Consider the following 288,358-nt stretch of genomic DNA (forward strand, 5'->3'; position numbering starts at 1 on the left):
CTGGCGGCGGCGGCGGCGGCGGCGAGAGACTCCACATCGTGGAGAACTGAGCCTCCCCGGGGTCCCAGAGCCCTCCCGGGTGCCAGGAGGGGGCCGTCTACTGCTCATGCGCGGGTGTGCGTGCAGCCGCCTAGGCTCCGGGAGCCGCCCAGGCAGAGCTCTCCTGCCTTTCCACCACCCGACCCCAGCTTGATCCCCCACCCCACTCCCCAACCCCGCGCTCGCGCGCACACACACGCACGCGCACCAACACACCCACACAACCACACACCCTCACACCCACACACACCACCCCCACCCCCGCCCCCGCCGCCACAGCCTTCTGCGCTGGGCTGCTGGCTGCAGACCTCCGTGCCGCGAAACACCGGGTCCGGGCAGCCTCCAGGCCTGCTCTCCCTCCCGCGGCTCGCCTCCTCTGTGCCTCCGCTCCACCGTCACTCGCCCACCCGTGCCCCTGCAGCCTCCCCGCTGTCACCATGGAACACCTGGCGGCTACCTGCACACCCCAGATCCCACACGCAGCGGGGATGCTGACCCTTCCAGGCGGGAGGGAAGGCAGGCAGAGATGGAAAGGGGAAAGCAAGACCTAGAGGGATGGACGGAGGAGGAGGGACGTTGGAAGGGAGGGAGGGAGGGACGGACGGACGGACGGAGAGAGGGAGGGAGAAAGGAACGGCTGGAAAGACGGAGCAACGGAAGGACAGAGTGGGGGCGGGAGGGAGCAAGGGAGAGAGGGACTCCAGCAGAGAGGAAAAGCCTTCTTCGGCCTCCAGGAGCAACAGGACCGGCCCTCCCCCACGCCCCCGCACGCCGGGAAAAAGGCCAGCCCCCAGAGCGGGCAGAGGGCTGGGCCCACAACCGCCGCTTCGGGCGGCGGGGCACTCACACCCCGAGGAACGGGCGATGTCTGCCAAGGCGAGAGTGACCCAGACTCGGGTGGCCGTCCGGTTTGCACCCTCATGGTTGACAGACCTGCGGTCCCCAGGCTGAGCCCTGCACTGCAGCGCGAGGCGGGCAGCCCCGTCCACACAGGGGTCACACTCAGGACGACTGAAGCGTGATTTCGGATTCCACGTTGCTCTGCCGTCTGCCAGGGGGCCGGGTTGCTCACGTCTCTCCGGCCCCCGAAAGCCTCAGCAGGTTGGCTGTTGGATTCCTGAACCCTGCGGGGACCCAGAGACTTCCAGGGAGGCGTGGAACGCCAGCACCGTGACCCCGCTCTCCTCGCCCGCTTCCAGAGCGGCCACAGTGGCGACTCCGCACATGTTGCAGGATGCAGGAATCCATCGTCAGGCCATGTCGCGGGGGATGCAGCTTTTCTCCGGGGTGTCGCTCTGCTCTTCTGCGCGGAAGTGAACGAGACCCACACGCCTGCGTGTGTCAGACCTTCACGGCAACGGCGACACCCACGGGCACGTCCTCCTTCACGGAGAGAGGACCCGGCAGTGTCAAGACTCTCATGTAGGTTCATTTCCACGCCCCACTCCGCACTTCCAGGCTGGCTTCTCCCTGCTGGAGACGCCTGCGGAGCCCCGAGAGCGGCTTCCAGGCCCCGCAGAATCGCTGGAGAGGCTCAGAGCGCCAGTCCCCGAAGCCGGCTCCCCGGCCCCCCCACCCCCCGCACCGTACCCCCTACCTCCCCACCCACTGCCCCCTTCCTGGGCTTCGCTGGCCCCACCCATAAAGAGGACACAGGTCCCTGGGCCCTGTGGTTTCCGGCTTCCTAGGGCGGGCTGACCCAGGGCTCCCCCCCACCCCCCGCACTCCAGAAGGGGTGGAGCCTGTGTGCCTTTATAAGGGCCGCTGGCCGTCTGGGCCGGCCTCCTGGCTGGACCTGCGCGCCGTGCACAGGCCGACTCAGGGCCACGGGAGCCCGCCGGCTTCTCTCTGCCCGTGTCTGTCCGCGAAATTCCGGCCAGGCCTCCCCGCGATGGCTCTCCCGACACCTGCCGACGGCGCCCTCCCGGCGGAAGCCCGAGGACGAGGACGGCGAAGGAGGCTCGTTTGGACCCCGAGCCAAAGGGAGGCCCTGCGAGCCTGCTTTGAGCGGAACCCGTACCCGGGCATCGCCACCAGGGAAGAGCTGGCCCGGGCCATCGGCATTCCGGAGCCAAGGGTCCAGATTTGGTTTCAGAACGAGAGATCGCGCCAGCTGAGGCAGCACCGGCGGGAATCTCGGCCCTGGCCGGGCAAGCGCGGCCCGCAAGAAGGCAGGCGAAAGCGGACCGCCGTCACCCGGTCCCAGACCGCCCTGCTCCTGCGAGCCTTCCAGCAGGATCGCTTTCCGGGCATCGCCACCCGGGAAGAACTGGCCAGAGAGACGGGCCTCCCGGAGTCCCGGATTCAGATTTGGTTTCAGAACCGGAGGGCCAGGCACCCAGGCCAGGGTGGCAGGGCACCGGCGCAGGCAGGCGGGCCGTGCAACGCGGCCCCCGGCGGGTGTCCCCCCGCTCCCTCGCCGGTCGCCTTCACCCACACCGGGGCGTGGGGAACGGGGCTTCCCGCACCCCACATGCCCTGCGCGCCGAGGACTCTCCCACAGGGGGCTTTCGTGAGCCAGGGAGCAGGGGCCTTCGCCCCTCTCCCGCCCAGCCAGGCTGCGCAGGCAGCAGGGTTCTCCCTTCCCCCGCCGGCAGGCGGGCATTGGGATTTTCCTTTCGCTGCCCTGGCTACCCCGGAAGGGGAGCTCTCCCACCCTCAGACTCCCCCGGGGTGGCTCCCGCGCCCCAGCCGGTGCCGGGGGGATCAGGACCCGCAGCACCACAGCCTGCCGGGCCCTTGCTCGGTGGGACAGCCTGGGCCCGCTCCAGCTGAGCCGCAGGGCCAGGGTGTGCCTGCGCCGCCCACGTCCCAGGGGAGTCCGTGGGGGACCTGGGGCCAGGGGCCCCAGGTCGCCAGGGCGGCGTGGGAGGCCCAAGTCGGGGCAGCTCCACCTCACGGGCCCGCGCCCCCAGAGGCCTCCGCGCCGCAGGAGCAGATGCAAGACATCCGGGCGTCCTCCCCGCCGCTCCGGGAGCCCGGGCGCTCGTCTGCACTCCCCTCCAGCCTGCTGGATGAGCTCCTGGAGACCCCGGAGTTTCTGCAGCAGGCGCGGTCTTTCCCAGAAAGCGAGGCCCCGACGGAGCTGCAGGACGTGGGAGAGCCCGCTTTGCTGGAACCGCTGCTCCTCAGCGAGGAGGAATACCGGGCTCTGCTGGAGGAGCTTTAGGACGCCGGGTGGGGACGGGATCGGGGGCGGGGCGGTGGCCTCCCTTTCGCGGAGAGCACCTGCCTCGGTGTGGAGAGGCCTGTTTTCCCTCCGGGCTGACCAGCCTGGCATTCCTGCCTTTCGGGTCTGGGCCTGGCGGCGGCGGCGGCGGCGGCGAGAGACTCCACATCGTGGAGAACTGAGCCTCCCCGGGGTCCCAGAGCCCTCCCGGGTGCCAGGAGGGGGCCGTCTACTGCTCATGCGCGGGTGTGCGTGCAGCCGCCTAGGCTCCGGGAGCCGCCCAGGCAGAGCTCTCCTGCCTTTCCAACACCCGACCCCAGCTTGATCCCCCACCCCACTCCCCAACCCCGCGCTCGCGCGCACACACACGCACGCGCACCAACACACCCACACAACCACACACCCTCACACCCACACACACCACCCCCACCCCCGCCCCCGCCGCCACAGCCTTCTGCGCTGGGCTGCTGGCTGCAGACCTCCGTGCCGCGAAACACCGGGTCCGGGCAGCCTCCAGGCCTGCTCTCCCTCCCGCGGCTCGCCTCCTCTGTGCCTCCGCTCCACCGTCACTCGCCCACCCGTGCCCCTGCAGCCTCCCCGCTGTCACCATGGAACACCTGGCGGCTACCTGCACACCCCAGATCCCACACGCAGCGGGGATGCTGACCCTTCCAGGCGGGAGGGAAGGCAGGCAGAGATGGAAAGGGGAAAGCAAGACCTAGAGGGATGGACGGAGGAGGAGGGACGTTGGAAGGGAGGGAGGGAGGGACGGACGGACGGACGGAGAGAGGGAGGGAGAAAGGAACGGCTGGAAAGACGGAGCAACGGAAGGACAGAGTGGGGGCGGGAGGGAGCAAGGGAGAGAGGGACTCCAGCAGAGAGGAAAAGCCTTCTTCGGCCTCCAGGAGCAACAGGACCGGCCCTCCCCCACGCCCCCGCACGCCGGGATAAAGGCCAGCCCCCAGCGCAGGCAGAGGGCTGGGCCCACAACCGCCGCGTCGGGCGGCGGGGCACTCACACCCCGAGGAACGGGCGATGTCTGCCAAGGCGAGAGTGACCCAGACTCGGGTGGCCGTCCGGTTTGCACCCTCATGCTTGACAGACCTGCGGTCCCCAGGCTGAGCCCTGCACTGCAGCGCGAGGCGGGCAGCCCCGTCCACACAGGGGCCACACTCAGGACGACTGAAGCGTGATTTCGGATTCCACGTTGCTCTGCCGTCTGCCAGGGGGCCGGGTTGCTCACGTCTCTCCGGCCCCCGAAAGCCTCACCAGGTTGGCTGTTGGATTCCTGAACCCTGCGGGGACCCAGAAACTTCCAGGGAGGCGTGGAACGCCAGCACCGTGACCCCGCTCTCCTCGCCGGCTTCCAGAGCGGCCACAGTGGCGACTCCGCACATGTTGCAGGATGCAGGAATCCATCGTCGGGCCATGTCGCCGGGGATGCAGCTTTTCTCCGGGGTGTCGCTCTGCTCTTCTGCGCGGAAGGGAACGAGACCCACACGCCTGCGTGTGTCAGACCTTCACGGCAACGGCGACACCCACGGGCACGTCCTCCTTCACGGAGAGAGGACCCGGCAGTGTCAAGACTCTCATGTAGGTTCATTTCCACGCCCCACTCCACACTTCCAGGCTGGCTTCTCCCTGCTGGAGACGCCTGCGGAGCCCCGAGAGCGGCTTCCAGGCCCCGCAGAATCGCTGGAGAGGCTCAGAGCGCCAGTCCCCGAAGCCGGCTCCCCGGCCCCCCCACCCCCCGCACCGTACCCCCTACCTCCCCACCCACTGCCCCCTTCCTGGGCTTCGCTGGCCCCACCCATAAAGAGGACACAGGTCCCTGGGCCCTGTGGTTTCCGGCTTCCTAGGGCGGGCTGACCCAGGGCTCCCCCCCACCCCCCGCACTCCAGAAGGGGTGGAGCCTGTGTGCCTTTAGAAGGGCCGCTGGCCGTCTGGGCCGGCCTCCTGGCTGGACCTGCGCGCCGTGCACAGGCCGACTCAGGGCCACGGGAGGGAGCCCGCCGGCTTCTCTCTGCCCGTGTCTGTCCGCGAAATTCCGGCCAGGCCTCCCCGCGATGGCTCTCCCGACACCTGCCGACGGCGCCCTCCCGGCGGAAGCCCGAGGACGAGGACGGCGAAGGAGGCTCGTTTGGACCCCGAGCCAAAGGGAGGCCCTGCGAGCCTGCTTTGAGCGGAACCCGTACCCGGGCATCGCCACCAGGGAAGAGCTGGCCCGGGCCATCGGCATTCCGGAGCCAAGGGTCCAGATTTGGTTTCAGAACGAGAGATCGCGCCAGCTGAGGCAGCACCGGCGGGAATCTCGGCCCTGGCCGGGCAAGCGCGGCCCGCAAGAAGGCAGGCGAAAGCGGACCGCCGTCACCCGGTCCCAGACCGCCCTGCTCCTGCGAGCCTTCCAGCAGGATCGCTTTCCGGGCATCGCCACCCGGGAAGAACTGGCCAGAGAGACGGGCCTCCCGGAGTCCCGGATTCAGATTTGGTTTCAGAACCGGAGGGCCAGGCACCCAGGCCAGGGTGGCAGGGCACCGGCGCACGCAGGCGGGCCGTGCAACGCGGCCCCCGGCGGGTGTCCCCCCGCTCCCTCGCCGGTCGCCTTCACCCACACCGGGCCGTGGGGAACGGGGCTTCCCGCACCCCACATGCCCTGCGCGCCGAGGACTCTCCCACAGGGGGCTTTCGTGAGCCAGGGAGAAGGGGCCGTCGCCCCTCTCCGGCCCAGCCAGGCTGCGCAGGCAGCAGGGTTCTCCCTTCCCCCGCTGGCAGGCGGGGATTGGGATTTTCCTTTCGCTGCCCTGGCTACCCCGGAAGGGGCGCTCTCCCACCCTCGGGCTCCCCCGGGGTGGCCCCCGCGCCCCAGCCAATGCCGGGGGGATCAGGACCCGCAGCACCACAGCCTGCCGGGCCCTTGCTCGGTGGGACAGCCTGGGCCCGCTCCAGCTGAGCCGCAGGGCCAGGCTGTGCCTGCGCCGCCCACGTCCCAGGGGAGTCCGTGGGGGGGCTGGGGCCAGGGGCCCCAGGTCGCCAGGGCGGCGTGGGAGGCCCAAGTCGGGGCAGCTCCACCTCAGGGGCCCGCGCCCCCGGAGGCCTCCGCGCCGCAGGAGCAGGTGCAAGACATCCGGGCGTCCTCCCCGCCGCTCCGGGAGCCCGGGCGCTCGTCTGCACTCCCCTCCAGCCTGCTGGATGAGCTCCTGGAGACCCCGGAGTTTCTGCAGCAGGCGCGGTCTTTCCTAGAAAGCGAGGCCCCGACGGAGCTGCAGGACGTGGGAGAGCCCGCTGTGCTGGAACCGCTGCTCCTCAGCGAGGAGGAATACCGGGCTCTGCTGGAGGAGCTTTAGGACGCCGGGTGGGGACGGGATCGGGGGCGGGGCGGTGGCCTCCCTTTCGCGGAGAGCACCTGCCTCGGTGTGGAGAGGCCTGTTTTCCCTCCGGGCTGACCAGCCTGGCATTCCTGCCTTTCGGGTCTGGGCCTGGCGGCGGCGGCGGCGGCGGCGAGAGACTCCACATCGTGGAGAACTGAGCCTCCCCGGGGTCCCAGAGCCCTCCCGGGTGCCAGGAGGGGGCCGTCTACTGCTCATGCGCGGGTGTGCGTGCAGCCGCCTAGGCTCCGGGAGCCGCCCAGGCAGAGCTCTCCTGCCTTTCCACCACCCGACCCCAGCTTGATCCCCCACCCCACTCCCCAACCCCGCGCTCGCGCGCACACACACGCACGCGCACCAACACACCCACACAACCACACACCCTCACACCCACACACACCACCCCCACCCCCGCCCCCGCCGCCACAGCCTTCTGCGCTGGGCTGCTGGCTGCAGACCTCCGTGCCGCGAAACACCGGGTCCGGGCAGCCTCCAGGCCTGCTCTCCCTCCCGCGGCTCGCCTCCTCTGTGCCTCCGCTCCACCGTCACTCGCCCACCCGTGCCCCTGCAGCCTCCCCGCTGTCACCATGGAACACCTGGCGGCTACCTGCACACCCCAGATCCCACACGCAGCGGGGATGCTGACCCTTCCAGGCGGGAGGGAAGGCAGGCAGAGATGGAAAGGGGAAAGCAAGACCTAGAGGGATGGACGGAGGAGGAGGGACGTTGGAAGGGAGGGAGGGAGGGACGGACGGACGGACGGAGAGAGGGAGGGAGAAAGGAACGGCTGGAAAGACGGAGCAACGGAAGGACAGAGTGGGGGCGGGAGGGAGCAAGGGAGAGAGGGACTCCAGCAGAGAGGAAAAGCCTTCTTCGGCCTCCAGGAGCAACAGGACCGGCCCTCCCCCACGCCCCCGCACGCCGGGAAAAAGGCCAGCCCCCAGCGCGGGCAGAGGGCTGGGCCCACAACCGCCGCGTCGGGCGGCGGGGCACTCACACCCCGAGGAACGGGCGATGTCTGCCAAGGCGAGAGTGACCCAGACTCGGGTGGCCGTCCGGTTTGCACCCTCATGGTTGACAGACCTGCGGTCCCCAGGCTGAGCCCTGCACTGCAGCGCGAGGCGGGCAGCCCCGTCCACACAGGGGCCACACTCAGGACGACTGAAGCGTGATTTCGGATTCCACGTTGCTCTGCCGTCTGCCAGGGGGCCGGGTTGCTCACGTCTCTCCGGCCCCCGAAAGCCTCAGCAGGTTGGCTGTTGGATTCCTGAACCCTGCGGGGACCCAGAAACTTCCAGGGAGGCGTGGAACGCCAGCACCGTGACCCCGCTCTCCTCGCCCGCTTCCAGAGCGGCCACAGTGGCGACTCCGCACATGTTGCAGGATGCAGGAATCCATCGTCAGGCCATGTCGCGGGGGATGCAGCTTTTCTCCGGGGTGTCGCTCTGCTCTTCTGCGCGGAAGTGAACGAGACCCACACGCCTGCGTGTGTCAGACCTTCACGGCAACGGCGACACCCACGGGCACGTCCTCCTTCACGGAGAGAGGACCCGGCAGTGTCAAGACTCTCATGTAGGTTCATTTCCACGCCCCACTCCGCACTTCCAGGCTGGCTTCTCCCTGCTGGAGACGCCTGCGGAGCCCCGAGAGCGGCTTCCAGGCCCCGCAGAATCGCTGGAGAGGCTCAGAGCGCCAGTCCCCGAAGCCGGCTCCCCGGCCCCCCCACCCCCCGCACCGTACCCCCTACCTCCCCACCCACTGCCCCCTTCCTGGGCTTCGCTGGCCCCACCCATAAAGAGGACACAGGTCCCTGGGCCCTGTGGTTTCCGGCTTCCTAGGGCGGGCTGACCCAGGGCTCCCCCCCACCCCCCGCACTCCAGAAGGGGTGGAGCCTGTGTGCCTTTAGAAGGGCCGCTGGCCGTCTGGGCCGGCCTCCTGGCTGGACCTGCGCGCCGTGCACAGGCCGACTCAGGGCCACGGGAGGGAGCCCGCCGGCTTCTCTCTGCCCGTGTCTGTCCGCGAAATTCCGGCCAGGCCTCCCCGCGATGGCTCTCCCGACACCTGCCGACGGCGCCCTCCCGGCGGAAGCCCGAGGACGAGGACGGCGAAGGAGGCTCGTTTGGACCCCGAGCCAAAGGGAGGCCCTGCGAGCCTGCTTTGAGCGGAACCCGTACCCGGGCATCGCCACCAGGGAAGAGCTGGCCCGGGCCATCGGCATTCCGGAGCCAAGGGTCCAGATTTGGTTTCAGAACGAGAGATCGCGCCAGCTGAGGCAGCACCGGCGGGAATCTCGGCCCTGGCCGGGCAAGCGCGGCCCGCAAGAAGGCAGGCGAAAGCGGACCGCCGTCACCCGGTCCCAGACCGCCCTGCTCCTGCGAGCCTTCCAGCAGGATCGCTTTCCGGGCATCGCCACCCGGGAAGAACTGGCCAGAGAGACGGGCCTCCCGGAGTCCCGGATTCAGATTTGGTTTCAGAACCGGAGGGCCAGGCACCCAGGCCAGGGTGGCAGGGCACCGGCGCAGGCAGGCGGGCCGTGCAACGCGGCCCCCGGCGGGTGTCCCCCCGCTCCCTCGCCGGTCGCCCTCACCCACACCGGGACGTGGGTAACGGGGCTTCCCGCACCCCACATGCCCTGCGCGACGAGGACTCTCCCACAGGGGGCTTTCGTGAGCCAGGGAGCAGGGGCCGTCGCCCCTCTCCGGCCCAGCCAGGCTGCGCAGGCAGCAGGGTTCTCCCTTCCCCCGCCGGTAGGCGGGGATTGGGATTTTCCTTTCGCTGCCCTGGCTACCCCGGAAGGGGCGCTCTCCCACCCTCGGGCTCCCCCGGGGTGGCCCCCGCGCCCCAGCCAATGCCGGGGGGATCAGGACCCGCAGCACCACAGCCTGCCGGGCCCTTGCTCGGTGGGACAGCCTGGGCCCGCTCCAGCTGAGCCGCAGGGCCAGGGTGTGCCTGCGCCGCCCACGTCCCAGGGGAGTCCGTGGGGGGGCTGGGGCCAGGGGCCCCAGGTCGCCAGGGGGGCGTGGGAGGCCCAAGTCGGGGCAGCTCCACCTCAGGGGCCCGCGCCCCCGGAGGCCTCCGCGCCGCAGGAGCAGGTGCAAGACATCCGGGCGTCCTCCCCGCCGCTCCGGGAGCCCGGGCGCTCGTCTGCACTCCCCTCCAGCCTGCTGGATGAGCTCCTGGAGACCCCGGAGTTTCTGCAGCAGGCGCGGTCTTTCCTAGAAAGCGAGGCCCCGACGGAGCTGCAGGACGTGGGAGAGCCCGCTGTGCTGGAACCGCTGCTCCTCAGCGAGGAGGAATACCGGGCTCTGCTGGAGGAGCTTTAGGACGCCGGGTGGGGACGGGATCGGGGGCGGGGCGGTGGCCTCCCTTTCGCGGAGAGCACCTGCCTCGGTGTGGAGAGGCCTGTTTTCCCTCCGGGCTGACCAGCCTGGCATTCCTGCCTTTCGGGTCTGGGCCTGGCGGCGGCGGCGGCGGCGGCGAGAGACTCCACATCGTGGAGAACTGAGCCTCCCCGGGGTCCCAGAGCCCTCCCGGGTGCCAGGAGGGGGCCGTCTACTGCTCATGCGCGGGTGTGCGTGCAGCCGCCTAGGCTCCGGGAGCCGCCCAGGCAGAGCTCTCCTGCCTTTCCAACACCCGACCCCAGCTTGATCCCCCGCCCCACTCCCCAACCCCGCGCTCGCGCGCACACACACGCACGCGCACCAACACACCCACACAACCACACACCCTCACACCCACACACACCACCCCCACCCCCGCCCCCGCCGCCACAGCCTTCTGCGCTGGGCTGCTGGCTGCAGACCTCCGTGCCGCGAAACACCGGGTCCGGGCAGCCTCCAGGCCTGCTCTCCCTCCCGCGGCTCGCCTCCTCTGTGCCTCCGCTCCACCGTCACTCGCCCACCCGTGCCCCTGCAGCCTCCCCGCTGTCACCATGGAACACCTGGCGGCTACCTGCACACCCCAGATCCCACACGCAGCGGGGATGCTGACCCTTCCAGGCGGGAGGGAAGGCAGGCAGAGATGGAAAGGGGAAAGCAAGACCTAGAGGGATGGACGGAGGAGGAGGGACGTTGGAAGGGAGGGAGGGAGGGACGGACGGACGGACGGAGAGAGGGAGGGAGAAAGGAACGGCTGGAAAGACGGAGCAACGGAAGGACAGAGTGGGGGCGGGAGGGAGCAAGGGAGAGAGGGACTCCAGCAGAGAGGAAAAGCCTTCTTCGGCCTCCAGGAGCAACAGGACCGGCCCTCCCCCACGCCCCCGCACGCCGGGAAAAAGGCCAGCCCCCAGCGCGGGCAGAGGGCTGGGCCCACAACCGCCGCGTCGGGCGGCGGGGCACTCACACCCCGAGGAACGGGCGATGTCTGCCAAGGCGAGAGTGACCCAGACTCGGGTGGCCGTCCGGTTTGCACCCTCATGCTTGACAGACCTGCGGTCCCCAGGCTGAGCCCTGCACTGCAGCGCGAGGCGGGCAGCCCCGTCCACACAGGGGCCACACTCAGGACGACTGAAGCGTGATTTCGGATTCCACGTTGCTCTGCCGTCTGCCAGGGGGCCGGGTTGCTCACGTCTCTCCGGCCCCCGAAAGCCTCAGCAGGTTGGCTGTTGGATTCCTGAACCCTGCGGGGACCCAGAAACTTCCAGGGAGGCGTGGAACGCCAGCACCGTGACCCCGCTCTCCTCGCCCGCTTCCAGAGCGGCCACAGTGGCGACTCCGCACATGTTGCAGGATGCAGGAATCCATCGTCAGGCCATGTCGCGGGGATGCAGCTTTTCTCCGGGGTGTCGCTCTGCTCTTCTGCGCGGAAGTGAACGAGACCCACACGCCTGCGTGTGTCAGACCTTCACGGCAACGGCGACACCCACGGGCACGTCCTCCTTCACGGAGAGAGGACCCGGCAGTGTCAAGACTCTCATGTAGGTTCATTTCCACGCCCCACTCCGCACTTCCAGGCTGGCTTCTCCCTGCTGGAGACGCCTGCGGAGCCCCGAGAGCGGCTTCCAGGCCCCGCAGAATCGCTGGAGAGGCTCAGAGCGCCAGTCCCCGAAGCCGGCTCCCCGGCCCCCCCACCCCCCGCACCGTACCCCCTACCTCCCCACCCACTGCCCCCTTCCTGGGCTTCGCTGGCCCCACCCATAAAGAGGACACAGGTCCCTGGGCCCTGTGGTTTCCGGCTTCCTAGGGCGGGCTGACCCAGGGCTCCCCCCCACCCCCCGCACTCCAGAAGGGGTGGAGCCTGTGTGCCTTTAGAAGGGCCGCTGGCCGTCTGGGCCGGCCTCCTGGCTGGACCTGCGCGCCGCCGTGCACAGGCCGACTCAGGGCCACGGGAGGGAGCCCGCCGGCTTCTCTCTGCCCGTGTCTGTCCGCGAAATTCCGGCCAGGCCTCCCCGCGATGGCTCTCCCGACACCTGCCCACGGCGCCCTCCCGGCGGAAGCCCGAGGACGAGGACGGCGAAGGAGGCTCGTTTGGACCCCGAGCCAAAGGGAGGCCCTGCGAGCCTGCTTTGAGCGGAACCCGTACCCGGGCATCGCCACCAGGGAAGAGCTGGCCCGGGCCATCGGCATTCCGGAGCCAAGGGTCCAGATTTGGTTTCAGAACGAGAGATCGCGCCAGCTGAGGCAGCACCGGCGGGAATCTCGGCCCTGGCCGGGCAAGCGCGGCCCGCAAGAAGGCAGGCGAAAGCGGACCGCCGTCACCCGGTCCCAGACCGCCCTGCTCCTGCGAGCCTTCCAGCAGGATCGCTTTCCGGGCATCGCCACCCGGGAAGAACTGGCCAGAGAGACGGGCCTCCCGGAGTCCCGGATTCAGATTTGGTTTCAGAACCGGAGGGCCAGGCACCCAGGCCAGGGTGGCAGGGCACCGGCGCAGGCAGGCGGGCCGTGCAACGCGGCCCCCGGCGGGTGTCCCCCCGCTCCCTCGCCGGTCGCCCTCACCCACACCGGGACGTGGGTAACGGGGCTTCCCGCACCCCACATGCCCTGCGCGACGAGGACTCTCCCACAGGGGGCTTTCGTGAGCCAGGGAGCAGGGGCCGTCGCCCCTCTCCGGCCCAGCCAGGCTGCGCAGGCAGCAGGGTTCTCCCTTCCCCCGCCGGTAGGCGGGGATTGGGATTTTCCTTTCGCTGCCCTGGCTACCCCGGAAGGGGCGCTCTCCCACCCTCAGACTCCCCCGGGGTGGCTCCCGCGCCCCAGCCAGTGCCGGGGGGATCAGGACCCGCAGCACCACAGCCTGCCGGGCCCTTGCTCGGTGGGACAGCCTGGGCCCGCTCCAGCTGAGCCGCAGGGCCAGGGTGTGCCTGCGCCGCCCACGTCCCAGGGGAGTCCGTGGGGGGCTGGGGCCAGGGGCCCCAGGTCGCCAGGGGGGCGTGGGAGGCCCAAGTCGGGGCAGCTCCACCTCAGGGGCCCGCGCCCCCGGAGGCCTCCGCGCCGCAGGAGCAGGTGCAAGACATCCGGGCGTCCTCCCCGCCGCTCCGGGAGCCCGGGCGCTCGTCTGCACTCCCCTCCAGCCTGCTGGATGAGCTCCTGGAGACCCCGGAGTTTCTGCAGCAGGCGCGGTCTTTCCTAGAAAGCGAGGCCCCGACGGAGCTGCAGGACGTGGGAGAGCCCGCTGTGCTGGAACCGCTGCTCCTCAGCGAGGAGGAATACCGGGCTCTGCTGGAGGAGCTTTAGGACGCCGGGTGGGGACGGGATCGGGGGCGGGGCGGTGGCCTCCCTTTCGCGGAGAGCACCTGCCTCGGTGTGGAGAGGCCTGTTTTCCCTCCGGGCTGACCAGCCTGGCATTCCTGCCTTTCGGGTCTGGGCCTGGCGGCGGCGGCGGCGGCGGCGGCGAGAGACTCCACATCGTGGAGAACTGAGCCTCCCCGGGGTCCCAGAGCCCTCCCGGGTGCCAGGAGGGGGCCGTCTACTGCTCATGCGCGGGTGTGCGTGCAGCCGCCTAGGCTCCGGGAGCCGCCCAGGCAGAGCTCTCCTGCGTTTCCACCACGCGACCCCAGCTTGATCCCCCACCCCACTCCCCAACCCCGCGCTCGCGCGCACACACACGCACGCGCACCAACACACCCACACAACCACACACCCTCACACCCACACACACCACCCCCACCCCCGCCCCCGCCGCCACAGCCTTCTGCGCTGGGCTGCTGGCTGCAGACCTCCGTGCCGCGAAACACCGGGTCCGGGCAGCCTCCAGGCCTGCTCTCCCTCCCGCGGCTCGCCTCCTCTGTGCCTCCGCTCCACCGTCACTCGCCCACCCGTGCCCCTGCAGCCTCCCCGCTGTCACCATGGAACACCTGGCGGCTACCTGCACACCCCAGATCCCACACGCAGCGGGGATGCTGACCCTTCCAGGCGGGAGGGAAGGCAGGCAGAGATGGAAAGGGGAAAGCAAGACCTAGAGGGATGGACGGAGGAGGAGGGACGTTGGAAGGGAGGGAGGGAGGGACGGACGGACGGACGGAGAGAGGGAGGGAGAAAGGAACGGCTGGAAAGACGGAGCAACGGAAGGACAGAGTGGGGGCGGGAGGGAGCAAGGGAGAGAGGGACTCCAGCAGAGAGGAAAAGCCTTCTTCGGCCTCCAGGAGCAACAGGACCGGCCCTCCCCCACGCCCCCGCACGCCGGGAAAAAGGCCAGCCCCCAGCGCGGGCAGAGGGCTGGGCCCACAACCGCCGCGTCGGGCGGCGGGGCACTCACACCCCGAGGAACGGGCGATGTCTGCCAAGGCGAGAGTGACCCAGACTCGGGTGGCCGTCCGGTTTGCACCCTCATGCTTGACAGACCTGCGGTCCCCAGGCTGAGCCCTGCACTGCAGCGCGAGGCGGGCAGCCCCGTCCACACAGGGGCCACACTCAGGACGACTGAAGCGTGATTTCGGATTCCACGTTGCTCTGCCGTCTGCCAGGGGGCCGGGTTGCTCACGTCTCTCCGGCCCCCGAAAGCCTCAGCAGGTTGGCTGTTGGATTCCTGAACCCTGCGGGGACCCAGAGACTTCCAGGGAGGCGTGGAACGCCAGCACCGTGACCCCGCTCTCCTCGCCCGCTTCCAGAGCGGCCACAGTGGCGACTCCGCACATGTTGCAGGATGCAGGAATCCATCGTCAGGCCATGTCGCGGGGGATGCAGCTTTTCTCCGGGGTGTCGCTCTGCTCTTCTGCGCGGAAGTGAACGAGACCCACACGCCTGCGTGTGTCAGACCTTCACGGCAACGGCGACACCCACGGGCACGTCCTCCTTCACGGAGAGAGGACCCGGCAGTGTCAAGACTCTCATGTAGGTTCATTTCCACGCCCCACTCCGCACTTCCAGGCTGGCTTCTCCCTGCTGGAGAGCCTGCGGAGCCCCGAGAGCGGCCAAGATGATGGGGCAGGTGGAGATGCAGGGAGGAGAATGTCCTCTGCACACAGCCCGAGTGAGGAGCTAATCACTCGGAGCCCGATGCGTGCACCTGGATCTTGGGTACAGAGCTTGGGCACTGGTACCCGTGGGGCCTGAGAGATGAAGAGCTCTGGCTACAGGGTGCGGAGTCTCTCTGTCGGGCTCCCATGTGTGCAAGCAGAGCAGGGCCTTTGTGATGGCAGCTCCTGAGCCTGATGGGAAGGCACAGAGCGCCCAGAGCTGCTCCGAGGCTGCAGGGAAGGCTGTCTGGAAGGGCAGCAGGACTCCACAGAGAAGTCCAGGAGGAGAAGGAGCTGGGCAACCAGGGGCTGGGCAACCAGGGGCTGGGTGCCAGTGCCGGCCAAGAGTGCCAGTGGGATGCCCCACCGAGGAGCCTCCAGGAGGGCAAGGGCAGGTTTATCCACCAGCTGCCAGCCCAGAGCAGGAGGCCATCATGGGATGGCACAGGCCAAGTCACAACATCCCCATCCCAGGGGGCCATGCCCTAAGCCTGTAAGTCTGAGCTCCAGCCCAGGAAAGAATAAAACAAAAGAAGGAATAAAGAGCCTCTGTAAGGTGGATTTTTTTTTTTAATAAAAAACTTCCTTACAGAAGTTAGGAAGGAAGGAGGTGTGGGTGAGAAAGAAAGGATCAGGTAGGAAAGGAGGATCTTCCACCTGGGGAGGGACTCAAGTCTCAATGATTCTCTGTGACTCCACAATTTTAACTACTGAAGTGAGATTTTGCTCAATTAAGTCACTGTAGGATTTTGTATTTCTTAGGAATGATCAGAAAGTGCGCTGAGTTCAGGCACATGGAGGAAAGTTTCCCTATAGGATGCATTTTAAAGGGACAATAAAGGTCTGAAGAGAAGTCTTTTGATTGCATGTCACCAAATTGATCGCTCAGTGTGCCAATCACATTAGACAGAGCCAGCGATGCACACACTGTCAAGAACCCAGAGACCAAAGCTTCAGGGCCAGAAACCCCCATGCAAGTGAGGTGACATCACCTACAACACGAGTGGCCGAAACAATCTTACAGCAATGGGATTTGGCAGCAGAAGGAGCAGGATTTCTACGCTTAATGTGTCTCTCACTTGTTTTAAAGTTAAAGGTGAGAGACATGAAATTAGGAATGAAAATTCTTTTTTTTTTTTTTTTTTTTTTTTTTTTTTTTGAGACGGAGTCTTGCTCTGTCACCCAGGCTGGAGTGCAGTGGCCGGATTTCAGCTCACTGCAAGCTCTGCCTCCTGGGTTTATGCCATTCTCCTGCCTCAGCCTCCTGAGTAGCTGGGACTACAGGCGCCTGCCACCTCGCCCGGCTAGTTTTTTGTAGTTTTTAGTAGAGACGGGTTTTCACCGTGTTAGCCAGGATGGTCTCGATCTCCTGACCTCGTGATCCGCCCGTCTCGGCCTCCCAAAATGCTGGGATTACAGGTTTGAGCCACCGCGCCCGGCCAGGAATGAAAATTCTGAAAGTCTGCACAATGTGTCAATCACAGAGAAGGGAGTGGCGATACTCCATGGAAGGCTGTTTTCCTAAGAGTGTAACAAGGTAACTAGATATTTTGTTTACTTAATGGTCTGTTAACAAGTTTATGTCTGGGGACTCATTAAGGATAATGAAAAAAGTTGTCTGCCTTTTGTTTAGGATCTATAAGAAATTGCATCCTTTAACCCTTTTCTGATGGATGGATTGTACAACAGGATCGATTTATGACAGCAGATTCTCTGTGTCTGACTCCCATGAATTTCCCGTTCCCCCAATGCCCACTCCCATCATTACACTGTCTGAACACGCCTTCACACCCCACAGCACAGCTTCTCATGAATCAGAAGGCATCTGTACCTCAGATTGGATTTCTTCAGAAATGGTCTTTGTGCATTTTTTGTCAAATGCCTTCTCTTGTTCTTTTCTATTTCTCTTTAATACCCTAGCCCTCAAATTTTTATCTGAACTGTTCAATTCACCTCTACAGTTAAAATGCTTAAACTTTTGCTCTCAATGAATACAAATATTAGGATAGATTTGGGCTCCATTTCATGTATATGCCCCATGACTTAAGAATGCAGCCACTGCCCTAATATCCAGAATCTACAAAGAACTCAAACTTACAAGAAAAAAAAAAAAAAACCATCAAAAAGTGGGCAAAGCATATGAACAGACACTTGTCAAAAGAAGACATTTATACAGCCAAGAGACACTTGAAAAAATGCTCATCATCACTCGCCATCAGAGAAACGCAAATCAAAACCACAATGAGATACTATTTCACACCAGTTAGAATGGCGATCATTAAAATGTCAGGATACAACAGGTGCTGGAGAGGATGTGGAGAAATAGGAACACTTTTACACTGTTGGTGGGACTGTAAACTAGTTCAACCATTGTGGAAAACAGTGTGGTGATTCCTCAAGGATCTGGAATTAGAAATAACATTTGACTCAATCATGCCATTACTGGGTATATACCCAAAGGATTATAAATCATGTTGCTATAGAGACACATGCACACGTATGTTTATTGTGGCACTATTCACAATAGCAAAAGCTCGGAACCCATCCAAATGTCCATCAATGACAGATTGGATTAAGAAAATGTGGCACATATACACCATGGAACACTACACAGCCATAAAAACAGATGAGTTCATGTCCTTTGTAGGGATGTGGATGAAGCTGGAAACCATCATTCTCAGCAAAGTATCTCAAGGACAAAAAACCAAACACCGCATGTTCTCACTCATAGGTGGGATCTGAACAATGAGATCACTTGGACACAGGAAGGGGAACATCACACACCAGGGCCTGTTGTGGAGTGGGGAAACAGGGGAGCGATAGCATTAGGAGATATATCTAATGTAAATGACGAGTTAATGGGTGCAGCACACCAACATGGCACATGTATACATGTGTAACAAACCTGCACATTGTGCATGTGCACCCTAGAACTTAAAGTATAATAATAATAAAAAAATTACTTAAAGGAATAAAAGTAACTATTTTGAAAATAATTAAAATCAAAAAAAAAAAAAAAAAAAAAGAATGGAGTCACTGCCCTTTCCCCCACCAATCTCACAGAGAGGGGCTTCTGTTTTCATTCCCACTTGGCAGTGATCCCCTGCCCATTTCAGACGGTTTGTATGAACTGGGGCAGAAGTTCTAGTTTAGACTATAGAGCTCAAATTAAGGTTCATCTCTTAGCTACCTATTTGTGAAACGTTTTAGGGTTGTAGTGTTGTAGCTGTGATATTTTACTGTTATATATGTAACTTTTTAAAGATTATACGCAGTACTTCCTTGATTAATTTTTAGAGGGTAAAGACTTCTTGAATTGTAACCAACTCAGAAATAGTCCAGGCATACAGAAGTATGCAAACACTATTTGTTGAAAAAAAGGAAAGAAAGCTAATTTCTCTGCAGTGAACATTAAATAATCTTTTGGCTGGATGATGACTCTCTTCTTTACAATCAAGAAAACAGAAGTGCAGTACAGGTGCATGGCTGAAGACTTTGTGTTCTCTCTCAAGAAATCCAATAGTAAACAAGGTGAGCTCTACTAAAGATTTTATTAGATTTTGGAAACTGAGCTTTCTCCTTGGTAACGTAAACTGGAATGCTCCTGTTTTCCTTGGAGAATTTAGGGAGATAGATTCCCATAGGCAGGGGCAGCAGGGCAGCCTGCTCTCACACACTTCCCTAAGGACTAGATGAAAATAAGTAGCGTTTGTAATATGACCAAGCCAATGAGAAACTCAGCCATGAGCCTCTTTCCTTTTTCTCAGTGCTCCTGACCCTTGGATTTCTATAAGTGTAAGTACTTATGTTGGAGTCTTGATACCCTAATGTAATGGGGATTACATTAAAAAAAATCATGGACAGCTGGAAAAGGAAAATCATGACCTACTGTGCTTCTATTCAGCCTGATGATAGGAGAAATGTTCACTTGCCTCTTTCACGGAAACCCAGATAATGTAAGAGGAACGATTTTGATGATGTGCAACTCCAAAACCACCACATAACACCTGCAGCTTGTGGAAATACTCCAGAACTTTAAGAAGACACAGTGAGGCGGTCAATCACCAGGTGCCATTGTTTCCTTAAATCTGCAAAACAGGAAGTACAGACAAGAGCGTACCTTTTTTAAACATTACATTTAAAGCATATCTTGTAACTTTCAGGTTGGAATGAGAGGCTGCAAAGTAATTATAGTGGATGAATTCTAAGAAAACCAAAATCTGAATAAGATGATATAAGAATCCCAAGTCATGATGACACATTATCATAAATTGAGACTTGGAGGGAACTGTGGCTTTTGTCTACCTTTTGATTAAATTAGTGTAAAGAAGGATTTTGACATTTCCTTTCCTTTCCTTTCCTTCCTTCCTTCCTTCCTTCCTTCCTTCCTTCCTTCCTTCCTTCCTTCCTTCCTTCCTCCTCTCTCTGTCTCTCTCCCTCCTTTCTTTCTCTGACAGAGTCTTGCACTGTAGCTCAGGCTGGAGTGCAGTGGCATGATCAACATTATTTACTTTTCTTTCTTCCCTTCTTTCTTCCTCCTTCCTTCTTCCCTTCCGTCTTCTTTCCTTCCTCCTGCCTTCCTTCTTTTCCCTTTCTGTTCCTCCCTCTCGCTCTCTCCCTCCCCCGTTTCCTTTCCCTTTTCCTTCCCTTTCCCCCTTTCCGTTCCTTCCTTCCTTCCTTCCTTCCTTCCTTCCTTCCTTTCCTTCCTCTTCCTTTCCTTCCTTCCTTTCCCTTCCTTCCCTTACCTTCGCTTCCTTTCCTTCCTTCATTTCCGTTCCTTCCGTCTTTCTTCTCTTTCTTTCTTCTTCTTCCCATCTCTCTCTCCTCCCCCTTTCCTTCCTTCCTTTCCTTCCTTTCCTTTCCTTCCTTCTTTCCTTTCTTTCCTTTCCTTCCTTTCCTTTCCTTTCTTCTTTCCTTCCTTTCTTCCTTCCTTCCTTCCTTCCTTCCTTCCTCCTCCTTCCTTCCTTCCTTCCTTCCTCATCCCTCCCTCCCTCCCTCCTTTCCTTCCTTTTTCTGACAGTCTTGCTCTGCAGCCCAGGCTGCAGTGCAGTGGCACAATCTCAGCTCACTGCAACCTCTGCCTTTTGGGTTCAAACGATTCTCCTTGAGTAGCTGGGACTACAGGCACAGACCACCATGCCCAGCTAATTTTTGTATTTTCGGTAGAGAAAAGGTCTCTTCATGTTGGCCAGGCTGGTCTTGAACTCTTGGCCTCAAATGATCCGCCAGCTTCAGCCTCCCAAGTGCTGGGAGTACAGGCGTGAGCCCCCATGCCCAGCCCCTTTGATGTGATTTACTCTTAAGTCCAAACTATAATTTCCTAATATTCTCGGAATATTAAATAATCTTAACTCCTTCTAAAGGATATCTTTCTTGCCACAACAGCACTTTTATAAGTGGCCTGTCTCCTTTGACAAAGCTTAACTGGTGAGTGGTAAAGCTCTCTGGTTTCCATGAAAAAGTGAACCGGTCAGAGCGCTGCACGGGCAGGAAGAGCTTGCTCCTGGTCAGAATCAGAAGTGAACTCTAAGCATCAGAGTGACTCAGCCTGTGCTTTTCTGAAACATGGTCAGATTCATTCAAATAATAATTTTTAATCAAATTACTTATTTTATTATTTCTACCTTATGCTAACACAGGAGTCATGCTTCTATCTAGAAGGACTGTGCTGGCTCACTTTATTGACTGAAAGTCACAACAGGACTGTTCTGTAATAACAGAACAAAAGCTTGTTTTTGTAAACAAAAGCTTGTTTGTAAACAAAAGCTCACAAGTCTATCTTGGCAGATTATAAGTCCTAAGTATCTCTTTAAGTAGCTTCTTTAACTGGCTTGGGTAGATGCAACAGTTACTGTACCTGGTTCTGAAAGCTAAGTAAGGTTCTAGTTATTGTGAAATATGCTTACAGTAGTTCTCCTTTATCCATGGCTATGATTTCCAAGATTTCAGTTACCTGCAGTCAACCACAGTCCAAAAATATTAAATGGAAAATTCCAGAAATGATTCAGAAGTCTTAAGTTACACACTGTTCTGAGTAGAAGGATGATATCTCATGCTGTCCCACTCTGTCCTTCCCCTTGGAATGTGAATCCCTTTGTCCAGCAGGGCCATGCTGTCTACACTCCCTGCCCAGTGGTCAGTCACTTAGTAGCTGTCTCAGTTGCAGTAGCTGTCTTAGTAGCTGTCTCACTGTGTTAGTAGCTGTCTCACTGCAGTATTGCAGTGCTGTGTTCAAGTCACTCTTATTTTACTTTCTAACGGCTCCAAGTGAAAGAGTAGTGATGCTGGCAATTTGAATATGCCAGAGAGAAGCCACAAAATGCTTCCTTTAAGTGAATGGTAACAATTCTCAATTTTATTAATAAGGAAAGAAAAAAATGCACACTGAGGTTGGTAAGCTTTAAGGTAAGAGCAACTGTTCTATCTGTGTAATTGTAAAGAAGGAAAAAGAAATTCACACATAGTGTACACAGGGTTCAGTGCTATCTGAGGTTTTAGCATCTACTGGGAGTCTTAGAACATGTCCCCCAAGGCTAAGGCAGGACTACTGTATTTAGAGAGTGACTCAGACGGTAGTCAATAAAAAGGTGTAGGTAATAAATGAGCATGATTTAGATGTATAGCTGCCATGTACATGAGGGACTGAGAGAAAAGGGGCTGTGCAATTTTGGGCAGGACCTATTAGTAAAGCTCAAAATCCATCTTGAAGTAGTGTAATAAAATCCTAGACTTAGGTACTTGGCCTCACAGATCTGGGGTCTCCCCTTCACACTGAGGAATTCACAATGCTCAGATATGGAGAGAACATTTCTGGTCCTCTCCTCTGTGTTCTGAGATGAGAGGGGAAAGAAGACCAAGTTTAAGGGGCACAAACCGTTGGAAGGAGTCTTCCTGCTACTTTTTTTATTTTCTAATTTTGTTCAGGACAGTTGACCAGCTAAGACAAGTGCAGCATCTTAAGGTCATAGCCCCAGAACCTCACCCCAGAGATGATGCTCTCTGGGTTGTCCCAGACTTCCTGGAAACAGCTACGTAGACTTTATATTCTCTGTCAGATAACAATTCCTGATCACTGAGGCTGCTCAATGCTCATCAGGCCCTGTTAAAACATTATTTCAAGTTTAGGAAGGGAAGTAGAAAGAGCCCAAAGAATAAAGAGTGAAACCCCTAAAACAGCAATATTGACAAAAACATCTCTGGGAGTTTGCTTGAAATGATAATTATCCAACTGATGACTTTCTCCTCCAGTGTCCATGTGCTGAGGCATCAAATCAGAGCTAGAAATACATTCTTAATTATCAGTTTTCTGGAAAAGAATGGTTTCTTGAGAATGCATTTATAAAGGTGATGTCTACAGCCTTTGGAGATTCTGCACAGCCAGGTTGTACCTGCATCTGGTAGAAACAGAGAGGCTCTGACTGAGCACATGGTCAACACCACGCCCCGCCAGTGTCTGGCCAGGAGTGCTACTTGGGGGTCAGTCACTGAGAACCAGCCATCTGGTCTTTTCTCAGTCAGAATTAAAAGGAAATTGGAGCAATTGGAACAGTAATATTAAAACTATAGCAACCAAACAAAAACCACTCCAATTTTTATGTCATGGACTGGGTCAAGTATGTATTCCTTTGGAGCAAGTCAACGTTTCCTTCACTCAGTCTGGCAGCCAGCATTCTCTGAGCAGCTGTTTACCTGATGTTTCTTCCTCCTCCTCTGACTCCTCGCTGTCTTTCCCAAGATCACCCTTTTGGGCTTTTTCAGAGTAGCCCTCGGGCTTCTCCTCCCCAGGCTCAGCCAACTTCCTCACCTCCGGCTTCTCCAGGTTGGCGGTCAGGTGCATCAGGGTGAGGTCAGGGAGGCTTCCTTCCGGGCGGGCCAGTCTGTTGGCAGAGAGCAGCTGAGTCAGAAGAGGCAAGGGTGTTGGGAGAGATTTGAGTGAGGGGCAAGTAAAAGGAGGATAAACACGAATGAAATCAGTGCATGTACAAAGACCTCACAAGGTGGGGTGTTAGCGTTTTGTCACTTTCTGGTTGGTTTGTTTGTTTTAAGTTCTTTCTAAAAACAAACTGTAAACTCGGTTAGGTTTTGTTAGCTTTTCTAATTCAGGTTCTAGTGATTAGTTGGTAATGAAAGCTATCCACACCTAAACTTGACATTTTTCCCGGAGGAGAAAATGGTCAGAGTTTAGGGTGTAGAAGCATGAAATGGCATCATGTAGAGCAAGCATTTCATGGCTTCACAGGGGGACTTACTCATTTTGGTGGATTGGTAATTTTTTCTTGATGCTGCTCAAAGTAATTGAAATAGAAAGGAAAAAAAGGAGATGAGAACAGAAGAATTATAAGGAATGTCAGAGATCACATATCATGCTACATATCATCCACTATTGCATTCCTGTATGCCTGTTGCAGTAACGCCCTAGTGCCAAATGCATTCCAGGGTGACATCAATAGCGTGCTTTGCTTTGAACCCTAGGCTTGGCAACTGATCCGAGAGTGGACAGGATTGCAGGTTTGTAAAGGAGAGAGCATACTGAGACCGCTGAGGCAATTATATCATGCTTTTTTAGTAACGCAACAAACCATCTTGCAAGAATCAAGTAATTTACATTTTTGTAAGTTTTTAAAAATTTCTTAAAGAACATGTGCTTTCAGTCAACCTTTGTGTAGACGAATCCCACTCTGGCAGCTAAGGCATATGCCATGGAAGCTAAATGTTTTCAGGAGTGACACGTCTGCATCATGTCCCCACGTGAGAGTTACTGATGCGAACTGTTGATTGGCAGCGTGGGAAGACCGTGTGAGATCCTGAACCAGAGAAAGAATGCAGGGAGAGAGAGCTTCCAGTGAGTGCACTCAGCAGCCGGGGACGCTACCGTTTATTTCATAGTGGACCATAACAAGTCCCTTCCTTCTCCTACATTTTTTAAGAGCATATCTTTTTATTCATACTCAAATTAATGTTTTAAAGAATTTGTGGGCAATAAAGTCTATATAAAGAAAAAGCCTAGTAGACATACTGATAGTCTTCTCTATTTATCACAGTTAATCCAGAAATTTTTAGCAGGGTTCTAACAAGATGGACAATAAATAATATTATTCTATCTGGATAATTGTAGGCTCTGAGTAAACTATTTAACTTTGTGAAAGTTAATTAATTTTCTACCAAATGAGGCTTGGTTAGATAAAATGCAGGTTTACTTTCAACTTATTGATTTGATATTTGTAAACATGCCTATCATTTTGGTTAATGGTTATAAGGAATCCACACTGTCCCTATGCTTATCCATTATCATTCAAACAATTCCCTTGCCCAGGATGTCCAGCAGGTAAATGACAGTATGCCAGAAACAGATTGTTCATTTAACGGAGACAGAGAATCTGAGGCGAGTTCTACATTGGTGGAAGGAGTTATGCTGACACACTACTTCCTTATTTTCCTAAGCTAGTCAATTCATCCTCTCGACTTTGGAGAAGTTAGCTACTCTTTTTTTTTTTTTTTTTTTTTTTTTTTTTTTTTGAGACGGAGTCTCGCTCTGTCACCCAGGCTGGAGTGCTGTGGCCGGATCTCAGCTCACTGCAAGCTCCGCCTCCCGGGTTCACGCCATTCTCCTGCCTCAGCCTCCCGAGTAACTGGGACTACAGGCGCCCGCCACCTCACCTGGCTAGTTTTTTGTATTTTTTAGTAGAGACAGGGTTTCACCGTGTTAGCCAGGATGGTCTCGATCTCCTGACCTCGTGATCCGCCTGTCCTCGGCCTCCCAAAGTGCTGGGATTACAGGCTTGAGCCACCGCGCCAGGCCAGCTACTCTTAAAATTGCAACCCATCTCTTCTACACCAGTGCCACACACCAAATCGCAGGGAACGTATTTGTTGTTCCTGCTTTGTCAGGACTCTCCATGTGAAATGTTACTAAATGTGGAAGTGATCGGCTGCTGCACAGTCATCAGTATGTATTTGTTCTCTTCAGGGATGCATTTTATAAATGAAAAGATACCTTTATTAAGACAAGGAATTTGGTGGTTTCAGTGTGGAGGTGTGACCACCTCAGAGTGAATCTTAAAGGTCTGCATTGACACTGCTGCAACCTCACATGACAAGAAAACTACTTTGTAATAATTACTGCTATTAACAGAGTGAAACTCAAAGAGGGGAGGCTGTTTCCGCAGCTGCTACTACAGCTACACAGCAGATGTCCTCAAGCAACAATGCCCCCAAACTGCCATGCCACAAGCAGGGCGCATTGAGGAGAGATTGTTCAAAGAAAAAATCAGAGGAAGACACTGGAGTAAGCCTTTTGGAAGTAGGTCCACAAGGCTGATTTCCAGAAACTTGTAATGGGACAAGATGCAGCTGGGGACAAATGAGAAGGGAATTCTGCATCTAACACAGGTCATTCCCTCTGACCTTAGAGGCACAAACCCCAGACCCTCTCTGGAGCAGTTTAACCTCATGAGCTTGTAATGGACGACAAAAAAAAAAAAAAAAAAAAAAAAAAGAAAAAAGAAAAAGAAATTACATATCAGGTGGTCATTTACTAGTCTAGGAGTTTATTAACTATCTTGAGAAATTTCAGAGAATTGTACCTTGTATTATAAAAAACTGTGTGCATAAAACAGATAAAAATATTTTAAATGCATGAATAAAGCGTACTGTTTCAAAAAGACACTTGTGTGAATCCTTTTACTTTTCTCTCTTTTTCTCATTTTTATCATAACATTGATTTTAGAGGACATAGAGAAGAATGTTAAAAGACTTGGGTTCAAGTCTTCACCAGAAAACTAACTAGCTAGGTGAGATGGCAAAGCTATGTAACCTATCCTTTTTTATGATTATTAATTTATTTATTTTTTATTATACTTTAAGTTCTTGGGTACATGTGCACAACGTGCAGGTTTGTTACATATGTATACATGTGCCATGTCGGTGTGCTGCACCCATTAATTCGTCATTTACATTAGGTATTTCTCCTAATGCTATCCCTCCCCCCTCCCCACACCCCATGACAGGACCCAGTGTGTGATGTTCCCCTTCCTGTGTCCAAGTGATCTCATTGTATGTAACCTATCTTTAAGTCTCAGTTAGCTGAAATAATAGTGCCTATTTATAGGAGGTTGTAAAAATTAAGGTGGTTTCCGTTAAGCATTTAACACAGTGGTTAATTACACAGGAAACATTTTAAAGTAAGGACCCATCTTCTAATGGTAGATTTTAATATATTACGGTTTGATAATCTGCATCATAAATTCATTCTAAAGAAAAAGCAGAATTAGAAACGTGCTTTTGTAAGAGCCTACACAATGATGGATGAGAGGGAAGGTATTAAACTTAGACTATAATTCTGTCATCGGCACCTTCTCTAACAGAACTCGGCTATTTTATAGAAGGCCATTCAGAAGATAATAAAAAGGGCAAACATTTCTTCGTGGGGAATCTGTTTCCCAGTGGTCTCAGGGTTCTGTTTACTGGGCTTTCTCTGTGTGATCTCAACTACTGCATCCCCTGCGGAGTGGGGTTCCGGCAGAGGTGATTCTGCACAAATGCAAGCTTCCGAGGCAGACCCAGCTGTGGTTGCTAGAAGCAACAGCTGTATGGACTCTCCGGGAAAGCCTGTGTATTTTAATTCAGCTTTTTTTCCCTTCCTAGCAAATAAAAAGAAAATGGATCTTGATTTTCCAAAAATAAAATTCAAAAACCCACTCTAGTAAAAATACTCCCGGAAACTTCAGGCTAAGGAACTTAAAAGACTTGTAATTCTTTACTGAACATCAGGTGCAAATTACCTAATGGTCATATGAAGGATTTTGACTCTGGGACTCCAAATAAAAAGTGTGATGATGAACAGGATTCTCGGAGAAGCCCCCTCCTCCGCTGCCTTCAGTCAGGCTGCTTTGATGTCTTTCTCCACAGGAAGTGCATCTCTTCTCGTGGGGTTTTCTTTAACATTACTGGTAACTGTGTCTCCTTGCCCTTATTCGGGCTCTGAGCTCTAACCTTCTCCCCGACCATTAAACAAAATGGCTCTCTCCTTTCATGTTCTAACAAAGCAGATGACAAGTGTCTGTTTGTGTCTTCACTCACTCTTTACACTTCCACAGCTTTGTGCAGCTCCCAAGCTGTGTGTTTCTCCATTTGTGACTGTCATTTTATTCTAAGTGTGGGTTCTGGGGACTTTCCCCTTGAAGACAGAATCCAGTCCTGCTCTACTCATCACCCTTACAAAATGCAGTACTGTGCTTGGGGTACACCATTATTCACTGAATGTTGGGTGAAGAAATTTTATGCACTGGAGTTACATCCTTATTTGAAACAGAAGAAACAAATTGCGTGCCAGGGACGCCCAAAGAGGGTTAATTCTGTACAAGGACCTGACTTTGAAAAGCTACATAGTAAACTACTTTCCATTAAAGAAAATGGAAATTCTAGCATTGTAAAATCTCCTTAGTCTCAGCATCATTTGTTTTTATGATTCTAATTTGGAATATGCGGTAATGTAAACTGCACTGACACTGTTAATCATTAGACTGTTAGCAGAAAGGTGACTTGCACCTGTGCAGTGTTTAATATAAATAACATTTAAAGTCAAATAATTTTACTGTTTAAGATATATTATTATCTAGAACTCAAAAGTACTTTTAGAAGATTGTATTCACATATAAGCATTTGATTTGTGAATTTAATATTACATCTTATTTTTTATTTATTTATTTTTCTTGAGACGAGTCTTGCTCTGTCACCCAGGCTAGATTGCTGCATTGGCATGATCTCGGCTCACTGCAGACTCCGCCTCCTGGGTTCAAGCAATTCTCCTGCCTCAGCCTCCCGAGTAGCTGGGATTACAGGTGCCCACCACCACACCCGGCTAATTTTTGTATTTTTTAGTAGAGACGGGGTTTCACCATCTTGGCCAGGCAGGTCTTGAACTCCTGACCTCATGATCCACCCGCCTCAGCCTCCCAAAGTGCTGGGATTACAGGCATGAGCCACCGTGTCTGGCCTGAATGTTACATCTTAATTATGTGTGTTGGTAAAATGTACACTGTTTACTAGGTCAGTTGCAACTTAACCACAATTATCCATATTTTAAAAATGTTATCAAAGTGACCTACTGTCCTCAACACACTACCTTACCTTACAACTTGTAAAGTCATGTCTAAATTTTAATCAACTCTTCAGTTGAATTGTAGGTGTGCTCCCTCTTTCAGCCCACAACTAACATTTATAAACATTTTATTCTCCTTATAAAACAGCATGGAACATAAAGAAAGAAATTACGCTAGAAAGCAAGCTTATATACTCCATTAAAGGGTTCACCCTGTCATTCTAATGGATCATCAGCCCTATTCAGCACTGCATACAGCATTTCAGAAGCACACGTTATCAAATGAGAGACAGGCTTGTTTCATAACATTTCCTTTCAGGCATAGCTCTGGCTACTCTTTTTTTTTTTTTTTCCGAGACAGAGTCTTGCTCTGTCGCCCAGGCTGGAGTGCAGTGGTGCCATCTCTGCTCACTGCAAGCTCCACCTCCCAGGTTCACGCCATTCTCCTGCCTCAGCCTCCTGAGTAGCTGGGACTACAGGTGCCCGCCACCACGCCTGGCTAATTGTTTGTATATTTAGTAGAGACGGGGTTTCACCGTGTTAGCCAGGATGGTCTCGATCTCCTGACCTTGTGATCTGCCCGCCTCGGCCTCCCAAAGTGCTGGGATTACAGGTGTGAGCCACCGCGCCTCACCTCTGGCTGCTCTTAACATGTTAATATTCACACAAAAATATGAGATTTCACTGGAAAGAAGGTAAAGATGGGATATTGCAAGTGTTTAGTCATTTGGGGCGACTTTGAACTTTGATACTTCTAAGAAGTCCTGAGAGAACTAGCCGGCCTTGTGGCTTGAGGTAAGGGGCATACGCTCCCATTCATGATATAAGTCTGGTCCTTTGGGATCAAAAGTCATACCAGTTGCTGCCAAGGGAGCCCATCAAACCAACTCTTGCCCTCTTATGGGTCTCAGCCTTCTCTTTACAAAGTTAAATGCTTCGTAAGAAACACAGAGAAAAAGAGAGTGAGGAGTTCCTTATGTTTGGAGGGATGGGATTTAGAGTATTGCTCGGGATTTCTAGCTAGAGTCTGTTTCTTACTTCTCTACCTATCAGTTGAAAAACCTGATGTTGATGTTTCTCTCTCAGGTTGTCAAAAATCAGCCCCCAAGAAACCTGACAGGCCTCGTTCATTCTTCCTCCCTCAGCAATCCACACAGTGACTCTGCTTTTCATACTTTGCTAGAAATTCTGCCTCTTAGGGTTTGTGATTTGGTTGTCTGCCTGAGGATTTTACCTATAAGAAAAGCGAATGGGGTAGAACACCAACAAATCTTTTGAAGAATTATTTTGTTAATTGGATTTATTGCAAGATATATTTCTCTAGATAATAAAGCTAGATATAAATTACGAGCCTTATTACTAATGGCATGCAGTTACAAGAGTGAATATTTTAATTCACCTACTTAGTAAAGTAATATAGTTTAATAAGTTAGTTCCCAAAGGATAACTCTGGAGGATAACCCATTGCACAACATTTATCCAAACTTGCTTTTTATTTTGCATGGAAATTATATGTTTTATCTCCCCAGCTAGGTGATATTCATTTTAAGGAAAGTCCATCTCTCAGTGCCATCCTGGTGCCTTTTGTGTTGTGCAAACATATGAAATCTGGTGATGTAAAATAACCCTCTTCAATAATATGTTGCTCTTTCAAGTAGAGATATATTTGAAGAAAGCGATGTTTTTAAAACCATGTATTGTGACTACTTTCATTTCATTTAGGAAATGTCTATCGAATATCACTTCACGGGTAAGGCACTGGGGTCGGTGACATGGGGACATCTTGGCGAATCACAGAGGGAGTCCGGATCTGAGGAGGTTATGCCCCTCCTCTAGCAAGGCAGATAAGACAAGCAGGCAGGAGATCAGACAGAGGACTGGAAGGCAAATGTCAGGACAGCATCAGTGATGGAGTGCTACGGGCGTTCAGAGGGAAGGTGGATTACTCCTAGCAGGAATGTTGGCATTTATGGGAGGGTTTGTGGAGGAGGTGGTTCTTGAGCTGAGCTCTCGATTATGTGTTCAAGAGGGAGAGGTGTTCTCAGGCAAGCCTCGCACTAATTCTACCAAAGAACAGAATGAATGGGACATAAGTTTGAACCAAGGTCAAAAGCTGAGCAGCAGCTGAAGACCCTCAACAGCCTCCACATCCACTTGGTGGCACCATTTGGTACAGACACCAAATGGTTTGGTTTGCAAAATACATCCATGAGCACACCTGAAGACCATTGTCCACTATCTGACAACAAGATTTTTCATGTATAAAGCAGTTAAGAGTTTAACACAGCAAGAAACAGCTTTGAACAAAAATAAGAGAGAAAACATTGAAGTACCCACCTATTTATTATTAGATATACGCGACCATTGACTTTGGCATGGCTACGAGGTGGCAGGCGGAAGCACAGGGATGCAACGAGGAGACAGGTTGGAGAGAGAGAGAGAGGAGACTGTTAGAGACGAACGAAGTGGACTCCCTTAAGCTTCCTAGCATTAGGTGTAGCCACCCTCACAGGCTTCATGCCTTGAAGAAGAGTCTAGACAGCAAGATTCAGTAGCAACATTAAATCAGACAATGTTCAGGAAAAATGCTAGAAGATAACAAGCCTCTCCCTTCTTCTCATCCCCCCCCATCTCACACACTTTATTACAAATTTGTAATGTTTAAATTTTTTAAGGTACTTTTTTTTTTTTTTTTTTTTTTTTTTTTTTTTTTTTTTTGCAGAATCTTGCTCTGTCACCCAGACTGGAGTGCAATGATGTATCTTAGCTCACGGCAGCCTCTGCCTCCTGGGTTCAAGTGAGTCTCCTGCCTCAGCCTCCCAAGTAGCTGGGATTGCAGATGCCATCATACCTGGCTAATTTTTGTATTTTTAGTAGAGATGGGGTTTTACCATCTCTTGGCCTAGTTGGTCTCAAACTCCTGACTGCAGGTGATCCACCTGCCTCGGCCTGCCAAATTGCTGGGATTACAGGCATGAGCCACAGTGCCTGGCCTCAAGGTACATTTTATGAAATAAAATATAATTAAGAAAATTAATTTTTGCTGCTACTGCAGAAGAAAAAAAGGATCCTATTCAGTGGTCACATTCAACATGCTGTTTTCTAAGGTTTTTCTAAAACTATAGTTAAAAAAAAGTCATTTCATTTTTCTATGCATAATAATACTTTCTAAAACAAACCATGCACAAATTAAAGAGACATAAAAGTAATGAATATGGCCAGGTGTGCTGGCTCACTCCTGTAATCCCAGCACTTTGGGAAGTTGAGGCGGGCAGATCATGAGGTAAGGAGTTTGAGACCAGCCTGGCCAATATGGTGAAACCCCCATCTCTACTAAAAATACAAAAATTAGCCAGTCGTGGTGGCGCATGCCTGTAGTCCCAGCTCCTCGGGAGCCTGAGGCAGAAGAATCGCTTGAACCTGGGAGGCAGAGGTTGCAGTGAGCGGAGATCATGCCACTGCACTCCAGCTTGGGCAACAGAGAGAGACTCCGTCTCAAATAAAAAAACAAAAGTAATGAATATTTAAATAGTCCTTTGTAAATTACTGCTAATTATATATTATATAATAAACATGTTATATGCTATAATTCTTATAATATTACGAATTTCTATCAATATATAGGTGAAATAATATTCCTGAGATTGCCTACTTAGAAATACTAATTTCTTCCTACATTATTATATTTTCATAAGGCTAACTTTGTAAATGCTGCAAGGCTAAACATAGTAAATTCTGCTTCACACACAAGTGACATGTGCCTGCATTGCATCTGCACAAGCACATGCACACCAAAGAGTGACGAAATAGGAAAAGAAGAGCTGCGTATTTCCAGAGACAACAGTGTGGAAATCAGCTTAATGAGCGAATTGGTTATTCCTCATCTGTGGGCCATTTCCTGTAAAGCATCCGTTTAGGACATGGGAGCAGAGAAAGCAAAGCTCGACAGTCAATCCCAACTCTCAAAATATTCCTTTTTCTTCATCATTTTGATTTTAATGTAGCCACTGTATTAGGACTCCCGGGACAAAAAATACTGTGAGGTGAAAATTATGAGTAAGGAAAATACATACTCCCATGAGAAAGAGTTGCTAAAAATATTATATACATATATTTAAACTTTGAACATTATACATTATATACATCAAAATTTGAACATTTTATATGTAATATAAATAATATATATTATATAACATATTATATAAATAATGTATTGAATATAACATATTATATAAATAACATATTATATAAATATATTATATAAATAATATAATATATAAATAATATAATATATAAATAATATAATGTAATATAATATATTATATAATAATATATGCTATATTGTTATATAATGTAATATAATATATAATATATGCTATATTGTTATATATAATATATAATATATATAATATAACAATATATTATATAAAATATAATTATATATAATATATTATATATATATATATAATATATTGTCATATAATATATATATATAAAATGTTCAAAGTTTAAACTTGAGGACTTCATATCAAACTGTTACATGAAATTCCAAAATACCAAATTCGAGTGAGTTCTTCAAATTTCCTAAGGTTCTAGAAAACTCTTCTTCATATAACTAAAAATGAAATCCTACGTGCTTAAAGTCTTCAGAGAACTGGCATTACACACTCTCCTCACCCCTTACATTTACTTGGAAAATTCACCATTGAGGGAGTGCTTAGGGCTAAGCCACAGCTGCAAGGAAGGCAAGTCAGGACTCATATCGCTACAGATAATTTAGATCTTTCTTCTCTGCCCCGGGGTGCAGGGAAAGGCTGTGAAGTGGCAGCTGAGGAAACACAGAACCTACATCCTGGCGTGTGCTGCAGTCCTTCCTCAGAACCTGCACAGGCTGAACACTACTATACGTGCTTAAAGGGAATTCTGTGGGACCTTAATTCAGTTTTCACATACGCTAGGTCCAAAACCTGGGAGTCTCTAGGCTGGTGAGCCTAACTGTCTTCTGCAAAACTGTGGTCCTGCATGTTTCTACTTTTCTGGATAAATGGTGAATTGTATCTCTGTTTGATTGCATGACAGAAGACTCAGAGACATCCACATTAAGAAAACTGGCAAGAAAAAGGCTCCTGCATGCTGGAGGCACTTTTAGTGAGAAAAATAAATGAATACGCAAGAGAAGAAATGACATTTGGAAGAAAAACATTTTTAAAAAGATTTCATTAGCAATGCTTAATAATTACAACTCCTTCACAAACATACAAATTGGCTCTGCTAACTAAAATCCTGTGTAATTATTGAATAAGGCCCTTGAAAAGAATGGTGAGAGCTTATAGTCAATTAAAACATGTTACATGGTCAGAATTAAATATCAAATACTAGTTTTATCCACACGGATCACAAGCAATGTCAAACTAATGACATAAAAAGATCCTTTTTCTGATTATTGACAATTCTCACTTTTATGTGCAGGCATTGTCTTTGTAAACTTTTAAACCTGGGGTGATTTTCCCCGCCATCAAGTTTGTCTATGAATGATATCTTTTTTGGGGGTCCCAAAACTTCTAATAACTACTTTATTTTTCCTAATGTTTGATCATCACTGAAGTAAGTAGGAGTACATATATGGAGAGGGTAAGCCACTGACCCCATCCATGCCCTCCTCCCTGCTGGGGCCTTGAGAGCAGAGAGGTTTTAGCAGAGCCTGATTTTTCATGATGGCTAGATACAAAACAAGTCATGACTGATTGATACCTCTTGGTTCCATGGGTTACGAGTCATCTGAAGTATCAGAATGATAGGTGAAACACAACACAATAAGGAAAGTGAATCTGCTGGTCATAAACAAGGATTATAAAATGTTTCTTGTCATTAAATAAATGTTTTGGGTCTATCCATAACTCTAGCTCCTACACAGTAAAACACTGGAAGTTTGGCATTTTATGAAATGCATATAATGAACTCTTACTTCATCTTCTATTGATATCTTCATGTTTTTCCCTTAAAGTCAAATAATTAAGGAGAATTTTCATCTGTGACCTCTGTGCTCCTCTCAATACAGCCCTTTGCTCCCTTAGCTGCCTAACAAGCATTTTTCCAATATCTGAATCATAGGCTAAACATGAGGCAGAGAGGAAGACCGTTGTCAGCATTCAGTAGAAGAATGCTTGCGATGTCTCCGTGATGGAACGCAGTGAAGGATTTGCGATAACCCATTGTGGTTTGAATAAACATGGGCAGGAAAAGTAATAGTCCATTTGTTATTCGCAAACAATTTATATTTATTGATCAGGAGAAAACAACAGTAAGCTGCTAAAAGAAGATACTGTCATCATGCTGTCTTCTTAAATATGATTGTAGTTACTAGTCAATTGCAGATTCTGTGCTTTTAGCCAAAGTTCTTTATTTCCAAAATGGAGGGAAAACTCTGCCCGTCATCTTTTGCTCTCACAAGACTTCCGTACTTGTGGTCAGCATAATGGAAAAATCCTCTGAATTAGCCAGATTCTGTAAATGTTCTAAAAACATATAACCAGCCTAGACACAAATACACTCTATCAACTCTAAAATATCAACTATAAAATATTTAAATCTCCACAGCTACTCTGAATATCTCACAAGACTATCAAGATCACTTTACATTAACCAGTCATGAGTCACTACCCATTGTTTCAGAATATGTCATAGACTCTTCCACATGTTTTCTTCTCAAGCTGATATTAATGGAAAATTCAAGGCTGAAACTCAAGATTACTGGCTTCCCGCAAGGTGGCCAGCCTGAGGTAGGGTTGAAGGCTGCCTTCCTGTTAACAACAGGTCTGCGTCTCTTTCAGTGGCTCACCTGTAGATGGTGTTGTCTTCTTTGCTGGGAATGGACTTGAGGTCTGTGAGTTCAAGGAACTGGTCATGGAAGTAGTGCAGGTGTAAAATGCACATCAGCAGAAAGGAGGTTGGGATGAATATGCGAGTGAATAGTTCAGCCACAGTAAACTGCTTTAAGCCGAGATCCTCAAGCCTGCAAAACAAAACAAAATAAAAAGCAGGAGCCTCTCTTAGACAATGAAGTCACAGACTCTTTGTGATAAACTACATCACAGTCTTACACTCCTGTCAGTTCTATTGTTTATTGCATCACTCTCTCTGATATGGTCCAATATGGCTTTCGTTTCCACCAAGCCAGCTAACCTCCTTTAACAATGGTCAGTAAAAACCTTGGCATTGCCAAATTCAAGGGCTACTTCTCTAGCTTTGTTTAATTAAACCTCCAGTCTTCCTTGAAGCAAGCGTGGTTTTGACGCCATCACACTCTCTTGGTTTCTTATTTCTCCACGATCTCCTCCTTTTCTATTGGACCTCTAGAGGCTGAAATAGCCCCAGGACTCGGTTTTGATCTCTCTTCCAGCTGTGCCTGCCTGCTAGGGAAATCCTCTTCTGTGGATTTATACATCATCCTTACACCGAGGACTGAAAGCGCATCTACAGTGCAGGCCCCTCCTGTAAGATTCCTGTGCCCAAATTGCTACTGGAAATCGGTTGTTTCACATTGATTTCATATTTAGTGTTTCCATAACAGTATTCTTGATTTTCCTATTTTTCTTAGCAAAGCTGTCCTCCACATCCCTCTCCCGACTCTAGTATCCCTGAAGCAATAAATGGTACAACTGTCTACCCTGTGCAAATTGAGCAGTCAGATGTCTCCTATGTTCTTTTCTTTCATATCTCATTCATCCACATTTCCTTCAGCCTCCTAAGCACCTCTTGCATGGCCCACTCCTGCTATCTGTCTCTGCCTCCACCGAGTCTAGGGGAAGCTGCCATCATTTCTCACAGGACCATCATTTCTCACATTTCTCACTGCTGCTGCCTACTCACTGGTCTCCTTGTTTCTCCTCCCACACATCACTTTTTCTCAGCTACTCAAGGGATCTATAAAGACTGGAAAATTCCATCAAGAATAGAATACAAATAATGCTACCTACAAGCCATGCACATCCCGACGGCCTGCCTGAATTCTCCCCACTCTTCGCTGTCCACTCACCCCCGGTCTTCAGTTCCTCTTATGTGCTATGCCAAACTCTGACTTGCCTCAGGACCTTCGCATGTGCTGTTCCCTCTGCCTGAAATGCCCTTCCACACCCCAGGCTCAAACTCACACACTTTTCCTAAGACAAGCTTCTTCTTATGCTTCAGTTGCAGTTTAAACCAGCTCCTCAGCGAAGCCCGTGCCAATCACTCATTTATAGTCCCCCTTACTCGCTGCCTCAGCCTGTTTGTTTCCTTCACGGACCTATCACAGAGTGTAACAGACGTATTTTACACTACATAGTTGTGTTGTTTGTCTTCTCCGCTAGCATATAAGATCTACAGGGCTTAGATTTTGCCCGTGTTGTTCCCTGTCATATTCCAGGCACAAAACAGTGTCAGCACATGGACAGCATTTAATAAACGCTTATTGTATAGACACTTCAGCTGTGTTGGTCTAGTTCCCTTCTAAGGGACAGGGACTTCTAAGGGACTTCCTTCTCAGCCACATCAATTCAGCTCAAAACCCAATGCTGGCTGGATTTCCAAACTAATTTCAGAAGTTTACAGAAGCAAGTTAGAGAAGAATAGAGCACTATTTACTACATGCATGGGAAAAACCCTCTCATTATCACAAGTCTGTTAGCACTTAGAGAAATTTATTTTTTTATGGCAGTAAATACTCCTTGGAATCTAAGCACCCAGCAACATACATGAGCAAAGGCTACTACTTTATAAGTGCATGAACTTACTTATGAACTGAAGAGCTGAGCTCCAATGTGGAGAGCAGAAAGCATGACTAAGTGCTAGGTGTGTTTCACATGAAACTAACATTAGAAAACGTCATTTCATTAAAATGGGGCTGAAAATTCATGGAGTGCCTACTATGTTCTAAGCTAAGGGCTAAGTAAAGGGAACACAAAGATCTCTAAGTTTTAATTTCTATTCTTGACGAACTTATAGACATCGATGACATAATGCTTTACTAAAATCTTCCTTAAGGATGTTTTTGAACAGTACGCATTCAAGTCTTCATCTTGTTCATCATTTTTCAACTCAAAATTACTTACTTTTCTTTTTTCAATCCAGTCATATTTTGCCACAGGCCTGGGAAGTTTTCAAACTGATATGTGTATATAAAGATAAGCACCAGCACAGTGTAAATAACCACTGACATCCAAAAATATTTTAGAATTTTCCTCCACCATTCATAGTGCACCTGAGAATCAGATAGTGGAAAAAAACAAACGAGAAAAAAAATCATTTTAGAAAAACTCACAAAAATATCTGGTTTATTCAAGTAAGACAAGTGATTACATTCACGAATGTCTGACAATAAAGTCTATTTCATTTCTGGTTTTTAATGTTCCATGCCTAACATAGTAGAGTGGCCCTGGGTTAGAACCCCAGTTCTATAAGTGGTTGCTAACTGTGTCTTTGGAGAAGTGGCTGAACCTTCCTGGGCGTCTCCGTTAAGTGCCTATTTTGCAGGGTTGCTACGAGGATGAAATAGGTATTTATGGTTCCTGCAAGCTATCTGGCCCATAGGGGGCGCTCAAGGAACAGTAGGGTAGGTGCTGCTGTCATTGTGGTTATTATCACTGCTCAGAGAAAACCACATCCATTTTGAAATTGAAAGCAATATTGTATGAATGAAAATGTGAAACAACCACAGGAAAAAAGACACCTCATTTTACCATAAGCTGTGGATATTCATTAGAGAACATCCGTCCTGAATTTTTAAGAGTATTCAAAAGTTCACTGATTTCTTTTGAGATTTTTTATCTTAACACATGATATATTCTTGTTTATTGTAGTTCTTTTATTTGTTTTGTTGGCTACCTGCAAGATATTTTACTGTTCCACGTGTTTCTATTATTAGGTTCTCTTTTATCATCAGTTAAAAGTGAGTCTGTGGAGAGCTAACTCATTTTAATGCATTTAATATATTAAATTATTTTAATGAATGAAACTCTTTTAATTAATGAAATATGAAAGGAGTCAGTGCACTATACATATATATGTACACAAAGAGCAGACACATGCCACACATACATCGTTTCCTGACCCTAAAGCCTGAAATGCAAAAGTATACCTAGGAGTACTCCACGACTTCAGATTATCTAGCTTTTAAATTACTATTTTAAAATGTAATTCAGTTTTCACAGGCCAGGTGCAGTGGCTCATGCCCGTAATCCCGGAACTCTGGGAGGCTGGGGAGGGCGGATCATTCGAGGCCAGGAGTTCGAAACCAGCCTGGCCAACATGGTGAAACCCTGTCTCTACTAAAAATACAAACATTAGCTGGAGGTGTTGGTGCACACTTGGAATTCCAGCTACTTGGGAGGCTGAGGCATGAGACTCGCTTGAACCTGGGAGGTGGAGATTGCAGTGAGCAATGAGCTGAGATCACACCACTGCACTCCAGCCTAAGGGACAGAGCAAGAGTCTGTCTCAAAAAATAAAAAATAAAATAAAGTAAATAAATAGAAAGAAAGAAATAGAAATGTAATTCAATTTTACAGATATTTTTGATGAATACTTTTGGAAAACTTATGTATGAACTTTCTCCTGATTTTTCAACAACCTAAATTTTTTATTTTTACTTTTTTTAGAGATGGCATCTTAATCTGTTGCCCAGCTGGACTGCAATGGTACAAGCATAGCTCACTGCAGCCCTGACCTCCTGGGATCAAGTGATCCTCCTGCCTCAGCCTACCAAGAAACTAGGACTACAGGTGTGCCACCACACCTGGCTAATTTTTTAATTTAAGAAAATTTTTTGTAGAGACAAGACTTCAGTATTTTGCCCAGGTTGGTCTGGAACTCCTGGCCTCAAGCAGTCCTCCTCCCTTGCCTCCCAAAGTGCTGAAATTACAGGCATGAGCCACTGCATCCAGCCCTGAAATTTTGAAATAGTAACCAAGTTGAAGACAGTCATTTACCATTTTAGGATTCTTGGGATATAATGTTTGAATCTTGCCAATCACTTTATCTATGTCCATGAGTCTAGTGATTTAGAATCTCTGCAAAGGTAGCTGATGTATATTCCTGGGACAGATGTGAGAATTAAAATGATCAACTGTGTACCTACCTGATACAGGGCCACACAGAACAGGAACAGCACCATGTAGATGATTTTGTACATTACGATTTTACCCTCGAAGCTGACGAAGAAGAACATGCCTCCGCAGACGTAGATTCAGTACTTGATGAACATGGCCACCACCAGATTGCCCAGGACTTTCATGATGTCCTGCTCATCTTCTTCTTCAACTTCCTCTTCCTCTACCTTCTTTCTCTCTTGCTTCTCTTCCTTCGCTTCCTCTTCTTCCTCCTTCTCTTTGGGCTCTCCTTCCACTTGTATATCTTGAAGTTCCTCATCTTCAAATAGAAAACTATACTGTTACACTTAGCTGGTTATCTGTGTAGAACCACACTTTGACCACGTGTGATATATGTAAGATGTAGAGGCATGCATTTTCTAAGTTATTGTATAATTTGAATGATTTTAAACTATTCTCATAAACACAGCAACATTCATAACTAGATTAAAAGTCAATTTTCATAACCTTCTCAAAATAGAGTTTACAAGAAAATAAATTTGGTAATACTAATTTATATACAAGGTCTTTTTTTATTTCTGATACCCAGTGATAGCTTTAAGTACTGTGAGATGAAAAAAATAAATAGGCAACAATAGCACAAATCTAAATGACTATATCAATTTCAAATTCTAATTGTTTCACAGCTCTAGACAATCCAAGTAGTACTTTACCAAATGTGGTTAAAGCTAACAGTCTTAACCAAAAAAGCATGCTTTTAAATAACTCAAAATTTAAGAGATACAGTGAAACATAATTTAATTTAAATTAGATTGAAAGAGTAATTGTAATTAAAGTTTAAAAAAATTAATGGATCAAAATAAAAAACTCACATTGTGTTGCTTTAAAATATGCTAATACATAGGACTCATCTCTGTGTTACAAAGTCTTATATTTGAAGAACTTGAATAATTATTTCAAAAGAATTATTGGGGTTAATTTGAATAATTTATTCAAACAACTAGTAGATTCACAGAGTGAGGAGAGTGAAAAATCAAGTGAGGGCTCAGAGCAAGTGTTGATATCAAATTAACCATTTTTTACCAAAATTAACTGGTTAATTTACTCACTATGTTGAACAGAGACATCCAAATCATATAGGCAAGATTTAAATCTTATGGACAGACTTTTGTTACTGAAAAACAACTGGTTAGGTCTAAATAAGAAACTAAACATAAATATGTGTGTGTGTGTATAGAGATGTGTGTGTGTGTGTGTGTGTGTGTGTGTGTGTGTGTATGCCTGCATTGGTTCTTATGGTCACTGGTTAAATCTTAAGGTTACCAGCCCAGCTTCTGTGGACATTTATAGGCTCCTTTTCACAGACAGTGCTTCTTAACCTCACAGACACTCTTCAATCCATTCTACAAATATTAAACTTACATTTGTTGGCATATCTAGGGAGTTAGGGAGCAAGCTGTTCTTATTTTACCTATACAGCAGGTCTAAAACTATCAAGGTGATAACATTATCATCATGTTTTTACATTGTGGTATACTATTTTTAAGAAAGAAGAAAGAAGTTTTAAATGTAAAAGATGTGAGTTAGTTTCTTGGTTCCAATACTCACTAAAAGTATGACCTGGGAGGAATCATTTAATTTCTCAGAGGCTCAGTTTTTCTTTCACTGGGAATCACCTTCATGAGGATCAAATGGCACATTTTTATCTTATTTTTTTTGAAGACAGAGTCTCGCTCTGTCGCCCGGGCTGGAGTGCAGTGGCACAATCTCAGCTCACTGCAAGCTCTGCCTCCTGGGTTCCCGCCATTCTCCTGCCTCAGCCTCCCAAGTAGCTGGGACTACAGGCGCCGCCACCACGCCCGGCTAATTTTTTAAAAATATTTTTAGTAGAGATGGGGTTTCACCGTGTTAGCCAGGATGGTCTCCATCTCCTGACCTCGTGATCCGCCCACCTCAGCCTCCCAAAGTGCTGGGATTACAGGCGTGAGCCACTGCGCCCGGCCAACTCCTTTGGAACTCTCACGTGCACCTCAAAAGTCACATGCTATAATAACGTTACTTAGTGCTCCAAGTTTACATTCCACTTTCATTTATTCTGAAGCTTTCTGATGTATTTTGGGGCTCTTTCTCTGTAATTTTGCTGAGCACCAAACTCTCTGGCCACACACCATGTACACTAATTTACATTTTTCTTCATTATCCTGACTGCCAATTTTGACCTCCGATAAAAGAGCTTCCTTTTCTCGCAGAGCTTTTTGCTCTGTGAGGTGCTGCCTCAGCAGTAGCCAAAAAGTAATGGTGAAAAGGATCTGAAAGTAGAGAAGCAGCAAAACAAGAATTAGGCAACCATTTGGAATGTAAAAACATTCAACAAATATAACATTTTCTCCGCATTCCAGTGGGAGCACCATAAATAAACATTTTTACTGGAGACAGAGTCAGGTCACCTGCCTGATTTCAGCTGAGATTCACGGCTTGTAAGTCCTTTTTCTGAGCATGCTCCCATGCTTGTGTTGGGTGCCAGGAGCACCACGCAAGTCCTGAGGAAGATGAACCCTACCTTTCTAACGACTTCCACCTGGGCAGGAAATCAACTGCAACAAGTGGTCTCCCTTGAGGTGCTGGTCCTTGGTTGAGTCCCTCCTGACTGTGACGTCATTACAATTGTAAAAGAAGACATACTCCTTGCATAATACTCCCTTGACTGCAATGTTCCTTATTTTGAAGAATTCCATAGATGGGAAAAGGAAAAATTCATCCCAGAAAATAGAACCCCTTATTATTAATCTTCTAAAGCTGAAGGGAATCTAAGTACTCATACTTTCAGAGTAACATTTTCTTAAGGACGAAGAAATCAAAAACTTTTTGATTTGGGGGAACTCTATTGTTTAGGAAATATAGTACCTAACACACAGTAGGTTTGTTGTTGTGGTTGTTGTTTTTTGAGAGGGAGTTTCGCTCTAATTGTCCAGGCTGGAGTGTAATGGAACGATTTCAGCTCACTGCAACCTCTGCCTCCCAGATTCAAGCGATTATCCTGCCTCAGCCTCCCAAGTAGCTGGGATTACAGGCATACACCACCATGCCCAGCTAGTTTTTGTATTTTTTTAGTAGAGACGGGGTTTCACCAAGTTAGCCATGCTGGTCTCGAACTCCTGACCTCAGCTGATCTGTTTACTTTGGCCTCCTAAAGTGCTGGGACTACAGGTGTGAGCCACCATGCCTGGTCACACACAGTGGTTTTTAAAAATAGCTTTATTGAGATATAATTCACATACCATACAATTCACCCATTTAGATTCAGTGGTTTTTAGTATATTCACAGAGTTGTGCAACCATCACTGCAATGCATTTTGCAACACTTTCATCAACCTTGTGTAAGAAGCCCCATGGCAGGTACTTCCTTTTCTTCCTGTCTCAGCCCTAGCCAACTACAAATTCATTTTTTTGTCTCTATAGCTTTGCCTAATCTGGAAATTTTTTATGAATGAACTTATATAATAGGTAGCCTTTCGTGAATGGATTGCTTTTACTTAGCATAATGTTTTCCAGGTTGATCCACTGGTAGGTAGCATGCACAGTTCTTTATCTCTTTTAATTACCCAGCAATATTTCATTGCATGGCCATACAACATTTTATCCCTTCATTAGTTAATAGGCATTTGGATCATTTCCATATTTTAGCTATGATGGATAATGCTGCTATGAACATTCATATACAAGTTTTTGTGTGGACAGATGGTTTCAATCCTCCTGGGTAAATGAACCTAGGACTGGAATTGCTGGTCTTATGATAATTTTACGTTTAACATTTTGAGGAACTGGCACTTTGTTTTCCAAAGTTGCTGCACCATTTTACATTCCCACCCAGCAGTGTGTGACTGTTTCAACTTCTCCATGTCCTCAGTAGCACAGGTTATTATCTACCTTTTTAAAAATTATAGCCATTCTGGCTGGGTACAGTGGCTCACGCCTGTAATCCCAGCATTTTGGGAGGCCAAGGCAGGCAGATCATGAGGTCAGGAGATCGAGACCATCCTGGCTAACATAGTGAAACGCCGCCTCTACTAAAAGAAAAAACACAAAAAAATTAGCCAGGCGTGGTGGCGATCACCTGTAGTCCCAGCTATTTGGAAGGCTGAGGCAGGAGAATGGTTTGAACCTGGGAGGCGGAACTTGCAGTGAGCCGAGATCACGCCACTGCACTCCAGCCTGGGCAACAGAGCGAGACTCCATCTCAAAAAAAAAAAAAAAAATTATAGCCATCCTAGTAGATGTGAAGTGGTATCTCGTGGTTCATAGTAGACTTTTTATAAATATTTACCAGTGAAGTGAAAAAATAAAACAAAATAAAATATAAACAAATATAAATGAATGGGTCACTTTCAGTTTGAATTGACCACTTACCTATCCATAAATGTCTACTTATTATTTACTTTCAACATAGACTAGTGCCAGTAAGTCCTGGCCAATATGCCCAGGGCCTAATGAAATCAAGAACCGGAGTGCCTACATTTATGCAAATCTGAAGTTAAAATTCTGGAAGCCACTATGAATTGAACTATTGCTGCAAACTGGGGGGAAAAATTGTTTCTTCAATGCATATTCAGAGAGGTTAAGAATAATTGAGAGCAAGTGGGACATCATTCTTAGAGAAGGTGAGTTATTTAATAAAAGGTCTTGACATGGAGCCAGAAATGAGATGCTCTGGGACTGAGGAAAGCTGTCAAGCAGGTGCGTCCGGCTCCATGGGAGGGGTTCACACCCTTGAGGACGGAGGATGAGATTCTATTCTCTCATTCTCTATCACACTGACTCATCCACTACACTCCATAAACAGTGTGTGTTTAAAAACGGGTTTTACACATGTTACTGTAATAGCAATGTTATCAGCCTGGAGGTGTATTACTATCTTCTGTGACAAAACTCTGCACTTTTTTTTGAGTTCCTGGGTGCATTAAAATATAAGTGCAGACCTAGATTCCCAGAATAACTTTTTTTTTCCACGAGTAACAAATTTATTTCCCAAATAATGTTTTCCTCCTAAAGAACTGTTAATTTTAGATTCGACAGGAGATAATTCAACTAGTGACTTGGCCATTTTAGCAGTTTCATTGCTATTCGGAGTCAGACTCTGATGAATTTACACAGTCAAAAGAATATAATTTTGATGTTTTTAAGTAGAAGAAGACTAAGTTACCAGTTGTGTGTGAATATGTGTGTGTGGGTCTGTGTTTAAGAGGAAAGAGGGAGAGAGAGTAAGTGAGAGTACAAAGTGGGATTTTCAGCATGGAGCAGGGTGAGGAGAAGAAGCAGGCATGGGAGTTTGGGATGAATGGATCAATGAATGAAATGCCTTGGTCCATGAACACAGGGGTTATATTCTTACCTCTGTCACTAGAATTCATCTGTTAGAATGTGTGTCATTTACCCCAGTAGTTCTTCACCCAAAAATCTGTTACGAAGAGCAAACTTTGCCCTAGTGTACTCTACCCCATTTACAGCTGATTGCCTTGGATATGGGGTGTGTGATAATCCTTAAAGTGGGCAGTTGCTCCCAGGAAAGGTGAATTTCATGTGATGTAAATGACCATCTCCTCCAAAGATACTAATTTCCAAGACCCATTCAATATATACACGTTTATTTTTCCTGTCTTAGAACTAAATTATTAACACAAAGGGAATGTGTGTTTAGTCTGCCATTTTGTTAACAAAACAAACAGTAAATTTGGAAATCTAATCTTTTGAAATAAAACTGTTAAAATGGCTCATAAAAACAAATGAGTAATGAAAAGAGTATGAACATTCTAACTCAGATAAGAACGTATCAGACAATCAGTAGAAGAAAAACAGCAAGTGTCATACTTAATTTTTGCTGCTAAAAATGTTCTTTAGGAAAGAATTGAAGAAAAACGTCATGAATAATCAATACTTATTTGTGACACTAACATGCTAAGCATGTTTTATAAAATGGTAATCAAAGACAGCCCTGTACTCCTTAACACATTTTACACTGTATTTTCCTATTTTCACACCTCATTTTTACTCTAGTAGGATTTATACTTAAAAAAATTTATACAAATTTTCTTTGAGTGGAAAACATTGTTATTTCTAAGTAAAAGCTAAATCATGGTGTAATATATGTTCATGTTTAAACTACAGAGGCCTCTAAGCACCATAAATTGTGTCCCACAGTCTCATATTTGTTCATTTTTACAAAGCAGTGAATATTTGGAGCCTGTTTTTGTAAGGTTTTGTTGGATACGATTATGATGATGATTGTGGTTTTGTGTCATTGTTTTGTTTTATCGTATTCTATTCACTTACTTTGGAAGCAAGTTCTCCTGGCTCTTTCTTTTCTAAAAATCCTGGAACCTTTTTAATTTCAGGAAGTTCAAAACTCCATATATACTGTAATATCAACAATAGGTTTCCATAAACCACCATGAAGGGAGAGCTGATCATGGCATATTTTCTTCTGTTGCGAATCATCCAAAGAGTGCACGACCAGATTAGCAGCACGAAGGTTAGCCAGCTGTGATAAGTGATGCTCCAGGCCTCCGGAGGACAGAAAAGGACACACGACCATGGTTAGTACAGTGCTCAGTTCCCCCACCCTGGTAAGGTAAAAACGATCTAAAAAGAAAAGGTCAATAATATTCAAACCAGGGAGAGTAGAGAGTTGTGGTGGAGTGACGGAGACCCCAAGCCGTGGAGTGGTGGCTTGGAAGGCGGGAGGTTTTAAAGCCTTAATATTGTAGCTCCATTAACACAGCAGAATGGTACCAGACACGGGCACATTTTTAATGAAGGATTGTGTTGTTTTCACAATAGATTTTTTTCAGTCAATTAACAAAATGTGTATGCAAATATTTCATTTTATTTTATTTTATTTAGCTCTATTGCTTTAAAGAAAAGACCAAACTTATCTGGCTTAGAGAGAAAAAAAATAGGGTATACTTTTGTGAGTTCAGAATGAAAGATCTGCTGCAGTTTAAAGTAACAGCTGATGTACAGAAAATGTCAAAAAGTAACCAAAGAGCACAGAACTAATTTTATTTGAAGAATAGAGTTGGCAATCCCCAAATTAGCCTCTTCAATTTTGTGGTGCTTTCTTTTTCCCAGCCTCCTCTCGCATGTGGCTGTGTTCCTTACTGGAAACCGAAGTTGAGCACACACAGGTTCGTCTGAGAAGCACCTGGACTGAGTGCCTGGGAAACTGTGCCCAGGTTCTATGTCCCCTGAGTTAAAGAATATTTTTATTTTTATCATCAAAGGTGTCCATAGGATCTCACTGTTGACCACAGAATTTAGAAGAGTCGTATTTTAAACAAGAATGTTAGGTTTCTCAAAAATAAATCAAATTTCCCGAGAAAATTTGTTTTTGGGAAAGGGAGAAATTATAGCTTCTTTTATTTTCTATCTATGGGCCAAGGGACTATTTTGAAGCTGTGATGTTGCAGATGGTGAGTAGAAACATGCATAAACTGAGAGCTCACAATCGGAAAGTGCTCTAGGGAACCACGGTTGCTTGATGCTCATATTGGTAAAACATTATTGCAGCTGGCCGGGCACGGTGGCTCACGCCTGTAATCCCAGCACTTTGGGAGGCCGAGGTGGGTGGATCACAAGATCAGGAGATCGAGACCATCCTGGCTAACATGGCGAAACCCCGTCTTTACTAAAAATACAAAAAAAAAAAAAAAATTAGCTGGGCGTGGTGGCGGGTGCCTGTAGTCCCAGCTACTCGGGAGGGTGAGGCAGGAGAATGGTGTGAACCCGGGAGGTGGAGCTTGCAGTGAGCCAAGATTGTGCCACTGCACTCCAGCCTGGGCGACAGAGCGAGACTCCGTCTCAAAAAAAATAAAGTTATGGTAGCTAAGATGGAATAACTTCTCACCCAAATCTAAGATAATATGTGAACATAATTCTCACTATCTGAAAGGAATAAAAGCAGCCTATGTTAACCTCAAAGACCTTCAATGTCATTTAGAAAAACTAGTATATCCTCTCGAATTGGCAAAATAAGAGATAGTCTGACTTGATAAGCTAATTTGAAAGAAATGTATTAATACTTAAAAGGAGGATAAATAGAGTTGAAAAGGACACAATTTTACAATCTGTAGTATAAATATCCCATGAAAAATTAACATAGCTGACTATTCTCTGCCAAGGCATCAGGGGGATTCCTATACTTCTGCTGGCCCTGAGAGGATAGCAGCACTTAGAGCCAGTGGGGCTGTGGTCTCCTTTCTCCAGCACTCTGGCAGCCTCCACTCATATATACCATCATATCATACATACCATCATATATCATACATACCATCATATCATACATACCATCAGATATTGTACACACCATCATATCATACATACCATCAGATATTGTACACACCATCATCTCATACATACCACCATATCATACATACCATCAGATATTGTACACACCATCATCTCATACATACCACCAGATATTGTACACACCATCATATCATACATACCATCATATCATACATACCACCAGATATTGTACACACCATCATCACATACCATCATATCATACATACCATCAGATATTGTACACACCATCATCTCATACATACCATCATACATACCACCAGATATTGTACACACCATCATATCATACATACACATACATACATACCACAGATATTGTACACACCAGCATCTATACATACCACCAGATATTGTACACACCATCATCATACATACCATCATATCATACATACCACCAGATATTGTACACACCATCATCTCATACATACCATCATATCATACATACCACCAGATATTGTACACACCATCATCATACATACCATCATATCATACATACCATCAGATATTGTACACACCATCATCTCATACATACCATCATACATACCACCAGATATTGTACACACCATCATATCATACATACCATCAGATATTGTACACACCATCATCTCATACATACCATCATATCACACATACCACCAGATATTGTACACACCATCATATCATACATACCATCATATCACACATACCACCAGATATTGTACACACTATCATATCATACATACCATCATATCATACATACCATCAGATATTGTACACACCATCATCTCATACAAACCATATCATATTGCACATAGCATCATATCATACATACCATCATATCATGCATACCATCATTATCATACATACCATCAGATATTGTACACACAATATCACACATACCATCATATCATATTGCACATAGCATCATATCATACCTTCCTCATATCATATCATACATACCATCATATCACATTGCCCACAGCATCATATCATACATAGCGTATCACACATACCATCAGATATTGTACACATCATCATATCATACACACCATATATTTTACATACCATCATATATGTACTATATCATACCATCATATCTTATGTACCATATGTATACCATATTATACATACCATCATATACATACCATCAGATATTGTATACACCATTGTATCATACATACCATCATATCATACATACCCCATCATATTGCACATAGCATATCATACATATCATCATATCATACTATACCATATCATACATACCATCAGATATTATACACACCATCATATCATACATACCATCATATCATACTGCACATAGCATCATATCATACATACCATATCATATCATACATAGCATCATATCATACATACCATCAGATATGCACTATCATATTGTACCATCCTATCTTATATACCATTATATGTATACCATCATATCATCTATACCATCATAGCATACATGCCATCATCATATTATACATACCATCATATATCATATTTACCATCATATGATACATAGCACCATATCATATTGTACATATCATATTATACATACCATCATATCATATCATACATACCATCATACCATACATACCATCAGGTATTATACACACCATCATATCATACATACCATCATATCATACTGCACATAGCATCATATCATATATATCCATATCATATCATACATAGCATCATATCATACATACCATCAGATATGCACTATCATATTGTACCATCCTATCTTATATACCATTATATGTATACCATCATATCATATATACCATCATAGCATACATGCCATCATCGTATTATACATACCATCATATATCATATTTACCATCATATGATACATAGCACCATATCATATTATACATATCATATTATACATACCATCATATCATATCATACATACCATCATATCATACATACCATCATAGCTATGAGGGCACAGATGTAACTTTGTCTCATAATGAATTGGAATGCGGAGACCATGGCATGAACTTTGATACTTCTTTTTTCCTCACGGCTCCTTTCTTCTTCAAATTCTTCTTTCTCTTCCTCTTCCTCCTCTCGCTTTTCTAGATGGACAAATACTTTATTTAACTATTTATGCAAACATGTGACGTTTGTATAAATGTTCCAAGCAATGCAGCACATGTATGGTTTTGGTATAGCCTTTTATTTAAGACTTCAGAAATTGTTTCCCATTCATAAAGCCCTTAGAATTCAAACAGAATCAATAAGTTCTGCCTGGTCAGTGTAATGGGATCCAGCATATAGATGGGATCAATGGGATCGATCTCAAGATCCATCTATATGCTGAGAAAGGAAATTTTCTCAACAATGCTGAGAAAGGAATTGAGAAAGGAAAACTTCCATGTAAGAAGGTATGGAAGGAAGCCTCTAAGCCAGTCATCAGAGCCCCCACCTCCTGGTGTTCATGCTGTTGAGTTACCCCTCCCCTCGAGTGTGGGTGGGACTTGTGACAGGCTTCTCACACAAACAGGGCACTTTAGAGGGGGTCAAGGGTCACTTTCAAGATTCTGTTTAAAACGACTTTGCTTTTCACCTTGAGTGCTCTCTTATTCTCTCACCTGCTTGTCCTCAGACAAGCCAGCTACCATGCTGTGAACTGCCCTATGGGGAGCCCCAGGTGTGAGAACTGATGGCTCTGCTAGCCAGACATCAGCAAGAGCCTGAGGCCAGCCAATAGCTACACAGTGAGCCTGGGAACAGATTCTCCCCCAGACAGGCCTTCAGATGAGACAGCAGCTCCAGCCAGCAGCTTGACTGCAACCTCATGAGCAACCTTGAGACAGAGGAATGAGCCTAGTGATGGCCAGGTTCCTGGTCCAGAGAAAGTGTGCCATACTAAGTGCTGTTCGAAGCCACTAAGTAGAATGTCCTTTCTGTCTTTCTTGTTCAAATCAAATGGGCTATGTATAGGTCGGTTACATGAGAAAGTGTCTTAGCAGCATAAAGAAGAGGTAGAAATGACTGAAAAATCAGTGACTGTGCACACGACTCCACATGGGCTCCTCAATGAGACGATGGTGTGTCCTTGGCAGAAGTCCACTGGCTCTCATTCCTCCTGCAGTAGGACTGGATGAGCCTGCACTTTATACGAAAAAGCCCCTGGGGCCATAGACAGGGGTGAAAACACCAAATCTGATGGATTTTAGAGTTACCGCCATGCTACTTTTCTGGTTGTGACACTTTTTGTGTGTATAGATTCAATTTTGAAAACGTTTCCAGCTTTTGTTTCACTTTTGAAAGCCCAGTTTATGATTTCAGTATGTCTGGGTTGTCCTTGTCAGCAGTCAAAATTCTATTTATTTGTCCTCATGAAAGTAATGGGTAAATAGAAGGGTGTCTAGGCTGTGACCCCAACAGCTCAAATGGCAGAAGCCACAGATGCTGATTCTTGGGTATGTGTTTGCTTCTGGTGCCCAGGCTCTGAAGAGCACACTGGAAAGCACCATGTTTCCTTGAACTTTCCAGTTTAAGCCTGAGCTGCAAACTAAAACACATGCACGCAGGAAGCAGAGACCGGGAGTAGAGTTTGATGCTATGCAGCACTCAGGTGTCATCACGGGATGGGTGTGAGGGTGGGGTGGGGGTGGTGGCTGACCTTGATTTAACCTTACTGAGGAATGTCAGATAATACGACTAACCAGTTGTACAGTTGAGTATTAAGAAGCCCTGTGGGGCAACTCCAGGAAGTACTGATACAGATTTATGAAGAACAGACATCAGAATCAACCTGATAAAGAGTCATGCAAAAAGGCCCTTGGAGTAAGCATGATGTACCACAGACGCAAACTGGAGAGCTGCTGGCCACTCACTAAAGGCAGGACAAGGTCTGAGAACTCTGGCTGTAATTACATACAAAGAGAGATGCAAATCCAATAGTTTTACAGTCACTTTGTAATTCTGTCTTTATGGACTGATGACGGGCAATGGGTCCCTGGCAGAGGCAATGACAATAGACGTCCAGCTAACTGCTGTTTTCTAGAGGCAAGGGGCTAGTGTTACCAGACCTTCACATTCTTCAAGGGTTCCAGAAATGTCCATTTCTAGGTCAGAGGTGCAGCTTTTTAAATGATGGCTATTTAAAATTGCTTTTAAATGCTGTGCAGACCAAAAATCAAATCTGAGAGAGAAACTCAGCCCCGGGTCACCCATTTGTCATCTTTAGTGAGAGTGCTCTCCTTCAACATAAACAACTGAAAGAAAAGGGAGGAAAAAAGACTTGCAGAAGTTTCGACAACCTCATTTTTTTTTTTTAAATGGACAAAAAAAGAACTCTTAAAAAACACTCGGCCGGGTGCGGTGGCCCACACCTGTAATTCGAGGAGTTTGGGAGGCTGAGGCAGGCAGATTGCCTGAGCTCAGGAGTTTGAGACCAGCCTGGGCAACACTGTTGAAATCTCGTCTCTACTAAAATACAAAAAATTAGCCAGGCATGGTGGTGTCCACCTGTAGTCCCAGCTACTCAGGAGGCTGAGGCAGGAGAATTTCTTGAACACGGGAGGTGAAGGTTGCAGTGAGCCGAGATCGTACCATTGCACTCCAGCCTGGGAGACAGAATGAGACTCTGTCTCAAAAATAAAATAAAATAAAATGAAATAAAATAAAATAAAATAAAATAAAATAAAATAAAATAAAATAAAAAAACCCAAAGAAACAAACAAACACAAATTCATACACGAACCAGGAAAACCACTGACTATAATTACAATATCAACTAAAAGAAAGACCAACACACATATAGATGCTATACCTAAGTTGACATGTTTAAAATATTGTTTTCACCTTTTATTTTCAAAGTTTGCCCCAATTATGTCACTTACTTTGTATACGAGGATAGAACACAACTAGCAATATGCTGGGGCGAAATGCAGGCAGAACTTAAAGAAGTGAGCTTCATGATACTGACATGGATACCGTTTTAAAAAACATCAAATAAGCAACAACAACAAAAAGACAGAGAGCGGCCAAGCTTCTAAATGAGGGAGAAGTGTGACCCTGAGTACAATACGTGTCCGCAGGGCTGGAGCCTACCTGAGGAGTCATCAGAGGGCTCCCACCGGTACTGGGGGGTGGAGTACAAGTCGGCTTTGCCGGGGCCGTTCTCCATGGGCAGGCTGGGGTGGATGGTGTGGTAATCCACGGGGTTACCGTTCACAGTCACCAGCAGGCCCTGCCGGGAGTGCAGAGAAAGGGACACCTGTCACAGCAGTCCTGGGTTTTCAATCTAGACACACCTCCACTTCCCTTCCTCCACCGTAACCAAACAGTGAGGAGTTGATTGCAAGGTGAATAACTTAGCCAACTGTCCAAATATTTCAGTAAGGGGAATCTTGTACATTCCCTCTCCAAGTCTAGTCTCCACAGCGTGATCGCAGGATAATGTGCATCTGATCTTGTTGCACTTTGCCAAAAACCATGCTACACACCTGCTGTCTTCAGTATGAAGAGCAAACTCTTGTAAATGGCCGAAGGAGGCCTTCAAGATTTGGTCTGATCTTTCCAGCCTCAGCCTTTGCTACTGTCCACCTCTCAGCCATCCTTCTAGCTATATGGGACTGTAGACCTTTCCTGGGCTGTGGTCCAGCCCTGTCCTGCCCTATGCCCTATGCGGCTCTGCACAGGATGAATGCAGACATCCCTTGGATCTCAGCTGAGGCATCACCCTCTGGGGATCTCTGCCTGACTTCAGGTTGCCATGTCCTTACTACACCACTAAGTACAATTGCCTGTTTCCTCCTTCTGTCTCTTTGGCTTTACATTTTTGAGATAAACATAACACCCACCTATACACGTGTATGTGCACCCATGGGCATGCAAAACTTCGTATTTATGTAACAGGCATACCTACAGAACAAAATGCTTTTTAAAAAGCCCACAAAGCTTCTTAAAATTTAAATATGTTTTGTATGATTATACTCAATCTCATTTTAACAGCAGTCTACCAGATATAATTTACACCAAAAAATGGAAAAGCTCATGGAAATTTTAATAGATCATTAAAATAGACTCAAAGGAGCTACTTCTATTTCTATTGCCTTTATATCACTTACACATGCATACATGAGAACTCTAAGGGTATACTAACATCAGAAGGTTTGTAGTCATCCTGGGTCATGGATAAAAGCTGCAAAAGCAATGCGGGAAAGCATGTTAGCAAGGAAGCTGAAAGCATTTTACTGTTTATGTATCTATGAAGTTTTACTGTGCACAAACCCATTCTCTTTAACTTGCTGAAAGCTACTATATTAAAATTGCCATGCAAAATATAAAGGGACAAATAAATGAGCTGGATGCTGCTGTTTATGACAACTACGTCACACATCTCCTGATGTTAATGCTTAGTTATACAGCAGAGAAGCAGCCACCTGTCTATAAATGTTACCATGTTTTTCAAGGGTTATGTTCTACAAGAATAAGCTGCTTAGTTTCATACCCCTTTGAGACACATGCAGAATTCTGAATGTATTTACATTTCAATAAATAGAATTTTCATAATAAAGAAAAATTGATTTGGAATGTGGTTTGAGATTATTTTAAGATTTGCGTACTGTATACAACAACATGATTATAATATGACTCTACTTTTTAACTATTAATACATTATTACCAGGTGATCTGGGCTTCCTTCCAAATAATAATTAGCACAGCAAGTGGTTCTACCACAATTTTAGGTCAGGACTCATTTGCGTTCTTAAAAATCACTGAGGGTCCCAAAGAGACTTAATTTATGTGGGTTCTTTCTATTAATATCTACCATACTAGAAATTAGAACAGGTATTCTTAAAATATTTATTTACTTATGTATGTATTTATTTATTTACTTATGTATTTCATTAAAAAATTTTAAAACCCATTATGTCTTAATATACATAATTTAAATAGCTATATTTTAAAAAACAAATAGTGAAGAAAGTCTCATTGTTTTATAATTTTGCATATCTATTTAAAGTCTAGCTTAATAAAAGACAACCTGATTTTCACATCTGTTTCTGCATTCAATCTGAATGTATGTGTTGTGATGTGGTGTTCCAGTTGAAGTAGAAAAAGAAAATCTGGCTTCACGTAGGTGTGCAGTTGGGTCAAAAGAAAAGTATTTTAGGGCTGGGCGCAGCGGCTTATGCCTGTAATCCTAGCACTTTTGGAGGCCGAGGCAGGTGGATTGACTGAGCTCAGGAGTTTGATACCAGCCAGGGCAATATGGCAAAACCGTGTCTCTACTAAAAAGTCAAAAAAATTAGCCAGGCATGGTGGCGCGTGCCTGTAGTCCCAGCTACTTGGGAGGCTGATTCAGGAGAATCACTTGAACCCAGGAGGCGGAGGTTGCAGTGAACCTAAGATCACGCCATTGCACTCTTGAATGTCAGTTGTAGTGCAGAATCTGAAACCATATCCGGGAACTTTTCACACTCTGCTACATTAAAACCCATTGGCATACCATGCACCCCGCCTAGATCATTCACCCACGCGCTGTCATGTAGGGGGGTGGTGATTCAGAAACTGGTGTTTCAGTGAGTTACAGGTATTGACTCTACCAAATACTGACACGTTTCAGTATGCCCTGCATAAAAAGCACATTTGTCACTATCACCCCGATCTCATCAGAAAAATCCTCAGATACTGGAAAGTTTGTAAGCGCTCAGTAGATATGAGTTTTCCAAAATTCTAATTTTTACTCAAATGCTTAAATGTTATCACGGTAACAATTACTGTCAGTTGTTTGCCTCAAAGTGATGAGCTCACTTCATTTATTTTCAAGCAATTGTCTGCCAAATACCCAAATGAAAGAGAATAGCCCTGTTAGTCCACGAGCTGTTCTTTCAGGTAAAAGGTTGCTGTGGAAACAGTGAGTTTAGCTCACAATGCTTGCAGGGGATTTGTGCTTCTCCTCGGGACAACTGTCACACTTTGTATGAGGCACGTTAGGCAGACTTCTCATTTTATCACATAGAATATTAAAAAGACAAGCATGCCAAGGTGGAGATTTAAGAAAATTAATAGCTCTTCCTGGTTCCTCAAGATTTTCTTAAACGAGACCAGCCTTTTTCTTTTGTTTTCGTCCAGAGCGTGGCAGCGAAGGACTCCATCTACAATCACCGCTCTGCGCTTTGGTGCCCTGGCCTTGGTTCATGCTCACGCGCCTGTAGTTTTACCCATCATTGCTTTGATATCATCAAAGCAAAAGTCTTAAGTATTAGCACAGAAATAGTTTTGAGGCTAAGAATCCCTGCAAAGGTCTCGGGACCCCCACAGGTCCACAGGCCTCACTTTAAAACAGCTGGGCTTTCTTCATCATTCAGTGAAATGCATAAGATGACCTGAAACCTGGTGAGGTGCAATGGAGGAAACGACCGGGAAATCCCCAGATGCCACAGGCGGCCACCTCTGCCCCACAGTGCTGTCCCTGCTAAGGTAGCTCACTCACTACTGTCCCCTCGCTCAACACAGGGTAGCCGCACTGAGAGCAGGAGTGTGGGTCTTAGAGAAACTCACTGCCACAAAAACAGAGAACCCACTCCTCAATTCGAGAACATGCTGGAAAGCAAAACGCTGACTCCATCCAAAAATTCTAAGAGCATTTGTGTTTACAACATTGCAAACGGGCCATTTTTACAAGTCAATATAGCACTTAGCTGAGTTCAGTTCAAAATAGCCCATCAATGATCAAAAGGTCATATGAATTACGTATTCTACATTATGTATACTATACGAGTTATCTGAATTACCCAGTTGTGACCTACTGTTCCTTGTCAATACACTCGGTTACCTCAAAGGAGTGAGAGGTCCTCAACCACATTCCTGTTTGGGTCTTTTCTAAGTGGTGACTGAGTACCACTGTGGCCAGCTTCTTAAGTGAGACCAGCCTTTTTCTTTTGTTTTCCGCCAGAGCGTGGCAGCGAAGGACTCCATCTACAATCACCACTCTGCACTTTGGTGCCCTGGCCTTGGTTCTTGCTCAGGTGCCTGTAGCTTTACCCACCATTGCTTTGATATCATCATACTCTGCTCCATTAAAACTCATTGGCATACCACGCACCCGAACTGGATCAATTACCCACACACTGTCATGTCGGGTGGCGGTGATTCGGAAACTGCTGTTTCAGTAAGTTACAGGTGTTGACTCTACCAAATACTGACACGTTTCAGTATGCCATGCGTAAAAAGCACATTTGTCACTATCACCCCGATCTCATCAGAAAAGTCCTCAAATATTGGGAAGTGTTTAAGCCCTCAGTAGACATGAGTTTTCCAGTCTTCCAAAATTCTAATGTTTACTCACATGCTTAAATTTTATCACTGGTAACAATTACTGTCAGTTGTTTGCCTCAAAGTGATGAAGCTCACTTCATTTATTTTCAAGTAATTGTCTGCCAAATCCCCAAATCAACCAAATACCCGACAGAGTGAAATTATTTTCTGCGATATAGTTCAGCACTGAAATTCTCACCCTCCGGTGCTAACGGACTGCTTTGCTACGTTTGTTTGTTTTAATTACACAAATTTTTTTTAAAAAAATAGGAACATTCTTTTTAAGATGAGGAGATTTCAGTAGAAAGCACGGAAATATAAAATGACGTTCTTGAGAGCACCTGGGTATTTTCTTTGGAAACAGTTTTCCCGCTCTGGTACTAACCCTCCTAAATCACTGTTTCTATAAACCACACGCAACATGAGTATCATATGGTATGTATGATATTATAAGGCTCATTTTCAACAGTAAAACACAAAAATAGAAAAATTAGGGAATGGAAATCCCTTTCATTGTGGCTTACTTTTCTCTCGTCGGTGGGGTAATGGGTTGCGTACCACAGGCTCCGCCTCCTCTCCGCCGTTATTTGGATGAGGCTACAAGCCAGGTCTTTGTCCTCTTCTTTGGTCCTCTCCTCCTGCACCTGAAACACAGAAACAGGATCAGTCTGGCTTCCTGAGGCAGCTCCCTCGGCAGCCTGGGTGGCCAAGAGAGGGCTTTTCATTTTGGCTCAATAGGATGATTTTTCAAAGTGAACGTTTACAATATACAGGATTTTATCAAGACACTTTTAAAAATGACAAAAATGCTCCCCTGCAATTGATAAGCACATCAATATTAAATGCTGCCTATTCCTACTAAGCCCCATGCGTTACAGAATATGCTCCATGGTTAAATATCCGCAGCTTTTCCAAGTGCATTCTCAACTGCACTCAAAAGCAGCTATGCACATGGTTCTTAGCGTAAGAGCCTTCACAAAGGTGAGCAGTTAACCGTGTAAGCTGCTGGCAGTCTTCAATTCAGACTGGATATATTGGAGGCAGAACCATCTAGAGCGCACACGGCACTAAGCCAGGGCATTTCTAAGCACGAGACATTTGCCTAAATTAAACAACTGGTCTAGGAGAGGTGACAGAGAGGAATACAAGGAACAGAAGCGCTTTCGTGCCTTAGCATGTTTTCCCAACACAAGTGTCCTAGTAAAAAGGGCAGTTATATGTCACTGATACTGGAGGGCAGCAGACTTAGTCTCACTGCCCGATTCCTAGGTCCCAGCGCACCAGAGTAGAACTCCTAAGTGGGGCACCCTAACTCCCTGGGTGGGGCGTTACGTTTGCCAGGTGGGGGCCATATAATACACTGAAGTCTCGACACGCTTTTCTCTCTCTTTTTCAAACATGTTTCACAGACGTCCACTTCAGCACTCACATTTGGTGGTTGGCATTTTTCATTAGACGTACTAGGTCATCTGGAACTACCATATAATCAGCTTCTTTTTCTCATTGCCTCAGTGCAACGGGACTTTGGTCCCAGCCCATGTAAAACACAGCCCACATGAAATGTTGATGACAGTTTTAAGCCCCTTTCTCCACAAACCCCTGCAGACCTTGTGATTTGTAACATTGCTATTGCTGTGTGGCCTGTAGCCTAAATGGTCTTCCCGGCTCTCTCTCTCTGCCTACCTTTGCTTGCCAGACAGCACAGGGCAGTGGAAACAGAATATCGCACTGGCCCAAAGTTATAACGGAGCCCTCATCAAGCTACTGCATTATCTGAGAGATGACATGGGATATGCCAGAGAAAGCAAATGGGCTGGGAAATCGTAATAACTCGAAAGCCTTGAAGTAATCTCTGTAATGTGTAAGACATTGTTCAGAAATAGTTCCCATTGCGGTGGCTCACGCCTGTAATCCCAGCACTTTGGGAAGCCAAGGCGAGTTATTTACATGAGCTCAGGAGTTTGAGACCAGCCTGGCCAACACGGTGAAATCTCGTCTCTACTAAAAATACAAAAAAATTAGCCAGGTGTGGTGTTGGGCACCTGTAATCCCAGCTACTCAGGAGGCTGAGGCAGGAGAATTGCTTGAACCCAGGAGGCAGAGGTTGCAGTGAGCCGAGATCACGCCATTGTACTCCAGCCTGGGCAACAAGAGTGAAACTCCATCTCAAAAAATATATATATCTTTAATTTTGTATGTACATGTTTTTATTTGTGAATATATACATATACATATGCATGCTTGTGGAGGAATTGGACACAATTTTAATGATTCTCCTGGCACAGACAATTTTTAGAAGAGAATTGAAGAAAAATATAACACAACATGACCGGGATTCCTTACCACCCATAAATCATTTTGTTACTATACAACTGTCATCAGTGGCCTAAAAGAAAGATGATCCACAAGAACCCTGCTAACAAGGATGGCCTCTGAGACCCTAATCCCACAGATGGCTGTTAGCCCCTGAGATGGGGAGGAGGTACCACATAGGAGGAAGACAGCACCATCCTCATTTCTGCAGGTGGCGCTTCTGTCAGGGGTGACTGGAGGCATATGTGCCTCCTGCAGTTTTAGTCGCTATCTGATTTACATCCTGTGTGCTTCTCTTGGATCAACTTTTTCTCTTTTAGAATGCACAGCTGTCTAAGTGGGGCCCTGCCTACTGATGTCATTGCTCTGTGCCGGCCCCTAGGTCAGTGTCGGATCCAGTTGGCCTTCCACAAACGCTCATTGACTGGCTTGACTGAGGAACGTGTGGAAATAGTCTGCGGGTCTAAAGACAGGACAGAGAAAGTAGGGAGCTTCTGCAGGGCCCCAGGCTAGAAGCGATTCGGAGGAGGCGGGACTGGAATGCAGAGACTCAGGCTGGGCCATGCTCATGAGAACTGTCCCCAGCTGTGGGGTTCCCCGCAAGTGGGGCGTGAAACGGTGCGGCGACCCTGTCTACACAGCTTGTCTCCTTCATGTGTCAATAAGCTACCTTGCAACTGGGCTCCTGACAGTCATTTAGGGTAAAGAAAATCAGGCTGATGTTTTCTGTCACTGAAGGAGAAAAGAGACAAGAGAAGCCACCCAGGCTTCAGTCCTCCCCTCAGAAATGCTGTGTCCTTGTTCATATTTTCATAGGGAATAAACACCCTCAGTTGCGCTGGAAGGAATATCCAAATCCCCATCCCTCACAAGAGGATACTCAGGAGGCAACAGGCACCACGAAGAGCTGGACTGTCATTCCCACATCTTCACAGGCTAAGAGGGCTGGAGGAGATTTAAGAAACACCAGCCCCCTTGATAACAGGGGTGTGTGCCTCTAAGGACCCAGCTTTGTTGTCAAATGTGGATTAGAATCTGATTTGTACCACCCAGTACATGTGTGATTTTAGAAAAATTGACATCTCTAACCTCATTTTCCTCATCTGTAAATGGGTATAATACCTAGTCTATTGATCGGAGTTATTTGGTTAATTAAATGAGATAATGTATGACAACGACACGGCATATTACACTAAAGTGATCAGCAAAATGAGTTTTCCATTCCTCTCACCACCTGCCATTCTTACCAGCACATTGTGTGCTGTGGTATTAGTAAAGGGAAGCTAGTATTTGATCTGGTCATATTTATATTCACTTAATACTCTTTGCAGAATTAAAACATCATACGCAGAACACGAGAGTTGTGTTGGAATAGAGTATTGATTAGTCAGTAGAGAACAGGAGTGAATCATTTCACCTGGAGATTCTAGGTTACTTTGCAGACAAGATCATGAAAATGTTTTTGTCCTTACAAGGGGCTCTTGCAGCCAGATGCGGATCAGAGTGGCCAGAGTGTAGTACATCACCAGCAGGAGGATAGGGTTGGCGTGGTGGTACCATGACAGGTCTGGGTTTACTATGATCTTCCAAGTACTGGAACAGTCCGTTTGAATTACTGACTTGATACCAAACAACCTGTTAAAAAACAAAGAAAAATACTTAAAAGATGCAATACGCTGTATGTCTCCAACACTGAATAAAAGTACCTTGTTTTTGACACATTCCTGAGCTATTCCATTCTACTGTAGATATTTCAATTATCCTTCTGTATATGTAACTACATCTTTAAAGAATATATGTAGACATGTATAATATGCACATAATATCTACATTCTGAAATCATATGTGTATGCATAAAATGGACATCAACATTGACCAGATGATCTTTCTATCAGTTTGAAAATCCAGCTAATACTAAATTCTTGCACATCTATTAGAAATTTGTGGCCGGGCGCGGTGGCTCAAGCCTGTAATCCCAGCACTTTGGGAGGCCGAGATGGGCGGATCACGAGGTCAGGAGATCGAGACCATCCTGGCTAACACGGTGAAACCCCGTCTCTACTAAAAATACAAAAACTAGCCGGGCGAGGTGGGGGGCGCCTGTAGTCCCAGCTACTCGGGAGGCTGAGGCAGAGAATGGCGGAAACCCGGAGGCGGAGCTGCAGTGAGCTGAGATCTGGCCACTGCCCTCCAGTCCGGGCGACAGAGCGAGACTCCGCCTCAAAAAAAAAAAAAAAAAAAAAAGAAATTTGTTTCAATGATAAATCAGCCCTATTAAAGCCCTGCATTATAGAAATGCCAAGTACGTGGTAACATGTTACTAGTCTGGCTAAATGAGCAAATATGTTGGTTTTGGCTGGGTTCAGCATTAGCTACTCAGCTAGTGTTGACATTATTGGGCAAATATTGAAACTGGAGATAGTTCTACAGTTTAGCCATGAAAGTCAAATATTATATAGTAAAATTTCTGTAAGATATATTTCTGTCAAATATCATTTATGAGCAATTTGATTTTTTCAAAGCATAGTAATTAATCATTTTCTTTGAAATATGACTTTGAGTCTGTTACATTTTGAAATGGTTTATTTTTATGCTGATTTCTACTAATCAGAATGTGTTTGTTTATATAATGGAAAACTGTGTAAAATATGACATTTAGAAATTCATTTTGATGGGCAATTTTTCTAAGAAAAGACTCTACTAAATGCATAAAACTTTACAGGTTAAGTGAGTTTCACACCTTTCTACTATTTGCATCTTTTATTTATTTTTTGTGTTTGAAATGGGGTCTCGCTCTGTCACCCAGGCTGGAGTGCAGCGGCATGATCACACCCCACTGCAGCCTTGACTGCCTGGGCCTCCCAAGTGGCTAGGAACACAAGAGCATGCCACCATACCCAACTATTTTTTTTTAATTACTTGTAGAGACAAAGTCTCATTATATTGCCTAGGCTGGTCTCGAACTCCTGAGCTCAAGCGATCCTCCCACCTTAGCCTCCAAAAGTGCGAGGATTATAGGTGTGAACAATTGCACCCAGACTGTTTGCAACTTTTATATGTGAGTTTCCTTTAATTTTTAATCTTAACATTCTTCAGTTATAGAATCTTCAAAGGCTGCATGCCCTTCACTTGTAAAATCTCTCAGGGTGAGTGCTGTTTTCTATCACAATGCAAGTGCAATATTAGTGTATTGATGAACCACAGATTTTAAAGTAAGCTAAATAGAAATTAAACTAACTTTCTTCAGTTTTATCAGAAACAAATAAGTTATACCATAACTTGTTCTTAATATAAAATATTTTTTTCTTAGGTTCCAGACAGATTTTTTTTTTTGGAGTTAGCGTTTGAAATAACAATTTCCCGAGTGAAAAAAGTTATGTCCCACTTAGAATGGTAGAACTTTCTGAAAATGTTTTTGCAGCCCTAGATTAAAATGTAAATTTCTTGTATAAAGTACACAGAAAAAGCTTTTCGATGTAAAATCAGACAAGCTGGACAAGCTGGGTTAATCTAAGTGGCAGCTCTTCCAGCTACTGAGTCCTTCTCCTTGTTCCACGCCTGGCACATATGCTAGAACTAACCTCATCAACTCTCAGTTTAAAAGTACTTGTTCTGGCCGGGCGCGGTGGCTCAAGCCTGTAATCCCAGCACTTTGGGAGGCCGAGACGGGCGGATCACGAGGTCAGGAGATCGAGACCATCCTGGCTAACATGGTGAAACCCCGTCTCCTAAAATATACAAAATCTAGCCGGGCGAGGTGGCGGGCGCCGTAGTCCCAGCTACTCGGGAGGCTGAGGCAGGGAATGGCGTGAACCCGGGAGGCGGAGCTTGCAGTGAGCTGAGATCCGGCCACTGCACTCCAGCCCCGGCGACAGAGCGAGACTCCGTCTCAAAAAAAAAAAAAAAAAAAAAAAAAAAAAAAAAAAAAAAGTACTTGTTCTGTCCCATACAGAATTTTAATTGTAATTTTCTGTAGCTGTTGGTAAAGTGAACTAAATGCTTCATATCACATAGACATTACATACCTTACCACTGATATCATAACTGATTCCAAACTGATTTTGCACATTCCTACACTAACACTGAAGAATCAGACTTAGATTTTGTACTAGCAATGTACAGACCTAAAAAAAATGAGCAGAAGCTAACCAGTGGCAGATTGTTGTCTCCTACAAGAACACTTTTTTAATCGAGCTATGCAAATACTATAAAACCTAAGATTTCTTTCTCTGTCTCCTTTTTTGTTTTGTTTTTTGTTTGTTTGTTTGTTTGTTTTTTTCAGACAGAGTCTTGCTCTGTCACCAGGCTGGGGTGCAGTGGCACGATCTCGGTTCACTGCAACCTCTGCCTGAGTAGCTGGAACTACAGGCACACGCCACCATGCCCAGCTAATTTTTGTATTTGTAGTAGAGACGGGATTTAATTGAGGCTATATGTACCAGGTGAGCTTTATCCGCTCCTTGGCAATGAAGATCCAAGGAACAGGACAGGCAGAGCTTCATAGACTCTCTGATACCTCTTAGGATAATTCCAGCCCCCACCTCCAAGTGCAATCCCATAATATGTGCATGTCACTCTATTCCTTGCAGATACCTCAATCATTCCAAAATATTGCAAGGGTCACACAGGATACCAGCTGTTCAGTTGACCAGGATGGTCTTGACCTCTTGACTTTGTGATCCGCCTGCCTCAGCCTCCCAAAGTGCTGGGATTACAGGTGTGAGCCACTATGCCTGGCATCTCTCTCTCTCTCTCTCTCTCTCTTTTTAATTTTCTAAAGAAACTAGACACTGTTGAAAGGATTCATATGTGAGATGAGAAATTTGTACTTGAAGTTCACATCCTTTCTGGCATGCAATTCTAGGATACGCAGCATCCAACAATTATTTAATTTACTCAACCTTTGTTTCCCAGGATTGCATCTTGATATTCACAGTACAAAGAAACTGATACCATTGCACCTGCTCTCCAGGAGCTACTCTGCCTACACTAAGGCCAGTGCTAGCTTGGGCAGGGCAAGGCCCACAGAAACCCTCTCCTTCAGTAGGTGGTGCGGATGGGCACTCCTCCTGACTGTCTTAAATCTCTCCATAGAAATATCTCTTGTCTTGAGACGTATACAATGACACAATTACAGAGCAGCACATCCCAATGGACTGCTTATTTGGAAATAAAAAGATAAAGATGAACTTTTTCTCTTCCATGCATTTGGAATATCTTTTGTTTATCTTTGATCCTAGGCCTGGTTCTATTGATAACGTGTACGAATGTATTTGGTAAGCGACTCAATGTCTCTGAGCTTTCACTTCCTAATAAAATCTAATAATGTTGATGGGTGGGGTGAGGACACAAGTATATGAAAAAGAAAGGACAGTTTTTTAGAAGATCTTATGTTAAATGCTTAAGAACTCACAGATTCTATTTCCCAAAAGATAGCTGAAGATAGGCCCCCAGGTGAGGATCAGTTCCCAGTAGAGAGGCATCAGACCCTTGGGGCCCACACTCCCACTTTGGAACCTGGTCTGTCTGCGCTGCTGCTTCATGGCCAGCATTTCTGTCCATAGAAGACATCCTCACTTCTCTTCTTGGACAATTAATATGCCAAGGACAGTCTCCCTACCTCTAATTTCTCTTCCCTCCGCATTATGACAGCTGCCAGAGTTTCCTTGGGAAAGTTCATGTTCTCTACGCCACCCTCCTCATACGACTCCCTATTCCCCCACTTCCTGGAGAAAAAGCCCTGAGTCCCAGAAAAGCATCCCTGAGGTCTTCAGCAACCTGGTCTCCTTTTCTTTCTCACAGACAAAAACCTTGGTTATGCTGGACTATTTGGGGTTTACCATAAAATCTCAGTCCCTTTGGTGTTGCTAGTCCTCATTTTACCAGGAGGCTTTTCAGTAGCTATGACTTTTCTGGAGTCCCCAAATCAAGAACTGGGGGTATATGTACCAGGTGAGCTTTACCCACTCCTTGGCAATGAAGATCCAAGAAACAGGACAGGCAGGACTTCATAGATTCTCTGATACCTCTTAGGATAACTCCAGCCCCCAACTCCAAGTGCAATCCCATAATATGTGCATATCACTGTATTCCTTCCAGATACCTCAATCATTCCAAAATACTGCAGGGGTCACACAGGATACCAGCTGCTCAGGATGCATAATTACATTACGTCCATGGCCTATCATCTGAACCTTCACGCTAATTTATGATAATTAAGTTTTGCTGTAAGCGTTGGTGCTTCTTCATTCTTTCCTTCAGGCCCGATATTCCTTGTAGTTAATATTAGCCAATACCCTGAAGCCATTTCCCAGCACACTTCATTCATGTTGCTTCCTTTCTCTTTGTTGTCGCCGGTTGTTAACACCCTTGGCATCATCTAAGTCTAGCTCCAAAGTAACCATCTCCAGGAAATGACTACGATTTCTCCTTCTTAGAATCAATTCTCCCTATGCCTCCACAACAATATTTGTAGTCATAATTTGAATTTCTGCTAGTTTTTTAGTTTACGTGCTTGTTTTGCTGCCCATTTTGATTCTAATGCCTTCCAAAAAGGGTGTATGTCTTGTCATCTTGCGTTTATGGCAGTGCTTAGGGTATGGAAGGCTTTAAAGGTAAGTTTTTTTTCACTGAATTAAATACACTAAGAGTAAGTAGGTGATCACGGTTATGGTTGGAGCAGAGATTAAAAGATGGAAAAGTTCCTGCTTTTAAAAAAGAGAAAGGTAAGAAACTGTAGATATACAAGCAAATTCTGGAATTTTCAGAGAAAAATCACTGCTGCTTGAATCCCAATATCCATGATTTTAGTGCCCCAGTTTATTAACTAAGAACACAGAATAAGTGTAAGAAAGGCAACAAAAATATACTTCTATTTACCTAAAGTATATCTTAGGTCACACACAGCAGATAGTTATTTTGTTCTCTACTGGCTATTAACAAAAATTTTGAACTTTACCTTCTGAAGGAAGCAATAAATAAATGTATATGGTCCAGAAATAGCACTAGTTTGTTTGTTTTTAGCACTAGTTTGGTTTTTTGAGACGGAGTCTCACTCTGTCCCTAGGCTGGAGTGCAGTGGTAGGATCTCTGCTCACTATCAGCTCCGCCTCCCGGGTTCCCGCCATTCTCCTGCCTCAGCCTCTCCAGTAGCTGGGACTACAGACGCCCGCCACGTCGCCCGGCTAATTTTTTGTATTTTTTTAGTAGAGACGGGGTTTCACCATGTTGGCCAGGATGGTCTCGATCTCCTGACCTTGTGATCCGCCCACCTCGGCCTCCCAAAGTGCTGGGATGACAGGCGTGAGCCACCGCTCCAGGCCAACACCAGTGTTTTTGAACTGAGAATTCACATTTATAATGAAGAAACAATGAGACTCAAATATCCAATAGGAACAAAATATGAAGCAGCCCTGGATGATTCCAAGATCCTTCAACTGCACTTTACTCAGATTATTATGTATGAAAATTCATTCCATGCTTTGCTGTTCTCGCTTGTAAGTGGGAGTGAAACACGGACACTAAGAAGGGAGTAACAGGACATCAGGGCCTCCTTGAGTGAGGGTGGGAGGAGGGGGAGGCGGGAAAACTACTCATCGGGCACTATGCTTCCTACCCCGGTGATGAAATCATCTGCACACCTGCAACACGCAATTCATCGATAGAACAAACCTGCACAGGTGCCCCTGAAACTATAATAAAAGTTATATAAAAAAATCATTCCATGCTTTGCGATGAAAAAGGACATCGCGGCAGCAGGAAGGGTCACTCATCGCAGCACTGTGATGAGTCTTCTGCCTGGGGCCCGGTGCAGGGTTAATTCTTTTGGCTCTGGGGGCCTCCATGGACTCATTATAGACGCCCCTCCACTCCTCATGGAGCACTTATTTGCTCTTTCTTCTCTCTCTCCGAAGCACTCATAACATCTGACAACACGTGGTGATTATGAATTGGCAGGGCACTTGTTTCGGCTCGCACATGTTGGCAGATTTATAAAACCTCCACCTGTTTTCAGGTGTGCTCCAGACCACATCTGCTCGGTCTCTAGTAATACAGGATCCCAGCCATTTGCAAGAAATACGTAATACTGAACTACAAGAAATACATAATACTGAAAATAACAGCACACTTAAAAAATCTTTATTTGAGGCAAAATACACATAACATAAAACTGATCTTTTTTTTTTTTCTTTTGAGACGGAGTCTCACTCTTGCCACCTGGGCTGGAGTGCAGAGGGCCTCGGCTCACTGCAACCTCCGCCTCCCGGGCTCAACTGATTCTCCTGCCTCAGCCTCCAGAGTATCTAGGATTACAGGCGCATGCCACCACGCCCAGCTAAATTTTTGTATTTTTAGTAGAGACGGGATTTCACCATGTTAGCCAGGCTGGTCTGCAACTGGTGATTTGCCAGCCTCGGCCTCCGAAAGTGCTGGGATTACTGCGCCCAGGCCATTTTAAACATTTTTACGGACACAGTTCAGTGGTCTTAATTACACTCATATTGTTGTGAAATCAATCTACAGAACTTTTTCATCTTGCAAAACTAAAATTCTGTACACATTAAATAAAAACTCCCTATTCCCTTCTCCTCCCAGGCCCTGGAAACCACCACTGTATACTCTCTATTTGTGAATTTGACTACCTGGTATCTTATATTAGTGGAACCATCCAACATTTGTCTTTTGTGACTGTCTTGTTTTACGTAGCATGATGGCCTGAAGGTTCTTTCAGGTTGTAGCATGTGTCAGAATTTCCTTCTGCTTTAAGGCTGAATAATATTCCATTATATATACATTGTCTATACATAGACATACATATGTACATACACCGTATGCATATGTCCCGTTTGTTTATTCATCTGTTGACGGCACTTCCACCTTCTGACTATTGCGCATAACGCAGTTATGAATATGGGTGAACAAGTATCTCTTCAAGACCCTGTTTTCAATTCTTTTCAATATATAGCCATACGTGAAATTATTGGATCATAGGGCCATTCTAGTTTTAGTAGAGGAACTGGTATACTGTTTTCCATCAGTGCTGCCCCATTTTACATTCCCACCAGCAGTGCACAATCTTCCAGTTTTCCTATCGCCTTGCCAACTCTTGTTATTTTATGCTTTTGAGAGTAGCCATCCTAATAGGCGTGAGGTGGGACACCATACATTTTTTTTTTTTTTTGAGATGGAGTCTTGCTCTGTTGCCCAGGCTGGAGTGCAGTGGCACGATCCCGGCTCTTGGCAAGCTCCACCTCCCGGGTTCATGCCATTCTCCTGCCTCAGCCTCTCGAGTAGCTGGGACTACAGGTGCCCACCACCACACCCGGCTAATTTTTTGAATTTTTTTAGTGGAGACGGGGTTTCACCATGTTAGTCAGGATGGTCTCAATCTCCTGACCTCGTGATCTGCCCACCTCGGCCTCCCAAAGTGCTGGGATTACAGGCGTGAGCCACCGCGCCCAGCCTCCATACTTAACTTTTTTTCCTCAAGGGCTCAGAGTTCTAAGTCCAAGACAGCTTCCAATCCTTTTAGGAAGCCAGGAAACACATTGTTTCCAACTAGCATAAAATGAATATTTGGGGACAAATCATTTTCTAGAGGAAACATCTTTTAATAATCTTCTCATTTTTAACCCCACATCCTTTAATTGAAATGAATGGAGGAAGACATGGTAAAGGGAAGTAGCCCCAGAGAGGCAGATGTATTTCAGGAAGTCTGGGAATTTGAGTCCAAAATATAGACACTAGACTCAAACACAGAAACCACACTGAAAAGAGAGGAGGCTTGTTGAAGCCTCAGTCAAGATGGAAGCCTTGTCAGCCCCCAGGGTGTTCAGCCGTTCCTATTCTCATACCATTTTCCCTGGAAAGGGTTTGATGACAGACTCCAAGCGTCCTGGGCCCCCTATGGGAATTCCCAGGCAGAGTATTCAGAAAGTTCATGAAACACCAGGAGCCAAGTGGATCAGTGGCCATGATGACTGGCCAGTGAGACACACTCATGGGCTCAACTGAGACCGAGGAACACGACAAGCAGCCTTCAGATGGGGAGGAAGTTGTATTTCCCTAAGTGAGTCCTGGTTCAGAGGAAAGAGTTCAACCTTACTGATGAATTACGTTTGAAGATACAAAGCTAGCAACAACTGCAGCTACCCACACATGGTCCCTGGGAATTTAATTCTTTAAGCAGACATAGGTACCCTGCAACAGCTTATAAAACTAATTGTGGGGAAAATGGCCAGGCACTAAAAGTAATCAACTTTTCTTTTTCTTGCATCCCTTCCCTACCCTTTCCCCATCCTAATGGCATAAATCTAATGGCAACAAAACATGGATCTTATTTTTAAAGGGTAAAAAGATGAAAATTCAAGTGGCACATATTCTACTTAGTATTTTGATTTTAAAGCACATCTTTTAAATGAAATTGCCTTAACACGAACTCAGAATAAACTTAAAATCAGAGGCTACAGGGATAAATGAAAAGAATGGGAATCCAGACATGGATTCAAGCCCTGCCTGAACGATTACCTATGTGACCCTGAGTAGGGCATTTAACCACTTTACGCCTCAATTTCCTCATTTGGAAAATGAGGCTAGTAAATAACGTATCTCGAAGAGGTAATGTGAAGATCAGAAATGAAAGGCATACGACTTTTGAAATGCTTTTCATGACAATTCAACTTAGAATTGCTGAAATGGGGCTTGAAAATATCCTATATACACTTGTTTTGGATTGTAAGCTACAGGGCCACTAGATTTCTTATGTGATAGATACCAATTTCTTCCTTGTATAAAAGTATAGATGTATACAGTTCAAGCTCGAATGATACATCTGTTGTTTCAATAGCAAGGTACCTAGATAATATTTTAGAGTGCTCTTACTGAGGAACAAACGAAGAAGAAGGTACATTATAGCTATAGTCTGATGGTACATTATAGCTATAGTCTGATGGTACATTATAGCTATAGTCTAAACATTTATGCACACTTTCTTCTCACACATAGAATATACTTTCTCCCTCTCCAAGAAAAATAATTCCAAATTGCTACCCAGTTATACAGCTCACGAGGTGGAGGCCTAGGTGATGCTTGGTCCTCTCTTACAGTTCAGTACTTCGCTCCTTACAGGTCCACAAAATTGCACCCAGCATGCGTCAGTGGAGTGGAAACATTATCAGTGCAATAAAAATTCCCATTCGGAGAAAGGAGGTGCGGGAAACACACCACAGGTACCGGGCTGCAGTTACGATCAAATCCCACTGGGCAGGAGCTTGGAAGACTTCCTGCCTAGCAGACACATACGTCTCATGCTGCAAGTGCTCAGCTCTTCATCAGGAGGAGCTTCCTTGTCAACTGTCAGTCTCCACCCCTGCCTCAACCTCTGCCAGTCTGAAGCCTCTCCATCCCCAGACCCACCTCCCATGCTGTGTGTGGCTGACATTTTGGTGAACCTAGTAGCTGTAATTCTCATTTAACCACAGATCACAATGTCTTATGCCATTAGTGTTCTTTTATATTTCTGTGTCTCGTGGCTTGAAATGGGTTGTAAACTCCTTCAGGGCCTAAATAATGTTTCTTAGATGCTTCCAAAGCACTTACAAGTTTTCTATACATGGGTCATGTTTATAATTATATAATTATAAATTATATAATTATTATTATTATATTGGCAACCCAATATAATAATATTATATATTGGCAGATTATTATAATGGCAACCCTAGTAGTAGCTTTACTAATAATTTTGCAAAATGTAACTGAAACTATCAATCAAAAATGTTTGATTGAATGATTAATTGAAATTATCAATCAAAAATAATCAGAAATGTTTTCAAAGACTTTTATAAAAACAACTGCTCATCAGAAAATTAATTATGTTTACAAAATAATATGGGCAACACCTAAATACCCAATAAAAATCTATAGATTTTCTCCACTAATCATTATATAGTATTGACAACATGCAAAAGGAAAAAAATTGGTGCATCACTAAAGAAGTCAAGTTAAGGCAAAATGAGTCAGTAAGTTTTTAAATGAATACGTAATTTATGTCTTTGGAAGGATTTCAATGAAATCCATGTCTGATATTTCCAGATCTGGTAACTACTGGAATAACTTGTATTTTTGCTTTTTTGCACACATATAAACTAATACATAGAACCAAATTATTTATTTATCTTTTCAGCTGCAGTTTTATTAATTTTTAAAACATTGAAGAGCACATTGGGGCTCATGAAGCAGACGGATAAAATTAGACATGGCACAATTATAAATGGTGTGGGTTCTCTAGGACCTTGTCCCTCAGAGCTTCTTCCATTAGAAATGCAGAATCTTGGGCCCCACCCAAGACCTACTGAACGAAAATCTGCATTCCAACAAGACACTCAAGTGATATATATACACATTAAAGTTTGGGAAGCATTGGCTGGGCGTAGTGGCTCACGCCTATAATCTCAGCACTTTGGGAGGCCGAGGCAGGCGGATCACGAGGTCAAGAGATCGAGACCATCCTGGCCAACCAACATGGTGAAACCCCGTCTCTACTAAAAATTAGCTGGATGTAGTGGTGCATGCCTGTAGTCCCAGCTACTTGGGAGGCTGAGGCAGGAGAATTGTTTGAACCCAGGAGGCGGAGGTTGCAGTGAGCCAAGATTGTGCCACTGCACTCCAGCCCAGGCAACAGAGCAAGACTCCGTCTCAAAAATAAAAAATAAAATAAATAAAGTTTGGGAAGCATTGAGTTAAAGTCAGTTGGACAGTTCTTTTCTCTTATTAGTAGAAACTAATATTTTACCTGATATTTAAATCTCATCCCAGCAAACACCATTTTAATGAGCGTTCCCTTATAAAAAACATATCCCACCCTATTTGTCTAGATATGTTAAGCAATGTCAAATACAATGAACACCAATTTGACAATAGAATTAAAACACTCTATTAAAAGTTGTTTGAGGTGAGATTTGATCTCTTAAACATAACTAAGTGAACATTAAATATAAAACCAACGAAATTATACCAAAGTATCCATTTATTAAGGCTAGATACATGGCACTAACATAGGAAAAGGCAGAGTGTAAAATACTTATAAGGCACAATTTTGTTCATAAAAAACTTACAGACCATATTTTTATACACTATATAAGACAATTTGATTATGACCATCTGAAGTTCTTCCGTGGCCTCATTTTATTTTTTCGTGTTTTAAGATCGAACAAGACAGAAACATTCTTCAAAACAGTAGTACTTTACGGCCGGGCACGGTGGCTCACACCTGTAATCCCAGCACTTTGGGAGGCCGAGGCGGGTGGATCATGAGGTCAGGAGACTGAGACCATCCTGGCTAACACGGTGAAACCCCGCCTCTACTGAAAACACAAAAAATTAGCTGGGTGTGGTGGCGGGCGCCTGTAGTCCCAGCTTCTCAGGAGGCTGAGGCAGGAGACTCTCTTGAACCCAGGAGGCAGAGGTTGCAGTGAGCCGAGATTGTGCCACTGCACTCCAGCCTGGGCGACAGAGAGAGATTCCATCAAAAAAGAAAAAGAAAAAAAAAAGTAGGACTTTACAACGTTTCTGTGAAGTCTACTACCTGAATTAAATGTTTTCCTTCATAACCTATTCTGATTACAACATAAGCTGAATAAAGTATATACCTTTTACTTATTTTTTGAGTTGTTTCTCTGTCCCTTGAAAAAAATACAGAAAAATAGACTAAACAGATTCTGGAACATGAACAAGGACATAGAAATCACAATTTATACCCTTAAAGAAGTAGTCATACTTCATGTTCCTTGTCATCTCTGCTCTGCCAAAATACTATTAGATTAGATACAAGAAATTTCTGAAATACTTTGATTAGTACTCCATGTTGATCTTCAATGATGTTGAATTCAGCACGACTTTAAAAGGAATTGAGGGGAAGGTGATTTACAATAAGAAACTAATAAGAAGTTAATATGTAGCCCATTTCATGGCAGGTGAATGAAGTTGAACAAACCCTATGTATAGCCTTGAATATGTCCTGAATATACACTTGTGTATACCCAATATCTTCCTGGGAATTCTTGGTTAGGGAAGTATCAAAATGATTTACTTTAGGTGAATTCGTGCACAGAGAAAGCCTTCAATAGCTATTTGTGTTGATTTGAAAACAGTTGCAGGATCAATAGTAATATAGGAATATAACAGAAAGGGAATGGAAAGAATAAGAATTGCATACTGAGAATCTGCTAAATCACTAAAAATTCCATCTCATCTGTACTCCTTATTTAACTGAGTAAGTTTGATGGAGAATAGTAAATAAGATATGCGTTTGGAATTTTCATTTACATACAGTATTGTATGTTCATATTAGTCTCAAAATATTTGTTTCGAGCATCCTTCATGGGTGTCCCCTACCATTTTGCTTCACATCAATGCATCACTCTTGTCAACTATTTCTGTTGTCCAAGACTAGAAGGGCTATCATTTCACAGTCTCATTTTCAGTTGGAATATATAACCGAATTATTGGCTTCATTTGAATGGAAATAGGAATAAAAAGGATGTTGTCATTGAAATCATTGAAAAGCACGCCCTAAAGTAAGTCTAATGGCCATTTATTTTATCTATGTTGTTAGTGGCTAATAATTTTCTGTTACACTTTAAACTTAGTAAGTACACACATCACCGCCCCCCCCAAATAATATGGAAATGTTCCATTTAATTGTCATAACAAAAACTCTGAGAAGCGCATTTAAGTACATCTAGATTCTTTCCAGTAAAGCATTAATGAAATTAACAATAAAAAGGTATAATGATTTCTACTGGAATAATTACATGGGTAATTTAACAGTGGATTTGGATAAAACTGGAGGCATTTGTATGATATACAGTTAAATATTTATAAATGGTATACTGTTTTTTGGATAAAAAGGCAATCTTTAAAAACGTAATTCCTTTTAGGAATTCTTAAAATGTAAATTTTCTCTTTCATTATTCTAATGAATATCTATTCAAAAATAAAAAAGAATTGAAGATTTTAGATTTCAGTTACTAATCAATGCAAAGAATAATGCTGAAGATATAAGCGGTACCAATGTATTCCAAAGACTCAGCTATGCAGGATGTGAAACTGCCTGTTTCTTTGATCCGATTTTAATGTTGATTGCTCTATCAATGTTAAACACGTCACTCAACAAAAAATCCAAAGATGAGCAGTTCCAGGTTAGCTAATTCAGTGCACAATCACACAGGTATTTTTCTCAATGTTGTCCTCAATGCATCATCGGTGTCCACCTTCATGCTTGTTCTCTCTTGGTCACAAGAAACTGCTGCAGCTTCTTACATGAAGACATAATATCTTCACAAAACTTCATACAGAGGTAGAGAAAAGGTGAATCTCATTTCAAGAGCTTTTAATTTGTAGAGCTAAGCGTCTACCTGAAATCATCTTCCTTAAGTCTGAAGAGCATCCTCTAATATCTGCATACTGCAGGTCTGCTGCTGCAAAATTCTCTCAGTCTTTCTTGTCTAATAATATCTTTATTTGACCTTCATTTCTTCTACCTACATCCTCAGATACAGGATTATAGGTTCATAGTTTTTTTTCCCTTTGAGAAGCAACTTTAATAATGTTATCCTATTGCTTTTTGAATGGCATTCATTTCTGGTGAGAAGAGTGTGATAATTCTTACCATTGTTCCCTCGCACATAATGTGTCTTTTTATTGGGCTGTTTTAAATATTTTTCTCTATCACTGATATGCAAAATTTTAATTATATTTCCTGGGACTTTCTTTTTGTTTAGATTGGAGTTCGTTAAACTTCTTGGACCAGGGAGTTTATATTTTTCATCAAATTTGGGAAACATTTGGCTGTTATTTCCTAATATACATTTATCTATGCTCACCTCTTTCTCCAATTACACTTGTGTTAAACCTCTTGAAGCTGTCCTATAGGTTATGTGGTTCAGTATTTTTTTTTTCTTCCTCACTTTCTTTTCTTCTTGTGCTTCAATTTGGGTAGGATTTATCATTCTATCCTCAAGTTCATCTAATCTTTTCTTCTGCGGTATTTAATTTGCTCTTAAGCTCATTCAGTAGACTGTTTATTACAGCTATGGTATTTTTGTAGTTCCTCACTTTCATTTGTTCTTTTTGTCCATCAATTCTCTTTTATAAATTCCATTTTTGTTTTCATTATGTCCATTTTCTTTAATCTTGAAAATATTTTAAAAAGCTATTTTAAGGAGGTTTCACTTGCAGTTTGATTTTCATTGGTTGAGTTTTCTCTCGCTTTTTCACATGTCTAAAAATTTTCAACTGGATGCTGAACATCGTTATTTTTACATTATCGAGTGTCTCGATTTTGTTGTTATTTAAAAAGTGTTGAGTTTTGTACTGGCAGGAAGTTAAGTTACTTGCATCAACTTTATCCTAGTAGGCTTGTTCATAAGTTTTGTTGGATGGGCCTGCAGTAACCTTCACGGTGTGACTAGCTCAGCCCCAGTAGAGTAGAAGAATTCTTCACTCCGGTCAAAGCTAAAATATTTTCTCCGATCTATATGAGCTCTGGTAGTTACTAACTTTACAGTTCCTCGATTTTTGTTCTTTCCTCAGGAGTTTTGTTTTGTCTGACTTCATGGAGTCTTACCTATGCACGGCAAGCTTAGAATTCAGCTAAAGTGTCTGAGTGAACTCCTTGAAGATCTCTGGAGCTCTTTCTCTGTCTTTCTCCTCTCCATTACTCTGTGCCACAAATGTCAGCCTCCTCATTCTCTCCAAATTCTCATCTTCAGCTCAGCAAGACCACCATGCTCAGCTTGGATTCCCTTTCCCATATAATGTGCGGTAAATTCTTCCAGGTAGAAAGCTGGAAAAATCCTTTAGCCTATCCTGCTTGTTTCCTTTCTCTCAGCCATCATAAACCCCCACTTCCAACCGCCCAGTGTCTGAAAACAGTTGTTTCATATATTTTCTCTAGTTTTCTCTTCGATTATAGGAGGATAGCTAGTCTAGGACACTTTACATATCTTTTTAACACCTGCCTTACTAATATGCATATATACTTGCATAAAGGTATCTACCTACCCACCTAGAAGTAAAATGTTCTGATTAAAATAATATTTTTATCAAAGGCTTACTATATAGAAACACAATATCAATAAAAAATATTTTATTTGTAACCAGCTCATACATTAAAATAAATAATTATATCTTGCCTCATTTTCTCTCTTCTTACCTCATTTCAGATATAACCTAGAAGTTTTCCAGGTTGCTGGAACCAGGAAATATGAGTCACACATCAGCTCCACCCACCTCCACCTTTTCCATCAGAGATTCTACCCACAGCACCATCCTGCGCCGTCTCTCACCATTTACAACATAGACCTCAGGTGAACATACATCCTCTTTCATCTTCTTCCACACTTTTATCTTTCTTGAATTCTTACCAAAGAATCTCAGAAAAATTCCATGTTCTCTTTTTGCTTTCTTTTTATATTATTTCTAAATTTAAAAGTGATTACAGTCATTGATTACAAATGCAATAGTGCTAGTATAAGTTTGTGTCACAGAAAACCAAAATTACACATGTTGTAATGAAAACAGATTTTCTAACAAATTTATTACCTTCTAAAATGTGTTTCTCAAGCTATGAGAGCCTTTAACAGTTGCTATTCATTGTGTATTAATACATTTGTAAATGTAACAGAAAATAATAATTCGTAGAAAATGATCACATGCCTGCATGTCACCACAATGTCATTGTGCTATATAAATTTCAAATGCTTTCTCTCAGTTTCTGCATTTAACTTGTTGAAAACCTATTTCAAACAATTCATGGACCAGCACTGATCTGCTACTTGGGATAGCAGTGACTTAGAGTATTAAGTCAGAATACTGTCAATTGTCTCTTGCTAATGGCTTACCCATCCCTAACTAACCTTTTCTACAGCTTTATATTGGAAATAAATAGTGGAAACTGTTCCTCCTAATAAAATTGGTATTCTTAAAAATTACCACTATAACCAATGATAGTAATTAAAATTCCCTTTTCCAGGGTAGTGATGCCTAAAAATACCTTTGAGAAAACACTGAAACAAACTTCCTATTACGTCTTAGGGGCCCTGACACTTAGTTGGAGAAGCTCCTTGATTAGGAATGCTGGAGCACCAGGCCCCTGGCTCCTTTCTGCTAAGTCCCAGCCCTGGAAAGCATGGAGGGAAACAGGCCAGTGTCTGCTGGCCTCCAGTCAGTCTAGTGGAATCAGCTCTCATAGATCGGGAAGGAGTGAACCTGTGGACTAAGAATGGGACTGCAGGAGCCAGCTCACCACACTTCCTGTTAGACGTTATCAATGCTTCTCTTTGCAATTTTGTGTATGGGTTGGGGTGCACTAAGCGGCTAATGAATGTCCACTTGCCAAGTTTCTAAAAGGGAGTATGAACCAAAAGACAGCCAACAAATAGAAGTCTGCTACTGTGGATTAAACTAACTTTCATAAATTAAACTTGGAAATTAACGTTTATATCTAACCCAGAAAAATCAGTGGCTCAACAAACTTTTGGAACTCAGCTAGCTTGAAGTCTGTGAACTTCTTAGACATTATACAGGCTGCTATTTTAAAACAAATAGAATATCTCTTAATACTAAGATGATTTGAAAATGATATAACTTTTTCTTTCATGATTCAGAAAGTATTTAAGATATTTTATGATCTTAGAGCTCTTGCCAGTAACATCAATTCCATTATAAGGTACAGAATAGGTAGATGTAGACAGTTTGAAAGAATTTGCACTGGTTTGCTGAAATGTCTTGGTTCTCTTTTTAGACAGAAAAGATTTTTATTTTTATGTCTTAGCATTTTTGTTTTTATTAAGAACAATTAACTTGAGCTTTCAAATTGTTTAATTTTGTAAAAGTAGGAAATTTTCTGTTACTTTCTTATTTCATATTTTGGAGATTACTTCTAACAAAAGCAACCTGCCACTTCTCTTTTATTCCCTTCACAACTATAATGACTTAACTTGTCCACTCAACAATGGGAGTATTTAAGAGAATCACTACATAGAGTCCTGACTTTTTTCTCACACATACTGTTAATAGCCCTAAAGTGCCATCTGTTATCTAGAACATGTGAAAAATAAAAGAATCGAAGCTGTGCATTATTTTGGTGAATGCTTGAAGGGATAATTTTTTTTTTCATTCAAGCATCCTCAAATATGCTTAGTTTTCATCTTCAAATATGGCCTTCCTTAAACTGAAACAACCCAATTCAAAAAGTGCAGAGTGTGTGGAGAAACTAAGGGAGGGGAGGGATAAATGTAACTGCAACCAACAGGTGCAGATACAAGCAATATAAAGCCAATCTTTGAAGAATCAGAGGGAAAAAGAATCCCACAATAATTTACCAACAACACAAGAAACTGACATGAATGGTGAATGGCTTTCCATTTTTTAATTGAATCTAATGATAGGACTTATAAAACATACACAGACACCCATTGCTGAGAGGAAGCAGATATTCGCATTCTGCCACATTTTGTTCAGCCAGCACACTTAAGAAAAAGAAATTAAAACTTCATGGCATAGCTAAAGCCTTGCCTACATTTCTTTTGCTCCTCCTCTTCCTTCTTCCTCACGCCTTATCCTGAGATTAGTGTATCTCATTCCTATGAATATTTAACTCACTTTTTCTACATAGGTATGCACCCATAAATAATACATACAACTGTTATATGAATTTAACCTTGTGTATATATATTTTATGCACATACATAATATAGTTCATTTTCACTTCTGGGTAGTATTTCATTGCATAAATAAACCACAGACTACTCTAGAAATCTGGGGCCAGGGAATAATTTACAAGAGTAGCAAGATACAAGTCTCCATAATCTGTGGGAAAAAAATGTATTTAAAATAAAGGCAACATGAAGGTGACCTAAAGGCCTTCAAGACCTTAATATGTGCAGAGCCTTGGTTTCTCATCTGCAGCTGTCTCTGCTGGAGTTTTTCAAAACTTCTTTAGGTTTTATGTTTTACTTAGATACAGACAAGTTATTGCATATATGCTTTCATGTTTATTTAAGGATATTTGTTGGCTATGAACAGTAATAGTCCAAAGCTAATAAAATTTTAAATGAGCATGACAGAGAAATTTAGATTTAGATTTCTAGATAATTTATGATATATATGTATATTATGGAATACTATGCATCCATTTAAAATAATAAAAAATATCCATCATCTATATAGCCATATCTATATTTGATATGAAATAAGCTCCAAGATATATTTCAAGTATTTTTTAAAATTTTAGAACAATTTTAAATTTACAGATAAGTTGAAAACATACTACAGATAATTCTCTATACCCATTTTCCTCAACGGTTAAATCTTACGTTAGTATGGTACATTTGCCACAATTAACAAACCAATACTGATACATGACTTTAAACTTAGTTGTCACCTAATGTCCTTTTCTTTATTTTTGTTTGAGACAGTGTCTTGCTCTCTTCGCCCAGGCTGGAGTGCAGTGGTATGATCTTGACTCACTGCAACCTCTGCTTCCTGGGTCCAAGTGATTCTCCTGCCTCAGCTTCCCAAGTAGCTGGGATTACGGGAACCCCCTACCATGCCTGGCTAATTTTTGTATTTTTCATAGAGACAGGGTTTCACCATGTTGGCCAGGCTGGTCTTGAACTCCTGACCTCGGGTGATCCACCCGCCTCGGCCTCCCAGAGTGCTGGTCATGCCCAGCCACCTAATGTCCTTTATCCACACTAGAATTCCATGCAGAATACTGCATTATGTTTAATCATCATGTCTCTACGGGCACCTCTAGGCTGTGACTTCTTAGATATTTCTTGTTTTTGATGAGCTTCACAATTCTAAGTTCTCATCAGGTATTTCATAGTATGTCCCTTTGTTTTGCTTTGTTTGTTTTCTCGTGGCTACACAGGGGTTAAGGATTTGGGGGAGAAAGGCCGCAGGGGTAAAGTGCCATTCTCATCACACCATTTCAAGGATGCATGCTATCAACATGACTTACACCTAATGATGTTAAGTTTGATCACTTGGCTGAGTGTTTGTCAGGTCTCTCCAAAATGAAGTTGCTCTTTTTTTCCACTGTCTTTTCTTTCTTCCTTTTTTGTTTTTTCAGACAAAATCTTGCTTTGTCACCCAGGCTGGAAAGTACAGTGGCACGATCTTGGCTCACTGCAACCTTCGCCTCCTGAGTTCAAGTGATTCTCCTGCCTCAGCCTCCCAAGTAGCTGGGACTACAGGCACGCGCCACCATGCCAGGCTAATTTTTGGATTTTTAGTAGAGATGGGGTTTCACCATGTTGGCCAGGCTGGTCTCAAACTCCCAACCTCAGGTGATCTGCCTGCCTCAGCCTCCCAAAATGCTGGTATTACAGGCGTGAGCCACCACTCCTGGCCTCCACTTTCCATACTCTATACTTCGGAAAGAAGTCACTATGCACAGTCCACACTCAATGGAGTGGAAAGTTAGGAATTATTCTGAATTCTTCCATATGGGACAGAATTGCCTCTTATCTCCCATTTATTCATCCAATCATTTACTTATATCAATATAAACTCACAATATGCATTTTATAGCTGAGGTTTTACTCTAATACTTTATTTATTGTGTTCCTCAAATTATTCCATCTTTGACCACTACCCTGACCAAACTCTAGTATCAGTCATTTCTCCAAGGAGCCCTGGTTCCTTTTATTGGAGAATGGTATTTAGAAACCAAGATGTGGGCACCAGCTGTGCTCACTGCAACTGCTCCTCACTGCTTCTAGGCTCTCTCAGCTGAAAGAACAAGAAAATATGTGTGCATATACACAGATCTAGAAATATTTATCCATACCATCACTTGTATTTATATTAAAGTAAATATGAGTTCATAATGATGACTCCAATTCCAATCTGTTACCATATTGTTCTAGCCTTCCCTTGTTGCTTCTCTACAACCTCCCTCTCAAACAGGAAGACACTTGCTGCCTCATCTGCCATCTACTTACTTGTTTAATCGCTCTATACATGTATAGTGATTTCAAAATGATAACGTGTACTTCTATAGGAAACTAATCAAATAAAGCACAGTGCTTATATGCAGTTCCTTTTGTCTTCAGTCATACAATCACCACTCATTTCCAGTTACCTAAGTCAGCACCTTTCTTCCATCTACCTTCAGTGAAATAATACATTTTTTTATATGCTTACATTTTTTGGTCATAGTCTACATTCCATTCTGAGATCTTCCAACCTCTAATTGGTTAGTTTTTAATTTGCAGACATTAAGGCATACTCTTTACGCTGTAAAGTGCAATGGGTTTTGAAAAATGTATAGTGTTGCGTACTCACTACTACACTACCATGCGGAATAATGTCACCACCCTAAAATATTTTCTGTGCTTCACCTATTCAACCTTCCACCACCACTCTCCCTAAACTTCTGGCAACCACTGATCTGTTTTCCATCTCTTTATTCTTTTCCAAAAAGTCATACAAATAGAATTATACAGATGTAGCCTTCACAGATTAGATTTTTCACTTGGCAATATGCATTCAAGATTCACCCTCCCAACCTCACTCTGACCTATGTATATGTTCTTATGCATAGATATACAGAAAATAGATACATATTTATGCATAAATATATAGAAACATGTTTGGAAGGATACCTATTACTGACATCAGCTATCTCTAGTGGAAAAATAAAAACCGAATTACAGATACAAACAAGTTAATGGAAGAAGCCTTTCAATTTTATGCTCTATTTTTTTCTGAAATATTTAGATTTTTTTCTAATGAGTGTGCATCGCCACTATAATTTTAAGGATTCTTTTTAAAACTATGCCATTTTCTGCCACCTTTGTTTTCCTTCTATGTTCACATCCTTATGTATTCCTCAGTTTTCATGTCTACAGTAACTACAAAGACTTTTGATTAAAATCTTTACAACAAAGAACAGAACTAACACCTTTAAAATCACACATTTTTCCCATGTTTAATGTTTAAAAATCAAAATCAACGCAACTTTTCTTGCTTAGACCAACATTTGCCTCCTTTTTCTCCTCTCTGCTCCCCCTGCCTTTATTTATTTTGTATCATCTCCTCTCCCGAAGCTTAGCTCATATTAGGTGGTTAACAGACAACTCACCAGGCTTACAAAGATAGCTTTCAAAAGGACTGCTCCGAGAACTGCCAGATGGGATTGCATCAACCACCTCAAGAAAAGGCACAAACCATTGGCATCATCTTTCAATCATTTCAACTACAGGTTCTGCAGCAGTTACAGATGAAGACAACTATAACCTTGGACAAGATCACAGCCACGTATTCCTCTCTTCTCTCTACCTGTCCTATTCCAATCCTACTTCAGCTTAGAGGACTAGCTGATGTTAAAGGGCTTCTTGACATGTAGCTGTTGAATAAAGTCTTTAACTTCTATTTTACTATTGTTTTCTTCAGTGACATCTAACAGAAAATTAATTTATGGTAAAAATCTGTCCTGGGCAAAACATAAAAAAACTATTAAATCTCATGGACAAAAGTGACCCCAGGTTACTAGGTTGATGGAGATTTTATAAGCAAAAGATGAATAAACGTATAAACTATTGCTACCCCAAGGCAAACTTAGCATTGAATAAACCTAGACAAGCTCTAAATAGCATGACGGCTTTTTTTTTTTCTTTCTTTTCCCGGTAAAACCAATCCTGTATGTAGTCATAAGTTTCACTTAGCTTCAAAGTTCAACAGTTTGAGACAGAATGTTGAAGTATTATTTGATACAAACTTTTCCCTATCTTCTTAAAAGCTTGTTAATAATAGAAAAATCTCCCCAAGTCTAACAACTTAAAGTTGTTAGAATTTGGATGCCCACTAACTCACTTGGACATCAGACGATAAACCTTTTTCAGAATGAGAAATGGAGCCGCTCTCCTGAAGAATTTCCTATTTTAACAAAATGGTTGGGGATTTTGGTGCATTTTAACAGCTTCTTCAATTAAGGGATTCATGTTTTCTTTCCATTGTTTCCTAAATGACTCTGGAAAAACTGAAAGTAGAAGGTAAAATATACATAAAGGTATGAGTTCTACTGAATTATTGCAAAGTGGGTGAGATATTGGTGCCCAGAGAGGGTCTGGAACTCAAATATTGGTTCTTCTCATAACAAATCCTTATGCCAATAATAGCACCATGCAGATGGCAATCCTGGTCATATGTTCAGAGAACCTCTACTGTCTGAAGTCTGAGCATCTGCAAGAACATGACAGTCTTATAATACATTTTCCCTTCCTTTTTTTTTTTTTTTTTTTTTTTGAGACGGAGTCTCGCTCTGTCGTCCGGGCTGGAGTGCAGTGGCCGGATCTCAGCTCACTGCAAGCTCCGCCTCCCGGGTTTACGCCATTCTCCTGCCTCAGCCTCCCGAGTAGCTGTGATTACAGGCATGCACCACAACACCCGGCTAGTTTTTTGTATTTTAGTAGAGACGGGGTTTCACCGTGTTAGCCAGGATGGTCTCGATCTCCTGACCTCGTGATCCGCCCGTCTCGGCCTCCCAAAGTGCTGGGATTACAGGCTTGAGCCACTGCGCCCGTCCTTCATTTTCCCTTCTTTACTAGCTAACGCCCAGAGCTCCATCTCACCCCATCAGTTCCAAGCTGCTGAATCCTAAATGTCTGGTGGATGCTTCTTGATGATTGCATGAGTTCAATGTGTGCTGAGATTAACGACAGAGAGAGTCCAGCTTTGCTGCTGGTTCATGCTGCTGCTTCCTCCAGGAAGCCCTCCCTCAGCATGTTATGTCTTCATTGGGCTCTCTCCTCTCAACCATTCACTCCTTACTTAATTCAAGTGGTGGGCATTCCCTTACATTCTAATGATTTTTTAAAATGATTTTTCACCTAAGTTCCTTCACATGCCTTATTGCATTTGATTGATATTAATTGAATACTTCCGTGTGTAAAGAAATCATCTTCTCAGTGATCCCTGAACTTCTCTAAAATACAAATTTTATAACTTATGCTTATTTGCAGCACACAGAGCATTTAACTCAGTGTTTCTCAAAGTAGGATATTTTGGGATCACCTGGAGAAGCTGTTAAAATGCTGTACCAAAAACCCTGAAAGAAGGAACATACCTCAACATAATGAAAGCCATATATGGATAAGCCCCCAGATAGTATCATACTTAATGAGGAAAGACTGAAAGCCTTTCCTCTAGGATCTGGAACAAGACAAGGATGCCCACATTCACCACTGTTTTTCAAGATGGTACTGAAAGTTCCAGCTAGCTAATCAGATAAGAGAAAGAAATGAAAGGCATCCAATTTGGAAAGGAAAAAGCCAAATTGTTCTTATTTGCAGATGATATGATCTTATATTTGGAAAAACCTGAAGACTCCACCAAAAAACTATTAGAACTGACAAACAAGTTCAATAAACTTACAGGACACAAAAATCAACATACAAAAATCAGTAGCATTTCTATATGGCCAACAGCAAACAATCTGAAGAAGAAAGCAAGAAAGTAATCCCATTTATCACAGTTACAAACAAAATAAAGTAACTAGGGATTAACCAAAGAAGTGAAAGGTCTCTACAATGAAAACTATAAAACATTGATGAAAAAAATTGATGCAATAAAATGAAAAGATATTCCATATTCAGGAATTAGAAGAATCAATATTGCTAAAATGTCCTTACTACCCAAAGCAATCTACAGATTCAATGCAATCTGTATCAAAATACTAATGACATTCTTCACAGAAATAGACAAAAAGAAAAAAAAAACTCTAAAATTTATATGGACCCACAAAAGACCCAGAATAGCCACAGTCATCCTGAGCAAGAAGTACAAACTGGAGGAATCACATTACCTCACTTCAAAGTATACTACAGAGCTCTAGTAACCAAAACAGTATGGTACTGGCATAAAAACAGACACATAGATCAATGGAACAGAATAGAGAAGCCAGAAATTCATACATCTACAGTGAACTCAGTTTTGACAAAGGTGCTAAGAACATACATTGGGGAAAGGACAGTCTCTTCAATAAATGGTGCTGGGAAAACTGGATATCCATATGCAGAAGATTAACACTAGACCTCTATCTGTCACCATGCACAAAAATAAATAAAAATGAATTAAAGACTTAAAGACCTGAAACTACTGCAAGAAAACATTGGGGAAAATCTCCAGGACATTGGTCTGGGCAAAGATTTCTTGCATAATACCCCACAAACACAGGCAACCAACGCAACCCAGCACCATTTATTGGAGAGACTGTCCTTTCTCCCTTTTTTGCTTCTGGTTACAGATGAATAAAACTAGATCTCTATTTCTCTCCACTTACAAATATCAAATCAAAATGGATTAAAGACTTAAATCTAAGACCTCAAGCTATAAAACTACTAAAATAAAACACTGGGAAAATTCTCCAGGACATTGATCTGGGCAAAGATTTCTTGAGTAATACCTGAAAAGCACAGGCAACCAAAGCAAAAATGAGCAAATGGAATCACATCAGATTGAAAAGCTTCTGAACAGCAAAGGAAACAATTAACAAAGTAAAGAGACAACCCACAGAATGGAAGAAAATATTTGCAGACCATCCATCTGATAAGGAATTAATAACCACGATATATAAGGAGTTCAAACAACTCAATAGGAAAACAAAATCTAATAATCTGGTTAAAAATTGGGTCAAGATCTGAATAGATATGTCTCAGAAGACATACGAATGGCAAACAGGCATATGCAACGGTGCTTAGCATAATTTATCACCAGAGAAATGCCAAATCAAAACTACAATGAGATTATCTCACCCCAGTTAAAGTGGCTTTTATCCAAACACAAGCAATAAAAAGTGCTAGCAAGGATGTGGAGAAAAGGAAACCCTTGTACACTGTTGGTGGGAATGTCAATTAGTACAACCACTATGGAAAAAAGTATGGAGATTCCTCAAAAACACTAAAAATAGAGCTACCGAATGATCCAGCAATCCCACTCCTAGGTACACACCCAGAAGAAAGGAAATAAGTATATCGAAGAGATAACTGAACATTCATGTTTACTGCGACACTCTTCACAATAGCCAAGATTTGGAAGCAATCTAAGTGTCCATCAGCAGATGAATGGGTAAAGAAAATGTGGTACTTTCACACAATGGTACTATTCAGCCATAAGAAAGAATGAGATCCTGCCATTTGCAGCAACATGGATGGAACTGGAGGTCATTATGTTAAATGAAATAAACCAGTCACAGAAAGACACACTGCATATTCTCACTCACATGTAGGGGCTACAAATTTTTAAAACTGACTCATGAAGACGGAGAGTAGAATGATGGTTACCAGAGGCCAGGATGGGTAGTGGGGTGGGGGAAATATTAATAGAATGAATAAAATCTAGTAGTTGATAGCACAACAGGGTGACTACAGTCAACAATAATTTATTGTACATTTTAAAATAACTACAAGAGTTGAAAGGAAATGTTTGTAACACAAAGAAATGATAAATGCTTGAGGTGATGGATACCCATTTACACTGATGTGATTATTATGCATTGCACTGCATGCCTGAATCAAAATATCTCACGTACCTCATACATATATACGCCTACTATGCACCCACAAAAATTAAAAATGACAAAAATTTTAAAATGCCATTCCACATCCCATCTCTAGATATTCTGTGTTCCTAAGTCTGGGTGAAGTTCAGGCATAAGCATTTTTCAAATGTCCCTCTGGTACCCAAGCTCTATGATTCTCAGGTTGCCATAGCTTGGAAAGCACTGATTAACTCAATGTTCTTTCCGAAGCATGCTGAATAGATACAATTAAACAGAGTTGGAGGCTGGGCATGGTGGCTCACGCTTGTAATCCCAGCACTTTGGGAGGCCGAGGTGGGAGGATCACTTGAGGCCAGGAGTTCAAGACCAGCCTGGCCAACAGGGTGAAACCCAGTCTCTACAAAAAATACAAAAATGAGCCAGGTGTGATGGTGGGCACCTGTAATCCCAGGTACGCCAAGATCATGCCACTGCACTCCAGCCTGGCGACAGAGTGAGACTCTGTCTCAAAAAGCAAAACAAAACAAAAAACGGAGTTGGAAATACTCTCATTAGACCTAGAACATTTCTACTTTCTCATTAGAATTGAGGGGAAGGGGGGATATATGTGAAAGGAAGGGCTACCACTTGTAGACAAGTTATAATGTGGGTATTTTATTCATTTGACTGAGGCTCACATAGAGATGTGGTTACTATTATACTAATACAAGAAACAAAGATACTCATGCACAGAGAGGTTAAGTAATTTACCCAATGCCTACAGTGCCTAGTAAGTAGCTGAGCAACGTTTGGATAGAGACCCAACTGGCCCTGTGGAGATGGGAGGGGTGCTTTGTCTACTTTAGAAGAACAGAGAGTAGATGCTTAATAACGGTACTTGTTTAATGACTGAACAAAAGCAGGAAGGAACTACCAGGGAATATACAGCTTGGCAATTCCATCAGTTCCCTCCATGGGAGACACACGGTGGCTCCATCCGCCCAGGGTTATGTGATATGAAGCGCTTCTCCCCGCGGTCTCCTTGTTAAAACTCCAATTCTCAGACCCGGGCCCTGGACATTCTGGGTTCCCAAGTCAGGTGCGGCCCAGGGATAAGCATTTATTTTTTATCAGCACCTCAGGTAATTCCTGTCTTCATCATAGTCTGAAAAACACTGGCGGGCAGGTCCCTAGGCTGGAGGGGCCCCCATTTCCGCCTCCCTGCAAGCCCTCCATGGGGTGCACTCTCCGCACACAGCTGCTCCCATGAGTCCACTGCAGGATCCTGGAGGCTCTGAGGGACGTGGAAGGTATTTCTCCAGAACATGCCTTGCTGGCAGCTCTTGGCAGACATGCCGCCTAGAGAAATCTCAGTCCCAGAAGAGGCAAGCGTGGCTTTGCCTGGCAGAGAGGCAGCAACACGCAAGGAACACAGTGGCAGGATGTGGCCGTCGTCGTGAACATGGCACATGGAGCATGGCTGAGAGCTCAGAGAACAGAAGCCCAGGGTAGCAGGTGCCCCGGGTGTGTCAGTGGCAGCACAGAGATGAAACACAGCTCTGAAGCGCTGGGATTCACTTACTTTTCCTGTGTTCTCTTTTCCTCTGGTACTTCGGAGCCCACTGTGACACCTGCAGCCTTGCCCTCTCCTGTTGGAATCACGTGGGGACCTTCTAAAGCACCAATGTTGGGCCCTGACTCAGAACTCCTGGAACCTCCTGGGACGGGGCTGGAGGTGGCAGAACATGCAGGCAGCTCGCTCCCCAGTGCGTTCTTACTTCTGTTGGAGTTCAGAATAACCCGTCTGTGCCTCCAGTTACTACAAGGATGAGAGATTCTACAGCCCAAACTGCATCCAACCACACAAGCTGTGAGGACCTCACCTCACCGAGGCTTCCAGAGCCAGGTACAGTTTCAATCTATGTCTACCCACAGGTTTCAACCAAGCCCTCTCAGCTTCGCAGATCTCTCTGAAGAGACACTTTCTTCTTTCTAGTTAGCTTTGGGTCAAATATGTGTTTGTTCCTCAGTCTGGAGCCTCAGGACTTGCCTACAAAAATGCATCTGCAAATCCTTTGTTTAAAAAAGGCATTAGGCTGCCCTTTCCCTGAAGCCAAGGTTGCCCTTGTCAACACAGGCTTGGCCCCGGACCACATTCCTCCTAATCCTTGTCTTCGTTGCTTTTCTACAGACCTCAAAACCTTTCTATGCAGTAGAAGAGCAGAATAGGAGAGTGATTTAGAATATGGGCTTCAGAATTAAGAGTTTTGAACATTTTAAGCTAATTTCTATTTTTATTTTTTATGGGTAAGTGTACTTCAGAATTAGAGTTTCAAACATTTTAAGCTAATTTCTATTTTTATTTTTTATGGGACACAGGTGATGTTTTGAAACAGACATGCAAAGTGTAACAATCACATCCGGGTACCTGGGGTGCCCATCACCTACAGCGTTGATCATTTCCTTGTGTTGGGAACATTCCATTTCCACTCTTCCAGTTATTTTAAAATATACAGTACATTATCATTGGCTGTAGTCATTCTGCTGTGCTGTCAAATACTAAGAGTTAGATTTGAATTCAAACTCTGGCTTTGCCATCTCTCTCACTGTGACTTGGGGCAAATCACTTATCTACACCTCAATTTTCCTGTCTTTAGAATGGGCATAATAAAATAGACCACACCTTATGGAGTTGTTGAGAGGATTCAATGAATGAACTAGCACCTGACAATACTCTGTGCTCAATACACCTTAACTATTACAACTACGATATTATCTCTATTAGCCCAGCCCCACTCTGTGATGCAGGCGCCGGCTTCCCCTCTAATCCCTCATCGTGGAGTCACAGAGTGTTTTTGGGAGAATGCAACAGAATGTGACATGTGATTGAATCCCTGTTGGGTGTCAGGCACTTGGCACCCACAGCCTGTTTTAACACCTCCCTGATTTCATGAGGTAGGTATCATGTAAGCAACTGTAGGAAGAAGCAGCCAAAGTCCCAGGAGGCTAGATCAGAGAGGACGCCAGGCCTGTCCGAACTCCAAAGCCCTTCCCTTTCCATGAGGGCAGGCTTCCTAGAAAAGGCAGGGTGCCTGGAACAACCAGCCTCAGAAAGACTCTTCCTTTAAGTTTCTTCCCTGCTCGCTTGCGCAAGAAAGTCCAGTGCCTTTTCCCACACCTGCCTCCATTACTCTCACTTTCACAGGGACGTGATCATAACCTCTTGTTTTGTTTGTGTGCTCCAAAATTCTTAGATTGAAGCCAAATTGCCCGTGTGAACGTATTAAGAAGTCGGGTATTTGAGGGATGATTAGGGAGAAGCCCTCACGAAAGGGATCTGTGCCCTTGTGAAAGGGACCCCAGAGAGCTCTCTCACCCCTCCACCGTGTGAGGACACATCTAGAAGGTGAAGGTACTGTCTGTGAACCAGGAATAGGGCCCTCGCCAGGCACCGACTCTGTTGGCACCTTGAACTTGGACTCTCCAGCCTCCAGAATTACGATGTTTGCTGTTTAAGCCCCTAACCTACAGTACATTATTGTAGCAGCCCAGTCTTTGCAGCTCTCCTAGGTTAAAGGCCTCTCCAATGACCTCATTTTTTTTTCTTTTTTTGGTAAGGTGGTGGAAGACACAGGATGAGAAAGAGACATTCCAAATTTAGAATACTGAACAAGAAGCCACAGAAGAGTGTTTGTTGTCAAATACAAAACAGATCTTTCTGTAAAGACAGAGAAACTTTCCAGATATCTTTCCTCTATTTTTCCAGCATTCTTTACACCATCATTTCATTACAATAGGTACATAATGGTATATTGGCAGAATGCCTGGGACCAAACTTAGTTACATAGTAAAACTCCTAACAAAATTCTTCTTCTTTTTTTTTTTTTTTTTTTTTTGAGACGGAGTCTCACTCTGTCGCCCACGCTGGAGTGCAGTGGCGCTATCTCGGCTCACTGCAGCCTCTGTCTCCTGTGTTCCGGTGATTGTCCTGCCTCAACCTCCCAGGTAGCTGGGATTACAGGCACGTGCCACCACACCCGGCAAATTTTTGTATTTTTGGTAGAGACGGGATTTTGCCATGTTGGCTAGGATGGTCTCGAACTCCTGACTTCAGGTCATCTGCCCGCCTTGGCCTTCCAAAGTGTTAGGATTACAGGCATGAGCCAGTGTGCCCAGCCTGAGTTCTTACACTGATCATTTAAATTTCAAGTAATTTGTACTAAAATCCAACTCTGACTCACAGTACTTTAGCAAATGCTCGATTACAAAGATCGGATGAAAGTTTTTATATTAATGTCCTTTGTGAAAAATGTTTGCTCACTCTGACAGAGTAATGTAGGCAGTCAGAAACTAATGTAAACAGGTCCAAATAAGCCTATGCCGTTTATGCTTTCATTTTCTTCCTGTGACTTCATGAACAGTTTGTGATGATTCCCCCAGGTACTGGATTACATGAACAAAGTACCACAAAATTGAATGAAATTACTCTCAACACACTTAGTTATGCTCCAGGATCACTCCCCTTATCTCCAAATTTAAGAGTTGAGAGTTACATCAACTCCTCCCTCTGACTGATGATTCCTGGAATACACAATGCTGACTCTCAATAGTGAGTAGACTCCTGTCTAAGCAAGCAATCCCATCCTGAGCTTATTGGCTCACTTATTTTAAGGCTTGTGGATCTATTTCAAATCATGAATATTTTTGAGATGAAAAAAATATTAGCAATTGCTGACCTCTCCTTCTCCACTCCTGTCTCCTCCCCATCTCTACCCAATACCTCACCGCTTTTGCTAGCCCAGCTGTAACTTGCTGAAAGTCACTTACTATATTGAGGAAAGGAGCTACAACTAGAAACCAGATCACTTGAAACGGTTTACGGTGAAGCTATTGTTAATTCCACTACTCTGTGGCTAAATACTAGATTAAGGTAATGGGGTATATTATGTCATACATATCAAGTCACACCATAGACCATGTCCCATAATAGTTGCTCAAGAAATTCTGGCTACTATGATATCATTATTATGACAATGTATAACATAAACTTGGCTTATGCCTGGGTCAGAGCTTAATACCATATTGATGGCACTGGCAAACAAGAGGACACAACTGTCCTCTTTAAGATAGAACCTCAATCCTGCTCAAGTGAACTGGGTCTCTTAAGGGGAGGTAATATCTGCACAGGTTGGGAGGATTTGGAGAGGTGGTTGGGAACATGTACAGAATTTACAACACATTGTTTTATGTTCCATTATTAATATTAGGCTTTTCACCAAGAAAAATATCTTTCTTTCATCTTGGTAATATGATCAAAGAAAGGGGAAGGGCCACTGAGGACACTCACAACTGTGGCTTGGTTTCAGCAAAACATACATTCTTCCGTCGTGGAGTATAAGCACTCTTACACACTCACAATCTCTACGTTAGTTTCTTAGGCAAAGAAACACTCTTTGCACAGCGATGACTCACAACTCTTTCCATGCCAAGAAGCATGTGAGCAGGAGGGCATGGTGTGCAGTCCTGTTGTGGACAGTAACAGAACGTGGAAATCAATGCTTTGAGGAGACTTTATTTTGACAGCTTTCACTAACTAAGTCTAGAATGAGAACAGCCTTTAAGTTCTCACTGATCCTCAAGGGAAGAAAAGAAGTCCCCTGTGAGCATCTTCTGAGAATACCTTTTGGAACCGCAGCCATCTTGCCTCTCTCACCTTCCACCCCACCGTGCTGATCCAGGTACCTGTAGAATGCTCCATCACACCGGACTCGCTGGAATAGGGGTATTGAGGGTGACCAATCCTCACCACCACACACATCCTTTAGAATGTTGGGGCCAGTGAGGAAGCTTGAGAACCACTGGCAGATGGTATCAATATCTCTTCCCAATCCAAAATTCTACGGTACAATCTACGTAAGAAAAGGCCTAAAATCTAACTGGGTGGACAGAACAGAATTAATTTTTACATATGAATGAAAACAAAGACACACCATCAAAAAGGCATGGGTAGTCAGATATCCACACAAAGCAATGTTTGTGTTCCCAACCATTGTATTAAATTTCCTCAATTTTTTGTGGTTGTTGTTGTTGTTGAGATGGAGTCTCACTCTGTCGCCCAGGCTGGAGTGCAGTGGTGCAATCTCAGCTCAATGCAACCTCTACCTTCCAGGTTCAAGTGATTCTCCTGCCTCAGGCTCCTGAGTAGCTGGGATTACCAGTGCCTGCGCCACCATGCCTGGCTGACCTCTCCCTCTCCACTCCTGTCTCTACTAAAATTTTTGTATTTTTAGTAGAGATGGGATTTCGTCATGTTGGTCAGGCTAGTCTCGAATTCCTGACCTCAGGTAATCTGACCGCCTTGGCCTCCCAAAGTGCTGAGATTACAGGCATTAGCCACTGCACCTGGCAACATTTCCTCAATGTTATACAAGTGTCTCTGTGGGAACAAGACTAGAACTATCTTTAAGGTATCTTTAAGGTATCTTTCCAGCAAGCTTCTCTCCATTTCTTGTGGCATCCCATCCTATAATACTGTCTTTTACAATGAGTTTTTGCTAGTTTGGCATCCAATTCCTTTTCCCACCCTACCCCCTGCCTTGCATCATGTGGAAAACACAGCCAATGTTTAACCATCTTTTTTTTTATTAGTTTCTTACTTATGCTTTAAACACGTTTCCATGCCAAACCCATAGATATTTTATTTTGTGTGTGAGCAAACTGTAATCTGACAGATTTCACACTACATTGTTTTTTCAAGCTTGGAAAAACTTTGCACTGAGTCCCCTGGGCTCTGCATCACGCCTTTGAAGTTTTTTGGGGTACAAATGTGTCTTTACTAGTTGCCAATTTACTGTAATTGGGCTTTATATTATGTTTGCAGGATACTGCCTTATAATAAAAAGCAATCTGTTCATAGGGCAATTTTGCACCAGGTACAGGGTGTGCTGTATTCAGAACTATGATTGGTGGTGGACAAATAGAGGCCACATGGATGGGGCTTACATTTAATTATCAGAGGCATTCTTTCTCTGATGTCACCTGTAGGGTTCATAAGGGAATGTCTATATTCTATGAGTGTTGCAAATTTATGGCCTCTTTCCCATGCTTGAACACACTGTCACCTCTGAGAGAAAAGTGAGAAATGAGTCAGAACCAGAACTCCCATGGCCAGCTGGTCTTCCACACTCCTGGGTGACTTCTTACGACAGCAAGACTAGCTCAACATGTAAGCCAGGCAACCTCCCCTATCAAGAAGCCCAAGATGAGAGGTCATAAATATACGCACTTCTAACCCACAAATATAATTTCCCCTACGTAGTTATAATATTAATATGGGTTTAGATGCCACATTTGAAAGTCTTACATAGTCAATAACCGGTAAAGGTACACAGAAGAGAAGGAGAGTAATGGCAAGTGGAGGGTTCCTCTGAGAAGTTACATGTCAACCAACAGCTCTGCAAGGCATCTGCTATTGTTTCTAGAATATGTAGAGATTTGAGGTTCACATAACTGAAAAAACAGTAAATAGTGAAACTTACAAGTCCAGGTCTGCTGGCCTCAAATCACTCCACTGCCCTATTTCTCAGACAAAATAATGTGATATTTTTCAAAGTATCAGAAAACTGTAAAGAAAAAGCATTAGTCACGGGATAGTTCCATTACAGGTCTCATTTATTAATTTGTCCTTTTATTCGGCAAGTATTTGCTGTATCCTGACTCTGTGTTGGGTTCTACCTGCAGTGGTGGGGATGTCCAGATAAATAGGATACTACCCCTGTCATCAAAGAGCACTGCACTCCAGAGGGAACACTACTCAACCATGGTAGAATGGTTTTTGGCAACGAGCTCTGGTCTGTTAAGCCCTCATGCAGATGATTGTCAAGCTTTTCCTCCCGTAGAATTACTTTGCCAGACCACTTCATGTGCTGGCTGGTGGAAGGAGGAGATGATGGCTGGCCCCATGTCTGGCGTGGCAGTAAAGCAGCAGAAGTCAACCCTGAAGGGCATGGAGGCTGTTCACTGACCCCAAGAGAGGATCTCAACCCCAGGATAGTAGCTAGCTTGCTGCACTTGCATTTTAATCTATAGGAAGGACATTAAAGATAAGCCTGTGAATTACTAACCAAGGAGTTTCATTTTTTTTTTTTTTTTTTACCAGAAAGCTAAGGAAAAAGACTAGATAATCAATTTCTTGGAGGTGTGCTGTAAGGAGGAAAGCAATAAATCTTCTGTAAGAGAAGTTGTATGTAACCTTATGGATGCTCAGAAAGAAACAAGCGTCTCTAGGAAAAGAAACAACTGACTGAGTCTCATAAAGACTTGCGTCTTCTCACTTAAAGTACACGTTACACGCTTCTGTTTGGGAGGATAAAGTCTTACCTGTTTGGAGTTAATGTCATGAAATGTAGCTATAACTTTCCAAGAAATATTGTAATTGGGTAATACTGGAATTGAATCAATTAGGTCACTTTAACAGGCATTCTAGATAAATGGATTGGATCCGCTATATGAACTAGACTCATAGCTGTCACTGTGGCCAGATTCTTTCTGACAGTTATATTTGGGGTCTGGAGACCAGATTCTCCAGAGAAGCAAGAAAAATGTTAGAAAACATGCATTCCTCTTGCCCAGTGAATTTTAATTAAGTGTCAGATTATTACCCAACTCCTTCCCATCAGTGATGACACAGACACACTAGTTAAATGTGGGGTATGAGGAGAGCCATATGCAGTTCCTGATAAAGGAAAGGTTCCTCAATGTGTTTGCCAGCATCGTGATCTGAGATGATTTGTAGAGGAAGGGACAGACAACGTTTTGAACTTTTGGCATAACAACAATAAATCCACAGAATTTTATTTCTTGTTCAGGTGAGTGACAGGAATTAGATTTGCCTTCCTGCTTGGAACAATCAAAAATATATAAAACAATGATTTGGTAGACACTGCACATCATGCAACGGAGAGCTCAGTCTCTTTGAGATACATCAGAGTAGATCTCAATCTTTGAGGGGTGAGAGTAAAACAAGATAATCCCTAAAATTGCTCAAGCTTACTGCATCAAGAGAGTTTTCAGCACTAAATTCCCTCCCCTGGTGCTGGGAGGGAACCCAGAAAGAGTTTGGCAAGTTTCGTGAGCTGAAAAGATGTAGCTTGTAGTTGAGCAGCATTTGGGGAGGCCAAGGCAGCCATATTTTGGAGGCAGCAAGAGAGAAGTGACTCATTATGTACAAGGGATCCTCAGTAAGATTATCAACTAATTTCTCAGCAGAAAATTTGGAGGCCAGAAGGCAGTGGGTGGATTTATTCAATGTGATGAAAGAAAAATAAAACCTGTCAACTGAGAGTTCTCTATCTGGCAAAGCTGTCCTTCAAAATTAAGGGAGAAATTAAGACATTTCAAAATAAAAGCTGAATGGGGGGCTTGCCCTTCTAGAAATGCTAACGGGACTCCTCCAGGATGAAATGAAAGAAAGCTAGATGGTGGAGAAATAAAGATCTCCATTGAAGGTAAATACATGGGCAATTATAAAAGCTAATAGTATGGTAATTTTGGTTTGTAACTCTACTTGTTTTACAGGATTAAACACACACACACATATATTAATATATGCAAGTGTGGTGTGAGGCCGGGCGTGGTGGCTCACGCCTGTAATCTGAGCACTTTGGGAGGCAGGTGGATCGTTAGGTCAGGAGATCAAGAACACCCTGGCCAACATGGTGAAACTCTGTCTCTACTAAAAATACAAAAAGTAGCTGTGCGTGGCGGTGTGCGCCTGTAGTCCCAGGTACTCAGGAGGCTGAGGCAGGAGAATTGCTTGCACATCGGAGGTGGCGGCTGCAGTGAGCTGAGATCGCACCACTGCATTCCAGCCTGGCCAACAAAGCGAGACTCAATCTCAAAAAAAAAAAAAAGTTGGTGCACTTTTTTTTTTTTTTTGCCATTAATGGCATAAAACGCAATTACTTTTGCACCAACCTAATATACATGAATGTACATATAGCTGCTATAGTTTGGATGTCTGTCCCCTCCAAATCTCATGTTGAAATTTGACCTCAAATGTTAGAGGTGGTGCCTAATCAGGAGTGTTTGGGTCATGCGAGCGGATCACTCATGAATAATTAATGCCCTCCCTGAAGGGTGGGGGAGGGAGAGTGAGTGAATTCTTGCTCTGCTACTTCCCTCAAGAGCCAGTTGTTAAAAATAGCCTGGCACTTTCTCTATTGTTTTCTTGCTTCCTCTCTCACCCTGTGATCTCTAAAAATGCTGGCTCCCCTTCAACTTCTGCCATGAGTGGAAGCAGCCTGAGGCCCTCAGCAGGAGCAGACGCTGGCGCCACACTTCTTGCACAGCCAGCAGATCCGTGAGCCAAATAAACCCCTTTTCTTCATAAATTACCCAGCCTCAGGTATTCCTTCATGGCAACATTAAACAGACTAAGACATGATGTTGATTGTGATGATGGTTTCATGGACGTGTTTATGGCAAAACTTACCAAATTGGACACTATAAATACATGCAGTTTTCTGCATATTATTTATACAAGAAAGCTGTTAAGAAAAATTCAATAATGAGTAGCAAGTTTATTAAAACGTTTGTCAAATTTTCTTAGCAGAAAGGTTTTGTGCAAATTCTGTAGAGAAAATTTAAAAGTATCTTGCTTTTCATTTTAAGAGCTAATCTCATCCTTGAGTCATGGCTACTTGCAGCTAAAAAGCAGATAAAACAGCAGGAGTTACTGCATAAGCAACATTCTGAACTTCAACAATCCAAGCAGTTATGAGGCAATATATCCTGGTATATTTATTCTCAAAATACTTCACAAAGCAGCCAAATTGGCTTATCTACAATCAAACTGAAAAATTAATGGGGTGTTGCTGCAATAAATTAAAATAAAGAACATGGAAGAGGATCTTAACTCTAACAAAACAAGATGATCACACTTTCCAATGAAAATTTTGATACCTAAATAATTGTTTTATTTCAAAATGAGGTTTCTCAAAAGATCTCTTTAGATTTCATTTCTTATACGCTCACATTTTCCAATGAAAAGTTTGATAGCTAAGTAATTGTTTTATTTAAAAATGAAGTTTCTCAAAAGATCTCTTTAGATTTCATTTCTTTTTTTTTTGAGACAAAGTCTCGCTCTGTCGCCCAGGCTGGAGTGTAGTGGCTGGATCTCAGCTCACTGCAAGCTCCGCCTCCCGGGTTCATGCCATTCTCCTGCCTCAGCCTCCCGTGTAGCTGGGACTACAGGTGCTCACCACCATGCCCGGCTAAGTTTTTTTTTGTATTTTTAGTAGAGACGGGGTTTCACCGTGTTAGCCAGGATGGTCTCGATCTCCTGACCTCGTGATCCACCCGTCTCGGCCTCCCAAAGTGCTGGGATTACAGGCTTGAGCCACTGCGCCCGGCCCCAGATTTCATTTCTTACATGCTCTTCTCTTAACTTGAAAAAACAGTCAATCTTTCTACTTCAAGAAATTTACCACTATTAATTTGCTATTAATTTTTAAACTTGAAAGCACCTAAATGTACTATCTGGCCATAGTTTGTGATATGTCCATACATAACAATCATTTGGAGCAAATTTAGAAAAAATTTTAACTGTGAACCATGCCTAATCTTTATCCTCTTCATATTTTGAAAGACTAAATGTAAAAAGGGTAATTTTTTCACATAGCAAGCATTCATTGGTACCTGGGACATGCTGACATGGTACTTGATACTGAGAGACACAAAGATCAATGAGATACAGTTTCCGACCTCCAGTTGCCAGGCGAATTCTCTAGCAGTGCTCCCTGCCAAGGTTCAAATGCTACGCATCCAACAAGAGTAGCCCACTCCACACCCATTAGGTCCAGACCAATGGGCTGCCTCATGGTGTTATGGCTACAGATGTCCCTCATGCAGGCTCAAATTACTGAGCTTCTGAACCTCTATGTGACAAAGTACAAAGACTGGTTTACCAGGAAGTTGTTCTGGAACAGGGTGGTAGGAAGGGAGTCTTCATAAACATTCTAGGAAGGCAGTAGAAGTATATTACTATGTTGGCTTATTATGTTATGAAGGTGATTATGCCCAGTGTCAGTCATAAGGGCACAACCTTAGAAGTCAGAGAGAATTGGGCTCAAACCCTGGTTCTGTCATGTAATAAAGGTGTGGGCTGGGCGCAGTGGCTCATGCCTGTAATCCCAGCACTTTGAGAGGCCAAGGAGGGTGGATCACTTGAAGCCAGGAGTTCGAGACCAGCCTGGCCAACATGGCGAAGACCCATCTCTACCACAAAATGGGAAAATTAGCCAGGTGTGGTGATGCACGCCTGTAGTCCCAGCTACTTAGAAGGCTGAGGCACAAGAATCCCTTGAATCTTGGAGGCGGGGGTTGCGGTGAGCCGGTATCGCACCATTGCACTCCAACCTGGGTGACACAGCGAGACTCTGTCTCAAGAGATAAAATAAAATAAAAAATAAAGGTGGCTTTTCTGCATTGTTTAAAATATGAACATAAAAATAATAGTACCCATCAGGTGGCTCGCGCCTGTAATCTCAGCACTCTGGGAGGCCAAGGCGGGCGGATCATGAGGTCAGGAGATCAAGACCATCCTGGCTAACACCGTGAAACCCCGTCTCTATTAAAAAATACAAAAAATTAGCCTGGCATCGTGGCAGATGCCTGTAGTCCCAGCTATTTGGGAGGCTGAGGCAGGAGAATGGCGTGAACCCAGGAGGCAGAGCTTGCAGTGAGCCAAGATTGCCCCATTGCACTCCAGCCTGGGCGACAGAGCAAGACTCCATCTCAAAAAAAAAAAAAAAAAAAAAAAAAAAAAAAAAAAACATAGTACCTACCTCAAAGGGTTATTATGATAATTAAATAAGAAATGCAAGACAAGTGCTTCATACAAAGTCACTGACCAAATAATTAAAGCACTTTCTAGTCAGGTCACAAGCACCTAAAAGTAGATTGCTTAAAATCAAAAGTTGTTTGAAATCACAGTTTAAAGACGAGATATATGACAGACTATATTTACATGTTATTATAGTTTTAATTAAATGATGAATGTCTAATTAACCATGAGGACAATGTATTTAATGAATGTATTTAACAAATAACCTCTTTATAGTTCTTAATACATACCAGACACTGTTTTACAAATATTAATCCATTTAATATTCATAACAAACCTATGGGGAATAATTATTATAATTTTTCCCATTGTGTATGTGTGTGTGTGTGTATATATACGTACACAAACTTCAACTATGTTTCAGGAACATGTTTTGTTTCACTGGCAGAATACCAAGAAACACAATTAAATAATACTTTTTCCAGAGACAGGATTTATTTTTTTGTATCAGTAATACAAGGATGGTGGTTAGGATTTCAAGAGACTATGAAAGAGGAGTTATTTGGTTGGATTAGATTTTACTAAACTCCCAGATTCCACACAAACTGGAAATCAGTAAAGACTTGCTGACTTAACCCTCACATGTAGCAGTTTAATCATAATAATAATAAATCACATACCTGTGTTTCTACAGAAAATTACAGGAGGAACATGGAACTGACATTCTTTGATTGTTTTCTAGTTACCAGGATGGGTAGCCCTCGGGCATACTGTCTCACTAATTTCCACCACACTGTTCTGCAGCAGGTAAAGGAGCCCCATTTTCAAGACCAGGGCCCCCAAATTAATTAAGAAACATTACCCAAGGTCTCTCAACAATGAAAAGCAAACTGGGTCTCTGAAGGACATACTGAATAGAAACTGAAGTTTCAGTCTTCAAAAGTTAAAGGTACTGACTACTTTAGGCATGTTTATTTTAAGCATCAAGGATAAAGTTATTCTGGAGTTTCTCAAATAAATACATTTAAAGCCCATCATTTTTCTAAAGCAAAAACTAAATATTTGCAAACACCACATTAAGAACCATGGCTAGTTATACCATTAAGCCTCACTTAGTTCCGAAGCACAGCTTCATAGTCGGTAATCTGTGGATGGATCGAGGCAGTGGGAGTGCCGTGGGTGTATGAAGATTGATGGTGACCTTTCTGGAAAATAGTTTCCCCACACATCTTATAGCCAGTGGCCACATCTGAAGCTTAGTATATTAGTCCATTCTCACACCGCTGAAAATGACATACCCAAGACTGGGCAATTTACAAAAGAAAGATGTTTAATGGAGTTACAGTTCCACACGCCTGGGGAGGCCTCACAATCATGGCAGAAGGCAAGGAGGAGCAAGTCACATCTTACATGGATGGCAGCAGGCAAAGAGAGAGCCCATGCAGGGTAAGTTCCATTTTTAAAACCATCAGATCTGTGAGACTCATTCATTATCACCAGAACAGCACAGGAAAGACTCGCCCCCATAATTCAATCATGTCCCACTGGGGATGAGATTTGGGTGGGGCTATAGCCAAACCTATCACTTAGAGTTCAAGAAAATCAAGTTTTACATTATTCTGATATACAAGGAGATAAAATACAAGGGTTTTAGGAAACAGAGAGAAAACAAGTTTGAACTAAGAGTTCCTGAGAAGCCAATGTACGGTCAGCAGTGTTAAATCCTGAGAGTACCAAAGCCAAAAAAGCCGATCATGGCCCTCAAGAACTGGGTCCTAGTGGGTCAGACATATGCATGAAAGGATTATTATGGCCCAATGCAGCTGTTGTTATAAAGCAAGTTTGCATAGAATAATTGCCTACAAGATAATTATTCTTCCTCACAGAGGAACATGGAAGGTTCTGGAAGGAGGTACATGGGTAGGTTTAAGAGACAAGTAGGAGCCAATGAGAGCAGTGAGCAGGAGATTTCCAGCAAAGGAAACATTATAAGGGATGGAATCACTTTATGTGCACAGGGGAACTTCAAGTGTGATGCGAGATACGGCTAGAACTGTTGGAAATGGGGAAGTGAGTTTGAATAATAAAAATATTTGATGACTACAACAACAAAAATCAGTAGCACTTGATATGCTCTCTCCTGCTTAATACACCCACCCACTCCGGGCTGGGCACTATCTTCACCCCTATTTTATAAATAAGGAAACAGAGGTACAGAGAGTTTTAGTAAAGTTCTGCTAGGTGCTCTGCCTAGAAAAGAGCAGGGCCAAGGTTCAATCCCGAGCCAGTGGACTCCAGGGAATGAGCTGTTGAGCATTAGCAGAATCCTCTTAGTGTCGTATTATTAAATCAGTGGAACCCATGCAATGCTGGCTGGCCAGATGACAGCAGCTGGGGCAGGTGTCTGCAGGTGAGCTGCACTCCTAGCTATGGATCCTTTAGAATGAGTCACTGAGTCTGGCTAACTTTGGCGAATTCTAGGTGCCCACAGAGAATAAGGCATCTTCTTCATAAAAACTGAAAGGAAGACCCTAGAGATGCCCTTGGTGGGCAAAAGGAGAGAAATCTGGCCCATAACACTTAATCCAGGCTGAGAGTCTGGAAGGTGCAGTGGGGAAGTCTTAGGTCGCTGGGCTGGATAAACATGCAGTGCAAAGGCACATGGGCTCGGCCAGAAGCCACAGTTGCTTTTGTACCTAGTGCAGGTGTCGTGGCTGAGTAGGACACCTCATTGCCCTGGGATCCCTGTCCTCACCACACCCACATAGGCCTGTAAATGATACCAAGGTCCAAATGAACTCAGGGTTCAAGTATTTAAGTTCTGTTGATTTTCCACTTATCTGTGGAAAGTCAATTTCTCTTGGGGCTCCTAATTCTACCTTTCAGATAAGCATAAATGAACTCTGAATGAGACCTATAGAATAAGTCATTTCATCATTAAGCATCTTTTCAAAATGAAACCAACAGTGGTTTATCATGTATCATCTGCCAACTTCACAAATTCAACACTAGAGATTAACTGCTGCCAGCGCCATCTTCTAACAAAAAGATGAAGGAAAAGTGGTAGCTTGGTTGGGTTCATTTGCATTCCTTAGCATTATAACAGCGTGCTTTACATTTGTTTTTCTCCACACACTGGACCCATTTCAGATGAAGGTTTTGCCAACTGGTCTCCATTAAACACAATTTAGTCTTTCTGTGCTGTTTCTGTTCATTAAACTTCAGATCACCCTAATGCAAGACAGGCACACCCTAGTAATCTTGATGGGGTGCAAAAGTACATTCATTTCAATAACCGGATTACGTAGCCGCTTGCAAAGCAAGACTGCAGCAGACCTAATAGAAGAGCTGACTGCATTCTTTCATTTTCTAGATGACCCCACTGGCTTCTCCAAACTCGAAGATATACAGCACTGAGGCACTTATTTTTCCTTGCATACAATTGATATTTTATGACTATTGTAAAAAAGTATAAACATAACAAATGGTATTGCACTTTGAATGTTTGTTTTTTAACTGTAGAAGAAACTCATCATGCTAGAGTTTGAGGTTTTGCTATTTCTTTCTTTTTACATTTTTTTAACACGGACAGAAACGTGAGTTGGAATGAAAGCCAGTCAAGGATTAGAAGAGACAACTTAAAGAATTATTCAAAGTTGCATGCTCATTTCAGCACTGAACATATGCTAAATGCTCACTAGTAGGATCTAGAAATAAATATATAGGTTCCAAGTGTTTACATTATGATGAAGGAAATCATAGGCCTCCATTTCAGCCTCCTGCCATCCCCACCACTCTTAGTACTTCAGAACTTTGACCTGAATTATCCAGATCACCACAAGATAAGCAAACAAACAAAAAGCCCTCTTTTTGTCAAGAACTTTCTTTAGAATAATTCACCCAAGGATTCCTTTTTTTCTTTTTTCTTTTAGACAGAATCCTACTCTGTCACCTAAGCTGGAGTGCAATGACACGATGCCAGCTCACTGCAACCTCTGCAATCTCTGCCTCCTGGATTCAAGCAAATCTCCTGCATCAACCTCCCGAGTAGCTGGGACTACAGGAGTGTGGCACCACACCCAGCTAATTTTGTATTTTTAGGAAGAGACGGGGTTTTGCCATATTGACCATGCTGGTCTCGAACTCCTGCCCTTAGGTGATCCACCTGCCTTGGCCTCCCAAAGAGTTGAGATTACAGGCTTGAGCCACTGCGCTTGGTCCCTCTCCCAACCCAGAGTTTCTTTAGGTATCTTCTTCACAAGGACATGACCATGATGTGCGGCTAAACTATTAAAATTGGCTTTTAACTGAACTCACCAACGAGTAGAGAAAACTCAAGTTTATCACATACAGGTGTGTTTTAAAGCCTCTCGGAAGCCACACATTCCCAGTAGTGAAACAGGAATTGGGTCCTCCCGCCCTGGCTCCTGTGCTTTGCGCAGGGCACCATCTGCATCGTTAGCGCAGGATGCCTACAGGACAGAAGTCACCCAAGGATCCCGGATCCATAAACGGGGCCAGCCTTACAGGTAGGAAATGCGTGAGGATATGCACACCTCGAACTGGGGGAAACTGAACATCAGCCCCGTAATATTAATTCCTCCATTCTTGCTTCCTGTCTTGTAAAACGTAGTGTTTGCTGTCTACTGAAATTCCCTATGAAAATACAAAACCTTTGGAAGAAACTACTTTGCATTAGCTGAGGCAAATTTTGTTTAGTTCACCATTTTTCTTCGGGAGACCTACCAGATTAACAGCTGTCATAGGGCTCTATTCTTTTAAACAGACTGTTTTGAATGGTATATTACTGGTCTTATATTTAGTTATGTGGATTCACTTTGAAGCTTTCTTCTGCTGGATCAACTTCTGAGTGTGGTCACTGATTTTTGTAGTTATTGTTATAATAGACTACAGCACTTCAGATTTGGGAAGAATAATCTCAGTTTCAGACCCAGTGTCTTAACCTCCCCATAAGTACACCCATCTCTGTCACACAATAAGTCCTACATAGGCCGGGCACTTTGGGAGGCCGAGGCAGGCAGATCACCCGAGGTAGGGAGTTTGAGACCAGCCTGACCAACGTGGACAAACCCTGTCTCTACTAAAAATACAAAAAATTAGCCGGGCGTGGTGGCGCATGCCTGTAATCCCAGCTACTTGGGAGGCTGAAGCAGGAGAATCGCTTGAACCTGGGAGGCGGAGGTTGCAGTGAGCCAAGATGGCGCCATTGTGCTCCAGCCTGAGGGACAAAAGCGAAACTCTGTCTCAAAAAAACAAAAAGCAAAACAAAACAAAAAAAGTCCTACATTTTGTTTTGGAAAATATGCTCATGCCACACCTGTGTGCACAAATGGAAGGGAATCACTCATTCTCACCCTCCCCTGGATAGAAGTAATGCAAAAACTCAACCACTGTGTGGATGAAGCTGGAAGGAAGCACGTGATTTTTTGGGACCATCGCGTGAAAAGAAGGGATTACCCTAGAGAAAAAGGAAACCCCAGGCCTGTGCCACACATCGGCATGGAATTTCAGTTTACAACATCTGCATGGGGAGGGCATCGCAAACCAGAAAGTCAGTGAACATTATGCTAGCGTAGGACCTGGACACCTGTGCATCCTCCAGCAGAAGCAAGCACCCCACAGCCCTGCGGAGGCTCTTGCACAGCTGCGAGGACGTGGGCTTGCAACTTGCTCGTTGTTAAGTTTTGTTTAGATTTAGAAGTAATGTGAACACTCATTGCAGCATCACTGATGAGAACATAAATGAGAAATAATCTACGTGGTTAAAACTCAGGGGTTGACTAAGTTATAATATAGTTACACAATTACTTTGCACTCTATGAAAATTACATTTTAGGACATTTTATAACACAGGAAAATGCACAACTTGTGTGTATACAGCAAATTATAAAATAGTATGTGCAATATGATTCAAAATTTGTTTGTAAAAAGTACATATAGACATAAGAAAGATTCTGAAAACACTTGGCTGAAAAGCAATAGGATTTATTTCTGGGAAAAAGGATTACATTTTTAAGTGTTTTTTCTGATTATTTTATTTTTCCAAATCACCAAAAAACATGTGTTTAGTGTAACAGTGGGACAAAAAATATCAATTCAATGTTTCTAAAAATAAGGTTAATACTCACCAGAGAGCACATTTGAAAGCTTACGAGAAGATAAAAATTGCCTGGACTGTTTTAAGGGGAGCTTTATCTATCCAGGAAGTGAGACAGAAGGGCTGGAGTCTCTGTGGTTATGAAATTTGTGATAAACACCCACATATGGTGATTTTCTGTCTTTGTTTCTATGTTTCTTTCTTTCTCTCTCTCTTTTTTTTTTTTTGCCAGTCTGCAGTTTGTTTTCTTCCAACTCAGACTTTGGGGTTAATAACAATACACTGAAATTATGCCCTAAGATAAAGCTATGGTTTAAATATGCGAATCTCCATGCTTTAAAGGAATAAAATGTAAAGTCCTGTTATCGCCAAGTTAATGGGGAGGAAATCTACAACAAGGAAGTTTACATATTGCATTATTTAGCTCACATTTTCTATTCTCTGATAAGCAACCTAAGTTCCAATGACCAATGACTTACTCTATGAGATTACAGTAACAGACCTTTTAAACCTTTAAGGGGATGATGTACCGAAATGTCAGTAATAACACATTATAATTTTATGTTTATGACAATTGAAATGAAGAGCAAATACGATGTTATTACACTATTAGAACTGTTATTATATGTACCATAAGAAGACAAATTACAGCCCCTGGGCCAAGTGTGGTTCAGTGCCTGTTTTGGTACCATTTTTAAATGGTTGGGGAAAAATAAAAAAAATTTTCATTAATGTAAAAGGAATACAAAATGTCAATTTCAGTGTTCACAGTTTTACTGGAACACAGCCATGGTCATTTTTTTACATCACGCCCAGCTGATTTCACATTATAATGACTTCTTGAAAGAATTGTGACAAAGAGCATATGGTTCTCAAAGCCTTAAATATTTACTAAGCTTTACAGAGAAAGTTTGCCTGATCTAGCATTTTCGAGGTGGTTCTGAATATTATTTGTGTTTTCTACCCTCAGCCGCTAGATGGCATAAAAGATCCTTAAGCCAGTAGAAAGAATAACCCCCAAAACCAAAAAACTTCTGCCCTACAGAGGATATTTACATTTTCAATTAAGTCATCCTCTAAAAGGGAGTTCTTTCAGCAGTACAAAACTTTTTGCTGTATGTGTTCAACAAACCAAAAATCAAATGTTTAAAGGAAACTAAGCAAGCATTAATTTAGTCTAGATATAATGTCTGCACTGAAATTTAGCATTTATTCACTTCTGTCTAAAGTAAATATTATGTGAATATGCACTATTAAAGAGGTTCCTCAGTTTTACTGTGTCTATACAAAATTCTTCTCTTATTAGACTGAATTGCACTTATCCAGTTGCCAGGCTAATACAATCAGCTGAGCCAAATGGATTTAGAATGAGGTGTGTGTGTGTGTGTGTGTGTGTGTGTGGATGCGTGTGCGTCCAGCACCAACTTTTACTTATTTTAACTGAATTTAAGTGGTCTTAAAGGATTTGACTGAACAGCTCTCTCAAGCGCGCTCTCTCTCTCTCTGTGTTAGCACACTGTATAGACACAGTCAGCCACAACTAGTTTTACCATGGCCAAATTTTACACATAAATCAAAGCAAGGCCACTGGGCCCTCTCACACATTTTGTCTTTATAATTTACTGTCACGTTAAAACCACATTATGATCTTTTGAAAGAAGGATGCAAACCTGTATTGCTGGTATGGTAATATTATTCATGTTCTTTTAAACTGCAGGTTCCTCATTTCTCAACAAGACAAAAAGCACTACATTACCACCCAGAGGCACAGCAGAGGGAATTCTGGCACCGTCTTCACCTAACACTCACACCTTCTTCTACTGTTACAGTAGGTAAGTGGTCAGGCATGAGTGGGGTAGGAGAGGGCACCCCCACGCACCAACCGGGAACGTCAGGAGACCATAAGGCGATGGTCAGGAGGTTGTTACACTGTCGCTCTAAAATAATAATTGGTTGCAGCTGGGGTCCCGGGAAACGCAGTCTCCCAAGATACAGAAAAAACAAAACAAAACTGGTGATCAGCAGCTTCCCGATAAGACTTCGGGAGTTGAGTGAGTGGACTCGAGCATGCGCAGTAAGAGGTAAAATGGCAGCGTTTAACTGGTGTACGCGACCTTGTAGGAGAATTTAGGGAGGGAAGAGCACTTCAAGTGAGCATGCGCACAACTCCAGCAGACGGACTGCACGTGCAGCGCCCCCCAGGGGCTGGCAGGCCACTGTGCATGCATACAGCCCACCCCCAGCGAAGAATCCAGGGAAAAGGGACCAAAGACCCTGGAACATGCCAATATATAAAACCCCAGTCAAAGGTCAAACTGTGCACTTGATTTCTCAAGTCGCCTGCTTAGCCCGCTTCCAAGTGGACTTCACTTCCTTTCATTCCTGCTCTAAAGCTTTTAAATACATTTTCACTCATTCCTGCTCGAAAACTTGCCTCAGTCTCTCCTGCCTTACGCACCTCAGTAGAATTCATTATTCTAAGAAAGCAAAAATGGAAACTGCAGCAGATCCATGGGAATTCGCTGCCAGCAACATACTTTGGTGCTGCGAGACTCAGATATGTTTCACTGCTAACATTACCATTTCTGTTCCCTTTCTTTTTTCTGGAACTGTCAATTATGAACCTTTCCTTACACAAAGAAAAGTTCAAATAGGACAATAGATAACCCTATACTGATCACCTAGTTTAAATAATTTTGTCTTCTCTCTGTTAACTATTCCTATGTATATATCTATGTATGCATGTATCTATCGATCTATTATGTTTGTTGTTAAACCATTTTTAAGTTGCAAACATCACGGCACATCTCTAAATAACTCACCATGTATCTCCCAAAATAATAGCATTTTTCTGTCTACCCACAAAACCATCATACACCTAATAAATCAGCAATAATTCTATGGTATCAATTAATACCCAGTGAACACTGAAATTTCTCTGATTGAACCCCAAAATACGTTTTAAGAATTTGTTGTTGCACCAGGATCTGATCTACAGCTGTGCTTCACACACTTTTAAGTATCTACTGTTCTCCTCTAGACAGTTGCTGCCTCCACTCTCTATGCAGACTTTTTTTTTTTTTTTTTGAGAGGGAGTGTCGCTCTGTCGCTCAGGCTGGAGTGCAGTGGGGTGAGCTCGGCTCACTGCAAGCTCCGCCTCCCGGGTTCACTCCATTCTCCTGTCTCAGCCTCCCAAGTAGCTGGGACTACAGGCACCCGCCACCATACCCGGCTAATTTTTTGTATTTTTAGTAGAGATGGGGTTTCACCGTGTTAGCCAGGATGGTCTTGATCTCCCGACCTCGTGATCCGCCCACCTTGGCCTCCCAAAGTGCTGGGATTACAGGCATGAGCCACTGCCCCGGCCCTATGCAGACTTCTTTTTCATGCTGGTTTTTTTTTTTTTTTTTTTAAAGACCCATTCATTTGCCTTGCAGAATCCACATTTTGAATTCTTTTGATTATTTTCTTGTGGAGCTATTTAAATTGTTTCCTAGCCTTTATATTTTCTGTAAATGGGAGGTTAGGTCAAAGTCTTAACAATATGATGCTGTATATTTCATCTGTTGCATCACACTGAGAGGTGTGAAATGTTGAGCTATCTCATTTTTGATAACGTTGATTTCAATCAATTCCTCAAGATATTGATCACACCTTGTAAAGATGTTATTTTTTCTTTGCAATTAGCAAGCATCAACAAGGTTCTACTTTGTCATTGTGCAACCACCACAACCTTTATAGTAATTATTTCAGGTGTGGACATAATAGAACATATCATTAAGGATTGATGAACAGTAATTCTCTAATTCTGTTAATCCTTTGCCTGTCATTATCTAACATCATCCTGCATGGAGGAATTTTCTCTCATTCACTGAGAATGACTTATTAAAAGTCAAAGTAAATGCTGGATTCTTTACCTTTAATTCTCATTTTCATAGTAAGGATTTGGTGTAATACTCATCTCCAATTGAAGCAAAGTATTTGATGTTTCTCTCTCCCTTTCTCTCTCATACCAGAGACTTACGTATTTTCTTATTCATTTATTTATTTGGAGACAGGGGCTCACTCTCCCCCAGGCGGGAGTACAGTGGTGTGATCATGGCTCACTGCAGCCTCGACCTCCCAGGCTCGGGTGACCCTCCCACGTCAGCCTCCTGAGTAGCTGAGACCACAGGTGTGCGCCCTCTTGCCCAGCTAATTTTCTGTAGATAAGGGATTTCACCATGTTGCCCAGGCTGGGGCTTTTATTTTTAAGTTTTTTACAATTAGTTATTGTTTCTGATGCTCAATTTGTTCTCGTATATCGGGCCCGTGAGACGTCTTTCTAGTTGGATGCTGTGGCACATCCTTACTGTTCTTCAGTGTAAAATGTTCTTCCTGATCTTCTTCCCCGGCTGAGACTACTGGGTCTGTTTCATTCCTGCACATGACAGCTCCCTGTCCTCCTGCATCCCGGCAGCATCTCCATCTGAGGAGACCACTGTCCTCCTTCCAGACTGTGTCATCCAATACAATGAAAGTGCCAGACTGCCTCACCCACCCCCACAGAATCTTTGCTTAACACAGCAATTGCCTGCCATCAAGAATGACCCTGCACATTCACAGTGCCAAACCAAGGTCCCAAAGGCGTGGGGGGACAACCTCTCCTTGAAATGCCATAAAGATTTCTCTTACCTTGCGTAGTAGTCACTGGGTGGAACTGCTTCTTGAAAGAATTGGAACTGGTATAAATAAAGTCCAATCAAATGTCCAGCAGTGAAAATAGCCAGCAGAACACAGAGGCAGCTGAACAGCAATGGGTCGAACGTCCGGCACCAGGACCACCAGGTGCACAGACCCAAAAATACAAAAAAATACACAGATGATGTCAAAGACGGCAACATCATACCTACGGAAAAGAAATGTAATCACAAAGTCAGGTAGAACTGGAAATTCATTTATCATTCAGTGAATATAACTATTTGAAATTATGTGAATTTCCTTCAAGTGTTTTTAGGTATTTTAAAATAGTAAGTTTTAAAAATCATATTTGATTTATATAATAAAAATTAAGGCTATATTTATTGTGAAAAAGTCGTATATGAAAGGATAACTATAAATACAAAGATATACCAGATGATTTAAAAAATTCCACCTGTGGCATCTGAACTAAGTAAATGTCTACTTTTCATACCAGTAGCATTTGCATATTTACTTGCCTGTTTCCATCTTTCTACTTCTCCCAAATTTTCAAGAATTCATGTACCTGTATGTCTGTTCCAACCTTTCCTGAAACCATTTTCTTTATAATAATTTACTACTTTTTTTTTTTAGTTACCTAGACGTCCTGGCCAATTAAACTCTCACTGTGCCCTGCTTATTTTATTTTATGTTTTGTAGAGATAGAGTTTTGCCATATTGCCCAGGTTGGTCTTGAACTCCTGGGTTCAAGTAATCCTCCCTCCTTGGCCTTCCAAAGGGCTGGGATTACAGGCATGAGCCACTGCTCCTGGCCAATAACTCCTTTAAAAGCATTTTTAAGAAATCATAAATAAAACCATCACCTTAAGGCAAAAGGAGTCTGTTTTATTGGGCATTTTGAAATGATTCCTCATTAAAATGTTGTGGTTTATTTCTTGAGAAATTCTACTGTCTTTTCCCCCATTTTTCCCCCTATTAAAAAACAGCTAAGTTGCTGCAGCTTTGCAGTTTGCTTGAGTCTACTCTAATATGCCTTCCCTAGCTCCGGAGCAGTGGTAACCAGTGGAATGGAAGGAGGGAAAAGATCAAGATAACATTATTATGGAATAAGTGGTCCAACGCCAAAATTTAAAGGAAGTGAGCGTCTGTGGTGGAAGATTACAATCTAACTTAGGAAGAAAAATAGTCTATCCTAGAGAGTTATATTAAGGTGACTATGGGCTCATGTAAGCAGACAGACCTCCAGAACCTACAATATGGCTTGTGATGGGAACATGCACATTGTTAATTGCAGCAGGTCACCATTCCAAAGCTCTAAGGAAGAGGATTGTTGTTATTCTAATCTAAACCTAGAAAATGGAATCGCTTAGCATACATAGAAAAAGATTATTTTGCAGAGGTTAACAGAAACCATCTAAAAACATCAAAACTAGAACTAACCGGGAAAAATTATTTTGTGTGGTTTGCCCATGTGGCCAGTTTTACAAGAGCTACAGTTATTATCTTCGTGTGGTGGAACAGATCGTTTCCTTCATTTCTTCTTCAACCATTTCTCTCAATCACCAAAGCACTGGTGCTTGTGCCTTTTACTACGTGCAGCCAGTGTGAGAGACACTCACCCGAGGAGCCCAGTAAGATGGTAACAACCACTTTCCCAGCCGTGGTGATCATGTTGCCAATGAACTCTTTGAGCTTAGAGGCCACAAAGGCAAGCCTGCGGAACATTTTTAACCTCGTGCTTTCTTCCAACTCGCCTTCAACACCATCTCCTCCGTCTAAATCCTCTTCATAGATCAGTGCCTCTTCTGAATCAATTTTTTCTCCTCCAGCCTAAATAAAGGACAAACAGGAAACACTCAAGTCCTGCCTATCCAGCCAGCAGATTACAGAGCTTCTAATTCATGGGTCAATCAATGTGGTGAATTTCACAGATCAGGAAAAAAAGGAAGACAACCAGTTCATTCCCCTCAGGTCTCTGATAATCCCTGTATAAGCCCAAGTAACTTTGATCTTTCTTGAAGAAGTAAACATCAACAGGAAACATCACAATTATAGGGTCCCTAATAACATGTCATGTTCCCTATTTGTGCTTATTTTTTTTAATAGGCAAAGAAGAAACTGTCCGAAACATCTATTAACAAGTTTGGTTTAGATCAATCTGGGTTTGGGTCTTCAAATTTACAGAGCTGGCCAACAAGGTGATAGGAAGTTTGATAAAACTATCCACGGCTTTGACTGAAAGCGTGAGCCCAATCAATGCTTAGGAAATTCTGGTTTTTTTCTAAGTTTATCTTTGTTCACTATTTCCACATTTCCTGACCGTGAAAGAATGAGTGGTCCTGGGCTTCTTGGCTACATATAGAGCTGATTCCTATCTTATCCTTTTAGAGAATGCTATGCTGGTTCAAGCCTGGGCAGCTCAGCACCTTAGTGCTTTAAGCACAGATTTAGGGAGTTAACACATGTACCAGAACATATGCATATTTCCGTGTATTATTTTAACCTGGGTATGCTAAGGCATTTTTGCTTGTTCGTTTTGCATTTAAAGAATAAACGGGGGGCTGGGCACGGTGTGGCTCACGCCTGTAATCTCAGCACTTTGGGAGGCCGAGGCAGGTGGATCATGAGGCCAGGTGATCGAGATCATCCTGGCTAACACGGTGAAACCCTGTCTCTACCAAAAATACAAAAAAAAAAAAAAAAAAAAAGAATAAATGGGAAAAATTTTTTTGGCTAATTAGAATATTTCCCTAGAAGGGTTACGACTTTTTCTTTTTCTTAAGAAATCATAAATAAGGGGCCGGGTGCGGTGGCTCACGCCTGTAATCCCAGCACTTTGAGAGGCTGAGGCAGCCGGATTATGAGGTCAAGAGATCAAGACCATCCTGGCCAATATGGTGAAACCTCGTCTCTACTAAAAATACAAAAAATTAGCTGAACGTGGTGGCACGCACCTGTAGTCCCAGCTACTCAGGAGGCTGAGGCAGGAGAAAATCGCTTGAACCTGGGAGGCGGAGGTTGCAGTGAGCCAAGATTGCGCCACTGCACTCCTGCCTGGCGAGACTTCGTCTCAAAAAAAAAAAGAAAAGAAAAGAAAAGAAAAGTAAAGAAAAAAAGAAATAATAAATAAAGCCATCACGTTAAGGCAAAAGGAGTCTGTCTGAGATGCATGAAACTTAGTGTGTGCATTTTTCCCTAGGCCGACAGACTTCATATCTTTAATCTCACAAAGCTAAGAAGAATTGTTAAGCCCAGTTCAGGCATCTATTTAAGACTTAAAGAGTAGGGTCTGGCCTCTCCATGTTCCCATTTTTGATGGTTCTTTTTTGATATATTTAGTTCTGATATTTACTTAATACTCACTGATGGTGTCTGACCTCTTACTATGACCAAGTTCACGGAAGGAAGGCAGGGACTGGAGGGCCGGTGCCAAGTTCTAGTTAAGCGTAAAGCGGCCTTCAGGACTCAGGCCTTTCGTGTGCCCAGGAGAGTACACATGGTGAGTGACTTGAGTTGACTATTGATGAGCCAAGGCTAAGCCAGCCCTCCGGCCACTTACACACACACACAGGGATTTAATCCTGGGCCACTTCAACTTGACTTCCACTGTACTTCATCATGACATATTTGTATATTTTTTTCTGAAGCAAGAGGAACATCTCACGCTCAATCAATAAGATTTTTCTATAACCATACAGGGCCTAGTGTGTCCTAGCATCTATAGGAAGTGATATAGCAATAAACACATAAACAAGTAAAATATTAACCAGCTAAATATCTCACAGTAATGAATGCTATTCAGGGAGGTCGAATAGGGTGATGTGAAAGTGATTAACTGGGTGGCTGTTTCCAATTCAGAGGTTAAGGAAAGCCTCTCTGAGGAGGTGACATTTAAGCTAAGATCTGAATGTCACAAAGTTACCAGCCCTGTGAAAGTCCTGGCAAAGTGCATTCCAGGTGGAAGACAGAGCTGGTCCAAGGCTTGGTGGTGTGTGCAGAAAGAGGGTAAGTGACCCCAGGCCCGTGGCCACTTCCACTCCCCTAGAGAACAATTCCCACCTCATTCTCAGAGGATGACCTTGCTTTCTACTGCTCCCAGAGAGGAGCTGCCAGCTCCAGCCAGTACATCAGACCACCCAACTGCAGCTGGCCTGCCATGCATGCACTCTGCCTTTCTCCTGCAACAAGACAAGCTGCATGTGCTCCAGCCACAATGACTGCATCCCATCTGCTGAGGACACCAGGGAGAGAACAGCCCAGCCACCCTGGGTCTCTCTCCTGCATCACAATGTGCTTTCTTTCTGCTGGATCACCCCTGTTAACAGGCAAGGGCGCGTTGCTGTCTCACCTTAAAGAAACACACCCTTTCAACCCACATTTGTCTCTTAAGGTGAAACACTCTAGAAGAGTGGGCTAGACTCACCCACTCCATTTACAGTAAAAACGCTTCCATACCTAATTTCTCTTGAACCTACTCGAATCAGTCTTTGATCTTCAACCACTCCATCTAATGAGAGGCACACATGATTTGCTTTGTCACATAACTCTAGTTGCTCCTGGGGCGGCACAGAGGGAGGAAGCAGCAGGGAGGTGATGGCTGTGCTGGAGGACAGGGGAGGTAGAGGTGGGGCTAAAGTGAAAATCCTGCCTTTGGAGTCTGTTTTGGAGGTCAGATTAGTAGGACCAGCTGGAAAGTTTAAAGTGGGGAGGAGGGATAGATGATAATCAGGGTGGCTCCTCTATTTTTGTCTAGGGAGGACAGACAGGAGGGAGGCAGATTGGAGACTGAGAGTCCACATTTCTGTTTTGAAAATTCAGTTCGGAGACCCCATTCAGGCATTCTTGGAGGTATCCAGCAGACAGCTAGTATAGGAGTCCGGAGTGTTGGAGAGGGGCGGGAGCTGAAGAGGGCTTTTTGGAATTCGCCAGCATGTGATGGTTTAAAGGTCAGTAGCCTGATGAGGTTACCTGGAGGGAATACAGGGATGGCCCTCCTCCAGGTGCTGCTGCCCCTGAGACCACTCTGCCTTTCCAGGTCTATGCCACTTCCTTGCCTGTCAGCATTCCTTGCAAGAAATGACTGGCAGAATCCAGAATCCACAGGTTCTCTTTGCCTCTTTGCTGTGGGACAGACTGTTCCCACCCCTTAGGATGCCTTCTCCAGCTCCTCAGGCCCAGGGCAGCTCTTCCATTCAGCTTACTCCATCTCCCCACAAAGAAATCCACCCATCAGAGCTATTGCCAGGACACCCACACCATCGTCAACACACAAACGACCTGCTCATCAGGCATCTGTTGCTTCTTTCCCCATCACAACAGGTGAGCAACCCATTAAACATCTCCCTCTAGGAAGGAAGTTTGGCCAAAATCTTTAGTCACTGCACTTGAAAAAGAAGCAAAAGGAAAAACGTAGCCAGGGCCGCCTGGGTCACAGTCAGAAACACACTTGTGACTTTCATAATAAATGCGTTCTTATTCAATTATAGAATTGCTACGGATGTAGATTAAATCAAATAGAAATCTCTGAGCAAGATGCCTTTGTGAGGTTATACAAATGCATTTCCCTGACCTGTCTTAGGAAGGACTGGGCCTTTGTGATTTTTATAAACTTACCATGGTACTTTAGGTTTTTCAGCATTTTTATACAGAAATCCCTGGGGCTGTCAGTTGAAAATACTTTTCAAATTTGCCAGGCTGAGAGCCAAGAGCGAGACGGGTTAGACTCTGTGAGCCCCTACTGTCCTGGTAGGTCAGGGCCAGAGCTGCCATTAGTCATGTCAGCCTGGCTTATTAACAGAAAGGCTTTTCCCCCCCAGGTCTGCTGAAGTATAAACACTGAACCTCTGAAAGAGAATGGACTCACTCTCGCCTGTTTACTAACAGGCAGTCTTGCTTGCTGGAGCTGTAAGCTGTCCCTGCAGTGGAACAAAACTTCAATCTGGCCTTGATGCTAACGAGGAGGAAAGGCTGTAAATAAAGATTTAACTTCCCTGGTTCCTGAGTCATCTTAGAAACTGAAGACAAAATAAACTCTTTACAGTTTAAAAAGTCAAATAAATGATTACACAGATTATTGACTATGTCAAAATCTAAAACTTATTTAAAGACATTTAAGTCGTTTATCTCGCCTCTTTAAAAGTTTATGATTTCAACAGGAAATCTTGTTATTGGCAACAACATGCATAAATCTAAAGAAGAATATGCTAATTGAAGTCAGTCAGGCACAGAAAGACAAATATGGCATGATCTCACTTCTACATGGAATCTAAAGAAGTTGCACTGATAGAAGTAGGGAGTACAGCAGTAGTTACCAGAGGCTGGGGAAGGAGGCCGGGGACCTGGAAAGGGGAGATGCTGATTCAAGGGGTACAAAATCTCACTTAGACATGAAGAACGATTTTGGGGGATCTATTGTACTGCATGGTGACTGTAGTTATTAATGTATATTTCAAAATAGTTGGGCAGGCACAGTGGTTCATGCCATAATCCCAGCACCTTGGGAGGCCAAGGCGGGTGGATCACCTGAGGTTAGGAGTTCAAGACCAGCCTGGACAACTTGGTGAAACTCTTGTCTCCACTAAAAATACAAAAATTAGCTGGGCATGGTGGCGCACGCTTGTAATCCTAGCTACTCAGGAGGCTGAGGCAAGAGAATCACTGGAACCCAGGAGGCGGAGGCTGCAGTGAGCTGAGATCACTCTGCTGCACTCCAGCCTAGGCGACAGAATGAGACTCAATCTCAAAAAAAAAAAAAAAACCAAAAAATAAAATAAAATAAAAATAATAGAATACTGGAAAACATGATAGATAAAAGTTACTGATTTCAACATTTGATAACATGTATTAGTGTAGGCTCTCTCATTTCACATAAGGAAGCTCTAGATACTACGGAATCAACTTTATACAAGGCCAGCCTCTTCTCTGTTAGGGCCCTGAATAAGGGCCTAAACACAAAGCTCTCATCCCACAATGAGATGGGATCTAAACCTTTGTATGTCTGCATCTCATCCCACAACACCCTCTCACTCTACAGCAGCACTGGTTCCATTAAGCCATAGCATCCACCACGATTTTCACTCAATTTTGGACAAAGAAAACACAATAAATCACTTCTGGTGGGACCCAAACATCCATGTTTCATTACTCCCAAGCACTATAAAAATCCAACTGGGTTGGAATAAATCCTAAGGATCACCTGAGGACCCTTAAGAGGGCAGATGACCAGGCTCAACCTCAAACTTACTAAATCAGAAATTATGGGAATGAATTCCAGGAATCCGTATGATTAAAGTACTCTCTGGGGTGATCTAAAGCAGCCCCTCCAGAATCCATGCCCTGGCTGACATTGGCAACCACTGATCAATGAATTCTCCACAGGGGCTCAGCTGAATAGGCATAATCTGAAAATATTTTGTTTGAATCATATCCTAGCAGACTCCCTTATGTGGAAAATAGATTGAAGTAAATTATCTCTGGAACCTCCTTTAGGTTTCAGTCAAGCTTTGGACGTCAGAGCAGAGCTTTTCGTGCAGCTTAATCCGTTTTTTTCTCTTCTTCGTGGTTAAAACCAAGCTTTTAAAAACATTTCTATAGAAGTGTATCAAAGTCACATATAATGAGTCAAAAAATCTGGGAGGCAAAAGGAGCATTTTTCTAAAGTGTCATCAGTTGTTTGTTCATTGTTTATTATTAAAAGTTAACAATTTATTTTAACAGAATGGGTTCATCTCAATACAAGAGCCAGAGGAAGGAGAAGACAAGCGTTGTGACTCACTGCAAAAAACGAATTTCATCCCCAGGGTTCCCTTGTGAAAGGAAGAAGGGAGAGAAAAAAGATAGATGTGTTTGAATGCTATTGTGTACCTTATGCAAGCCTAACGTGATAGCATTTAATGGATAAAGCAAATATTTCATTCTGCTGCTAGATTTGTTTTGGGAAGATTATTTTTCCAAACTCGTAAGATCAGCTTAAGCAGTCCCTATTTCATTTGGAAAAGTGAGTGCATAGATGTTGCTTTCAACCACCATCTACAAAGCAATGGAAGTTTAATAAAGGACAGGGAAGGACAAACTGTCCTTTTTGTCAGCTGTCCTTTAAATTAAATGGATTAAATAGTAACAAAAAATATTTCTTGTTAAATATTAGTTTTTGCTTATCCTGGCACATAGTAGGCTCTCGGTAAAGATATACTGAATAAATAAAGATGCCCAGAGATTTAAAAAAAGCATCCTTCTCTGAAGCCCTACCAAGACATGGTCAATCAACAGCAGTTCACCCACATATCAGTGTGCCCTGGCAAAGCCCCAGAAGGGCAAGAGTGGGGACAAGAGCATCCATGCAAGAGCAAACTACACAGCAGAGCTCCAGAAAGACAAGATGGAGAAGAACATCTCTGCAGGAATAAACTGAACAGCAGAAACTCGGAAGGACAAGAATGAGAAGAGCATCTGTGCAAGAGTGAAGTACACAGCACAGCCCCAGAAGGACAAGAGTGGGGAGAAGAGCATTTGCACAAGAGTGAACTACATAGCAGAGCCCCAGAAAGACAGGAGTGGGTAGAAGAGCATCTGCACAAGAGCAAACTGTACAGCAGAGTCCAGAAGGACAAGAGTGAGAAGACATCTACATGAGAATGAACTGCCTGGAAGAGATCCAGCAGGAAGACAGCTTACCCCATCCAGACACAGAGAGAAGGGCAGGGTGGGTACTGCACAGTGAGGGAGTGGGGCAAAAGCACAGGGTGAGGACATGAAGGTAGGATGTGGCCAAACCATGCAGAAGCATGAGTATCAAGGTCAACAGACTGAATTTTATTCTAGGTTAAAGGGAAACCAAAGAAGTGTTTTATCTAGGGAAGTGGCATAATTTAACTTTAATTTTACAAGAATAATCCAGATGCTGTGTGCAGTATCAATTGGATAGGATAAGAAGGGAAGCTGGAAGTGGGGAGATCCAGTTAGAACATATTTTCAGGCCTAGCTGAGTGGCAGTGGCTGCTTGGTGAGGACTGTGGCAGTGAGTAGAGAAAAGTGGACTGATTTCAGACAGAATTTGAAGGTAGAATTCAAAAGATTTATTGGTGGTGACAGACAAAGGCCCCAAGAAATCCATGTCACATCAGTGTTTCTGACTCGAGCATCTGGGTAGATGGAGCTTCTATTAACCTTGATGAGGAAGTCAGTGGGAAGAAGGAGTGGAGGTAGGGGAAGGAGCTGTGTCTCCTGCTCCCAGACATATGACCACTATTTTCAAAGCAATATGGGGAACTTATTTACATAAAGTGGGTGAAAATTCTATTTCAAGGGTATTTACAATCTAAAGGAGGAAAGAAGTACAAAGAGGTGAGTGGGATTCCTTGAGTGATGCAGGTTCTCTGGAGTTGGGACAGATGGCATGAGGGGTGGGACTCTGGTTCCTCTCAACTCAGCCCTACTCTACCCTCAAGAAAGGGACACAGGGGCTCTGCAATTGCCTCACACAAGTTTCTCATGTGGGTATTTGTGGTTATTTGCAATTCAAATGCATGAAATCACCTATCAAATGCTGCAAAGACAGAACAACATATTCCAATAAGTTGTAAAAATATTGATCTAAAAAGATTGTTAAAGGTGAAAGGCATTTTTGGAGCTTTGATTCTTTGAAAAAGGCAGAGAAGAGGTACGTGCTGTTAAATGTTGCTAAATTAATTAACAAATGGGCAAAATAAAAATGAAGATTAATCTGGAATCATTTTGTTTTAATAGTTTAAAGATACTTTAGTTGATTTCCTCTTTGCTAATTCTTTAAATCATTTTTGAGTTGTATATTTGAGTCCATGCTAGGCAATGTCCACTCAATGAACATATTGTCAATAATAATATCCCTGCCTTTTTTTTTTTTTTTTTTGAGACAGAGTCCCACTCTGTCGCCCAGGATGGAGTGCAGTGGTGTGACCTCGGCTCACTGCAACCTCTGCCTCCCAGGTTCAAGCGATTCTCCTGCCTCAGCCTCCTGAGTAGGTGAGACTAAAAGTACATGTCTCCACACCTGGCTAATTTTTTGTATTTTTAGTAGAGACAGGAGAGAGGTTTTCACTATGTCAACCAGGATGGTCTCGATATCCTGACCTCGTGATCTGCCCACCTTGGCCTCCCAAAGTGCTGGAATTTTAGGTGTGAGCCACCACGTTTGGCCGCCTTTCTACACAATGAAGGTGGCTCTCACTGACTGTCCCAAGGGCCTGCTCCACAGGTGTGCTGGTATAAGAGGACAGGATGAGTGGGCAACCATGCTCTCACCTGGTGACCAAGGATGTGGCTGGAAGACTCTGGGGGAATAAAGTCAGTCATGGACTCAAAGTTAACTAGCCTGTGATAAATACCAAAACTTTCCAGAAGACAATAAATAGATCCATGACTTCCTCCAATAAAAAATCATCTCTTCTGTTTAAATTAATGGCATCTAAAACTTCTAGGATTAAAAGCTTTGTCCAAATTGTGAATGTGTTTTACCCCAAGAAGACAGACCAAGTGTCCGGCATTTTGAGGTATGTATGACAGGAAGTTTTGCCCAGTTTCTGAAAGTGACCTTAAGGACCAGCAAAGGGAGTCACCCACTTTACCACTAAGAGTGGCAGTGACAGCCTTTAGGACAACCACAAAGAAGCCTTTTCATTCACACTAAGTCATGAAATGCAAAGTCTGCAAGGCAACTGGGCAGCCGTTCAGCTTCTTACCATTCTGAATGGTTCCAGGTTTCAAATGATCATGTCTGTGTGCTTGAAGAAACAGGATCCAGAAAATTTAAAGCTGGAGACTTTGCACTAAATCTCAGGCTAGAACTGAGCAGATGTTGAAAGCCTAATTAGAAGACAATAAAACGATTGATTTCTCTCCTTCTTTGTCTCTTGCTCTTTAAAAAAAACAGCAACTTGAACCTCAGAGTTGAGACTTGAAGCACAGCCCACTTGGTCATGTCATGTGCTAGAATGCAGATGCTGTGACAGGCTAATGGACACTAGGAATTAGAAAGCAGGGTACAAAATCTTTCAGGTTCAGAATAAATTTCCAAATAACATTAGCAGGACTTAATGTTGCATCCCTGAATTTTTAGCAGATGGGGATGACTTATAATGAAATACTATTTTAATCCTTCATATTTGACTTGTCAGTCTATTAAGAAGATGCCTCTTTACACAGGCTAAGTCACGACTGCAGTTCCTATTTGAATAAGCATTTGATTTATCAGAAATTTGGCTTAATAATACATTAAAATACTATTTAAAAAGTAAGGCCTCAAATCTCATGTAATAGCTAGAAAAAGTTGTAAGCATAGGATTATACAAGATAATGTCAGATTGATGAAATGATATATTGTTTGATTATGTAAATAACTCTTTTCTACTCAATTTAATCTTCATAATACAACTCTTCTTATTTAAGATTTCAGATCAGGAACCTTTCTCCCAGTTATGATTGATTTGTAGATCTGCTTCTGAATTAAAATGAACAAATGGACAAGACCACAAATGTGTCAGTTGAGAAATAACCTTTGATGACATTTCAGGAAAAGGGTTTCCTTGCTGAAGTCGGCTCTCGGTAAAATGCAGGAGCAAGGCACAGGCTCCCACTGCACTGCCATCTCCACTTCCACTGGGAGTTTTATGGGGAATCCTTGGATTTGTGAACACCTTTAAAACACCAAACTCGAGCCTTATCAAATCAGTGAAGATTACAGAAGACCCAAGAATCTTCCCCAGGGATTAGTTGCTGCTTTAAAACAAGACTGCTTTGGAAAAGGAATTCTTACAGGCACCAGTTGATTAATCCTGCCATTTCTCCATTGAGATAAATGAAAGAAGAAATAATGCCAGCAAACACTGTTCTTTCAGTATCCTTAAAAACCAAACATTCCAGAGTGCAAACTACAAGATTTATAAGCAGCAGGAAATATGTTGTGGTGTCAAAAATAAAATAAATCCCCTGCTGATTTTGGCCAGGTACTTTTATTCCTTTCAGATTCAAGTCCAGATTGTCACATGGAAGCAATTTTTCGTTGTGAATTAATCTCTGAAGATTCACCCACCCCGCTGTTCCTCCTGGGCTACCTGATGGGCTGGAACGTGACGAGAGAATAAAATCAATTATCTAAAATAGCCCCAAACGAATGTAACTGAGAAGGAAAATAATGCCGTTATTATGACATTTAGTATTTTCAATGTCCCTAATAAACAATGTTTAGAGTATCTGTCTATCTTATTGTTATCTTTAAATAATGTGATTAATAATACATAAGGCTTACGTATTCAAGCAAATTTCAAATGGAAGTGAAGTATCCTAAATCTATCGCTGAAAACTGAAATCAGGAAGAAAATGTGACTTGAGAATTAACCCATGTGACCGCATTATGTTCTTTTCTTCATCAGATGTATGGCACCTCACAGCCATGCTTTTTGTTGATCAGTGTAGGCTTTCTTAGTCCTATGGCAAACAGCATTTGTCCTTGGTCACATAAGTTCTTTTTATAAGAAGCTGTTTCTTCTTAAAAGAAACCATTCATGGCTATCTGTTATGAATGGCACAGAAGAGATTCTTTTACTGAGTGGGTTGGCGTCAAAATATCTTCCCATTTAAGTGTCAATAATTCTAAGAGGAACATTGGAATTTGAAATAGCTCTACTACCTCTCAGATTGGAGAAGGACAAAATGAGCAGAGCAAACAGCAATTGATCTAAGCAAGCAAAATGAGCAGGTACTGTGGCAGGGGCTTTTTTTTAGAAATTTTATTTAGCATTCACAACTACTAGGTGATACAGTATTAGTGTCTCTCTTTTGTAGAAGAAGAAAGAGAATAAACAACTGTCTCAGCATCATATACTAGGCAGCCTCCATATCTGACTGCTAAGTCCACTCAATTTTTGATAATTATCCTTTCCCCTCCTTCTATAGCTACTATTTATGAGAATAATAATGCATGCAGGGCTTGAAATCTGGATGATGGGTTGTTGGTTCCAGCAAACCACCATGGCACATGTATACCTACGAAACAAACCTGTACTTTCTTGCACATGTATCCCAGAACTTAAGTTAAAAAAAAAAAGAAAAACAAACAAACAAAAACTTGCCTTTATAAATAATAAAAATAAAAAATACCCAAACTGAAGAATCTGAGTTACTGGTTTACTTTCCCCAAACTTAGGCAAATTTTGGTAAAGATTATTTAAATAAAGTCATTTTCAAACTGTAAATGTAAAAAACAGACAAAATTTAAATCTTCTGTCTTACAATTGTAATATCAACAAGAAGAAAAAGCACCCTTCCATTTTTAGGACACTAATGCATGCCTTATGGTATCAAGTCTTGAAAGTAAGATGTAAGCGGGTAGTAGCGACTTTGACTTTACTATACTGTTACACCAAGCATCATTTTAACATTTGCCTTAAAAATAGCAGAATATTGATAAGCAAGGTGATTGCATATCTTTTACCCATAAGAATTGTAGACAATATATACATTTTTAAAGATAGGTTCTCGCTCTCTCACCCAGACTGGAGTGCAGTGGTGCGATCTCGGCTTTCTCAGCTCACTGCAACCTCCACCTCCTGAATTCAAGTGATTCTCCTGCCTCAGCTTCCTGAGTAGCTAGAATTACAGGCACACACCATCATGCTCAGCTAATCTTTGTATTTTTAGTAGAGACAGGGTTTCACCATGTTAGCCAGGCTGGTCTCGAACTCCTGACCTCAGGAGTTCTGCCCACCTGGGCCTCCCAAGGTGCTGGCATTACAGGTCTGAGCCACCATGCCTGGCTAGACAGTATCATTTCTAGTTTACATAGGTTTATTGAATTATATCCCCCCTTTATTGTTTTTTAAATAAGCATACAAGGCAATTGTCTGCTTGCTTGTGAACCACATAAATCATTTTCCATAAGTGAGAATTTTCCTCCCTCAATGCCTTAATGGTTAACATTCTTAATATAAGTAACTTCAATTCACTTCAGTTTTACAAGTTTAATATCTTGCCAAAGCTTATGACTGAAAACATTTAGTACTTGCAAGTGTTTTGCATCAAATGTCCAAATCAAATATTTTTAGTCACTTTTTCCTTTATAAATGTTATCTTTCCACTAATAAATCAATTACTTTTTAAATTGATGTCACCTAACCTCACCTAACAAAGTACAGTTATTAGAACATTACCAGTGTCCTGAGGCTGGTCAGGGGGCAGTGTGAGAGCCGTCTGACAGCTCTCATACCCAAGGATGAAAATAGGACAAGCTTCCAATTCAGCAGTTACTCCTGAAACGTTTCAACCAGCCAGCAAACATACATTTCATTCATTATTTTTACCTTTCTAAAATTCTCACACTTTTCCAAATATGTATGTTTTTCCCCCTTGGAGTGCTTTAAAACAACTTGATCAAAGCACGCCAAGTTAACACCACTCCACTGAGCAGGACAAGATGCACAGACTGGAAAGCTGCCCTGCAAGGGGGAATTCATTTTTTCCCCTAAAACTACCAGATGTTACTTCTTTAAATATTCTGCAATAACTAAGGTACCCAGACCAATTGAACCATAACACTATGTATGACCTTGCACGGTGAGCCTCCGAGATAATATCACGTGATAGTTTGGGGTGGTGGGTCAAAGCCTGGCCCTTACCTATGAACACCCCTGAGCCTGTCTTCTCATTGCTAAGGTGTGGACCAGAGTGTCTGCTCACTGGGACTGCATGAGGGTGTCAGGCAATGTGACAGTAAACGGTTAAGTCAAGCACTGTGAATCATAACGTGCTCTGTAGGCTCAGCTGTTATTATCATAGTTCTTCAACTCATTAAGGGTCAAGGTCCTCAGAAATCAAAGAAGAAAGAGACATGGAGTTGGATTTACCAATTCTTCATTTTCAAACTCCAGGTTACTCTGTGCTGCTTCGTCTGTCACAGGTTTCTGAACAATGTTTCTACAGAGAAGCCAGATGGTCAGACTAGCAATGAACATCCCGATGTCAGGTACAAACACTCTGATCCCATTGCCAGCATCAGCTCCCTTTAAGCTACAAAGGAGAAAAAAGGGGAGGGGAGAAAATTTAGTTCTTATATTTCTACAGTTAAACTGCCTTATAGGATGTTTTGGTCTTGTTAATGATTTAAAATAAAAGATGCTCAGTTTCTCCCTAGAAGGTACAAGAAAGCTTTTTATTGACTTGAGTGTCTCACAAAATCTACACATTCAGGAAGATTCCAGTGTTCCCTGGAGTTTCAGAAATATTATAAAGAACTCTTGAACCAATTCTCACTCCTAAAACATCCTAATGGACTATGTTTTGTTAAGTAAACCACATGTCCAGTACAAATGCAGTTGTTTGCAATCCAGCTGAAGCAGTCTAAAACTAAATACATACTAGCAGCTAGAAGATATTTTACTTTTGATATAAGTCAAAGATACAAGGAAAATAGAGAAAATATTAAAGTAATCCTGGAATCCAGGACCTCTTCATTATTTTGTGTACTTGGTTGATTTTGCCTTCTGTATTGTTCCAAGAAAGGTGGATCCAGTACATTTTTTCTTTTAATCCCAGAGAAGCAACACTGAACTTAGAAGAGTTGAGTTCAAGTCCAGGTCTGAAACTTAGTAGCTGCATCCTACTGGGGGCTTCTCACAGCCATCTGTTCTGCTGTGCTGAAGAAGTAATACTATTTGCCTTCCTTATTTTGTTCAAGTGACGTGAGATACTAGGCTATGGTTTCAGAATAAAATATAAATACATATATATGAAATAATGTTTGTGAAAGTTCTTTGTAAAGAATGAAACACATATTTTCACTAAGCCTACATTTTGAGAAGAGCAGCATCAATTGACATTTAGATACTTTTCACACATGTAGGGCATTTTTGTTATAACTGAGATCCTGAAACAACTATATTTAATAATATAGCAGGCAGCAAAGGCCAGAAGGTGAAGTGAAGAGTAGAAAGGGCTTCAACTGGAAAAGGAGGAGAGATCTGTCTGGGAAGGGAATAGAAACACCATCTGTGATTTTGGGAGGCGTCCAGGGGTAATGAATATGGGAATGAGAGGCAGTATATTGAGTTGCCAGCATAGTTGGCCAGCACACATCACCTCAGCTGAAATGTGTTCTGGCTAAGCTCACTCTGCTGCAAGACACCAGAGTTTAATAGCCACTGGTAGACTTCTCACACCATTCAGCACACGACACAGGCCAGCCATGTCCCTCATCCAGTGCTAGACGCCTGCCCTGTGTGCCTTTGCAACACTGAGCGACTGGGCTTGCAGTGCTATAGCGATGTGTAGCGCTGTAACCACAGTACCTATTACTATTATTAAAAGCCACAGGAAGAGCGATTCCTGGCATGTTCTCTGCTCACTCATATAATATAAAAAAGCTGTAACAAGAAAAACCTAATGAAATGACTAGGTGATATGAAGAAAAAGTTATACAGACTTAGGTTTACAAAATGAATTTAAAATACGGAAGATACAGGTAGAGGAGTCAAGAGTCTGTACCAGCATTAAAACTTCTGGGGAAGATGAGATGATTCATGGAAAAATTAAGCATAGAACTTCAAAGGAGGGTTAAGCCTTGAAAAAATGTTTATCAGAGATATAACTTACTTAGGGAAGGGAAGCAAAAGATAGAGCAATATACCATGTAAATACATACATATATATGTACATATATTCATATGCACTTTAAGTGATTACACACTGCATTCATTTACATTATATATTATATATTTTGGTGGAAACATTTTAAAATAATAAATAGCAAGAACCTTGGCATCTAGAAATAGCTACTGTTAACATTTTTGAAAATAAAAGTTATCAATAACACCTACCATTTACTGAGCGGTTACTTTGTGCTAAGAGCTTTAGACACATTATTAATTAATCCAATCAACCGTCATATTGAGTTAGGCATTATTATCCTCCTTTTACATGTGAAAAGACTAAGTCTTCAAAAGGCAATCTAACTTCCCAAAAGGCACATAGAAAATACAATTATACTCCATTCTCCTTACGTTCACTTTAATGCTTTCAACTGCTTTCCCATGTATGTATCCACATGGCCTTCCTTTCCAATCTTCCTTCTATACGTGGATGTGCACATTTATAGTTAACAAAACTAAGTTCATTATTTACCTACTGTTTGCAAGCTGATTTGTTCATTTAACATGTCACTAACATTTTTACAACTCATTGATGATTTATTTTTATATATCATCATACTAATGGACAGAAAGTATTTATTTAACTAGTCAACAACTGTTATAAATAGAATGTTTCCATGTATTTGTTACTATAATATACATAAAAATTAAACCTTAATTAAAGAGTCTTCTAATCTAGGATCTCCTAGGAATCAATCCTCAATCTACTCAGATTTGCTTTAAAAAGTGGTCTAGCCCGAAACTATGAAACTACTAGAAAAACACATGAAAACCACTAGAAGAAAACTCTGAAACTACTAGAAGAAAATATGAAACTACTAGAAAGAAACACTGCGGAAATACTTCAGAACATTAGTCTGGACAAAGATTTTTTTTTGGGTAAGACCTCAAAAGCACAGGCAACAAAAGCAAAAGTAGACAAATGGGATTATATCAAGCTAAAGAGTTTCTGCCCAGCAAAGGAAATAATCAACAGAGTGGAAAGACAACCTAGATAATGGGAGAAAATATTTGCAAACTATCCAGCTGAAAGGAATTAAGAATTAGAATATATAAGAAGCTCAAACAATCTAACAGTAAAAATAAATAACCAAATAAAAACAGGCAAATGATTCAAACAGACATTCCTCAAAAGAAGACGTACAAATGGCCAACAGCTTATGTAAAAAAAAATGCTCAACATCACTCATCGTCAAGGAAATGCAAATCAAAACCACAACGAGTTATCCTCTCACCCTAGTTAGAATGGTTATTATCAAAAAGACAAAAAAAAAAGTGCTGACAAGGATGTGGAGAAAAGGGAACCCCTGTATACTGTTGGTGGAAATGTATAAGAGTGTAGCCACAACAGAAAACAGTATAGAGGTTCCTCGAAAACTTAAAAATAGAACTACTAAATGATCCAGCAATCCCACTGCTAGGTATATCCTCAAAAGAAAGGAAATTAGTATATCTAAGAGATATCTGCACTTCCATGTTTACTGTGGCACTATTCACAATAGCCAAGATACGGAATCAACTTGAGTGTTCATCAACAGATAAATGGATCAAGAATATGTGCTATATACAAAATGGAATATTATTCAGCCATAAAAAAGGAATGAAATCCTGTAATTTGCAGCAACATGGAAGAAACCAGAGGTCACTGTTTTAAGTGAAATAAGTCAGACACACAAAGACAATGTTCTCATTCATATGTCTGAGCTAAAAAAGTGGATCTCATAGAGGCAGAGAACACAGAAAGGTGGTTACCAAAGGCTGAGAAGGATGGCAGGGAGGGGGAGTGAGGAGTAGTTGGTTAATGAGAATAAAAATAGAGTTATATAAAAGGAATAAGTTCTAGTGTTCAACAGCACAGTAGGATGACTGTATTATTCATGTTTATTGTATATTTCAAAATAGCTAGAAAAGAAGATTTAAAATATTCCCAGCACAAAGAAACGGTAAATGTTTGAGGTGATGGATACTCCAATTACCCTGATTTGATCACTTTATATTGTATGAATGTATCAAATATCACATGTACCCGAAAATATGTACAATTATTACACATCAACTTAAAAAATGATCTGGAAGAGAGACTGTCCTGTGACAGCTTCATTTTTACAAATGGCCTCTAAACTCTTACCCCATTTAAAAAAATGCTTGTGTTAAAGGTTTTAAAATATAGCAAATTGCTTTCATTTGGAGAAAGAGTAAGAAAATCCACTTAAGAGAGCTTCAACCAAACTACATTTATATTATAGTAATGAAATCTGATGAAGGAATTCATCGTAGGAAAATTGCAGAGATTCATGGTATACTTTTAAAGTCTACCTAACCTGATTGAAAAGAGTAAACTAGAATATCATTAGAATGAGAAAAAATGGGGATCAAGGAATGAGAAAAAATGAGGATCAAGAAAAGAGACCAGTAAGAACAAAAGGCGAGGCTTGGGGGGCTGTTTTGGTGTGGGGCTGAGGTCAGAAGTAGTAGTAGGCTGGTACTACTCAGGTGGATTTTTGGCAATCGATTATTATAGCTCTTTCATGGAAAACAAATTGACTGTTTTATGAAAACATTTTCATTTTATGAAAAGCACCATCCAAATAGAGTCGAGAAAAAAAGACTTCTTAAATTAAAGTAACAAGAACTCCAGCTGTGGCCTCAGCTGCTTCTTACACCACAACAGACAGAGCAGGAAAGCCGGAGTCTTATTCCTTTCCCACCTGTGGATTGCATTAAGCCCCAATTTGCAAACAGTCACTTTGAGGCAACAGTCTCAGCTTTGTGCTTCTTGGTCCCAAAAGAGACATTTTATAACATACATATATTAAGGGAATAAATGAATGTAGTTTGCTAAAGCAATCACTCCACCCGCTGTGATAGAATTTAGCTACTGAATCCAGAATTGGGCTGCGATCCCTACTTAGAATGGAATCATTCAGCCATAAAGGTGCTAAACTATTAACTACTACTCTTGGCTTGCTGAGTTAACAAAGCAGTGCATTCATAATACTGTCATTGCAGAAACAATGACACTTTTGAAAAGTATGCACAATAAACAGGTCATAGTCTGACTGATATGTCATTTGGAGACTATCTTATCAATAATGTTTCCTTCTTCGGTGCTTACTAAACTACATTCATCAGAATGCCAGTCCTCAGCAATGCTGTCCATCAAAACAAAACAAAACAAGACAAAAGAGAAAAAAGAAACAGTCATTGGTCCAGTAAATGTGAGAAACTCACAATGCATACTATTATACTAAAAGACTTGAGGAGTTCTGTAGTAAAACAATTACATGTATTTGACCCGGAAACCATTTCTTACAAGTTTCTTCTGAGGCTCTTACATGCTACAGAGCTAGTGCTCAAGAGAAGCTTTTGAGAAGTGCTGGGCTACAGAATGTTCCTTGGTCTCTGTTTCTCTTTGAAATGAATCAATAATTTGGAAGCTATACTAACATATATAATTATACACATACCTTCTCCATACATTTAGTTTTTAATAAGCCTTCGATAATTTGGAAGTCGGTAACATCTCATTTCATTGTCTCATCTAATTGTTCAACTACCCATCCATTCACTAAGTCAGTCACTGAAATGATGGAGCTGGATGAGAATTAGAAATAGTCTAGTCCATTTCCTCATCTTACAGATTGTGGAAACCAATGAGTTTTTATTTATTTACTTTTTTGAGACGGAGTCTTGCTCTGTCACCCAGGCTGGAGTGAGCGGCGCCATCTTGGCTCACCGCAAGCTCCACCTCCCGGGTTCCCGCCATTCTCCTGCCTCAGCCTCCCGAGTAGCCGGGACCACAGGCGCCGCCACCACGCCCGGCTAATTTTTTTTTTTTTTTTGTATTTTTAGTAGAGACGGGGTTTCACTGTGTTAGCCAGGATGGTCTCCATCTCCTGACCTCGTGATCCGCCCGCCTCGGCCTCCCAAAGTGCTGGGATTACAGGCCTGAGCCACCGCGTCGGCCGATGAGTTTTGAATGGCTGGTTCAAATACACGGTTAGGGACAGAGCCTGACAGCAAGCTCAGGCTTTTTACTTTCTCACTTTGTCTCTGGAGGCGACACTACATCACGGGCCCCCCTCACCCATCCACCTAATACAACAGGCCTCCTCAACCCACCACTGCTCAGAAAATGCCCTCTCAGGGGCTGCCCCTGCTCTCCCAACTGCAAGGCCCAAGTGACCCATTCCAATTCTCATCACGTTCCACCTCCATGCTGCATTTGACAGGCAAGACCAACCCCTTCTACTGTCAAATCTCCGTTCCCTTGGTTTTCTTACACTCTCTAATTCTCTACCTACCTATGAATATCCATGAAAACTCACGTTGCTGGGAAGTCCCACTAAGACATTCTGAATTGGGTTGTAGCCACTAGACTCTTCTCTATGTCCTACTTAAATGTTGATGAGTCCACAAAACTCTGTTCTTCATTTATTTTTCTTCTCACTCTACATCTACTTGGAGATATATCCATCCCCAAGGCCCTAACCAGCATCCACATGGTGACTTACTTATTCATTTCAATCAGAATCAAAAGTCAATGAACATTCTCTAGCACACCATTTCCCAAAAGCTGTTTCATGAATACTAGCTCTATAGAATGTAATAGTGTTATATTTTTTTCCATCATCCCCTCCTTCTCCTTTCCTCCCTGGCCTCTGGTAACCACCAATCTACTCTATTTTTATGAGATCCATTGTTTTAGCTCCCACATATGAATGAGGACATGTTATAGTTGTCTTTCTGTGCATGGCTTATTTCATTTAACATAATCACCTCCAATTCTATCCATGTTGCTGCAAAGGACAAGATTTCATTATTTTTTCATGGCTGAATAACATTCCATTGTGCATATGCACCACATTTTCTTTTTTCTTTTCTTTTTCTTTCTTTTTTTTTTTTTTTTTTTTGAGATGGAGTCTTGCCCTGTCACCAGGCTGGAGTGCAGTGGCATGATCTTGGCTCACTGCAACCCCCACCTCCTGGGTTCAAGCCCTTCTCCTGCCTCAGCCTCTTGAGTAGCTGGGACAACAGGTGCCCACAACCACACCTGGTTAATTTTTGTATTTTTGGTAGAGATGGGGTTTCACCATGTTGGCCAGAATGGTCTCGATCTCCTGACCTCGTGACCCACCCACCTCAGCCTCCCAAAGAGCTGAGATCACAGGCGTGAGCCACCGCACCCGGCCTATGTACCACATTTTCTTTATCCATTTATCTGTTGATGGACACAGGCTGATTCTATATCTTGGCTATTGTATATAGTGCTGAAATAAACATGGGAGTATAAATATCTCCTTGACATACAAATTTCCTTTCTCTTGGGTATACACCCAGCAGTGGGACTGCTAGGTCATATGGTAGTTCTGTTTTTAGTTTTTTGAGGAAGTCCATACTGTTCTCCATAGTGGCTGCACTAATCTACATTCCCACCAACAGTGTACAAGGCTTTCCTTTTCTCCATATCCTCACCAGCATCTCTTGTTGCTACTGTTATTGTTATTCTTGAATTTACAAATAAAAACTATAGATATTTATTATGTAACTAGGCATATATAAGATATACATATAATTATACATTAGATAGAGAAATACATTATGGAATGGTGAAATCAAGTGAGTCAACACAGACATTATCTCACATACTTATCTTCTTTTCATGGGAAGGACACTTAAAAATATGCTCTCTTAGGGCCGGGCGCGGTGGCTCAAGCCTGTAATCCCAGCACTTTGGGAGGCCAAGGTGGGCAAATCACTAGGTCAGGAGATTGAGACCATCCGGGCTAACATAGTGAAACCCCGTCTCTACTAAAAATACAAAAAATTAGCCGGGCGTGGTGGCGGGCATCTGTAGTCCCAGCTACTCGAGAGGCTGAGGCAGGAGAATGGCATGAACCCAGGAGGCAGAGCTTGCAGTGAGCCAAGATCGTGCCACTGCATTCCAGACTGGGAGACAGAGTGAGACTCCGTCCTATATATATATATATATATACACACACACACTCATATTTATATAAAAATAAATATATATATAAATTAGGCACAGCCAAGAGATCAACAATAATAAATTATAGTAATTATAACATTATATCATGATAAAATTTATGTAAATGTGATCTCTCTTTCTTTCTCTCAAAATACCTTATTGTGCTGTGCTCACTTATTTTCAGATCACAGTTGACCATAAGAAACTGAAACCTTGGAAAGTGAAATGGCAGATAAGGGGAAACTACTGTATTTACCCCAAATAAGGACCCTCTAATAAATTACCACTGTATTAGGCCTTTCTTGTCTTGCTATAAAGGAATACCTGAGATTGAATAATTTGTAAAGAAAAGAGGTTTAATTGGCTCACGGTTCTGAAGGCTTTACAGGAACCACGGTGCTCGCAGTTGCCTGGTGTCTAGGGAGTCCTCAGAAAGTTTTCAATGGTGGCAGAAGGTAAAAGGGGAAACAGGCACATCACATGGCCAGAGCAGGAGCAAGAGAGACGGAGTGTTGTGGGGGAGTGGGGAGGTGACACACACTTTTTTATGTTTATTTATTTATTTTTTTGAGACAGAGTCTCGCTGTGTCACCCAGGCTGGAGTGCAGTGGTGGAATCTCGGCTCACTGCAACCCCCGCCTCCCGGGTTTAAGCAATTCTCCTGCCTCAGCCTCCTGACTAGCTGGGACTATAGATGTGTGCTAACACGCCCAGCTAATTTTTTATATTTTTATATTTTTAGTAGAGACGAGTCTCAGTCTCCTGACCTCATGATCTGCCCGCCTTGGCCTCCCAAAGTGCTGGGATTACAGGAGTGAGCCACCTCGCCCAGCCGACACACACTTTTAAATGACCAGATCTCCTGAGAACTTGCTATCACAAAGACAGCACCAAGCCATGGAGAGATCCACCACCCTGACCCAAACACCTCCCACCAGGCTCCACCGCCAGCATTGGGGATTACAATTCAACATGAGATTTGGGTGGGGACAAATATCCAAACCATATCAACCACCACACAATTTTCCCAAACAGGAAACCAACATTGACACAACACTGCCGTCCAATGTGCAGACTCCATTCACATTTTGCCACACGGACTCACAACATCTTGTACTGTTTGTGCCTGGGTTTCCGTTGGGAAGCATGAGTTGCATTCGGTTTTTTGTGTCTCACCAGTCTCCTTCATTCTGGGACAACTCCTCAGTCTTTCTTTGTCTTTCATGCCCTTGACGATCTGAATGAGTACTGTCTTTCATTATGGAGGATGGCCCTCAACCTGGCTCATGAATTCAGGCAAAACATACACAAACATGGTGCTATGCTGCTCTCAGTTCAACACACTGGGAGGCACACATCCCCAACCCATCCCACCGTGATTACCTGGTTGAGTTGGTGTGCACCAGCTTTGTCTGCTGGGTCACCATGTTTACTTTGTATGTGATTTGAACTTTTGTAAGGATATATTCCAAAACTGCATCAATGTCCTCTTCCTTATCAAGCTTCCACCCACCAACCTTAGTAGACATTAATGACACCTGCCTGTATCAACTGTCATGATGGCTGCCTAGTGGTGGCTATTGGTGCCCTAAATATGAATTGGTATTCGGCTGCAAGTAAGCACTTCCCCTTACCTCCAGTAAATCAATTTCTTAGCTAAGTAATATCTATGTGGATGCATGAATGTCTCTTTTATTAGACAGACTGTATTTGAAACTACAATTTTGATGCTGAAATTGCCCCTGAGTTGTGAGGGCCCCTCCACACTGGCTCCTGGGAAATGTCCTTGTCATTCACTGAGCATTGTCCTACTTTCTGACACAGTAAGGTTTTCAGGCTTGTCTTCTACTTTCTCTACTCCAAGCCTTTCTACTCTCTGGGCTCCTGTTTTCTTTTTGTGCACCCTGGTATTCAGAGCTGGGCACGTGGAGTGGCACTGTTACTGGGGTGACATTGCTTCTGGGTCCTCTTATTTGACGGAATCCTTGACATATATTTCCATACACATGCCTATGCCTTTACAACTATTTCCATATCTTCTTGTGTATCTGTATTTTTAAAACCCATGTGTTCATTCTGGTACTTTCAACTTTAGTTTAACAGCTCAGGATTCTTTCTAGCCTCTGCTTTGTCAATCTTTGCTCTGATAGTGAGAAACACGGCTCCCACTATAGTTAAGTTCCCCATCAATGATTTGTTTCATGTAACGAATTCCCAACCCATGGCAACTGCCATATCCAGCTGCCACTTCTGCAACCCCCAAGACAGAGCCACTTTCTCATACTGGGTACAATTCCACCAACACCTCCATACAACTACTCTCCTTCAACAACCCAGTTTTTCAGAAACCTAGCATGCTGCTACAGCCAACAGTTCAAGGGGTCATTTCATGACCCTAATGTGCACACTTTGTGCACACCAATATCTCAATGCTTGATGGGAAAAGGAAGGAAGGAAAAATGGAAAGGCAAGGAATGATGAAAAGGCATTTTATTGACTCTTGGTAAAAAGAGGCTGAAAGAGAAGAGATGGAGAAGACAGGAGGACACACGCAGGTCTTCCCAGGTGTGCACAGGTACTTCTGTCACCCGCAATGGTCTAGGTTTCAAATTCAGCTTTCATCCTTCCCCAGGTACTATCAGTTTTTCCCCATTCTGTAACTTGTCTATTGAATAAACTACCACTGAGCAAATGTTCAAGATAAGGAAAACAGCAGCAACTTAATCTGAACTGCTGCCTATTTAGTTGAAGTAAGAGTATTCTTGTTAAGTTACCTTGAGAAATCTTTGGGTTTTGATAATGAATTATTTTAAGGCTTTTGGACACAATGGTTGACTCTGAAAACTATAAAATGTGACTCTAATGTCTTCATTTGCAGATTTGGGAAATTAATCATGAGTATTTAGACTATGTGTTTGGCAGATGATGGTTAAGGGCATTTAGAATAATAATCCGCAATTTAGAGTAACCACATAGGTGCTTGGTTGTTCTTTATCAACTTGGTCAAGTTGAGGGTTGTTCCCAAAATCCCAACACTGCATGGCTCTGAATTAGAAATGGCCAAAGAGACATCTACCTGTGTGTGACCTGGAAGGTACCAGTGAAGCAGGACAACTGTTTCTGAAGGTATTTACACAGTGGATGACAGACGAACACAGAGGTGTCAGCTAGGGTCCCTCATCCTCATTCTCCTCCCTAAGAGCTGCCCGGGGGCCACAGCAGCCCCAGGTTCGCTGCCAGATGCTTGGCTGCCACCCCATGGATGTGGTAGCTGCACAGAAGAAAGAGCTCCCAAGGACCTTTCCAGGGGCTCCCCATCGGGGTCCCACTTTAACAGCTGATGTCTCAGGTTGACTGGTTAGTCACCATGTCTGTCTTTCCTCTTGGACCTTGGCTCCCCTAGCACTGTCCATAATTATATGCAGCCTAATTCCTGAGATAAATTCTTTATCCTATAACAGAGCAAATTTGCTCCCCCACCAAACTCCAACTGACCAGCACCTACTGTGATGCTTTAATTGGCTAGCAAAGCTCTTGTGAAGTATTGCAAAATAGAAAGCCAGTAAAATCTTCTCTGTTTAAACTATAGCCCATACAGTGGAAGCCAGTGATTTACTCCTGTTTCGTGAGCACACAGTCTCAGGGTCTCCATCTGCTTGAACTAAAGTGTGAGGATTATGAATGTAATCCACAGTACACAATTCTAAGGCAGAGCAGCCCTCATTTGTCAATGTGGCTGAGTCTGCAAGTGCCATGAAATATAGCATTTGCCATTTTTTCAGGGAACAGCTTAGAGTAAGCAGCTGTAACAAGAATGTATTAGTCTGTTCTCACGCTGCTAATAAAGACATATCCAAGACTGGGTTTATAAAGGAAAGAGGTTTAATTTACTTACAGTTCAGCATGGCTGGGGAGGCCTCAGGAAACTTACAATTATGGCAGAAGAAGAAGCAAACATGTCCTTCTTCACATGGAGGCATCAAGAAATGTGCAGTGTGAAGTGGGGGGAAAGCCCCTTATAAAACCATCAGATCTCATGAGAACTCACTCGCTATCATGAGAACGGCAAGGAGGTAACTGCGCTTGTGATTCAATTACCTCCCAGCAGGTTCCTCCCATGACACATGGGGATTATGGGAGCTACTGGGCGATGACACAGCCAAACCACATCAAGGAATAAACTTCTAATTTGCTTCTGAGCTTACCATCCCTCCTGCTGAGCATTGCTCTTTAGCCTCGTGTTTTTCCAAATGCAGGTCATGAATAATTAGTTTATTATAAAATAAACTTAGTGGGAATCAACCAGTACTTTCTTTTTTTCTGTAATATAATAGAACAAAGGAAATAAAAAATATATCAAATCTCCTTGCATGTGATAAGAGGAACTATTTTTTTTTCCTTTGAAACTTTTAAATCATATATTATACCAGATCACAACAAAAAGTGCATTGCTGGCCCGACACAGTGGCTCACGCCTGTAATCCCAATACTTTGGGAGGCCAAGGCAGGTGGATCACTTAAGGCCAGGAATTCGAGAGCAACACGGTGAAACCCTGTCTCTACTAAAAATACAAAAATTAGCTGGATGTGGTGGTACACACCTTAATCCCAGCTACTTGGGAGGCTGAGGCAGAAGAATCACTTGAACTGGGGAGGCGGAGGTTGCAGTGAGTGAGATTGTGCCACTGCACTCCAGCCTGTGCGAATGGAGTGAGACCTTGTCTAAAAACAAAAAAAAGTGCATCGCTTCCTGTGGTCACAGTAAAAAAAAGTTTGAAAAGCATTATCAAACAAGTAAGGCAGTTGTGTAGGGAACAGATGAAGACAGTGCAAATCCTCTTTCCAAGTCTCCTGGAGCCAAATGTACTTCAACATTTATCTTTTTCCAGAGTTCAGAAAGATACACGTTACAGACATGATGTACCACTTGATGCAGACACTAGGCAGTGGCCCTGTTCAAACACACACACGAGGACAATTCGCACTCACAGGAATGGTCTCCCTTCAGCTACCACGTGACTTCAGGTCAGGTTTTGCAATCACAAAACTAGGCTAAAATGTTTTCAGAGCATTGCAATTTTGAGATTGCAGGTGAGGGATCTCAAAGGCTGTACTCAAATCTATTATAACAAGCTAAAAGTAGTTAGCTATAAAAAATTCCAAAATTTTCAGAAATAAAATAGTAATCAAATGAGTGACAAATATCTCTGAATTTTTAACTGTCAAAAGGTAAAGCTTCTGTTAAGCAAACAAAATAAATGAAAATACAAATTTGTAAAGCACAAATAATAGAGTGGTAGCCACACTACAAATAGAATCACCCAAAAATATCTTTAAATATGTTTCTTCATGCAGTACAAATGTGCTTTAATTTCCACAAATGTGTTTGGTAAACATTTAGCGTAATAATGCAGGATTGATAGGCAGTCAGACTGAAGATAGAACAGCCAATTAAGAGACGCCTGGAGTGAAAGAAAAATATGATGTCCACACAACCACCTGCCTGCAAACATTCATAGCAGCTCTACTCATAATTGCCCCAAACTGAAAACAACCCAATTATCCACCAACCAATCAGCAAATAACAGGCATATCTACGTAATGGAATACTATTAGCAATAAAAGGGAATTATCACACTGTACCCCATAAATATGTACAATTATTATGTATTATTTATAAATAAAAGTTAATTAAACAGGAATCAAGGAGGATTCACAAGGATACTTGTGACTCTATGGATAAATCTAAAAGGTTTATGCTATGTGAAAGAAGCCAGACACAAAAGGCCATAGACTCCATGATTGCATTCACATGACGATCCAGAAAAGGTAAAGCCAGAGGAGGAAAACTCAGATCAGTGGTTGCCAGGGGCTGGGGGAAGAGGTGGGAGGCTGACTGCAGAAGGCAGGAGAATCTTTTTGGAGATAATGAAGATAATACACATCTTGACTTCTATACTGTCAAACTCATAGAACTACTCACCTAATATGGGTGGAATTTTAGTGAATGTAAATTGCACCTCGATGAACCAGAGAGACAGAGAGAGAGAGAAAGATGGGGAGATGTGCAGGGGTGAGGGAAGTACAGAAGCAATTTAGCATGAAACAATAAAGACCACAAGTGTGGTGAGTAGGAATAGAGAGGAAAAACAAAATCTGAGAAAATGTAAAAATGTAAATGAAGGAACCACCACCAAAATCTAACAAATACTTCATACAAATGAAATATTTTAAACAAGCTACATATGTAAATATGCAGCTGTTGAAAATAACAGAAATTGTACTAAATGGTAGGCATTGTTTTCTGACATCTCAACATTCAGGAAAAAATATGGTCGGTAAAGGTCCTCGAGCCCTTCGCTGCAGTATTTCAACAGAGCTGCCTCAGTGGTTTCTCCCTGGGGATTTCCCTAATAGAAAATTTATGGCCAGGATAAAATTAACAATGCTGGATTCAGAGGAAACTGTTTCTATTGCGAATCCCTTTGCTTAAAATTCTGGGAAATTATGTTTTAGTAGTTCAAGACCTATTACAAAATCAATGATTTATGGAATTATGGCTAGGTTAATGAGACGTTCTCCTAAACAAAGATTTGTTATTTTTATAAATTAAAAAATAAAATAAACGCTCCCAGAGTGAGCTGTGGCCATTGAGATTTGTAGCCTACACATTTGAACAGTGTGTATTTCTATCTTATTTGTATGACGCAAGCCTTGTGCTCCAGCCGGGTCAGATTCCTCAGCAATGCACAGGCAGGTCACACCCACCCCAACCTCACTGCTGTCCCTGTCCTTTGTAGACTCTTCCCTTCTCTGGGCAAATACTGACTCCTCTTTGATTCATCAAGATGAATCCAGCTTCCCACAGTAATTATCTCCCTTCCAGTCCAGATGCAAGGGTCTCTCTGCATGGGTTCCTTGGTAATTCAAGCAAATGCTGTCCGTATCAACAGTGAGCTTTGGGGCATCTATTTCAGATGGGTGAGCAGTTCAGGATGAGACCATTTCTTCTTCTTCTTCTTACCTACTTCATCATTCATGCTCATCTCAATGTTGACTATAAGGTACGTTTTTAACAACGTTTTTAAGTGGAATGGTGTAAGAAATCATCATTTATTACAGTCGATACATTTGGTGGGACCAAATGTTCAGTAACAGCTGTGTATACTGTAGTGAATTTCCTCTTTTAGTATTCAATGTCCCAAGCACATCTGTTCAATATTCTTTGGGCATCTACTCAATGCTAGGCACTGTGATGACCTTGCAGCTTCCTCCTGATACCCAGGTGTTTCTGTTACATTAGGTAGCTAGTCAGGCATGAGTGAGGCAGGAGAGGGTTGCCCCCACCCCCTACCATGAAAGTCAGGTGAGCATCAGGTGATGGTCAGGTGGTTATTGTCTCTCTAAATTAATAATTGGTCGCAGCCAGCAGCAGGGAAAGGCCGTGTCCATACAGACAGAAAAACACCTGAAACTGATCATCAGCGGCTTCCTGATAAAATCCCTGGAGTTGGGTGAACCGGCTCAAGCATGCGCATTAAGAGGCAAAATGGGCCAAGTGTGGTGACTCACGCTTGTAATCCCAGCACTGTGGGAGGCCGAGGCCAGTGGCGGATCACCTGAGGTCAGGAGTTGAGACCAGCCTGGCCAACATGGAGAAACCCCGTCTCTACTAAAAATACAAAAAAATTAGCCAGGCGTGGTGGTGGACACCTGTAATCCCAACTACTCGGGAGGCTGTGGCAGGAAAATCGCTTGAACTCAGGAGGCAGAGGTGCCAGTGAGCCGAGATCACGCCACTGCACTCCAGCCTGGGCAATAAGAGCAAAACTCCGTCTCAAAAACAAAAAAAGGCAACATGGCAAAGTATGACCTTCCAGGGACATTCCGCAGGTAAAGGGAAGCACGCCTCAAGTGATCTTGCTAACAACTCCAGTGAAGGCACTGCGCATGCCCCCTCCCAAGTGCTGGCAGGCCGCTGAGCGTGTGGGCAGCACACCCCAAGGGAAGAAGAATCAGGGGAGAAGGGGCACAAGACTCCGGAAGTATGTCAGCGTATAAAACCCCAAGTCAACAGCTCAAACCACACCCTTGTCCTCCAAGATGGCCACTTGGCCCCTTCCAAGAGTAATTTACTTTCTTTTCATTCCTGCTCTAACGCTTTTGAATAAATGTTCACTCTTGTTCTAAATCTTGCCTTGGCCTCTTTTTCTGCCTTGTACCCTCAGTCAAATTCTTTCATCTCAGGAGGCAAGAATTGAAGGTGCTGCAGATCCGTATAGATTCGCTGCCAGTAACTCGGGATACCTGCCACCACTAACATTTTGATGTTAGATGTTTGCAGATCCCACAACCCCTCCCTCTCTTTCCTGAGGTAAGAGTCTGTAATGGAGAAGAATTTGCCCGCGCTCCTGCATGGGCATTCTTCCCCCTGAAGCCTCAGAGGGCTGTCAGATGTTTGCAGATCCCACAATCCCTCCCTCTCTTTCCTGAGGTAAGAGTCTGTGATGGAGAAGAATTCACCCGTGCTCCTGCATGGGCATTCTTCCCCCTGAAGCCTCAGAGGGCTGTCATTTGCCCAGAGACAACATGTGTCCTCCAGGCACTTAGATGCCACTGGCTTCTGGCTCCCACCACGTTGTTTGGTAGAAAGTTAACGGCCTCGGCCGGGCGCGGTGGCTCAAGCCTGTAATCCCAGCACTTTGGGAGGCCGAGACGGGCGAATCACGAGGTCAGGAGATCGAGACCATCCTGGCTAACACGGTGAAACCCCGTCTCTACTAAAAATACAAAAAAACTAGCTGGGCGAGGTGGCGGGCGCCTGTAGTCCCAGCTACTCGGGAGGCTGAGGCAGGAGAATGGCGTAAACCCGGGAGGCGGAGCTTGCAGTGAGCTGAGATCTGGCCACCGCACTCCAGTCCGGGCGACAGAGCGAGACTCCGCCTCAAAAAAAAAAAAAAAAAAAAAAAAAAAAAAAAAAAAAAAAAAAAAAAAAAAGAAAGTTAACGGCCTCACGGCTGGGCGCAGTGGCTCACGCCTGTAATCCCAGCATTTTGGGAGGCTGAGATGGGTGGATCACTTGAGGTCAGGAGTTCAAGACCAGCCTGGCCAACATGGTGAAACACCATTTCTACTAAAAATACAAAAATGAGCTGGGCATGTTGGTGTGCACCTGTAATAACAGCTACTCTGGAGGCTGAGGCAGGAGAATCACTTGAACTCAGGAGGCAGAGGTTGCAGTGAGCTGAGATCAAGCCACAGCACTCCAACCTGGGCAACAGAGCAAGACTCCGCCTCAAAAAAGTAAAGGAAGCCAAAAAAGAAAGTCAATGACCTCATGAGGTTGCTCAGTGACCACACCAGAGCCCCCAGCTAGAACAGAGTGCCAGGGAATGGTGCCGTTTGTTGGGGTACCTGTGCAGCAGTAGCAGTGCCATGTGGGGTTGGTGATTGTGGGGGTGTCTCACTCAGGATTTGCCTTAGAGTGAACCTCAGTTTAACATCCGGGGAATGGAGTGCTCCCTCTGACCTGCAAATTTCATCTCTACCAGCAACAGGTGTAATGGTTGCTGATGTTGTTGTTTCTGTCTCTCTTTAAAAGTACCTCAGGGTCAGGCGTGGTGACTCACGCCTTTAATCCCAACACTTTGAGAGGCTGAGGTGGGCAGATCATGGGAGGTCAGGCGTTCGAGATCAGCCTGGCCAACGTGGTGAAACCCTGTCTTTATTAAAAATACAAAAAATTACTCGGCTGTGGTGGCATGTGCCTGTAATCCTAGCTACTTGGGAGGCTGAGGCAAGAGAATCTCTTGAACCCGGGAGGCAAAGGTTGCAGTGAGCCAAGATCATGCCACTGCACTCCAGCCTGGGCAAAAAGAGCGAAATTTCATCTCAAAAAAAAAAAAAAAAAAAAAAAAAAAAGAAGAAAGAAAAGTAACTCAGGGCAACGTGCAGATGACTCAGAACACACAGTAGCATTCCTGAGGACTGGGAGCAAACACTAACCCTTCAGACCCTGGGTCCTAGTAATAGCGAACGAGTCAAACAGACCAGCCTTCATATTACCTACCACTGTTTTTCTTCAAAAAATGAAACTCCTGTTTTCTGGAAGGTGCTGGTCACCATCTGACAATGTGGGGCGAGGCCTGAGCATTGGGTTTCAGATTTCTAAGGACAGGTGTCTTCATCCTCCCTGCCCTGCAGTCTCCATCCATTAGTGTTCTAATAAAAAAACACCAGCAAATTCACTGAAATTACACTCAGTCCAATATGGAATTCGATTATCTGTGTGGATTTCTAAATAAACATATTTAACTGGTCGGAGTAGAGTGCAGAGAAGTTTTCAAACCCAAACATTTCTCATGATGGCCGAGTGAAAACAATTTTCTCTCTGTTTATGGCAAGCAGGTCAATAAACAGTATCTAGGAGAAGTCACTGGAAGCCGTATGTGAGGCCTCCTTGCTGTGTGAGGTCCAGCACCACCGGCCTCCTCCTCATGTCTGAGAAGTAGGTTCCTGTTGGTTCAGTTCTGCTCACCACCTCCTGTGCCAAAAAGAGTTGGAGGTGAGGTGTGCTATGCAGGATTATTTGCTTCTCTGCCATGGCCTTCCACCTAGTCTCTGCTGAAAAAAAGTCTCTCACCACCCCCCACATAAGGTGAGTCACTCCTAATTCACTACAGCGATAGAATGATGCAGTGTCCCCAAATCCTGACTCCTGAATGAAAAAGTAAAAATGCTAAACATCACTGCCTACTCTGATAGCCACACTGCCAACAGTGTTGTGGGAGGGACCCAGTGAGGGATAATTGAATCCTGGGGTTGGTTTCCTCCATATGGTTCGCATGGTAGTAAGTCTCAGGAGATCTGATATATATATATATAATTATTATTATTTTTTTTTTTTCTGAGATGGAGCCTCGCTCTGTCGTTCAGGCTGGAGTGCAGTGGTACAACCTCGGCTCACTGCAACCTCCACCTGCCAGGTTCAAGCGATTCTCCTGCCTCAGCCTCCTGAGTAGCTGGGATTACAGGTGCCCAACACCACACCTGGCTAATTTCTTTGTATTTTTAGTAGAGATGGGATTTCACCATGATAGTCAGGCTGATCTCGAACTCCTGACTTCAGGTGATCCACTCGCCTCAGCCTCCCAAAGTGCTGGGATTACAGGCATGAGCCACCGCACCTGGCCAAAACCTGATGGTTTGATAAGGGGTTTCTCCTTTCACTTGGCTCTCATTCTCTCTTGCCTGCCGCCATGTAAGACCTGCCTTTCACCTTCCACCATGAGTGCGGGGCCTCCCCAGCCACGTAGAACTGTGAGTCCATTAACCCTCTCTTTATAAATTACCCAGTCTCAGGTATGTCTTTATCAGCAGCATGAGAACAGACTAATACATTTAAACATTTTAAAATGCACATATAACTTCTAAAAGTGTACACTCAAGGTGAAAGGAAAATCTAATCTGTAACTAACAAATTGTAACTATTTAATATATCCCTGCTGAATTAAGGGCAATAAGTCTTTTATGTAATACAATAATTTAAATATTTCTAAAGTACTCTTCCTCTTTTACAGGAAATGCTTGCTCCATCTTAATAAAATACTCTGTCTTCAAAGACTTTGTCTGCTATCAAATGATACTGAGGTAGGCTGGTGCGAACTCCTCAAGTCCTTCTTATGCAGACAAAAAATACTGACATAAAATCCTGGCTTACAAACTGTCTACTAAATTCAGTGCAACAAATGTTTATTTTATATCTTCTTTGCATTATGGTATTGTGCTAAGCACAAGGTCATGAATACAGCCACCCTTGCATGGATGTGATCTATGAGGTAAAAGTTTTACCTAAGAGAAACTCTGTACATATTTAGACAGAGAGTTTTAGTAAAATATTGTATTTAGATGAAATCAGGAGAGAAAGACATCAGAAAGGTTTCAGAGGTGAGCTGATATAAGAAGATGTCTACAAGATGACAAGATTCTGACAATAAGGCATGGAGCAAAGTGCATTCCAGATAGAAATAGGAGAAAGAAAGTGTGGGATGAAGTCAGACTGCAACCATGAGGAAAGTTAAAACGTGTGCAGAAGGAAGTAGTAAGAGATAATTTGGCTGAAAATGTGAGGAGGGGACATCCTGGATATTAAGTCGGGGAGCTAAAAATTAATTCAGTAAATAGGTGAAAAATTGGATTATAGCTGTGTTTTAGTAAAAATAATTTTGTTTTCCTATCTAGGAAGAATGAGGTAAGTAAATATTGGAATGAGGCTCAAGATCGGGGAAGGGCCATTACCTTCACAGGGAAGGGAAGGTGAGCCTATGTCTGAGTAAGATAGCAAAAGTCTGTAGAAAGGAGGAGTGAACACCAATCTTTCAGCCACGGGAAGGCGTTTCTGTCAGAGATGCAAATCAGCGTGGTGCAGGAGCAATGCCAAGGAGTGGGGTGGGGGCTCAGCAATGCAAAGATGGGGTTGAAAGAAAAGGATTAAGCAAACATATGAAGACTGGGAGTCCTGCCTGAACAAAGTTTCCCTGGGTCCCTAAGCAATGAAGGATGCAATCGACTGAAGTCAAGAAAGGCAGAGAGGCAGACAACACAACGTGATATTTAGGCAGCTTCACATTCACGCAACGGGATTGCACTTGACACATAATAAGACCCCACTGAGGTCTGCAGAGACTGGCAAAGGGAAGCATGGGCTCTAGAGTCACAAAGACCTAACTGCCTTCATTCAGGTGTCAAGAAGTTACTCAACCTCTTGGACTCTCCACTGACCTGGGAATGAAACTACTAAGCTATGGAAGTCGTACAATCCTGGGACAATCCTGTAGTTGTTCACTACTTCAAATATTCTGTATAAACTTACGAAGGTGTGTGTGTGTGTGTGTGTGTGTGTGTGTGTGTATGTATGTGTGTAGAGGTAGATCAGGAAAATGAAGAACCAGGAAGAAACTGTTTCCAGTGATACATAATTCATCTGTTCATGCCCCTCATGAAATCTACAATGTTCATGCTAACATCTCTAATTTTTCTAGAACAAGGTGCCAAGGTAATCACCTGGGAATTCAGTTTTTTAGTTCAAGAATGCACTGTTTTCTGTAGAATCTCACTGTTGTCATTCATTAACTTGAAGACTGTTTATATTACTCATAATGATCCAATTTATGAAGATGGAGATTACAAATCACAGAATATTTTCTTCCAGCCCTACTTTGAAAGAAAGAAGTTTTTGTGACAGATTGCATATTTTTTAGAAGAAAAATAGGTATTTTCATCAAACACTTACTAGATTATGTCATTATGCTTGAATAAAGGAAGGTAAAGCTAATTAGTTTATATGTCGGAAGTCCTGGGTAAAGCTCTCAACAGCCTAAAAATATAAATCACTTTTGTTACACACACACACACCCCCCCAAACTTACACATAAGCACCTAAATCCACACATTCACACGTACATATATTAATTCGTGGCTTTTAATCTGTGTTTCAAGTACACACAAAATACCTTGGCAGATCAGAGCAAATATGGAAATCGATCAACCGCATAGGGAAAGTTTAGTTACGATGATCATATAGCATCACATACATGTTAAAGCTTCTTTCCGAAGCTAACTTTTCTCGTTGTGTGGGAGTTACAGGCACTCAAGTGTTTATAGCAAGATTGAAAGAGACCTCTGTCTCCTACCTTATGATGAAATGCAGCTATCTCATGACAATGGGTTTGAACAAAATCTAAGTCAGAATTCTGGTTACGTTCGAGGTATGTCGGTCAGTCAGTACTTTACCCAGATGAAAGATTAACCCTTCAGTCTGTCTTTGTCTCGGCATGCCAGTTTTCTCTATCAGTGCGTAAGGTGACCATTGTGACCACTAGTCACCGTGTCCTTGCAAACCGTTGATGTTTGCATTTTGGCACCAAACATCAACCACACACACACTAGGCTGGGGACAGGAAAATCACCCTGGAAAACTCTTATCCAAAATGGAAAATAGGGACAGATGTGCTCCTATTTCTGCCTGCACACACGCGCAGTATCTCTCCTACCTAACCACAGTCTTCATTTTTGCCTAAAATCCTTTTAATCCAGTGCCCCAGTCAGCCACTAGCAAAGATTCAGAGTTCCCTGGACCCATGCTAATTATATCATAGAAAACCACATTAGCATTTAGTACTATGCTCAATTATTTATGCAACAATGTTTTTCAAATGAAAGAATAGAAAAAAGATTTATTAAAAACAAACACATTTTGTTAGTGCCAGAGAATATTTTAGTATGTTCACACTACTCATATCTGAAAGAACTGAATTCTGTGACTTTAATAAAAGCTCAGCAAATGCCGAAGGATGGTGGTGGGCTGAGGAAGAATCCATCCCGTCTGATTCTCCGGTGCTTTCCAATTTTGCCTCAAGGCAAAAGGGCTCCAGGTGTTCACTTTATTTTGTATAAGGAATATAGGATAGAATTGCTGCAAATACTTCCACCATGAGGGGCCCTTCTTTGAGCCTCAGGATTTTCTCTCTGGGCTTTCTAATGGTTGATACCAGGATTCTGGCCTGTGCATGAGCTGTAACAGGGTGTGAAGCAGGGAAGGTCAATCACCTACTTCTATTCACACACACACACACACACACACACACACACACACACACACACATTGCAGGTGGCACTAAGAGTAAGGGACAGTAGAGTTATTTCTGAAAACGGACACTGTGATCTAAAGCAAGAAAGCAGGTTGGATGGTGGTGTTCTGAGTTCAAATCTGCTGTTTATTTCTTCTGAGGCAGGTGGTCACACTGTGAAGTACTCTGAGCCTTGGTTTCTATGCCCATAAACTAGTGCAGTGCCGCCAGCCACTTCAGAGCACTGTGGAGTTTAATAAAAATGATGAATACATAATATGCCCTAGGGTGCTCAGTAGAATATGATTACTATTATTATTGATAACATCCTTATCAAATGGGGGCAAAATAAATTCATTAGTAATATGACACCATCTGATTGAATCTATCAAAGTCAGATCTGGATTTTGACTCTATCTTCATAAAAATCACATTTCCAGCTCTTTTGCTTAATTTCTCTGTGTCTCAGTGTCATCATATGCAAAAAAAAAAAAAAAAAAGAGGGAGAGAGAGAGGCTCTCTCTAGGGTAGGGTCCCAATCCCTGGGCCTTGGACTGGTCCTGGTACTGGTCCTAGTCCAAGGCCTGTCAGGAGATGGGTCACACAGCAAGAGGTGAGTGGCAGGCAAGCTCCACCTCCTGTCAGAGCAGTAGCAGCAGCAGCGGATTCTCACAGGAGTGAGAACCCTGTTGTGAACTGCACATGCGAGGGATCTAGGTTGCATACTCCTTATGAGAAGCTAATGCCTGATGATCTGAGGTGGACCAGTTTCCCTGAAACCATCGCTACCCCTACCCCTACCCCCATCCGTGGAAAAACTGTCTTCCAGAAAACCAGTCCCTGGTCCCACAAAGTTTGGGGACCGCTGCTCTAGGGTATCTGACGCTCTCAAATTGCAGAAATGCTGTGACCGAAGGTTAACTCATTGCCCATCTGCTTCCATGTGGGGAAAAGAAAGAGAGATCAGCCTGTTACTGTGTCTATATAGAAAGAAGTAGACATAAGAGACTCCATTTTGTTCTGTATTTGAGATGCTGTTAGTCTGTGACCCTACCCCCAACCTTGTCCTTGCAAGAGACATGTGCTGTGGTGACTTAAGGTTTAAAGGATTCTGGGCTGTGCAGGGTGTGCTTTGTTAAACAAGTACCTAAAGGCAGCTTGCTGGTTAAAAAGTCATCACCATTCTCTTAATCTCAACTACCCAGGGACACGTACACGGCCAAAGGTCACAGGGACCTCTGCCTAGGAAAGCTAGGCATTGTCCAAGGTTTCTCCCCATGTGATAGTCTGGAGCAATGCTGCTAAAAGGTTTATGGAGCACAGCATTTTCCTTTGAACTTATTCATGTCACAGAGATCTTTATCCATGTCTTATGAACTTATTCATGTCACAGAGATCTTTATCCATGTCTTACTGCTAATTTTCTACCTATAATGATCCTATTATCCTGCTACTTCCTTTTCTTTAAGATGGTAAAGATAATTATCAATAAATACTAAGGGAATTCAGAGACCGGTGGCAGTGTGGGTCCTCTGTAAGCTGAGCGCCGGTCCCCTGGGGCCTGCTTTTCTTTTTCTATACTTTGTCTCTGTGTCTTCTTTCTTTTCTCAAGTCTCTCGTTCCACCTAACGAGAAACACCCACAGGTGCGGAGGGACAGGCCACCCCTTCACTTCCGAGGAACTGATAGAGGAACTGACAGAGGAACTGATAGAGGAACTGACAGAGGAACTGATAGAGGAACTGACAGAGGGACTGATAGAGGAACTGATAGAGGGACTGATAGAGGGCATGAAGGAACATGTGTAGATTTTGTCATCTGAGAAAGAAATACAGTGATAACTGCCACCCAAAACAGGGCTTTTCAACTGAGATAAACTGAGAGCGTGTTTCTGAGCTTCTTGGAATTCCCTGACACTGAATGTAAAATTTTCTGTTTACGTGCCCATGGTTTTCATCAGCTTCTCTAGGGATCTATGACACAATACCCCTCCTCCCAAAAATGTATGAGCCATGGACATGGCTTACACACCTAAAGGTGTATCACTGGTAATTAAAGTAATAGTATGAAGAATATTAGTGTCATTTTGTACCTTAATAGAATAAATCTGAGCCAAAGATAAAATTCGAATCCCAGTTGTTTAGTTTCGTATCAGTTAAGAAGAGTTTACCACTGAAATAATGGTTCACGTTTTCCAAAGTACAGATCCTGAACGGAGGGCTTGGGTGCAGGTGGTCTATTTGGGAAGTCATCCGGGAAAATCCGAAAGGAAGGGATGGAGAAGAGACAGAAGACAAGAAAGAATGCATTGCTAGTGGGTCTGCTATAGAGAGTTTCCAGGAAGCTTCTGCAGAACCCTATGCAATGTGCCTTGAATTGTCCAAGGAATTGAACAGGGAGCTAGAGCATCTGTCCACTACTTCTGTTGCTCACTGATGGGCAACAGGGCTTTTATCCCCAGCCCTTCCAGGCTGCCCCATGTGTGGAAACAGCAAGCTTCCAAGAGGCTGGAGAAAACCCTCAGACAGAGAAGAGGGACCTGCAGGCACGAGGTGGGGAGGCAGCAGCTATACGGTGGCACCAATCTATGGGCTGTGCTCATTCCAGAATCCTTCCTCTCCCATACGCTGACAGCCAATCATTCACCAAGTTGTAACTTCGAATTCTACTTACCTAAAATACGTTTGGCATACATCTGCATGTCACACTCACACTGTCCCTGTCTTGGTTGAGACATAACCACTCTCCTGAACTACTGCAGCAGGTTCTTAGCTGAACTCCTGGCTCATCTTGTCTATATTGCTGCTTGAGTGACATTTCTAGAAGCACATCTAAGCTTACCTTCTCTGGGGTTTACACCCTTCAATGGCTCCCCAATACCACTGAATAAGATTCAAGGCCAGGCACAGTGGCTCATGCCTGTAATCGCAGCACTTTGGGAGGCCAAGATGTGCGGATCATGAGGTCAAGAGATGGAGACCATCCTGGCCAACACGGGGAAACCCTGTCTCTACTAAAAATACAAAAATTAGCTGGGCGTAGTGGAGCGTGCCTGTAGTTCCAGCTACCCGGGAGGCTGAGACAGGAGAATGGCCTGAACCCGAAAGGAGGCGGAGCTTGCAGTGAGCCAAGATTGCGCCACTGCACTCCAGCCTGGGTGACAGAGTGAGACTCCGTCTCAAAAAAAAAAAAAAAAAAAAAAAAAAAGATTCAAACTTCTTGGCATTTGCCTATAAGGCACTTCTGACATATTTCCACTCCATACCCAGATTTCATGTCTCATCATGTGTAGCTTTGCACTTCATCCCTGACAGTTCAGATGGATGAGCGCCAATGAAGTCATTCTTCAAAATTCTGCCCAGGTGTCCCCTGAAGTTAAGCTTTCACATATAATCCCCATCCCTGTCCCCCAACTATGCAGCCAGGCCTCGCCTCAACCCCACACATTGACCTACCCCTCCTTCCACTTCTGTAATATAGATATCATTAGAATAGCACCTGGTACATAGCAGCTGCTCCAAAAACATTTTCAAGTGATTGAACTAAATGGTAGCATGTAACTCACAAAATACAAAATATAGGAGATATGTGTAAACAAAATATAATAAAGTGAGTTACATGATACCATTTAGTTATGTACGTTATGTTTGCACTATAGAGGAGATACGTATAAACATAAAATATAAATGGTATCAACTCTAGGACCAGGACCATTTCTTCCCATCATCCCTAGCACCCAGCACTGTTGTCATAATGTGTGCTCAACAAACCCTTACGGACATGTAGTATTAAAGCCAGCATGGTAGATTATGAATGAATGGAAGGTAGAGTCCATAAAACTGAGTTACCTCTTGCTTTTGCCACAACTAGCTGTGCGATCTTGGTAAAATACTTAACTTCTATGATTTTACTTTGCTCATTTGTAAGACGGGAAAGGTCTACTGTGTGGATCGTGTAGTACTTCCCCCAGTCACTCTCCTTTCTTAGGATGTTCTATATCCCTATGTGTGATGTGCGGCTTAGAGTGGAACCCTGTGAGAGGAGTGTGCTTCCGTGCCCATAGGCCTTGGGCTTAGCACTTGGAAGTAGGCAGAGGTGGCATACTTCACATCAAGCAAATGCTTCAAGAGCCACTGTCTGGCATGGCCAAGGCATTTCTTCTTCAGCCACAAGAAAGCCATGTACCAAATGAGGGCTCTGTTTTAGCCTGGACCCCAGGATGGAGCAGGCACTGGGGAAGAGCCACAGTCCATCCACAGCCTCTGCAGCTGACATTTAATATGAGCAAGAAATCACCCTCCGGTCTTGTAAGTCACTGAGACACGCGGTTGTTCGCCCAGCATAACTCAGTAGAATCGGACTCTGGAAGTTGTGGGAATTCAATAAGTCCCAAAGCAAAGTGCGAACACAGAGGCCAGCATAGTATAAGTATTTGATTAATCACAGTTCCATTCCTGAGATGTTTCCTTGAAAACTCCAAATATAGCCTAGGGGTGGGCAGGAAGCATAGGCTTAAAAATGTTCAAATAAGACAGTAAATTAATATTTTGGTCTTAATCTTAAATAACAACTTAAAAAACAAACAAAAAAAACATCAGCCAGGCGCAGGTGGCTCACGTCTATAATCCTTGCACTTTGGGAGGCCGAGGCGGGCAGATCACGAGGTCAGGATATCGAGACCATCCTGGCTAACATGGTGAAACCCCGTCTCTACTAAAAATACAAAAAAACTAGCTGGGCGTGGTGGCGGGCGCCTGTAGTCCCAGCTACTCGTGAGGCTGAGGCAGGAGAATGGCGTGAACCCGGGAGGCAGAGCTTACAGTGAGCTGAGATCGAGCCACGATATTCCAGCCTGGGCGACAGAGCGAGACTCCGTCTCAGAAAAAAAAAAAAAAAATTATCATTTTTCCCAGTCATTTCCCGGATTGTAAACTACTTTGACAAAATTTTACACTGTAATTTCAAAATAGGTTGCTAAACTTTTCAGGAATATTTGTGCACATACAGTCTGAAAGAATTAAAGAATTTCGAAGCCCCTCTTTCAGAAGTCTAACATCAGAACAGGGTTAATCATTGAATTAAGACAAAGGTACTATGTACCTCTCCATGCAAGGTTCTGCAGGCTTATAAACTTACAAACTTGGCAGGGCATGGAGGCTCATGCCTATAATCCTAGCACTCTGGGAGGCCGAGGTAGGCGGATCACCTGAGGTTGGGAGTTCGAGACCAGCCTGACCAACATGGAGAAACCCTGTCTCTACTAAAAATACAAAATTAGCCAGGCGTGGTGGCGCATGCCTGTAATCCCAGCTACTCAGGAGGCTGAGGCAGGAGAATCGCTTGAACCCAGGAAGCAGAGGTTGCAGTGAGCTGAGATCGTGCCATTGCACTCCATCCTGGGCAAGAAGAGCGAAATTCTGTCTCAAAAAAAAAAAAAAAAAAAAAAAAAAACCTTACAAGGTGGACCACATTTCTCTTCCCTCTACTCTCAGGAGTGAGCTGCCTCCTGAGCCCATGGCAGTGGGGTGCCTGAGTACCGTAAGATGTAGCGACAAATGGCACTTTCAGAAGCTCCTGCAACATAATGACAAAAAGACAGTGGGTCCTTTCTCTCTTGGCTTTTTCCTAAGACCACTTTTTTATAAGCACTCTCCAATTTCCCTATTAAGAAGTCATTAATTTATCCCACAAACATCAGATTAGCTAGTATATATCAGGCAGTGCCCACGACACCAGGGTATTAAGACAGTCTCCTCCTCACATGCTCAAGAATGTGAAAAGAATTATGAGAAGAGGTCGTGCTCTTGGGAGTGAGCCATGAGGACAGGTTTTACTGAGCAATAATATCTAAAACTTGGGAGGTGGCTGGAAATTTCTTTATGACATAGATGCTGGGGAAGGGGCTTGCTGACAGGCAGAGCTATGGAGGGCTGTGGTCACCCCAAAAGACAGAGCTAGATCTTTTGAATTGTGTCTACAATGAAGGAAAAAAAAAAACTAGGAATATTTGTTGTCTCATTGCAGAAGGCTATTTTCAGGGTGATTTCTATTTTAAAATGTTCTTTGAAGGAGCAAGATATTTCGTTCCATTATCCAAGTAGAGCATCAAGTAAAATAACATACAATCATGTTAATCATAAGGTAATCTGGAGTAATGTTCTGATTACACAGATTGACTGGGAATATCTTCTTTGCTTTTTAATTAAAAACGGGCAAGAGATCAGTAAAATATTGTTATTTTTAAATAGACAGCAATTTGATCTCCCAGCAAGCAAAAACTTTTATTTCTGCTGGCAAGTTAATATACTCAAGCCTATTTACTTGCTGACATATTTTTTTCCAGACAAAAAGCACAGCCTTGGATAGAGAAAACTGTGTTCAGAACTCACTCAGAGATCACTATGATAGGCATTATAAGAACTTCCTTTTCTTTTCTTTCTTTTTTTTTTTTTTGAGACAGAGTCTTGCTCTGTCACCCAGGCTGGAGTGCAGTGGTGTGATCTGGGCTCACTGCAACCTCCGCCTCCTGGGTTCAAACAATTCTCCTGCCTCAGCCTCCTGAGTAGTTGGGACTACAGGCACACACTGTCAAGCCCAGCTAATTTTTAGTATTTTAGTAGACACGAGGATTCACCATGTTGCCCAGGCTGCTCTCCAACTCCTGAGCTCAGGCAATCCTCCCGCCTAGGCCTTGCAAAGTGCTGGGATTACAGGCGTGAGCTACCATGCCCGGCCCAAGAACTTTCTTATATCCCATCTTTTGTTGCCTTCCTGAGTCCGTGGCAGTGTGGTGCCTGAGTACCGTGAGATGTAGCGACAAATGGCACTCCCAGAAGGAACATTTAAAATCCAGTCTGAAATTGTCCAAGCCCTCTTTCAATGCCTACGTAAACTATGAAATTTTATAATTTCAGAATAGGCTGCTACACTTCCCGGAAATATTTGTGCATTATCTGAAAGAATTAAAGAATTTAGAAGCCCATATTTCAGAAAGCCACCATCAGAAAAGGGTTAATCACTGAATTAAGAAAGATGGTCTGAGCATGGTGGTTCAAGCCTGTAATCCCTGCAATTTGGGAGACTGAGGTAGGTGGATCACCTGAGGTCAGGAGTTCAACACTAGCCTGGCCAACATGGTGAAACCCCGTTTCTACTAAAAATACAAAAATTAGCTGGGCGTGGTGGCGGGTGCATGTAATCCCAGCTACTTGAGAGACTGAGGCAGGAGAATTGCTTGAACCTGGGAAGCAGAGGTTGCAGAGAGCTGAGATCACGCCACTGCACTCCAGTCTGGGCAACAAGATGGAGACTCTGTCTCCAAAAAAAAAAAAAAAAAAGAAGAAGAAGAAGAAGATGTATTTGTCTCAAGCATCATGTTGAGATGAAAGCACCGTGCGACTGCAGCCTACCAATGACACACCCCATGGAGGTGAGCTGCCCCACAGAGTCGTCTGTTCTCATCAGATTTTGCAGGAGTGAGAAAGAAACACTTGTTGTATTAAGCCACCAAGAATTTGGGCCATTTTAGCTCCACAGCTTGTTAGTTTCAAAGCCACCCTCGCTGATTACACATGATTAGCACAGGCAGGGTGTCCATGAATTTACAAAGCCAGGACCCCTGGCATCACCCTATCTTAGAGTAATAAATGACTGTGATTTGGAAATACTTGTATCATAAGCTTAGAAAATCTGCACAGAAAGGTGAGCTGATCGAAATCAAAATATGTTAGGCACAGATTCTTTTTTTCTATAATAAAAAAATTTTGAGTCTGCTTTTGTCATGTAGATATCAATAATGTAGCACTAGGAGCGGGAGGTGACTGAGAATATACACCAACCTACATTACAACATTTTTCTCTATTACCACACACTTCTGTAATGAAGTCCTACAATAAACTAAGAGCCCCACAGAGGGAAAATGTGATTGTTTGCAAGGTGAAAATGACATATTATCATGAGTACAGCCACAGAAACTGTGACAATGTGTATTTATTATGAGACAATGCATATAATCACATAGCTTCCAGAGAGATGACTGAACAACATCTCAGGGGAGGTCCACCACTATCCCATCTAGTGTTACTGCAAGGAGGGTAGGCAGGGCAGGTCCTCTAGGTCTTCCCTTCAGTTACATAATGTACAACAGAAAGCGTCTTTGCTTTTTTTATTCTTGGAGAAAAAGCTTTGCAGTTTTAGCTGACTCAGTTACTTCTTTTCCTTTAGATGTGATCCCTTTAAAATAATCTGCTGGCAACCAGGTTGATGGATGAACTTCAAAGAAGGACTTAGTGATGAAAGGATCAATAGCTTTTACGATTGCTCTAAAGAACCAGATAGCTGTATTTAAGATATAATTGGAATTTCCCGTTAAGAGAAAGAACAGGTTAAACTTGAGAAGAAAAAAGACAAGTGATAAAATAACAGTACTGCTGACACTTAGTCTTCACAACCTGTAAATATACAAGAACTTCAAAGATCACTATCTGTCCTATATATTTTAAGGTGCTTGTTCCAATGCACAGGATACTGTCAGCCCTTAAATGAGAAAACACGAGACGACACGGGAAAACACAGGATGACAAGCTAAGACATCTAAAAACCAGAGTGATCACCAAAGACCCTCAATGGACCCATACTGTAAGTACTGAAAAGTAATGCCTGAAACTATAGGCTCAAAAATAAACATATGCAAGAATGCCATGTGCTATGGTGATAAAAGCTCAGTCTTTGGAACCAGGCAAACCTGGAACTATGCGGGTGGCTGCGTGGCTGACCGTACGGATAGCCTATGTAATTTCTTCAGGAGTTTTTACCTGCCAGGCGATGACCAAAGTCTACAGTGGAGGTCAACAAATGACAGCAGCCAAATCCTGCCTGCTGCCTGTTGTTGTAAATAAAATTTTAGTGAAATACTGCTATACCCACTGTCTGTGGCTGCTGGGAGGAAAGGTTGAGAAACAGGGGATGAGCTTGGCCCATCTAACTGTGCAGGAAACACGAAAACTGTAGCGTGATGGGTCTGTGTCAAAAGCACGAGAAGTCAACATATGTATGTTCCCAAAGGCTGAAGGTGAAACAATTTGAATTTACATGAAATAGGGGATTAGAATAACAAACAACACTGCAAACAGACAAATCCAGAAAGTAATATTCTGTAAGACAACTGATCTGGTTTCTTCAGAAGTCAATGATGTGAAGAAAAATGAAAGGACGCTGGAGGGGCTTGGGGGGCACTGATCTAAACAAAGGAGCTTAAGAGCTTAAGAGATGTGATAATGAGATGGAATGTCTGGGCTTCCATGGCACGCTGGTGCCACCAATACAAATGACATTTTTGAGATGATCAGGAAATGTAGATATTGACTAGGTATTAAATAATGCTAACGACTTATTTGTATTAGGTATGATGATGGCACTAGGATTCTGGAAGAAACGGCCCATTTGTTTCAGAGATGCATGCTGACCTATGCAGGGATGAAATGACGTGGTATCTGAGATCTTCTTTAAAATGCTTCTGCCAAAATAAATAACGTAAGCATGGCAAAGACTTATTGGAGCTGGGGAGTGCATGGGTGACCTTTTTATGCTATTATCTCTATTTTTGTGTATGTTTGAGATGTTTCATAATATGAAAGAAGGATCAAGGGAAAGATGCTTTGGAAAAAGGTTTCACGTGGAACTGAAGCTGTGCATGACTTTCCATTCTTTAAATTGGCCTGTGGGATCTGATCATCCCAAATCAACTTCCCCCAATACCTTAAGAATTATGAGCACTTACTGAGATAGTAAACAGCGATGGTGCTGATGTGACTGGAAGTGTAGGTAGAGAAATAAATCATCCTTGAATCAAGTAACAAATGGCAAAGAAAGTGCTACCACAGTGGGTCTGGTGATGTGCTATTCTCGATTGGTTCAGGATAAATAATGCATTTTCGAGTATTTTATTATTTCCTTTATATGCTTTAAGTGCTCTGTCAGCTTGATCAATACAGAGAAAAAAACATTTTCACTATCATAAAAAGAACTAGTCAAAACCTACTGTGAGAATAAAATAAAATTAAAAGGACTTTTTTCTTTTAATAGCTATATTTCCATTGAAAGTTTGAGATAAGATGCTAAATGCCACTGGTAGAAAGCTGGGCAAAATGCTGCCATTCATTCCAAGGCAGGTGGTTTAGAAATTGCATTGACCAGCCAGGCACAGGGGCTGACGCCTGTAACCCCAGCACTTTGGGAGGCCAAGGTGGATGGATCACCTGAGGTCAGGAGTGCAAGACCAGCCTGGCCAACATAGTGAAACCCCGTCTCTACTAAAAATACAAAAATTAGCCAGATATGGTGGTGGGCGCCTGAGACCCCAGCTACTTGGGAGGCTGAGGCAAGAGAATCACTTGAACCCGGGAGGGAGAGGTTGCAGTGAGCTGAGATCATGCCAGTGCACTCCAACCTGGGCGACAGAGAAAGATCCTGTCTCAAAAAAATTTTAAAAAAAGAAAAAGAAAAGAAAAGAAAAGAAAAGAAAAGAAAAGAAAAGAAAAGAAAAAAGAAACTGCATTGACTGATGTGATAATGAGTCTATTTTCATTTCTTTTGGGGAGATGCTGGTGTAGAGATACTTTTAGCTAAGAAAAACATCATCTTAGATTTTCACGTAAGGCTAAAAAGATCTAACAATTTTAATAATTGGGAGGATATCAACACAAATATAAACTTTTCTAAAACTGTAGGATTGATTATGACATATGAGGTGATGAAGCTAGGGGAGAGTCAACCATTTCCTGGGATTCTCTAATTCCGTAACTTACCTTGTGTACTGTTTCACAGTTCAAGAGGCGCTTTCCCATCCATTGCGCCATTCCATCTTTATTTCCACTCTGTGTGCAGGCAAGGCTTTATAAAGTAATGCTCTACAAAGACACTAAGGCTCGGAGGGGCAAAATGATGACTTGATCAATGTCATACAGTTACCAAAAGGGTGGTGACAGGACTGTTGATTTATAATCAGTAAATTCCTTAGAAGAAATTGGAACAAGAGGAACTACAATGGAGACATGCTAGCCCTCGCTCACCTTTCAATGGAGACATGCTAACCCTCGCTCACCTTTCAATGGAGACATGCTAGCCCTCGCTCACCTTTCAAAGCCGATCTGCCGAAATGTCTTTTCCCATGTTGAGCCTGTAATGGAAGGGAGAAAGATAATCAGTGCACATCAAGGACTCAGATAGTTTTGTCTGGCTTTTCCACACATGCTAGATATTTGGTTTTATGTTTAGGTAGGATGACTGGTTTTTCTTCAAATGCATTACTCCCCACCTCCAGTCCCAGATGGCCTTTGTAGAGTACAGAAAATTTAATAAAAAGTTTGCATTTACAGAAGTTGAGTCCACATAGGGATTTAAGTGCATATAACCTGCAACGTGGCCGGCCGCAATGGCTAACGTCTGTAACCCCAGCACTCTGGGAGGCCGACACAGGCAGATCACCTGAGGTCAGGAGTTCGAGACCCGCCTGGCCAACATGGCAAAACCCTGTCTCGACTAAAAATACATGGGCATGGTGGTGGGCGCCTGTAATCCCAGCTACTCGGGAGACTGAGGCAGGAGAATCGCTTGAACCTGGAGGCAGAGTTTGCAGTGAATCAAGATCGTGCCATTACACTCCAGCCTGGGCGACAAGAGCAAAACTCCATCTTGAAAAAACTAAACAACAAAATCTGCATGTGACAGAACTCTCTATGCCAACCCCTCTGGTAAAGCATTAGGCCACTCCAACAATTCTCTAAAAATCTAAGCGTGTCCTGCTCAGAAAAATATGGTGGAACTCTTCTGTTAAACATAATTACGCAGCTGTACATTCTAAAATTCAACTTGTAATTGTGTGGAGCAATCTGGAAAGCCAGGTGACACTCTGAAGTTCTAAAACATCACCCACCATGCCTTTATCTCACCAGTGTTGAAGCACAGAATTCACATTTTCTTTTTCTATTTGTAAGCTAAACATGTTAAATCAGAAGAACACAAAAAAGCTATTTCAACGGATACAAATAAAAAACGGTATATCCAAATCCATAAGAGAAGGACAGCTGGGTATAAAAAAGATATTATACAATTTTTCTATGTAATAATTCTTCCCTACGTCACAAGCATATAATAATTTTCTGAGTACATGATATAAGGAAAAGGTGCTCATTTTTAGGAAAAACTGTTTTAATAAAAATTCTACATTTACCAAAATTAAGGATTTGTGCTAACCCGTGGCATTTTTTTACATTTTCCTGATGCTTAGTCAATAATAAACATATTTTGACTTCAGTAACTATTGCAGGTAAATACCCACTGAGCCCTAAATTCATAAATTGTGTTGTGCCCTAGCTGCTTGATAATCACAGCAGATAGTTATTGATAATTTCTGCCTTTCTGTTAGAGTTACTTCTGTAAACAGGAAATGGTGGGTTCAGCAGTGAGTTCCCAGCTAAAAGGCAGCTGAAAAGCTACCTGGCTTCTTTTCCTAAAGTCAAAATAAACTCGTACGGAGCTTGAGAACTCTGCCTCAAAGCCTTCATCTTCGGAGGGCCACTCAGTGTCTCCTAGACATTAGGCTTCCTCAAGAGGAGTAGGAGGCCCCAGGGCCAATTCTCTGGCCTTCTCTAAGGACTGAACTAGTCCCAGGAGATCATGATCATGGGCTTTGGCCAGAGGACCTGGGTTCATACTAGTTGGTCATGATGGAGTGTTTTAAATAATTTTCATAAATAATAAAGGACTAAATTTCAGATGTGGATTAGATACACACACACAATTTAAAGCAGATTCAGGCTTATAGTCTTAGATGAAGTCACTCTTCTCCGGCTGACTTCCAATATATTTTGCTGAGTAGGAGGGAAAAAAAACAACACAGACTTTCAGCTATAACCAGTCCAGGAATTTCTCCTGGTCCCCGGCCCAGGGGAGTGGGTCCCACGTGAATGTCTTCGGTCCTGTGAATCACATGCAAAACAATTAAGAATCCCTTTCTCAGGAATTCTTTTAAAAAATATTGTTTTTTTAATTGACACATAATAATTGCACATATTTATGGGAACAGTGTGATATTTTGATACATGTGTACGATGTGTAATTCTCAGACAATTATTCTGCCCCTGAAATCCTAGCAGTTAAGAGACTGGCAGAGAATACATAACCTGTGGAAGCCACAGTGTGTTCAAGGCCAACGGCAACTGCCTGCCTGGACTACGAGGTGGGAGAGATGAGTCTCCTACCAAAGTGAGAACCAGATGGCCAAGTGAAGGCCAAGTGTGGAGGGTCCCCGGAGCGAGGGAAGGATTGGACGGTGAGGAGGTTGAGAGGCTGCTCGTCTTGACTTCTCTTGCTTCATGGAAGAAACAAAGCACCTTTTACATTTTTCTGCATTTCCATTGTTTTCTCAGACATTTTCAGTATTATTCCTATTTTTTATTTTTAGTAGGTTCAATTTTTTTCTTAATAGGTTCAATTTATTATTCAGGTAAATGTAATTTTTTTTTTTTTTTTTGAGACGGAGTCTCACTCTGTCGCCCAGGCTGGAGTGCAGTGGCCAGATCTCAGCTCACTGCAAGCTCCGCCTCCCGGGTTCCCACCATTCTCCTGCCTCAGCCTCCGGAGTAGCTGGGACTACAGGCGCCCGCCACCTCGCCCGGCTAGTTTTTTGTATTTTTTAGTAGAGACGGGGTTTCACCATGTTAGCCAGGAGGGTCTTGATCTTGTGACCTCGTGACCCGCCTGTCTCGGCCTCGCAAAGTGCTGGGATTACAGGCTTGAGCCACCGCGCCCAGCCTAGGTAAATTTAATTTAAATGATTTTGCTATACCACATTGTCAGGCTTTTTTAACAGGGAGTTTTAATTTAAAAATAAGCCCCACCTTCCTATTTCTGAGAAATGTAACCATATTCAAACAGGCAGGACAAGTCAAAAGGTTTCGGTGCAAGCCACTGTACTCCTGAGAATAAACATTAGGCCACCCAACCAGGCACAACAGCAGTGGCAGAATGCTTTCTTTCTATTCACCAGACATCAACCTAATTAATAATTTTAGTATCTGACACACCACAAGCTCATCATTTTTTTGCTATTGATATTTTCCTAACCATCTTAATATGCTAGATTAAGATATATTATGAGCATATTATATGAGATTAGATATATTAAAATATGGTTTCTGCCCTCAAACTCCACATACCCTAGAGGTTTGGATTTTTATGTCTTTTGTGAACACTTAGTCATGAAACAAGAAACACACAATAAATGGAACAGACATGTCCAGATCCTTTGGCACCAAGAATATTTCTGGCAGCCCATTATTCAGTTGCTGGGGAATTCTTTTAAAGCCATTAACCATACTTCACATGGTAAGGTAATATTATTCACTTTCGCCAAAGCAGTCCAACACGGGGAAAGAAGTAGAGAAAACAAAAGTAGCTGGCAGACTTCCTGGATTCAACACTTTTTAAATGAGATTTATAATATAGAGAAGCTGAAAACATGTTATATTTTTTCAGGAAAACCGAAACAGCAACAATAATTAAAAGGAAAATATATAGCATGGAGAATGGATGCCCAGTCATCTCTCAGTATTACAGGGAATTAATTCCAGGACCCCTGTGGACCCCAAAATCTGCAAGTGTTCACATCCCTGATATAAAACAGTGCAGAATTTGCATATAACTTTGCATCCCTTCATACTTCAAATCATCTGTAGATTAATTATACCTAGTAATATATATGCTATGTAAATAGTTGTTATATTGTACTGTTTTTACATTTGTCTTGTTTTTATTGTTGCATTTTTTCAAATATGCTTTTTCAAATAATTTTGATCAGAGGTCAGTTGAATTTGTAGGTGCAGAACTCATAGATACGGAGGGCCAACTGAAATACCTGGAAGGGACTTTTTCCTTTCAAATCTTAGATGAAGTCGTTAGAAATAATGAATTGTGATTCTTCACTTTCAAAAACTGTCCTTTGTAGATCCAGTGTCCAGTCAACAGAATTGAAATGCAGAGTGGAGGAAGGCAGAGTCCAGAGACAGTAAACAAATCTTGGACTAAATGGCATTTAGCCGCAGAACAAGTCCCAGTGTCTACCACGTGTGTCCAGGGTGACAAACCAGCCTTTAAGCGCCTTCCAGATAGCATGTTTCCTCCTCAATAAGTAAAGCAGCCATTGCTCCTTCATAAATGAACCCAGCTCTGCCTGTCCATTCTCCTCTCGCCCTCCCTCTTCCACCCTATCTATCAACCTCTGTGGCTTCCATCTTCCCTCCTCTCCGACAACGTTGCTGCACCACCATTAGCATCAAGATCGAACCTCTGCCAGTTTCTCCACCTATCTGGTAGGAAGCTTCTCTCCTCAGCTGCCAGAAAGCCAGGCGCACTCATGACCAAGTTTGCTGCCACATGCAACAGCCTGTGTGTAAGAGGGAAGAATGGGTCACGTGTGCAGAGGGGAGCAGGGATGGAGAGAGGAGGGTGACTCCTCATGGCGTCCCCATCTGCCTCCGTGCCCTCCAGCAGGACGCCCTCACCCTCCCTCACTTCTCAGTTACAGGCAAGAAAACATAACCCGTGTCACCTATTCTCATTTTAAGTCGGGGCTCTGATACCTGTATCTCAAAGAGCACTTAATATAAACAATGAAAATAAGAACAGTTCCTTGAGCACCCAAATTTTAGGTGGTAAGGAAAGCATGTTTAACAATTTCCAGCCATCTTTAGTCCTATTTTAAATCGAGTGGCATTTCCCCCAAATTAACACAGCAATAAACAGTTTACACTTATTAATCCCTTACCAAGTAGGTGCTAACTTCCTATATACTAGCTAACTTAAGTTTCTCAAATACTCTGTGAAATTAGTACTATTATTACATCCCCTTTTCAGGTGAGGAAACCAAGGGTTAGAGATTAGGAACCCCAGGGCCAATGTTCTTATTTACTCATTGGATTGGATTGTCTTGGGGACTGTGTTCTAGTCTTCCCTTCCTTCTCCATATTCCTGTTTTTATTCTCCTCCCTATCAGGTGTCTCCCGCCTCCTGCCATCTGGTTATAATAATAATAATTTAAAAAACACCTTTTTTATTCCACAAAGCTTTAGTGTCTGATGATGAATTCTGGAAGCCTGTGAATGTCTATAGAAGTTCTCTGTCATCTGGCCGGGCGCGGTGGCTCAAGCCTGTAATCCCAGCACTTTGGGAGGCCGAGACGGGCGGATCACGAGGTCAGGAGATCGAGACCATCCTGGCTAACACGGTGAAACCCCGTTTCTACTAAAAAATACAAAAAAAAAAAAAAAAAAAAAAAAAAAAAACTAGCCAGGCGAGGTGGCGGGCGCCTGTAGTCCCAGCTACTCGGGAGGCTGAGGCAGGAGAATGGCCTAAACCCGGGAGGCGGAGCTTGCAGTGAGCTGAGATCCGGCCACTGCACTCCAGCCTGGGAGACAGAGTGAGACACGGTCTTAAAAAAAAAAAAAAAAAGAAGAAGAAGTTCTCTGTCATCAAACCTCCTTGCACACGACCTTCCATCCAGGCCCTGAGAATTCTCCTGTGTTAATTCTGCTTAACACTCCGCAAGCACAGGGAGAGTTCATTCTGTACAAATACACAGACAAAAGGTCATTCACCAATACACTCTCCACAGCTGATGGAACAAGGGCAATTATTTTTTATTTCCTCTAATTTTTCTGTAATAGTGGCTTAAAACCACAGGGCTTTGCTCGTTACTTGCAATCAGACATCTGAATTCTAATAACAGCTCTGCCTTTGGTCATCTTTATTTCCTTAGACAAGTTACTGTTTGGTCTTTCTCTTCCCTTAACATAACACAAAAGGGTTTTTAATGGGCTCCTTTCATTTTGCAGTTTTATATTTTCATGAACATCATCACTGGAAAAGCAGACATCTCTGTCTTCATATTGTCAATTCATCATTCACTTGGTCATCATGTTTCTTCATTGATTACTTTTACCAATCATTCTTTCAACGGATTCATTGCTCAGTTTTTACTACAGAAAAAAGTAACTTCATTTTCCCTCTAGGTTACCTAATGTGGTGGTAAAACTGGTGGTCAAAGGAGGCACAGTTTTCATCCAACTCAACAGTTTTTCATGAAGCATGCCTGAGCCACTGAGAGCCACCTGAACGTGGACCTGCCCCTCTGCTTTTTCAAAATAATCAGCAGAAAAGGATTAATAATTCATGGAAGTGGTGGTTTTTTGCCAGCATATTCCTATAAAAAGGGAAATATTTTCACATACTGTAGGGGCTGCCAGGCAGCTGAACATGTGGCCTGGCACGGAAATTGGTGATGAAACTAAAATACCAGGAAATTGTACCACTCATAACTTTTCTGCCAGAAGCTTCATTTACATTACTTTTAACTCTTAAGAGGAAAAGATTTTCATATCTAATCAAAGGAGCCAAGAGTTTTTTGCCATGCATTGAACATTGAACATAATGTGAAATTCTAAGAGAAAAATAGATTTTTCTTCTCAATTAACCATTAGTGACATTTTACTTAGCCAGTATTAAGATGCTCTTCTGTTGAAATTTAGCTGAAATCTGCTTAACCCCAGAAATGACTGCTCTAATGGATGATATGTACCAGAGGAACACAATTTTCTCAGCAAATGAGTAATTTCAGCCTTTTAGGTTAAATGGTGAGACCTGTAAATTTTTCCAGGTCCTATTTCCCACATGAGATTTATCATTGATAGATTAAAAGTAATTGTAGAGATAGAAGTAAGACTAAAGTTTATTTATCATCCCTTAATTAATAGTTTTCATATTTAATAACATATTATTTTTTAAAATATCATTTTCACATCTACCTAATACTCTTGCAATGTCTATTTTCCCCTGATCTGATCATAAATATCTATATGGCACAACCTTAAGTATATGACGATTGCTGTTGTTTATATTTTGCTTTTTATCCCATGTATCCTTTGTCAGTTTTCATAATGTCTTAGTATTTTATCATCTTATATGATGAGTGGGTGATCCCTTCATAAAAGACAACAATCAGAATTCATCAGTGTCACTATCAACATATCTTTAATAGTGTGCTTTACAAAATAAATAGCTTTGTATTTTTCCTTATTTGTAAAATAACGTAATGATTTGCAAAACAGGAAAATACTAAAAATATCTTTTATTTTTGCATAAACACCCCCACAAAGACCAGCACATATAAAATACCACCAGTCTATTTTAAATCCTGCTTTAATTACATATTAATATATAATTAACTCAGTGTCTATAAATATGCCATGTAATCACTTTACTGCTTATATAGTGTTCCATAAATTAACAAAATTTAATTTCTGATCAATGTGTAAATTTATATCTACATTTTTGTTATTATACATAACAATGTAATGAGCAACTTTACCTTCATCTTTTCACATTCATTCAATTATTCCTTTAGGGCAAATTCCTAGGAGTATAATTATACATATATGTAAAATTTTGATTAACACTATGAAAATTCTAACCCTGAAATTTATTCAAATATATGTGCTTAATTGAATGGTTTTTTTTACACTGAATTGAGTTTTTTATAAATCTTTTTTATCTTTTACAAAACATTTTATTTTAACTCACATTTTTATAATTAGTAATAAAATAAATTTTCTTAGGTTTGTCAGCAATTTTAACATTTTATGTGTATGTTGTGTGAACTGTCTCTTCGTGCCCATTGTCTGTCTAGTAGATGTTTGTCTTTAATCTTTTAATCCCAAATATGACATATCTGCAGCTAATACGTTTGTCCTTGAGGTTCAAAATTTCTTATATTAACTTCCTGGAATAGAACTGATGAATGTTTATCATTATTAATTTCTACCATTTTCGCTTTTGAATGTTTCAATTTTCTTTTGTTGTCCCAGTAAGTGCAAACAAATATTACATTAGGTTTTTTGTCCCTTAGGAATTTTTTAAAATCCAAATATCTCAACTCAAGAAGGTATTGAATGAGCTCAACACACGTGTTATGCCCTCATTTTGCGTTGGCCAGTCAGGCTGAAAAGACCTTGCCACACCTACTCACTCTTTGTAGAGACTAGGGCAGGTCTGTTCACAAACACGCAGGCTTCAACACTCTCATCGATGCACGGAGGGTGCTGCAACACCTCAACATGGTTTCTTTCCAAAACTTACTCTCATATTACTCTCAAATGAAACATGAATCCTAAATCATGAACTCCATCATCAAATAATGAATTTTCCAAGATAATCCTTGACTACAAGATTGCTGGTTTAAGATTGGTTCATGGCCGGGTGCGGTGGCTCAAGCCTGTAATCCCAGCACTTTGGGAGGCCGAGACGGGCGGATCACGAGGTCAGGAGATCGAGACCATCCTGGCTAACACGGTGAAACCCCGTCTCTACTAAAAAATACAAAAAACTAGCCGGGCGAGGTGGCGGGCGTCTGTAGTCCCAGCTACTCGGGAGGCTGAGGCGGGACAACGGCGTGAACCCGGGAGGCGGAGCTTGCAGTTAGCTGAGATCCGGCCACTGCACTCCAGCCTGGGTGACAGAGCGAGACTCCGTCTCAAAAAAAAAAAAAAAAAAAAAAAAAGATTGGTTCTGATTCACAGTCTATAATGCTTCCTCTACCAACTTCCCACTAAAGTAGCTATAGACACACTGGAAAGTATACACACAAACACACACACACACACACACACAGAGTACGTTGAGCTACTAGTAAAAATCCCTTTAAGAACCTTGAAAATAGAATCATAAAGGAATTTTCACTAGTAGGTCAATGTAACTGAATTGCAAAACTCAAATTGTAGTGTTGTATGCATATGTCTCCCATGGAAACCAAGCAAACAAGCCAGCCTTAAAGAAGATACAAGTATGTTTCATTCTTTTCCCACAGTGCTTCCCCTAACTCAGAAACACAAGATTCGTACTAAATAGAAACTGGGCAACTGTGTCCTTCCTGAATAGAAGCCTCCTTCTGAGAAAGCCAGACTCTTGCTCTTACCATGATCATAATCACCCCATCTTCCCCTGACTTCTATTAGATCTTTCTACATCTCGTCCCACTCTCAGAAACAACGGGGCAATTGGGCAGTGAGATTGGGCAGTGAGAGAGTGTGTGCACAGCGTGCGTGTTGGGAATCACAGAAAGAAAGAAGTAAGCCAACCCCCATAGCCCAGCGGCTTTTAGGAGACACAGCACTCGTCAGTAGAAAGTTATCAGAAGAGTTAGGGACTGAAAATTCCTGGCAATTATCCAACATGAACACCGGAAATAGCCTAAATATGCAGTAATTATAAAATGTTTATATATGCTATTTAAATATAGTGGGTAGTATGTGACATTAAAATTAGATTTTTGATAAAATGTGATGAGAAAGCTCAGACACACAGCCTCCATGCAATTTTGTTGAAAATATAGTGAATATGCTGTTACAACTCAATCCATACCCAGGTTTCCATGACTTCAAACTTTGTGTTCTTTTTCTGCTACGTCCGTAAGAGTATTTAGAGACACAAGATGGCTAATCATAGAATCTGGGGGAAATTAGCAATATTTAAAGAGCAGATCAAGAAAGAGGAACTACTTAAGACAACAAAAGGAGATATAAGAATGTGCAGGCCAGGCATGGTGGCTCACGCCTGAAATCCCAGCGGTCTGGGAGGCTGAGGCGGGCAGAGCACCTGAGGTCAGGAGTTTGAGACCAGCCTGGCCAACGTGGTGAAACATTGTCTCTACTAAAAATACAAAAATTAGCCAGGTATGGTGGCGGGCGCCTGTAATCCTAGCTGTTGGGGAGGTCAAGGCAGGAGAATCGCTTCAACCTGGGAGGCAGAGGTTGCAGTGAGTCAAGATCCTGCCATTGGACTCCAGCCTGGGCAACAAGAGCAAAACTCCGTCTCAAAAACAAACGAACAATGTGCATGGAGGAGTTTTAAGAAAGAGCGAGTCCAATCTAGGAGAGGCCAGCTTTGATTAGAGGTGATCATTCATCATAGGCCTTTTGGAGAAGATTGGTGATGTGTATCCAAAAAGTTTCAGTGGAATTGTGGAAAAGGTAAGTGTGATGGAGTAGTGAGTTGTGAACTAAATGGAAGGTAGAGAAGGGGAGACAATGAGGACAGACTTCTCTTTTAAAAGGCCAGAAAAAACAGAAATGGAAAGGGATGAGAATGCAGGTGGGAGATGAGCCAGACAAACTAGAAAATGAGGTGAGACCAAAGGACAAGGTGGCCCTTTAGCACAAGACCCACGGGAGTCCTTATAAACTAAAGGGTAGGAACCAGGGGCTGAGTAGAGGTTGAGAACACAGAGGAAAGGACATTCCAAGATTTCTTAGTAGCTGAGTGAGGAGAGGACCCTTAGCACAGGTAGAGGAGCACGGCATGAACAGACAGAGGAGTCTGAGAGCAGAGGAAACAGAGAAGACGACTGTCCCGGGACCAGATGTGCAGCAGGCGATGGGCAGGCAGGCGGGGGGTTCAGGCAGGACTCATAAGCTGTCAGTGCATGGAGGGGCAAGCTGGCTGGCTGCGTATTTGTGTGAATGCAGTTATTACAAAATCCACATACAGATTTTACTTTTCAAAGAACTATAACACACAGAACACCAAAACTGCCCACAATAAAGCCATCTGTTTTAGACAACTTAGAAAATACTTAAGCATATGGCCGTGTTCTTCATTATGAAGAATAGACCTTTACTGTATAAGTCTGAAATTCTGAGCTGCCTTTGAATGGGCTCCATGATATGCCCTGAAAGCTACTTTAAAAAATAAACCTCTAATGTACATTTGCTTGTTTGTCTTCTGTTTCTTTTTCATAAAAGTGGACTACAGAAGACAATTCCAGTCACCATAATTTGAGTGATTTGAAAGCTAGATGAATAGGAGTTTCCTGCACCGTCTCATAACATTACATTTGCCCAGAAAACTGCTTAAACTTGACTTCAGACTGTTACTACACTCTGCTTCTATAATGGATCAGTTCTCTGGTGTATGTGAAATTCTAAGATGCTTGCATAAGATTTCATCCTATTCATTCTTATATGAACTTCATGATATGATGATATAAAAATGTAATCAGATAAAAATCTCCAGGCAAATTACTTCCTAAGTGACAAATCACTAGAAAGTGAGAATTGTTATAATTCCAAGTCTTATAACTTGGAAGCACCTCCAGGGATGTGCTTTCAGGAACAAACAAAGGTGGATCTACTGTGGTCCAGTGTAAGCAGAGGAAAGACCTGTGTCTGAGCCAGAAGCCACGTTAGAGAGTCTCCCTAAGGGCAGCCTGGCAGTCTTGACCCTTAAACGCCACAACATCTTTGTAAGTTAACATTTGCTTCACGTGTACTTATTTTCTAGGCCTCAAATATAAAATGATTCAGTAGCTTCAATGACACTCAGCTTTCTCTCCTCAGAGTAGCTTGCTATTGCACATACTTTGAGTAAATTGCACCCATGATGCTCATTTCCCTCTGTCAGTTTTCCCTCAAAACCATAAATGAAGTACCCGTGCCTACAATTTCAGCAGGGCAGATGGCAATGATTCAACTCTTGCAGCAAAATTAATTTGGCCTTGAATCCCCACTTCCCTCCCTGCCATGGGTCAGATATCATATTGGGACACGTGGTGTAGGTCTATGAGTCAGTCAAGGCATCTCTAAAATGAAGGTCAACACAGTCTTCCCATAACCGCAATGAGGATATGTAATCAAAGCATCTGAGCAGTCTCTGGCACAAAGTAGGTGGTAGATAAATGGCAGCCACCACTAACTGAAGGTTCTCAGCCAGTGTTTAAATGAACAATGCTGGCAGGCAGGCTTGGCTCAGGAGCCTGAGGGCACCTATGGTCCAAAGCCACCACAGCCCAATCCCTGCTCTCCACTCCGTCCCAACACATACATCCAACGCTTGCAACACACACACTCTGAAGCAAAGGTATGAGCTAAAACGAACATTAATATGCTTTAGCGTTGCTTCTCTTTTGAATTTGGCACACCGCTATGCTTTGTGGTTGTTCCAGTTTACCCCTGTTGGATTATCTACTTTTGCTTTAAGTGTCTGTTTGCCAAAACTCCCCTAAAATTATCTTAGGGGAAAGGCATCGAATGTGTATTCAGGTCAAATCCATAAGTAAGTCATTCATTTAAACTTAAATCCTTCATAAAGAGCTTACCAAGCTTATAAAAATATTCAGATCAGTGGTGTTTATGAGGCTGTCCCTTAAAAATACACATGAGAACATAAATGCAATGTCGGGAATTCTGTCGTTTGTGCAGAAGTTAAAAGAGGTTCTATGCTGCGGCCCCACACATGTGCTAAGGACACAAGAGGACTGAGAAAATTAGCACATGCAAAGTTAACCAACAAGGTGTCCTAAGAAACAACTGCATTTTTGCCCAATAAAAATTTCTCTTTTGAGAGAAATAAGAGCAAAATAGGGTAATTTCATTTTTCTTATTTGCCATAATTTATATAATACTGGCAAACATTTCAATGGAGCATTCTCCGTTTCCATAGGCGGAGGATTTTTTCTTTTATATTCCTTGGGGCATCTTATAAGGCATTACAATCACTTTGTATGGCTTGTGGCTTTCTTTACACTAACTACAAACTCCACCTTGCCAGAAGTGTGTGCCAAATAGTAATGTTCACTTGTTAAAATTAAATAAAGAAATGCCGTAGACACATTGATAGTTAAAAATTTTATGAAAAACAAAAACTTAAGAAGCACATTTACTTTAAACTTACAATAGCAGCTTATTTTTTGTTTTCCCCGAACATACGTCAAATACAAAGTTCAGACAAAAGACCTTAATGTTTATTTATTACATGGAGGGACCAGTGGTTAATGGTTCTTCATTTTTAATACAATTGATAAAAAATATGCCATAATATATAATAAAATATTAGATGTACTGTTAAACGTATATAGAAAAATCTTCACACATTTCAAGATTTTGAATACATTGCGTATTTCTACATGATTAGTTCTGTCATTATTTAAATTAGCTTTGCTCTTAAATGTCAGGTATTACCTTTGAGTTAAAATGCTGGAAATAAAACAGACCCCCTAATTTGATAACATCCAGGAGACAGGTAAAAGCAAGACACTCATTCAATTTATTCCATAAATGTTGATTGAGCCCTCATATATAATGGAGAGTGGGATACAGCAGTGATCACGGATCTTGTGGCATACTGAGGGATAGATAATAAAAATAATCAGGCTGCATGTACACACATTCCATGAAGAAAATAAAGAGGGAGGAGATAAATGTCAGAATGAATGGGTTTATACAAAAAGTGAAAGGTTTTTTTTGTTTTGCTTTGTTTTTCTTTTCTTTTTTTTTTTTTTTTTTGAGACGCAGTCTTGCTCTGTTGCCCAGGCTGGAGAGCACTGGCGTTATCTCTCATTGCAAGCTCCACCTCCTGGGTTCACGCCATTCTCCTGCCTCAGGTTCCTGAGGAGCTGGGACTACAGGCGCCTACCACCACTGCCCGGCTAATTTTTGGTATTTTTAGTAGAGATGGGATTTCACCATGTTAGCCAGGATGGTCTCGATCTCCTGACCTGATGATTCGCCCGCCTTGGCCTCCCAAAGTGCTGAGATTACAGGCATGAGCCACCGCGCCCGGCCAAAAGTTTTTTAATGTAAGCAATATTTTTTGTTTTTTGTTTTTTTCCAAAGGTGATGGATGAACTGTAATCTGAGGTTTGACTTTATGGTTGTTCTTTCACTCATTCTAAGTTAGCTACACCCCCTCCAACTGGCTGCTGTTAGTTAGAGAAATATTCATTCTTCATTTAAGACCTTAGGCAGAAGCTCCCCAGGCTTCCTTTTCTGGTTCAGTTTGCATTTCAGGGGAGAGCACTGGGATGGTGAGAAAGCTACAGAAACTAGTGCCTACACGTGTCGACTTGAGTCACGGTTCAGGAGGTCACAGATCTTCAGGGCTTGGCCCTCAGGGGCATTCCTGGCTGACCACTGCAGGGGGACCAGGTGTGCTGGAGGCGGTGGCAGCTGCTGGGGATCTCTACTCGACTCTACGTTCAGCGGCGTCATGTTCACAGCTTGGCATCGCCCATGGTAGGAGTATTTATGCCATGAATATCAGTAAATACTACAATCCAGATCTTTCCTCCATTACTATCTGGTTATTACAAATTTGCAGTGCACTAGTGGGTGGAACGTATTTTTGGTGACTATCTTAGCAGCTGGATGGGCTCAGTTCAATCAAGCAGATGAAACAGACTTAAAATAGGAGGCTATGAAAATCTGGGCCCAATAAATCAACTATAGAAAAAAGCAGTTCACAGTGACTCCACCTAGGTAGCCCCCTCAACAATCAGACTTCCATTTTATGCTAAGTTGAGCATTTTTTCCTATTAGTACTCAGTTTTTAGGAAAAGGAATAACTGAAAATGAAAAAAACTGAAAGCAAGAGCTGATGAAAAATATCACGTCCGGGCCATTTTCTGCACACTTGGCAAAATACCCCGTCCTCTCGGTAGGATCTGCCTGCCAAGAGGAGCAGCCATCACAACACTGAGATGTTCTTGCTGGAGCAAGGAGATTAAAGGCATAAATAGAAAGGTTCTCAACAGCAAGAACTTAAAATGCTGTCACTGAGGAGGAAACACAATTAAACTGAACACCTTTTTGAATTAGTCCTTCTATTTCCTGAGGTTTTATCATATATGTCTAAGCAACTATGTAGTCTAACAGAGAAACAGACACTTCCTGCCATACAACCTCTTCCTATCTCCTTCTGCGAAAGGAAGACTACAAAGGTCTTACTCGTTACTTTGTTTCACGTAGTGGCCACAAGGGCCAAGGAGGGGCCTCGCGTTTCTGATATGGGTCACACGGGGGAGAAGGGGGCCAGCTGCACACTTCCTGGATGTCTTCGCTTCGCATCCTCTGTTTTCTCGGGAGACTGGCAGCCACTTTCCCATGTAATCTGATTCGTCTTTCAAATCCTTCAGAGGTCAGAGTTTTGCTTTTTTTTTTCTATTTTTTTGTTATTATTATTTTTTAGAGGTGACCCCTTTGGAAGCTCAAGTTCTTGGCTCAATGAAACCTCCAAGGGGGACTCTGATTTACACACAGAACTTGAAATGGGTTAGATGGGATACTTAGCAGGATGCAGTTTCCAGGTCTGTTTAAAGGAGACAGGCTGCAGCACAGGCGGTGGGTGGGGGTCGCCTTGGCTCCCCCAGGCCATCGGAGAGGGGCTGATGTAACAGCTCTGTGACAGCCAAGCCTTTTCTTCAGATTCATGCTTTTTACTGATAAATATTGTGAACATTACATTCACACAAAAGAATGTCTGACTAATCTCTTGGCACAGAGCAGAATCCCTGAGTTTTAAATTTGAACCAGTTGAAAAGCAATCAATACACATTTAAAGAATGCAGCAAATACCAGACTTTAAAGTCTATATATATAGTGTTTTCAAATTTGAGGCATTTAATCGTACCTAAAATGAAAGGTAAAGCGTTCTTAGACAAACTACAGAATTTTCCTCTCTCTGTGGTTTTCCAGTAGTCCAGCTCAAAGCAAGCTAGACTAGCGCTGTCTACAACTTGTAAGCTTTTCTGGGGTTGATAACTATAGCAGACTTGCTTTATTTTATACTCTATTTGCTTTAAGTCAAATTGGAGATATAAAAACTGTATTTGTAGGGGAATAAAATGTGTAGAAAGAGGGCAGGAGACCAAACCCAAAGAACTTAGACATGGATTAATGTATGTAGTCTAAGGAAGATTCAAAATTTCATAAGCATCCCCTTCCTTAATAACAATACCACACATTGCTGTGGCGGCCCCCCATTCATAAGGCAGCCTTGCAGCTGGGATCTCACAAGTTAACAATACATGGGGGCTCACACATGCCATTACGAAAGAAAGGATGAAGTCTCTGGCTTTGAGTAAGTATCAGTTTCCATATTACAGAAAGGGAAACGGGAACTAGGAGGGAAAACCAGAAGCCTTCAAATCAAAGGAGGCTCCATGGACTCTGACTCCAGAGTACACTGCCATCTAAGAAAACGTTTCATCAAGTCTGTCAAACAGACAGAAGTCTTACCAAAGTCAAAACAGAGGCAAGGCCGCTCCAAGCAAAGAGGGGCTGTTGGATACTCACTGCACTCACGTGCCAGCTTAGGTCTCTCACTGACAGGCTCGCTTGATTTATTGTATTTTTGTACTGTGACTTCCCTCTTTCACCAAGCACTCTGCACTTCCCTTTTGAGGGGAGGGAGCCAGAGTTTTATTTTATTTTTTTTTAATGTCCAGTTCTTAAACAGTGCCTGGCACATAAATATTATAAATAAAATAAACACAAAAGATTTGTTGTAAATGAATAAATGTTATAAATGTGGAACAAATGATTTAGCCATTCAGATCCCAGGCCTTCATGCCATCACATCCTGTTCCACAGGTACGCATTAAGTTCAGATTTTTCTGAATCTAACATTATAATAGCCAAAAGTTCCCCTTATTTATTAGTGACCTAAAGAGATTTGTGGCCATCTTCCTTGGAGCATCCATTTCTCCCGAATGTTACCGGCCAAGACATCTCTTCCCAGGCAGTAATTCAAAGAAGAGGAACATTTGGAACTAGCCTATGAAGCATTTGGGATGAAAGGTGCAGAGTAATACAAGTCTACTCACGGTGTCCAGAGTCAAACATTTCCCTGTCCTATTTGTGCAAAACTTTTACAACACTTCACCTTCATCCCTGTTTAATGGTTTAATTCAAATGCATTCACGGGAGAGAGAAACAAAGATTTTTTGGTTTGTCTCAGTGCTGACTCAAAATGATTTACAGTACTTCGCTGAGGTTTTGGCTGACTGTGGTCTCCCAGCTGCTGTTGTAAAGGTATCCACGCATCAGTCTTTATGTAAACACTCACAGCATTAACCACAGCTGCAATATAAATTAGAGCCATAGAAAACACTCTTGTTTATGTGATGAGCTGGAGAATCTCAACTCACTCCCCTTCTGAAATGGAGAACTCAATAAAAGAAATTAGAGAATTGTGTGAGTGAGCTGCAAATGGGCACAGATCCTATGAAGGTGTTAGGGTGCTGCATGCATGGGTACCCTACATATGCTGTTGTGATTCAGGCAATTCAGAATCTACCAATTCCAGACCAGCGCAAAGAAACGGAATTATTTTGATCAGATTCAGACATGTTTTCCCGTATCTTTAAGTAAGATTGTAATATTTGAACAAAATGTTCTTGCCAAGTGCTTACTGTAAACAAAAATTTTGCATTTCAAAAGTGGCATGTTGAGACCATCTCAAAAAAGGAGTGAGTAGAAAATCACATCCACACAGCCTTTGAGGGGCTGAGAAGTTACTGGCAAGACTGTGAGAGGAAAATGCCTCTACCACCCTCTGGGGCCTCAGGACAGATGCTGCTATCTGGCCATCCTCTCCCATAATTGACTCTTTTCCAGTGTTTAATGGAGTCTGATACAATAGAGCCGATGGACGGAATGTGAGCATGTGTATGCTTGACCTGAGGGAGACCTTGGGTTTATAGAAGCAGGAGTGGTGGGAGATGCGTTGTTATTTCCTGATCCTCCTTTTTGATGCTGTGAACAACAATAAAATTCTAAGGTCTCCACGAGACTGAATGGACCCCCTCTCAGCCCAGGAGGCCCAAAGACACCTAAAAAACCAGTTCAGACCATGAAGGGAAGGTGAGGTCCAACATGCCTCATTATACCCTCTTTCCTTTGGAGTTCAGGCACCACGGACCAGCATGAACATTAAAACAGAGAGCCTAAGACGGACAGAACAGACTTTTTTGTGGCAATAAGATACCAAATTCCAACCTGCCTTTGGTATAGCATCACATGACAGACTGTAGGCCTTGAGGTAAATCTAAGTATTTTACCTTGAAATATATTTATCTGACATCTCTTGAAATGGCCCTGCAAAGCTGTCTCTTGTGGGAGGAAATTTACATTCTTTAGAGAAGCTCCTTTTCTTACTAGGTCTCTTTGGAGAGTCTGACATCCTTTACGATCCCATAAAGGACATTAGCATCTACTGTCTCTGAAGCCTGCTACCTGGGGACTTCATCTGCATGACAAGAACTTGGCTTCCACAACTCCCACCCTCTTACCTTAACTAAAGCTGATTTCAACTCTTCAGGCAGAGCTTAACCCTTTCAACCAATTGCCAATCAGGAAATCTTTAAATCCACGTATGACGTGGATGTTCCCCCTTTCTGGGCTGGCCAATGTACACCTTACATGTATCAATTTATGTCTTTGCTTATAGCTTCGGTCCCCTAAAATGTGTAAAATCAAGCTGTAACCTAACCAGTTTGGGCACATGTTCTCAGGACCTCCTGAGGCTGTGTCATGGGACATGATCCCTAAGCTTGGCAAAAACAAACCTCTAAATTGATTGAGACCAATTTCAGATACTTTTTGGTTTACAATACCATGGATAAAACCTACGTGATCTGGTCACATTTGCTTCATGAGTCTCTCTCTATCCTTTGAAGAGAGTAAAATAACTAAAACATCTTGTCAAAAACAAATACATAGGCAGTTATTAAAGATAAAATTTTTTTGAAATTCTGTTTTAAAGGCAAATGTGTCTTAAATTTAGAGAAAGAGGTCTTTGATGTCTCTATAGGTAAACTCCTATTGTTTGTCTAAAAGCACCATGGTATGACATACCAATGGTATCCTTGATTTTTCTAAGCCTTTTAGTTTAAAATAAATAAAGAATAGCTTATTTTAAATGGTAGAATTTTACATTTACTATTCTAGACTGCAATTATAAAATTAAGAACTCTGATATATAACTGTATTAGGTGCAAGTCACTCATGATTTGGTAGGATCTCAATTGAATGATAATTCTTCCTACTCTCTTTATCTGTCATCCAGATATCTAAATATCTATCTACTTATAATTTTAATAGCCTCTAGAACTTAATACTTTCAAAGGATTTTTCCTTATTACACAAGTAACATATATTCACTTAATCATAAGTAATTCCACCAGACAGAAATTAACCACTGTTAACATGTTGGTACATATCCTTCAGGACTTCTTTCTGTTCTCTTTCCCTCTCATTCTCTCTCTCTCTCTCTGTCTCTCTGTGTGTGTATGTGTGTGTGTGTGAAAGAGAGCGAGCGAGAAAGAGGGAGAGAGAGAAAGCTCACAGACTGCAATGTAACAGACTTAACTTCTTGTAATAAAATAATTTCAGGGCACCCCATGTTCTTAAAAAATACATGTGTAACGGCCGCCAACCATTTCAATGCATGAATATTCCTTAATTTATTTAGCTAGATCCTCTGAGTTGGGCACAGTCTGTTTCTGTCCTTTTTGGTTGTTTAATAATGAATAACGCTGTGAATACGGCTGCCCCTTTACACATCCGTAGATATGGATATATCTTCAGATCAAGACATAGTGAAAGAATGGCCTTGCTCATGACTCTTCTTCTTTTTTTTTTGAGATGGAGTCTCACTCTGTTGCCCAGGCTGGAGTGCCGTGGTACAATCTCAGCTCACTGCAAGCTCCACCTTCCGGGTTCATGCCATTCTCCTGCCTCAACCTCCCAAGTAGCTGGGACGACAGCGGCCCGCCACCATGCTCGGCTAATTTTTTGTATTTTTAGTAGATATGGGGTTTCACCGTGTTAGCCAGGATGGTCTCGATCTCCTGACCTTGTGATCCGCCGGCCTCGGCCTCCCAAAGTGCTGGGATTACAGGCGTGAGCCACTGTGCGCGGCCAGCTTATGACTTTTCAAACTTATAACTAAAAATGTCTTCAGAAAATTGTATTAGGTTCTAAGTTGAACCTTATGAAATTGGTGGTATTTGAGTATTTCTGCCTACAAAACAACAATATCATATGACTAAACATACTATATAAGCAGAACACTTTTTGAGAGACTTAATAGCTTCACATCCAGCCTGGGCAACATGACAAAACCCCACCTTTACAAACAATACAAAAATTAGCAGGGTATTGTGGCACATGCCTGTGGTCCTAGCTACTGGGGAGGCTGAGGTGGCAGGATCAACTGAGCCTGGGAAGTGGAGCCTGCATGAGCCATGACTTTACCACTGCACTCCAGCCTGGGTGACAGAGGAAGGCTCTGTCTCAAAAACAAAACAAAACAAAACACCCCACATCATCACATAGCCATGAATTCTCCACCTGCTTAGAAAATACGTATCGAGTAGTTCCCATAATCTAAGCAGCATGTCAGTCACTGTGTTTCCGGGGATGAGCAAACCACCCACGGTCCTACCTTTCTGCAGTTACGTCCAGAGCAGAAGAGATACAATAATGACAAGCAGTGACGTGACTGAAAATTACAGTAAGTTTGTTTTTTTCTTGTATATTTGTTTGAGTTCTTTGTAGGTTCTGGATATTAGCCCTTTGTCAGATGAGTAGATTGCAAAAATTTTCTCCCATTCTGTAGGTTGCCTGTTCACTCTGATGGTAGTTTCTTTTGCTGTGCAGAAGCTCTTTAGTTTAATTAGATCCCATTTGTCAATTTTGGCTTTTGCTGCCGTTGCTGTTGGTGTTTTAGACATGAAGTCCTTGCCCATGCCTATGTCCTGAATGGTACTACCTAGATTTTCTTCTAGGGTTTTTATGGTATTAGGTCTAACAACCCCATCAAAAAGTGGGCAAAGGATATGAACAGACATTTCTCAAAAGAAGACATTCATACAGCCAACAGACACATGAAAAAATGCTCATCATCACTCGCCATCAGAGAAATGCAAATCAAAACCACAATGAGATACCATCTCACACCAGTCAGAATGGCAATCATTAAAAAATCAGGAAACAACAGTTGTTGGAGAGGATGTGGAGAAATAGAAACACTTTTACACTGTTGGTGGGATTGTAAACTAGTTCAACCATTATGGAAAACAGTATGGCAATTCCTCAAGGATCTAGAACTAGATGTACCATATGACCCAGCCATCCCACTACTGGGTATATACCCAAAGGATTATAAATTATTCTACTACAAAGACACATGCACACGTATGTTTATTGCGGCACTATTCACAATAGCAAAGACTTGGAATCAACCCAAATGTCCATCTGTGACAGACTGGATTAAGAAAATGTGGCACATATACACCATGGAATACTATGCAGCCATAAAAAAGGATGAGTTTGCGTCCTTTGTAGGGACATGGATGCAGCTGGAAACCATCATTCTTAGCAAACTATCACAAGAACAGAAAACCAAACACTGCATGTTCTCACTCATAGGTGGGAACTGAACAATGAGATCACTTGGACTCGGGAAGGGGAACATCACACACTGGGGCCTATCATGGGGAGGGGGGAGGGGGGAGGGATTGCATTGGGGAGTTATACATGATATAAATGATGAATTGATGGGTGCTGACGAGTTGATGGGTGCAGCACACCAACATGGCACAATGTATACATATGTAACAAACCTGCACGTTATGCACATGTACCCTAGAACTTAAAGTATAATAATAATAAAAAAAAAAAGAGTTTCTGTTATAATTAACATATCCTTGCATGTTTTTCCCTTTCTTTCTCTAAGCAATAAAAATCTTTATTTTGTGGAAAAAAAGAAAAAAGAAAAAAAGAAAATTACAGTAAGTTTTAGGAAGTAAAAGAAAAGGAAAAGCCAGGCATGGTGGCTCAAGTCTATAATCCCAGCACTTGGGGAGGCAGAGGCAGGAAAATCACTTGAGCCCAGGAGTTCAAGACCAGCTTGGGCAACATAGGGAGACTCCATCTTTACAAAATAATTTTAAAAATTACCCGGGTGTGGTGGTGCAAGCCTGAAATCCCAGCTACTCAGGAGGCTGAGGCAGGAAAATCACTTGAAGCCCAGGAGGTCAAGGCTGCGATGAGCTAAGATTGCACCACTGCATTCCAGCCTGGGCAGCAGAGCCAGATCCCTTCTCTAAAAAAGGTTAAAAAAAATACGAAAAGTAAAGGAGAGAACACTCTAAGTTGCAAAGGGACTTAGGGAAGCGGCATTTAGGCATAACAGAGTGGAGGAGAGGCATTCTAGGCTGAGCAAACAGGAGGGTGAGGACCCTGGAGGCAAACAACCCTATTAGCCCACATAAGCTCTCCTTGGAAAAAAGGGAAGAATAGCCAAAACACGGTAACCAGGGACAAGGCTACAAGGTTGGAGATTAGAGTGGACAATTAACTTTTCACATAGTTACCAATTTAATGGGTTAAAAAAAAAGATATCTAGTTTTTTCCTTAACTTACATTGTTTTATCCTAATGACAACTGAACTGAACTTTTACATTACATTGGCCACTTAAAATTCCGTTTAATTTCTTATTTTTGTCTTTTCTCCATTTTTCCATTGGAGCAATTTTCTTCTTCATTTCTAAGATTACATATTAGAAATAATATTTTTTCATTTATTTTGCAATATGTTTCTTAACTTGTTACTTGTTATTTGCCTTTTAACAGAGAATTAATTATCTGTCCATTATGAAAGTTACTGTGGTGCATGCTACACAGAGTCCCGCTACCATGGGAATACACTACATCAGACATCCCATTTTCCATCAATTTGGGGTGATGGAATTGCACCTCCTCTATATCCATCCATACACTTGCTGGAGGAATTTAAGAACCCTGTACACTATCACTGTGCCAGGCAGACGTGTCATGGAAAGAATCCTTTCATGGGTTCGAATGAAGGGGCAGTGACATGGTTTGGCTGTGTCCCCACCCAAATCTCACCTTGAATTGTAGTAATCCCCACGTGTCAAGGTCGGGGCCAGGTGGAGATAATTTAAACATGTGGGTGGATTCTCCCTAACTGTTCTCATGGTAGTGAATACGTCTCATGAGATCTGATGGTTTTATAAAGGGGAGTTCCCCTGCACAAGCTCTCTCTTGCCTGCTGCCATGTAAGACGTGTCTTGCTTCCCCGTCGCTTTTTGCTGTGATTGTGAGGCCTCCCCAGTCATGTGAAACTGTGAGTCAATTAACCTCTTTCTGTTATAAATTACCAAGTCCAGGGTATGTCTTTATTTGCAGCATGAGAACAGACTAATACAGGTGGTACCTCAGGTGAACAGATGGCATGATGCCGCTATTTTTCAATATTTGAAACAATTTCAGTCTATCAAAATATTTCTGACTTTATTAGCTTTTATATGCCACCAATGAGATTCCATTAAAGTGTTTTCATATGAAAAATGGAGTGTTAATTGAAAACTTGTCATGTTCTAAAAACTATGGAGGTAGTGATTACTGTAATTTTCCCAGCACATGAGTGACGATGGGCAGGCATTGTGAGGCCTCCACATCCAGGAGTGAGGTTAAGTCCCTCCCTGCAAGTCATCACCAGGAGCAGAAGCTTTTTTTTTTGGTTTTTTTTTTTGAGATGGAGTCTCGCTCTGTCTCCCAGTGCAGTGGTGTGATCTTGGCTCACTGCAAGCTCGCCTCCCGGGTTCATGCCATTCTCCTGCCTCAGCCTCCTGAGTAGCTGGGACTACAGGTGCCCGCCACCACACCCAGCTAATTTTTTGTATTTTTAGTAGAGACAGGATTTCACCATGTTAGCCAGGATGGTCTCGATCTCCTGACCTCGTGATCCACCAACCTTGGCCTCCCAAAGTGCTGGGATTACAGGTGTGAGCCACCATGCCTGGCCAAGGGGCTTAATTTAATACCTTGCTCTTTGCTTCTCTTGAGACCTGACCCAGTAGGACAATTTCACTTTTGTGAAATTGTAACTTACCATGTGGCAGATACTATTCTAAGGCTTTACAAATACTAACTCATTTTATTTAATCCTCATGTCTATTACATAAGACAAGGACTATTACTATATCCACTTTACAGATGTGGGGACCGAGGCCACAGAGGCCACAGAGGTTAACTGACTTGCCCAGGATCACACAATCATGAAGCAGAAAAGCCAGGATTCCCATGCAGGACATCTGGCTGTGATATCTGTGCTCTAATCACTATGCTACAGCGTTGTTTCTCTGATCAAACTGTTCCTGTTTTCGTCCTTACCTAATTCCATTAAACTATACAGATAGCTGTTACCATTTTTTAAAGTGTCATGTTTTGGCCGGGTGCGGTGGCTCAAGCCTGTAATCCCAGCACTTTGGGAGGCCGAGACGGGTGGATCACGAGGTCAGGAGATGGAGACCATCCTGGCTAACACAGTGAAACCCCGTCTCTACTAAAAAAATACAAGAAACTAGCCGGGCGAGGTAGCGGGCGCCTGTAGTCCCAGCTACTCAGGAGGCTGAGGCAGGAGAATGGTGTAAACCCGGGAGGCGGAGCTTGCAGTGAGCTGAGATCCGGCCACTGCACTCCAGCCTGGGCGACAGAGCGAGACTCCGTCTCAAAAAAAAAAAAAAAAAAAAAAGTCATGTTTTGTATCTGAGGAGAATATCATGGTAGAATTCCTGGTTTTCTTCTTGGGGAAAGTATGTTGTGGGAGACCCACAGAAAATGTTCTCCACGATGCCACACATGATTATGAATAGAAATATTTGCTTGCCTGGAAGAAGCCTGAATTGTTTCACAGTAATGAACAAAGAGGAAGGTAACTGCTTTCAGACTGTAACTGCCCAGAAGAGCAGTTAGGCAGCTGAGAGCTACTCAGGGGGAGAATTAGGAGTTGGGGATGAAAATAACAACACAGGTAGATTTTGTTCCCTTTAAAGAAGATCTGCCTAACAAACAGAATTGGATGACAACTCTCTATTGTTTGAGAAAAGACTCTGTTTCTGACGCTGTAGATAAAATTGAGCACAGAGGTGGAAGGACTGGTCACAATGCCCTTTCAAGTCTTGAGAACCTAAGATTTTATGAAAAAGAGATTCTAGTGTGCATAAAAGAAACTGGCTGGATTAGAACCATGAACAAATCTTGGCTTCTAGCGAGGCAAACTTTGCTCACCAAGAGCAAATGGGGCAACTGCTGAAGTGCCAGTACTCTTAATTCTGCTGCCAGTGGGCCGAGCATGCCACATTGTTCACTCCACCTTCTCTCATCTGCAGCACGTCCACGGCCCCTGCTCCTGCCTTGCCAGCAGCAACGCTCCTGCAGTAGTGGCTGGAGTAACCGTCACCTGCCTCACGTGCGGCTTTCTTGAACCCACGTTTACTTGGAAGGACATTCCTAAACTTTCAGTACTGTCATTTTTCTTATGACTTTTGAAGAAAGATTTGATAGTGGGCCATAATGGGAAGCAATTTATTAAAAATGGCATTCTCAAAACTGTCTTTTCTACACAGGGTCACGGGTTGATATCTTTGGAGATACCTTGGGAAGTCTTTGTATAGGAACCAAAATTCCAACTACTTTTCAAAGCAAGAGAAGCAATGGTTTGTGGAGGTCACTATTAGGGCTGTGAGCATGCATCTGCCTTCCCAGCAGTTTCTAGAACGAAATGTGATGCTTTCTTTCGCAAAGCATGAATGCTTCTCCTTGAGGCCTTGCCTTACTTTCTGGTCAGCATAGTTTTAGCATCTGAGTTCTGAAATTGCAATGTCTCAATTTCTTTTTTTATAAAAAGTAATGCAAACTTTACAGCTCATAAACCTTCATGGGATTTACAAAGGTGGAGCTTGTCTTGGAATGTCTCCTGGAGTCTGGCCTCATTGAGGTTACCTTTTAACATACTCCTCTGAAAATTTTTTTAAAAAAGGGAAAAAAAAAAAAGTCTTAGGAAACCATAGAATGGAGGCTTTGCAACAACCAGGCTGTGGTAAGTTCTTGGTCCGGGGCTACAGATGCGAAAATCTTGCCTACCACTGTCTCTTCATTTTTGCTGATGTGCTAGTTGGCTAATTCTTCTGGATGGGGGATGTTAAGGGCCTGGCAGATAAGTTGTAAGAGTTCTGCCAAAACTAAAAGGCCTGGGGCTAGAATTCCAGTGCTTGAATGTAGGAAGGAAACAGTCAGATGTCATGTCATCGCTTCAGGACAGGCAATCAAAAACGTAGCCCTGTGGAATACATCTTTGCTAGAGATAAGAAAACAAAATATTGAAGGCTCAATTTTGCTGGGTTCTGTTTCGAAGACAAAATGGTGGGACTGTGCAGATAAACCAGCAAGTGCTCCTACCAGTGTGCAGCTGGTCTGGCAGGAATCCTGCAGTGAAAGCAGGCTCAGGGCATTATGCTAGAGCCCTTCAGCTACTGACTCCCCCCTGTGAATCCCCCCATGACTTCTTCCCTTACGGCCCTGGAGATCTGCACAGTTTTTACGCTTGTTTAGAATTTTTATTTTAAGTCTACTCTGGTTCTTCCACAATGACAACTCCTACAACAGACTATCCAGCTTACTGTCATCAAGAGGAATGAATATTTAGTTTATGAAGAGTAAACTATTTACTAGAAAATTACATGTAATGACCAGGAGATGGCACAAAATTAAACACAGCTCCTCGAAATAGTTCAGTGGAGACGTTAATGCCAGGAACTACTATGTGAATGAATGGAGAGTGACCTCCCTTGGGTTTAGTACTTTACAGATTTCGGGGTTCTTTCCTAGCAAACACAAGAAGGTTTCATGAAATCTTCTTGATTTTGAGTCTGGCATCTTAACTGGGGCATCCTAAACCCTTTGGAGATATGTTCTTTGGAGCAGCTTGTGCATGTGACATCTCACATGTCCCAGGCCCATAATACTGGTGGTGAGTTTCATACAGGAAGGATGAGGTTCATGTTCATCCTGTGGCTGGGATTTGACAGATTATTGGGAAGTCTCACAGATTTGCCTAAACTCTGTATGTTATTTCCCCTATGTACAGAGCTAGTTCATTATGTCTTTGTGCTCTATGTAACAGGTGAAAGCAATGAAAAAACAGACCCTATATTAAAACATCAAGCTGGATTCCCACAAAATTGGATTTTTTCTTCATTCCTCTCATTCCCTAATGTTTTGTCCCCCAAATTTGGGAATTTTCTTCTAAGCGCCTAATCCCCCAGTGCCACTTCTAGTCTCTCCTAAGCAACCCAGGATGTCCTAAGAGCCCTCTTCACAGCTTCTTCCCTGACATTTTGCTGAGTTATGCTCTATGTTCTCACAGCCTTTGCCTGGGCTTGTGGTTATCTAGGAACATGATAAATTAAGTCACGTTAAAGTTTTCCTTAAAAAACTGTTTTAATTCAACCAGTTCTGACACAAATGGTGGGTTTCAGAGAATGGAGTAGAGATGAGAGAAATGGCTTTTAGCTAGAAATTATGCAGGTGACTTTCATATAAGTCATCTACATAGAAGGCATGTCTTGCCTCTAATGTGCAAATAATTTAGCATCTGAAATGGCATGTAAAGATCTCATTCTAGATTCAATTCCACTCTGATTCATCAGAATGGGAAGTAAGGCATTGTGGCGTAACAACTGGGATCAGAAGACCTGAGGTTACATCTCAATTCATCCCACAGAACTAACTGGGACTGAGGCTATTGGTCTTAGACCTCTTATCTGTGAGATGGGGTTATTGCTAAGACTGATTTCCTATGTTTCTTTGCAAAACTTGAAATAATTGTGTGAAGAGTACTTTGCAAAGAGATAAGTGCTACAGAAGTATAAAGTAGTAGACAAAAGCTAATATATTAGGTATCTAATAGGTATTAATAGCAGCAAGGTCTGACCACAAGCAAACACCTATTTTAAGCACTGACTTCTGCCAAAAATCCAGAGCTAGATGGAGGAAGGAAGGGCTCATAAATCAGTCTCCTTAAGAGGCCTCCTTAGGAAGTCTGCAAAGATTTAGTATTTTTAGCTTGCAGTTTTAATTAGATTTGAGCAATTCCAGAAAAATACTGAAAATTAATTATTTAGGCTTTACCTGTCATGAATAAAATATATTGTTCTAATAGATGATTACAAACATACTGAAAGGTTCTTCATGACCAGAAAAAAAAGGAGAATATTCAATGGATTTTATAAATTAATTTCTGTTGAACAATGAAGATGACTTTTCAAAAAGCACATTTCTTTAACATGAAAGAGATAACTAGGTAACAATTATTCACACTTTATAAGTAAGTTTACAATAGGCCGAGCGCAGTGGCTCATGCCTGTAATCCCATCACTTTAGGAGGCCGAGGCGGGCAGATCACAAGGTCAGGAGATTGAGACCATCCTGGCTAACACAGTAAAACCCCCTCTCTGCTAAAAATCCAAAAAATTAGCCAGGTGTGGTGGCATATGCCTGTAGTCCCAGCTACTTGGGAGGCTGAGGCAGGAGAATCACTTGAACCCAGGGAAGCAGAGGTTGCAGTGAGGTGAGATCGTGCTACTGCACTCCTGCCTGGGCGACAGAGCAAGATTCTGTCTCCAAAAAAAAAAAAAAAGTAAGTTTACATTCTTAACATGGTTTCAAGAAACAATTCTTTAAAAACTGAGAGTTTCCATAAATCTTATATTTTGGGTTGTACCAAAATTTTAATTCTGAGGCATTATTTAGCTCATGGATATATGTCAATGGAATAGCTGGAACTGACAATGAAGATGCAAAAAAAGTCACATTATCTACTACAAAAGTGTCTAATAAAAAATGTATACTTGTGAGAGGCCTGTAGTTTGCTAGTTCAACCATTGTGGAAGACAGTGTGGCCATTCCTCAAGGATCTAGAACCAGAAACATCATTTGACCCAGCAATCCCATTACTGGGTATAGGTATATACCCAAAGGATTACAAATCATTCTACTATCAAGACACATGCACACGTATGTTTACTGCAGCACTATTTACAATAGCAAAGACTTGGAGCCAGCCCAAATACCCATCAATGATAGACTGGATAAAGAAAATGTGGCACATATACACCATGGTATACTATGCAGCCATAAAAAAGAATGACTTCATGTCCTTTGCAGGGACATGGAAGAAGCTGGAAGACATCATCCTCAGCAAACTAACACAGGAACAGAAAACCAAACACCACATGTTCTCACTCATAAGTGGGAATTGAACAATAAGAACACACGGACACAGGGAGGGGAACATCACACACCGGGGCCTGTTGGGGGTTAGGAGGCAAGGGGAGGGATAGCATTAGGACAAATACCGAATGCACGGGGAGCTTAAAACCTAGATGACGAGTTGATAGGTGCAGCAAACCACGTTGGCACATGTATTCCTATGTAACAAACCTGCAAATTCTGCACATGTATCCCATAACTTAAAGTAAAATAAAATAAAATAAAAATGCTTCAGCAGAGGCAGTGTGACATATGACTGTGTTAGTTCATTATTATCTATACTCTAGGGACATATATATGACTATGTTAGTTCCTTATTATCTATAGTCTGGGCACAGTGAGAAACAAACTCCAGGGAGTGGTTAGCCAGCCTTTCCTACAAAAAACCACACTCCAGAGGAGGCTTTGGCCATCTTTATCTCTGATGAGTGCACGGATTTGTTATTTATTAAAATAAATGTTAAAGTGAGTGTTCATTGGTGATTGCTGATATTCAAGATGTGTGAATTAGTGAGTACCTCATAAAGCCCTGGCATGAATAGGTAATAAAAATCAAGTGAGCTCTTTCTCTTCACCCTAACACACTGGCACCTTTTGGTTAAGTACAGTGATTCCATAAGGGTGCTGGGTCTAGCTACTGATTTCCCAGGATCAGTGCTACACGGATGCCAACAACAACATAACCAAATCTCACCTGCAAAATATCCTAGCGTTCTCCTCCAGCGAACACTTTACATAAGGTATCCTTGTAGTTCTTGCTAGAACTAGGATCAGGACTTTATGAAGAATATAGGACAGGATGCATTACTGCTTCTGTGCCTGCTGATAATATTCACATGTCTAAAAGAATTCAGGCCGGGCGCAGCTGCTCATGCCTATAATCCTAGCACTTTGGGAGGCCAAGGAGGGCGGCTCGCAAGGTCAAGAGATTGAGACCATCCTGGCCAACATGGTGAAACCCCACCTCTACTAAAAAGACAAAAATTAGCTGGGTATGGTGGCGTGCGCCCGTAGTCCCAGCTACTTGGGAGGCTGAGGCAGAAGAATCGCTTGAACCCAGGAGGCAGAGGTTGTAGTGAGCTGAGATCACACCATTGCACTCCAGCCTGGTGACAGAGCAAGGCTCCATCTCAAAAAAAAAAAAAAAAAAAAGAATTCAGTCTGAGATATATTTTCATGGTTACCCATTACTGTAGCAAGGTTATAGAGAGAATATATATAGCTCTGCATTTCTTCTAAATAACAAGGATTTTGGATATTTACTAAAAATAACTTAACAATTGTACATGACCAAATTTGCTGGGGTTTACTTAGAGCATTACAACATTGATGTGAAAATATCAATTGTCTCAAAATTTAAACATCTAAACATAAGGGACTTCCATTTTTGTCAGTATGGCCAACTAGATACCCTAAACAGTTATCCCAACTAAAAAAATGAAAAAAATGTTGGGGTCGATATTTTTTAGACATTTAAGTGCATCGGTGACTGAAAGTGGGAATCCTTAGAGAGAGTAAGGAATCCTTAGAGGACAAAAAATAAGTTAACGGTAGGCTCACACTCTGGAAGTGTCTTCCCTTTCCCTTGTGATATTAGATAATAATATTACATAACAAGAGTTACCTTGTTCCATTTCATATTTTGGAATACCCAAAATCCTTGTTATTTAGAAGAAATGCAAGCTATATATATATTCTCTCTGTAACCTTGCTACGGTAATGGGTAACCATGAAAATATATCTCAGACTGAATTCTTTTTCTTTTTTTTTTTTTGTTGAGATGGAGCCTTGCTCTGTTGCCAGGCTGGAGTGTAACAGCATGATCTCAGTTCACTGCAAACTCTGCCTCCTGGGTTCAAGCGATTCTTCTGCCTCAGCCTCCCGAGTAGCTGGGACTACAGGCATGCGCCACCATGCCCAACTCATTTTTAAAGAGTTATCTTGTTATGTAATATTAGATATTAATATAGAACACTATTAGATATTAGATAATAATACAGATTATTAGATAATAATACAGAACACTCTGAGATGATTATCAATCCCTGCTTACACCCCAAGTAGACAGTACAAATGAAGACATCTGAATAATGAAGTTGGGACCTTAAATGATTGCTCGTTTAGTATGGATTTTTTTTTTTTTTTCTTTTTTTTTTTTTTGAGACGGAGTCTCGCTCTGTCGCCTGGGCTGGAGTGCAGTGGCCGGATCTCAGCTCACTGCAAGCTCCGCCTCCCGGGTTTACGCCATTCTCCTGCCTCAGCCTCCCGAGTAGCTGGGACTACAGGCGCCCGCCACCTCGCCTGGCTAGTTTTTTGTATTTTTTAGTAGAGACGGCATTTCACCATGTTAGCCAGGATGGTCTCGATCTCCTGACCTCGTGATCCACCCGTCTCGGCCTCCCAAAGTGCTGGGATTACAGGCTTGAGCCACCGCGCCCGGCTAGTATGGATTTTAACTGGAAATGAACCCCACACAAATTCACACATCCTATATGATCTGAAAAGATTCTACCTGAGAATTCATTTTAAAGTGCTACCAGGTTGGTAGAGTCCCTCAATTGCCTAGTAGAAGCAAACACATTCTTTTAAAAAGGAATAAATTTTCATTCTAAGCCTCTATGTATTTCTCCAAAACAAATTTTCCAGGAATAAGAGATGAAATAACAGTAAGAAAACATTCAAGAACCCAAAGAAACATCATTGGAAACCAAAAGTCACAACTGAGAGTTATTGGAATTACTAGACTCAGAATATAAAACAAATTGGTTTCATGTATTTAAATAAAGAAAAATGAAGGTTGACATGTGAATAGGAAGGAAAAGACCAAAATCTCTGATACGGTTTGGAAGGAAAAGACCAAAATGACTGATACGGTTTGGCTCTGTGTCCCCACCCAAATCTCATCTTGTAGCTCCCATAATTCCCACATGTTGTGGGAGGGACCCAGTGGGAGATGACTGAATCATGGGGCCGGGTCTTTCCTGTGCTGTTCTCATGATAGTGAATGGGTCTCACAAGATCTGATGGTTTTAAAAACGGGAGTTTCTCTGCACACGTCTCTCTTTGCCTGCTGCCATCCGCATAAGATGTGACTTGCTCCTCCTTGCCTTCCGCCATGATCGTGATCCAGCCACGTGGAACTGTAAGTCCAATAAACCCTCTTTCTTTTGTAAATTTCCTAGTCTCTGCAATGTCTTTCTCAGCAGCATGAAAATGAACTAATTCAGTAAATTGGTACCAGTGGGGTGGGGCGCTGCTGAAAAGATATCCCAAAACGTGAAAGCGATTTCGGAACTGGGTAACACGCAGAGGCTGGAACAGCTTAGAGGGCTCAGAAGAAGATAGGAATATGTGGGAAAGTTTGGAACTCCCTCGAGACTCGTTGAACGGCTTTAACCAAAATGCTTATAATAATATGGGCAATGAAATCCAGGCTGAGGTGGTCTCAGATGGAGATGAGGAACTTGTGGGGAAACAGAGCAAAGATAACTCTTGTTATGTTTTAGCAAAGAGACTGGCAGCATTTTGCCCCTGCTCTAGAGATCTGTGGAACTTTGAACTTGAGAGAGATGATTTAGGGTATCTGGCGGAAGAAATTTCTTTAATTTTTTTTTTTTTTGTTTTTTTTTTTGAGACGGAGTCTCACTCTGTCGCCCAGGCTGGAGTGCAGTGGCCGGATCTCAGCTCACTGCAAGCTCTGCCTCCCGGGTTCACACCATTCTCCTGCCTCAGCCTCCCATGTAGCTGGGACTACAGGCGCCCGCCACCGCGCCCACCACCTCGCCCGGCTAGTTTTCTGTATTTTTTAGTAGAGACGGGGTTTCACCGTGTTAGCCAGGATGGTCTCGATCTCCTGACCTCGTGATCCGCCCGTCTCGGCCTCCCAAAGTGCTGGGATTACAGGCTTGAGCCACCGCGCCCGGCCAAGCAACAAAGTATTTAAGAGGTGACTTGGGTCCTGTAAAAGGCATTCAGTTTTAGAAGAGAAGCAGAGCATAAAAGTTCAGAAAATTTGCAGCCTGACAATGCAACAGAAAAGAAAACCCCATTTTCTGTGGAGAAACTCACGTCACCTGCAGAAATTTGCATAAGTAACGAGGAGCCAAATATTAATCCCCAAGACAATGGGAAAAATGTCTCTAGCGCATGTCAGAGTTCTTCCCGGCAGCCCCTCCCATCACAGGCCTGGAGGCCTAGGTAAAAGAAGTGATTTAGTGGGCCAGGCTCAGGGTGCCCATGCCGTGTGCAGCCTAGGGAATTGGTGCCCTGCGTCCCAGTCCCTCCAGCCGTGGCTAAAAGGAGCCAACATAGAGCCTGGGTTATGGCATCAGAGGGTGCAGGCTCCAAGCCTTGGCAACTTCCACGTGGTGTTGAGTAGTCTGCGAGTGCACAGAAGTAAAGAACCGGGGCTTGGCAACTTCCACCTAGATTTCAGAAGATGTATGGAAATGCCTGGATGACCAAGAAGAAGTTGGCTGTAGGGGCAAGGTCCTCATGAAGAACCTCTGCTAGGGCAGTGAGGAAGGGAAATGTGGAGTCAGAGCCCTGACAGTCCTCATGGAGAACCTCTGCTTAGGGCAGTGAGGAAGGGAAATGTGGAGTCAGAGCCCTGACAGTCCTCAAGGAGAACCTCTGCTTAGGGCAGTGAGGAAGGGAAATGTGGAGTCAGAGCCCTGACAGTCCTCAAGGAGAACCTCTGCTAGGGCAGTGAGGAAGGGAAATGTGGAGTCAGAGCCCTGACAGTCCTCCTGGAGAACCTCTGCTAGGGCAGTGAGGAAGGGAAATGTGGAGTCAGAGCCCTGACAGTCCTCCTGGAGAACCTCTGCTACGGCCGTGAGGAAGGGAAACGTGGAGTCAGAGCCCTGACAGTCCTCCTGGAGAACCTCTGCTTAGGGCAGTGAGGAAGGGAAATGTGGAGTCAGAGCCCTGACAGTCCTCCTGGAGAACCTCTGCTACGGCCGTGAGGAAGGGAAATGTGGAGTCAGAGCCCTGACAGTCCTCAAGGAGAACCTCTGCTTAGGGCAGTGAGGAAGGGAAATGTGGAGTCAGAGCCCTGACAGTCCTCATGGAGAACCTCTGCTAGGGCAGTGAGGAAGGGAAATGTGGAGTCAGAGCCCTGACAGTCCTCATGGAGAACCTCTGCTAGGGCAGTGAGGAAGGGAAATGTGGAGTCAGAGCCCTGACAGTCCTCATGGAGAACCTCTGCTAGGGCAGTGAGGAAGGGAAATGTGGAGTCAGAGCCCTGACAGTCCTCATGGAGAACCTCTGCTAGGGCAGTGAGGAAGGGAAACGTGGAGTCAGAGCCCTGACAGTCCTCCTGGAGAACCTCTGCTACGGCCGTGAGGAAGGGAAATGTGGAGTCAGAGCCCTGACAGTCCTCATGGAGAACCTCTGCTACGGCCGTGAGGAAGGGAAATGTGGAGTCAGAGCCCTGACAGTCCTCCTGGAGTACCTCTGCTTAGGGCAGTGAGGAAGGGAAATGTGGAGTCAGAGCCCTGACAGTCCTCCTGGAGAACCTCTGCTACGGCCGTGAGGAAGGGAAATGTGGAGTCAGAGCCCTGACAGTCCTCATGGAGAACCTCTGCTACGGCCGTGAGGAAGGGAAATGTGGAGTCAGAGCCCTGACAGTCCTCATGGAGAACCTCTGCTAGGGCAGTGAGGAAGGGAAATGTGGAGTCAGAGCCCTGACAGTCCTCATGGAGAACCTCTGCTAGGGCAGTGAGGAAGGGAAATGTGGAGTCAGAGCCCTGACAGTCCTCATGGAGAACCTCTGCTAGGGCAGTGAGGAAGGGAAACGTGGAGTCAGAGCCCTGACAGTCCTCCTGGAGAACCTCTGCTACGGCCGTGAGGAAGGGAAATGTGGAGTCAGAGCCCTGACGGTCCTCCTGGAGAACCTCTGCTTAGGGCCGTGAGGAAGGGAAATGTGGAGTCAGAGCCCTGACAGTCCTCCTGGAGAACCTCTGCTACGGCCGTGAGGAAGGGAAATGTGGAGTCAGAGCCCTGACAGTCCTCCTGGAGTACCTCTGCTTAGGGCAGTGAGGAAGGGAAATGTGGAGTCAGAGCCCTGACAGTCCTCATGGAGAACCTCTGCTAGGGCAGTGAGGAAGGGAAATGTGGAGTCAGAGCCCTGACAGTCCTCCTGGAGAACCTCTGCTTAAGGCAGTGAGGAAGGGAAATGTGGAGTCAGAGCCCTGACAGTCCTCCTGGAGAACCTCTGCTTAGGGCAGTGAGGAAGGGAAATGTGGAGTCAGAGCCCTGACACACAGTCCCTATTGGGGCGCCACCTAGTGGAGCTGTGAGAAGAGGGCCACTGCCATCCTCCAGACCCCAGAACGGTAGATCCACCAACAGCTTGCATCATGTGTCCGGAAAAGCTGCAGACACTCCAGCCAGTGAAAGCAGCCAAGAGGGAGGCTGTACCCTGCAACGGCACAGGGATGGAGTTACCCAAGGCCATGGGAGACCACTTCTTGCATCAGTGTGACCTGGATGTGAGACATCGAGTCACAGGAGACCATTTTGGAGCTTTAAGATTTGACTGCCCTGCTGGATTTCAGACTTGCATGGGGCCTGTACCCCTTTGTTTTGTCTAATTTCTCCCATTTGGAATGGCTTCATTTACCCATTGCCTTTACCCCCATTGTATCTAGGAAGTAACTAACTTGCTTTTGATTTTACAGGCCCATAAGCAGGAAGGAACTTGCCTTGTCTTGGATGATACTTTGGACTGTGGACTTTCGAGTTAATGCTGAAATGAGTTGAGACTTTGGGGGACTATTGGGAAGGCATGACTGTTTTGAAATGTGAAGATACGAGATTTGGGAGGGGCCAGGGGCAGAATGACATGGTTTGGTTCTGTGTCTCCACACAGAGATGTGTGAGAGTTGTGGGAGGGACCCGGTGGGAGATGATTGAATCATGGGGGCAGGTCTTTCCCGTGCTGCTCTCGTGATAGTGAATGGGTCTCATGAGATCCGATGGTTTTAAAACTGTGAGTTTCCCTGAACAAGCTCTCTCTGCCTGCTGCCCTCCATGTATGATGTGACTTGCTCCTCCTTGCCTTCTGCCAGGATTGTGAGGCCTCCCCAGCCATGTGGAACTGTAAGTCCAATAAACCTCTTTCTTTTGTAAATTGCTTAATCTCGGGAATGTATTTATCAGCAGCATGAAGACAAACTAATACAATGACAAGCAAGAGGAGTTTTTTAAAGAACAAAAAATTAAATAAGAAATGAAAGGCCGGGTATGGTGGCTCACACCTGTAATCCCAGCACTTTGGGAGGTCGAGGCGGGTGAATCATGAGGTCAGGAGATAGAGACCATGGTGAAACCCCGTCTCCACTAAAAATACAAAAAATTAGCCAGGCGTGGTGGCAGACACCTGTAGTCCCAGCTACTCGGGAGGCTGAGGAGGAGAATGGTGTGAACCTGGGAGGCGGAGCTTGCAGTGGGCTGAGATTCCACCACTGCACTCCAGCCTGGGCGACAAAGCAAGACTCCATCTCAAAAAAAAAAAAAAAAAAAGAAAAGAAATGAAAACATAAATATTTAAAACAAATACTCGGTAGATGAGACAATCATCAGTTTGGGCACAAGTGAAAGGGGATCAGGAAAGGAAAGCCAAAAGAAATCATCCAAAATACAACACAAAGGACAGAGTTCCACCCTAATCAGAGTTTTAAGAAAGAAAGAATAAAACGACAAAGAAAGAAACAATATTCGTTTGGATAACGTGTACCAATTTTTTCAGACTGATGAAAACACTGATTATTGAATTGTATTATGACAGTCATTGTAACACAAATAAGAATACAAAGAAATTGACACAGATATATATATATTATATATCTTAGTGACAGATTAGATATATCTTAATGACATGTATATATCTTAGCAACATATATACATATATATCATAGTAACATATTATATATATATATATGAAAGTAAAGAACACCAAAGACAAAGAAAATATCTTAAAATCAGCCTGACAGAAAAAGCAGATAGCCTAAAAGGAGGAAAAGTAGTGTGAACCCAACAGTAGAGGCAAGAGTGAGTAAAATAGTATCTTGAAATTGATGAGTGTCCACCTTCAGCCAAGATGAGCCATAAAATTCAGAATTATTCTCCCAACAGAGACAACCAAAAACAAAACAAATAAAAACATATCAAAGACAAATTTATGAAACAAGTATTTTCAAGACACTGAATTTCAGGCAACAAAAGACAGTGGTTCTTAAGGGGGGACAAAAAAAGAAGCACAGCTAACTGTTGCTACCAGATTCTTGCCATGAGATAATGTCCACAGGCAGTGCAGGGAGGGAAGAGGAAGCCAGGCAGAGCCCAGGGGACTCCCTCAGTAGAGGAGACAGAGCGAAGAATTCAGGGAGGGCAAGAATGCTACAATTCACGGGGAAGAATATTAGAGCATAGACATTAGCACAGAAGAAGGGCCCTGGAGATCTGTGAATTCAGCCAAGTAGTGACCAGTACATGCATGTGAGGAAACTACCTGAATCTGAGGAAGATGCTCTATGATTTTTAGTTGTTATTTTTTAGAGACAAGATCTCTCTCTGTCACTCAGGCTAGAGTGCAGTGGTGCAGTCATAGCTCACTGCAGCCTCGAGCTCCTGTGCTCAGGGGATCCGCCCACCTCAGCTTCCCAAAGCGCTGGGATCACAGATGCGACCCACTGCACCAGACTCAAACGCTCTAAAAGACCCTCTGGCGCTTAAGAGAGAACAATGCCCACCTTTCTCACAGAGGAATACTGTCTATATTGAGGAGAATAATCAGAAGGGTCTTGCTTCAACAGTGGGGAAAAATTGCCCATAGATTGAAAATTGGTCTGGTCCTGCCTAACAAATGTTTAAACAAAACACCCCCAAGAGATGAAAACATTTCCAAATAACTTAACAGCATTTCAGAACCAAGCTTAAAAATATGTATAGGAATATAAAAATGTCTAGCACCCAACAAGGTAAAATTCACAAGCCAGGTATCCAGTAAAAATTTACCATGTATATAAAGAAGCAGAAAATATGACCCATAATTAGCAGAAAAAATCAAAATCTTCCCAGAACTGCCAAAGGTGTTCAAATTAGAAGGCAAGAAAATAAAAAATTATTATAACTGCATTCCATACGTTCAAAAAGTTAAGTAGATATAGAGAAGATATTAAAAGAAAAAATCGGATTTCTTGATATAATAACTATGATGCCTGAAATTGAAAACACACTGAATGGGGATTAACAGCAGATTAGACAATGCAAAAGAAAAGATTAGTGAACATGAAGATATAGCATCAGAAACTAACGAAAATGCAACACAGGAAAAACAGTCAATAAAAGTAAAGAGTATTACTGAGGTACAGGTGATGCCAAGTGGCACAGTATACACGTAACTGGACCCCAAATAATGGCAGAATATTTCTCAAATTTGAGGAAAACTATAATATATAGATTCAAGAAGCTCAATGAACTCTAGGAACAAGAAAGATAAAGAAAATCACACTATGGCATATCATAATTTAAATGCTCAAAATCCATGAAAAATAGAAAATCTTAATAGCAGCCGGAGATCAAAGTCATGTTGCAGGCAGAGAAACAAAGATAGGAATGACAGCAGATATTTTATCAGAACCAATGAAGTGAGAGGACAGTGGAGCAACATTTTAAGAATACTAGGAGAAAAACAAAATATCTATCAATTTGTAATTTTTATACCCTACCAAAATATCTTTCAAAAATGAAAGGGATGACCACTGGGAAACTGTGATTCTCCCCCCACCCTGTAGCAACAAATCAGAGTGAGTCAGGCCTCCACTTCTCCCCTCCCTGGTGTTAGCAGGGTGCAGCAAGGAACTGAGATTACGTCTCCATTTGAAGACAATGAGATGGTGAGAGACAGTGCTCAATAGTCACTAAGACAGTGTCATCAGGGTTGAGGAGGAGCTGAACTTCCACCTCACCCATCTGCAATGAGGCAGTGTGAGTGAGCTCCACCCTGCTAGGTTGGTGCTGCCAGGCTTAGTGGAAAGCTGAACGTAGATACTCACTTGGCCCTTACACTACACCTCAATAGGAGAATTACTTGATTTAAAACAAGATTAAATAGTATCTAGAATCTCATAATACAATATCCAAAACATCCATGATACAATTAAAAATCACTCATCTTAACTAGAACCAGGAAAATTACAACTTGAGTAAGAAAGGGGCACTAACAGACACCGATCCTAAGATAATCACACACTGGAATTCTCTGGCAAGAATTTTAAAGCAGAAGTTGTACACATACTTCAACCAGCAATTATGAATTATCTTAAATAAAAAATGGAAACTTTTAATACAAAATAGAGTTATAAAAAACAACTAAACGGAACTTATGAAATAAAAAAGCTACAAATCCAAATTTTTGTTGTTGTTGTTGTTTTTGTTTTTTGCTTTTTGGTTTTGAGACAGAGTCTCTCTCTGTTGCACAGGCTGGAGTGCAGTGGCACTATCTAGGCTCACTGCAAACTCTGCCTCCTGGGTTCAAGCTATTCTCCTGCCTCAGCCTCCTGAGTAGCTGGGACTACAGATGATCACCATCACACCCAGCTAATTTTTTGCATTTTTAGTAGAGACGGGGTTTCACTGTGTTAGCCAGGATGGTGTCGATCTCCTGACCTCAGGATCCACCCGCCTCGGCCTCCCAAAGTGTTGGGATTACAGGCGTGACCCACCACGTCCGGCCTCAAATCCAAAATCTTTAAAACACTCTAGAAAGTTATAATAGTCGAATTGAGAGAGATGATAGAGGATAGAATCAATATGATGAACTTGAAGGGAAAAAAATCTGTAGAATTTACTCTAACCTGAAACAAAAAAGCAGAAAATAAAACTAAAATAACTACATGAATCAGATTTCAGAATAAATAATCTTTTGGGAAGAGAAAAAACACTGAAAGCAGCCCGAGAGAAATGACGCATTACTTCTAAGGGAACACCATTTCAAATTAGAATGAGTATCTCACCTAAAACCACGGAGGCCAGAAAAAAAGTGACACAACGTTTTTCAAGTTCAGTACTGAAAGAAAAGAACTGTCTGTTGTAAGTTTTTTGTCTTATAAAAGTATGTTTCAGGAATGAAGGGGGAATAAAGAGGCTGCAAGTAAAAAGATGGGCAAAGATGTGCCATGAAAAAGTCAATCAAAGGTGAAGGCCAAAAACTACTTTCAACAGAAGAAAACTAAAATACTTTACCCACAGAATCTCTCAAAAGAATTGCTCTCAAAAAAGAGAGTTCTCTCTCAAAAAAGAAAGTCCTTCAGATGGAAGGAAATGATGCCAAATGAAACTGGGGTACAAAAGACAGAAAGGGCACTAGAAATGGTCACGACATAGGTAAGCAGACAGGATATTTTATGCATTAGGTAAATCTCTTTTGTTCAATCAAATATAATAACAATATATTATGGGCTTTATAACATATAAGGACAACGGATGTCATTAATATCACAATGGTGGAGAAGGGAGAAATGCTAGTATACTATTGCAAAGTTCATAACAAATGAAGTGGTTTAATATTACCTGAAGGCAGACCGTGGTAAGTTAAAGGTGAATCACATAAATCCAAAGAAACCCACTAAAATAATGAAACAAATGAGATAAAAATGAATTTTAAAAACACACATTACAAAAGAAGATAAGAAAAGATAAAAGAGAGAAAAGAACAGATAGTGCAAACAGAAAAATCAGTGGATGACAGACCAGTTCAAACATATCAGTTATCACATTAAATGGAAATGCTTTCAAGTATGTGGAGGAGCACACCAAGATTTCTAAGACATAGGGAATTTTTTAGTTTTATTGCTAATCTGCATGTCTTAAAATAATTTCAACATATAATAAAAACTTAAATATACATGGATGAGTCAATACTATATTAAAATTATTGTAACTATACTCATGTATATGTGATTGAACTATCTTTATATTCTGATCAACAGCTCTTTATTTATCAAAGCTTCTTTATGAGATAAAATTAATTTCATTGACTTAGAAGATTTACTAGAGGATATGTGTTCCAAAAAAGTTCATGTGATGCATTTTTTTGGATTAATGCAATCTTGCACTACCAGCAAAGCCAAATAACCCTAATGAAATTTGACCTAGTGCTGAATTTGTTGCACTGATGATGTTTTAAGATTGATGCATTTTGTTTTCTTGCTTCTTGATTAGAATGGGTGTTGAGAGTCTGTGAGTGTGTTCACTAGTGAGGTTAGGACATGATAGAAATCACTTTGGGACAGACCAGAGATACTCGCTCGAGTGCTGTCGGGTACCCTGTGCAAATTTAAGCTTGCAAAGGGAAAAATGTCTGGAAACAGATACAAAACCACAGTTGATTCTTTTTCCAAACTGCCATATAATTTCATAATATTTCACAAAGATATGATCCTCTCTGTCAACTCACACTTAAGATGGAGAATTTGATCTTAGATTGATTTTATAATGTGTGTGTGTTACAGAAATACAAATACACAAATACATTAAATGGTGTGTTTTGTATAGATACATACAGATGCATACCTCCACTTTCATAACATATATGTGAGGGTGTTATGGCCTGTTTATAACAGCCAGCCTTTTGTAAACAGGTTGCTTTTATGAAAGCATGTTTTTCTCCGCTCCAGAATAATAGATGAAATGTGTCCACCTCAAAGCAAGATCAGAAGTCCTTAAAATAAGGAGGAATATTAGAACTCAGAGTATTCATCATACAGAGATGGTCATTTGTCGGTAAATCGAAACTGTAGTTATATCCATTTTGAGATAAAATTTCAGAGGAAGTAATTGTATACATTTTGAAGTTTTTAATTGGCTTATGACTGAGAAGTAGGAAACATTTTTTTCTCATTTCCTGCCAGTTTGTAGCAGTCTAAATCAATACTAATGCAGGATATGAGTGATGAGTCTATGTACATTTGCCCTTCACCTAATCAATGTAATACACCCTATAAAAACAAGAGCAATCAAACAAATTATATTAAAGCAACCTGAACGTGCTCAAGTAATGCTTTTAAAAAAGAGGTTGGGCTAAAGATCGCATTTCTTCTCAACATTCTTCCTAGGGATTCTCCGAGGGCTTTGTTCTGTAGCCCAGGGGTGACAGGAGAGCTCCAAGAACCTGGATTCCCACTCTCTGTCTACAAGCACAAAGTGAGGTCAGGGTGAAAGTCAGCCATTCTGGCGCCTGGGTCCCACGCAGCAGCCCTGCACCACCATACTTCTATATTCCATCTGGATAAACAATCTCAGAAATGCATTGAATTGGTTGTGACACCAGCCACAATTTGTTGGAAAATTATTGCATTCATACTACCAACAAGGCCAGCTTATGCAGAGTATCTGAGGGAAATGCAGAGAGAAGGTGTTTTCTTCCCAGACCCTCTAAGGAGGCATTATCAGATACTTCAAAACAGGAGGGAAAATCATTCGGGAGACTGACACACAGTTGTGGCAAAGCAACGCCTCTCCTGTTTCTCAACTTATATCCTCCACAATGACAGCCAGTGATAACAAGATGTCTTTTCTGAACCATTGATCCATTTACACACACACTCATCTCAGGATTTCAAACACAAACCTGTCAAACATTTTCTTTTCCCCCTCCTCCCCTTCCCTCTTCCGTACCAAATCCGAGCTTCCTTGTACGGGCCTTATGCTGTTTAAACCGTATCTTCATCCACCGAGTTAGCTTTTCTCTCCCTTTCCTCAACATGGAATTAGACAATAAGTCTTGTTGATTTTACTCCCAAAATATTTCTTGAAGCAGTCTCCTTTTCTAAAATCCGTCTGCAATTGCATTAGTTTGGATTCTCATTGTTTTTCACATTGTTTTTGACAGACAGTAATCTGTCAAAGTTGATCATACAAATTGGGTCATTCTTGTTATACCCAACTAAAACAGTTGAGAAGCTGGGGGAAAAAAACACTCAGGGCATACAACATTTCTCCAAAAATGTAATTCTCTGCAAGTCCAGCCGCTGAAACTACCTGTTGTAACCCGAAACTGGTTTTATCTAATATTTGCTGAAACCACCTGCTGCAATTCTATGACTAATTTTACTCACTGCTGTCAGTAACCAATCAGAACTTTCCAGCTTTCCAAAACATTACTAATACCAATGAACTTTCTCACAAGGCGATACATAACATTTCCCTTTTTCAGAAAAACCTTCTCTTTGTTTCTCAGACATACCAAAGGCCATCTGGTCTGTGACGCTTCCCCGAATTGCAATTCTTGTATCCCAAATGAAATTTGATGATTACGTTGCGGGATTAATCTCTACACATTTTATTTAACTTTGACAAGTATCTGACCTTCTTTCTGCCTCCAATGCCCAAATCCCTTCTCACACACGTGCATATCCACACCCAAACACGTATGTGCACAAAAATTCACACCGTTGCCAGATAATGTTTCTAAAACATCGTCTGTTGTGTTGTCACCACTACTTAAAACCCTCAGTGGCTCCCTTCAACCGATAGGCTAAATTCTAAACTCCTATATATGATATCCAAGACTTTCCAAGTTCCTGGATTACTTTCCAAGGTCCACCCCTGGAGGAGTCCTTTCATCATTCTTTTGGGGACTACTTCTTTATATCTCATATTTATCTCTGTGACAGCTTCATCATATGTTATTACAGGATTTGTTGATAAGTCTCCCTGTCACCTTCAATTCTGAAATCCCCAAAGGCAGTGGACTACAGCTTACTTATCTATCATTCCCTGGAGGTAGCACACTTTCGGGACAGAGTGTGCCAAAATATTCAAGTAATATTTGCCAAATTAGTGAATGATTATGCGATATCAAACAGGAAAATGCTATGAAGAATTTATCACTGCCAAATATTATACATAATTATAACTGTTTGCCAAGTATAGGGCTTCTTAAATTGTGAAACTGTCTCCAAAACGTTATCTAATTTGGCCTCCACAATAGTTCTTGGGGAAAGTAATCATGATCTTGAGAACCTGTGGCTGCTTAGTGGTAGAGCGAAACCAGAATCTACTGCTCTGATCTCTCTACGGTAGAGCCCCCGAAACAAACAGTGAGGGGACAATTCCAATGTGTTACCACTGTGGTCACTGGTTCTTTTTTAAATCATTTTTTTCTTATTAGATTATAAGTTACACAGAGTAAAATTTTTGCATGTCTAATTTCTCAATTTTTTACAAATCCATACAGTCATCTAACTACCACTAATGTCAAAATGTAAAGTTCCATCGGCCCACCAAATTCTCTGTGGTCATTGTAGTCAGTCACTCCCCTGATCCTCCCACTGATGCACTTTCTGCCCTTAGAATTTCTCTAATTATTGTAAATATAATCATATAGTATGTAGTATTCCAATACTGTCTGAATTCACTTAGCATAATGCTGAATTGAGATGCTCTTGCATGTACCCATGGTTTGTTGCTTTCTATTGTTGACTTATGTAATCCATCCAGGAACCAAGTCTGTTTATCCACTCACCAGCTGAAAGACATTGAAGTTGCTTCGAGTTGGGGCAATGATGAATAAAGCTGCTTTAAACATTTGCTTACAATTTTAAAGTCAAATTTTCACTTCACTGGAGGAAATATCACCCAGTGGGATTCCTGGGTCGAACAGTAAGTGTATGGTCAAATTTAAAATATGTTGAAAGATTATTTTTCAAAGTGTCTATATAATTGTACATTCCCACCAGAAATGTATTTGAATTCTAAGTGCTCTACATCTCTATATTTTCTCAGCACTTGGAATGCCTTCCCTCCCTCCCTCCCTCCCTTCCTCCCTTCCTTCCTTCCTTCCTCCCTCCCTCCCTCTCTCCCTCCCTCTCTCCCTCCCTTCCTTTTTTCATTCTAAGAAATATATACGAGTAATCTCCTATTTTTAACTGGCACTTCCCTAGTGACTGTGATGTTAAACATCTTTTCATGTGTTTATTCATCATCTGTGTATCTTCTTTGGTAAAGTGTCTATTCAAACTTTTTGCCCATTAAAAAAATGAGATGTTTTCTAAGTATTGAGTTTTGAGAGTTCTTCACAAATACTGGATACAAGTCCTTAATCAGATATATAGTTTGTAAATATTTTATTCCAATTTGTGGCTTGCCTTTTTATCATATTAACACTGGATTTTGAAGGGCAGAAGTTCTTTATTTTGATGAAGAGTAATTTATCCATTTTTTCTCTTATGAGTCATGATTTTGATGTTGTATTTAAGAGAACTTTGCCCTTCCCTAACCCAAGATTACAAACATTTTCTCCTATATTTTTTGCAAGAGTTTTATGGTTTCAGTCTTTGCATTCAGGTTCATGATTTGTTTTCAGTTAATTAGTTTTTGTATATGGAGCGAATTAAGAATGTAAGTTCTTTTATAATATAAAAAAGCACTATTGTTGAAAAGTGTGTTCTTTCTTCACAAAATTGTATTTGTATCTCTGTTTTTTTTTTTGAGACAGTCTCGCTCTGTCTCCCAGGCTGGAGTGCAGTGGCACGATCTCAGCTCACTGCAACCTCTGACTTCCAGGTTCCCGCCATTCTCCTGCCTCAGCCTCCCGAGTAGCTGGGACTACAGGCGCCGCCACCACGCCCAGCTAATTTTTTATATTTTTAGTAGAGACGGGGTTTCACTGTGTTGGCCAGGATGGTCTCCATCTCCTGACCTCATGATCCACCCACCTCGGCCTCCCAAAGTGCTGGGATTATAGGCTTGAGCCACTGTGCTCAGCCTGCGTTTGTATCTCTATGGAAAATCAAGTGGCCGTGCATGTCCGTGTGGGTCTATTTCTGCACTTTCTTATTCCTTCACCAATAGCAAACTGACTTGAGTACTGTGATTTCATAATGCTGTGACGACCTCCTATTCACTTCATTAGTGGGGAAGGGATCCACTGCCCTAAACAGAATGACATGGTTGAACACATAACACACACACTAGGCAGATAGATGGGCAGCATTTTATTATCCAATCTTCTCACGACCCTGCGGGAGGACACTGCACACCACGCAGGGCCACACAGGGGTGCATTTGGGAACAGATGAACAAGCAGGGGCAGTAAGAGCGAGGCAGGCTTTGAATATCAACAGCACGGGGTGCCCCTGGTTACTATGTGAGGATGATACTGCCTTGTTTTAATGATTTGTGGCTGGCAGGGAACTCAAGTCTGTTAGACTGAGGACCAGGGGGTGTGCAGCTGGTCCGGCATGGGGTCACATCTACTGAAAGCAGGGAGCTCACAATATGGCCTTCAGGGTCCTTTGAGGCTTAAAAATGTAAGACAGCCTGTGAAATTTTAGGCCTTACACTATATAATTCAGTCTTTAAATCAGATAGTATAAATCTTCAAACTTTTATTTTTCATTTTCAAAATTACTTTAGCAATTGTAGTTTTTTTTTCCATATATATTTTAGAGTCAGCTTGTTGATTTCTACAAAAATATTCTGCTGGGATTCTGACTAGAATTGTGTTGAACCTATAGATCAGTTTAGAGAGAAAGGACATTTTAACAACAGTGAGTCTTCCAGTCCATGAACACAATGTATCTCTGCATTTATTTAGGTTTTGTTTGATTTATTTCTGCAGCACATGGGTCTCGCATTGTTTTTAGATTTATATCAAAGTATTTTTTTGTATTATTGTACATAACATTGTGTTAAAAAATCTATTTCCAATTGTTGATTGCCAATATGTAGAAATATAATTTATTTTTGTATGTTGATCTTGCATTCTGTGATGTTGACTTTTTGAAATATTCTACATTGATGGTATCTCTGCATATTTATGTGGGTATGGGAATCATTCATACCTGGACAATAATGATGAGAAGAAGAGGGAGGAGGGGAAGGGAGAAGAAAAAGGGCCGATCTCAAATGAGGATGGCACTCAAAGTTCATTGCAGTCCACTGAAGTCCACTTTTGGGACTGGTTGCCATGGTGATGGCTGTGGCAGAAGCAAGTGGCCACAGGTCCCAGAGACAGGGGAGACCAGGAGGACCTGAAGCAACACATGAGAAGCATCTGACGCTAAAGAGAACAGAGAACTCAGAATGCAAGGCCTTCTTCTCTCATTTCTCTTTGATGTTAGTAATGTTTTCCTTGATCTCCTCAGAAGAGTATAAACTTCCTGAGATTAAATATTTTCTGGGTTCATTAAAATTATTCTTGCACTTTAGATAATACATCAAAAATTGTTGCCAGTCAATAAATAGAAGGAAAGAAAGGGAATAGGGAAAAGGAGGAGGAAGTAGAAAGAAAGAAGATAAGAGGAGGAGAAGGAAGAGGGTCACAAAAGGAAGAAAGAGGAGGCAAAGGAGAGGGATGTGGGGGTTGATTGACTTGAACAGCTCCAGGAGAACAAAAGTTTCCTTTCATTGTATTTTGTGCTGGAATTGAAATTGCGAGTTTAAACAGAAAGAGCTTCTAGAAATCGAGCCAAATTACATTCATATCAAGATCAGCCTCAATCCCCATTGACAGAAAGGGCTTTGGGAAGAGCAGTCGAGGCTGGGCTCTGGTAGGAAGAAGAAAACAGAGGAGCAGGAGGGCAAGGAGACAGCCACTGGCACGGCCTGGTGTGCTCGCTCTGGGAGGCTGAGGCCCTGGAATCCAGTCTAGATGTTTTCTCTCTCGGTTACCTGTTACCTGAAGATTCTGAGGTGAGAGAGAGGTGATCATGCAGCCACTAGAATAAAGTGCTTGTATTTTAGTGTTTTGCTTCAATCTGCTTATTATAACATTTCAATTGTGTAAACAACTTTAGAGAGCGCATGCTTTGGAAGTAACCTGACCCCAAAATAAAAGCTCCATATTACGAGGAAGATTTCTGCTGACACAGGAGCCCTGTGTATGAGGAGAACGTCTGCTAACACAGGGATACCATGTAAGAAGATCTCTACTATATTTTTCACATTTCCACTTCCATTTTATCATAACATAAAAATTTCAAGTATAGAGGACTCCAATATTTCATTTCTACCTTTTGGATTAATGTTTTCTTAGTAAGTATTACCATTAGAATATTATCATGCTTGTTTTTATATGTCTTTCACATTATAGAATACTTCTTGAGAGCAAGGATTTAAATTTTGTTTGTTTTTAAGTTACCATATCCCTAGCACTAGAACGGTAGCTATAAATATAGCGGGGATCACCCCCACTACATAATAATAACATAATAATATGTTATTATTAAAAATAAATATTTGTTAGATGATGAATGAATAAAACTGAGCTGTGCTGTTCCTAAATCTCTGACATCCTTTCTTTGGGGAGGGAGCAGTCTCCTCTCTGCTGAAGTCCAATTTCCATTATTATTAGTATTTTATGGAACTCATATATGAGGCTTTGACTGACGTGGCTATCTGGAAATGAGTTTTCACCTGATTAGCCTTGTCTTGATCCAGTTTAATCCATGATTTTCAAAAAATGTCAATAGCCTAATAATAATACCCTTCAGTTGCTGATTACAAAATCAACATACAAAAATAAGTAGTGTTTCTATGTATTAACAAAAAAACTGTCCAAAAATAAATTAACAAAACAATTCTATTTATAATAGTATCAAAAAAATACTTAGGAATAAATTTAACCAGGAGAGGAAAGATCGGTACACTGAAAACTATAAAACATCAATTAAATAAATTGAAGACACTAATAAATGGAAAAGTATCCAATGTTCATGGACTACCAAAACTAATACTGTTAAAATCTCCCTATTACTCAAAGCCATCTACAGATTCAATGCAATCCCTCTCAAAATTCCAATGTCATTCTTCATAGAAATTGAAAAAAAATCATCTTAAAATTAGTATGGAGCAACAAAAGACCCCAAACAGCTAAAGCAATCTTGAGCAAGGAAAAACAAGCCTGGAGGCATCACATTCCTTGATTTCAAAATATATTATAAAGTGATTGCAATCAAAACAGTATGGTATTGGCATAAAAACATCATCCAGGCCAGGCGCAGTGGCTCACGCCTATAATCCCAGCACTCTGGGAGGCCAAGGCAAGTGGATCACCTGAGGTCAGAAGTTCAAGACCAGCCTGGCTATGGTGAAACCCCATCTCTACTAAAAATACAAAAAATTAACTGGGTGTGGTGGTGCATGCCTGTAATTCCAGTTACTCAGGAGGCTGAGGCAGAAGAATCACTTGAACCTGGGAGGCGGAGGTTGCAGTGAGCCGAGATCGTGCCATTGTGCTCCAGCCTGGGCAACAAGAGCAAAACTCCATCTCAAAAAAAAAAAAAAAAAAAAAAAAAAAAAAAATCATCCAATGGAACAGGATATATAGTCCAGAAATAAACCCAAGTATATATGGTCAATTGATTTTCAACAAAGGTGCCAAGAACACAAATGGGGAAAGGACAGTCTCCTCAATAAAAGATTTTGGGAGGTCAGGTGTGGCAGCTCACGCCTGTAATCCCAGCACTTTGGGAGGCCGAGGCAGGTGAATCATGAGGTCAGGAGTTCGAGACCAGCCTGGCCAGCATGGTAAAAGCCCATCTTTACTAAAAATACAAAAATTAGCCGGGCATGGTGGCATGAGCCTGTAATCTCGGCTACTCGGGGGGCTAAGGTAAGAGAATCACTTGACCCTGGGAGGCAGAGGTTGCAGTGAACCAAGATTGTGCCACTACACTCCAGCCTGGGCGACAGAGACTCTTGTCTCAAAAAAAAAAAAAAAAAAAAAAAAAAAAAAGGGAAAGCTGGATTTCCACTTGCAGAAGAATGAAATTATACCCTTTTCTTATGCCATATAAAATCAACTGAAATGAATAAAAGACATAAATATAAGATCTGAAACTGTAAAGCTACTAGAAGAAAAAATAAGGAAAAAGCTCCACATAAGTCTGTGTAGTGATTTCTTGAATACAACTCCAAAAATACAGGCAACAAAAGCGAAAAACAGACAAATGAGATTGCACCAAACCAAAAAGCTTCTCCACAGCAAAGGAAACAGCTAACACAGAGAAAAGACAACCCATGCATTGAGGGAAAATATTTGCAAATCATACGTCTGATAAGGAGCTAATATCCAAAATATATAAGGAATTCAAGCAACTCAGTAGCAAGTATACAAATAACCTGATTAAAAATGGGCGAAGAATCTGAACAAACATTTCTCAGAAGAGATACGAATGACCAACAGACACATGAAAAACTACTCAACATCTTCAATCATCAGGGAAATGCAAATTAAAACCACAGTGAAACACCGCTTCATACCTGTTAGAACGACTGTTATCAAAAAGATAAAAGATAACAAATGTTGGAGAGAATGTGGAGGAAAGGGAACACTTACACTCTGTGTGTGGGAATGTAAATTAGTACAGCCATTATGGAAAACAGTGTAGAGGTTCCTCAAAAACCTGAAGTATTCATCAACAGATGAATGAATAAATAACATGTGTTATAAAAGTATATATAGAATGGAATACTATACACTCTTTAAAAAGAGAATAATTTTGCCATTTGATATTAGGTAAAATAAGCCAGGCACAGAAAGACAACTACTGAATAAGTTTGCTTACATGTGGAATCGAAAAAAGTCCATCTCACAGAAACAAAGCAGAAAGGTTGCCATCAGAGGCTGGGAGAAGGGGAAGTTGAGGAGAGGGTAAAGGGAGGGGAGGTTGAGGAGAGGGATTTTAAAACATGCTGTCCAAAGGGTACAAAGTTTCAGTTAGAGTGAAGACTAAGTGTTTGTAATCTATCACACTGCATGGTGACCATAAGTAATAATAATGTATTATATATTTCAAATTGGCTAAACGAATAGATTATTAACATTTTACCACAAAAATAAGTTCACAAAGTAATGGATATATATACACACATATACATATACACGCACACATACACACACACACACATATATTTTGTTTGTTTGTTTGTTTGTTTGAGATGGAGTCTCGCTCTGTCGCCCAGGCTGGAGGGCAGTGGTGCCATCTCGGCTCACTGTAAGCTCCGCCTCCCGGGTTCACGCCATTCTCCTGCCTCAGCCTCCCAAGTAGCTGGGACCACAGGCGCCCATCACCACGCCCAGCTAGTTTTTTGTATTTTTAGTAGAGACGGGGTTTCACCGTGTTAGCCAGGATGGTCTTGATCTCCTGACCTCGTGATCCACCCACCTCGGCCTCCCAAAGTGCTGGGATTACAGGCATGAGCCACCGCACCTGGCCAGTAATAGATATGTTAATTAGCTTGATTAGGTCTTTCTATAAGGTATACATAGATCAAAACATCACACTGTATCCCATAAATATACACAATACTTATTTTTCAATTAAAAATAAATTTAAACAACAATAATGCCTGTCAGTTTTGCCTTAATAGAAACAAAAAGCTACTTTTCTTAGAAGTGCATTCATGTATTTTGGGCAACCCATCATTTAAAATAACTGTTAAAATTATAAAAATATAGACATAGTCTAGGGTATAAACTTGGCCACTTTGATATAAATTGAAATACCAACTCTGAGAATTGCTTATTATTGAGTATAAAGTTTACTGGCACCGTTATAAAAGCATAATAAATTTTAAAATTACATCATTATTGAGAATGTTTACTACCATGACTCAAAGCTAATAATAAATAATTCCAAGAGTAAAATAAATGCCAGTGACCGTTACAATGTCTACCTATGTGTCCTCAGCAAAAATATGTATTAATGATTCAATCTTACAGGTGAAATGTATGCTTATTAGTGAAATGCATGCCACTAGCATATTGATTCAAATTTTTACACTAGTAACTCAAAGAACTGTTTTAAATGGTTTTCTATTTGTCTTTGTATTTCTCTTGTTTTGTTTTCAAACTCTTCACAGTAAAAGGTATATTTCCCTGCAGCTGAGTTCATGGAAAAGGGCAAGTGATTTTATAGAGATTTCATCAAAAACTTCACATTCTTTCTTTATTTTACGCTTACAATTATCTAAAGAAAGGCTCTTAAATAATTTAAATTTTGGATTATTTAATTATTTGAATTGAGAGAAATGTCACATGTCCAAGTTCATTAATAATACATCAAAAAAATCCTATGTAGACAATCCATGGTGAATAAGGTTGACATGAGATGTCTTATAACACATTCAACAAGATAATTTTTAAAACGGATTGTGTAGACTCTGCATCTCACTTGATCAGTTTCTCAGTACTGCGTGTGCCAATTCCTGCTATGCAACGTCCATCTGATTAATATGCTCCATTACCTACCCTTTATTTCATTAAATTACAAAGTCCCAATGAGGAACAGTGACTTGTCCAAGGGTAAAGAGATTTTCAGACCTAGACAAAATTTATGGCTCTAATATAACAAACATCTACAATTCTTTTAAGTGCAATATTTATTTAACACGCCTATAATAAAGTTAAATAAATGACATAAACTTCAATCTCATCACAAAGTATTTTTATGTCAGTAAATCTTTATTGCACCCTAGATACTAAGAATATCTGTAAGAAAGAAATAGAGACAGCTCTTATTTTTCTAAACGCTGACTCTTTTTGGAATAACTGTTAAAACAGCTATATTCCTAGTGTCAGGGAAACTTAAATTTATTTCATATACTGATATTCATCTTTGTATATTTGTAAAAGTCCACAAATTATCAAATTGAAGTAAATCATGCTTTTATCAGCTTTGGGATATTGACATCATAAGGCTGTGAGCTTGATCTTACAGAAATGGGAGTGCTTTATATCTTTTTATTGAAGTTATAAACTCCTAAAAATGCCAAACCAACATAGTATGTACTACAATTATTAACACTGGTTTTATTCAAACAAATGTTCTAGAACTAGTTTTTAATATTTTAAATATAGCTTCAAGGGGCTATCTTTAAGCAGGAAGCAAAAATTCTTATACATTCAATGTTTATCTTTTTCAAGAAGCACTTACAGCCAGACTCTACCACAGAAGTAGAAATTCTCTAGTCTAAAAGATATTGTTTTAATACTCAATTATTTTCATTTAAACTCCAAAAAGTATTAACATGAAGGGTGAGATGTCCAATTCCCTCAGAAGTCATTTATAGTCACAGTCTGTCGTAACACCTTAGGCGACTTTAAGAACCAACAGAGTTGCAGCAACTACACTACTATAGCCACAAAGACATTTTTTTTTTCCTCAATGGGTGGGCACCTATTTTTACTTGATTGGTTTGTATAAATGAACTGTGTGTTTGAGGTTTTTTTCCTGAGCTGATTACTCAGACTAAAAAACATCCCCCAACCTTAATTTAAAAGTTACATTCTAGATTTTCTCAAAAATCTTTTAAAATGAGCATTGGCTAAATGTCCTGCTGCAATCTTTGCAATCATCTCTCTCAGTGACCTTGGGAAAAATCACGTAACTACTGTGTCTCTGTTTCCTTATTTCTAAAATGAAAAGACTGGACTGTGTCATCTGAAATGTTCCGTTTGATAGAAGAGTTCATTAAGAAACTGTGGTAAGGCCGGGCGCGGTGGCTCATGCCTGTAATCCCAGCACTTTGGGAGGCCAAGGCAGGTGGATCATGAGGTCAGGGGATCGAGACCATCCTGGCTAACACAACAAAACCCCATCTCTACTAAAAAGTGCAAAAAAATTAGCCAGGCATGGGGTGGGCACCTGTAGTCCCAGCTACTCAGAAGGCTGAGCCAGGCGAATGGCGTGAACCCGGGAGGCAGAGCTTGCAGTGAGCAGAGATGACACCACTGTACTCCAGCCTGGGCAACAGAGCAAGACTCTGCCTCAAAGAATAAAATAAATATTAAACTGTGGTATATACATATGCTGGAATACTACTCAGCCATAAAAAGGAATGAATTAACAGCAATTGCAGTGAACTGGATGAGACTGGAGACTGTTACTCTAAGTGAAGTAACTCAGGAATGGAAAACCAAACATCGTATTTTCTTACTGATATGTGGGAGCTAAGCTATGAGGAACAAAGGCATCAGAATGACAAATGGACTTTGGGGACGAGTGGGAGGGGGCCAGGGACAAAAGACTACAAATATGGTTCAGTGTATACTGCTTGGGTGATGGGTGCACCAAAATCTCACAAATCACCACTAAAGAACTTACTCATGTAGCCAAATATCACCTGTACCCCAATAACTTATGGAAAAATAAAATTAAAAACAAAAAATTTTAAAAAAAGAAAAAACAAATTTCAAAGACAGTCAGCTTATATAGAATATATGTATTCTATGAGCTAGTGCCCAGGAGGTTCTCATTTGTAATGCCACTGCCAGGTATGCTCTTAAGTTAGCAATAAATAAAGGCAGTTTTGCACCCTTTATTTATAGTGCTGGAAATCCACCTCCACAAAGAGAATTTGAGTTGAATAAAAAAGGATTTTTTTTTTCAAAAGTGATATAAGGCCACACTTATCCAACCTTAAGTGTTAAAGTCATTATAGCCAGATAGCTCTTATATCTAAGAGGAAACAAATTTAACCAAATAACAAAGAAACAGACACAAGGACTTTCCCTAGAGATCCAGTAATGAAAACACCTCACAAGTGTATACATCAGCATGGAAGAGTGTTGGCTTCCCCTGGAGGGTGTGTATAAATTCAGGTGAGCTGCCGCACTCCGTGGGCTCTGTATAAAGCCATCCAGAAATGCACCCCTGATTCTCACAACGTTCACAGTTTTTTTTCCAAGCACCTGGGACCAAAGACTGTAATCAACTATATTAGCATGACAACAAATGCTTTTTATCATGAGATTCTACTGATCCTCAAAACTGCCATTGAATTAGAATTATTATTTCCAGATGCTCCGTTCAATGAAAGAGTCTTAAAAATAATGCAAAATGATGGCGATCCCAGGCTACATCGGGAACAGGTTAAATACGCAGTCACAGCCCTTCTCCCATCCATTCTGCATCTCCCCTCCACTTGCCTGCAGCTTTTCCTGGGCACTCACTGCCCTCCCTCGGCTCCCCACAGCCTCATACTCACAACTGGCATTTTCCTTCCACACTTTCTCAATTGTCCCTTAACACTCCGGTGAGGGGACATCCCTAAAGCCTGGGGCCCCCAGAAGCTGCACACAGGGCTGTCTCTTTGCTCCTCAGTGTGGGGTTCATGGCCAAGTTTCCTCCAGTTCTATAGGTGTGATGTTTCCCCATCAACAGTCCCATCACTTCAGGTGACTTTACTTCATGTTGTTCTAGACCAGGCATTGTTGCCTCGTTCAGCTGTGCTACACTGCCCCCTCTTTCTTTGACTTTTCCTCTTACCAAGTACAGATTACTTTCTCCAAAAGCAAACTTTGAGTAGACATCCTGCGACGCAGTGTCATCTCAGTTTTTCAACTTGTAATTTCATCCCCAAGATAAATCCGTCATTTAACCTCTTTAAATGGAAGGATCATGGTTGCTAAGGCCCTTCCCAGTGATCACATACTGTGAGCCCGTGCTAGCATTGTGAGGGATGACTTTTTCCACTGAGCTATTGGTTGCAACAGCCCTGAAAGCTATATTCTGTCGTGAAATGCATACACCTCTATCATCTCATAAACTTGAAAAGACTAAAATTGGTCTGGGGCTATACATATACCCAGAATCATTCCTCCTGTCAAAATTAAACAGAAATATCTGGCCTGGTGTGGTAGCTCATGCCTGTAATCCCAGCACTTTGGGAGCCTGAGGTGGGTGGATCACGAGCTCAGGAGTTCGAGACCAGCCTAGCCAGCATGGTGAAACCCTGTCTCTACTAAAAACACAAAAATTAGCTGGGCATGGTGGCATGCTTCTGTAGTTCCAGCTACTTGGGAGGCTGAAGCAGGAGAATCTCTCGAACCTGGGAGGCAGAGGTTACACTGAGCCGAGATTGCACAACTGCACTCCAGCCGGGGGACATAGTGAGACATGATCTCAAAAGAAAAAGAAAAAGAAATATTCTTAGAATCAGTTTGCTGTGAGATATTAGATAGCTCTTAAGACAGTGGCATTTACTCTCTAGACTAAAAACAATGTTTCCGTATCTTTGCCTAGGTGCAACAGAAAAGTCTCACCAAATACATATCAAATTTAAGGTCAAGACATTGAATAGATGCATAACATCTGGAAAAAGTTTAAAAAATGGTTTTCCACATTAGCTGGTTACATGAGATTACAATAAGGAAAAAACCTGAATTCACTTTCTGCATTTATCTTGTTTCTCCCAAATAGATGGCAGTACTTTTCCTACTGACTTAAGTCATGGTAGAGTGAGATAAAGAACATCTATAAATTAAGGTTAAACTGAGTCTTAAAACACATGGAATAATATTACCTTAACAAAAGCTATTTGTCAGTTATGCATTGGTATTGAGACATACACAGAGTTCATGCCTTACTCTGAAATGAAGATGACTGAACATTTTAGTAGACGCTAATTTAGGCTGTGATCTGCATTTTGAAGTCCTCCAAGACCTATACTTTCCACTTGAATTTTGTCTTTTCAGACTTATTCAGAATCTTTTCCAAGTAGAACCTGAAGTTTCACCACAATAAAAAGGAATGTGGGGCGGGGCGGGGTGGTAGTAGAAAGTGGAGAAAGAAGAAGAAAAAGATGTATCAGAGAGACAGGCTCTATAAGGTACTTAAGAAACCATCTTCCTGCCAGACCTCAAAGAAGGCTGCCTTGTGAATGAGTGAAGCTCATCTATGGGTATGAAAGGAAGAATTATTCAATCAGTGATGACAGAAAAATAGCCATTTGGGGAAAAAATCCACTTTTCAAAGTCTCTATACCAAATAAATTCCACATTAATTAAAGTGATTATTAAAGTGATTAACCTCCACATTAATTAAAGTGATTAAACATTTTAAATTATAAACATGAGCAAAAACTAGAGTACAATACATATCAACTCTGAGTGTATAGCACTGAAGCAATAAGAAAAAATAGGGACAATGGATTATAATATTTTTTAAAATTCAATGTAGGCCGGGCGTGGTGGCTCAAGCCTGTAATCCCAGCACTTTGGGAGGCCGAGACGGGCGGATCACGAGGTCAGGAGATCGAGACCATCCTGGCTAACACGGTGAAACCCCGTCTCTACTAAAAATACAAAAAACTAGCCGGGCGCGGTGGCGGCGCCTGTAGTCCCAGCTACTCGGGAGGCTGAGGCAGGAGAATGTGTAAACCCGGGAGGCGGAGCTTGCAGTGAGCTGAGATCCGGCCACTGCACTCCAGCCTGGGCGACAGAGCGAGACTCCGTCTCAAAAAAAAAAAGAAAGAAAATTCAATGTAATAAAAATTAACAAAAATCAGCTCTTAACAATCAACCTTGTAAAATGTATTTGCAGAGAGTAATATCAGCGAATATTCTACAGAAATAAACACAAACAGTAAAAACATGGAAAAATATTTATCCTCACTATTTTATTTTTTTTCTTGAGACAGAGCCTCACTCTGTCGCCCAGGCTGGAGTGCAGTGGCGCAATCTCGGCTCACTGCAAGCTCCACCTGTTGGTTCACGCCATTCTCCTGCCTCGGCCTCCCAAGTAGCTGGGACTACAGGCGCCTACCACCATGCCCGGCTAATATTTTTTGTTTTTAGTAGAGATGGGGTTTCACCGTGTTAGCCAGGATGGTCTTGATCTCCTGATCTCATGATTCACCCTCCTCGGCCTCCCAAAGTGCTGGGATTACAGGCGTGAGCCACTGCGCCCGGCCTATCTTCACTATTTTGAAAGCAGCATTGGGTAATTTAAAATCTACTAAATTAGCAAAAGCTTTACTGAAATGCTAATGAGACTTCAGTGAAAACAGTATACTTTTTTTCTCCTTTGTTAAGGTGAAATTCACATATCAAACACTTAACCATTTGAAGGTAAGCAATTCAGTGCTATTCACCCAAATTGATGGCAGTACTTGTTCACCAGGGTATGCAACTACCACCCTACTAGTTCCAAAACACCATCATCACTCCAGAGAAACACTCCCACCCATTAAGTAATCATGCCACATTCTACCCTACCCAGAGCCCTTGGCGATACCAATCTGCGCTGTCCTTATGGATTTGCCTATTCTGGATACTTCATCTAAATGGAGTCATAGTCTGTGAACTTTGTGTCTGGCTCCCTCACTTAGCATAATGTTTCAAGGTTCTTCTATGTTACAGCATTTGCCAATACTTTAGTTTTATGGCTGAATAATATTCATATATATATATATATATATATATATATATATAATTTCATTCATCCTTTGATGGATATTTGGATTATTTCTACCTTTTGGCTAACATGAATAGTGCTGCCCTGAACATTTGTGAGCAGGTATCTGTGTGAATACCTGTTTTCAATTCTTCTGTGTGTATACCGAGGAGTGAAATTGTTAGATCATGTGGCAGTTCTATGTTTAATTTTTTGAGGAACCACCAAACTGCTTTCCACCGTGGGTGTACGATTTTCATTTCCACCAGCAGAGAGCTCCAGTTTCTCCACATTCGTGTCAACACATGTTATTGACACGCTTCATTTTTTTGTCATTTGTTTTTTATTAGAGCCATCTTATTGAGTGTAACACTGTATCTCATTGCAGTTTGGATTTGTACGTCCATAATGACTAATGATGTAGGGCATTTTTAATGTGTTTCTTGCTCATTTGTACACTGGAGTGAGGCTATCAGTAAGGATTTCTCAGGCTCAAAGGGTTCAAAGGCTTGAAATACTATGGTGCTCTTAAAAAACATCTATCTGTCTATCTTGCCTAGTGGTATTCTAAGAACTACAAGCATGTTGATGAACAATATGGTACAGTCTAGAAAGAGTGAAAATAACGTCCAAATTCTTTGACCTTATAAATCCACTGTTATAAACTTATCCTAAGGAAATAAACAATAGATTTGTATGTGAAAATGCTCATAATATTGAATAACAAAAATCAAAACCACCCAAGGAAAGATTTGAAACATTTTAATCTATCCACATGAGGAAAGACTATGGCAGCAATGAAGCATTTATAAAGACTATCTAGAAATGTAGAAACATGACACGGAGCAGTTAAGTGTTCTATTTTTTCACCCAGATTTGATGACAATCATCAAACACAGATGTAGGGAAATGTAAGGTTCATGAGGGGAAGGATACTTGACATTTGCAGATTCCCATAAAAATTGCTCTGAATGGATAAAGAAATGGATGCAATAACAAATACAGAATGTCAATAATAATGTTACATAAAATGTGAAAATATATATGCAAAAATGAAAGTATCCAACCAGGTCCCTCATTGACACCTGGAGTTCAAGCCAAACTCTCCTCCATCAAGCCGGAATTCATCAGCTCCATAGCAGGAAGGTCTAGTCCTTCACCAGCTCCTCAAGTCAGAAATCTGGGCCTCATTTTAGGTCTTTCCTCCTTCCTAATAGCCCCCTCCTAAGCCATTCATTCTCCAAACTCTTGACTCTTCCTTAATATCTCTCCACCATCTTCAGTTCTTTGCTACATCATGGCCGCCCTAGCTAAAGCTGTCATTCGTTCTGGATGGATTAGTGCCACAGCCTGCACAATAGTTTCTGCTGCCAGTCTTCTCCACTGTCAATCCCTCTTCCACACAGATGGCCAGAGTGTACTGTTTCATAACACAAATCTTTCCATTTATCTCTCCTTTATAAAAGTTGTTAAATTATTTCTATTTCCCGTACGATAAACCCACATTTCTTGTTATAGTTTCCATTAGGAGCCCTCAATATTGAGTGCAGATTGAATCACTGGAGTAGCTTTTTTTTTTTTAATTTTAATTATTTTTTATTTTAATAGTTTTTTTGGGAAGCAGATGTTGTTTGGTTACATGAATAAGTTCTTTAGTGGTGACTTTTGAGACTTTGATTCACCCATCACCCGAGCAGTGTACACTGTACCCAATATGTTGTCTTTTATCCCTCACCCACCTCCTGCTCTTTCCCCCGAGTCCCCAAAGTCCACTGTATCATTCTAATACCTTTGTGTGCTCATAGCTTAGCTCCCACTTATGAGTGAGAACATACAATGTTTGGTTTCCCATTCCTGAGTTACTTCATTTAGAAAAACAGTCTCCAATTCTATCCAGGTTGCTGCAAATGCCATTAGTTTGTTCTTTTTTATGGCTGAGTAGTATTCCATGGTATATGTATATATACCACATTTTCTCTGGGTTTTTTTTTTTTTTCTTTTTTGAGATTGAGTTTCACTCTGTCACCCAAGCTCAAATTGCAGTGGTGCAATCTTGGCTCACTGCAACCTCCACCTCCCAGGTTCAAGCGATTCACCTGCCTCAGCCTCCTGAGTAGCTGGGATTACAGGCGCATGCCACGATGCCCAGCTAATTTTTTGTATTCTTAGTAGAGACGGGATTTCACCGTGTTAGCCAGGTTGGTCTCAATCTCCTGACTTCGTGATCCGCCTACCTCGGCCTCCCAAAGTGCTGGGATTACAGGCGTGAGCCACCACGCCCGGCCTATATATCACATTTCCTTTATCCACTCATTGATTGATGGGCATTTGGGCTGGTTCCATGTTTTTGCAATTACAAATTGTGCTCCTATAAACAGGTGTGTGCAAGTATTTTTTTTCATATAAAGACTTCTTTTCCTCTAGGTAGGCACCAAGGAGTGGGATTGCTGGATCCAATGGTAGTTCTACTTTTAAGTTCTTTAAGGAATCTCCACACTGTTTTCCACAGTAGTTATACTAGTTACATTCCCATCAACAGTATGAAAGTGTTTCCTTTTTACCACATCCATGCCAACATCTATTTTTTTTTATTATGGCCATTGTTGTAGGAATGAAGTGGTATCACATTGAAGTTTTGATTTGCATTTCACTGATAATTAGCCATGTTGAGCATTTTTTCACGTGTTTCTTGGACATTTCTGTATCTTCTTTTGAGAATTGTCTATTCATGTCCTTAGCCCACTTTTTCAATGAGATTCTTTGTTTCCTTACTGATTTGTTTGAGTTCCTTGTAGATTCTGGACATTAATCTTTTGTCAGATGTGTAGATTGTGTAGATTTTCTCCCACTCTGCGGGTTGTCTGTTTACTCTGCTGATTATTATTATATTTTGCTGTACAGAAGCTTTTTAGTTTCATTAAGTCCCATCTATTTAGCTTCGTTTTTGTTGCATTTGCTTTCGGGTTCTTGGTCATGAAGTCTTTGCCAATGGCAAGAAGGGGTTTTCCAATGTTACCTTCTAGAATTTGTATGGCTTCAGGTCTTAGATTCTAAGTCTCTGATCCATTTTGAGTTGGTTTTTGTATAAGGTAAGAGATGAGAATCCAGTTTCATTCTTCTGCCTGTGGCTCGCCAATTATCCCAGCACCATTTGTCAAATAGTGTGTCCTTTCCTCACTTTGTTCTTGTTTGCTTTATCAAAGATCAGTTAGCTGTTAAGTATTTGGCTTTATTTCTGGGTTCTCTATGCTATTCCATTAGTCTATGTGTCTATTTTTATACCAGTACCATGCTGTTTTGGTGACTATGGTCTTATAGTCTAGTTTGAAGTCAGGTAATGTGATGCCTCCAGATTGTTCTTTTTGGTTAGTCTTGCTTTGTGGCTATGTGGACACTTTTTTAGTTCCATATGAATTTTAGGAATGTTTACTAGTTGTGTGAAGAATGATGGTGGTATGTTGATGGGAAGTGCTGGACTTCAGCAATCAAATCTTACTCTAAGGTATTACTTCCTAACAATAGTTTGGGGTTCTTCCAGAGTTATGTCCATTAAAAAAATAAGAGATTATATACTAAATAAAAGTGCAAGGTAAAGAAAAATATTTAAAACAATAATTATCAATAATATGATACACATTTGCAAAGAAAATACTTTTTTCAAAAAATAAATGGTAAATCAATAGGCAAAACAGTTGTTTATAATGTATTATAATACTTTTATATTAATGTTTGATATTATATTAATGTTTTTATATGCTCATATTCTGCAACATGAATCACCATGAAATGTTTAAATGTCTCTCAAGTGAATGTAAGGCATAAATTATATTAGCAACTGCTTTGCCAAGCTTCTAGATGCCTAAAATATATTCTCAATACTCAAAATCAAGAAGAATTGTCTAAATCCAAACTCCTGATTATAGGAAATAAATGGTTTTTATTTATAAATCCACCTACCTAAGCCCTAAAATATACATCAATTTTGTAAGTCTGAAAAATAACTATGCTTATGTCATACAATTAACATTTTCTAGAATGTCATTACTATGCTTAGCCCAATTCTGCTGCTTCCAAATGCCCTTGAAATGTCCTTCCATATTCCATAAATTTTGAAACCTACAGTTATAGCTTTACATTATTCGTCTATAATTTTGAGGTTAGTTTACTTCCATACCACACAGACTTGCTTAGTGCTTTTGTTGTAAATAATTTACACTAGAAATGCTGCATCATAGAGCTGAGGTTAGAGAAATTGTTATTTAAGCAAACCAAATCAATCCCAAATCATTTGAAACTTCCTGCTCTGTGATTTGTCTTACAGCAAGGACTGGTTGGCGTGGTGGGGAGCAGATAGGGCGTGAGGTTCATGACTCCACTGTTACTCATTTGGGGGCTCTTCTCCCCTCATTTCCTCCTTGTTAAAGCACAGTCCCACACCTCCTTTTCTTCTCTTTCCTTCCTTGCCACTTCTAACTCTAGCTTTCTCATTTATGGTTTTCTGTCTTAATTTTCCCAAATCCAAATGGAAATCCATTTTTTTTTGCAAAGGAAATAAATACCAAGTAACTTTATTTGATAAATAATTTCTAAAGAGAAATAAAACATGTCATTCTAATATTTCTTCATGAATTAAGAAGATGAGAAACGGGAACAACTATCTCAGCAGGATTTGGGGTGTGCACCTGTAGGAGAGGAGTGAGGGGACAGAGCTCCTGGCCAAGAGTGGGCATGGGTGCACTTAGCTGCTCTCCTCAATTGTCTCCTCACAGGTCCAACAGGTGAGGACACCACAGAGAATTGGTCACAAAACAAAGCAAGAGAGTCATCAAATTTTGTCTTTGCCACACTTTTATTTCCCTTTTTTTTTGGCTGCTATTAATTCATTTATTCATTCTTCAACTGTTGGGCAGTATATGCTACACATCAGCCACTGTAGTCGGTGCTCAGGTTACAACAATAAATGAAACATGAGAAGTTCTACCCTTAATGTGATCATATTCTAATGGGAGAACATATAAAATCAGTGATTTTCACTCAACATGAAAAGTTTAATGACTGATACTCTGGGTATTCGGGAGTCCAAAGACATCTGACCCCATCTACCTGGGGGTATTAACTCGGGTTATCTGGAGGAAGTGGCCAGTATTGAAGAATGGACCTGGCAGAGGACTGGCAGTGTGTATAAGGACATTCTCCCAGGGCAATAACATGGGCAAAGGGATGGCCAGGCAATAGAAAGCTTATCGGAATTGGCAATGGGAGGGAGGAGATGACAACCATGGGGTAGGAACAAGTACAGAAATACAGCTTCCCTACAGCTCTTCTGCCCGTCTAGACGAGCTCATTGCCCTGCATGCACACAGCTGCACAGGGTCCCGGCACCCTCCATGGGCAACCCTGGATGCCATCACTACATTTCTTCCTTTTTTTTTGACAACTTAACTCTTCCATTTTTGCTACGTCTCTTTATCTGCAAATGAGTAAAATATCAAGGACCTAGCAGGACTATAATGCAGAATCAAGACATTATCAATATGCCTGGAACATAGTGGGAAATTATACATGGAAGATGTTATCATCACTGATTTACAGCAAAACTTAGAACCAAAAAGATGTTTTACACACACACACACACACACACACACACACACACACACACAGAGAGCTGGGTGTGAGATGCAGTGAGTCAGGAGAAAGAGGAAGGAAAGGAAGGCTTGTTAGAGTGCTTGATCTGTGCCAGGAACTCTAGAAAGTTTGCCCTGTTAGGGGATGAGATAAAGGTGATAGAAGGTAGGGAAGGAGGCTCTGTGTACGGGCAGAATCAAAATCCCAAATCAAAGGTGGGAGCATATCTGCTTTTAGAGAAATATAAATAGGATTTCACAAGAAACAGATCTGATGCTTCCGGTCAGAAAAGCTCTACATTAATCCACAATATGGCAATTTCCACTGATGGGAAGGACAGTAACCAGAACAAGGAAAGTCACTGCCCCTTGATGTTTGGCATTAATCAGGCCCTGGCAACTTCCCATGACCAGTCACTGACTCTATCTCACCAATCAGCCATGCAACATTGACCAACAAGCTTGGCAAATAGCAGAGGATGAGGGACTCAAGACGCATATGGAAAAACACTGATGTGGCATCAAAGCCATCTCCAAAATTTTGAAAGGCTGCTGTGTAGGGAATGGATTAGACTGCCTATGTGTAATTTGGGAACAGTCTCAGGATCTAGAATCTCAGGGGCACACACACTTCAGGGAAGTAAATTTCTGAACACCCAGAGTCATCCAGTACATTCTGGTTGATTTACTGTTTTATTTATATCTTTAGGAAAAACATGTCCAGTTTCCTCAGGCTTACAGATTAAAACCATCTTAGAGCAGGAGACTTGGTTATTAACACGTTGACACAAGGCTATGACAGGACCCACTTGGAGGAGGTGGTAGGGACGGTGGGCTCAAGAAGGCTGGGAAAACATATCCCCAATGATGAATGCACACCCAGCTCCTCAGCCATGCAGTCCCAACTGTCCCCATGACTCACTCCTAGGGGTGAATATATTCCTAAAGGCCAATATCATTTACCAAGTCAAGCATATACAGTCACTTCCGGCCATTCATACTTTAACCAGAGTTAGTATATTAGATTAACTGTCCTCTCACCCAGCACAGCCTCCAAAATTTATGTATCCTAATCATATCTATTCCTCAAAATCTAATTAACCAAAGTCCAATTCTGCATAAAATTTTCCCCAGCACACGTATGAGGGTGCAGGGTGTACTGGAAAGAGTACAGACTGTGTAGTCCAGGAGACCTGAATTTAATTCTGGCTCTGTTACTCACTAATGAGCAGCCTAAGGCGAGGCACTTTTTGCCTCTGGGACTCACTTCTCTACCAATAATACGATAGTGAAAGCCAACACTTCTAAGAGATATCCTAAGAATTAGATAATAACAGCAGCTGGGTGTGGTGGCTCACACCTGTGATCCCAGCACTTTGGGAGGCCGAGGTGGGCAGATCACTTGAGGTCAAGAGTTTGAGATCAGCCTGGCCAACATGGTGAAACCCACTTTCTACTAAAAATACACCCAGCCTGGGTGACAGGGCAAGACTCCATCTCAAAAAAAAAAAAAAAAAAGAGATAATAACAATAGAGCGTTCGTTTATTTTACACAAAAATGTTAGTTAATTTTCCTCCTAACTCTTCCATCATGTTCCTCTTTCTTCTAAAGTTCTACAATGTAGAAAAGGTAATAAATAGTGAAAAATATATTTATTATCTATTCCTCTGAGCTGGCGGTCATGGGAGCAGATGACAAGCTTTCAGGTAGATGCGGGAATGAGAAGAAAACCAGGCCAGGCCCAAGGCTGCAGCTGTGGGGCAGGTGGAGTGAGAGACTGCAGTTGGGAGGTTGCTGAGAAGGTCAAAAATTCTGGAAGGAAAACTCAGTGTCACTAAAGACACACATCACTGATGCTACCTTCCACCCAGTGCCATTTAGCCCTTTTATTTGGGATTCTAACCACATGGAGTAGAGTAGGTACAAACTCTAGTATGATGGCATTAGCAAGAAACTGAAAAAGACTATCATAGAGAATGATTTGGTACCATGCAGGTTTTGTAATTTCCAAATTTCATCCATGTGACTTTGCATAATTTGGAGCCAGGATTTGCTTTGGAGTTGTCTCTATTACCTTGTAGCAGTATGTGACCTTGGGCAAGAATTAGGGCTTCTCCAACAACAGCAACAAGAACAACAGCTTGTACTATTTGACCACTTACAATCGGTCAAGCACAGTCCCAAGGGCATGGCCTATATTAACTCGAACCTCACAACAACCTATGAGATGATGGCTGTTATCTTCATTTGACAGTTGAGGAAACTGAGGCACAGAGATCCACAACTAGCTCACAGTCACCCAAGAGCCTAAATTTTCTCATATATTAAATAGCATAAAAATAATCATGAAAAATATTTATCATGATAAAATGAGGAATTCTATTAGAAAACTGCTGCATAAAGTGAGCTTCCCTATCTAACTATTACTAAGGTGAATCAAAATATCGACACGGCATTGGCCTAAGAGTTGTTCATATGGATGGGTGTCATGCGGTACCACCACTCAGCTCGCCTTCGTGCCTGTGTCTAGCTTTTGGCAGTAAAAACAATGTGTGTTCATTATTCCAAGAGCATTGACTCCATCAGATATTGGGCTACAAAAGTTCTCTTTCAGCAATGCTTCCATCCAGAGTCTACGGATCATAAATGTCTCTCTGCCCACTGTGTGGAGCAGCAGGCTCCATCTAGGTCGGCATGTGTCTCTGTGAGTCAATGCCTCAGTTACCAAGGGTGGGAGGAAATAGTACTTAAGGCAAAGGTCTCCTATACGTGATCAGAAGGTACATATATGATCCACATGCTTTTCAGAGGAATGAGACAATAGCATCCTAATCTTTCCATGCACAGGTGGCCAGAAGTCAAGTTATAGCTTGGACCAGTTTTTTAAATTGTTGTATTGAGTGGCAACATCTGCTTTCAGGAAGCTGGCCCGAGGAGAGAAGAGGGCTGTGTGTGGTGCCTGAATGAGTTGGGGAATGGAAGGAGCAGGGGACGGGGCAAGGTGAGGAACCCAAGCTGCCTCACTGATGATCTATCAGAAGAAAGCAGGCAGCAAAGAGTGGTTTCAAAACAGGACTCGGAAACATGCACGGTGTGAGTTTGCTTTTATGTATTTTGTCTCCCATTTCATACTTATTAGCTCTTTCTCCACAGTACTGTCTCAAATATGAAAAATTAACATCAAGAATTTCATTAGTATGAGGATGGATCCACCAGGTGATTCTGCACACCTAGGGTCCATCTCTTCATTACACCTAGAGTCATCACACCCAGGGTCCACACTTCATTAGCACAACTAACGAAGTGTGGGGTGAAATTTACAGCTTTGTATGCCAAAGGATGAGTCAGCACTTGTACTGGCAAGCAGAGTGCACACAGCAGCAGCTCACTCTGTAATCCTCCCCACAGTCGTCGGGATGGGAGGATAAACTGCCAGGCTGGGTCTGTCCCTCAGTCTCCTTGTCGTAGGCTGATGCTTGATACCTTGATTCTTGGCACTGGCAGCCTTGTGTGTTTCAAGGATAGAAGTACGTCAGGAAAAAACAATATTGAGGCCCATCCTAATTCTTGGTTGGTGGGCTTCTGGACCAAGTTTCATGGGCTTGTAGAATGAGAAAAGATGAAACTCTAGCTGCCCTCCTCCCACAGGGGGAAAGGGCAATGCAACTGAGGGGCTAACCATTGGGGGAAGCTGAATCCAACCAGGAATAGTACCATTGAAGGAAGCAAAGAAAATATTCAGTTAATTATAAGGACAAATATCCAACCAAAGGAAAATCATGGACTAAGTACCAGAAACACTAACTTTAGCCCTTTGAAAATAGACTTATCCAAAGTCCTAGGAACCACAGTGGAGGAAACAATCTTACACACATGATGAATAAAGAGTTCCATAAAGATGGAGGAAGAGTAGAAAGCCAGACAGATCCGTGCTCAGACTCCAGCTGAGACATGCAACGGCTTCATGCAACTCATTTGCCCCCCAGAGCCTGTTTCTTCATTGCAATTCCTACCTCAGCACTAGCCGCAGGTTGAGCACTGCGTTTATACAGAAAAAGGGCACCCTCTTGGAGAAACGAGACTACACAAAGGCATAGCCCTTCATAGGCAAGGCTTGGCCAGGAGACCAGCCTCTTGATGTAAATCAAAGGATTTTGCTGCTTCCCGCTGGATGGAGCCTGACGAAGGAATCTCCTGCTCAGCTCCTCCTCAGCCTGGGGGTCCTGCACACAGAGCACAGGGGTCCAGCTGCACAGCCCTGTCCACCCTGAGGACTTGTTTAGAGAACGAATAGGACAATGCATGGAGAGAGAAAGTGCTTTAAAGAATAGCAAAGCCCTCCTGGAACAAGAAAGGAATGAGTCATTAATTGAAAAAGGAATAGAATAATCCCTGGGGTCTTATGGTTCATAGATGCTCTATAAACAGGAGATATTATCATCACAAATTTTCCCTATATAGTTTCTGACTCAAAAGTTTCTTTCAATCAATAGCACGCTTTAAGCACAGCACAAGAATCCAGACCGGCCTTCAAATTTCACTAACATCGCCACACATCTAACACGGAGTCAAACAAACTACGTCTATGTAATCTGTAATGACATAATTGAAACCGGGTTTACATTTATTTAAGTAGCATAGTTTTGGTGGAATGAAAATATTTTACTAAGCGGCACAACATATGTTTGAGCAAAATTTACAGAGGTCTCCCCTGCTCCCATGGACTCCTCACTTACCTATAAGAACACTGTTTTGGAAATGTGGGGGAAAAAAAGGCATTAAGTTTCAGTTCTGCACAATGGCACCTTTAACAGACCTGCCAACTAGTCAAAATCTAAATAGGGTGGTTTGAAAACATCTTTATTACTGCCAGTTAATATTCACAGGACTCTGGAGGAGCGAGAACTTTCAGTGACTCAATATTTATAATATGCTACTGTTGTCCCACCAAAACTTAGGTCAGACTCCTAAGAGATGCTGGGGCCGTTTGCGATCATGAGGGTGAGGGTATGCATTTTCAATGGGGTAAAGAAGTTATTAGGAAAACAAAATCAAACACTTATAAATGAGCGCTGGGTGGTCTTGAATTTGAATACTACTTGAATATGATTGGGTAACCTGACTTGTCTGGGTTTTAATTTTAATTTACCGATGCCTTGAACATACAGAAAACATTCAAAATGTACAACACTGATGACCAATACAGCTTTTGTCTTTTTAGTTGAATTTTTGCTATGTTATCTGTGCAGATGCCAAAAAAAAGGATAAACTTCAAATGTGGGATATCAGAATAACTGAGTTTGTATTTACATCTCTGACAGTATAATCCTAACTCCAAATGCTTGAAAAACGATAACATTAGTGAAGTCGACTCTAAATTAAAAGTCAGTGTTTCCATTACCAATCCTAACACTATTTTCAGTTTATATAACTTGATCATTAAAAAGTGCTCTGGGCTGAAAACCTGGTCTGTGTCAATCTTGGACTAAACTAGTTTGCAAAGCTCTGAAGTTTGTTTGTTATTCTCTTTTATCCTTTTTCAAGAATGTATTAATTTTAAATGCTAGACATAAAACTAAACCAAAAAAATCTACAACACCTGATGAGCCAACCCAATTACAGGCATCACTAGTTTTTCAGAAGAAATTTATGATTTCTATAAACCTACCTTCAAGGTTCCTATGGCTGGAAGTAAAAAACTCAAGCTTTTCTTTTTTCACTCGATCTTTCACATATCCCTTCTCTATTGGTTACTTCATCAAAAATACTAGAACTTGAAATTGGAACTATAACCTTTTGTAGAAATAAACTTCAAATTTGAATTTAACTTTATGGAAATAAAGTTTACTATTACGACTTCTATTAAATTGACTCGTTGTAGCAGAGTAGCACTTTCATCTGGGGATAGCAAAAAAAATGAAAAGGAAGATGTTATGTTAGATGCTGACATGTTCAAACTATATTGCAGTATAGGATGATTGCAGAGGGCATTTGTGCACGAATAAAACATGTCTTTGACAGAGACCTGGAAATATCATGGTATTACAAAGCCCATATATTTAGGAGCGAGGTTAGGAGAGGCAGACCTAGTTTTTTGGTTGGGCAAGGAAGGGCTGGAAAGAGGCAGGTCAAGAGGCCAGCTGTGACTACACTTGAGATGGCTACCTCCCTTCGCCACTGGGGAATACAGACCTCTTCATGGTATTAGTAGAGGTGCCATCTGAAGTGTCCAGGTATTGTGAATTTTTGCCTGGGAAGAAGGAGCCAAAGCAAGAATGTGTGTGTGTGTGTGTGTAAGCTTGCCTGTCTGTCTACACTCTGTGGAGAACATAGAGTAACTAGAGTTATAAATGCAGAGAAAGGAATGTTGTTTTAGCATTTCATATCATATTTTTATTTTGACATTTGTAGAATTATGGAAAATCATCAATTCGAAATAGAAACACTTAAGACTCTGTGAGTCAGAAGGATCATAAATTTCACTTCCACCCTCCAGCCACCTTCCTATATTACTCAGCAACCTAAACTGTTTTGCAGACATGAGTAAGTTATATATATATATATTTAAACTCAAAATTTAAAAATCTGATAAGTTGTGATGCATCCTATAATGAAATATTTCTTTATATATATTTACACTGCATTGCCAAGACCAACTATTTCCATGAATGTTATAATTATTGCATAGATTTCTATGTGGGTGATGACACATGCTTTATTATGCACGTATATAACACATAAAAGAAAACACCGTAATACTCACAGTTGTAGCCAGGTGCAATACGATGTTGAGCTTCAAGGCTCGCCAATGTGATGTGGAAGATAACGTGCAGCAACAGGAAGGAAAGACTGAGGAAGCACAGAGACTTTAATAACCGTCCCGTATGTCCTAAGGGATAAAAAGTACAGAGAGTGTGAGAGAGCTTAAAGGAAACATACTGGTGCTCTCCTGTGCATGTTTCTGTATAACCTATTAGGTAGACCGACTCAAAAGTATATAGAGTGTAATAATTACCATCTTAATTATTAGTGTACAGCTAAATGGTATCTTACTCCCTTTGTAATATCATATATATAGGTTTATATTTATTAAAATTTCACTGTAAAAGAAAGATAATTTCCTATCTATCATATGACACATTACAGTGGAACTACAAAAAGGTCCTGGCCCAAAAAATTTTATAAGGAAGTGCTGCCAACTTTGAAAGGACAGATAACTCCTGTCTTAGAAAAGTAATTCTAGGAAGTAGAAAAGGAAGAAAAGTTATGTAAAACATTTTATGAAGTTACAGTAACTTTAATTTCAAAATCAAATAAGCCTAGAAAAGAAAATTATAAGCCCATGTTATTCATAACATAGATATGAATTATTTTTGTAAAATGTGTCAACCAACTGAAATTGCATAGAAAAAATATAATACATAGGCTAAGGTTTATTGCAGAAAAAACCCAAAAGTGTAGTTAACATTAACAAATCAATAAGTCTAATTCACACACTAGTGGGTTGCTATCATGGTTTTCTCAATAGGTACCAAAGAAATGTTTCGTAAAGTTCAAAACCGAGTTATAATTTTTTAAAACATAAAAAACAGGAATAGAAGGAAACATCCTTACAGGATTTATAACAAAACAAACATCCTGTTTATGGTGGAATTTTAGACATAGTCCCACCAGTATCAGAAATGATCAAGGCCACTTGATATGAATGCCATTAATTAACATATCACTGGATATACTGGTCAATGCCATAAGATAAGAAATACAATGAAGAGTGTTAACTAGAATTATTTCCAGATAATACGATCAAATGGAATTATTTTCAGATAATATATCATCATCAACAGAGAATGCCAAACTAAATCCATGACCAACTATTAGAATATAAAAATTTAGGAAATGATTCAGATACAAAGTCATCTTACAAAAATGAATATACCTCTTCATTAACAATAATCAAAAAGAAATAAGATGCAATTTTATTAGCAAAAACATTATAAAAGTTTTATCAATGTGTCAATTTGGCTAGGCTGTAAGTCACAGTTATTTAATCAAATACAAATCTAGGCACTGCTGTGAGTTTACAGATGTCATGGAAGTCCATAATCAAAGAGGTTAACTAAGGGATACTAACCTCCATAACCTGGGAAGGCATGATTCAATCCACTGGAAGTCTTGAAAACTAGTCGGAGGTGTGTGTGTGTGTGAGTGAGAGAGAAGAAACTGTCAACTTGTGGAGAGTAACTTTACCTTGTGCCCATGATGCTCTCTTCCTGACAGCCTGCACTATTGACTGTGAACTTCCTTAGCCAGCTTATATATCAATTGTGTAAGACAATTCCTTGTAATAAATCACAGGGAAACATAAATCATATATATGTGTATATATGTATATATTATATATTAATAAAACACCTGTGGATACTGCTACATTTGTTGGACCTTGACTGATCTTTTTTTTTAAAGTGTTATATCATAGTTTCATTGACAGTTTTTTGTTCTTTTATAGTGACATATAAAATAATGGCATCTTATGTAACACATAATAGGTACAAAATCTATAAAATATTAGCAAAATAGATCCATTAAAATATGAAAAAGATAATATATTGTATCTAAGTTGGGTTTAATCCCAAAAATGCGAGATTGTTTTAACTTAAGAAATGAATTAATGTAATTCACCACAGTAGCAGATTAAAATAGAAGTAGCATTTGATCTTCTACCTAAGTGAAGAAAAAGGCTCTGAAGAAAATTCAACATCCAGGCATGATAATACTCATGGCTGACTAAGAATATGGCCTAGTGTGATGGTTAATACTGAGTGTCAACTTGATTGGATTGAAGGACCCAAAGTATTGTTCCTGGGTGTGTCTGTGAGGGTATTGCCAAAGGAGATTAACATTTGAGTCAGTGGACTGGAAGAGGCAGACCCACCCTCCATCTGGGTGGGTACCATTTAACCAGCTGCCAACGCGGCTAGGATAAAAGCAGGCAGAGGAACGTGGAAAGACTAGACTGGCTAAGTCTTCTGGCCTCCATCTTTATCCCAGGCTGGATGCTTCCAGCCCTCAAACATCAGTCTCCAAGTTCTACAGCTTTTGGACTTTCAGACCCAGACCAGTGGTTGGCCAGGAGCAGTTGGGCCTTCAGCCACCGACTGAAGCCTTCACTGTCAGCTTCCCTACTTTTGAGGGTTTGAGACTTGAACTTCCTTACTCCAAGCCTACAGTCCAAATACCTCCCATCAGGCCCCACCTCTAGCATTGGGGATCAAATTTCAACATGAGATCTGATGAGATGTCAAACATCCAAATTGCATCAGTAGGCATATTTGTCTTGTTCTTGATTTCAAAGAGAAAGCTTTCAAGAGTTCTATTATGCAAAATTTTACAGCAGTTTTTTGCTTATTTGTTTGAAAATACCCATTACTAGGTGTATTAGGGCTCTCTAGAGGGACAGGACTAATAAGAGAGATGTATATATCAAAGGGAGTTTATTAAGGAGTATTGACTCACACAGTCACAATGTGATAAAAGTATTTAAGAATTGACCTAAAAAAGAATGCTTAAGAAAGACCTTTATTGACAAAATTGTAAAAAAAATAGTAAAACAAATAATAGGTATAAATAAGTGAAGAGATCTGTTACATTCATGAATGAGATGACTCAATGTGATAAAAATGTCAATTTCCCCCAAATTTAGTCTAAAAATTCAGTATGGTTTAAAAGAAAATGCCAGTAGATACTTTTACACCTTCGACAAGTATATTTCAAAATATATAAGAAAAGAATGCTTTGGAGATTTCAACAAACATTTTAAAAATACACTTGGAAAAATAAGACTCTGAATTGCCATGTCAATTTTGAAATTTTGAAGAATAAGATCAAAAGTGGGTGAGGTTGGTGTATCATAGCAAATATTAAAATGTGCTATAAAACCATATGTCTGTTTATTTATTTATTTTTTGGAGACAGAGTCTCACTTTGTCACCCAGGCTAGAGTGAGGTGGCGTGATGTTGGCTCACTGCAACTTCACCTCCCAGGTTCAAGCGATTCTTGTGCCTCAGCCTTCCGAGTAGCTGGGATTAGAGGTGTGCACCACCAAACCTGATTAATTTTTCTATTTTTAGTAGAGATGGGGTTTTGCCATGTTGGCCAGTCTAGTCTCGAACTCTTGACCTCAAGTGATCCGCCTGCCTCAGCCTTCCCAAGTGCTGGGATTACAGGCATGAGCCACCGTGCCTGGCCAAAACCGTAAGTTTAAACAAACAGAAACTTAGATTTCTTAGAGAGAGGAAACGAAGTCAATTGGAATACCATATATTGCTCAGAAACATACCAGTTTATTTATATTAACTTGATAAATGTCAAAGTCAGCTCTACAAATGGAGAGGAAAAAGGACAGAAATGGTATCAGCAAGATGGCAGAATAGGAGGTTTTGGCTCTCATTTCCACAGAAACACCAATACTGGCAACCACCCATGGACAGGAATATTTTTGTGGGAGCCCCAGTGTCTGGCTGAGTTTCCAGCCCTACTGTGGAACAAAAAACCCAAGAGTAAAAATATCAAACAGGATAAGTAGTTTCACTTTACCCATGTCACCCCTCCCCGAAGGTGGCACAACTTGGTATCAACAGAGGCCTGATTGACCTGCAATTTCCACTACTAGGGAAAGTGAGTGATGTGTGTGCCTAATTTTTGCGGTCCTGTGAAATGCTACCTAGCTGGGAGGTCCATTCTGTCTCACTTCACCCGAAGCACTGAAGGAATAAGCCTAGGAGCAGGGAGAAGAGAGTGCACAAAAACTATTGTGCAATTCTCTACAGCCAGTCACAGTCTCTACTAATCAGCTCACAGACTCCACAAAGAGACCCACCACTGAACCCCACAGGATGACTTGCCTAAGGACCCCCACAACCAGCTGATGAACTTCCCCAGCACCCTGTGCCACCCTCTCCTATGGAAAGCACCCTGTACATCCCTGTGCATGGCCTGCACAAGCTCCTTCAGATATCACATGGATCTCAACATGTACAAATATTAGCATCTGGCTTGACTCTACTGGTGAGGGAGAAGGTGTACAACATTAAGTACTTCAGGGCATTGCCTTAGGAAATATAAATTGAATGCTGTCAGTACCAGGCCTGGTTTTGTTGGATAGAGAGAAGGCACACAATCCTAAGATTTCTTTCTTAATAAGGAAAAAGAAGAATGGAGCAGGTGCATCCATAGAAAAGTTCTGAGAGACTCCCAGAATCTCTAACCAGGTTCACTGGTGAAGATCCTTCTGGCCCAAAGTCAGTCAGTAAATACTGGAGAAGGTGACTACTTCTTCAAATTTTAAGACATCTTTTTAAAATTCAAGAAAATGAAGAATCACAGAAAATTCAAAAATTCAAGAACATGAAGATTCAAGAAAATGTGACATTACCAAAGGAACAAAATACAGCTCTAGTGGCTGACCCCAAAGAAATTAAGATTTACAAATTAGCTGACAAAGAATTCAAAACAGCCATCTTAAAGCTCAGTGAGCTACGAGGGAATACAGATAAACTACTAAATTAAATTTTTAAAAATATATTAACAAAATGAGACATTCAACCATAAGAAACCAAAACAAAGAACCAAACAAAACTTATGGAGCTAAAGAATACAATGACTTAACTGAAAAATTTAATGGAGTTTCAACAGCAGACTTGATCAAGCAGAATAACATCAATGAACTCAAAGACAGATTATTTGAAATTATCCAGTAGAGGAACAACCACACACAAAATAATGAAAAACAGTTTTTAAAAGCCTATGGGATGTATGGGACACTATCAAGTGAACCCATATAAACACAGGTGTTCAAGAAGAAGTAGAGAAAAATAAAGAGGAAGAAAGCTTACTTAATGATATAATGACAGAAAGCTTTCCAACTCTGTAGAGTGAAACAAACACACAGATCCAGGAAGCCCAAAGGATTCTAAAGAGGTTGAGTAAAAAGAGATCTTCATAGAAAAGCATTATGACCAAATTGTCGAAAGTCTAAAAAAAAGAATTTTGAAAGCAGCAAGAGAAAAGCAACTTGTTACATACAAGGGCACCTTCAAAAGGCTATCAGTAGATTTCTCATCAGAACTCTTACAGACCAGGAGAGAGTGGGATACTATATTCAAAGTGCCGAAGGAAAAATGTGCTAAACAAGAATACTATACCTGTCAAAGCTGTTCTCCAGAAATGAAGAACAAATACTTTCTCAGAAAGGTAGAAGCCGGGGGAACTTACAACCACCAGAACCGCCTTGTAAGAAATGCAAAAGGAAGTTCTTCAAAATGAAACTGAAAGACACTAATCAGCAACCTGAAAACATATGAAGGTATAAAACTCACTGGTAGAGATAAGTTAATTTTCAAATTTAGAATACTGTAATGGTGATACGTAAATCATATTGAATTCTAACATAAAAGTTAAAATACAAAAATATTAAAAATAACTAGTTAAAATAATTTGCTAATAGATATAAATAGAAAAGATGTAAATTGTGACTCTAATAAGAAAAAGTGCATGAGAGTGAACAAGTAATTTTTGCATGTGATTGAAATTAAGTTGTTATTAACTTAAAACAGATTGTTATGTGTGATCCAATATTCCCAATACCATTTATTGAAGAGACTTCCCTTTCCCCATTGTGTATTCCTGGAGCCCTTGTCAAAAATTAGCTGACCATGCATGTATGGGTTAATTTCTCAGGCCTCTATTCTATTCCATTGTTCTATCTGTCTGTTTTTTATGCCAGTAGCAAGGTGTTTTAATTCCTATAGCTTCATAATACAATTTGAAATCAGGAGGTGTGATGCTTCCAGCTTTGTTCTTCCTGAAAAAGAATGTTTTAGTTATTTGGGGTCTTTTATGGTTTATTTTATATAAGACTCATGATAATTACAAAAGACAAACCTGTAGCAGAGACGTGAAAGATATAAAGGAATCAAAGCACACCACTACAAAAATCATCAAATCACAAAATAAGACAGGAAGAGAGAAAGAAGGGAGCAAAGAAATTACAGAACAGTCAGTAAATAATTAACAAAACGTCAATAATAGGTCCTTACCTATCAATATTTACTTTAAATGTCAATGGATTAACTGTTCCTATTAAAATATACAGGGCAGCCGAATGGATAAAAAATAATCTGGCTATACACTGCGCACAAGGAACACACTTTATGGACACACATAAGCTGAAAACAGGCAAAAGATATTTCTGCAATGAGAAGACAACAGGGTTGGGTATTCTCGTATCAGACAAAATACGCTTTAAGTCAAAAACTCATACACAAGAAAACTTAGGAGTACAGAGCTTCACTGTTGAACTCTACCAAATATCTAAAGACGGACTAACGGCAATCCTTTTCAAACTCCTCCAAAAAATTAAAGAGGAGGAAACATATCTAAACTCATTCTATGAGGCCAGCATTGCCTTGATATCAATGACAGAAAATAATTCTACTAGAAAAGAAAATTACAGGCCAACATCCCTGATGAATATAGAGGTAACAGTCCTCAACAATATACTAGCAAGCTGAATTCAATGGCACACTAAAAGGATTATATACCATAATCAAGTGGAATTTATCTCCGGATTATAAGGATGATTCAACATACACAAATCTATAAATGTTATATACCACATTAACAGAATGAGTGATAAAAATCTCAATAGATGCAAAGAAAAGCATTTAGCAAAATTCAACATCTTTTCATAATGAAAACTTTCAACATATTAGATATAGAAGGAATGTACCTTAACACAATGAAAACCATATATTATAATACCACAGTTAACATGATACTCAAAGGTGAAAAGCCGAAAATTTTTCCTCTAACATCAGGAATAGTAGCACACTCTTGCTACTTCTATTTGACATAGTATGGGAAGTACTAACCAGAACAGTTATGGAAGAGAAAGAAATAAAAGACATCTAAATTGACAAGGCAGATATTAAATTGTTTCTGTTTTTAGACTAATATGTTTTGAAAAACCTAAAAATCTACCAAAAAACTATTAGAACTAATAAACTCAGTAAAACAGCAGTTAATGAAATCAACATATAAAAATCAGTTGTGTTTCTATACACTGACAGTAAGTTTTTCAGAAAAAAATAAATAAAACGACTTACAATAGCATCAAAAAGAACAAATACTTAGGTGTAAATTTACCAAAGAGGTGAAAGATCTGTACATTGATTAGTATAAAACATTGTTGAAAGAAATTAAAACAAATACAAATAAATGAAAAATATATCCCATGCTCATGGACTGGAATAATTAATGTATTTGGGATGCTCATACTGCCAAAAGGGATCTATAGATTCAATGCAATCTCTATCAAAATTCCAATGACATTTTTCACAGAAATAGAAAAAATAATCTTAACATATGTATGGAACCACAGAAGACCCCCAAATAGCTACAGCAATCTCGAGGAAGAAGAACATAGCTGGAAGCATCACACTTTCTGATTTCAAATTATACTACAAAGCTACAGTAATTAAAACAGTATGATACTTACATAAAAACGGACACACAGAAAAACGGAATAGAGGAGAGACCTGAAAAGTTAACCTACAAATGTATGATCATCTAATTTTTGACAAGGGCTCTAAGAATACCCAATGGGGAAAGGATAGTCTCTTCAATAAACAGTATTGGGAAAACTGGATTACCATGTACAAAAGAATAAAATTGGGCCCTTATCTTACACCATATATAAAAATCAACTCAAAATGTATTAAAAATATGAAATTACAAAACACCCAGGAGAAAACATAGGGAAAAGATTCCTTGACATTGGTTTTGGCAATGACTTTTTGGTTATAACACCAAAAGCAGAGGCAACAAAAGCAAAAATAAGTGTAATTACATGAAATTTAACAACTTCTGCACAGGAAAAGAAACAATCCCTAAAATGAAAAAGTAATATATGGAATCGGAGACAATATTTGTAAACCATATATCTGTTAAGTGGTTAATATACAAAATATATAAGGAACAACTGAATAATGAAAAAACAAATAACCACATTAACAAATAGGCAAAGGACCTGAATAGATATTTCTCCAAAGAATACATACAAAGAACTAGCAGATATACAAAGAACTGATCGACATCACTAATTATGAAAGAAATGCAAATCAAAACCACAAGTGAGATACCACCTCTGCTGTGGTCTGAATGTGACCCCCAAAATTCACATGTTGAAACTTAATTACCCATGTGATAGTATTAAGAGGCGGAACCTTTAGGATGTGATCAAGACATGAGGGTTGAGCTCTCATGCATAAGGTCAGGGTCTCTCTATTAGTGTTGAGAAAATGTATTCATTCCCATTCAGCCACTTTGCCATGTGAGGACACAGGGTCCATCCCCTCTGGAGGATGAAGCAACACAATGCTATCTTGGAAGCAGAAAGACCAGGCTCTCACCACACACCAAAGCTGGAGGCATGTTGATTTTGGACTTCCCACCTTCTAGAACTACGAGTAATAAATTTCTATTCTTTATAAATTACCCAGTCTGTGGTATTTCATTATAGCACCACGAATGTATTAAGAAAGCCTCATACCTGTTAAGATGACTATTTTTGAAAAACAAAAGATATGGGGAGGGGGACATGGAGAAAAGAGAACTCTTATATACTGCTGGTGAAAATGTAACTTGGTAGATCCATTATGAAAAATAGTATGGAGGTTCTTAAAAATTAAAAATAGAACTGCTAAAGAATCCCACTTCTGGGTATATATCCAAAATAACTGAAATCAGGATCTCAAAAACCTATCTGCACACCCACGTTTACTACAGCATTATGCAAAACAACCAAGATATGGAAACATTCTAAATGTCCACCGAAGGGAGACTGGAGAAGGAAATTGTGATATATACATACATAGAATATTATTTATCCTTAACGAAGAAGCAAATTGTGCCGTTTGCAACAATACGACTAGACCTGGAGGGCATTAAGTGAAGTGAAATAAGCCAGATACAAACAAATACTACATGATCTCACGTATATGTGGAATCTAAAATAGCCTAACCTGTAGAAGCAGAGAGTAGAATGGTGGTTATAAGGGGCTGAGGGTGGAGAGCAGGGAAATGGGAGGCGATGGTTAAAAGGTATGAAGTTTCAGTTATGCAAAATAAAGAAGCTCGGAAGATCTACTACACAGCATAGTGCTTATAGACAACAATACTCTATTATACACTTAAAATTGCTACACAGGAAGATCTTATGTTAAGAGATCTCACAAACAACAAAAAACACTAATAATAAAGGAAGAGAGGAGACTTTGGAGGGTGGCAGATATGTGTATGGCTTTGATGGTGGCAATGATTTCATGGGTGTCTACTTATCAAAACTCATTGAAATGTATGTATTAAATATGTACAGATTTTTCTATGAGAATCATACCTCCATAAATCAGTTTTAAAAAGAAAAAATAGGCTATCTAGAAGACAAACTAGATCCATACATATATATAAAAAAAATACTGGATCCCTGCCACGAAAGTGGTCTCCAGATAAATAAAGGTCTAAGTCTGAAAGATTAAATTCTAGAGTTAACAGATGAAAATATGAAATAATAACTCTGTGACTTTGGAGTGAGGATTGCATTCTAAAGCAATACTCAAAAACACACGCTCTAAGGCAAAAAAAAAAAAAAAAAAAGAGGATGGATTTGACTGCACGAAAACTGGAGATTCAACAAATGCCAACATAAATAATATTTACAGACAGATGAATAATTGGGGCATCTAAAATGTATATGAAATTAATATTTAGAATAGATAAGGAACTTCTGTGTGTCAACAAGAAGAAGACAGGTCAACCCACAGAAATACGTGTAAAACATCTAAGTCAGCAGCTTACAAGGGAAAATCTGAGGGGGAAATATGTTTATACAGGGAAGCTAAAGCTATTGTAGAAAAATTATAACTAAATCACAAATGGATGACATTTTACACCCCACAGATTAGAAAAAAATTAGAAAAAATCATAATAGGGAGTTTTTGTAAAGAGAAATAACATTGGTAGTAGAGTAAAATTGGTACAGCCTTTCTGGAGGCCATTACTTAAGTATGCCTAATTCTGTGACCCAGTAATCACATTCCTAGTTGCAATCTCCAGATAAATTTTCACAGCAGGACTACATGGAGACGAATCATGACATTCATCACATTATTGTGTGTAGGAGCACGGAATTGGAGATATACTCATTTTCCACTTCCGAAGAGATGAATGTTTAAAAATGTGGTGAACGTGTATCTTGAAATATTTTTAACAATTAGATGCATTAAGGCAGAACATCAAACAACATAGCTGGTTCTTGAAAAATGTTAAAATGGTAAGAAACAAAAGGAGACATAGCACAAAATCATTTAGGTAAAATAAGGACGCAGACATGGATATAGTAACATATGTATCTTACAAATATGTTTATGTATATTTTAAATGTGTATCAGACACATATGATTAATTTCATACGGGCAGACAGGAAATAGGAGTGAGAATTGGGTGTGAACAAATAAGAGTAAGTAAATAAAATATGACAAGCTCTTTGGTTAATCCTCTAATAAAGTTATTCTGTGAAGAGAACAGTAAATTGCTTCAACTCTCTCCACTCAAAGCTGGAGAGGAGCAGATACATATTGAACATTCGGGGCCTTGGTCTGCCCCTGTCTATGCAGCTTTGGGGTATTAATTGGACAAGCCCCACGCCCTTGAAACTAAAATTTTCATATAAAAGTTTATTTATAAGACAAATATACACATAATTTTATTATACATCTATAGATTTATATGTTTATAAATATATTACATATTTACATAATGCTAAAGATATGAGCTAAATATATGTATATAATTTTATATTTAAATATGTACGTGTACACACAGACACCCCTAAATGGAAGTTACATTATTTCTTTTTTTTCTTTTTTTTTTTGAGACGGAGTCTCGCTCTGTCGCCCGGGCTGGAGTGCAGTGGCCGGATCTCAGCTCACTGCAAGCTCCGCCTCCCGGGTTCACGCCATTCTCCTGTCTCAGCCTCCCGAGTAGCTGGGACTACAGGCGCCGCCACCTCGCCCGGCTAGTTTTTTGTATTTTTTTTTTTTTTTGTATTTTTAGTAGAGACGGGGTTTCACCGTGTTAGCCAGGATGGTCTCGATCTCCTGACCTCGTGATCGGCCCGCCTCGGCCTCCCAAAGTGCTGGGATTACAGGCTTGAGCCACCGCGCCCGGCCTATTTCTTTTTTTTCTAATAGACTACTGAATGTCCCTGCTTTTTTTTTTTTTTTTTTTTTTTAGACGGAGTCTCGCTCTGTCGCCCAGGCTGGAGTACATTGGTGTGATCTCGGCTCACTGCAAGCTCTGTCTCCCAGGTTCACGCCATTCTCCTGCCTCAGCCTCCCGAGCAGCTGGGACTACAAGCACCCGCTACCACGCCAGGCTAATTTTTACGTCTTTACTAAAAAGACGGGGTTTTACCATGTTAGCCAGGATGGTCTCATCTCCTGACCTCGTGATCCACCCGCCTCGGCCTCCCAAAGTGCTGGGATTACAGGCGTGAGCCACAGCACCCGGCCCAGATCTCATGGTTTGATACTACCGGTGTGAGCCACTGTGCCCGGTCATGTCTCTGCTTATTTTTATTTTTAATTTAAAATTTGTTATGTCCATAGGTTTTGGGGAATGGTGATATTTGGTTACACAAGTAAGTTCTTTAGTAGTGATTTGTGAGATTTTGGTGCACCCATCACCCAGAAGTATACACTGAACCCAATTTGTAGTCTTTTATCCCTTACCCCCTTCCCACACTTTCCCCCTGTGTCCCTAAAGTCTATTGTATCATTCTTTTGCCTTTGCATCCTCATGGTTTAGCTTCCATTTATGAGTGAGAATATGCGATGTTTGGTTTTCCATTCCTGAGTTACTTCCTTTGCAATAATAGTCTCATCCCAGTTGCAGTGAATGCCATCAATTTATCCCCTTTTATGGCTAAGTAGTAGTTCATCATATATATGCTTCTTTATCCACTTGTTGACTGATGGATTGATGGGCAATTCCCATTTTTGCAATTGCGAATTGTGCTGCTATACACATGCACGTGCAAGTATCTTTTTCGTACGAGGACTTCTTTTCCTCTTGGTAGATATCCAGTAGTGGGATTATTGGATCAAATGGTAGTAAGTTCTACTTTTCGCTTTTTTTTTTTTTTTTTTTTTTTTTTTGAGACTGAGTCTTGCTGTATTGCTCAGGCTGGCGTGCAGTGCTGTGATCTTGGCTCACTGGAACCTCCATCTCCAGAGTTCAAGCAGTTTTCCTGCCTCAGCCTCCAGAGTAGCTGGGACTACAGGTGCATGCCACCATGCCCGGCTAATTTTTTTTTTTTTTTTTTTTTTTGTATTTTTAGTGGAGACAGGGTTTCACCATGTTGGTCAGGCTGGTCTCAAACTCCTGACCTCGTGATCCACCTGCCTCGGCCTCCCAAAGTGCTGGGATTGCAGGCTTGAGTCACTGCACCCGGCCTACTTTTTGTTCTTTAAGAAACCTCGGCATTGTTTTCCATAGTGGTTGTACTAGTTTACGTTCCCACCAGCAGTGTAGAATTGTTCCCTCTTCGCCAGGCACGGTGGTTCACCCCTGTAATCCCAGCACTTTGGGAGGCCAAGGCTGGTGGATCACCTGAGGTCAGAAGTTCAAGACCAGCCTGACCAACAAGGTGAAACCCTGTCTCTACAAAAACTACGAAAATTAGCCAGGTGTGATGGCAGGTACCTTAGTCCCAGCAACTTTGGAGGCTGAGACAGGAGAATTGCTTGAACCCAGGAGTCGGAGGTTGCAGATCTCAAAAGCCAAGATCGCACCTACTGCACTCCAGCCTGGACAACAGAGTGAGACTCCGTCTCAAAAAAAAAAAAAAAAAGTGTTCCCTGTTCATCATATCCATGCCAACATCTATTATTTTTTTATTTTATGACTATGGCTATTCTTTCAGGAGTAAGGTGGTATCGCATTGTGATTTTGATTTGCAGTTCCCTGATCGTTAGTGATGCTGAGCATTTTTTCATATGTTTCTTGGTCATTTGTGTATCTTCTAAGAATTATCTATTCATGACTTTAGCCCACTTTTTGATGGGATTGTTTGTTTTGTTCTTGCTAATTTGTTTGAGTCTGTTGTAGATTCTGGATATGAGTCCTTTGTCAGATGTACAGATTGTGAAGATTTTCTCCTACTCTGCAGGTTGTCTGTTCACCCTGCTGACTGTTGCTTTTGGTGTGCAAAAGTTCTTTAGTTTCCACGTAAAACTCTACTTTGGTGGTAAGAAATCAAGCTAAATAAGTTGATTACATTGTAGAGAGAGGAGAGAAAACTCCGAGAAGTCCACTTAAAATACTGAGATACCGTAAGTTGAATATCTCTCAGGTCCACATTACACAAACCTATTCTGGAGAAAGTTATTTCCCAGTAGCCCAACGGAAGTTTCCATGAAAGCCTGTGCAATTGTTATCTGTCAGTCAAAGCTGTACCAAGAAAAACCACACATCTCACCTAGGCCTCTTTCCAATGATTGCGTTCACCCCTGACCTCCAGGGCTGTGGAGGTGCTGTCATGGGGCCACTATGCTGATTCTCTGCTTGCCCTGGACTCAGGACAGTCGTTTTTGTTGACTTGAAAGCCTCAGGGCCATACTGCTCACATGAACCTAGGGCTGAGAAGCCCATAAAATGTCCTCAGGAAAATCATGTGATTGCTATAAAAAATGAAGCTTAAAGATCTAAAATGTCATAAAAGAAAACAAATAACTAAAATATCTAGTCTATTTCATTTTAAAATGCATTGTATTCAGATTTTTCCACATTTTGAAACAATAGACTTTGGGCAAGTAATCAGTTACTTAAATTAAAATTCAGCTTAATAAAATTGAATTTTAGTAGTCCTCAAGACAAGCAAAAGTTTAAAATAAATGGAAGCATAAGAAAAGGAGAAATATCTTTTGATTTGTTCTCAATTCCACTGTAGTGTTTGTTGCTTTCACTGAAGAGAAGACGACCCTCAGAGACATCTTCTTAAGATCAGTGAAGGCCGGGTGCGGTGGCTCAAGCCTGTAATCCCAGCACTTTGGGAGGCCGAGACGGGCGGATCACGAGGTCAGGAGATCGAGACCATCCTGGCTAACACGGTGAAACCCAGTCTCTACTAAAAAAATTCAAAAAACTAGCAGGGCGAGGTGGCGGGCGCCTGTAGTCCCAGCTACTCGGGAGGCTGAGACAGGAGAATGGCGTGAACCCGGGAGGCAGAGCTTGCAGTGAGCCAAGATCTGGCCACTGCACTCCAGCCTGGGCGACAGAGCGAGACTCCGTCTCAAAAAAAAAAAAAAAAAAAAGATCAGTTAAATAATGTTTAAGTATGTGCTATAAACAAGTAGGTTTTATTTGTCAAGTATTCCCTTATAGTAATATTTCTTGAGTGCAAAGGGATATATATGTATTGATTGAGGTGAAATTCACATAACAAAAAATAGATCATTTCAAGTTGAATAATTCAATGGCATTTAGTCCATTCACCATGTTGTGCAATTATTTGGAAGTAAATAACTTCCAAAACATTGTCGTCACTCCAAAAGCAGCCATTAAGCAGTTGCTCTCCATTCCCCCATCCCAAACCCTGGCAACCCTAAGTCAGCTTTCTGTCCCTATGGATTTTTCATATAAATGTAATCATACAGTATGTGACCTTTTGTGCCTAGCTTTTTTCACTTGGCATAACGTTTTCAAGGCTCATCCACCTTGTAGCATGTATCAGTACTTTATTCTTTTTATGGCTAAATATTATTCCATTGTATGTAGGGAATTTTTTTCATCTATTCACCTATTTGGGTTGTTTATACAGTTTGCCTACTGTGAATAGTACTGCTATGATCATGCATATACATGCATTTGTTTGAGTACCTGATTGCAATTATTTTATGTACATACTTTATATATACAGTTGCAAAAGTGAACTGCTTCTGCTGCTTTGAAGGCATCTAACTCCCACATCCCAAATTTATATCTCTGACCAAAGGAGCTGTGAAGAGGGGTCCCAAGAACTAGAGATTAAAGGAAAAATCCTTATGAGAAGAGAGCAAGAAAAAGTATCATCTAATTTGTTATAAATCACTAAGAGTCCCAGTGTTGCCCCAAATTATGCATTCATGGAACAGCCCTCAGAAAGCTTTGAGACCACTGTGACGTAAAGAACTGTCCAGCTCCCAAACTGATAACTGAATGGTGCATGTTCAGGAGAGACCCAAATATTATGGCAAAGGTTTTGAGAACTGAACTGACATTGGAACCACTACTCAGCGACTGAGACAAAGCTTGAGACCAACCAGACTGACTGCCTGCTAAAAAAAAAGAAAAGAAAGAAACAATGAAAATGTAAACACTCTCCAGCAGATTTTAATATGACCCAGAGTCACATAACATAATATTCAAAATGTCCAAGATACAATCCCAAATTATTTGATATACAAATAACCAGGAAAATCTGATCAATTCTCAATAGAAAAGACAATCAACAGATGCCAACCCTGTAATTACACAACTGTTGAAGTTATTAGAAAATGATTTTAAACCAACCATTATAACCAGGCTCCATGATGTAAAAGTAAACCATGTTGAAATAAATATAAAGATAAACGTTATCAACAGAGAAATACAAACTACAAAAATTAATCAAACAAAAAGTTTAACAACAGAAAAAAATACAACACTGTATCTGAAATTAAAAATTCAGCTAATGGTCTCAACAGCAGAGTGGTAATGACAAAAAAATGAGTTAGTAATGATGAAGAAATTAATAGAAATGACCCCACCTGAAGAACAGAGAGCAAAAGATTGAAAGAAATTAATAAAACCTCAGAGACTTAAGGGACAAAATAAAAAGGTTTATCATTTGTTTCATTAGAATTATCAAAGGAAAGAAGAAAGATTGGTTCAGAAAAAAATTTGGATAATACAGTATTTTAACATTCCAGAAATTTGGTGAATACATAACGTATACATTCTAATAAGTTCAGCAAATCCTAAGTAGGATGAACTCAAAGAAACCACATCCAGATACATAACTAATCTGTTGAAAAACTAATATAACTAAAGAATGAAAACAGAGAAAAATGTCACATTATGTGTAGGGAGAAAACAAACTGTGAAGACTAGAATCAGTGGAATAACATCTTTAAATTTGCTAAAGAAAAGAATTATAAGCTTAGAATTTTATATCCTGTGAAACTATCCTTCAGGAATGAGGCAAAAAGAACATATCCTCAGAGGAAGGAAAACTTACCTGCTATCAAAGCAATGCTTATGTAAATTACTCAGACTGAAGGGAAATGGTACCAAAAAAACACTTGGAATTCATGAAACGAAGAAGAGCAACAGAAATGGATTAAAAAGATGTTTGTTTACACATACACACATGCGTGCGCGCGCACACACACACACACCCCTTAATTATAGTCTTGCTCCAGTTAATCCATGGAATTTCTAGAACAAAAACCTCTCTTTTTTGGATTTGGAAATACTTGGTGTATACAGAAATAATTGAAGGTATTATGTTGCCTGTGTGTTTTAACTAGGCACTCTCATTTATATAAGAAATATGAGTATATTTAAAACTGAATAATCCAAAGATGTGTCACCTAATAAATATTCACTCACAACTCATGCTAACTCCAAAATGATTTAAAAGTAACCCAGACAACAGATTTGCAAAATAAGTAATCTATGGCTATAATGACATACCAAACTTACATACTATTTTTTCTGTGATTATTAGAATGCCAAAACAGAATACATTTGATATTAATTTTAACTGAGAAAATTAACAAGGAAAGGAAGTAGATTTTATATAAATTTTAACATGTTTTATTCATACATTTTATTTATTTCTGATATATTTTCTCAAATATAGCAAAAACGTAAAAAAGATTGTCACTGCGTAGATTCCAGTCTGGAACTGGGATTTAAACAAACATATAAATCTAATGCCTCATTTACTCTACTTCTGAAAGTAATTCAGAGGCTATTTCCTTAGCCAACATTTCCGGTTCTGTAGCTTTCAATGATTTAAATGTGGCATGAAAATGTGGAGGATCCATGGTTCTTCGGAGTGTGCCAATTTTTATAAACTAAGTTTGAAGTTTTCCACTCAAGAAACGATTCACTGCCAAAAAATGTCAGAAATTTTTAAAGGATAACTTTGAGCCTCCTCAGTGGAAAGGAAACAGAAAAAAAAAAAAATCAGTTTATAGATAAGTTAATGTATTGGATACCAAATCTGTGTAGAGTTTGAAGAGTTCTGTACGGATTTCAAAGTCTTCTTCAGCTCACCTCCAAGATGATATTTTGATCATTTACTTACAGCTCAATTAGGAAAATCTAATAAAAGTACAGCTGGCCCTCCACATCTGTGGACTCCATATCCAGTAGATTCAACCAACCATGGATGAAAAATATTTTTTCTGAAAAGATATTTTAGTCTGTACTGAACATTCACAGACCTTTTCTTTTCCTGTCCTTATTCTCTAAAAGAGATAGTATGGTAACTATTTGCATAGTATTTATATAGTTTTTGGTATTAGATTATTTATAATAATTTTTTTATTTAAAATATATGGGTGAATGAGCATGGGTTATAAGCAAATATTATGCGATTTTATATAAGACACTTGAGCACGCACGGATTTTAGCGCCTTGGGGGACACTGGAAGCAATCACTCATTAATACTAACAGACAGCTGTACTGTGTAGCTCATGTACTTGAACTACATTAGAAAAAATGCCTTGCATTTGGAAAAACTATCTTGGAAAGTCAGTATTTATATTTAAAGAATTTCCCACAACTTTATGCTCCAGGTGGAACAAATAAAAAGCAAACTGATACATAAAACTGATGGTTTTCTTCTAAATTCTAAATGAGATTAAATACAAACACCTATGAGCGGGGAAGAATGTGCCGGGACTTCGAAATAAACTCAGATGTCAAGCTTGTAGGTTGAGTACATGACGTTGCTAATACCTAACCATGTTGACTTAGAAAAATGGCCATTTCACTGGTATCAAACTAATACAAATGGAAAGAAGGAACGCATGTCTACTTTCTATTCCATTGGAAATCTCATTCCGGCACTCTTCAAAACCCATTTTTGCTAAAAGGAGTGAATCACAGGGAAGCATTCTGGGAACATCACAAAAGCAAATGGAAGAATAAATGACAGCATCATTTCCCCTCCAGTTCCTTCCACCTTCACAAACTGGACTGAAAGTTTCCACTGCATGCCTTCAAGTGGGATATGGAATTCCCCACTGTGCCCCACCTCTAAATCCTTCCTTCCAAAAGCTCAATTTTCTATTTCCAATTTTTTATTGGCATATTATGGAGCCAAAAGAAAGTAGGTTTTTTCCTCTTCCCTCCCATTTGGAACTATCATTTATTATCCTGGCTTTACATCCTATTATTTAATAACTTTTAAAGTGCTGTAAAATCTGAAAATGTACTTCACAATGAAACTGATATAACCAGAGAGGAAGACAGTGCTCCAGGAGTACAGGGGAAGGATAGTTCAGGGACAAGGAAAGAGGACAGGGAGCTGCCAGCATCACCGGTCACCACTCCTTTCCTCCTTCTCAATGCGTCTTCATGAGCAGGGCTCATTGCTTCTACAACACGGTCCGCTGCAACCCTGAACCAAAGAGATCTCTTTCTGACCCCTGCACTGCATACTGTGTCTGACATTTAGGAACACAGATCTTGTAATGCCAGTGTCTGTCCTAGGCTGGCTTACCAGGAAATAGATCCTGAGATGGAGACTGAGTGCAGGATTTGGGGGTTTTGGGGGTGGCTCCCGGCAGGGACGCCTATGGAGAGTTCTGGGAGCAGACTGAGCCAAAAGAGAAGCTGAACGTGAGGCAGTGGCAGCAGAGCCCTCGGCCAGTCCTATAGGGAGCTCTGGAGCCCTCCAGAACTGTCTAGAAGTGAGGGAAGGGTGCTGAGCCTCTGTATCCAACCCGACCCCCAGCACTGACCAGAAATTAAACATGGCCTGTCCCCAGACACGCGTGTTACCTGGGCAAGGCAGCTTCCTACAGTTAAAGGCAACTACTGGAAAGGAACTCAGCTGTTAGGAGTCATGAGTCAACCACCCCTGGAACCTGGAAGAACACGTGTCTTGGTCATAGAGGGGATTGTGTGGCATGCCACAGAGCCATTTTTGTCATCTTGATCTGGACATCGATTGTCCTCAAGTAGACATAAGCCTCCTGAAGGCAGGGCTGCCTCTAGCATATGGTCTCCAGCTCAGAAGGTACTTTATGGCTAACGGTGGATTTTTATGCATGGGTCATCTGGCCACAATTTCCTCAACAGCTAGTAGAGAAGGCCAGAAGTCAGCACGTCTTGCTAGGCATGTACCACAGAAAAAGTGATTCCTCTAGGGAACTTTAAAGCAAACCAGTTACCCTGAGGCACAGTGAGAGTGTAAGTTCTTGCTGCTGTCAGTCTTCTTTGACCCTGCTAGACATGACTTCACTGTGAGACAGTGAAAATCATGACTGTGATTATCCTCCATTCACCTCTGTAGCTGTATGTTGTTATGTGCTACATGTGCACGTTTTCCAGAAAACAGAAGTAAGGATTTGCTCCTCTAAAATATTTTGTCAGGCAGGGCTTGGTGGCTCCTGCCTGTAATCTCAGCAGTTCGGGAGGCTGAGGCAGGTAGATCATCTGAGGTCAGGAATTCAAGACCAACCTGGCTAACATGGTAAAACCTCATCTGTACTAAAAATACAAAAATTAGCCAGGCACAGTGGCTCAGGCACAGTGGCTCAGGCCTGTAGTCCCAGCCACTCAGGAGGCTGAGGCATGAGAACAGCTTGAACCCAGGAAGCAGAGGTTGAAGTGAGCTGAGATCGCGCCACTGTACTCCAGCCTGGGTGATAGAGTGAGATTCGAAAAAGAAAAAGAAGAAGAAGAAGAAAAAGAAAAAGAGAAGGAAGGGAGGGAGGGAAGGAAGGAAAGGGAGGGAGAAAAAAAGACTTGGAAGGGGCCAAAACTTGCAGCAGAGTTGGAAATTCTAGCGCTTCTACCTGTAAGGGCCAGAGAGTAGATATTTTAGGCTTTGTGGGATACATAATCTCTGTTACAATGACTCAATTCTGCTACTGTAGCAAATAGTCATAGAAAATACATGGACAAATTAATAATGATTGTAGCACAATAAAACTTGAGTTACGGACACTGACATTTGAATTTCAGATAATTTTCATGTGCCAGAAAATAATATTTTTCTCTTGATTTTTTCAACCATTTACATTAGCTCCTAGGTCATACAAAATGCAGTGGTGAGTAGAGGCTGGTTCGGCTGGCAGGCTGTAGTTAGCTGATCCCTGCTCTAGCTGGAGAAAGCATATTTGAAAGTAAAATGTTCATCAGTAAAAAGAAACCACAAGGACTGTGTTTTGATATTCAAGAAATTCCCTAGGAGGCATTCCATTGATGATATCTGAGAGTCAGTCCTCACTTATGGGGAACACACAAAGCACAGTGTTGACCCATTTGCAACACGTCGTAAACACCAGCAGTCACTGTGTGCACTCACAGGGCTCAGCTCCCTGGAGAAGACCCCACACACACTTTCACTTTCTCTAATTTCACCATTTCCAGAAGGAAATTGGAAAAAATATCAGAGCTCAATTTGTAAAGATATGCCTAATATTCTTAATATTATGAGACGGTTGCTTTGTTGCAATGTTTTATTAGAGGGGGGAAAAAGACATTCAGGCAGAGATGTGTTAGTACACAGAACCTTGTGTAAGCACACAATTCCCTGCTAAAGTCTGAAAAGCTGAACTATGGGAAGCAGGCCAAATTGGATAATCCAATTTCAAGCACTCCAATAAAATGGCTTTCCTCACACATGCTCATGGTCCTCCATGGGCAGGTTCAGCAGAAAACAGACCAATACAAACATCCAATTGGATGTAAAGAATTTTCTTTCTTTTTTTTTTTGAGATGGAGTCTCCCTCTGTTGCCCATTCTGCCTCCCAGGTTCACGCCATTCTCCTGCATCAGCCTCCCAAGTAGCTGGGACTACAGGGGCCCGCCAACACACTTGGCTAATTTGTTTGCATTTTTCGTAGAGACAGGGTTTCACCATGTTAGCCAGGATGGTCTCAATTTCCTGACCTCATGATCCGCCCGCCTCGGCCTCCCAAAGTGCTGGGATTACAGGCGTGAGCCACTGCGCCTGGCAAGAATTTTCTTTGGTAGAATCAATTGATTAACCAGTCCCACTCAAACAGAGGAAGTGAAGCAAGAGGCGCTCCTGCTACCAGAGGCTTCCTCCTTGAATGACCAACATCCATCGCATGAGGTCAAGGACAGCCTTAAGCACAGGGAGATTCTATCCTGGGAGATGTCCCAGTGACATGTCTTTGCCTTGCGCTCCCAGGTCTTCCTCCAGCAGGCGGATGGCACTTGGAGTCTGGGTGATGCAGTGAGGTTCCGGGATGTGTGTGGTATTAACTGGAGCGCTAAGGTAAGTTTCCATGTAAAACAGAAACCTCTGATCTAGGGTGGGGTTTTTTTGTTGTTTGTTTTGTTTTGTAGTTTTTGGGTTTTTTTTTTTTTTCAATTCAGTTAACAAACCACAGTAAATCCACACTTATCATCAGTAGGTTTCTGAAAACCGTGGCTTTAAGCAAAACAATGTATAGCAAAAACAATTTAACCATAGTCAAGTTGATCTAAACAAGAGTTAAATTCCTAAGGCATATTTCTGGTCACAGAAACATCAAACTTCTAAATAAGGACAAAACACTTCTATTAGACACCTGAAATAAATGTAAACTACACATACATTTAAGAAAGATTAATGAAAGCAAGTCAGATAATAATTTACCTGCTTATTCTAGTTCAGGGTTGCAGGGGGCTGAGCTTAACCTCGAAGCTCAGGGCACCAGGCGGGCACCAGCCTTAGCCAAGACACCATCCCATCTTGGGCACACTCACACACTGGCACTCAGACTGGGACCATGTGGACATACCAATTTATCTAACATGTCCAGCTGTGGGACGTGGGAGGAAACCAGAGTACCCAGAAAAATCCCACACAGACCTGGGGAGAACAAGCAAACTCCACACAGGCAGTGGACCTGGAAGAAAAGTGATATTTTTCCCCTCATTAACATTAGAACAAACAACATTAAACTACATTTTTCAGGGACCTGCTAAATAGGACTGATGGAAGAGAGTTAATAGTCACTATTTTTGTTGCTTTTACTTTTTTTTCTAATCCATGTATGACTTCCACAACTTTGACCCTAAACAAATGATGGTTTCCATGTTTTTCTGCAAAGGCCTGAGAAGGGGTAGGGAGCAAGTGTGGGCCTGCCTGCAGAAACTCCCTGACTGCAGACATTTTCTTACTGCAGGAATTTCCTGTCCCATGCCCTGCTCGTTCCCAGGGATCTATGAGAAACACATGGGTTAGAGGTGTGAGTAGTGACACCCCTGAGGACTGTGAGGGGCTCCAGGTGTACCATTTCTGAGCCCCCTGGATGGAGATACTGCAGATTTCAGAGAGGAACAGAAGAGAGAGGAATTAATGTAGATGTTTACCTGATACAGCTTCAGAAGTTCCGGATTGGGGGCTTGGCCCTACTCCATCTCTGATTCTGGGATTTCACACATTTCTCAGACTGAATTGCTGCCCCCCACCCCTGCCCCCACCCCACATTTCTTTTCAAAGGACTACATATCAATCCATCTATCTCAGGGAGTAGCCATGTGGGGAAAAAAGGTATGAATCATTTTTTTTTGATGATTCAGAACATGAAAAGTATGGTTTAATGTTCGTACAGTTGCTCTCCACCCAGTTGCCTTAGGGAATTCGTTTCAAAAGGATAAGAAAGGGAGAAAACACAAAATAAACCAATAATATACAAGAAACGGCTGCTTTGTTGATGAAGCTGTCAAAATCAGAAGGGAGACTCTTTTGTGAAGAAATTTTGAGGCTAATGGATCTCATTGCTGAGAACTTCAATTCTCTTGATAATCCGTTGTTCAAAAGAGGTAAAAAGCATCCTACAAAAATGTGTATTTTCCTAAAATACACATTTTAAAAAATGACATTCAACAAAATGCAGTTTTGTCAGAGAAGTCATTTCCATATTGTTTCATTTAATTGATTTGTGCATTTCCTACTGTGACCAGACTGTAAGCTTCTTGAGAGCAGGAGCCAACTGCCATGCCTCTCTGGACACGCCTGAGCGTCTAGCATGGGGCTTTGCACATAAGATATCCCATTAAATGTTGACTGAGAGGTTATCATAATAAATGCAAATGACAATAATGAGAAAAGGTGATTCCTATGTGGTGATTTCAATATATGTTGGCAAGAACATTCCACTTCAAGCCAACAAGAAGTCCTCAGACTTCTTGTTATTTTACGCAACCAGTTTGCCAAATTCTGCCCCAAGGGACCTACAAATGGTAATGAATGGGGGAAAAACAATTAGGCTATTGAGTCCATTCCCCTTCACATCAGCCTTCCTCCCTGTGGAGCATTCTTCCAGCAATTACCTAGAGATGTCTCCTGTACAGAGTTATCCTGCAATTCCTTTAGGAAAACAATAACTTTGACTCTGATAAAAAGTTCCTACCGTGCTACACTTCATTCTCCTGTGCCCAATATAACTTTGTATTTGTGTTTTATTTTTTTCCTTTCACATATCTTTGGAAGAAATGTAGTTTAGCTCAACACGTATCGAGTGTCAGGCATGAACAGTTACAGTTCACACCAATTGAGGTTGGTGCCTCCAGTTCACACCAATTGAGGTTCACAGCCTTGATCAAGGAGCTGCATCAGGGGTGCTGGGGGCATCATTACACACCCGAGAGGGTGCTCATCAAAGACAGGTGTAGATTAGGGACTTCAGCCTGCTTCCCGTCTTCCTCAAGCTCCTTCACTCATGCATTCCCAGTGGCGTGAGAGGCCCAGCTTAGTTGGCCAGGAGGAGGGACTTTTTGTGCTGTCATCTTCTTGTTTTTCCCACAAAGAACACACACCAGGTTACTATGACTAACTGCCTTGTGACCTGCTGTGTTTATTCTCCTTAACCCTGAGCTGTGCTTTCATGCCCTGGAAGCCAGGCCAGGCAGCTGTCAGCCTGCATGGCCTCCTGTGTGTTGTTCGTATGTACACGCAAAGAGCAGTGACTCATCTACAAAGGGAGTCTCCAGTAAAAGGCTTAGATTATCCTCCACTTCTCGTTCCATCACATTTTAGGAAACAAACCTTCTTATTAATTTGTCTTCATTGCTATAATGATATTTTTTCATTTATCTATAAACTGGCAAGAAGGCAATTCCATTTCTCTCGTTGGATCTTACATGCCCATCTCTTTCCCTTGGCTCGGGTCTTGGAACAGACTTGGACCTCTCAGGAAGACCCCTGGTCATCCAAGCTAAAATGCGAACCATCTCCCCAACTGCTTTTTATCGCAGTACCCTGTTTTGTACACTTCACCACTTCACTACTTGTAATGATCTTTTCTTAATTGCTTACTCTCTCAAGTGTAAGTTTCACAAGTGCAAGGATTCTGTTTGTCTTGCTTGGTTACCACTGAATTCCCAATGCAAAGAAAAGGACTTAGCAGGCAGCATACAATAAATAGTGACTGAATAATTGAAGAAATGAATGAAATATATCAGGTGAAGCTCATAAGTCAATGTTAATCAGCACAGCCTTGTGGCTTAAGATCTTAGGGAACACAATGTAAAATCTTTAGCTTTCATGGGGGCAAAAGACTGAAGGAAGCAGAACATTAGTATATGGCAAAGAAGGGAACAAGCACTCTTTGCCTCCTCAGAGTTAAATTCATGGAGATCCGAACTTTACCTCCTATTGGTCTATTAGCTTTCCATTTGCCCTCCCACATCTGCTATGAAGCAGAGCAGCCAGCCCAAGGCTACAAATCCCTCCGTCCCATCATCTTCAAGTCTATTCAAGTCCATTCTTTCCTTTCTTTCCTCCTCCCCTTCCTCTCTCCCTCATGCGCTCCCTCTCTTCCTTCCTTCTTTGGTATATGAATCTTCAGGTACATCCCTTTCTGTCTTATCTATTATTTGACTATGAAGTCTGTTCTTAGTAAAAAATTATTCCCTAGTAGTCTAAAAAAATCTTAAAGTATCCTTTTATTATATTTCTTATATATTTTTTATTTTTAATTACTATGGGTACCTAATAGTTTAACATTTTTATCGAGCACGTGATATTTTGAAGCCAGCATACAATGTGTAATGATCAAATCAGGGTAACTGGGATATCTATCACATCAAACATTTATTATTTCTTTGAATTGGGACATTCCAAAACTACTTTTCTATTTATTTTGAGATATACAATAAAGTATTGTTAACTATAGTCTCCCTATTTTGCTATCAAACACTAGATTTTATTCCTTCTATCTAACTGTATTTTTGCACCAGGGCTTCTATCATTTAGAAGATGAAAAGGTGTGCTGAGATTTAAAAATATTCTCAAAAACAATGATGAATTGAATTCCCAGATTTAGTCATAACAAACTCACTTAAGGAAAGTTAATAAATACAGCTTTCATAAAGTTACATTTGCTAACGTAAATGCTTTAAGTCTCTTTTCTAGCATAAAACATAGGTTAAATAAATTGAAATGCATAGATCTTTTTTTTTTTTTTTTTTTTTTTTGAGGCGGAGTCTTGCTCTGTCGCCCGGACTGGAGTGCAGTGGCCAGATCTCAGCTCACTGCAAGCTCCGCCTCCCGGGTTTACGCCATTCTCCTGCCTCAGCCTCCCGAGTAGCTGGGACTACAGGCGCCCGCCACCTCGCCCGGCTAGTTTTTTTTTTGTATTTTTAGTAGAGACGGGGTTTCACCGTGTTAGCCAGGATGGTCTCGATCTCCTGACCTTGTGATCCGCCCGTCTCGGCCTCCCAAAGTGCTGGGATTACAGGCTTGAGCCACCGCGCCCGGCCCAGAAATGCATAGATCTTAAGTGTACAATTCAATGAGTTTTAGCAAATGTATGCATATAGGGTTCCACCATGAGAATCAGGATCTGGAACATTTACATTACCCAGAATGTTCCTCATATACCTTTCACTCAGTCCTCACCTCTTCCAGAGATTTAAGGATGTCAATAAGCCCTAAGAATCATAAGCACAAAGAAAAAAATCACTCGTAGATACATTATAGTCAAATTATTGAAAGTCTTAAGATGGAGAGAAAATTTTTAAAGAAGTCAGAGAAAAAGAATACATTAAGTAAGGGAGGGCAATGAAAAAATTGATGACTAAAATCATCAAAAACAATAGAAACAGAAGATGTTGGAACGACAGGTAAGAATGCTGAACTGAGGGGGGGTGGCAAAAAATTTCAACCAAAAATTTTATATCTAGCAAAACTATCCTTTGAAAATGAAGGCAAATGTAAATATATTTTCAAACAAACAAAATCCAAAAGATTCACAGCCAAAAGGAATGCTAAAAGTTCTTCAGGAAGGAAAACCACACTCAATAGTAACCTTGATCTACAAAAAGAAAAGAAGAGCACAGAAATGATAAATATGTGAATAAATACAAAACGTGAGCCCCACCAGCTGAAGTCAGGCAGAGCTTCCAACTTCCTTCAAAGGACACATCTTTCTCCTCACTTGACAGGCACCTCTGTACTTGACAAAAGGGCAATATATGTACATATGTGGAATATATAAGCCTGGGAATCCTTTTACCAATGTTTTTTGTTTCCCATCAATTACTTGGTGGGCAGCAAATTCATTGAATTTGGAAATGTTGTCTTAAAAAGGAATCTTTTTGCTAAATTGTCTAGACACTAACCAAACTACCTTTGCCTCTGAGCCGCAATTCATGTTCCAGCCACAGCAGCAACCTCCGTGCTAATCATGCAAGATGCTTGCCTCTGCATTGAAAATAGGCCCATGACACTCTAGCACCAGTTACTGTCCAATCAAGGTATATCAAAGCAAATCCCAAACACACGCTCTTGTCTTAATTAGTTCACATTGTCCGCTGCTAGTTAACCCTCAGGACGACCTAACTTTCTGGCCAACTGCACATGTCATGGACCAGTAACAGCTTTCCCAGTTCCCAGATTGCTTGCCTGTGTGAGCCTGTCTATGCACTGGGCCCACTCTTGTTTAGTTCACTGGCTTCCAAAACATGACTCGGCTTCTGACCCTGGGTAACTGATGTCTCCGGACTTCTAGCCCTGACTGTCTAGATTTCTAATTGCTTTTGTGGTCCAAAGTTCCATCTTTTGCCTATCTCTTAATCATTTCTTCATCCATTTTAACATTTGCTGACTGCATGCTATATGCCAGAATTATGTCGGGTGCTATGGTGACAGAGGTAAACAACACCCAGTCCCTGCAGTGGGAGCCCTCAAGTTTCAGAGGGGGTGACAGGCCAGCTAGTTGATTTTACAGTAAGTGGGTGTTCTAAAGGCTTAAGTTTCCAAGAAGTGTGTGTTGCTCTGTAGCAGCAATTAAAGATTATAAATATTTTGGAGTCCTCCTGACATCTATAGTAATAAATCTTTCAGCTGATTAATTCAACAGGGGAAAGAGACATAGGAATCTTTTTACACAATAAAAATGGCGTCTTTACTGACTTCTCATATTATCCTTTGTACTGTGTTGAAGATTCAATTCTATTACTTAACTACTTATGTGATTGTGTTCAAGTCCTTCAGAATCTCTGTGACCTACTCTCTTGCTACATACAGTTGGTGACTGTCTCAGGGTAGGAATCCTGGTAGGGTGCTCTTGCCAAGTCACTGTTATTTGCCTGAGCAGTGTATCCCAAGGACTCTTATTAAATAATTTTTTTTTTTTTTAAAAACAGAGTCTCGCTCTATTGCCCAGGCTGGAGTGCAGTGGTGCGATCTTGGCTCACTGCAAACTCCACCTCCCGGGTTCACACCATTCTCCTGCCTCAGCCTCCCGAGTAGCTGGGACTATAGGCGCAAGCCACAACACCCAGCTAAGTTTTTGTATTTTCTTTTTTTTTTTGAAACGGAGTCTCGCTCTGTCACCCAGGCTGGAATGCAGCGGCCGGATCTCAGCTCACTGCAAGCTCTGCCTCCCGAGTTTACGCCATTCTCCTGCCTCAGCCTCCCGAGTAGCTGGGACTACAGGTGCCCGCCACCTCGCCCGGCTAGTTTTTTGTATTTTTTTTTAGTAGAGACGGGGTTTCACCATGTTAGCCAGGATGGTCTCGATCTCCTGACCTTGTGATCCACCCGTCTCGGCCTCCCAAAGTGCTGGGATTACAGGCTTGAGCCACCACGCCCAGCCCCTAATTTTTTGTATTTTCAGTAGAAACGGGGTTTCACTGTGTTAGCCAGGATGGTCTCAATCTCTTGACCTCATGGTCCGCCCACCTCAGCCTCCCAAAGTGCTGGGATTACAGGCATGAGCCACCGTGCCTGGCTGTTAAATAATTTTCAATTAATTGCTGAGTCTCTGTAGAGTGCTGGGCTTCAAAAGCCCTGTTGTGCCCCTTGGGAATCTTTAAGAATAGGATGGATGTCCAGACTCCACCCCCAGAAGTTCTGATTTCATTTTTCTGGGGTGGGGGCGAGATCATGGGTATACTGTAAAGTTCCCTTGATAATTCCACAGTGAGCCAGGGCTGAGAACTGCTGTGCTGGAGATTCAGCTGAAGGGAGGTTGAGCCCAGCTCAGCTCATGGACTGGTTGAGGCGCGTGTAAGAGCAGCATATGAGAGTAGTAGCACATTTCTTCCTAGGAAACACTTAAGTCAGTCTCACTTTTCCAGGATCATTACACTTCTTTGGTATCATATGGAGTAATAATATATGTGGGCGCTATAAACATAAATGTCTTGTTATGGGTTAAATTGTGTCCCTTCATATGCTAAGTTCATGTGTCAAAGTCCTAACACCCAGTACCTCTGAATGTGACTGTCTTTAGAGATAGGGCCTTTAAAGAGGTAATTAAGGTAGCAGAGGTCATAGAGGTGGGTCCCAATCCAGTATGCCCGGTGTCCTTGTAAGAAGAGGAGAATAGGATGCAGACAGGCACAGAAGGAAGACCACATGGAGACACAGAGAGAAGACAGCCATCTGCAAGCCAAAGAGAGAGGCCTCAGGAGAAACAAACCTGAAGACACCTTGATCTCAAATATCCAGCCTCCAGAGTGGTGAGATAATAAACGTCTGCTGTTGAAGCCACTCAGTGGATGGCATTTTGTTATAGCAGCGAGAGTAAATGAATATGTACAGGCACTGCATGAAAAGAAAGGAAGAACTGTGAAGGGGCTCCTGAAACCTCAAGATTTTCTTAACCAACAGATTCCTAATCAAAGACACATTTCAAAGTTCTGTGTATCTTTAGTTCACTAACCATGTACCAAACACCAGCTAGGTACTGGTATTGTGCTAGATGCTTATGGATAGCACCTGTCTTTGAGTAACACATAAACCAGAGGGAAATTAAGGCCCTTAAAGCATAATCACTCCACGCTTTGGGTTCCAAAGTGGTAAAACAGCCCCATCCAAAATGCTGCCTGTATGCTCCATAGGGTGCCTGTGAGCAGATGCTGATTTAATGCACTCAACGTGTTTTGAGAAGTGTAACACACTGTACAAAGCCTGGGAATGACAGACACCTAATCACACAATCCTCTAAGAGCCAAGTCTGATCTGCAAACTTCACACGGGTCCACAACACCACTAGGAACAGACTTGAAGCAACAAAACACATCTTCACTGGAAGTGCACCTGACCGAGTCACTCATTTGAAGGGTGGGTACTGGTTAAGCTCCTTATTTATTCTCTAGTCCTGTTTGTTTGTTTGTTTGTTTTGTGAAAAACTCACCAACTTGAAATGAGGGTCTCTGAGAAAATGGGATAAGCAAAAAATATTCAGGAACATCCAGGGGTCATTAAATAATAAAAGAATCCGAGTATATCAAGCCATTACTTTGCCCTTCATGGCAACTTCCATGAGGACGAGGCCCATGTTTATTTGTACATATTTATATATTCAGCCCAGAGAATTGCATGGCTCAGAGAGGAAGCCCAGTCATTATTTGTTAAAAGAATAATTATATTAGTATATGTACACCTTTCTAGTGAATCTACCGCCTTTTAGCTTTCTTGCTAAATGTTACATTAGTTTTTCAATGTACTAAATTGATGTGTTCATGCACTATCAGTTCATTGCACATTTTCAAAGCACAAGTCCCCATGCTACATGGTGTGAAAACACAAAGAAGGCATGGCTGGCCCTTAACCACTCTATAATTTGCTACAATCCAGTCCTTCAGTCATAACACACAAATAGCCTCCTAATGACTGCAATGGGACCTAGAAACTTTTTAAATATTTTGTCTTTCTTTGACATTTTAGTTTTCAGATAAAATATTTTCTTTCCTTATTCAGTCATCTATTCAACAGAACTTATTTACATTTAATCTCTGTGTCCTACACTTGTATTTTTTAAAATGGTCTTAATTAAATTATATTGCCAATAATTTTAAAATGTGATGGCATTAAGGTTGCAAATATCAGTATCAAACTAGTCTCTCCTTGTAATTAAAATCTAGTCATTTAGTAGTATATTTACACTTAAAGATATTTAATGTCTTCCCTCCCATGGCTACCATGGCTAATAATATCCTTATTACCTCATGCAATGTTCATATTTTAAATATGCTGGATAACATTGCTTTAATATTTTTAAATAGAATTGAGTAGAATCCTATTTTAAATAGAATATAATGCTTTACAATGCTCTTTTATATGTATTTTTCTATCATATTCATTTTTCTATCTCTTAACTGCTATCACTTTCTAAAAAAGACCCACAACCTGGAGAACCCATTCCACTGCCTTAGAGGAAGTCTCCACCAAAAAGGCAGAGCTGCCCCTTGACTTTCAGTTCCCAACGAAAATTAGCATTTTCCGTAGCTCTCGATATAGCTATGTTCCACCAAAATCACACGGCCAGGTGCAGTGGCTCACGCCTCGAATTCCAGCGCTTTGGGAGGCCAAGGTGGGAGGATCACTTGAGCCCAGGAGTTTAAGGCTGCAGTGATCTATGATCACGTAACTGCACTTCTGCCTCGGCAAGAGAGCAAGATCCTAATTCCAAAAAAGAATTTAAAAAAACACATCTGTATAACTGAAGAAAGGTAGGTCACCAACGGTGTTTATTGTCTTATTCCTCTGCAAAAGGAAAAAAATAAAAGTTTTAGGGGAGAATTTAGGAACTTGTGCCCTATCTTTGAAAGCAAAATATTTTCAAGTGTATATAAGCCTGCATGATTATTACTTACAGCTTTCAAAAATCATTTCAGCATCCTCTTTAAGTTCCACAAGTGCTCCATTATGACATCTAAATATCAGCTAAAGTATTTACTCACAATGTCTAATAAGCAGCATTTTTTCTCATGTACCATATTTCCATAAACTAAAAGAATACATTTAAAATAAGAAATTGATCATCTAAGTACCAAGCATATAGGACACTTAGAGCAGTTTAATGTTGATCAAGTATCTAATCTCCACAAAGACAATGTAAGAAGCCCATTAGAATTCTCTGGATTCTAATAATTTTTAATCAAATTTAATTTCAATTTAATAATTGCATAGATGTAAACACCTCTTTGGACAATTTAAATGTAAATGTCTGGTTTTCACCGTACACTCTTGGGCACCGAGCTCAGGTGCTGATTTCAGCTAATTCTTTTTTAAACCCCTCATTGTGAGAATATGCAAATACTGCAAATAAAAGCATTTTTAAACTAGAAAATAGGCAGCCATCCTTCTCCATCTACTAGTCTGTAAACCAGTGTAATAGCTGATTTGACTTTACAAGACAATAAACACCATTGGTGACCTACCTTTCTTCAGTTATACAGATTTTTTTTTAATTCTTTTTGGAATTGGGATCTGGCTCTCTTGCCGAGGCAGAAGTGCACTTATGTGATCACAGGTCACTGCAGCCTTAAACTCCTGGGCTCAAGTGATCCTCCCACCTTGGCCTCCCAAAGCGCTGGAATTCGAGGCGTGAGCCACTGCACCTGGCCGTGTGGTTTTGGTGGAACATAGCTACCTAGCTATATAGCACTGATTATCAGGGCATTCTTTTAATACATTAAGTTATTCATTTAGACCTAGCACAGTGGCTCATGCCTGTAATTCCAATACTTTGGGGGAGCCCAGGTGGAAAGATCACTTGAGTCCAGGAGCTCGAGGCCAGCCTGGACATCACAGTAAGATCAGTCTGTAAAAAAAATTTTAAATTAGCCAGGCATGATGGTGCACACCTGTGGTCCCAGGTACTTTGGAGACTGAGGTGGGAGGATTGCTTGAGCCAGGGCAGTTAAGGCTGGAGTGAACTGTGATTGCACTACTGCACTCCACCCTGGGCAACAGAGTGAGACCCTGTCTCAAAAAAAAAAAGTTATTTATTCTAAAATTTTCAGATTAAATCTTTTATGTCTTCATTTATGCAATTCCCAGAACCTGTGAATATGTTACTTTACAATGCAGAAAGGACTTTGCAGATGTGATTAGGTTCATTATGTTGAGATTGAGAGGTGATTGTGGACTATCCAAGCAGACCCAGTGAAATCTCAAGGGCATTTACATGAGAAAGAAGGGGGCAGCAGAGAGGTGGCCTTGTGAAGAAGACTGGACCAGTCACTGCTAGCTTTGAAAACAGAAGGGGCCAGGAACCAAAGAGGACAGTTGGCAGCTGGAAAGGGCAGCCTGCAGAAAGAACTCCAGCCCTTGACTTTAGCTCATTTCACACTCCTGACCCACAGAACTATAAGATAATACATTTGTATTGTTTTAAGCCACCAAGTTTGTAGTAATTTATTACAGCAGCAATAGGAACGTAATACAATGAAGACTCATCAACACTTGATCTTGATTTCACCATTCTACTAACTTGAATAATTAAGTCAAGGTCATCCACATACCAGAAAAATATAAATTTTTGAACAATTTGAGAGGTTGTGGTAGAGCAGATGGACCAGCCACTGCTCCTACTGGCGTTCCTGTGCACACTTCCTGATGGTGAAAAATGAGATGCAACACCCTAATTCATTAGGAACATTCAGAGTCCACCTGGATGGTCTCATGTGCGACCTACTCAGAAACTCAATGGTCCTTTGATGTGGTGAGATGGGAAACTCAAACACCAGGAGACGTCCATTACAGAGGCTTTTAATGAGCTGGAGTGGTGCCCGAAGATTGTGCTGTTTTAATTCTCAAATGTGTCATTTCTCCTAAAGTAGAGGTCGCTCAAATACATAAAGTTCCAAAATCCTCAGTCAAGACATTACCAAGGGATACAAGACAGCTAATGAGACGTTAGAGACCTTGCAATAGGGCTGAAGAAACTGAGAGAATGAAAAGAATGAAAAGGTAAAGGGATGGTTTGCTGGGTCATGAATGTAGACACTGTCTACCCCGTCCTTTGGGCACCCTGCAGCATGTGCTGAGTGTTTACAGCTCTGGGGCACCTCCACCTGCTGTAGGAGCTAGGGAAGTTCAAATGACAGCGATCCTGGGCCCCCCTCATTCCTCAGTGCTGGGAACATGACACCCTGGGCGGGACAGGGATCCAGGGCCCCCCTCATTCCTCAGTGCCGGGAATGCCACCCTGGGTGGGACGGCAATCCAGGGCCTCCTCACTCTTCAGTGTGGGGCGCTTCCCCCTCATCTGGGGCCCCCTCACTCCTCAGTCTGGGACATGCCCCCCTGGCTGGCTCTCTTCCTTCTTTGTGTGCTTCACCAAACCTCCCTGATTTCACGGAGGGCTCAAAAAAGAATATTCTCTGGCAATAAAGATGGAAGTTAATGGTAATTAACTTACTCACATCTGCAAAGTGCTTTTTGCCCTATAAAATAACATATTCGCAAATGATGGTGATTAAATAAAGAAATAAAAGATTTCATCTGAAAATTTTAGAATATCTCAATACCATCATGTTTTAAAAGAATGCCTTGATAATCAGTGCCAAGGTAAGGTCAAATGTAAAGGGGTGGGCCCCTTTCCTGCTGCATTTGCTGGGCTGGTTGACTGCGAGGGAAGGGATACATTTCTCTGTACCCTAAGCTGCAGAACAGGAACAACCCTTCAGCCCTGGTATTCATACTTCAGATCTGTTCATTTGCATAGCACTCTATGGTAGACTCGAATTTCTTATGGAAAATAATAAACACGAACACACTCAGAAAAGCCTTGAAGGCTGACAGTTTACATCAAAACTGATCACATGCACACATGTTCAACTTCATGTCTTAAATATTATTTAGAAAATGAAAACTTTCTAAATGTTCTTGCAACGCTTGTTTCAATCACAATTTGCAAGTCAACTGCACGTTAGTAAGAAATAGCTTGGACAATCCTGGTGACATTCTCCCTTTTCCTCTTTTCCTTATTCTCCCTTTCCACCCTGGCCTCCTTCAGCCATATTCTTCCTCCTTCTCCACCGTTCCTGTAGACCCAAACCAACAGCAGCAGGACCTCTTATTAACCTCTGTTCATACCTCAATGTAGCAAATGTGATCAATACTGTGAGTAAGAGGGAAGGAAATGAGCCCTTGGACACTCACTCTCTTGGAAGCTGTCATCTCACAGGGAAAGAAACAACCCAAGAGTGGTCAGAGCAGGTAAGAGAATGGGATGACTGCGGGCGGAATCCCGGAGGGACACAGAAAGCGGCAGCAGAGACGGTCAGAGTAAAAACACAGGTACAGAGCAAGGACACCAGGCAAGATCCAGAGGCAGAAAGGAGGCTGGAGGGCACTGACAACACAAAGGAATCAAAACACAGACACTTCCCTTCAGGAGCCCCAGAGAGAAAGTGAACCCCTGGGAAGCCCCTGCAAGGGATGGGTATGAGGGGGGTGGGGTCAAGGTGCTGAACAAAGAGGCATGCCCGAGAACTGCAATTAGTTCATCAACAGTAAGTAACAAGTTGGCCGGGCGCAGTGGCTCACGCCTGTCATCTCGGCACTTTGGGAGGCCGAGGCGGGCGGATCACAAGGTCAGGAGATCGAGACCATCCTGGCCAACATGGTGAAGGCCCCTCTCTACTAAATACAAAACATTAGCCAGAGATGGGGGCGGGCGTCTGTAGTTCCATTTACTGGGGAGGCTGAGGCAGGAGAATGGCTTGAACCTGGGAGGCGGAGCTTGCAGTGAGCCGAGATCGTGCCACTGCACTCCAGCCTGGGCGACGAGAGCAAGACTCTGTCTCAGAAAAAAAAAAAGAAAAGTAAGTAACAAGTTATTCATTTAAACAAGTGATAACTCAAGGTAAAAAAAAAACAAATGCTGGGATTCTGAATACCATCCTAAAAAAGGCAAAACCAAAAATGCACAAAGCAGGCACATAGTGTTGAAGAAATCACTTTTCATGATGAAAAACTCCTTCAAATAATGTAATGTCTTTTCACTGGAGGCAAATTCCTTCCCAATTTTCATCCCCATACATATGGATTTGATATCTTTATTTAGATTTTTCTTCTTAATGCTCTTATTGGAAAAACTCCCTCCTTTTGTTACTTCCTTCTCTCCTAATAATTGCTTTCTGCAATTGTTTACTGCATTATTTACTTGGTCCTGCTGATGTTTAAACATGGAATTGGAAGAGACACTGACAAGCTGACGGAAGTTTAGAGGGGACCACAGGATTGATGGGTCAGGGTTAGAAACATTCTCAGGTGGAAGAACCAGGGACACCAGCCTGGAGAAAACCCGCCTAAGAACATGGTTCGTGCATTCAAACATCTAAAAGAATCTCTGGGGACGAGGGATAGATTTAACTTTGAGATTTTTCAAAGAACATAACTAGGACAAGTTAATGAAGTCACAAAGATGTGTTTCTGCCCTCTATGATCAAAAATAGGTCTAATTGTCAAATGGATGGGTTGCCCTGGAAGTCTAACTGCTCCTTATATGACTGGAAGTGTTTTAGCAGAAATTAAGTGATATCTTATTAATGGTAATGTAGAAAACTTAAGCATTAAGAAGAAGAGAGTTCTTCAAGATGTAACCTCTAATATCCCTTACAATTCTGAACATCTATGATATTTTTTAATACTCTAAATAACCACAAATGACTTGCACCGTAACACATTTCATTACAATAAACACAATCTGTAGCATGACGGCCTTTTTTTTTTTTTCTTGAGATGCAGTTTCGCTTTTTTTTAAACTGGGTATGTATAATATAATTTCTAACATAATATGTGCAGGTAATATCTATTTTCATCATTCCAAGGATGGAAATCACGCTATACAATTTCATACCTATTTATTTTCTTGGAGTTTATGGGTGTTGTACTGCAGAATGGTTCTTTGTATAAAAGAAATAGTATGCTAAAAACAGGCATGCTCTTCCCTCTGCCTGGAACATTCTTCCTCAGAGTCTCAGCATTGATAGACCATTTTCATTCTCAGATGGAGACCTCTTCTTCTGGGCTCAGATTCTTATCTTGATCTAAGTGCTTAAGCATTGTATTAGTTTCTTATGGCTGCTCTAACAATGCACTACAAACTGAGTGGCTTAAGACAACAGAAATGACTTCTAATCCCAGTGCTTTGGGAGGTTAAGGTGGGAGGATGGCTTGAGCTCAGAAGTTCCAGGCCAGCCTGAGCAACAGAGTGAGACCCTGTCTCTGTTAAGTAATAATAATAATAATAACCAAACAAATAAAAAACAGAAATGTATGTCTCACTGTTCTGGTGGCTAAAAGTCTGCAGTTGAGGTGTCAGCAGGGCCCTGCTCCCCGTGAAGGTTTTAGTGTAGAATTGTTCCCTGCCCCTTCCAGCTTTGGGTAGTGGCCGGTCATCCACAGTGGTCCTTGCCTGCAGCTGCATCACTCTGGTTCCCACCTTAGTTATCACATGGTGGTGGTGGTGGTGGTGGTGGCGGTGGTGTGTGTGTGTTCTCTCTTCTTAGGACACCACGCATACTGGATTAACGGCCCACACTATTCCATTGTGACCTTTTCTTAACTTGATTGCACTGCAAATACCATATTTCCTAATCAGGTCACATTCTGAGATCCTGGGGGTTAAGACTCCCAACATATCTTGTGTGTGTGTGTGTGTGTGTGTGTGTGTGTGTGTGTGTGTGTGTGTGTGTGTGTAAATAAAGGAAGAACATGAGCTTGGATCAGGCCTAATATGTGATTCCTGATCTGTTGGCGGGAAGATTAATCAAAGTTTGATGTAATTATGGTGTCCCATTTATGGCCAAAATGTGAATTCCACTGAAGAATCACCAACAGCCACCGAATAGTGCGTGACACTACTGTGAACACACATGTACACCTGGTGGGACAAAGCGGCTTGCTCCTAATAAAGACATTTCTACTTTGTCTTGTCCATTTAATCTGACATCTGTCATTAGGCAGAAGATGCATTATTGAGACAAGGAACAGAAATGATGTCTCCTTCCTTTTGGAACCCCATGAAGAAATCTCATTTTATTTTAAGGATGAGTGGATATGTGAGTCCACTTATATCCACATATCTTTTTGAGGTATACAATTCTACCCATAACGGGTATCTCAACCACAGCATGTCTAAAATGAATCTCCTAATTCTATCCCAAAACACTTCTTCACCTATTTTTCTCCACTTCAGTAAATGTCACCACAATCCATCACACGGTGTTTGGTGTGTGTGTGTGTGTGTGTGCGTGTGTGTGTGTGTGATCAACCCCAAAATTCAGGAGGGAGCCTTGATTTTTTGTGCCCTTCATCGTCCACATCCAATCCACCAGCAAACCCTGCTGGTTTTTCCCTCCACGATGTAACTTACATCCAATCCAGCCCTTCTCTGCTCTCCACTGACGTCTCCACTGACGTAGGTCCAGGGCTCCCCCGACTCTACCTTGCATCACAGAAGGCAGCAGCCTTCAAAGGGTCCTCCCTGTTACTTTTTCTTCCTGATCATGCACTTTTTATATGGAATCCAGAGAGATCTTTTAAAGACTTAAATCTTGTCACCTAATCTGCTACTTAAAATGCTTTAGGGCTTCTCCTAGACTGGAAAATAAAATCCTTTATGCTGTCTGCCAAGGCCCAGGCTGCCTACCTTTCCAACCTGATTTCAGTTCATCCCCTACCATTCACACTGGCAACCTTTCAGATCGCTGGAACAGGTAACTCTTGCCTCTCACCTGGGAGCTTTTGTGCTTCCGGTATGGTAAACTCATCTCCAACTCTCAGCATGACTGGCTGTGTTTCCTCCTTTGTGTTTCCACTGAAGTGTCTCCTACCCAGAAAGGCCTTCCAGGACTCCTGCACGGAAGACGGTTTTCTAGTTTCTCTTGTGACCTACTGAATGGCCCCACTCAGGGCTCCCTTGTTGCAGTGTTTTAGATTGATGCTCTTGTCATCCTCAGGCTGGACAGAGTGCACTTACCCCCCTACCCCAAGACACAAGGGAGCAATAAAGGCTGATTTTTGCAAGCCACTGAGATACTGTGACTGTCTGTTACCAAGCAGAAGGCAACTGATAGACTCTATCTCATCATCCTGTTTGTTTCTTAATAGTACTAATTACAATCTGTAATGAAATTATTGAATTGATTGTTTATTAGCTCTCACTACAGAATAATTCCATGGAGACAAGCAGCCTATCAGCACCTTGTCTGTCTCCAGCACTGAACGCTGTGCTGAGCACATGTATGATAAGTATTTGTGTAATGAGTGCATGAACTCTCTTGGGGCTGATTTTATCTATTCTTCATCTGACCCAATAAGGCTTCTCTTAAAAAAAAAAGTATATGAAATAAATTACAAACTTCAGCTTCAATTTTCTAATCTGAATAGTTTGGGATCTGGGGAGCGATTTTTTTTTTTTTTTTTTTTTTTTTTTTTTTTTTTTTGAGAGGGAGTCTTGCTCTGTAGCCCAGCCTGGAGTGCACTGGCGCCATCTCGGCTCACTGCAAGCTCCGCCTCCCGGGTTCAGGCCATTCTCCTGCCTCAGCCTCCAGAGTAGCTGGGACTACAGGCGCCCACCACCTCACCCGCCTAATTTTTTTTTTCTTTTGTATTTTTAGTAGAGACAGGGTTTCACCGTGTTAGCCACGATGGTCTCCATCTCCTGACCTTGAGATCCGCCCGCCTCGGCCTCCCAAAGTGCTGGGATTACAGGCATGAGCCACCACGCCTGGTCCTGGGGAGCGATTAAAAAAAAAAAAATAGGCACACAATTCTTTCCTCAGCAAGAAAAGGCAACACAGAAGAGATCATTTTTAAAGGATGAGATTGTGACTTTTAATTATGTTTTATGCAATTCCATAGTTTGTAATACTTGACCTCAGCCCTTGTCTGTCTGTCTGATGGGGTCCATTAACATCTCAGAATCACTATCCCAGCTTGAAGCCTCGGATGCTCTTGCTGATTCCACAGTCTTCACCAAATGACTTCCTGCAATAACTTTTCTGCTTGCTTATACTGAATTGGCACCTGGGGTACAATCATTTCCTGTCATTAGTTCAAGGCAAAATGCAAAATTAGGTACTTCTGATTTGCACATTTGCAGACTAGTTGTTTTCCTGTCAATACCTGGCACTGATGGATTTTTTACTGATGTATTTTTCTAGAAAAATAAACACTACAGCTCTTGGGGATGTGGACAAGATCATAGTAGCCAACTACTGTCTAAATTCCCCAGTAATTGCAGAGTAGTGTTCTGAAAATATGAAAATTACATGCCACTAGCCTTTTACCAACCACTAAATGGAAGTTAAATGGAAGGGACAGGCAAAATGACACTTTCTATTTCACAAAGTGAGCTCTTGATTTTTAAACAATTAGCTGTTCTCACTAAGCTAATCCTTTGCTGAAACCTGAAGCCTGGCAGCTTTTGGAATACCTGACATTCATTGTTGTATGAGAAAGTTACTATTCTGCTACTATGCTCTTTCGTCATACAATTAAAGTTATTTCTTAATTATCTTCCAAACTGAAAAACTCAAGAAGTAAACAACCCCTCTCCCCCACAAATCAAAGAAATACAGAAGGTGAAAGGTACGAAAAGCAGATGCAGCTTAAAAACTGTTCCACTGCCTTAAGTCAATATTCCTGCTCAGCAGAGAAGCACTAACCCTCATAGAGTCACTGTAGCAAGTGACTTGTCTGGAGCTAGGAAGACAGATGAGAACTCCAGGGGCCCCACAGGCCTGGACTATGACTCTCTTCCATTACTTCGTGAAAGAAACTCTAGTCATCTCCACTGGTTCTCCAAACCACACCATCTCAACCAACTCAAAGTTACAACCTAACTCAACAGTGCTAGTCACAGGGGTCAAGGAGATGGCTAATCTCCCTGGAATGAACTCCAAAACTGGTTTTCCATGGACCCAAAGTCAGTGTAGTGTTCTTACTTCCTGTTTCCTAGTCTCCTCTCTTCTGAAGAAAACATTTTCTTTTCCCTCTACAAAAACATCCCACCCTTGTATTTCATGCAACCTGTGTGTTTCTGAAACAATGTTCCCTTCTCTCCTCCTCCTTGCTGCAAGGCCTCCATGAATGCTTTCTTGGTGGTAGGGTTGGAAATGTGAGTTAAGCCTCTGGGCAGACCCTCCTGCTTCAGCCTCTAATGGCTTTTAGTCTCCTTGTGCATTTGTGAGGAGGGACACAGTCACCATCGTGAATGAAAACCACCAAGCGGGGATCCTGGGAGGCTTTGAGTCTCACAGATCTGGTGATCCAGCACACAGCTCGTGCTGTAACTGCACTGACGGAATGAATGACAAACCCATGTCCCTCCCACCCATGCCTTCACAAGTTCATTCTATTCAGTGTGTGGGTCTGAGCACCTGCAGTGTGTGTGAGACGTCATCTAGACACTGGAGGACTGCAGATGGAAACCAGTAAAATGCCCAGCTCTGCTGCGGGTCCATTCTTCTCCATCTTGATGGCAGAGTCCAGATGCTGCCTTTTCTTGATGGCATCCCTTGGACTTCCCTCTCCTAGTTGTTCCTAAATCCCTGTGTCCCTTGCAGGGTCCCCAAGTGTGAAGGGGATTTGCAAGGGGTCTCTCAAAAACAAACCCCAGGCATACACCTCTGTCTGTAATCTCCTACAGCTGCCAGACCTGAAACACTTTGTAATCGATCTCTGCCTACATTCAGTCAAACAAACGGGTGCTGCCTAACATAAGGACTACAGGGGTGGAGGTACAGTGGATAGACGCTGCCAGTGCCTCAGCCAGCATGCCATGGTCCCTAGAGGCTGCACCTTCTCATGCACATCCAGGTGCAGTGGCACAGCCCCCTCACTGTGCAGGCCTGACCTTTGGAGTGGGTATGACAGTAGCAGAGCCTGTAAGGAAATTGTTTAGTTTTTGTTCTGAGAAAAAAAAAAACGAACTCGAAAAAATTTACACTTGGAGCAAGATCAATAAAGATCAAGGCAGTGCAGGAGGCATGCGCCCAGTTATCAGCCTGCTGGGGGCATGGTAGCAAAGCGCTGCAGACTGGGAGCCTTCAAAAACAGACACTGATTGCCTCAGCTGTAAAGGCTGGAAGTCCATGATCAAGGTGCCGGCAGGATTGGTTTTCTCCTGAGGCCTCTCCTTGGCTTGCAGATGGGCTCCCCTCTGGGTGCACACTTCCTTGGTGTCTTCCTCCTCTTACAGGACACCAGTGCTACTTGATTAGTGCTCTCGGCTTATGGCCTCTGGTAACCTTAATCACCTCTTCAAAGGCCCTGTCTCCAAACAGTCACATTGTGGGATGTCAACATATGGATTTAAGGGGGACAGAATTCAGTTCATAACAACTATAAAATACTATGACCTTCCATGTGCATAGAACTCTAGGCTATGACAGTGCAAAGTATTGTTTGATTACATAAATATCTGTACTTGGCGGAAAAAAAAATCAAGTAAAAAGGAAAGAAAAAGGAAGGGAAGATAAAAAGATACAAGGTCTATTTAAGGTTTTGTTTTCTTTTGTTTTTTTGAGACAGAGTTTCATGCTTGTCACCCAGCCTGGAGTGCAATGCCACAGTCTCAGCTCACTGTAACCTCTGTCTCCTGGATTCAAGCGATTCTCCTGTCTCAACCTCCTGAGTAGCTGGGATTATAAGTACCCACCACCACACCTGGCTAATTTTTATATTTTTAGTAGACACGGGGTTTCACCATGTTGATCAGGGGGGTTTCAAACTCCTGACCTTAGGTGATCTGCCTGCAGCGGCCTCCCAAAGTGTTGGGAATACAGGCATGAGCCACCGTGCCCAGCCAAGGTTTTTTTTTTTTTTTAAATAATATTTATAACATGTGATTTTTGCCTTCCAAGTTGAATGTAGTACATAGCCTGCGTAAGACGGAAGCGCATTTGACACGGAAGCATTTCTATAGGTGTCCTCTCTCTTGAGGGGTGGAGTGCATTGATTAGGAATGTAGGTTCTCAAGCCAAACTGCCTACATTCACCTCTGAGCCCCTTTACTTCAGAGTGATGAGGCTCAACACACTCTGCCCTGCTTCCTCATCCGGGAAATGGAGATGAAAATAACAATAGCCACTTCATTTGGGGTTACAATTAAAATATATAACCCTCTGGAAACAGTGTCTTTTACATAGTGAGTCATTCATATATGTTTCTTCTTATTTTTGATCCTCACAAATCTGACGCTAGGTAAACGGGGCAGATAACCATATTTTTTGTTTGATGGGAAATGTGTAGTGTTTCCGTGAATTGCCTAGGGATGCAAAGCAAGTTCCTGGTGGGGACTGGGCCAGAATTCCAGCTTCCTGACTCCGAATAGTCTTCCCAGTCGGCGCAGAGCATACTTTGAATGGCGCCCTGGGCTTCAAAGGGCCCGGTGCACTAGCAATCCCATTCCATTATCCTGGCGATCATCTCCTGCCAAGAGAACTCAGGAAACCCAGCTCCTCTCTGTCTCAGGACGGATGTGCTTTGTGCCTTTCTGGAACGAAAAGGATTCTCTCTGTTTTTTACACAGACATTTCCTATGTTCAGTACAATGAGTAACACCCTGAGGACACAGATATAGGAAGAGGCCCCGTCCCTGAAGTTACTCAGAGCCCATGGTGACAACTGTCCAGAAAAAGAGAGCACCCCTCATCATTTCCTCTTCTGGTTGAGTGGCTGGGGAAGACCTCGCTTGCCCTGAGGTGGGTACTACACAACTCTTGCTGAGTCAGTAGGGGTGGAAGAGGGAGTTCAGCTTAACTCTATACAGACTATTAGATCTGGGTTCCGCTTGGGGCAGCAGCAGCAAGCCCCGGGAATCACCTAGTCCTCAGACTCAGCCTCCTGATCCTCAGGAGTCCTTTCTGAAGTCCCCTTTCCAGAGCTGCTCAGCACCATCACAACTAGGAAGCGAAGATTGTCCCTGAACTGGTAGTTCAGACTAGGAGCACGCATTGCTTTGCCAGTTTGCCAGGGAAGGCGCCTATAAACACACATTTGAGTTGCACCAGAGACCGCTGTCAATAGTCATGGTCAGCAAAGAAATGAAGAGGTAGGTAGTTTGGAGTGGTTCTGGGTGATTGCCTTCACATTTTTTCGCACATTATTTCTATTTTTATTAATATGTTGTAGTTGCATACAGTCAACTCCAAAACTGAACACGTACAAAGTGAGCCAGGATAGAAACTCTGCTGGCCTCTCTGCCTCACCCCCAGCCCTGCCTCAATCTCATCCACAGACACAAAGTTAGCCCTCTGTACCCTGCTTGGTCCCTTCTGTGACTTTCCAATTCTCTCAGTGGCTGCAGGCTCCTCAGCACCCTCGACACCCTCTTCTCATCCACGTCTCCACCACCTGTAACTCCTTGTCTTACACTTTCTAGGAAGCAATAAAACAAAACGAAGCACCAGGTCCTGGCGCCGATGCACTGTGCTCTTGGCGTTATTGGCCTACGCTCTGTACGAACAGAGACATATACTGTGAGTGCCCTTTCCACTGCCCGCTGTGAGCCTTATTCAGCTGTACCCTGAATTCCCCAGTTGAATGCCCAACTTGATTTCCTCAGCATCCTCTTCAAAGTTGTATCACTTTTATCATGCATTAAATTTTTGGTTAATAGACCTGCCACCCAATTAACCCATAAGTGGCTTAGAACACGAACCAGATCACATTTATTTTTGCATATTTAGCTCCTAGATAGAAGAAAGAAAAAAGAGGCAAGAGTGTGGGACAGAACCACACAGGAAAAAGAAAAAGAAACAAATTAGCAATCTATCACATCACTTGAACTAAGCTCTACACAGGACTTACCTGTATTAGACAAAGCTCTGCCCAAAAGTATTTTATAAGCCAATTCATATGAAATGTCACAGAGCAGTCAATTGCTAAACAGTGTTAAGAATGAATGTGTGCACAGCTACACTTGTACGACAAAGAGCGATTTGGACAAACTGAAGTAGGAGCCAGAATTCAAGGGGTTTGGGGATAGACTATGAAGAGATGCCAAAATACGGGTAAAACCTGTAGAGATGGAAGCAAACAACATTTGTGACAAAGGAATGTGTCCGGAATTGGTGGGTTCTTGGTCTCGCTGACTTCAAGAATGAAGCTGCGGACCCTCGCAGTGACTGTTACAGTTCTTAAAGATGGTAGTCCAGGGTTTGTTCCTTCAGGTGTTCAGATGTGTCTGCGGTTTCTTCCTTCTGGCGGGTTCCTGGTCTAACTGACTTCAGGAGTAAAGCTACAGACCTTTGCAGTGAGTGTTACAGATCTTAAAGACAGCGTGTCTAGAGTTGTTCATTCTTCCCAGGAGGGTTCGTGGTCTTGCTGGCCTCAGGAGTGAAGCTACAGACCTTCGGCGTGAGTGTTACAGCTCATAAATGCTTGGCGGACCCAAAGAGTTAGCAACAGCAGCAGCACCAGCAAGAGGGATTGCAAAGAGCAAAAGAACAACTATCTCCACTATGCGGAAAGAGACCTGAGTCCATTACCATTGGCTGACTCAGGCAGTCTGCTTTTCTTCCCTTATCTGGCCCCACCCACATCCTGCTGATTGGTCCATTTTACAGAGAGCTGATTGGTCCACTTTGACAGAGTGCTGATTGGTGCATGAACAATCCCTGAGCTAGACATAGAGTGCTGATTGGTGCGTTTACAATCCTTTAGCTAGACACAGAGTGTTAGAAAAGTTCTCCAAGTCCCCACTAGGTTAGCTAGATACAGAGTATTGATTGATGTATTTACGAACCTTGAGCTAGACACAGTGTGCTGATTGGTATATTTACAATCCCTTAGCTAGACATAAAGGTTCTCCAAGTCCCCACTAGACCCAAGCACCCAGTTGGCTTCACAGGATCCCGCACCCCCGGCCGCAGACGGAGCTGCAGGCCAGTCCTGCGCCGTGAGTCCTGCACTCCTCAGACCTTGGGCAGCAGATGGGACCGGGCGGCGCCAGCACTCCTAGGGGAGGCTCCCGCGGTGCGGGAGCCCACTGCTGCGGGGGAGGGGGAGTCTCAGGCATGGTCGGCTGCAGGTCCCAAGCCTTGCCCTGGGGAGGAGGCAGCTGAGGCCTGCGAGAATTGGAGCACAGTGCTGGCGGGTTGGCACTGCTGGGGGACCCGGCGCACCCTCGGCAGCTCCTGGCCTGGGGGCTAAGCCCCTCACTGCCCGGAGCCCGTGGCGCCGGCCAGCCACTCTGCTGGTTCCGGCCCGCGCCTCTTTCTCCACACCTCCCCGCAAGCAGAGGGACCCTGCTCCGGCCTTGGCCAGCCCAGAGAGGGTCTCCCACAGTGCAGCGGCTGGCTGAAGGGCTCCTCAAGCGTGGCCATAGTGGGCGCCAACACCGAGGAGGCCCGAGAGCAAGTGAGGGCTGCTAGCACGCTGTCACCTCTCAGGAACAGCATGAGCCGTGAACCCTGAGCTCTGAGCTCCAGTCTATGTACAACCAGGCTCTGCTGGACATGTGTGTGAATAAAGGAAGGACTGCAACAGTCAATTCACCAGTGAAGCGAGGCAGGAATTGCCTGGTCAGAGCAAAGGAGGCACGCTCAGGAGCTCTGGGAATAAGGTAGAAGAGGTTAAAAAGAAAGCAATCAAATTGACAATGAAGCAGGAGATATAATCATTTAAAAATTTAATTTTCAACATAATATAAGTTTTGCATGAGAGTTATACCTGAAAGTTATCTGGAATAATCTTTAACTTCACAATTTATCTGTGTGCTTTTAACTGTAGAAAATTTAATTTAAATAACTGTCTTGGGTAACTGGTTAATGAACAAATGGGAGTTCAGTGGGGTTTAAGTTCCATTTGGGGTCTTTCACAATTGTGTTGTACAAATAAATGTAAAAATCATTAGCATTAACTGAAAATAGCCATTCACTCTAACTCCAGGATTCATAATCTTGATCTATCATTTAGAGTTTCAGTTCAGTACTGAAATTTCAGCTTATGACTTGGTAAGTGGTTTTTCCATTTGAGAGTTTCATGTTGTTTTGCTTTTAACAGCAAAGTAAGCTTAAAGAAACAATTGTTAAATATGCTAGAAGAGCCTTCATAGAGTACTCTGATAAATTCTTCAAACACTGTTTCTGAGAATGATCTCACAGAACAGGAAGACTTGCCATTATGATCAGTGCACGGTAACCTGCTCAGTGTCCCTATGGCTAGTCCAAGCACTGTCACAGAGAGACAAGCAGTAGCTGCTTATGTTGCTAGATCTCAATTCTCACTTTCTGATTTACATGGGGTGGCACCACTAGCTGCAAATTCTACAAACTGTTACTTGGATTCTTCTTCCAGTACCAAATGCAAGTAAGGAAACTAGGCTTTTCTGCACATGGCCTTCTTTCTTTTTCTTCTTCTTTTTCTTTTTTTTCTTTTTTTTTTTTTTTTGAGACAGAGTCACTTTGTTGCCCATGCTGGAGTGCAGTGGCATGATCTTGGCTCATTGCAACTTCTACCTCCTAGGTCCAAGCAATTATCTTGCCTCAGCCTCCCAAGTAGCTGGAATTACAGGCACGCACCACCACACCGGGGTAATTTTTGTATTTTAGTAGAGACAGGATTTCACCGTGTTGGCTAGGCTGGTCCCAAACTCCTGACCTCAGATGATCCGCCAGCCTCGGAATCCCAAAGTGCTGGGATTACAGATGTGAGCTACTGCACCCAGTCTGTACGTGGCCATTTTATATGGTCATTGACACTGTCCTTGAGCTTTACCTGAACACCCCCATAACAACGTGTGACTAAGTGGAGTTGGGGACAGTAAAACTGTGCAGTATTAGGGATATGTGTTTCCTTAGATGGATCCTCACATGTTCTGGAAGAAGAAGAAAGTGAGAATCTGATCAGGTCTGAATAATACATGGCCACCCAGCGTTGCCCATGGTACTGTGCAGTTCATCAGAATTAGTCTTGCTTGTGCTTGGTACTCTATAGGAATACCTATTGACTCACTTTTTCAGCAAATATTCATCAATTGCCCTGTGCCAAAGAATACATTTGGTGTCATAGTAAACAGAGTTGAAGAAAATTTAGATAAGATGGCACGTAACATTTTACCTTGCATCTAAACAACACCAGTTTTAAGCTGCACCATCAATTATTTAAATAGATATTGAGGGGAACATCATGTTCGCTGTAAACATTTTGTTAACTTGTAATAGCATAAAATTAATTGGGAATCACATTAACTTTTCACAATCACAGTTAAAATTTGGTGTAGGCCTTCTCCATATTCAATTTAAGAATGTATCTGAATTGTACTCACATGACAGCCCCATTTACCAGGTTCCCTGCCAATGCAAACACATCCTGTCCAAAAACCAACTCTGATTTTTCCCTCATCACCCTTGCTCCAGACCCAGCTCCCCATTTCAGCAAATGCCACCACCACTGGCCTGTTGCTAAAACTTGAAACAAAAAACTTCTCCTTAATTTCTCCCAGTGCCTCCCTACCACATTCCATATCAAATTCATCTGTAAGTTTTGATGGGTTTTTCTCCAAATTATATGTTGGAAGTCTGCCCTTTTCTCTATCTCTGTATCTCTATGCTGGTCCTAGCCCCAACCCACTTCTGCAGACTCCTTAGGCAGCTCCCTTCTGCTACTCAGACTCAGATGGATCTTTCAAACAAGCAAATTAGGCCATTCTATTCTCCTGCTTAAATTCTCTTAATGGTTCTCTACTGTACTTAGAGTAAAGGCTAAACCCTTTCACTGTTTACAACTTAAGTGCTTCTCAGCCTCTGTCTGCTCAAGTAGTTCTTTGTTCCTTCATTCCTCCCCAGGCCAACCTTTTTTGTGCCTCAGGGCCTTTGCACTTACCATCTTCTCTGCCTTGAGGACCCCTCTCCCTCCTTGCCTCTGACTTCTTCATGTGGCTGCTTTTCCCTCTTCAGACAGGTCTTGCTGACCCCTAGAAGGTGGACCCTTCCACCACCTATTCCCTATACAGCCCCCTTCATTGTCTTCACAGCAGCTAACCCAACCAGTAATTCCACCATGGCCATGTTCTTTTTTTTATCATCTGCATTCCCCACTGAACTGCAAGCTCTATGATTTGATCTGAACAACCTTCACTAGATTGGAAATACTTTTATCTCTTCTGAAAAATGAGGTAAATTTTATTCCCTTTAAGTAATATAAGAAGGCAATATTCTGCATATACATCTTTTAATTTTAATGCTTCTCATACTGTGATCTTCCTAAAGAATTTTAAAAGACAAGCTACCATCCTCATTCCAGCCACAAAGCCAACCCCTTATAGTGCTACTAATGGTAATAAACACAACTAAGGTGTCAACTGTATGAATAAACACTCACTACTTATGGTCCCATTCACAGGTGTGATGAAAATGACAACTATAGTGAAATTTATTCCTCAATTATAAGATGTTTTGTAATTTGAAAAATGCCAAAAGGAAGGGGTGGAATATCTGATAATCAAGAAAAGAGAGTACTGCTTTTTATTATTCTCCATAAAACCAAAGTTTAGGGACCACGTTTCATTAGTTACCTGAAGGGTCCCTAGTACTTCCGAAGCCTACCCCCCTCACTTAGTGATGAGAAAACTGAGGCCCAAAGGAGTGACTTGCCCAAGGTCAGACAACCTTGTAGTGGTTACTGGGAGGAGTGATTAGAAAGCTCTAGCATTTATTCACCTGATGTTGCTGTCAAGTTTTACTCTGTCCTCGTTTCTGAAAGCCAAAACAATGTCAGCTTGGCTCGTGCTCCAGCGAAGAGCTAGAAAGGCTGGTCCCTCAAGATGCATGACAAGGACCTCAGGCCTCCATAGGGGATGGTGCTGCCTACTCTTAAGATTCCTGGCAAGATGCAGTCCAGGGCTAGGAGCATCCAAGACAACTCATTGATTGAGATGGCAAAGCGTATCTATAAAAACAAGCATCTAGACAAAAAGCATTTCACTTAATAATCCTATTTTTATTCACTCAGGTTTAGCACTAGTCTTTGCAAAATGTATTTATACTGATTAGATTAACAACATTTGCAAAGCAATCTCGAGTAGTCCACTTCACTGCAATGAAATTGCTTGTGGAATTTTGTTGTTGCTGTTATTGAGACGGAGTCTCGTTCTGTCGCCCAGGCTGGAGTGCAGTGGCCCGATCTCAGCTCACTGCAAGCTCCGCCTACCAGGTTCACGCTATTCTCCTGCCTCAGCCTCCCAACTAGCTGGGACTACAGGCACCCACCACCATGCCCCGCTCATTTTTTTGTATTTTTTTTTTTTAGTAGAGACGGGTTTTCACCCTGTTAGCCAGGACGGTCGTGATCTCCTGACCTTGTGATCTGCCCACCTTGGCCTCCCAAAGTGCTGAGATTACAGGCGTGAGCCACCACACCCGGCCTGGAATTTTTTTTTAATAGTTCCATCAGGACCTTTCATGAACTTACATTTGTCTCCCCAGAAAATACATTTCTTATGTCATTACTTTTGAAAGTATACTCCACCCTTAATTCTTACATTTTATACCAGAAAAAAAAAAAATTGGAGAATACTACTAGAGTGTTTTCATTTTGGTTTAGTTATTTCTTCAAAATAGCTGAATTTTATAACACTAGAACTTATACTATCTGATATTTTAATATTCTTCACAGAGACGATATTCAAATTATACTTTAAAAATATATTTATAATTACACAGGGGTAATATTCAATATATTTAACCACGAGTCTAACATAGACACCAGCTACTCATAACTAATGCTAGCATTGCACAGCAGCATTCTGGAGGCTTCCAGAGGAGCCAGATATAACCCTTGGTAGCTGCGTTGTAAGTTGATTTCATGGTGCCTGGGGGAGAAGTTGAGAACTGGGACATTAGGGTATGGGATGTGAGATGTTGGCAAGCTCAGGGCAATGACTATTTATTAATCTATTGTGTGTATTTTATTATTTTATAATCCATTTGGCTGCTGAATATTAGCCCAACCCTTTATTCTCACCATCACATTTCCAAGATATAAGACAAAACTCATTCTCTCTCTTTCTGTTTCTGTCTCTCTCACACACACACATGCATACACACAGATATTTACAGCTGATTCCAATGACGACGGCAATAAAGTAATGATGACAAGAGCTACCATTTTTCAGGACGTGTCATGTACCAAAGCATGTGCTACATGCCCCAATCATGCTATTTAAATTGAGCAACAAACTATGAAGTGAAATGCTGCTGAATGGCAACAATTCAAAACCCAAATGAACACAGTAGCAGAGAGTCTTATGTCTCAACATGGATTCTCAGGTCTCCAGTGTGGTCCACAGGATAGAGGACCACATTTGGAACAAATGCAACTTAGTGGTATCTTAACTGGGCCATAGAGATTTCTGCAAAGGAGTAAGTGACATTTACACCACTCCTGGACATTCATTTCCGTGTCTGCAGACCGAAGGTAATGGCATCTCTCCATTATATCCTTACCTCACCTGGGAATAAAGATTTGCTGAATTTCAGCTCTTGCTCTCTTAGAATACGGAGCTATTCTTGGCCTGTTATCGAGTAAGTGTAAATGTGTTAGCCAGTCTGGCTGGCTATGGATGACGGGTGGGAATTCCGACTACTATGGTCATAAGAGCACAAGGGCAAACACAACAAATACCTCTGGAGATTTTGAAATACAAAGGATATGTTTGTGCCTTTCAAAAAGGCAGTACATTCTGAGCCATGAGGCAAATGCGTTTCCATTTTAAAATGTTACTGTTCACAGTAGCAGAAATCTCTCTATGTATGTGTGTGTGTGAATATGTACACACATACAGATGTAGAGTTTTCTAGAGGTAGGACATGTTTCCCAATAACTGCCCTTAAAAGCTTTCGAAGTCAGATCTGTAAGAACTCTTTTGGACCTCGCCTGTTTAAGTAGCCCACGCAAGCATGTAACAGGCCTAATGAATGGAGTATTTGAGTGGCTCAGAAGACAGACAGGAGAAAATTGCTGAGGCCCTTCTAGCCATGGATAGCACTGGACTCACAGTCAAGGTAGATGAGAAATGAGTGAGGTCGGCTTCTGCCTCCCTCTCTTCCAAGGCAAGCAGATATTCCTTTTCTGACTGGTCAGATACGGACAAGTAGAGAGAAATAATAATAGCACCTTTTGAGCATTTACTCTGCGCCCAACACATTACGTCATTGAGTCCTTTCTACAACACAGATGTGGGCGCTATTCTCTCCTTCATTTCACACATGAGAGGACTAAGACTGAGAGGCATAAAGTGACTTACCTAAAGCCCTAAGGCTGGCCCGTGGAGGAGGCAGGATCTGACTCTAACATCATTCCTGGCTGTAGACACTAGACCACCAGGACTTAGGGTAGGACTCCAGCCAGAGTGCAGAATCTTGCTGGTGCAGGTTTCTCCTGCCCTTCTAAGGCAGACACGCCCCTGGATTTGTGTGAGCATTCTGTCTGTCATGGATTTGTATTTAGACTGTGATTAATGTCAAAGTTAGCATAATGTTGATTTAGAGGAAGTGACATTTTGCCATGTTTTTTACAGAATTGCCTCCAAGACATACTTAAGGAACACATTCCACGAGACATGTTTGACTCCTGGAAACCCTCTCTGATGCCGAATGTCAAAATACTGCATTTTACTGAAAAAAAGCTGGTCTGAAAACATAAACCATATAACAAGAGTCAGACATATATAGCACATGCCAGAAATGAAGCACTTTCTGTCATGTGAACCAGTCATACCAAGAGTATAAATATTGCTCTCAAAACAGTCGCTCTCGGAGGAAGTCAAAATTTGATTTAAAATTGGCATCCGACCGAACAAGCTTGAGATGCTCAGCATAATGGAGTGCGTAATCACGGACTGCTAAGAATGTGCAAAGCTGACAAAGTCACGTTTTTTCCTATCTTTCCACCAAAAATATTATCTTCAGATTTTACCGGGTTGTTTTATAACTTTAATACCTGAAAAACTTATACGAGCTAATGTGGTGCTGATTTGAAACTGAAGGGAAAAAAACCCCTCAGATTTAAAAAAAATTTTGACAGTCTCTAAAAGTCCAAATGCTGGCCGGGCGCGGTGGCTCACACCTGTAATCCTAGCACTTTGGGAGGCCGAGGCGGGCGGATGACGAGGTCAGGAGATCGAGACCATCCAGGCTAACGGTGAAACCCTGTCTCTACTAAAAATACAAGAAAAAAAAAATCAGCCGGGCGTGGTGGCAGGCACCTGTAGTCCCAGCTACTCGGGAGGTTGAGGCAGGAGAATGGCCTGAACCCGGGAGGCAGAGCTTGCAGTGAGCAGATATCGCGCCACTGCACTCCAGCCTGGGCGACAGAGCAGGACTCCATCTCAAAAAAAAAGAAAAAAAAGTCCAAATGCTTTGGCTGGACTTCATTAGTGGCCTCTTCTGGCCCAATGCTATGTGTGCAAATTCCCAAGGGACGCTAGTGCTCGTGCCTGTCTTTGTACACTTCTCCAATAAATTCATATTGTGCTGCTCCCCTCCCCAAAATAGTTCAGTCAGAAGTTTTAATTTACTCCATTCTGACTCAAACAGAAGCAACGTTATTTTCTCTATTAAAAAAATGGGTGAGAAGGAGGGAAGTCTATTTACTAATTAAATGTATCATTTATTTTTTTATTTTATATATATATATATATATATATATATATATATATATATATATTTTTTTTTTTTTTTTTTTTTTTTTTTTTTTTTTGGTGGAGTCTCGCTCTGTCACCCAGGCTGGAGTGCAGTGGCATGATCTCGGTTCACTGCAAGCTCCGCCTCCTGGGTTCACACCATTCTCCTCCCTCAGCCTCCCAAGTAGCTGAGACTACAGGCGCCCACCATCACGCCTGGCTAATTTTTTGTATTTTTAGTAGAGACGGGGTTTCACCATGTTAGCCAGGATGGTCTCGATCTCCTGACCTCATGATCTGCCTGCCTCGGCCTCCCAAAATGCTGGGATTACAGGCGTGAGCCACCGCACCCGGGTAAATGTATCATTTCTTAGTCTTGTCTCCACTTGGTCTTATCCTCTTACCACTACCTATTAACTAAAACAAACACATAGGCTTTTGTGTGCTTAAAAAACTCTCCCAGAGGCCGGGCACGGTGGCTCACGCCTGTAATTCCAGCACTTTGGGAGGCCGAGGCTGGTGGATCATGAGGTCAGGAGATGGAGACCATCCTGGCTAACAGGGTGAAAGCCTGTCTCTACCAAAAAAAATGAGCTGGGCCTGGTGGTGGGCACCTGTAGTCCCAGCTACTTGGGTGACTGAGGCAGGAGAATTGCTTGAACCCGGGAGGTGGAGGTTGCAGTGAGCCGGGACGGTGCCACTGCACTCCAGTCTGGGCGACAAAGCGAGACTCTACCCCCCAAAAAAAAAAAAAAAAAAAAAAACCTCTCCCAGAATCAAGTGTCCAGCACTCATAACCGTTTTAAAATTGTGTATCATGGGTTCACCAGATCCCAACTTCCTGACTGCCAGACAGGTTCCTTTTCCACCAACATTAGGACTGAGTCAGAAGGTAACTCAAGGTCGTCTTAGCCTGCAGAGCAAAGCAGAAGCAACCCCAGTTCTCAAATGCATGGCAAGCTCATTCACTTTCGAAATCCATTTGTTACAGAGTGTATAGAAAGGGATGGAGCTGGGGGCTGCTTCTGACCCCGAGATGGTTTGGATACTGTCCTCCCTCAAATTTCTTGTTGAAATGTGATCCCCAATGTTGGAGGTGGGACCTGGTGGGAGGCGTTTGGTCCCAGCAGTAATGAGAGAGTTCTTGCTCTGTTAGTTCAGGGAGAGCTGGTTGTTTAAAGAGCCTGGCCCTTCTATCTCTCTCTCCCTCACTCTCGTTCCCTCTCTCACCATGAAACAGACCTGCCCCCTCCTTGCCTTCCACCATGAGTAAAAGCTTCCTGAGGTCTTGACCAGAAGAATGCCAGTGCCGTGCCTGCACAGCCTGCAGGACCATGAGTTAAATAAACCTCTTTCCTTTACATATCTCCCAGCCTCAGATATTCCTTTAGAGCAATGCAAAATGGGCTTACACAACTCCTCTTGCCAGAAGGGGACACATGCAGCTTACTTGGTGGCTACCACACAAAAACGGTCTGCAGGCTAATTATCAGGAAATAGAAAAAACAGCAGAGACCTCTAATATGCACAGGAAGTCACTCTTATCCCTGAAAAATGTACACAGAGGGTTGGAAAGTATGATTATGAAGATGAAATTATTATTCCACAAAACTACCTCTGGGAAGATGGACTAAACAGGTGCAGCACATATTTGTAAATAAGCCAACTCCTAAAATAATATGAAACTCTGACTCTTAAAGCCCATGGGTTTCTCCCCTAATGAACAGCAAATAATATCTGTACTCCAGACACCTGTCAGAGGAATGAACTCCAAATCTCTGCTACTTCCTATGTTTGCTTGTTGGCAAGAAGTTCACACCTGGAGCACGCTTGAAGCACAGGTGCTCAGTTGGGGCACACCTTGGAGTCACCTGGGATCTGTCAACACAAGCAAGGCCTCCGGCCCTCATCCAGAGAATCTGACCTAATTAGAGGCCCAGGTCACAGTTCACAGGAGATTCTAATATGCCTGCAGTACTGAGAACCCCTTGGCATAAAGCAAATGAAGCCCTTTGTTCCCTTGGAGTTCTTAAATTGTATCTTATGCCTAAGGTAAGCAAGAAAATGGCCTTGGTTATTTTACTTGCTGAAGAGGTAATAAGAATGTGGTTTCACAGCATCTCACTGTGTCCTCTTCCTGGGAATGAATAAGCAGAATTGATTCCAAGCAATAATGTTAAGAATTGCTACACTGCTGAAAAACCTAATGTTTTTCATCTTAGGGATTCAGAATTCTGTACATAACTATTTCCCTCTTTGAGTTGGCTGCTAAAACACTTGGAATTTCTAGCAACCCCACCTCCCCTGGTAAAGCTGCAAGACTTTGGGTATTAATTTTTTCCTATGCTGTGCTCTGTGTTATGCTACATACATTTTTGTAAGCAACTTTACAGTCTATGTGGAATAAAATAAGATGTAAATAAAGAAATCAAACGTTTATATGTAATATAAAATGTACACATATTTTATTTTATATAAACTCTGACAGACTCTTGCAGGCAATGAATATAACTGGTTTCACCAATGTAACCGATATGGCTCTATTGAGTTCGTGTTATGGGATAAATTTGGAGAAGGTATCATTAAAATCATGATAAAATTGAATTACTTTGATATCTCCTTGATACTGAAGTATTCTCCTAACGACCTGCATGCCAAACCAGGTCGCACACTGACAACTGTTATGTCCTCTGATTGAGAGTGATGTGTTAAAATCCCGTAATTATATTGCAGTAGATATAAACTCTACTTGGACCCAGGCACTTCATACTTGCAGTCAGAACTTTTTATTTTCGTGTGTGTGTGTGCATGTGACAGAGTGGGACTCTGTCGCCCAGGTTGGAGTGCAATGGCACGATCTCGGCTCAGTGCAACCTCCACCTCTGGGTTCAAGTGAGTCTCCTGCCTCAGCCTCCTGAGTAGCTGGGATTACACACACCTGCCACCCCACCCGGCTAATTTTTGTATTTTTTTAGTAGAGACGGGGTTTCACCATGTTGGCCAGTCAGAACTTTTTAAAGCATCCTTGGCCTCTAGCTTATAAAACAGAAAAGTACAGTATGGAATTCATTTTGCAACACTTTTTACAGAGAACTTACATATTTACCACAACAGTCCATTATCCCAACTTAAAAGATGTATCCTAGAAATTGTATGACAAGTAAGAGGAGAGAAGAAACAGAAATGAAAACTTTTATTATTAATGTATTGATCAGTTTGCAAACAAGCTAAACTAAAAGATAATTATTGAGCTCCAATTCTATGTTCTGTGAAATAGATTAGAAGAAAAATACAATTCAGTTCAACATAATTCACACTTATTTTTTAAAATTCTGAGCAATTAGAGTAGATTATGAGCCCTAAATTGTGAAATATGTACTTTATGTCCTATAGGGGTTCAGAAGAGAGAGATTATTGTGGATTGGAATGAGAGGGAACTTCATAAAAAAAGCTAAACTACTCCGCCATTTCTGAAAGCACTCTCCCTGTTTCCAGCCCTCCTTCCAGAAGACCACTTCGCTGTTAAACACATGTAAAATAACAGGCCAGTGACTCTGGCAGTCTGACTTAGTGCCTACCTGAAGAAAAACAAAGAAAAGCCTGCTGACCTTTGTGGATTTCTTCCAGAATTATGATTCTATGTCAAAGTAACAGGAGCTATAATATGCAAAGTTTTCTTAATGTTTCCATCCATATAGGCTTGTTAGGCACTTAAGTAATTTCTGCAAACTAGTTTTCCTTTCCAAGTTTGACTTTCTCCATATCAAAAACACTTCTGGACCAAATAAGGCTCGGAGTAAGAACCTGAATACCCCACTGCCACACACATGTATGCATTTATGTCCACCTGGACTTCTGAGTTAAACAACAGTAGGTGAGATGTAAGATAAGATGGAGGAAGTCACACTTATTTTTCACTGGCTCAAAACATTGTAAAAGATACTCTGCACACTTTAAGGGAACTCTAGTGAAATTAGAGTCTGTATAACCTTTTTCATTTTCTCTAGGTCCCAGTCACCAGAACCACTATACAGTAACACAGCCATAAAAATCATACCACGCGTTCACATAGAATTCATCATATTCTGCTTGGATAATGTAAATTGCTTGCAAGAAAAAGCCACAAATCTTTAAACTGCTTAGCTGAGCAATATTATTTCTAAGTTGTATTTTCCTTCCTTAATTTTTAACTCAAACTTACTCAATGACAGGAAATTAAAAGGTAACCATTCCCATGCCAAGTGTAAGCCGGAGGCCCTTATTTAAGAATCTCCACCCATTCCAAGTTTCCAATGCAGTTTCTTGTGCTCACTCATCATTTTCCAACACCCATTGAGATACGGGAGGCAGCACTCCTGCAAACTGCGGGGTGAAGACTGAATGCATCTGTGACCGATGAACACCCCACAGTGCAGCTGAGGAGCAGCCTGGCCGTCAGGAAAGAGTGTCTGTCAGAGCTCAGAAACGTGGCTTCCTCTACTGGCCCTACCACTTGCTTAATAAGTGCCCTTGGGTAAATTTTGTATCTTCTTAACATTTCAATTTCTGCATTGATTAAATGTATAATACATGCATACATACAAATAAAATTAGCTCTATACAACCTATAGGTATAGCGGTGAGACACAAATTAGATAACATGAAACTTTAAAAATCTATAAAGGGCTATGCTTGAATTTTCCAATTTTTCCAACTTCTTTAAGATAAAAGAGAAGACAGTAATACTACTGAATCATGATTTTGAAACCACTATAGCTTTGACTAGACATAGGTGGATAGGTGTTAGATATGTCCTTAAGCAAAATAACTGAGCAAAAGATATTGTTTAGGGTATGTGTCTAATTCACAAAATTAGTCTTAACAACCAAGCTCAGGCAGTCTATAAGATCCCACGCCAAAAATAAAGGGGAACAGAAAGGAAGGGAAAGGAAAGAACAGAATGGGACTATACAACTTCTATAGCTTAAAGTAATACACAGAAATTAATTAGTATGGTCTGCATGCATAAAATCCCTCCCGCAATGCTGGGCTCAACAAGCGATTGAGTGACAGCAGCCACTCTTTGCAGAAGATAACACACATGTATTTATTCTAATTTTGCAGACAAATGCAACATTCTATAGGCAGAGAGGGGAAAAGCAGACAAATGGAACGTTCTACAGGCAGAAAGAGGGAAAAAATGCTGTTGCAGGCTCCAAGATACTAGAGACATCGTTTGAACAGATTTCTTCTTAAAACTAGCCTGCTTTGGGGAATGTTTTTATTATGCTCCATTTTCTGGCTTTATGTCACAGAACAGTGGTGCTCTCCTGTCAAACATTCAAGCAAATATCCTGAATACTCCTTTCTCATTCTTCTCTGACACATATATAACTATATATGTCATATAACTAACATATATATGATCCACATGTAATAGATCCAGCTTAAGAAGTGAGGTTATGTAGGTCAGTGGGATGACATATATTATCCTGTATCTTTATTGGTTGCTTGGAATAATATGTCATCCCATTAACCTATATAACCTCAATTCTTAAGTTGGATCTATTTTAAATAGGTGCACAAGCACACACACACACACACACACACACACACACACACTTTCTTCCCCTTTCCATCACCACTCTCAGAATTAAAAACTAGCAGAGTAAGCTAAAATACTTAATATTTTAAGAATCTCTCAAGGATTTATCTTCCTGATGCATTATTATGAAAAGGAAATACAAATGCATTAACCTCTCCAACCCTCCCC

The 288,358-nt window shown here is 42.3% G+C and overlaps 5 protein-coding genes across 5 annotated transcripts; 4 read left to right on the forward strand and 1 right to left on the reverse strand.

Moving 5' to 3' along the window:
* The first annotated feature begins 1,833 nt into the window (after positions 1–1,833).
* LOC104672900 (double homeobox protein 4C-like) lies at positions 1,834–3,310 on the forward strand. Its single transcript, XM_010376763.2, has one exon. The coding sequence runs from the start codon at positions 1,931–1,933 to the stop codon at positions 3,206–3,208; it is 1,278 nt and encodes a 425-aa protein (XP_010375065.2). The 5' UTR covers positions 1,834–1,930; the 3' UTR covers positions 3,209–3,310.
* A 1,923-nt stretch (positions 3,311–5,233) lies between these two features.
* LOC115895520 (double homeobox protein 4C-like) lies at positions 5,234–6,552 on the forward strand. The gene has a single exon (XM_030926152.1). The coding sequence runs from the start codon at positions 5,275–5,277 to the stop codon at positions 6,550–6,552; it is 1,278 nt and encodes a 425-aa protein (XP_030782012.1). The 5' UTR covers positions 5,234–5,274.
* Positions 6,553–8,576: 2,024 nt separating this feature from the next.
* On the forward strand, positions 8,577–9,896 carry LOC115895522 (double homeobox protein 4C-like). Its single transcript, XM_030926174.1, has one exon. The coding sequence runs from the start codon at positions 8,619–8,621 to the stop codon at positions 9,894–9,896; it is 1,278 nt and encodes a 425-aa protein (XP_030782034.1). The 5' UTR covers positions 8,577–8,618.
* Positions 9,897–11,949: 2,053 nt separating this feature from the next.
* On the forward strand, positions 11,950–13,241 carry LOC115895533 (double homeobox protein 4C-like). The gene is given in 2 exon segments (XM_030926193.1): positions 11,950–12,898; positions 12,901–13,241. Coding segments are annotated over 2 exon segments (1,275 nt in total). The 5' UTR covers positions 11,950–11,964.
* Positions 13,242–41,235: 27,994 nt separating this feature from the next.
* Positions 41,236–229,256, reverse strand: LOC104670260 (piezo-type mechanosensitive ion channel component 2). Its single transcript, XM_030926181.1, has 11 exons — positions 229,153–229,256; positions 158,693–158,735; positions 125,143–125,305; positions 111,889–112,099; positions 110,264–110,477; positions 60,550–60,712; positions 57,289–57,408; positions 53,604–53,642; positions 52,550–52,688; positions 49,415–49,563; positions 41,236–41,454 (listed from the first exon to the last, which is right to left on the reverse strand). The coding sequence occupies exons 3-11, from the start codon at positions 125,248–125,250 to the stop codon at positions 41,236–41,238; spliced, it is 1,362 nt and encodes a 453-aa protein (XP_030782041.1). The 5' UTR covers positions 125,251–125,305; positions 158,693–158,735; positions 229,153–229,256.
* Between the last annotated feature and the right edge of the window lie 59,102 nt (positions 229,257–288,358).

This window comes from Rhinopithecus roxellana, chromosome 21 (assembly GCF_007565055.1).
Source record: "Rhinopithecus roxellana isolate Shanxi Qingling chromosome 21, ASM756505v1, whole genome shotgun sequence".
In the NCBI taxonomy this organism is placed as follows: Eukaryota; Metazoa; Chordata; class Mammalia; order Primates; family Cercopithecidae; genus Rhinopithecus; species Rhinopithecus roxellana.

Excerpts from the sequence above, each read along its gene's own strand:
- LOC104672900 (XM_010376763.2), top strand. The coding sequence starts at position 1,931 with ATGGCTCTCCCGACACCTGCCGACGGCGCCCTCCCGGCGGAAGCCCGA.
- LOC115895520 (XM_030926152.1), top strand. The coding sequence starts at position 5,275 with ATGGCTCTCCCGACACCTGCCGACGGCGCCCTCCCGGCGGAAGCCCGA.
- LOC115895522 (XM_030926174.1), top strand. The coding sequence starts at position 8,619 with ATGGCTCTCCCGACACCTGCCGACGGCGCCCTCCCGGCGGAAGCCCGA.
- LOC104670260 (XM_030926181.1), bottom strand. The coding sequence starts at position 125,250 with ATGTTCATTGCTAGTCTGACCATCTGGCTTCTCTGTAGAAACATTGTT. Across the intron at positions 110,478-111,888 it reads CATCTTACTGGGCTCCTCGG|GTATGATGTTGCCGTCTTTG; the intron begins GTGAGTGTCTCT and ends TCTTTTCCGTAG. Across the intron at positions 60,713-110,263 it reads CCCAGTGACTACTACGCAAG|GTTGTTTGGTATCAAGTCAG; the intron begins GTAAGAGAAATC and ends GTTTTTTAACAG.